This window comes from Macrotis lagotis, chromosome 2, assembly GCF_037893015.1.
Source record: "Macrotis lagotis isolate mMagLag1 chromosome 2, bilby.v1.9.chrom.fasta, whole genome shotgun sequence".
In the NCBI taxonomy this organism is placed as follows: Eukaryota; Metazoa; Chordata; class Mammalia; order Peramelemorphia; family Peramelidae; genus Macrotis; species Macrotis lagotis.
In genome coordinates this window covers 241072915-241356614 of record NC_133659.1, presented here as the reverse complement: position 1 = coordinate 241356614, position 283700 = coordinate 241072915, and the positions used below count along the sequence as shown (strand labels likewise).

Sequence of the window (283700 nt, the reverse complement as noted above, 5' to 3'; positions counted from 1 at the left end):
AGGACTATTCCCTTTAATTTAGAAAAAAACAGCTATCTTATTGTCTGATCTTGTCACCTCTTAAACTTCTCTTCTTTAAGGATATGATTTCTCTCTCATCACACCCAAATTGGATCAAGGTACAACAAGGAAACAAAGTAAAGACTGACAGAGTGTTTTCTGTGGGGGGGGATGTGGGGGGGAGGGAAGCAAGATAGGGGGGGGAAATTGTAAAACTCAAATAACATATGTCTGTAGGTTATTTAGGAATGATCCAGTGAGTAGATGGAAGATCCATGAGGCTACTTAATATCTTGACTTTCATACTAGTTCTCTCCCAATTCCCAGTAAGTCTCAGGTCCTAACCAGTATAGTCCTCTGGTTCAATCAGTCAAACATTTATCAAGTTCCTACTATGTACTAATGGTTGGGGATACAAAGGCAAAAAAGACAGTGTCAGTTTTTAAGGAGCTCATAGACTGATTGGGAAGACAACATGTGAACATGTACAAAAATTACATATATAGGATAAATTCAGAATAATCAATAGAAGCAAGGCATTAGAAAAATGCTGGAAGGAAGCCAAGAGATGGAAGAGAGGAGAGTCAGCTAGGTATGGAGGATAGCCAGTGAAAACTCTCATAGTTCAGAGATGGAGTGTCTTGTTTAAGAAACAGCAAGGAGGTCAATGTCACTGGATCAAAGAGTATTAGTAAGGGGGCTGAGGGGAGGGGTCTTCCAAGTATAAGAATACTGGAAAGGTTGGGGTGGGGCATCAGATTATGAAGGACTTTAAAAAAGAGGATTTTATATGTGATTCTAAAAGTGATAAGGAAGCACTGTAGTTTATTGACTTCATGATCAGACCTTCAATTTAGGAAGATCCTTTGATAGATGAGTGGAAGATGGACTCCAATGGGGAGAGACTTGTGACAGAAACTCCAATCAGTAGTCTAGGAGTGAAAGATGAGGGCCTGCACCAACATGATGGTAGTATCATAAAGGAAAGGGAGTATGTGGGAGAGATACAAAGATAAAAATGGACAGATTTTTGGCAACAGATTGTGTATGATATGGGGTAGGGAGTGAGATTGAGAAGTTGAAGATGACCCTTAGGATGCCTGGGGTGACTTGAGAAGGTGGAGGCACCCTCAAGGGTTTTTGGGGAAAAGATAATGAGTTCAGATTTGGACCTGTTGAGTTTAAGATGTCCAAGACATCTAATTCAAGGATGTTTTTCCTTAACTTTTGTTATACTTAAGTCTCAATCTTATACTATTTCTGCTCTAAAAGAAAGAGGAAGGAGTGGTTTTTCCTGACATTTTTCCATGTACCCCTTAGGGTTACATGTTAGGAAACAATCCCTGAGCTCTATCTATGCTTTTCAAACTTATATTTATTTCTCTTTCCTCCTGGGATAGTTTTCCAATCTCATGGGAATTCCCTGGTGTCCAGGGAATTGAGGAAAATTGGGAGAACTTGGAACTTCTCTACATGAAAAAGCAGATAAATGCATGTATTGACCCCCAGACAATTTCCTCTTTCAAGTTCAGCTTCCCCCTTCTCCCACATCCTCTCTATCTTACCCCACACATAGCCACAAATGTCATCACCTCTGTTTTTGCCTCTTTCCACTTGTATCTCCCTTATTGATCTTTCCTGGTTCCAGGTTTCTGCCACACCCCCCACTTGCCCTTTGTCCCTTGTACCAGGCTCTCTTCTCCTGAGATACCGCAATCACTTTCACCTCAACTCTCTCTGCATTTGTATATTCCTTAGTCTTCTCCTTCTTCATCTCTTCTTCAGGAAGCGTCTCTCCTCCACTTGTCATGTGTACAGGGAAGTGTGCCCGATGTCTTGGACTCTGCCTCATCCCATTGTCCATCATCTGCATAGTGGCCAATGCCCTCCTCCTGGTGCCCAATGGGGAGACCAAGTGGACTGAAGAACTCAGCCTACATGTGTGGCTCTCAGCAGGCTTTATTGGTGGAGGACTCATGGTGAGACATGGTGGGAAACAGAGATAGAATTGGGGGTGCGGGGGGAGAGAGTTGGGTCCCTAAGGAGGTGGTATTTGTCATGGTATGATGACAATATTAGTACAGTAAGGAGATTTCTGAAAGTGGGGAGCCTCCTATTTCTCACCATCATCTTTCCTAGGGATTTGGCTGTCTCTGCTAATTATTCTTATTTGGAGGGGTGATGAAAACACCAGTCACCTAATCTGTGTTAAGGCAGGAAGAGTAGCTAAGGGGTCTGAGGTTATCAATGCACAATAATCAGCATTGACTGGGACGGAAGGGAGGGAGAAAGAGAGATAAAGTGATACTTCGCCATGAAGAAATAGTAATGGCCAGCCACACCTGCTAAGGTCTTTCTGTCCCTAGCCCTATTCTCAGTGCCCTTTTTCTTCTCTTGTTGTTATTTGGAGGTTTGGAGACTAGTGGAAATAGACCTTCCTGGTTTTCCTTTCTCTTATTCACCCTTAATCTTATTTCAGATAAGTTATTTTGAGGCTTACTTGGACAAGCGGAGAGACTGAAATACATAGGCAATCTTTAACCCAGCAGTCTGATGTTTTAATGGTGCTCAACTGGGATAAAGCATCTTCAATCCTGCTCCAATTAATGACCACTGGTCCTAGTTATGCTCTCATTCATATTTAGGGAATTCCTCCTAAAGTCTAATCTTCATTTCTCTTGCTATACTACTTCTCAGTTGTCCTCTGATTCAAACGGAAAGACTAGAAAGGAGCAGGCATTTCTGAGGCACCAGTAAGGATTGTTAAGCCAGGAAAATATTGGGAAAATATCACATGTAGTGACAATAAAACTAGTAGTTTAAAAAAATGAAAAGAACTTTGGCATTTTAAGCTTGATGGTATATTTCTCAGGCAAGAATTATAATCCCCATTTTATAGATGAGGAAACTGAAGTTGAGAAAGATGATCATGCAAACTAATCAGAAGACCAGGGCTTTCCCCATCAGTTTTATTGCTAACTAGATTTATAAGTAATAGGGCTAGCCACTTGATTTCTCTGCACCCTATTGTCCTTATAAAATAAAGAATGGTGGGGAGAGAGTGAACAAGATTAATTTTATAATTCCTTATAAGTCTGACAATCTATGAATCTAAAATGTGACTCCAGCAAGAGAAGTTCAGATACTGCTTAAATAAAGCAGTAGTGAAAGTCCTGACGAATTGAGAAAGGAGATAGTAAGGAGAGAAAAGGTGGAGACCCCAGAATTCACCTTCAGGATATTCCAAAATCCAAGATGAGTCCAACAAACACATGCACCCATCATTATCTCAAATGTTGAGATCCAGGTTATCCCTTTCCCTAAGTCAGAACTTAACCTTCTGACATTTCTTTTCTTTCGTTCAATCTTTCTCTCTCTTTCTTTCTGTTTTTGTTGGGCAATAGGGTTTAGTGCTTAAGGTCACATAGACAATAAGTATCAAATATCTGAGGCCACATTTGAATTCAGGTCCTCCTGACTCCAAGGCCAGTGCATCCACTGTGCCACTGAACTGCACCCTCTTCCATCATTTCTTACCAAGAAAAAAGATGGTGAGGATAGGAGTAGACATTAGAAGTCTTTCTGGCTGTGCTTTATCTTGGTGGGCAGAGGTCTGATAATCATTCCTCTCCCTTTTTCCTTTAGGTACTATGTCCTGGAATAGCTGCTGTTCGAGCTGGGGGCAAAGGGTGCTGTGGAGCTGGCTGCTGTGGAAATCGTTGTCGGGTAAGGCCCACACCCACACACCATCCACCATCGGGTGCTCTTTGCACACATTTCTAATCTAAGCACCTCTCCCACTCCCCTCAGACTGGGGGCCTACTCTTTAGTCCTGCCTCCTTCTCTACCAGTCTTTTTTTTTTTTTTAGGTTTTGTCTTTTTTTTTTTACAAGGCAAATGGGGTTAAGTGGCTTGCCCAAGGCCACACAGCTAGGTAATTATTAAATGTGTGAGACCAGATTTGAACCCAAGTACTCCTGACTCCAGGGCCGGTGCTTTATCCACTGCGCCACTAGCCACCCCATCTACCACAGTCTTTAACAATTCTTCAACCCTTCCATGTAAACAGTGCTTTAAGGTTTTTAAACCAGTAAGATATAATTATCCCTATTTTACAAGTGAGAAAATGGAGGCCCAGAGAAAAATTTTAAAGAATTGCAATGCCCTTTGTAAATCTTAATGTGCTTTACAAATACTAGCTAATAAATAATAATAATAATAATAATAAATAAAAATGTGAGAGGTCACCTCAATTTCTCAATTTCTTCACCTATAAAATGAGGGGGGGATTGATTTATCAAAGATTTATCAACCACCTACTCAATTCTCTTCACTCACTATTGTCTGTCTGCCTTTTGTTGATCTCAATTGCCCCTAAGAAGACTCCCAAATATATCCTTCTAGCCCACATTTCTACAGTTTTCTATTATCTGCCTTCTAGATTTCTTCACCTGAATGTCCCACTGACATCTCCAAACTTAGTACTCAAACTCAAACTCAAAACAGAACTAAATTATCTTTCTTCCCAAGCCTTTGCTTTCCTTATTTCCCTGCTTGTCTAATCTATCCTTAAAGTCAACTAGATTAGCAGCCTTAGAGTGAGCCTTATAGATTCTACATCTAAAACAGCTATCTATCTCTTCTATCAGTCCTTTTCTCTCCCTTGACAAAGCTATTACTCTCTAGTTCAGGGCCTTATCACCAGCAGCCGTTTAGCAAACTGTGATGGGAGGGCCAAATCCTACTTGCCACCTGCTTGTATGACCAGCCAACTATGAATGGCTTATACATTTAAAAAAAAAAAAAATATATATATATATATATATGCACAAAGGTAAAAAGCATTCTTGGGCCTTGGACTGTATAAAATGAGGACCACAGGCGGGTAGGTAGATAGAGCACCGGCCCTGGAGTCAGGAGTACCTGAGTTCAAATCTGGCCTCACACATAACTGTGTGGCCTTGAGCAAGCCACTTAACTCCATTGCCTTGCAAAAACCTAAAAAAATAAAATAAAATAAAATGAGGACACATGCTGGGTTCCATAGCTTGCCAAGCCTTTAACAACTATTATATTAGCCTTTGTACCTAAAGTGTCTTCTCTCTCCAATTTATCTTCCATACAGTTACTGAAATAATTTTCCTAAAGCATGTCTGTCCATGTCATTTCTATGATCAAAAATCTTAAGTGATATTTTTATGGCCCCTTGGATAAAATTTCTCAGTCTGACATTTAAGAGTCCATCTCAATTCAACTGTAGCTTTCCCTTCAAGTTTATTTTGTTCTTACACAATCTATGTTCAAGTATGATTTGATTTGGTCATTCTCTTCCAACTCAGCATTCTGCTTCCTGTTTCTGGACCTTTGGTATGAGCTATTTTTCTCTAACCCACAACTCAATCGACAGATTGCACTCAATCAACCAACAAGCATTTATTAAGAACCTTCTGCTTCTTGGAATATTGAGTGCCCTTTGAGGCTTAGCCTATATGTCAGCTCTTACTCAAGGCTTTATCTAATTCCCCATTTTTGTCCCCCTCCCCATACTCCCTCCCACCCAGCACTCCTCCTTTTGCCAGCTAACTTTGTACATATTTGGCATTTACATGTCTGTGAACATGAAGTATTCCCTTTAGTAGAATATAAACCCCTTGAGGATAGATTCAATCTTGCTTTTTTCTGTCTTTTGTACAAAGGGAACACTTAATAAATGTTTGCTGAATAGCATTAATGTTGAGTTCATTCCAGCCACTGGAAGAGGGATGAGACATAGAGAGGTGACCAGAAACATCTTGTGCCAAGGCCCAGGACCAGGAAACGGAATGGACTGGCTGGAACATAATTTGTTTGAAAGTTGTTAATATGAAATAAACCTGAAAGAGAAGACTGGAACCAAAAGTATAGGACTTTTAAATACCAGGCTGAGAAGTTTGTGTTTTATCCAAGGGTTAATAAAAAATCACTGGAGACTTTTGATCATAAAAACGACAAGGCTCAGACCTGTACCTTAAGAAGTTGATCTTGGTACTAAGTTGGAAAAGGAAGATACTTAAGACTGATATATATATATATATGAAAAAAGTAATTAAGAGCCTTATCTAAGTGCCCTTGTTAATGGAAAAAAGAGGATTGAAGGGAGAGATTTTTGGAGCTAAATTCTACAAGACTTGGCAATCAACTGATTATGTTGGGTAAGGAAGGAAGAGTATAGAATCAAGGATGACTGAGATTTCAAACTGGATAACTGGAAGAATGGTGAACTTTTGACACTAAAAGGGGGGGGGGATTCAAGCTTGAGGAAAGGGAAGGCTCAGTAATAAATACTAATATTTTGTAGTTATATTTGTTTTGGACATGTTGATTTTGAGATGCCTATGGGATATATATAGGTAGAAACTTTCAGGAGGCATAGAGAATTCCAGCAGGCAGTTGGGGATAGATAACTAAAGTTTATGAGGTAGAATTATAGTTTTGTGTAGAAATGATAATTGAATTCAAAGAGAGTGTTTAAGAAGAGGACCAAGGGGGCAGCTAGGTGGTGCAGTGGGTAGAGCACCGGCCCTGGAATCAGGAGGACCTGAGTTCAAATCCAGTCTTGGACAAATAATAATTACTTAGTTGTGTGACCTTGGCCAAGTCACTTAACCCCACTGCCTTGCAAAAAAAAAGAAGACCAAGGAAAAATTTTACAGAACCTCTATTTAGAGGGTGGGGCATAATTAACAAGAAAAACTAGGGGGAATGGTAAGACAGAACAAGATGACTACAAAAGAAGAAAGAAGGAGCATAAGGGGAGGAGAGAACATTATAAACTGAAAAGTTGCATTGAGAACAAGTACTGAGAAAAGACCATTAAATTAGTAGTTAAGAAATTGTTTTGTGACCTTGAAGAGAGCAATTTCAATGTTCCACACTTCTTGACCTTCTAGCTTAGCAAAGGAGTAGCAGGAAGTGTCTTCTCATATCTTTCCTTTGGGGCCAATATTGTTTTTTAAAAATTTCACAAAATACATCAATTGTTTTCTTTATTTACATAGTTGTAGGCATGTTATATATTATCTTGACTCTGTTGAGAGTGAACATTTAATCAAATGCTTCAGGAACCAAATTGAAGGTGTTGAGAAATGAATAGGAAGTAAGGAAGTATAGCTTTATTTCTCCTTATATAAAGATGTTTGACTTTGAAAGAGGTGAGATATGGGGAAGTTAAAGGAAGTGACCAGTGATAGAGATTGTAGATGAAAAAAGAGATGTGAGATAGAAACAAGTTCCCTAGAATTGGGGATTGAGTTAAAGGACACAATTACAGGATTTGAATTTGACAAGAAGAATGATTACTTTATCAGGGCATGGTTCAAACAAGAGAGAATGTGCATGGTATTAGTTATTTAGAGGTGTTTTAATAAAGAAGGGGAATCTCATGACTCATTTTCTCAGTAAAGTTGGAGTAGTAGGTCTCTGTTAAAGAATGAAGGAGGGCGGCTAGGTGGCACAGTGGATAAAGCACCAGCCCTGGAGTCAGGAGTACCTGGGTTCAAATCCGGTCCCAGACACTTAATAATTACCTAGCCTGGTGGCCTTGGGCAAGCCACTTAACCCCATTTGCCTTGCAAAAACCTAAAAAAAAAAAAAGAATGAAGGAGGGGGCAGCTAGGTGGATAGAGCACCAGCCCTGGAGTCAGGAGGACCTGAGTTCAAATTTGACCTCAGACATTTAATAATTGCCTAGCTGTGTGACCTTGGGCAAGTCTCTTAACCCCATTGTCCTGAATAAATAATTTTTTTTTAAATGAGGGAGGGATATATAGGGAAGGACATTAATAGAAAGGAGAAGATCTGAAATGGTTCTTCTTGGGAGGGAGTCTGTTGAAGAGTCATTCAAAGACTGTATGGACTCCCATGCAGCAGTGAGGGCCCAGTTGAAATCAAATAATATATATTTGTACTTGATCCTGTTTGGCACAGTTGTATCTGTAAATACCTGGTGACTATGTCCCTGAAATAACATTGAGTACCACTTCCTTTGTTTCATCCAGAGTTGACTTGATGATGCTGTCGAAAGACATCCTGTGTGAGGAATGTACCCTTGGCACCTGATTAGGCTAGCTTTAAGCTCTCTTCCTACAATTTGACTTGCCCCAGGACACATAGCTAGACAAGCAGCTGAAATCCAAATGTTCTGAATCCTTTCTTTGTCATTGTTCAGTCAAAGAAAATATAACTGCCTTCTTTGCATAAATGATTGGAAAGCACACTGTTCTTGGGAATCAGACCAAATATTTTGATCCCTTTAATTCCCCATATATGACCCTGGGTCTCAGTTTTCTCTTCTAACATGAAAGAATTGCACAATAGTCTTGAAGGTCTCTTCTAACTCCGAGTCAACTTATCTCCCTTCCTCCAGAGGATGAGAGGAGTTCTATACCTTTCTGGAAACCCACAGATTTAATTCTTAATTTTGAGCCCTACAGGCTAAGGAGTTGCAATTTTATTTTTAAATAGAGAATAGGTCAGTGGAGGCTGTGGTGGTTAAGGTTTAGGTTGGAAGCAGTAAGGCTGAAGCTATCCTGAGCATCCTTAGAGTCAAGATCATTGAGCCTATCCATTTCCACACCATGGGAACAGCACTGGACTTGAAAGTAAAGAATATGTCTGAATGTGGGTTCTGTCACTTTTTACCTGGATATTATCTTGGGTCACTTGACTGCTCTAACCTTGTTTCCTCATTTGCAAAATGAAAAGATTGGACTAAATTTAGTCATTTAGTGACCAAATGGACTCCTAAGATCTCACCCAGTTCAAATCCCTGTGCCTTGTTTTCCAGATGCTGCGCTCCGTCTTCTCTTCGGCTTTCGGGGTTCTTGGAGCTATTTACTGCCTCTCTGTGTCAGGTGCAGGACTTGAGAAGGGGCCCCGATGCTTGACAGAGCTACCTAACAAATGGATCTATCCCTTCGAAAATAGCAAGTAAGGCCAGAGCTGACTCTCAATACCCCAGTCGACCTTTCCCGACCAATACCTCAGAAACAAATCCCATCTCCAACACGAAAATCCCAGACTTTGTCTTCCTAAACATAGGCAGACCCCTAGCACACTCCCAAGCTAAAGGGACCAACCATCGGGTGCGCGTGCGATAGAGACCCTCACCCGCCCTTTGACTCGTCTTCCACCTCGGCCACTGCCTCCGCAGGGGGAATTACCTGGGCAACACAACGCTGTGGGACCAGTGCCTGAAGCCTCCGAAAGTGGTGGCGTGGAACGTGACTCTGTTCGCGCTACTCGCGGCAGTGTCAGCTCTGGAGCTGGTGTTGTGTGGCATACAGCTAGTGAATGCTGTCATAGGAGTTTTCTGCGGAGATTGTCGGAAAAAAGGAGGTATGGGCCCCCAGGGCGGCGGCGGAGGAGCTGGGACTGGGCATTGGGGGCTGCGTCTGCCAGGGAGGGGTCTACTCTCTTCCTTCTCTTCCAGATTCTTGAGCTTTGAAGCTTCAGAGGACAAGTTCCTGCCAGAACGCTGTTTCCAAGTTGTTGGGGGATGGGGGGCTGTCCCCAGTCTTTTTTTCCCATCTGCTTAAATAAAATGTCCCGATTTGCACTACCTTCGGTGCTGTCTCTGTCTCATCTGAGTACCAAAACCTTTGGGGTGTCCTTTGCCCTTGTTCAATATGGTTTTCCACTGAGGGCTTCGCAGGAATATAAATCAGCTCTCAGTTAGAAAAACTCTTGACTCAGCTAATCTTGACTGGTTTTGAATCAGTGTAACATAATAATAACTAATACAGCCCTTTAAAGTTAAAAATATACATTATCTCATTTGAGCCACCCAAGAACACTGCGATTGACTTAAAATTTCCTGGGAGTGAGAGGAGAGATTGAAAACCATCTGTAATACTAGATTATAATTTATAGAGTTATAAAGTGGAAGGGTTTAGCCCTCTTTCCATAGGATCCCTTTGAAGTGAATCAAGGGAATTTGAATGTCTTCTATACACATCTTAGAAACATCTAGAAACATACACTTAAGGAGGGAAGAAAAGGTAAGAAGTCTGGGAAGGTCAGAAGGTGTCAGGTTATGAAGAGGATCAAATACCAGAAGACTTTATATTTGATTCTGAAGATAATAGGGAGCCTTGGAGCTCATTAAGCAAAGGGATGACATTGTCAGATCTATACTTCAGAAAAATCATTTCACCATTTGAATGGTCAGTGGTTTGAAGTAAAGAGAGTTGAGGCAGAGGGACCAGTTAAAAATTATTGCAACTCTGGAAGAAGAGTTAGTGAAAGACTAAATTGAGTTTATATTGCATAACTGGAAAGAAGGGAATGTAGAGGGAGAAAATGTTATGAAAGTAGAAAGTACAAGATTTGACAATAGGTTAGATATGTGGAGTGAGAATGAATATCTGAAGTTTCAAGCCAGGTGAATAAAATGTTAGAGATCTCAATTTTCTCATCTATAAAATGGAAATAACAACCGCACTGTTTCATAGTATTGTTGTGAGGGAAATATTTTTATAAAGAAGAAAACAGATAGAGAGGAGAGATTTCCCCTCCTCCCAATATCACAGAGCTAGCACCTACCCAGTCTTCAGGATACAGTGAGGGTGAGAGTGAAGGCTACAAAGAACCAAACCTAGTTCCTGCTTTACTTGGGAGTTTACAGTTTGGTGAGGGAAATACATGTGAAGAGGCAAGAGAGTTCAACTGACATCTAGGCTCCTCAGTAACACACAAGATGGAGGATTGGGATAAGAGGAGATTTAATATGGAAGAATAAAAGGGAAGGTTGGGGACAGAGGGATATATATGGGGAGGACGAATCTAAGTAACAAACACTAGATTCCCCCAAAGATTTAGCTGTCTTTGGGGCAGGCTTTGTGGAGGACTTAGTGGGAGATTTAGGGAAAGAGAGAAATTTGAGGGGAAAGAAACTGATAAGCAATTTGTGGCGAATCTCAGCTGCTGCAACAGAAAAGACGAAGGTCATTGAGTGCTGTATCATCCCTGAGCCCGCGGGGAGGCTCCTGCTTGGTTTGGAGGCCGCACACACCCTTGGGGCAGCTGTCACTCCAGGATCCAAACTCGCCCCACTCCAAGCCAGGCCCCTCCAGCTCTTCACCCCCTGAGCAGCGGAAGCGCACGTTGTTAGCTGCAGTGTTGTCTCCCGGGGTCCTGGCCTCTTCCACCCGGAGCGAGAAAGATGTGAGGAAGTCGCCATCTGGACACCACAGTGGCTCAGACCATGCTCCCCACCTTTGAGGAGAGCAAAGAGGGTAGACCCCCTGGTGTGTGGATTTCTCCATTTTACATCACTCTACTCCCAACCCTGCAATAGGGATCAGATTTCCACTTTCGGAGTTCTCCAAATCCTAAAATCTTCTCGAAATATTCTAAATGCTATGTTGCATAAGGGGGAGGTTCTTTTAGCTCCCCGGCACAAGGGAAAGGCCAGCATGGGTGCTGGGGTGTATGTTGCCTTCACCTTACCCTATTCTGCTTAAAACGCCTTTGTTTTCCATGTAGCTTCATCAGACACACACACCTTATCCTGCCCTCGAGCTTTTCCTCTCCTAGCCCCCTTTACCAGCTGAATTTCCAGTTACAGAGGAGTTTGACTGCCTCCCTAGAGGATTAGGGACCTGCCTTTGGGCACAGATCAAACCGGAAGTGGCTAAGAAAATTTAAGGAAACCTCGTTCCAATTCTCAGGCCTTACCCTGTGGCTCTTTGCTTTTCTGGAGGAGTGGGGGAAGGATTCTTTCTGTCTAAGGTCACTGGAGAAGAGGCTTTCATACCTTCCCGACTGAGACTCCACCACGTGAGTGTTGCGCTCCGCGTTGCCCCGAGCGCAGTGAAGTCGGACCCCATTCAGAGCCGTGTCATCTCCAGGGATGCCTTGGGGCTGCTCGACCTTAGGGGGGAGTGGAGGGAGTAAAAATGCAGAATCCTAATTTCCCCAACCAGGCAGTAGGAGGAGATCCAAGCTCCTCCTGCCACCAGTCAGGGACGCAGGCCTCTAGCTCCTGATCCCCATTGCCAGCTTTCCCCGGGGACTCAGACAAGGGGCCCCTAACCTTGAGGGAAAAGCCACTGGCGAAGAATCCATCCGGACACATCTCCGGCCACGTCCAATCTCCCCACGGTCCCCCGTTGGACACCTCGATAACAGCAGTGTAAAGGCGCCTCTCGAGCTCCCTGGAACCTCTATCTACAGCAGAACCTGGCCTGAGCCACGATCCCAGGAGGAGCAGTAGCCACATAGGACGTGGCGCCATGGACCAGGTTCTGGAAACCATCCTGCCTTTCTGACAGGTCTTCCAACGCCCTCACAGTTCATATAGTTACCGCCCCCCACAGGCTCCAGTTGCGGAAAGGGCAGTGGCAAAGGCAGAGATTACCCAACACTAATCCGAGGCCCTTCTAGGAGGGGGTAAAGAAGGGGGAGGAAGACCAAGCCATGGTGCTTTTGATCTGAAGATTTTGGGAGGCAGCGTTTGGAGTAGAAGGGGACATCAGTGCGGGGGTTCTATTTTTCACTCACTCCCTTCACTATACATCAATTTATTAAGGGTTTATTAAAGGTTTGCTAATGAACCAGACCCTGTTAGGTTCTGGGATTTCAGAGAACTGAAATAGTTTTTTCACTTAAAGAAACTTTACTTGGCATTTGAAGGATGTTAGGAGGAAGCTGAGGAAGGGAAGCAAGTCTTATTCAGATAAAATATCCACAAAAGTCTCATTCAAAGTTTTGCTTTGAAGGATGGAGTGGGGAGATTCTAAGGCACAGGTGAATTCAGAGTACTTTCTATTGGGGGAGGGGAAAGGGTCAGCCTACCACAAAACCAAGGAGAGTTAGAAATGAAATGTTACATATGCATACGTGGAACACCAAAAAGGCTAGTTTGACTTAAGCTTTAAAGTGTTGGGAGGAGTGGAGTAGATCCCCTGAAAACTTTCAAGGATTTGATACTGATTTTAATAAGACTCAAAAAATCCTTGGCTCTTCCTTAGTCGTGTGACAATGGCAGTGGGTCAACAAAGTACAGTTTCACTTAAAAAGAGAGACCTTAAAAAGAGGTGCCCTTCTATTTTTCCATCTTTCAGATGTGCATCTTAAAACTTGTTACTTTCATTGAAGGGTTGGGGGAATGTCAATCATTCTCACATGGCAACTAGAGTAGGGGGAATTCCAGCTTGCCCTTGGGCCCCTTAATGCCTTTTCTTCTTTTTTTCCCCCTAAGTACATAATCAAGTATAAATCTTAAAGTGGATGTATCTAGGCTTCTAATTCTATTCTAATCTGTATAACTTCTCAGATTTCTGTTTGCTATCAGCCAGGATAAAATGGATTAGAAATTTGTGACAGCCTTTCATAACAAGCATAACAAAGCAGGAAGAAAGTCAAACCTTTCAATATACCTTGAGGCACTCCTTCCATATTAAGACAAGGCAACAAGGAAAAGAAACCCTAAAACTACTACTACTACTACTACTACTACTACTAATGATAATAATAATAATAACAACAACAATAACAATAACTTCCCCATGACTCACAATTTTTAGGAGGCAGATGGATTTGATTCTGGTCTATTAGTTTCTCATTGAAGAGCAGACTAGGCCAGTATCATGGCCCCAATGCTCTGTTCTCTAGGCAGTAATCAAAGTTTTCCTTGTTAGAAGAGTGGAGATAGAAAGAGATATGTTCATGCCTCTTTTAGAGTCACATTTGGAAAAACTGCTGTGCAAATATACATAGCCAAAATAGGACGTAGGGGCTGGAAGTCCTTGTGAAAACAAATAATGGGTTTGTTAGGAATAAGGCATTTCACAACTTGACTAATATAGAGTTATGTTAAACACAATTATACATGTTTAACCTATATCAGATCATCTGATGTCATGGGGAGCAAGGAGGGGAGGAAAGGGAGGGAGGGAGAAAAATGCAGAACTCAAAAGCTTACAAAAGGATGAATGCTGAAAACTATCTTTGCATGTAATTGGGGAAAAAATAAAATAAAAAAGGAATAAGGGATAGAGAGAGGCAGAATATTAGGATATTATATTTCAATATTTTAGGCCAAGAACAATCTGCGCATAAAAGCAAAGTTAGGATTTGGAGAAACTGGATCAAGGGTATAATTTATTTTTATTTTTTATTGATATTTTATTTTCCCAAATACATATTATGAAAGTTTTTCAACATTTATCCACCTGCATGTGTGTATGAAAAATACAAAATACAAAAATACAAAATTTCCTACCACCCTCCCTTTCCAACCCCCTCCTTTATATGGCAGACAAGCAGGTTTTTATTGTACATATTCATTTATGTTAGACATGTTTACAGATGAGTCATTTTCAGTATGAAGAATTAGGATTAAGGAAAGAAATACAGAAGAGATATTTTTTAAAAAAATGAATTTGGGGTGGCTAGGTGGCACAGTGGATAGAGCACAGGCCCTGGAGTCAGGAGTACCTGAATTCAAATCCAGCCTCATACACTTAATAATTAACTAGCTGTGTGGCCTTGGGCAAGCCACTTAACCCCATTGCCTTGCAAAAACTAAAAAACAAAACAAAAAAAAGTGAATTTAGTGTTCATCAGATTCTGAAAGGTTTTTTGGTTGCTTTGTTTTTCTTCCTCTGGATAGGTATAGCATTGTCTATAGCAGGTCTCCTAGAATTGTCCTAGCTCTCTGAACTGTTGCAGCTACATCCATCAGGGTTGATCATCTCACAATGTTGTTGTTAATGTATACATTGTTCTCTTGATTTGGTGCTCTTCTTTTAGTATCAGATCCTGTAATTCATTCCGTGCTTCTCTAAAGTCTGACCATTTTTAGTTTCTTATAGAACAATAGTATTCCATAATATTTATGTACCATAACGTGTTTAACCATTCCCCAATTGATGAGCATCCGCTCCATTTACAATTCTTTGCCACTACAAAAAGAACTGCTATGAATGTTTTGAAACATGTGAGGCTTTTCCCATTTTTTATGATTTCTTCTGGATATAGAACTAGAATTGGAATTGATGGGTCAGAGGGCACAAACAGTTTTATTGCTCTTTGGGCATTATTCCATATTGCTCTCCAGAATAGTTGAATCAGTTCACAACTCCACCAACAATGCATTAATGTCCCAATCCTCCCACAACCTCTCCACAACAACATTGATCATTTTCTCTTTTTTTTTCATCTTAGCCAATCTGATAAGTGTGAGGTGATACTTTATAGTTCTTTTAATTTGTATTTCTCTCATCAATAATAATTTGAAGTATTTTTTTCATATGAGTATATATAATTCTTTCATTTGAAATCTATTTATTCATATCCTTTGACCATTTACCAATTGAGGAATGACTTATAACCTTATAAATTGGAGGAAAAATGAGACCTTTATCAGTATTCCTGGTTGTGAAGATTGTTTTCCAGCTTTCTGCTTTTCTTTAATGTTAGCAGCATTGATTTTATTAGTGCAAATACTTTTTAAATTTAATATAGTCAAAATCATTCATTTTGCAGTTTATAATGTACTGTAGTTCTTGTTTGGTCATAAATTTGTCCCCTTTCCTTAGATATGATTGAGTGTTTCTTGGCCTATTAATTTATCTATGGTGTTGCCCTTTATATCTAAATCCTGTACCCATTTTGACCTTATTTTGGTATAGGGTATGAGAGTTTTTGCCATATTATTTTCCAGTTTTTCCAACAATTTTTGCCAACTAGTGAGTTCTTATCCCAGTTCTTATCAAATGTCTTTGAGTTTGTCAAAAAATAGATTACTGTAGTCATTTATTACTATTTCTTTTGAGCCTATCCTAACCCATTGATCCATTATTTGATTTCTTAACCAGTACCAGGAAGTTTTGATGACTACCACTTTATAGAGTAGTTTTAGATCTGGTAGAGCTAGGCCACCTTCCTTTACATTATTTTTCATCACTTCCCTTGCTATTCTTGACCATTTGTAGCTCCAGATGAATTTTGTTACTATTTTTTTCTAGCTCAGTAAAATAATTATTTGGTAGTTTGATTGGTATGGCACTGAATATGTAATTTAATTTGGGTAGAATTGCCATTTTTATTATGTTAGCTCAACTTAACCATGAGCAATTGACATTTTCCCAATTATTTAGAACTGACTTTATTTAGGTGAGAAGTGCTTTATAATTGTGTTCCTACAGTTTCTGGGTTTGTCTTGGGAGGTAGATTCCCAAGAATTTAATGTTGTCTACAGTTACTTTAAATGGAATTTCTTTCTATTTCCTACTCTAGGGCTTTCCTGTTCATATATAGAAATGCTAATGATTTACGTGGGTTTATTTTATATTCTGCTACCTTGCTGAATTTGTTAATTGTATCAAGGAGGTTTTCTTTTCTTTTTTTTTTAAATTTAAGGCAATGGGGTTAAGTTACTTGCCTGAGGTCTCACAGCTAGGCAATTATTAAGTGTCTGAGGCTGTATTTGATTTCAGATACTCTGGACTTCAGGACCGGTGCTCTATCCACTACACCACCTAGCTGCCCCCTAAGGTTTTAGGATGATTTTCTCAGGTTCTCTAAGTATACCTTCATATCATCTGCAAAGAGTAAAAGTTTTGCTTCCTCACTGATTATTTTGATTTCTTCAATTTCTTTTTCTTCTCTTTGTATTTTATAAAAGGTTTTTTCATCATCTATTGAGATAATCATATGATTTCTGTTGGTTTTGCTATTGATAACATTCAATTATGTTTAGTATTTTCCTAATATTGAACCATCCCTACCTACCTGGTATAAATCCTACCTGATTATGGTATATTATCTGGTAATAAATTGCTAAATAATAATAATATAAATAATAATAATGATAATAAATAATAAATTACTAAAATTTTAAGATTTTTGCATCAATGTGTATTAGGGAGATTGGTCTATAATTTTCTTTGTCTGTTTTAGTTCTTCCTGGTTTATCAGAAATCAGCACCATGTTGGTGTCATAAAAGGAATTTGGCAGAACTCCTCCTATTTTTTTAAAAATAGTTTATGTAGAATAAGAATTAATTTTCCTTAAATGTTTGCAGAATTCATTTTCATTCAAATTCACCTGGACATGGAGACTTTTTCTTAGGGAGTTTATTGATGGTTTTTTTCAATTTCTTTCTAAAATGGAGTTATCTAAGAATATTATTTCCTCTTCTGTTAACCTGGGCAGTGTGTATTTTTGTAAATATTCCTCCATTTCATTCAGGTTATCAAATTTATTGGCATACAGTTTAGCAAAGTAACTCTGAATTATCTCTTTACTTTCCTCACTGGTGGTTAGTTCACCCTTTTAATTTTTGATAATGGTAATTTGGTTATTTTCTTTCGTTTGTTAAATGAGATTAACCAAACATTTATCTATTTTACTGACTTTTTTATAAAACCAAATCTTAGTTTTACTTATTAGATCAATGGTTGTCTTGTTTTCAATTTTATTAATCTCTCCTTTGATTTTCAGAATTTCTAATTTGGTTTTAATTGGAGATCTTTGTTCTTTTTTTACCTTATTTTAGCTTTTTTTAGTTGCATAACCAATTCATTGAGCTCCTCTTTCTCTATTTTATTCACATAAGCATTTAGAGATATAAAGTTTCCCCTCAAAACTGCCTTGGGATCCCATATTTATGCATCCCATAAATTTTAGTATGTTATCTCATTATTATCATTTTATTGGATATAATTATTGATTGTTTCTATGATTTGCTCTTTGACTTTGAATCACTCATTATTTAAAATTACATTATTTAGTTTCCAGTTAGTTTTTGGTTTATCTTTTTGTGATCCCTTTATTACATTTTTATTGCATCATGGTCTGAGAAGTATATATTTATTATTTCTGCCTTTCTGCATTTGATTATAAGGTTTTCATGCCCTAGTACATGGTCAGTTTTGGCATAGATGCTGTATACTGCCAAGAAAAAGTATATTCTTTTCTATCCCCATTAAGTTTCCTTCAGAGGTTCTATCATATCTAAGTTTTCTAAGATTTCATTCACCTTCTTAACTTCCTTCTTGTTTATTTTTGTGTTTAGATTTTTCTAGATCTGAGAGAGGGAAGTTGAGATTCTCCATTATTAAAGTTTTGCTATGTCTCCTTATAATTCACTTAGTTTATCCTCTAGGAATTTGGATGCTATACCACTAGGTGCATACATGTGTAATAATGTTATAGCTTTATTATCTATGGTATCTTTTAATATGATGTTGTTTCCTTCCTTATCCCTTTTAATGAAAAGTTACTCTAAATCATTACTGATTAGAGAAATGCAAATAAAAGCATCTCTGAGGTACCATCTCACACCCCTCAGATTGGGCAATATGACCAGAAAGGAAAATGATCAATGTTGGAAGGGATGTGGGAAATCTGAGACACTAATGCATTGTTGGTGGAGTTGTGAACTGATCCAAGCTTTCTGGAGAGCATCTTGGAATTATGCCCAAAGGGCAACAAAAATGTGCATACCCTTTGATCCAGCAGTACCTCTACTGGGTCTGTAGCCTGAAGAGATCATATTAAAAAAAGGGTAAAAACATCTCTTGTACAAAATTATTCATAGCAGCTCTGTTTGTGGTGGCAAAGAATTAGAAATTGAGGGGAGGTCTATAAATTGGGGAATGACTGAACAAAGTGTGGTATATGTATATTATGGAACACTATTCTATTAGAATATATATATTATTTTAGAATTTAGAATTATGTATATATTAGAATATGTATATGTATATTATGGAACACTATTCTATTAGAAACTAGGAGTGATGGGATTTCAGAAAAGCCTGGAAAGAGTAGCATGAATTGATGCTGAACAAGATGAGCAGAACCAGAAGAACACTGTACAGCCTAACAGCAACTTGGGGGTGATGATCAACCTTAATGAACTTGCTCATTCGATCAATACAAGAATCAGAGACAATTTTAGGTTATCAGCAATGGAGAATACCATCTGTATCCAGACAAAGAACTATGGAGTTTAAACAAAGACCTGAGATTATTCAATTTTTTTTAAAGTTATTTTACGATTGGAAATTAAGTGAATGTCCATCATTTGGGGAATGGTTAAACAAATTGTGGTATATGTATACTATGGGATACTATTGTTCTATTAGAAACTAGGAGAGATGGAAATTCAGAGAAGCCTAGAAAGATTTGCATGAACTGTTGCTGAGTGAGATGAGCAGAACCAGTACATTGTACATCATAACAACAACATGGGTGTTGATGATCAATCTTAATGGACTTGCTCTTTCATCAGTGCAATAATCAGGGACAATTTTAGGATATCTGTGATGGAGAATATCTTCTCTATCCAAAGAAAGAATTGTGGAGTTTAAACAAAGATCAAAGACTATCATCTTTAATTTTAAATAAAAGGTATCTTATAATTTTGTTGTCTCTTATATTTAATTTTTTCCTTAAGTGTTGCGGTCCACTCTGGGCAGCCGGGTCTCAGTTTATTTCACACAACTCTTCGGGGAGCTCTGCTGGACATGTCCCGCATGTTCAATAATGAAAGTCAGCCAGTGAGAGATAAACAAGGAGTTTATTGCAGGTATATGCTACATCTCTGACTCACATAGTTGAAATAAGGGTATATATAAGCCTAGTCCCCTTGTATCAGCATCCCTCATCTCCAGGCCTGTGGAAGTATAAGGGGTATGCCACAAAAGGTCTGTATCCTGGAAAAATGTGGAATCTTTAACAAGATAAAGATGAAAGGTAGAGAGATAAGTACCAGAACTCCTTCCTGGGACAGTTGAACCATATGAGGATGAAAGGCAGAGGGATAAGGACAAAAGGTCCTTCCTGAGAATATTCAACAAGATAAGGATGAAAGGCAGGAGAACAAAGAGAGAGAAGGGCCAGAGCTCCTTCCTGAGTTCAGAGCACTCTGGTATGGACCTTCCTGTTGTCCCAGGTCTCAATGACTCTCAGGATGAACTCCTCATGTCCACATACTCTATCTATTATCCCCTTACACTTAAGGATATGATTTCTCTCTCAGAACATTGAATTTTGATCAATGGGGGACAGCTAGGTGGTGAAGTGGCTAGAGCACTGGCCCTGGAGTCAGGAGGACCTGAGTTCAATTCTCAGACACTTAATAATTACCCAGCTGTTTGACTTTGGGAAAGTCACTTAATCCCATTGCCTTTCAAAAACAAAACAAACAAACAATTTTGATTAATGTATAACATGGAAACAATGTAAAAACTATCAGACTACCTTCTGTGGGGGATGGGGGTAAGGAAGTGAGTCTGGGGGGAGAACTGTAAAATTCAAAAAACAATAAAAAAAAGCTGTCTTATGTACTATATAATTTTGCTATCTCTAATATTTTATTTTTTTGCTCAGGATATATTTTTTCTCTCAACACATTCAATTTTGATCAGTGGAAACAACATAAAGATTATCAGATTGCCTTTTGGGGGGAAGGGGGAGAGAAGGGAGGGGGAGGGGAAATGTGTAAAATTCAAAACCTTACCAAAAAATGATAGGTAGAAAATACTATTGTATATAATTGGAAAACAAATAAAATATTTATATAACATCCATCTTTTCTCCTAACAGTATATGCTGAATTTTTTAGGGTAGTACATTCTTGGCTGTAATATTAGATCTTTTGCCTTTTGATATATGGTATTACAGGTCCTCCAGTGTTGAGGCTGATAGGTCCTATGTGAGTCTGATTATGTTTCCTTTGTATTAAAATTGTTTTCTTTTTTGATTCTTGCAGTATTTTCTCCTTTATCTGAGAGTTCTGGAATTTGACTATAACAATCCTTGGAGTTTATATTCTGGGGTCTCATTCTGAAGGGGTTCTGTGTATTCTTTCAATGGCTATTTTGTCTTCTTATCCTAGCAGATTTGGAGTTTTCCCCTGATAATTTCTTTCATAATGTTTTCTAGGTTCTTTTTTTGATCTAGGCTTTTCTAAGTAGTCTGATGATTCATAAATTAGCTCTTCTGTATCTATTTTCCAGGCTGTTTGTTTTTCCTGGGATTGGGGTCTGATCCCTAGTTTGTACTTGGTGTTTTCTTCAATTTTTTTTCAGTCGTTTTATTTTGTTTGATGGAATCTTGTAGTCTTGTAAATTCATTGGTTTCTGTTTGTTCGATTCTAATTTTTAGGATTTTATTTTCTTCAATTAACTTTTGTGTTTCCTTTTCCAGCTAGTTATTTTTACTTTTAACAGAGTTGATTTCTTAGGTAAATTTTTCATAACTTTCCTGCATGTCTCTCATTTCTTTTTACCTTTTTTCTTCTTCCCCTTTTCTTGGGTTTTTGAATTCTCTTTTTAGCTCTTCTATGAGCTTTTGGTTTGAATCCAATTCATAGACTCTTTTTTTTTTTTAAGTTTTTACTAGGCAATGGGGTTAAGTGGCTTGCCTAAGGCCACAGGGCTAGGTAATTATTAAGTGTCTGAGACCGGATTTGAACCCAGGTACTCCTGACTCCAGAGCTATGCTTTATCCACTGCGCCACCTAGCCACCCCTCATAGACTCTTTTGATACTTCTCTGTGGATAATTTTTCACTGATTTCTTCTTCTGATGTGGCATTGTTATCATCTTTGTCTGCAAAGTAGTTTTCTATAGTAAGCACTCTTTTAGCTTTTTTGCTCATCTTTGTTGTTTTAGCTCTGCTCCTGGGGTATGGAGAGTATAGAACCAAGCATTTTATACTGGCACTGGGGTCTGAGATCTAGTTTGTCCTTGGCCAAAATGTTTCCTATTCAGTCTAGGTCTTGCCTTTGCAGAGATTTATTTCCTTCTTCATGTCCAGGTTCTGCCTATGCAGTATTTTGTTCCCAACCCAGTCCTGTCTTTTGCCCCAGAGTTCCCAAGCTTCAGACTTTGGGTTGCTGGCCTGCTATCTAGCTGCCAGTACCTATGCTATTATTGAGTTGTCAGGACCTGGACTGCACTGTGGTTTGAATCCTTCCTCTGGCTTTCCCTGCTTTCCAGCCTTACATAGCTTTACTTCCCCCTTTCCTCCAAAGAGACAGACCTTCACTGAAGATCTACAATGTCTTCTTTGAATGAATGAATGAAAATGAAAACTTCTTTGGATCTTCTCTTTTTCTTGGTGTGATCTGTAGTTTTAATGTCAATACAGAGCTTTTATATGGAAAAACTCCAGGAGCATGGTAGCTTCATGCCACCAACTTGGCTCCACCTCTGAAACTGATTTTTCAGAATTTCTAATTAGTTATCAAGGGGACAAATTTAAAAAAACAAATAAAACCTCATCTCTTTTACTGAATTTTAACAAACACTCAGCAAAGATTAACATGTGCAGCTCTCCCATTCTCCACCCAAGTTGATACCCACTGTGGGGGGGTGGGGTGGAGAGAAGGAATTAGATTTCCCAGAATGCACAGCAGTAGATATTTTGGGAAAAAAATTCTGAGACTGCTAGTGTGTATGGGACTGTGAATACTTAATGGAGATTTTCGGAAAGTAAAAATCAAGGACAGAGAAGCTTGGAATTTGATCGTAGTTGGACTTTCATCTTCCATAGGTCTTGTCTTTATCCCTTAAAGGTTTCCTAAGCCTATATCCAGAATGAGTATGAGAACCAATTGTAAAAAAAAGTTCCAGTTAGGTGAAACAACCCTTCATCACAAAAGTTATCCCTTCCTTCTCCTCCCACTTCCTGTCCAAGGTACTTATTATCTGCTTTCTCAAGATATCTGAGAAGGAAACCTTACCCCTTCAGTCAGAAAAATTGATCTCATATACTTCAATGTCTCTGCTTATTCAGCTTCCTTCCCTTGTTCTATGTTTGTTCATATTTGCTCTCTTATATACATATATAACATTGATTTAAGCACCATAAATGTCAAGCATTTTATTTACTTTATGAGCAAAATAACTGAAGTAGAGAGACCAGGTAGTTCTGGAAATAATAAATTCAGTCAATGCCTTAGCTTGGAAACTAGAGAAAAAGCTGTTGGAAATGCAATAAACCATCTCCACAGAAAAACCAAACTTGAGTGTTGAGATGGTTCAAAATATTTTGGAGACAACCTGTGAGGCATGGCAATAATCTTTTGCCCTGGAATTGATGCAGGGGAAAGATAAAGAGAATTGTGAATGTAACAGAAAGAATTTGGGTGGAGATGTTTTTGACTACCACCCACTCTTGAGATGTAAATTGACTTGAAGTAGAGAATTATGATTGTAACAGAAAAAAATTTAATCATAAAAGCTGCTTGGGGTGGAGACCCTCCCAATTGATTCATTGTTTAATGTAAAATTTGTATCCTGATCTCCTTAGGCTTTACCCTCCACCTAATTCTGACTCCAGTATAGAGGGAGGGAGTTCACCTTTTGCTCTCTGGCTGAGAGGCAAGACATAAAAACCTGGATTGGACCCTGGTTCAAGGCCTGACCATGGCCTTCTTTTATCTCTGTCTCTCTGTCTCTCTGTCTCTCTGTCTCTTTGTCTCTCTGTCTCTCTGTCTCTCTGTCTCTCTCACCCATCCTATGTCTTGTAACCTTTTTAACAAATTTTTGTTTTATTTCCATCCATGCTTTCTCAAGTCTGAATAATGATTCCTCATAGGTAGAACTGAACCCAAGTAGCCAGCAGCTACAGAATGATCTCACCCTCTGGCAGGATCTTCCTGGGAATCCCTGCCTCTTTTCACTGACAGATACTGCAGTCCTGGTTAAAAAGATACTTTTCTTTAAAGAGATACTGAGGGGGACGGAGCCAAAATGGCAGCATGAAGGCAGGATTTCCCTGAAACTCGTTCCCCAAAGAACTCCAAATGCTGTCAAATTATAACTCTAGCCAAAATTTAGAGGGGCAGAACCCACAGAAAGACTGAGTGATACAATTTCCCAGTCCAAGAAAACTTAGAAATTCCTCGGGAATAGTGTGTTTCATCAGAATGGGAATTGGGAAAAAGTCCTGGCTGCAGCACATCCCAGGGATCACCAGGAACAACTTGAAAGGGCAGTGAGAGAACCCTGCTGTACCAGAGTGCAGAAGCACCAGCCAAAGAACAGCTCTGCAGTGATAAACCTGCATCAGGAATCAGGGGAGTCAGCCTACAGTCCACAGATGGTAAGGGGGTGGGGGAGATTGCAGAAATCTCTCTGCTCTCCCTGGGGCAGGACTCTGTTTGCCCACCCTCAGATCCAGGTTGCTGTTTGGGTTTGAGGAGGGATCTCCACAGTTCCAGGGCAGAGGGGAGCCCCTGTGGTCATCTACATATCAAAGCACAGGCAAGAGAGCATAAGACCTTGGAGGAATAAATGTACCAGTGGGGTGTCCCCAAAACCCCACAAAGCCTTGGAAGTGCAGAAAATTAGTTTTAGGCTGAGGAAATGAAGCAAACAAAAGAAAAAAGATGAATATGACCATAGAAAATTACTTTGGTCTCATGGAAGATTCAGAAGAAGACAAACTGGAAGTTTCTGTATTCAAAGCCTCTAAGAGAAATAGAAAGTGGGCTCAGGCTATGGATGAGCTCAAAAAAGACTTGAAAAGCAATTAAGGGAGGTGGAGGAAAAATTGGGAGGAGAAATGAGAGCAATGCAGATAAATCATGAAAACCAAATCAACAGTTTGGTGAAAGAAATTAAAAAAAATACTGAAGAAAATCTTGATCACAGAACTCTTGTTCTTCATCCTTCAGGGTGGCCATGACCCCCAAGATTTGGAACAATGACTATTTCCACAGGACCCAAAAACATATTGTCATAAAAAATACTAACCATGAGAACTATCTCAAGACCTAAGAATGATTGCATTGAGGGTCAACCCCTTCTTATATATAAATGGCCCCAGTCTTAGCAGCATTAAGCTACTTCTTAGGAGAGGGTGTCTTTTGCCTGCAGGTATCATTTTCTTCCCTCTGAAATTAATTAAACTTCTGTTTGTGTCCAGATTCTGTTGTCTCTAATCTATTCAGTTTTAGCTCTAGTCATTCACAGGTTAGAGTTCTAGTCCAGTTGATAGTATCCCACCCATAAATCCCTAGATACAAGTTGAGTCCAATATTTAACTTACAGAAGGAAAAGGAGAGGAGGGATCAAACTGCTCTGTCAACCCCATCTGAATCCTTTGCTCCCCTTCCCCCATCCATGGCCATTTGAACTATGGTCTTCAATCTAAAGATATGCCCTACCTATGCTTCTGCTTCCTGCAACCTCTAAACTCCTTCTACTCTGTAAGGAGAAATTAGGGAACCCCAAAATAAACTCACTGCCAGGACCAGCCAAGATGATAGAGAAGGAGGAAGGGGTGCAGACCAGCTCTTCTTACAGCTTTTTCATAAAGATCTAGAAAACCATCAGACTAAGTCTTCACTGGAAAATCCAAGGGAAAAAAAAAATCACAAGAGTCATTTTTTTTCCAATTCAGTGCTACAAAGGGACACATACAGAGTTCTCTGCAAACTGAGAATGAAATGTCTAGTAAGGAGCCTATTCCTAACTCTGAAAAAAAGATCCGTGACTATGTGGGAAATCTTAAGTCCAACACATAGAGATTTGATGTAGGGAATAGATTTCAATTGGCATCAATACTTCTCATATCTGAGATCTGGGTCCCATATGTAGATTGGAATTAGAAAAGAACCTGGAACTTGGATCCAGGACAAAGAATTACTGTGGACCAGAAGCTATGTACTGGGAACAGTAGCAAGGAACAGAAGCAAGAGGGCCAGTCTGAAGTCAGCAACAGAAATACAAGAGGCAACTCAATCCAAAGAGGATCCTGCAGTTGTGTCCCTCTGAAACTCCAGAGATTTTCAGCTTAAAAGTAGCCATGTCCAGCAGCTGTCTACTGGTCCTGCAACCAGGGCAAACTGACAGTTGTGTTATTCAGATCCAAACCCAGGTTAGGAAATTATAGAGCTTACAATAAAAGACAGTATTCAGCTTTCATGTTAGCTCACATTATTTGGGGCACACTGAAAGTTGTGCAACTTGAGCTGTTTCTGGAATCCTGGAATAACAAATTACTCAATAGCTCAGGAAAGCAAGTAGAAGGACCCAGGGGAATTCAAAACAGGACCAAGCATGGTCTAGAGACATTCCTTCCAAAAGTATACAGAACTTGGCTCTAAAACAAAGCCTGAAGGTTAGGAGAAAGTATAGCTGGAAGAATCACTCTATTAATTGGAGAATGGCTAAACAAGCTGTATATGGTAGCAATGAAATACCATTGTACTATAGGAAATATGAAGGGGATGGTTTCAGAAAAAAACTGGAAAGCCATATGTATTAATGAAAAGTGAAGAGAGAAAAACTAGAACAGTAACACAATAGCCATAATCAACTGTGAAAAACTTGGCTACTCTGATCAAAACAATTATTCACAACAATTTCAAAGGGCTAGTGATAAAAAATGCCATCCACTTCCAAAGAAAGAACTAATGACTCTGAGTGAAGATTAAAAGATATATTTTTCACTTTATTTTTCTTGCTGTTTTTCAAGATATGGCTAATATGTTTTTTATTACTTCTATATATAATGTGTATCATATTTCTTGCCTTCTCAATGAGCAGGGGAGAAATGAAAGAAGAGAAAGATTTGGATATGAAAATTAAAATTTAAAAATTTAAAAAATAATGTGTGAGAATGAATGAGTTATTTGCTTAGAGAAATATGAAGTCTTAGTTCAAACCAATAAGACCCCAGTCTCATCAAGGGAAAATTCCTCTCTAGGGAGGCAAGCTAGAAATCAAGGATATGTTGAAGAATGGGCTGCAGCTTACAAAGTCTTTATACTTACCTCCTCCAAAGAGTATGTGAAACCAGTTGTTTTTCCTCCCAAGAAGGTCTAATATCAATTCTAGTCATCATATAAATATGCAGCTTTCCTTCAACATTCTCTCCACCAATTGAAAGTAATGCCATTGGTATATATGATATACTCCAGGCTTGACTGGAAATCTAAGTTGCACTAATAATGATGATAATAACTAGTATTCATTGTACTAAGCATTGGACAATTATTATAATATTTTGATCTTCACCAACCCTGAGAGAGAAGTACTATTCTTATCCCCATTTTACAGATACAGAAACTGAGGAAAATAGAGGTTAATGATTTGCTCACGTTCATACAGGTAACAAGGGTCTGAAGTCAAATTTGAACTCAGGTCTTCTTGACTCCAGGCCCTACACTCTACACACTTCACCACCTAGATGTACCATGAGGCTTAGGTCAAAGAAATTATTCAATTGTAAGAAACCAAAAAAATTCTATTTCACCACTGCATGTTAAAGAAAAGATTTTGAAACCATTGTCTCCTGAGCCAGAAGTAAGTACACACACACACACACACACACACACACACACACACACAAAGGCACAAACAAATCAAATTGACAGAACTGGGTAAGGGGATCTAGTACTTTCTGGTTCTCAGGTGAAAGAATAGTATACTCAGCATGACCTTGTGATATTGAAATGTCAAAGAAGCCACTTTTCCTGGTCACCCAATATAGGGAACCATTATGCTTCAGATGAAGAGGGTAAAGTTAATAAATTCAACCAGCTTAGTTTCTTCCCAGCAGACCCTATTACCCTATAATCACAATAGTCATAAATATTGAGTAAACATATTTATCAAAGCAAGTAGTAAAAGAGTAACTAGGTTATACAGATGAAATTCAGACAACAGAATTTACAAGAGTAAAGAGGTTCTACTATCTGAGATCAAAATGAAATATAGCTCAGCCCAGGAGAGAATGATTTCCCCCCCAAAAAATCCCCTCTTAGTCTCTAGGGGTGCATGCACTGGAAATCAAATGACATGGTGAGATACTGTCTTACCCTCCCCCACTCCCATGCATGAGCTCTGAGAAGATCTCCCATCTGCTATTCAAAGTCTGTACTTTGCTTCTTGCCCTTTTTTCCCTATCCTCTCTACACATATGCATCATCATGGGCTCAGAGGTCTTTTAATTATATAAGTGTCATATCTATGTATGTGTTTCCAGCATCATTTGTGTATACAGCTGTCCTTCAGGGAACTGCCCCATCCTACCTGGGTATTACATTCTTAGGAATAATCAGGGGAAAGTAGCTTCCCTGATCTTTTTGAATCTCACAAGTTTAGATCTATTGCCAATACTCCTTTCACCTAATAAAAAAAAAGTAGACATAGTAGGTTCAGATGCCATGTGCCTTTGAAGCTTCATGGTAACCAGATAAGGGAAGGGCTTCTCCCAGAGACTGTCCGGTCAGTTAGTGCCTTTCCTATGCACATTCACTTCTGGCTTAAAAAGTTTTAACTCATCACAAAGTGAATAGGTAGGAAACACAGATGGAGATTACCTGTGTTTGCAAGGTTTTTACAATAAAAGAGACAGTTTCAGAGAAACTGGAGAATATCTGTATGACTGATAGAGAGTGAAGAGAATAAGTAGACCCTAGAGGACAATTTAGAGAATAGCAAAAACTCCATAAAGATAAAACAACTCTGAAAGACAATGCCCAACCATAATTCTAATGGACCAGTAATGAAGCATGCTACCCATTTCCTGACAGAGATGCAATGACCTAAAAATAAGCAAACAAAAAAACTCATACATTTTGGAAATAATTTTTGAAATTTTTTTGTCTAGTTCATACAAATTTGTTACAAGGGGTTTTTTTTCTTTCAATTTGGCATGTGGTAAGGAGAATGAGGCCACACATATAAAAACCAAAAGAGAAAAAATAATCACTGATATATTTTTAAAAATGCATAGAAGGAAGGCCAGAAAGATTCATAGCAAGCAGGGCAATTTCAAAGGTGGATATTCAGTTCATTATATATTCAAAAAGAAAAACAATCAATGGAGATTTATAGTTTCATTAACAATTCTCTTTTTTTCTAATATGTATATGAACAATTCCATCTTATTTCATGTTTATCACATTCGGACTAAAAAAATTCAATTTAAAAGTAATTACTTGGAAATTTTTTCTTTTTTCTTTCTTTATTGAAAATAATCTTGTCAAGTGAACATTCATTAATTCAGGAATGGCTGAACAAATTGTGATAGAAACGAGGAGGAATGGAAATTCAGAAAAGCCTGGAAGAATTTGCATGAACTGATCCTGAGTGAGATGAGCAGAACCAGAATATTGTACATCATAACAGCAACATGGGGTTGATGATCAATCTTTTTTTTTTTAGGTTTTTGCAAGGCAAATGGGGTTAAGTGGCTTGCCCAAGGCCACACAGCTAGGTAATTATTAAATGTCTGAGATGGGATTTGAACCCAGGTACTCCTGACTCCAGGGCAGGTGCTTTATCCTCTGCACTACCTAGCTGCCCCTTGATGATCAATTTAATGGACTTGCTCATTTCATTAGTGTAACAATCATGGACAATTTGGGGATATCTTCAAGGGAGAATATCATCTGCATCCAGAGAAAGAATTGTGGAGTTTAAACAAAGACCAAAGGCTATTACCTTTAATTTTGAAAAAAAAAAGTTGTCTTATATAATTTTGCTATCTCTCATAATTTATTTTTCCTTAAGGTTATGATTTCTTTCTCAACACATTCAATTTTGATCAATGTATAGCATGGAAACAATGTAAAGACTATCACAATGCCTTGGGGGGGAGGGAAGCGAGATTAGGGAGGAAATTATAAAATTCAAAAATAATAAATAAAATTTTAAAAAATAGTCTTGTTGATATGCAAAGGCAATTTATAGATGAGTAGATGAAAGCAATACATAGTCATATGAAAAATTGCTCTAAATCATTACTTACTAGAGATATATAAATTAAAGCTTCTCTGAGGTACCACCTCACACCTCTCAGACTGACCAAAATGACCAGAAAGGATAATGATCATTGTTGGAAGGGTTGTGGGAAATCTGGGACACTATTACATTATTGGTGGAGCTGTGAACTCATCCAAACTTTCTGGAGAGCAATTTGTAACTACACCCAAAGGGCAACAAAAGTGTGCATACCCTTTGATCCAGCGATACCACTACTGGGTCTATACCCTGAAGAGATGATGAAAAAAGGGTAAAAACATCACTTGTACAAAAATATTCATAGCAGCCCTGTTTGTGGTGACAAAGAATTGGAAATCAAATAAATGTCCTTCAATTGGGGAATGGTTTAGCAAACTGTGGTATATGTATGTCATGGAACACTATTGTTCTATTAGAAGCCAGGAAGGATGAGAATTCAGGGAAGCCTGGAGGGATTTGCTTGAACTGATGCTGAATGAGATGAGCAGAACCAGAAAAACACTGTACATCCTAACAGCAACATGGGGGCTATGATCAACCTTGATGGACTTGCTCATTCCATCAGTGCAACAGTCAGGGACAATTTGGGGATGTCTGCAATGGAGATCACCATCTGTATCCAGAGAAAGAATTGTGGAGTTTGAACAAAGACTAAGGACTATTACCTTTAATTTAGGGAAAAAACCCTGATATCTTATTGTCTGATCTCGTGATCTTATACTTTAGGTTTCTTCCTTAAGGATATGATTTCTTTCTCATCATATTCAATTTAGATCAATGTATACCATGGAAACAATGTAAAGACTGGCAAATTGCCTTCTGTGGGGGGTGGGGGAAGACAAGCAAGATTAGGGATAAAATTGTAAAACTCAAAATAAATAAAATCTTTAAGTATAAAAAAAATAGTCTTGTTGCAAAAGGAAACATAATCCCCCTCCCCCACAAACACAAGGAAATCCCATGAAAAAATAGAGAGAAAAAGAAGAAAAAAAATTGTACCTCACTCTGTGTTTAGATAAATCAGTTCTGTCTCTGGGATGGATCATATTCTTATCATTCTCTGTCACAGAAGTTGCTTCAATATTTTTTCCCACAGTTGCTGTTGCTAACTGTATTTTTGGAAGTTTTTTCTTAGCTGTTTAGAAAAGTCTGTTCCCTCCTCCATAAATACCCATAATTTTCTTATAGGCAAAACATTCCTAGGGCCTCCCGTAAAACTTCATAAGGTTCAATCTCAAGGTCTTTCACCATCCTGGTTTCCCTTTTCCAGATGGTCTCCAGCATATGTTCTTTCTAAAATATTATTCTGAGAACTAAACACAATGCTCTGTTGTGGTCAAAGAGAGATTAGCATCTCTTTCTTCTTGGATATTAGACTCAAGGTATTTCATTTGTATAATCAGATCCATCATTTCAATATTATGAGGACCCAAAAGTGAGAAAACTTCCTCTACTAAACAACACCATCTCTGAAATTTAATTTTGTCTGGGGAACTAAGAGGTTAAGTGATTTGCCCAAGATTATACAACTATTGTGCATCAGAGGTGAAACGAAAGTTTTCTTGACTCCTGAGAAATCTACTATGCCTCTCATGTCAAATATTCCATTATCTTTTTTGGCTTCCATCCTGATCCATTCTTTTAGGACTTAAAGAAGGTTTAACAAAAGAGTCAGATTCTCAGTCCTAGTAAGCTCCTTGTACCTTCCATCTCCTATTGGACACAGAGTGTCCCCTAAGGAATGGGGGCAAGGATTAGGATCAGGCATCTATGAGGAACAAAGAGTATTCCAACTCCCTGACCTTGACCAGTGAGTCAAAGACAATGAGTGAAGATACAGCAAGTATTGGAAAGGGTTGCCAGGGAAACCATCATCTCAAGAGAACCAGGTGTCATTAATAAGTATTAGATTGAAGGAGTGGGAATGGAAAAGAATTAAGATGAAGGGAAGTTTATTACCTATAGAACAAGGATTCCAAGGGCAGCTAGGTGGTGGCACAGTGGGTAGAGCACCTACCCTGGAGTTCAAATTTGGCCTCAGACACTTAATTACCCAGCTATGTGACCTTGGGCAAGTCACTTAACCCCATTACCTTGCCAAAAAAAAAAAAACAGGAGGAAAGAACAGGAATTCTAGAGATCTCAGAAGAAGGGCTGAGTGGTGGTGGGTTGAAATTTTGGGGAAGTAGAATTGAAGAGAATAGGAAGAGGATTCAGGTGGAAAATGGGATTTAGATGATTAACTACAAGAATTCAGAATCACTGGGAGATAAAAGGGTATGATTTAGAATGAGAATTTTCATTATTGAATGAAGGGCACCACTCTATAGAAGTTGGAGGAAAGTACAATAGAATATAGGAGACTCACAATATGGGCAAATGGAAGACCCTTTTCTTTCTAAAGGCTGGAGAATAGGTAGGAAGATGGCACAAATGCAGATAAAAGTCAAGCCCATATAGTGGTTCTCATTCCCTAGCAACTTTTCCTCTTTCTCAAAGGTCAAGTGCCTAAAGACAAAGAGTAACTTCTTTGCATCCAAGGTTCTCTATATTCCAGTTGGGAGACTGGGCTGGCAACAGGACATGTAAGTTAGAATTACCTTTGATCTTGCCATTGCCCATAAATGTACTACTTTTATGATCAGAAATTCTGAACTCCCCTTATCCAACCATAATCTATTAACTTTTCTCCTCTCTTTGCTTTCTCTTATAATACCCCACTTTTTGGCTTTACTATCTCCTCTTTTTCCTATTTTGATCTCTTAATGAACAAAGTCAACTCCACATTGCCTTCTTTTCTTGAATCTCTAGCTCCCTTATCATATCCAAGTCAAACCTTAGTCTTGGATCATTCCCATCATTTGCCACCTTTGTTCCTACAGATGTGATGCTGAACTGAAGGTATAAAAAAATCACACAACTATTCTGACTGGGTCCACTACAAATTTCTGTTACCATCCTCTGTGCCTCACTGATGCTAGGCTACAGGATCCTCATCAACTCGATATTCCACCTTCCACAGGAGTTTGTTTGGGTTTTTTTTGTTCATTTGTTTTTTTTTAGTTTTTGCAAGGCACCATGGTTAAGTGGCTTGCCCAAGGCTACACGGCTAGGTAATTATTAAGTATCTGAGGTCAGATTTGAACTCAAGTACTCCTGACTCCAGGGCTGGTGCTCTATCCACTGCACCACCTAGCTGCCTCTCTACAGGAGTTTTTCCAAACCTTTTCATTCCTCCTCAAACTTATAGCTCATCCTCCCCTCAATATCTCAGCTGAAAACTTAAATCTCATATTTTGAAGAAATTGAAGCTATTTCCCACAAGCTCATTCTTCTTCCCTCTTTCTTATCTCCTATCACTCTTCTGCCCCAACTCCTTCTCACTCTTTACCAACTCTAACCCCTCTGATTTGTTCATGTGGTCCCATTCTATCCCATTTCCTCCAGCAGATTTCTTCCCTTGTCATCCCTATGCTTTCACTTATTTTCAACCTCTCCCTGTTTTCTGGCTTATTCCCTATAGTTTACAAATATGCTTCATCCTGAAAAAAAACCTCTCACTTTATCCTTCCATAGCTACTATCTCTTTTGCCCTCTGTAGCTAACCTCCTAGGAAATGCCATCTATAAGTGCCACTACTTTCTTTCCTCCTACTATCTACTTAGAAATCTGCTGCCAACCTTATCATTTCACTAAAACTGCTCTCTCCTAAGTTACTAACAATCTTTTAGCTACCCAATTTAGTTGCTCAATCCTCATTCTCCTTGACTTCTCTGCAGCCTTTGACATTCTCTCCTCCTTATACTTATTCTGCTCTAAGTTTTTCAAGACATCCTCTCTCTCCTCCAGTTCTTCTCCTGCCTATTTAACCACTCTTTCTCTGACTCATTTTTTAGATTCTCCTCCAGATCACATTCTCTAATTGTTTTCAAGGCTCAGTCTTGAGACCTCTTTTTTTTCTCCCTCTTCATTGATCTCATCAGAACTCATGGATTTAACTATCATCTCTATAACTGATGATTCTCAAGTCTACCTATCCTGCCCCAAACTCTCTGCTGACCTCTAATCTTGCTTTTCTACCTGCCTTCCAGATATCTTGGGAAGGTAGGTGACACAGGATAGAGCACTGGCCTCGGAGTCAAGAGGATGGGAATTAAAACCAAGTCTCAGACACTTGTCCTTTACTACTTGTGTGACCTTGGGCAAGTCACTTAACCCTGATTGCCTCACATCCAGGGCCATCTTCAGTCATCCTGATTCAGTTCTGGCCATTGGACCCAGATGGCTCTGGGGGAGAAAGTGAGGCTGATGACAGCACAGTCACCCCACCCCCCAATCTAATTCATGTATTTGTCATGGAATCACCTCCTTGATGTCATGGTCTTCTTTGAGAATGAAGGACAAACATCAGATATCTTAAACTGTATGTTTCACTTGGATGTCTAATTGACTCCCAAACAGTTATTATCTTTCCCCCATAACCCTCTCTCCTGTCCTATCTTTCCTTTTACAGTAGAAGACATTGCCATCTTCCCTTAGGCTGGTAATCACTAGGAGTCATGCTGGACTCCTCATTATCTCTCATCTCCCATATCCAATCTGTTGTCAGGGCCTGTTGATGTTACCTTTGCAATATCTCTCAACATGCCATTTTCTCTCCTCAGACACTGCTACCACTCTAGTGCATCAACCTGTACCTTAACTATTATAATTGTCTAGTGATGGGTCTGTCTGCCTCAAGTCTCTTCCCACTCTAATCCATCCTCCAGCCACCAAAGTGATTTTCATAAACTGAAGATCTAATTATGTTATTACCCTACTCAGATAAACTCCAGTAGTTCTCTATTACCTACAGCATCAAATACAAAATTCTCTGTTTGGTACCCAAGCTTATCATAATCTACCCCCCTTCTACCTTTCCACTCTAAGACCTTACTCCCCAGTATGTTCTTTTCAATCCACTGACATTGAACTCCTAATGTTTCACAAGAAAGATATTCTGTCTCTTGAGACTAGGCAATTTCTCTGGTTATCTCCCATGCTTACAATGCTCTTGCATAGGAATGTTCCTACTATTAATACCTCTGATTGTCTTTCAATCTCTACTAAAAACTCACCTTCTACAGGAAGCTTTCCCTAACCTTCTTAATTCCAATGTCTTCTCCTGTTAATAACTTTCTATATATCCTATTTGTAAAATTTTCCTATTTATCTTATTTATAGCTTGTTTTGTAAATATTTGTTTGTGTGCTGTCTCCCCCACTAATTGTAAGCTTCTTGGGACTCTTATACCTCTATGTATCCCCATTGCTTTCCACAATGTCTGACTTATTGTAGATACTTAATAAATGTTTATTGATTAATTTAATTGATTAGACAATAAATATTATAAAGACAAGGAAAGTCTTTATAATAAACAAACTTTAAATCACAGCAAGGAAGGCTTAAGCTGTTATGAAAACAAAGGAAGTATACAACCAATGTAGCAACCAGCAACTCAGACATAGCTGATACTTCCAAAACTCACAAGGGACTGACCTACTCAGGTCAGTTTTATTTATATCTGATTTATCTGGTCTTAGGCCTCAATAGGAAGAGTATTAGTCATGTGGTGAATTTCCTTCTAGGACCTAAATATTTCCAATTCTTCCAGCTCTCTGGGCACCCCTTGTTAGTAATGTGTCTCCTCACTTTACTCACTAGAGTAGCATGCTGACCTTGAACTGAGGACACACATACTAGAACAGTCCCCACACCAGGGCCAAAATGCTCTTTCTCCTCTTCTCCAAATATTGACCTCCCTCGTTTCCATTATGTCCCCCCTAAAATCCCATCTTCTATAGGAAGTCTTTCACAACCCCTCTTTTTTTTTTTGCAAGGCAATGGGGTTAAATGATTTGCTTAAGATTACACAGCTAGGTAATTTTTAAGTGTCCAAGGATGAAATTGAACTCAGGTCCTCCTGACTCCAGGGCCAGTGCTCTATTCACTGCCTCTTAACAGCTCCCCAGCCCCAAACCCTCTTAATTCTAGTGCTTTCCCTCTGTTAATTTTTCCTGTATATATATGCAAACATACACGCACACAGATAATATATGTTGTCTCTCTCATTAGATTTTAAGGACAGTTCAATGTCTCAAGGCAGTTGGATCATAACCTGATATACTGTTTTATCATATCCAACCTGTGGATCTTATGAGATATAAAGTTTCCTTCAGATATGCTGTATTATTACAGGCAGAGAGATACTGAAAATGGTCAGCAAGACCCCCTGCATGTAAGTTTCTACAAAGAAAATAGATAATTAGAAAGGAAGACAGGTATGCCTTTGAAATAGGTAGCCTCTGACAAGTCAGGCCTATGTGGGATACATACTCTGAAGTGCTTTCCAATTCCCACTCATCCATTGGATCCCACAGGGGAAAGGGAAGGTTAACTGCTCTGAGTTCAAAGTGCTCCTCAAACTGCTGCCTGATAATCTCTATCAGTACATTAACTTTCAAGAGTCAGCATGTTGAAACAATTAGTCCAAGTAAAAAGCACAGCATAATCAGTGGCAACAAAATGCTTCTCCATCAATGTAAGGTACATTATCTAAAAAAACATGCAGTGTGAGTAGGAAGAGTAGACAGTCATTCAATCAGTCAAAAAGAATTTCATAAGTTTGTTATCTGCCAGGCACTGTGTAAAATGCTGGAGACAGAATAGAATAGAATGACCAAGATATATATACAGTGAATGGAAAGCATTCTCAGAGAGGAAGGTACTATAGCAGTTGGGGGAACCAGAAACAATTTTTGGCAGAAGGTAGCATTTGAGCTGGATCCAGGGAAATGAAGAGGCAGAGATCAGCAGGGAGAGTATTCCAGACACATACAAAGGAACAGTGTGGAAATGTGGAGGGCCATGAGCAAATAGGCCAGTGTGGTCAGATAGTAGCCTATAAAGAAAGAGAAGGAAAATAAGAAAAAATTATAAAGGGAGGAAGGAGCCAGGCTGTAAAGTTTTAAATTCCATGCAGAAGACTTTATATTTGCGCTTGGAGGGAGTCACTGAAGTTTATTTAATTTTTGGGAGGGGAAGGAGGAACACAATTTAGGAAAACATTTAGCAGCTAAGTGAAGGATGTATTTAAGTGAGAAAAGTCTTGGGGCACAAGACTATAGTCAAGGTTAGAGATAAAGAGGACCTGAACATTTGTAGAGGACTAATCCACCAGTTCATGATTTTTTTCCAGCTTCATTTACAGCACATATATAAAAGCAAATGGAGGCAGCCAGATAGTTATTGATAGTGTACTGGACTTGGAGTCAAGAATATCTGAATTCTGGGACACTAATGCATTGTTGGTGGAGCTGTGAACTGATCCAACCTTTCTGGAGAGGAATTTGGAATAATGCCCAAAGGGCAATAAAAATGTGCATATCCTTTGATCCAGTAATACCTCTACTGGCTCTGTATCCTAAGGAGATCATGAAAAAGGGTAAAAATCCACATGTACAAAAATATTCATAGCAGCCCCATTTGTAGTAGCAAAGAATTGGAACTCTAGGGAATAGCCATCAACTGGGGAATGGATGAACAAATTATAGTTTATGTACATTTATGGAACAATATTGTTCTGTTAGAAATCAGGAGAGACAGGATTTCAGAGAAGCCTGGAAAGATTTGCGTGAATTGATGATAAGTGAGATGAGCAGAACCAGAAGAACATTATATACTCTAACAGCAACATGGGTATGATAATCAACTTTGATGGACATGCTCTCTCCATCAGGGCAATAATCAGGGACAATTTTAGGGGATCTGTGATATCATCTGAATCCAAAGGATAATACCATCTATATCCAGAGGAAAAACTGTGGAGTTTATACAAAGATAAAAGATTATTATCGTCAATTTTTTAAAAAGTAGTCTTATGTATTACATAATTTTGCTATCCCTAATGCTTTCTTTCTTTGTTAAGGATATATTTTTTCTCATCACATTCAATTTTGATATATGCATATCATGGAAACAAAATGTAAAAACTATCAGATTGCCTTCTGTTGAGGGGAGGGGGGAAGAAGGAAGGGAAGGAAAATTTGTAAAATTCAAAACCTTGCAAAAATGATTGGTAGAAACTACTATTTGGAAAACAAATAAAATATTAATTTAAAAAATCTGAATTCAAAACTTGACTCAGACACCTACTAGCTTGGTTACCATGGATAAGTCATTTAATTTCTGTCAGTCCCGGTTTCCTCAAATGTAAAGAAGCATATTAATTGTACCTATTTCCAAAGGTTATTATGAGTGTAAAATGATATAATATTTGTTAAGATATGTTACAAAACCTTAAAGCACCAAATAAATGCTACTTATTATTATTTATTATTATTATTATTACTTTTATATGTAGAGTAAGAGTAATCCACGATTACAGTTAGAAGGGTAGAAGGGTCATGACTAGTAAAAGAACAAGGGAACAAGAGATATACCCAACTGAACGTGTGTATATTTACATATGTGTTTATATATGTGCATGTATCTGTATTCTTCCCTCTTTAAACCAATTCTGATGAATGAGGTTCCAGTATTGCCCAACCACCCCCATTTCCCTCTCCACTATAAAAGTTCTTCCTTTTATGCCTCTTTTATGTAGGAAAATTGTCCTTATTCTACTTCCCTTCCCCCTTCTCCTAGTGCATCCCTCTTTCTCATTCCACTTTTTTTAAAATTACTTCAACAAAATTAAGCTACAGTCCTATTCTCAGTCTATATAGACCACTCCTAACTGCCCTAATAATGATAAAGTCCTTAGGAATTACAAGTATCATCTTCTCATAGAAGAATGTAAACTTTATTGAATCTCTTATGTTTGCCTTGAGTTTTATGTTTGAATGTCAAATTTTCTATTCAGCTCTGGCTTTTTTAAATCATTAAATATTGATTTTTCCCCCTGAAGGAGTATACTGTTTTGTTGGATATGTTATTCTTGGTTGAATTCCTAGCTCTTTTGCCTTCCAGAATATCATATTCTAAGTCTTCTATTCCTTTAATGTATTAGTTTTTAAATTTTATTTTATCTTGACTGCGGTTTATTGTTGTGAATTGTTTCTTTCTGACTACATGCAATATTTTCTTCTTGACCCAGGAGTTCTGTAATTTGACTATAATATTCCTTGAAGTTTTCATTTTGGGAATCTTTTTCCAGGTGATCAGGGTATTCTTTCAATTTTTATTTTACCCTCAGGATCTATGATATTGGGGCAGTTTTTCTTGATAATTTCTTGAAATATGATGTTTAGTTGTTTTTTTTTAAATCATGGCTTTCAGGAAGTCTAATGATTCTTTCTCTCCTCCATCTATTTTCTAGGTCCATTGTTTATCTGATAAAATATTTTACATTTTCTTCTAGTTTTCATTCTTTTGACTTTTGCTTTACTGTATCTTAACTTCTCATGGATTCATTAGTTTTCACTTACCTATTCTATTTGTAAGACAATATTTTCTTCAGCATTTTTTATGCTTCTTTTATCAAGATGTTAACTCTCTTTTCATAATTTTCTTACATCATTTTCATTTCTTTTCCCATCCCCCCCACCATTCTTATCTCTTTCTTTAATACTTTCAAGAATTCTTTTTTGTTTGTTTGTTTTTTTGCAAGGCAATGGGGTTAAGTGACTTGCCCAAGGTCACACAACTAGGTTATTATTAAGTGTCTGAGATCAAATTTGAACTCAAGTCCTCCTCATTTCAGGGTTGGTGCTCTAGCCACTGTACTACCCAGCTTTTCCCCCTTCCAGGAATTCTTGTTGGACTTACAGTTAGCATTTTTCTTTGAAGTTTTGCTTGTAGCTGTTTTCACAGTGTTGTCTTCTGAGTTTATGTCTTGGTCTTCCCTGCCACTGCTGTAACTTGTTATGATCAAGTTTTTTTGTTTGCTGTTGTAATTTACTCATTTTCCAATCTATTTTTAAACTTTGAACTTTATGGTAATGTTGAATTTTGTTTATCTGGCAGGGGTGGAGCACTGTCCTAGGCTTCAGACTTTTTCATGCTACTGTTTTCAGAGCTAGTTCTGGAAATCTACCATGTCTTCAATGCTTCCAAGATAGTGTGATCTAGAAAGAAGTGTGGTTACTGCTCTCCTGGTCTAGCTCTGTTGTTTAGGTACAAGTACTAGCACTCCCCTCTGCTTTGGAAATATGAACAGGGCCCCTGTTCCCTCATGACCACACAAATGTTCCTCTTCATTCTGGATCCATGCCCCAAAACTGCTTAAGTGCAATAGAGTTGTCAATCAGTGCCAACTACATCAGCCAATTCTGATCAATTGTCTGACCCACTTATCCTCTATGGACTCCTGATGCTGCTATAGTTATTGGGTCCACCTCCAAGGCCCAATGCTTGTGTTCTTGCTGTTCTCTGAACTGGTCCCCTTCCCAGTGCCACAAACCTCTCCTGCCTAGGTTGTCTTTAGCTATAAAAATATCTCTGACCTTTTGCTGGTTCTACCACTCCAAAATTTGATTTGAGAAGTTATTTTAAAGCTATTTGGAAGTCAATGGTGGGAGAGTTCAACTGAGTTGCTTTCAGTAATCCACAATCTTGTTCTACCCTCAAATATATCTTTTAAATGTGACTTGTTTGAGCTCCCATTCTGATGTATTTATCCAAACATAAATTATTAGCGATTCCTGCCTCATTATCCTTTGCCTCTGCCAATTAAGCAATATTAATTAGTTTTATAATATATAATCTTATATATAATATAATCAATATATAATATTGATTAGTTTTATAAAGAAAGATGTACAGAATACATATATATAAAGTCCTCCCCAAGTCAGGGATATGCTCTCTTATTCCTTCTCTCTGGAGACAGTGAATTCAAATGTAAAGTAGTTGATACAAGCATTTACCTTACCAAATTCACTTCAAATAAACAGTTACTCATTCCTTTGTTTTCAGGACATGGTATCTCTGATGTTAGGTCAATGCCCTTCTGGAATGGATCCTGTAAGGTGATCTTCAGACTTAAGTGTGGACTCGAGTCCCTGAATCTCTATTGATCCTCAACTACCACCACCACTCCAAAAAATAATAGACCATTCACACTGTGAATTGGAGAGCCAAGTATTCCATTCCAGGTAGTCATACACTTCCAGGAGAAGGCTTACCATGTGAGTCCCTTGCACGTGCACTCAAGATTAAACCTTCATTTTCCATTTTCTATTCCCTTATTTAAAAAGATAATGATTAGATAAAGGAAGTTCAGAGTTTATAGGGAAGAATGGAATGCTTGTAGAAGATAAGAATATTACATATATATATATATATAGCTATAGATATTAAAGGTATTACTATCTCTGTGTATAACTTAGGTGGAATAGAACACTGAATCCTATAAATTAAATAGACTGAAGAAGAGGAAAGCTGAAGTATTTGAAGCAATATCAATATATGTTTTAAAATCCAGAGGATAAGAATTGTTGGAGAGAAAAAGATGAAGAACCAAGTTTAGATATCAAAGAAAATGTCCCGGGCATAAGTATTACATTTGAATAGCTTGATCATCAAAGAGGTTGCTGATAGTGGTAAAAGAGCAGTCTGAAGAGGCAATGGAGAACAAGAAATATTCCAACTCCTCCATCACAACCTGTAAGTTAGGATTAGTAGAAGGAGTATAACCAGTACTGGAAATGAATACAAATGAAATAGTATAATTAAGAAGGAACTACATAACTAGCTGTGTGATCTTAGGCAAGTTACTTAACCCCAATTGCCTTTTGAGAGAGAGAGAGAGAGAGAGAGAGAGAGAGGAGAGAGAAGGAACTAAGTTTCAATGAGTTTCAGAAGATGGAAGGAATGATAAACAGAAAAGGTTTCAAATGAAAAGAAAAGGTTTCAAATGAAAAGAAGTTTTATGTAGTTCTACCACCACCCGGGTAAGACCAGGTGGTCCCTTGAAGGATATATGTGTGTGTGTGTGTGGGGGGGGGTGTATCTGATTGATAGAGACTTCAAATATAGAAGGAGAAACATGGACAAAAAGAGGAAGAGGCCAGGTATGGATTCTGAATAGCGCTGCAGATCTGTAGACATAGCAGGGTGTTGGCACCCTGACATATACTTTAATTCTACATGTCTGCACCCCTAGAGACTACTGAGATCTGAGATCATTCTTTTCTTGATTGAACTGAGATTTCATCTTTCTCCAGAATCAAAAAGGTCCAATTCTTGCATATTCTTTTATTTTATTTTATTTTATTTTATTTAAGTTTTTGCAAGGCAAATGGGGTTAAGTGGCTTGCCCAAGGCCACACAGCTAGCTAATTATTAAGTGTTTGAGATCAGATTTGAACCCAGGTACTCCAGACTCCAGGGCTGGTGCTTTATCCACTGCGCCACCTAGCTGTCCCTTTCTGCATAGTCTTAACCTAACCTATATAATTTCCTTAATCATTTTTATTGCTTTCTTTAAAAAATGTTTGTTCTCTACTCATGATTGTCTTTTGTGTAATAAGCATTTGGTGTTGGGGAACTACTTTCCCCAAGAGTGAAAGTGAACTTTATTCTGAACTCCAAAAGAGCATCATACCTCTAGACACAAAAATCTGATATATTACAGATAGCTAATCCCAATCGTAATTAATGTCTCTCTGTCCATAAAGGTAGAAATTGAAAATGCCCTTGGTAATGTGGAGATCATACCTAACTAAATAAATACTCGCAACATAAACAATTCTAGGTCCATTTGGTGCAGTTTTACCTGCTATATTAATTTTACAACAGGCTAACCAAAGGACACAGTGGACAGATTATTATGGAGCATGAAAAGATGTAGTTATAATAGAGATCAGAGATTATATATCAGTAGCTGGGTGTTCAAAATCACTGGAATAGGGAAAGTATAATAGTATGTGACTATGTTAAAAATTTTGGAATGAGTCTGAGTGTCAATGATTGGAGGCAAGTGAATAAACTGCTCAAGGTTCTCCCTCAAAGATGTAGCTGAAGAAATCAATAGCAGCGAAGATAGGTGATGGGGTCTTATTCGAGGGCACATATTAGGAGCAGGGAACATAAAGTGAATCATACACTTCAAGATCTTTTTGTCTTTTTCTCTTCTCAAGTTGTCATGGGTGATTGCCCTGAACATAAAGTCTGATAAGGCCACCAATCTAGGTATAATTCCTTATTACCTCATACCTGGACTATTGCAATAGCTAGGTGCTTACTTTTCCTGCCACAAGTCAGTCTTCCTGCCATTCCTATCCATCTTCCCCATTCAGGCACAAAAAAATGATTTTCTTAAATCACAAATTGGAGCATGTTACCCCACTACTCAATGTACTTCAGTGACTCATTTTCCCCTTGAGTGCCAAACAAAAATCTCCTGTCATTCTCAAAGCCTTTCATGAGCTTTCCAGTATTTTTATACTTTACATCCCTGTACACATACTCTTTAATCAAGTGACATTGACCATTTTCCTAACAAAATATTCTGTCTCCCAACTCCAGGCATCTTTGCTTGTTGTGTCCGATATCTGAAATGCTCTTCCTCTTCATCTCTACCTCCTGCTTCCTCAAGTCTTCATAAACTACACCTTCTATAGGAAACCTTTCTCATTGTTCTTTAATTTTAGTGACTTCCCTATTTATCCTTATTAGCTTATTTGTTCATACTTGTTTGCTTGTTGTCTTCCTTAGTAGATTGTGATCTACTCAAGAGCAAGCACTGTCTTTTACTATTTTTGTATCCCTAGGCACTTAGCACAGAAACTGGCTGTTTGGTATCTGACTCATCATGACCTCATTTAATGTTTTCTTGGCAGTGATACTGGAGTGGTTTTCCATTTCCTTCTCTTGCTCATTTTGAAGATGAGGAAACTGGGTTAGGTGATATGCCCAGAGTCACACAGCTATTACATGTTGGGACTTGAACTGAGGAAGAGGAGTCTTCCTGACTCTAGCTTGGTGCTCTATTCACTGTTCAATTTAGCCCCCCCCCCCCACCTCCCAGGAGGAGGGCTGAAACATGTCTTTAAAAAGATATTTTGGCTGAATGACTATTCCAATAAATTCCCTGGACCTCTACTTTGCTTAATTCAACTTGATTCTAAAGTAGTATTCTCAGGACTGAAAGAAAGACTCTCCCCCAAATCAAAGTGGCTTTGGCCACAAAAAAAATAAAATCTTCCATGGAAACAATGTACAGACTGATAAATTGCCTTCTGTGGGGAGTGGGGGGGGAGGGAAGTAAGATCAGGGGAAAAATTGTAAAACTCAAAATAAATAAAATCTTTATAAAACTAATCTACCACATCACAAGGTAAATATTAAGCTTGAAGTCTTCTAAGCCTCCTTCCCCCCATATCTTTTTCAAATACATGTTTGAAATTTCAAGGATTAGAGGCAAAATCTCAGTTGATCTTAGTGGAGGATTTAATGATTATTATATATTTATTATATTGTATATATTATTGTACAAACTTCATGGACATACTTATTTGGAGGTATAATAAAATTACCTTATATTAATTTATAATGTATTTTGCTTATACTTTCATAGCATTCCCACTGAGCTACTCCCTCAAATTTCACTGAAACCCTAGAATCATGTTCCTGACTGGGTGAATACAATCACAAGTCTAAGGAGATATCCTTATGTACTCACTATCAAAAGTTTATAGCTCATGAATTTCTACTGGTCTGTTTTCCATTGACATCCAACTAGTAGAAACAGTTGATCTTAGCAATGGCATTTACTAAAACAACATACTAAGAACAATAAGACTAAGAACAATAGAATCAAAAAAATTCTTCTCATAAGCCTAGGGTATATAAATGTACACAGTGTTTTTGAGAAAAATGGGCACAAACTTAGTAAACGATGATAGTCAGTTATACATATGGTCAAGGCTTGATGATGGTGGACTAGGCCTAGGAGTCTTTTGTCTCTTAATAGAATTCTCATTAAACTTCTCCCTGTACTAAGTAGTTTTTCCTGAGCAGATTGCTTTCTCCAGCACTACAGGAGGAAAAGAGCTTAGTTCTTCCCCACCTGCTAGCTCCTTCCAAAATTCCTCTAGCTAGCCAGACCATGTATTTCAAGGTAATAGGAAAAAGTAGATGGCACATGGCAAGGAGAAGACTATTTTCCAATGACAACAATTAAGGAAGGCATTCCTACTTCATAAAGTGATCATCTGTATTCACAGTGAAATTAACACTTCTTTTCCATGATTAGCTCCTAGATTTTCAGGGACCAACTTCCTTACACTTTTATATATTCATGCTTTCTCCTTCAACAGAATGTAAGCTGCCTGAGAATGGTATTTTTTCCCCTTTCTATCCTTAACACTTAGCCATTAAAGTGTAGATAGTAATAAGAAATTTCCTCTTTTAGAGATGAAAGATATATTTCTCCACTAAGGCTGGACTAGAAGCTGGGGAACTAAAGAAATAAAGAAAAATCTAGTGTTATCTACCGCAAGTCTTGAATACACAAGACCAGATACAGAGGAGTACATCTAAGTCTATTTTATTACTGTTTAGTAAAGGACATCAGACAGGAATCAGCAGTCTGGGAAAGAAAAGAGAGCTATTGTGGCTTTGGTTTGAGAGACTTGGAGCAAGTGGCTTCTTCCTGCCTTTTTCAAAAGCATAACCACTGGGAAGAGAGAGGAAAAACAAGGATACTAGACAGGCTCAGTAACCTAACTAATGGGAATCAACTGTACATGCACTGTTACCATAGCAACAGCACCCTAGAGATGCTACCAGTGCATGAATGTACTTATGGGAGTTAAAAATATAAAATCATTTCACTTTCACAAAACTGGTTTATTATTTTATCTCCATCTAGAATTCCAGGAAAATCTCCCAAAATATAGCCCCATACCTCACTTCCTATTAAAATACTTCTTTCTCCATTTCATATGACCTGAAGGGAAACCACATTCCCATTATAGTTTAGATAACGATAATGGCAATAAATTTAGCATATGCTGCTCCTTTAGCCATCTCCACGCTCACCACTGAAGCTGCCTCATTAATGACTGAGTTTACAACCTTACTTTACCCAAGGCAATCATTTCAACTCCTCCCTTCCCAGATCCTTTACCTTCAAAACCTGTAATCAGGCAAATCTAAACTTTAATTAAGAGAATCACAATTTATTTATCCATTACTCAGTTGAGTAATGTCCCTCAGTCCCACAAACTTTGTTTCTATTTTTTTAGCTACCATAAAAAAATACTACTATGAATATTCTGCTATATATGTAATGAGGCCTGGATACTAAGCCCAGTCTTTATAAACACAAGGTCCACTGATAAAATTACTCACACCTAAAAGATTGAGAGCCTGCTTTCAAGAGAGACATGATGTTTTGTAATGGACATGTCTTGGAAAGACTTTGAAGCATGTACACACATTTTGTAACTGTTCTTATATGGTATGCTAACCACATAAATAGGAATCTTGGATAGCTAATGAAGCATTCAGAAGGCACTACTAGAGCCCAACCTCACCTTTTATATCTTGATTTGATTTCTTCTAGCAGCATTCCAATGGAAGATAAGAAGGAGGAGAAGTCTTGGGCTCTCCCCATTTGAAGCCAACATGTACATGTAGGCCTAGATTCTTTGCTTCAGCTTTTGCTCTTTTGTGGTAGATAGAGAAGCTTTATCTGGAAGCTAAGATAATGAATTCTGAAAGGTCAGGGAAGATGATCTTAAAAGAAAAATGGAAAGGTGGGGCAAGAGGAATATAATAGGTAGGGGAAGGGAGAAGAACGATGGGAAAAATTATCTCACATGCAAGTTGAAATCTTTGCAAACAAGGGATGGGAGGAATGGGCAACACTTGTACCCCATTCTTACTTAAACTGGTCAAAATAGGGGAAACCAACACACTCAACTGGACACAGAAATACATTTTACTCAACAGGATGAAAGTACAGGAGGAAGAGGAGAATTAGAGGGAAGAAGAATATGTGTAAATATATACATACATATATATGTGGGAGGTGGGAGGCATAATCCCTCTCCCTAATCACCTCAGACTCTGGGGAGGGGAAGGAGATTAGGTTTATAGCTTAGTTCAGGTCCTATAGAGTGGTATCAGTTCCAAGTCCAAAACTTTCCTTGGCTTCTCAAGGCATCCTTGTCAGTTTGGTTGACTGCACCAACCCACTTGTAATCCTGGCTCCAAGATCATCATGGCTCAACCTCCTATCCCAGGAGGATCATCTCCAGCACCCGAAACTGAGGACAAAGACACAGAACTGAAATAAACACACCCCCAGACCCATTTCTTGGAGCTGAGGTAAAAGAGAGGCAGGCAGAGAAAGACAAGGCTTTTTCAGTTCAATTTAGTTCAGTTCAAGGCCTCTAAACTAGCCATAGCAACTAAGAGTCATAGAAAAGAGAGCAGCCAAAAATTGGCTGAAGGAAGTCAATCAGGAGGCTAACCACACCTGACAGAGAACAATGTTAGATATGTTATACAAACTAGACTTGATTCACAATTAGACCTTTACTTTAAAAATGTCAGCCTGACAGGTGATGAAGGATTGACTGTGGGGAGGGGAGGCTTGCAAAATATATATATATATATATATATATATATATATATATATATATATATATATATATATATGTGTGTGTGTGTGTGTGTGTGCATACATAAGTATGCATGTAGGCATGTGCATACTTATGTATGCACTATATATATACATACATACATACATATATATATATATATTATACATGTTGGAAAATCATGTTGTAAGAAATGATGAAGAGGGATAGTTTTAGAAAAACCTGGGAAGATTTGTATGAGCTGATGCTAAGCAAAGTGAGCAGAGCCAGAACAATTTAAACAATACAATATTATAACAGCAAACAACTCTGTAGGGCAGCTAGATGGCATAGTGGATAGAGCACTGGCCCTGGAGTCAGGAGTACCTAAGTTCAAATCCAGCCTCAGACACTTAATAATTGCCTAGCTGTGTGGCCTTGGGCAAGTCATTTAACCCCTTTGCCTTGCAAAAAACAAACAAAAAAAAAGCAAACAACTCTGAAAGACTTAGGAACTCAGATCAACTCAATGACCAAACATAATTTCAGAGAAGTAATGAAATATGCTACTCACACTTCCTAAGGGAAGTGAAAGACTCAGAGAGCATAAGACTTTGTTTTTTACATAGCCAATGTGGGTTTTGCTTGACTATACATATTTGTAATAGGACTTTTACTTTTCTTTCATGTTCAATTTTGAGATGAGAAGAGGTGAGAGGTAGAGAAAGTAGATTTCTGCTGATTAAAAAAAACATTAAGTTGAAATTAAAAAAAAAAATCAGGGTAGTTCGAAGACCAGGAGTCCAGAAGTTGAATTCATGCTGGGTTTTGCAGCCCCAGGAAAATGGTAATAAAAATGTGAACTCATTTGGCAATAATACCATATGAGCCTTTGGGTAGGTGGGGACCTCTACTATATAGAAATTGCATTAAATCTGAGCTTTATGTAAATTATGTAAATATCCTTTTGTAAATGTCCTTTTGTAAAAGCCAGTTAATACTAATTGAAGAACTGGGATGCAAATCACTGACAGTTAACAATGAGATAAAGCACAAAAAGAGACATTTTAACCCTTCCTGCTCTCCCCTTCCAAGTGGAAGTTGTAGCCAAACTCAGTCAAAGACAGTAAGGCTAGAGAGTTGAATGGAGGAAGGCTGTGTGTGTGTGTGTGTGTGTGTATTAGTCAAGGTGTGAGATGACAACCTGTACCAGAGTGGTGGCAGTGTCAGAGGAGAGAAGGAAACCTATAATAGATAATCAACAAGACTTGACAACAGATTGAAAATGGAGGTGAGAGTGAGGGAGGGGGTGAAGAAATGACACCTAGATTTCAAGCCTGACAAGGAAGATAATTGCCCTTCAAAACAGTCAGAAATTAGGGCAGCTAGGTGGTGCAGTGGATAGAGTCAGGAGTACCTGAGTTCAAATCCGACCCAGACACTTAATAATTACCTGTGTGGCCTTGGGCAAGCCACTTAACTCCATTTGCCTTGCAAAAACCTAAAAAAAAAAAAAAAAAAAACCAGAAATCTAGGAAGGGAGAGATAAAAGAAGATAATGAGTTCAATTTTGAACATGTTGAGTTTTAAGATGTCTATAAGACATTCAGTTTGAGATGTCCAAAAGTTGGTCCTTATGAAGAATACCAAAATTTCCCTCTTCTCTATTCCATTTCTATGTTATTTAATTTGTAGAACTTATTCTCTCCTGCTTGTATGTTTGATTTTTTTGATACTGTAAGTTAAAAAATATAAGTTTGTAAAGGAAGCAATTTCATATGTTGAAGTTATTTTATACACTATGGCATGAAGCCTAGTTAGGCCTTTATCATAATCACCCACAGGCTCACAAGGCCACATTATTGCTTTTGTCTGGCTCTATATACTTCCCTTCTATCCTGGGTACTAGTTGCCCCAGGAGACCCTACATCATTCTCTCTTCCAGAGTAGGATTCAATTCTAAAAGGCTTAAATTTGCTAGGTTGTCCTAATCTTTGCTAGGGTGTTCCAAGCAGAACATCATTATGAGATCCAGTCTTTAACAGAGTTACATACCCACTCCCTTCACCACATCCTCCATGAGATATTCTTTAATGAATCCCTTTCAATATCTTTTTTAATTCAATTTTTATTTTCAGTTCCAGATTCTCCCTCTTTTCCTCCATCCCTCTCCAACCCATTGAGAAGAGAATTATATCCATATGAAATCATACAAAACATATTTAAGTATTAATCATATTAGTTCAGTCTACTTTCTGAGTCAATTAATTCTATATTTGGAAGTAGATAGCATTTTTTTATCATGGGTCCTTTGGAATTGTGGTGGATCATTGTATTGAACAGAGTTACTAAGTCAGAGGGTCTTCTAGTGTTGCTAAGGTAAAACCCTCCCTGATTCTAACTTCAGCCTTCAAATTCATGTTCTAGGCCCTCCTTTCCATTGCTTTTATTCTTATTTTCATCTACTCCAACTCTTGTTGCAAAACAAAAAACAATTACAGTGCCTTTTCTGCTCATTTCTACACTGTGTAAGAGTGTATCTCCAGCTCTCCTTGGTCTCCTCTTCCCTCTCCCTATTCTAGAGAGTTCTCCTAATCTTTATGAGTCACTGACAGGTGAGCATGAAATCCATTGGCTCTTTCTCCTTAATTTCCTTATGATTCTTTAAAATCTTCTTAAACCTTTAATATTTTTGCTATTTTTTATTCTTTAATGACCACTCTTTTTTCTTTTAACTCTTAGTCAACTTTTCTTAAATAGCTTGTAACGTTAAAAAAAAATACTTTTGTTTCATTGGCTTAGTCTTTCTCTTGCTAATTGTCCTTATTTTGCCTTCTGTTTTCATCATGTTTGGGGGTGGTTGCATGTTGAATTGCTATTTACCTCTGTGGGCTATTCTTGTTTGCTGGAATGCTGCTAGCCAAGAAAGGCCAGGGCTTTCATGTTGCTGCAAATGCTCTCTGATCCCTTTCCATGAAATATGTGCTCTGATTCTTGAGGAGGATATCCACCTTCAAAGAAGACACAGCATTCCTACCGTTGGTTCTGGTGGGAGGAGGAGCGCTGAAGGTGATGGATGACTGAGTCAGATGAACTGACTCCTTTAGAAGAGCTGAGAAAAAACAACTTGGGGGGGGGGGTGCCTTTCTCTTTTCAGTGTCAATGGCAACTACACACACCTTCACAACAGCATTTTCTCCCCTGAGAATAGGCCTGGTGACCAGAGATCCTGATAAAGCAGCATTTCTAATCTGAGCAGCTACTGTATGAATCTCAGAATTTAAAAGTTTCTGACAATGGATGCCAGCTGCCCTTTAGGAGGTGATTTCCACAACCGAAGAGAAAAGACTTCTTGAGTCTATGAGAGTCAAGAACACTTCTTAAGTAACCACTGTATTACAGGTACTATGTGTTAAGGGGTGGGTATACCAAGAAAGGAATAAGTTAGTCCCTACCCTTTAATGGGAGAAACAAGACATAAAAAGCTGAAAAGAGGAAAGACCCTCCATCTTTCCTGGCCCAAAGCACATGATAAAATTATACAGTCCGGGTGGGAAATGATCTGAAGAGGTGTGAGTTTCCTAGTCAACCTTGCAGAATGATGAGTTTCAGGAGAGGATGAAGTTCAAGAAAATAGCTGGATGCCATCCTTAAATTCTAGAAGATCTGAGAGGACCTCTCTAATGACAGGATTATCCTTGAACCTGAAGGACTGAAAGAAAGCCATTACTTAACAGGTTAGGAGATTCAGACATTGTGAGTTATTTAAATAGTACAGAATGCAAAATTTCTGTATTTCTGGCTTGTTGTCTCCACCCTCACCTTTTCAACCCCGCCTTACAGTAACTCTGAAAATAAAATTCTAAAACAAATTTTAGACATGACTCATGTAGGATCTCCCCTAAAATATAGGAAGAATGAAGTTATTTGAAGAAATCTATTCAGTGCATAAAATTCATATGGGACAAAGTTGTTTATTTACTCTTCTCCATTCCCCCCACCACCATGCACAATACTTAAGACAGAAGAACTCAAGAAGGGTCTGTTTAAGCACAAAAACAAAATATCTCAAATAGCTTATTTGCATGCACACTCCAGGTGGTAAAAGTACTTAGAGACTGAATGCTATTTACATATCCTTTGGACTCAGTTTTAATTATACCAGATTTTGTCATTATCTTCCTTTTTTTGAAGCTTAAAGTGGAATGTGGAAAACAATTATTTCACCATCTAGCTGGTCCTATTCTTCCCCCTATACACTGTGAAGGCTGCTAAGAGCTTTGGAAGAGGATTTATTATCATGATATCACAAATTTATCTTTGACTTTTTCCCCTTTCTTTTCATAAATACTATTCTTTACTTACAACTTGTTAACCATAACTTTTTTAGGCTAAAAATAAAATCACAAAAAGTTAGTTTTATTCATGAAGTTTTATTCTCTAGGCTCATACCAAACTCATGGGGTAGATGGTATCATTAAAGATACCAACCAATAGCTTAATGAGGAAACAATTTTTATAGAAATCTCTCAAAGGATTGTAAAATTTTGGCGGCTAACCAATCAGGTTACGCATTAGAACATAAAGTGACATTGATTACTTTATGATTCTCTAAGCCATCCATAAGATCAAGAAAGACCTCATATAGGGGCAGTTCAGTGGCAGTAGATAGAGGATAGACCCTGGAGTCAGGAGGAATAGAGTTCAAGTCCCCACTCAGACACTTTATCCTTACTAGCATGTGTCCTTGGACAAGTTATTTAACTCCATTGCCCCACAAAAACAAAAAGAAAAGAAAGACTTCATGTAAGCCATTCTCCAATAGATAAATGGTCAAAGGATAAGAACAGTCAGTTCTCAGCATAAGAAATTAATGTTATACATAGTTTTATGAAAAAAATGCTCTAAATTATTATTGATTAGAGAAATGCGAATTAAAATAACTCTGAGGTGCCACCTCACACTTCTCAGATTGGTCAATATGACAAAAATGGGAAATGATCAATATTAGAGGGGATGTGGGAAAACTGAAACATTAATGCATTGTTGGTGGAGTTGTAAACTAATCCAACTTTTCTGGAAAGCAATTTGGAACTATGCTCAAAGGGCAATAAAACTGAGCATTACCCTTTGATTCAATTATTTCACAACTAGATCTGTATTCCAGAGAGATCATAAGAAAGGGGGAAAACCCCACATATACAAAAATATTTATAGCAGCTCTTTTTGTATTGGCAAAGAATTGGAAATTGAGGGAATGCTCAACAATTAGGGAATGGATGAACAAATTGTGATATATTGAATGTGATGGAGTACTACTTTTCTGTAAGAAATCACGAGTAGGCAAACTTCAGAAAAGCCTGGAAGGACTTACATGATGTGAACTGATGCTGAATGAAGTGAGCAGAACCAAAAGAACATTGTACACAATTAACAGCAACATTGTGTAATGATCAACTATGGTGAACTTGCTCTCCTCAGCAATACAATGATCAAAGACAATTCTAAAGGGTTTGTGATAGAAAATACTATCCACATCTAGAGAAGGAACTATGGAGTCTGAATGCAGACCAAAGCATATTATTTTCAATTTTTAAAATTTATGTTTTCCCTCTCATGGATTTTTCCCTTTTGTTCTGATTCTTCTTTCACATGATTAATATGGGAATATGTTTAACATAGTTTTATACATGTATAACATTAAATTGCTTGCTGATGAGGGGAGGTGAGAGAAAAGGAATAGAGGAAGAAAAATGTGGAACCTAAAACCTTACAAAAAATGAATGTTGAAAACTATCTTTGCATATAGTTGGAAAAATAAATAAATTTATTTTAAAAAATCATGTATGAACAGATTTCAGAAAAGTCTAGAAAGACTTGCCTGAACTGATGCTGAATGAAGTGAGCAGAGCCAGAAGAACATTGTACATATTAATAACATTCTGTGATGATCAACTATGATGGACTTAATAACTCTCCTCAGCAGTACAATAATCAAAGACAATTCTAAAAGACTCATGATAGAAAATGCCATCTATATCTATAGAAAGAACTATGAGCCTGAATATGAACTATTTTTGTGTGCATAATATTTTTCATTTTAAAATTTTGTTTTTTATGTTATTTGCTCTTTTGTTCCCTTTTATTATAATTCTTTTACAATGTGTTTAATATGAAAATATGTTTAATATAGTTATACATATATAATCTATATCATATTACTCACTGTCAAGAGGAGAGGAGGGAAGGGAGAGAGGGGAAAAAGTGTGGAACTCAAAGTCTTACCAAAAAATGAATGTTGAAAACTATCTTTGCGTGTAATTGGAATAATAAATATATTTTTAAAAATTATTCAAAAGAAAAATTTTTAAAAAGACCTCATGCATGAGTTGAGCCTTCAGGGAAGAAAAGTCTATAAGGCATTAAGAAAGGAGTGAAATCTAGGTATAGGCATACCTGATTTTCTTGCATTTTGTTTTCTTGTGCTTAGCAGATACTATGTTATAAGGATGCATTTTTCATAAATTGAAGGTTTGTGGCAACCGTGCCTTGAGCAAATCTATCAGGCACCATTTTTTTCGAGCAGCATGTTCTTTCATATGTCTTGGTGTCACATTTTTGTAATTCTCCTATTTCAAACTTTTCATTACTATTATATCTGTTCTGGTGATCCATGATAAGTGATCTTTGGTGTTACTGTTATAATTGTTTTGGGGTGCCATGAACTATGCCAGATAGCATGACAAACACATATGTGTCTATGTATCTGTGTGTGTGTGTGTGTTCTGACTGCTCCACTCCACCAGGCCATTCTTGTTTCTCTTCCTCTCCTCAAATATCACTATTCTCTAGACATAATATCTAAATTAGGCCAGTTAATATCCCTACAAAAGCCTCTAGGTGTTCAAGTGAGAAGAAGAATCAATCCAATTGGCAAGCTTCATTGTTGCCTTATTTTAAGGAATTGCCATGGTCACCCAACCTTCAGCAAAATGACCCTGATCAGTCAGAAGCCATCAACATCTAGACAAGACCCTCCACCAGCTTAGACAATGGTTAGCATTTTTTTTTTATCAATAAAGCATTTTTTATTGTAGGTACATTGTTTTTTTCAGACATAATACTATTGTACACTTAATAGACCACAGAATAGTATAAATATAACTTCTGTATATACTGGAAAACTAAAAAACTCGTGGCTAGCTTTATTTTATTTTATTACAATATTTACTTTATTATAGTAGTTTACAACTGAACCCATAATGTCCTAAAGATTTGCCTGTATAGTGTAAAGATAGATATGAGATGCTTTTTGTGAGGAACAGAACCAGTTTGGCTATATTTAATAGATTTGATCTAGAAGGAGAGTAATATAGTAAGACTAGAAAAACATCTAATGTGCCATCTAACTATACACACACATAAACATGTTCACATACACAGAGATAAAGTTTCTAAAATTAGAGTTACCCAAAAGTAGAATGAGTTGGTTCAGAAGGTAGTAGTTTCCCTTAATTGGAGACCTTCATCCAAAAGCTGGCCAGTTATTTCTTTTTTTTTTTAAAGTTTAAATTTCATACTTTTATTGAACCTTTCTCCTTTCAGACTGTTGCATTTGAGCAAAGAAAAGATAGTCAAGAACCAGCCAAGAAGAAAAGAAAAAAAAAATGAAATCCCTGAGTTGCTACATACAACTTGACTTCTGTCAGTTCCAGGTCTCAAAAAGCCTCAGCTCCTTTTTGGCCTTCACTCTGTGGTCCTTCATATTTAGCACCTTAATTTTGAACCCCCTGAAATGAACTCCACTCTTCTTGGCATGTCAGTGGAATGTATGTAAATTCTGTATGATAGTTCTGAGAAATGACAGTCCATAAGCAAGCCATCCTGAAAAAGGATAAACCAAAATGGCTATGGGGTAGGAGTCCTCATCAGTGTTACTGCTCCACAGGAGCAAATGGGATGTCTGCAGTAGATGGCATGTTCCATGGTTAGCTTCTTTTCTCCAAGGAATCTCGGGTGAGTTTAATTACTTGATAAATATCCAGTGCTTCACTTGGGGGATCCCATATCTCCTTTCTAGTCCAATTGGGTTGGAAGATGTTTTACAATCCATCCTCACTTCCTTCCTTAAGCATCCCTCAATATCAACTGCACTGAAAAAGGCCACAGGTCATCAAGACCTAGTTTATGGGCAAACAGGCATCTAGTCAGATTTATGATCTGCAAGGCAAGGGCTACACGGTAGCGATCTTTTTCTTGAACTAGGTGTCAGACCTCAACATGAATGCTGATACAGAAACAGCCATTGATATCAAACTCCTCAAATAGCCATTTCATTGGCCAGTTATTTCCAGGCAGAGTGGTGCTATGGAATGACCATCACCTAGGGAAAGAAACTCTTAGTTAGATATGGCTTTGACAGGTTGGTCTCTAAGCATCTTTTGTATTTTTGAGATTCTGTGATTACCTATTAGTAAAAGAAATGGAAAACCTTGTGCATTCACATTTAACAAAATAGTAGCCAAGAAAAAAGATAACATCAAGATTGTCCTTTGTTTTGTTTTGGTGTTTGTTTGTTTTTAGATTTTTTTGCAAGGCAAATGGGGTTAAGTGGCTTGCCCAAGACAGCTAGGTAATTATTAAGTGTCTGAGATTAAATTTGAACTCAGGTCCTCCTGACTCCAAAGCCAGTGCTCTATCCACTGCGCCACCTAGCGGCCCCACTCATTTACATTTTAATCAGGTTAGGGGTACAGTTGGTTAGAGCATGTACTTTCATATGTCTTGGTGTCACATTTTTGTAATTCTATTTCAAACTTTTCATTACTATTATATCTGTTCTGGTGATCCATGATAAGTGATCTTTGATGTTACTGTTATAATTGTTTTGGGGTGCCATGACTCTCAAGCCTGTGGAGTGTTGAACATCTCTGCCTTAGAGTATCAGAAAATGCTTTGCTTCTTATTGACCTAGTTGGTAAGACAACTTCTGGAAATATGTAATGGAAGTATCCTTTCTCCCTATTTCAGAGCACATATAGATATTCAGACTATTTCCTGTTGGCTTATTTTTGTGATGATGAAAAACTTTCTAACTGATTGTTGAATTAGAATTGAATGTGAGATCCTTGTGGTATGCAGTTACATTGGAAAAGGTTTGCTTGCTGATCTAGAAGTATTTAAATACTTTTGGGACATTCTAATTTGTTCCAGATTTATCTGCTCCTGATTTCTTTTCTTTTGAATTGATTCTGCTTATCTTATTGCTGGATGAGTTTAAAGTTTAGAATTTGGATTATCCAGTAGCAGGGATTGGGGGGGGGGAATTATTTTTGCCCTTTAGTATAGAAACCCAAAGAAAATGGACTAGTATCTCCAAATGATTTCAGGAAAAATTTTAGTCTCAAACCTCATAGAGGTGTGGAATATTAGCTCAGATCTCTTAAGTCCAGCTTCATAGGGTAGACCCTATATACCTGAAGAGATCAATTGCAAGCCCCTTTTCTGAGAACCCAAGCTGACCTTCTGAGTTCAAGGTGGCCTAGAATGTAGGTATTAGCTTTATGTAGTACAATTTATTTTAGCCATTTTCAATAGTTGGACATGTAATATTTTTTCATTTTTTTCTATAATACTGCCAGGATTATTTGTGTTTAGATGAGTCCTTTCTTTCTGTCATGAACCACTTTATTATATAAACACCAAATCAGAATTGTTAGATCAAAGGGTATAAACATTTTAAAACTTTTATTATATAATTTCACACTGTTTCTTTAAAGCAAAATTTATGGAGATGCTATAGAAGGGATTCCTGCTAAGATCAGGATTAGATTAAATAATCTGTTAGGTCCCCTCCAACACTAACTTTTTTGTGATTCTGAGGGTAGATAGATAAGGGAACCAAAATATTTATAAGGTAGTTGGTCAGATTTGGGTCAGTATGGTTTTGCCTAAAAGGACATTTCAAGTCATGTGCCTAGCTCACTAAAGAGTTCTGGAGGGGTCTGATAGGATTGCAGAGAGCCACTATTTCCTTTTACTTCTGGTCTGGGGTCAAAGGCCATTAGGGACTGAGAGAAAGCTTAATGATTAGCCCCTTCTTTCCAAGGCGTGGCTGATTCTTCTCTACCTTCCCAGGAGTCAGAGGGACAAGTATTGACCAGAGGGGCTGGGGAGGCAGCAGTGGTTCAGGACTGTGACTATGAAGCTAGAACTGTTGCCCCCTGACCCTAAGATCTGCGTCCCAAGGCACTGGCTCAGCTGTGCTCTTCCCTTCATTATCTTCATCTTCATGTTGCTGTTCTACCTGTCCGGAGAGAAGCACAGTGAGTGACTGTCTACACTCCCCCACCACCCCAGAATCCCCACTCTATTATCCCCAGTTCTTTGCTCTCATTCCCTGAGAAATCTTGGTGTGCGCCCCTTTACCACCACCCTCTCCCCTCCCTAGAAGATGAGCTCACAGGCTGTGGATTCAGGGCTCAGCTCTGTGTTCCAGAGAGGTCTTTGTCTTCCCAGGTAAGGGCCTTGGCCAAGGTTTTGTCTTTCTAAAGAATTGTACCTTTCCTATTTATTTCTATGTAATATATTTAGAGCATACTGTTGGAGTTTTTAAAAAAATCAATCTAAGGAATTATCAATTGAACCATTTCCACAAAAAATTCATTGGGCCTGCATTTTTTGTTAAATCTGGGGAACTAAGAGAAGACCAGAACAGGAGAACTAGAGGCACCAGCATGTGAACTCATTTGCTTTCTTCCAGGAGATGGCAGGGATGGAGGTAAGAGGGATTCCCTACCCTCCCTTCTATGTCTGTTCCCACAGGTGGAGCCTGGACTGAAATCTGGTGAACTTCACTGCCTGGGCCCAGACAAGCTGCCAGGCCAACTGGTAAGACCTTTCAGGGAGAGTTTAACAACTGAGGGAGACTTACAGCTGCCCCAGTTTCTAGATGGATGGAGGAAACTGGTCATGTGAGTATAGTCCCTGAATGATTCATCCCAACTAAAATCCCACCCCAGACAAGAAATCTTGCCTGATTAATAGTAGAGGCTTCACCTCTGTGTATTATCTATAATTTATCCTAGATATAGCTTCTTTGTGCTTAGCTGCTGGCATGTTGTTTCCCTGGTTAGCCTAGGAGCTCCTTGACAACAGGATTCTCAAGCCTTTTGCCTTTCTTTGTAATCCCAGCATTTAGTCTCATTCTTCTTCCCATCTCCTTTCTTTCACTTGTAGGCTTCTGGACCCTCTCGGTACCTTCTTTACCTTTGCCACCCAGGAAGCCTCCGCAAAACTCTCAGCCCTTGAGTCCTATTCCCGAGGCCCCCACTCCAGCCATTATCAAACCTTCTCTGCCATGGCTGCCTGGGAGCAGGATACCTCTAAATATTCTCCTGGTCTTCACATCTTGGTGCTTCTGCACCCAGCACTGCACTGGGCCCAGCTCTGCCTGGGTGGCATCGCCAGGGTTCAGAATGTAGATGTGGGGGCTCTGTGTGGGGAAGCCTATCAGAGGGTACTAGGCCCTCACCACCCATGGCTGATCCGGAAGGCAGCAAACTTAGCCTTTCTCACCTTCCCCAGGCGGAGCCAGCTACTAGCGCTGGTATGCCCAGGAGTCCATGAACAGGATGCCCAGGAGGCCCTATCTCATGTAGCTGACATACTGGAGGCTGTCTACAACCGAACCCAAGGGCTGCTGACTGAAAGGGGATTGCTGACAGGAGGGGTTACTCTGATGTCTGCTGGAGGCAGGTAGCAGGGCTACTGGAAGAATCAACTCTTTGCTGCCCTGGGAGCAGCCTCAGGGTCCTCAGTTCCCCCTCTCTACTGTACTGACATGACCTGGGGAACCAAGAAAACTCATTGGACAGATGAAAGATGGAGAAAGGATAAATAAAATGTTTCAGCAATTGTCATTCCGAGGTGTGAGTTATATGTGTCTATACAAACAGTATTATAGCTTAGGAAGCAATTTCTTCACAATCAATAGTTGCCTTCTATGTTCCAGACACTGTGCTAGATGCTGAGAACACAAAGACAAAGAGTGAAACAAAATCTAATCACAAGGAGTTTACCTTCCATTGGAAAAGATGTAATGATAATAAATACAGCAACACCTCAACCCCAAAGGAGTTAAAAACAAAGAAGGGAGGGAGAAGGGCCAAGAAAGGTTTTGTGTAGATTATAGAGGGTAATACTGGAGCTGAGTCTGGATCCAAAAAAAATAAAGATGGGGGTGGCTAGGTGGCGCAGTGGATAAAGCACCAGCCCTGGACTCAGTAGTACCTGGGTTCAAATCCGGTCTCAGACACTTCATAATTACCTAGCTGTGTGGCCTTGGGCAAGCCACTTAACCCCATTGCCTATCAAAATAAATAAATAAATAAATAAAAAAAATTAAAAAAAATAAAAAATAAAGATGGATTTTATGAGGCAGAAATGAAAAGGGAGTGAAAGTAGGAACATCACTGGGATTGAGGCAAGAAAATGAGACAGAGTACCTTTTGTGAAGAACAGAGAGAAGTATACCCAATATAGGAGAGGGAGTAACATACAGGAACTAGAGAGATAGAGTGGATCAAGTGGTGGAGGAATTAAAAAACTAAATAGAATTTTCATTTGATCCTGGAGGCAATAAGGAATTACTGGAGTTTCTTGAGTAGGAAAGTGACCTGGTCAGATCTTAGGAAAGATTTGCCTAAAAGGAAAATCACTTTGGCTGTTGTGTGGAGGATGTCTGGGGAGAGAGCTGAGGACTGAGAAGAGTTGGAGCTAAAGGTTGTGGCTGTCTGGGTACTGAGAAAGATTTCTATTTAAGAGTAAAAATCTCTTGAGTGTAAAAGTAGATAGAGCACTGTGCCTAGAGTCAGGAACACCAGAATTCAAATCCAGTCTCAGACAAATACTAGCTCTGTAATCCTAGCAATTCTCTTCATCCTGTTTCCCTCAGTTTCCTGATCTGTAAATTGAACTGGAGAAGGAAATGGCAAACCACTTCAGTGCCTTTGCTAAAGAAAACCCAAAATGGATCATAAAGAGTTAGACAACACTGAAAGTCACTAATCACCACCAACAAAAACAAACAAACAAACAAAAAAGGCTTGGCAACCAATTTAATATGTGGGATGAGGAAAAATAAGGAGTCCAAGATAATGCTAAAATTATTACTCTAAGATTGATGATACTTTCATCAGAAATAATAATAGTGAGCATTTTCTGTAGCACTTATGTGCCAGCCACTAATGCTCAGTACTTTATAAATATTTCCTTTGTTTCTCATAACTATCCTGGGGATGTGGGTGCTATTATTTTTCCCCATTTTACAGCTGAGGAAACTGAGGCAAAAATAAGATAAAGTGACTTAACCAGTGTCACATAGCTATTAAAGGTCTGAGGAAAGTCCAGTTTGAACTAAGTTCTTCCTGACTCCAGATCCAGCTCTCTATCTACTGAGACCCCTTGATGCCTCAAATGTGGAAATTTGGAAGAGGGACAGGTTTGGGGAAAAAGATAATGAATTCTGTTTTGGATAAATTGAGTGATACTTTTATTCTTTTTTTAGGTTTGTTTTTTTTTTTTGCAAGGCAAATGGGGTTAAGTGGCTTGCCCAAGGCCACAAGGCTAGGTAATTATTAAGTGTCTGAGGTCAGATTTGAACCCAGGTATTCTGGACTCCAGGGTGGGTGCTTTATCCACTGTGCCACCTAGCCGCCCCAATTTTTTTATTCTCGAACGAAATAAATCAATTTGTTCTGCATCTGTAGTTCAAATAATGTTATACTGCTTATCATAATTTATCTGGGTACTATATTTTCTAAGTAGAATGAGGTTAGAATTAGTGCCCTTCCTATCTTGTTTTGTATTTACTTTCTTAATAAAAAGATAAAAATAAATAAATATTCTGCTCATACTTATACAAATTTTGTCTCAGCACATAATGGTTCAGCCTACAGTAAGTTCTTAATAAATGTTTTTTGAATTTTAAAAAAAGGCTGTGACAAGGCATATATTATTCCCATTTTTATTGATGAAGAAAGTGAGGTTTAGAAAACTTGATAAATTTACTCAAGATTATAGAGTAAATGATTACTTCAGAGACTTAGAAACCTAATTGGCTTTTCTCTAAGGCTTCTTCATTTTATAACTGAAAGAAACTGAGCCAGATTGGTTGGTAAACAGCCTGTCTAATGTAACACAGGCAGTTAGTGGCAGAGTGAGAAAAAGCACTTCGCTTCTCTATCCATTGCTCTTAAGGGGAGGAAAGGTGAGCATATTTTTTTGGGTGGAGCCTAATTAATAGTTCCATGAAGGGGTTGGACATCAGAGGCTCTCTAGAGGAGACAGAGAAGAGCAAAGATAGGGACAATTCCATCTCTGGAAGTCATAGGATGGGGTGGATTAAGAGACACCAATCTCTACCCCAACCAGAGACATTTCTGGTTATGTTACGGGGTTTGGGAATTTTGAGACTCTTCATATAGTTTGGCTTCAAAAGAAGGTTATTTCCCTATACAATTTATTTGAGCACTCTTTACATAGTGATGATGGACTGTCCCCATGAAATATTGGGACCAAAATAAATTCATCACCAGGAAGCCAATTTTTTAGAGATTAAGGAAAAGATTCAAAATTATACAATTTTTCTTAAAGGAAATTCAGTTTCAATAAAACACTTCACTTGACTTCAGTTTACCTTTTATTGATGAAGACTTTTTTCAATTAAAAAATATAAATGAAAAATACAAGGTAGACCAAAAAGAGGCTTGTGCATGAAACTATAAATCTTACATGCAGCTTGCTTTCTTTTAAAGTATTTCATACCTTCAACATGACTTTAAAAGTTGTTCTGCTCAGGGTAGCTAGGTGGTGCAGTGGATAGAGCACTGGCCTTGAGTTCAAATCCCACCTCAGACACAATAATTACCTAGCTGTGTGGCCTTGGGCAAGCCATTGCCTTGCAAAAAAAAAAAAAAAGTTGTTCTGCTTGTCTATGATTCTTCTTTGCCTTTTAGCTTCTTCTGTGTTTAAAAGAATGCTTTAATGACTCTCTTTTTTTGTCAACCAAATCCTGGTTCTTCTCTCCCTCTTCCTTTCCTATCACCAAAAATAAAATAAAATAAAATAAAACCTTTGTAATAAATGTACATAGTCAAACAAAACAAATTTCCATATGGCATGCCCCTAAATTATTTCTCATTTCTGATTAAGGAGTGGGTAGCATGTTTCATTGGTACTCTGGAATTAAGGATGGTAGAGTTCATTGGAGTTTTTAAAGTCTTTCAAAACTTTTGATTTTACAATACTGTTCCTACTGTACATAAAGTATCATTCTCTGAAATTACCTCTTCATTTCACACTTTACACACACGCACAATAGATTTCCATTATATTCATACACCATAGTTTGTTCAAACATCACTCAATAGGTATCCCCTTAGTTTCTATTAAAAATATAAATATTTTTGTGCATGTAGATCATTTCCCTCAGTTTTTGACAGAGTTTGGGTACAAGCCAAATAGTAGGCCAAATGGTGTTTTATGTTTAACGACCTTTGAGGTACAACTCCAATTTACTTTTCAGAATAACTGGACTAATTCAGAGTTCCATCAATAATGTTTACTCCCAAACCCTCCAATAATCATCACTCCTTTGTCTTCAACGTTTCCAGTTTGACAGGTATTAGGCAGAACCTCTGCAGTTTTAATTTGCATTGAACATATTTTCATATTCTTGTTTATAACTTAGATTTCTTCTTTGGCCAATTATCTGTTGGGGAACAGCTCTAGGTTTTAAATCATGTTCCTTATATATCTTAGACACAAGACCTCCACCAAAAAATTGCAAAGCAATATTTTTTCCTCAGTTAACTTTTCATTCTAAGTTTAACTACATCAGTTTTATTTCTGCAAAAATTTCTCAGGTTCATTTAATCAAGAATCTCTTTTACCTTCTCTGATCTTTCATGACCATACCTTTTCATAGTCGGTTATATTTTTCTTTGTTCTTCTAGTTTTTGTTATTACTTTCCTCCTCCTCTAATTTATCCATTAGTTTATATTACTTTACTGGTTGTTCCAAAAGTCTTGGTTAAACTATTAAAGGTTAAAATCGAACTAAGACTTTTGGGATACCATATACAGGGTGATGTTGTTCTATATACCTAAATTTTGACAGACCGTTGTTTTCCAATTTTCCTAGCAGTTTTTTCTTGAATGAACCAGAAAAGCTGGGTCCCTTTTCCCTTTCTTTAAAACGTTCTTTTCGGGGGTGAGTGACCATCGTGTCCCCAAATGTTAGAGGACAGACTTGGTTTTGCTTGTTTTTTTACTTCGTATTAAGGAATGACTCTCTGGGATGATAAGTGCATGCTGATGAGTGTTGGTGAGAGAAGAGCGATGTGAAATTTGTCTTTCCATAAATATTTTTGAAATAGATTTGTATTTATTTATTTATTTTAGGTTTTTGCAAGGCAAATGGGGTTAAGTGGCTTGCCCAGGGCCACACAGCTAGGTAATTATGAAGTGTCTGAGACCGGATTTGAACCCAGGTACTCCTGACTCCAAGGCCAGTGCTTTATCCACTGCGCCACCTAGCCGCCCCTGAAATAGATTTTTTTAAAAAATTTAAGTAAAATTGTATTTCAAAAGATAAACATGCATTAGATCTCCAAGCTCCGCCCGGCGCTCAGTCCTTGGGCGGTACTACACGTTCCCCAAGAGTTCCGTGTCCAGCAGAGACACTCGGTTTCCTGGCTTCCCAGTGGGCCTTGCGCAGGCGCTCCACGCCTTACGCTGTGCGTCCCCGGGCCGAGGCGGGAAGCCCCGCCCCTGCGGCGTGCCGGCCGCCCCGCACAGGCGCGTAGCGTCCCGCGGCGGCCCGCCCCGCGGCTTTCTTCGCGTTCGGCCCTTTGCCCGGCGCCGCTTTCCGGCTCTGACGCGGGGTGACCCAGCACTTTGCGACAGTTGCTTTCCGACCCCGCGGAGCAGCCGCCGCTGGAGCCGCGGAATGATGGCTTCGGCTTTAGTCGCGCCTCGCGGGGCGTGCTCAGGCCCGGCCTATGGGCCCATGGGCCTCGCCCCAGACTGGGGGAATCGGGGCGTCTCCACCGGGGTGAGGCTGGCCGGGCTTGGGGAGAGCGAGCGAGAGCTCCGCGGGGTGATGGGGAGGTCGGGAAGAGCCTGGGCAATCGGGAGGGAGGGCCCCGCGAGGCCTTGGGGCTCCCCCGTGGCTCGCGCCCGGTGCGCCTCGCGGCGGGGCCGGTCGTGATCGCTGCGAGGGCGGGGCGGGGAGGGGGCACGCCGCCCGGGAGAGCGCCATCCGAGGAGAGTGGACCAAAGCCGGCGTGCGGCAGCGGGCCCGGCGGCCTCCCCTTCCCGTTAAGCGTGTCCGCGATGTAGCCTAGCCGGGCCGCCCGGAAGGTGCGCTAAGAGTTAACTGTTGTTGCCCCCAGACCACCATCATGGCTGTGCAGTTTGAGGGGGGCGTGGTCCTTGGCGCCGACTCCAGGACCACCACCGGGTGAGTGACGGCCTTTACCTGGCCGGGGTGCGCCGGAAAACCGGAGGGGGTGAGAGCAAAGCGCCGGAAACCCAGCGCCTCGACTGTCGTTCTCCAGGTCATACATTGCTAACCGAGTTACGGACAAGTTGACCCCCATCCACGACCGGATTTTCTGCTGTCGTTCTGGTTCAGCAGCTGACACCCAGGCCGTGGCTGATGCAGTTACCTATCAACTGAGCTTCCACAGGTGATGACACTCTGGGTGCAGGGAGGCAAGTGCCTCAGCCCTTTGCAGAAAGAGGGGGTCTGCAGGTGAAAAGGGGCTCACACCGGAGTTAATCCTTACTTTGACCCTCTTAGCATCGAACTGAATGAACCTCCCCTGGTCCACACAGCTGCTAACCTCTTCAAGGAGATGTGTTATCGTTACCGAGAGGATCTCATGGCTGGGATCATCGTTGCTGGCTGGGATCCCTATGAGGGGGGACAGGTTAGATGCCTGAATCCTACTTATGAAAGCCTAGAATATTACATTGATATTCTTTACTTTCAGTTATGAGTCTCTAGCTTGGTCTTCCTTTTCACATCTCTCATTTTGTTTTTTCCTAATTTCTAGTCTCTACAATTAAATTTTCCCAAATGACTGCCCCCCAAGTATCTATATGCCCCCCACATAGATTAGTGATATATATTAACTGGTTGGTTGTTCATTTCCTGTTTCAACCATTTTCAGGTTTATTCAGTACCTATGGGAGGTATGATGGTTCGGCAGCCTTTTTCCATAGGGGGTTCAGGGAGCTCCTACATCTATGGCTATGTTGATGCCTCCTATCAAGAGGGTATGAATGAAAAGCAATGTCTTCAGTTCACTGCCAATGGTGAGGATGTGGGTTTCTAGACCTGTTTAATCTCTTAGCAACCCAGTTTTATCTCCTGAATTTCTTTTTTTTTTTTCACCTGCTGTTTCTTTTCCCCAGCTCTTGCTTTGGCCATGGAGAGAGATGGCTCAAGTGGTGGAGTAATACGGTTGGCAGCAATTACTGAGAAAGGAGTGGAACGGCAAGTCCTTATGGGAGACCAGCTTCCTCGATTCCCTGCTACTACCTATCCCTTGGCTTGAGATCTACTACCTCTTCCCTGTCCTCTCTGCACTGTACCCTTCTCCCAAGTCATAATCCATTCCCAGATGTACCCAAGATTCAATAAACCATGGATCAAGGGGAGAATACATTTGTCTGATTTTTTTTATCCATATAATCTCTTCCTGTTTCTGCCCCTTCCCCTTTTTTGTCAAGGCAATGGGGGTTAAGTGACTTGCCCAAGGTCACCCAACTAGGTAATTATTAAGTGTCTGAGGCTGGATTCAAACTCAGGTCCTCCTGACTCTACAGTTTTATCCACTGTATGACCTAGCTGTCTCAATCCCTCAATCATTTTCAGCTAATGCAGATGTTTGTGCTAGATTCATCATTGAGGGAAGGGCATGAGGTGAGGGGGAGGTTGGGATTCTTCTGTATCAGCTTAACCCTTTTACCTTGTGGGGAAAAAAAATAGGCACAAAATGTAAGAGGAACTAGAGTCCTCCATAGAGCATTTCTCATTCTACTTGAGTTGGGGAGAAAAAAGGGTTTAGATACTTTCCAAAAACCTAATCTCAAGACCATTTTCAAGCCAGTAGTCTCTTATAAAAATTACAGTGTCAGAACTAAAAAGAACGTTTTATCAAATCCATTCCCTTTGTATAGAGGAGGGAAACAGACTAAAAGTCACAGTAAAAAGTAGGTCTTGGGATAACAAATTCAGTGTATTTCCTTTCTATGGGTTCATTCAGCCTACCCCTTGAACTTTCCACCTTTTTTTCTTTACATGTGATGTGCTGAATCATGTAGTTGAATTAATAAAGAGGAAGAGGATATGATACCTCAGGGAAACCTATCTAGTCATTTCAAGAGGTAGCAGGTAGAGTGGAAAGAACAATGGGCCAAGTCATGTGGGATAGAGTACTGAGCCTGGAGTCAGGAAAACCTGAAACCAATTCCAACTGCAGAGACTAGCAGTGTGACCCTGGGCATGTCACTTAACCTTTCTGTGCTTCTATGTATTTATAAAATGGGAGTACCTCACATAAGACTTGATGACTGCTTTTTTCTTGCCTATCTCCAGTTAGAGTTAGGAGATAACCTGAGTCCAAAACTTACTTTCAGCTTTGATTAGTTGTATGACCATTGTTCATCTGGATCAGGACAAGGACTAGACCTGTGATTTTACTGGTTTCAGGAAAAGAATACCAGAACAGGTTGACATTTCTCTGCTTAATCTTCAGTTGCCTATCCACTGTATCATTGAAAGATAAACATCACCATCATCATTTGCCTAGAGCACAGAAGTTCAAGTGACTCACAAAAAAGTTACAGCCATTGAATGTCACAGGTGGGGCTCTTAAATACTGAATTGTTTGGTAACCTATATTTGATGAAACTGTTACAATTGCCTCCTTACTCATTATAAAAAAGGAAATAGTACCTACATCAGAGGGTTGTTAGGATCAGATCAAAAGATACTCTACTGAAGCATGGAAAGATGAACTGATACTGAGCAAAGGAGCAGAACCAAGAGAACATTGAAAACATTCACATGAAAAAAAAATGAGCTTGTTGAGAGAAGAGGCTGACTTTAGGGGCAGCTAGGTGGCACAGTGGATATAGCACCGGCCCTGGAGTCAGGAGTACCTGAGTTCAGATGTGGCCTCAGACAATACCTAGTTGTGTGACCTGGGGCAAGTCACTTAACCCTATTGCTTTAAATTAAAAAAAAAAATTTAAATAGACCTAAAAAACTTGCAGGTCTTTACATGATATAGAAGTATCAGTTTATCTCACACAGGCAGCTCTGTACTTAAGAGGTAGTTGATAATCCTTTCCAGAGATCCTATGATCCCCCCCAAATACTGTGCTTCATTCCTTTTTTGAGACTTTCTAGGTTTTCTAAATAGAGGTCAGAGAGGGATTAACTCTCAAGGGCTCCTAATAGGGTACTAATCCATGAATCATAACTACCTAATGCTGGGCCCTGCCTTAGGTTCTTTCATTTTTAACTTTCCATCATCAATATATTTTCCAATATCTAGGAATATAGTAGGGCAAGGAGTAGGCAGTGAGCCTGTAGTCATGCTTTGAAGCTGATAATTCTTGGAGCTAAGCTTAAGGTAAACCTACATACTCCTACCAGCAACAGGGAGACCTTCAGCATATGAAATGAGGGGTGATTCCCCATCCTCCCAAACATCCCAGATGATTCACCCAATAACCATGGGGAAGATTTCCTGGAATTGAGCAGGTAACATTGAATTGAGTAAGAGGAAAGATATGAATCAAGTGAAGAAGCACTCTACATCTTTCCTAGTTAGAAGACTTGGCTTCCTATATTCTCTCACAATAAAGTCATTAATTTTTTTTCCTCCTTAATCTAGGTTAACCCAGACCATTCTCCCTGTTCCTACCCCACCCCCATATTTTTTCCTACAGGCAACAACTAGATAGTAGCATTAGGACCATTCTCTGTTCTGTCACTCAGCAAAGGTGATTTCTAGGGCTTCATCCCTCCCAAAATACTGACACAAACCTAGCTACCACTGAAAAGATTTAATAAGTAGGCATATAAGGTCAGAATTTGGCAGTCACCTAGACGGTGTCATTCCCCACCAGCCTTCAGTTGGTAGAGTCATTGGCAGAAGTTGTGGCATGCAGCTGATGACGGAAGGAGAGTCGAGCTTTACTGCTGAAGTAGGCACTGTCTCCTAGAGTGGGTCCTCCTCCAGGTAGGGGATGCCCCCTGACCTGATTAGAATCTGCATGGGAAGCCAAAGTCAGGGCTATGGAAGAAAGGAGAGGGAGAAAAGTTTAGTCAGCAGCTGCCCTTCCTTCCAAGGTGACAAATGGGAGACAGGCGATAGGGAGAGATTTGGCCAAACCCTCCCTCTACACCCACACTTGTATAGTCTTCCCTCTTCTTTTTAGTCCCTCCTCATCTCAGTACTCAGTACCTGTTCCCCTTCGGTTCCCTCGCTGTCTCCGAGGACCAGACCAAGGAAAGCACCATTGCCCTTTCAGACCCATCTTGATACTGAGAGAAGGGGGTAGGGTAAAGGAGTGTTGGGCTAGAGGGGAGGGGGCAGTTTGATGTTAGGATGGCATCTCTTTTGCCAGTCCCCCAAACCCCCTTTCAGTAGCCAGACTACCACTTAACCTCAGGCGCCTCAGTGATTATAGGTTCCAGCACAGATGGGGGGGGGGGGTAGCAGAGGGCATAGCTGGGTTAGATAAGCCATGGGAGAGGTAGAGGAAGAGGGTTTCTCTCACACACACACACACACTCAAAATGAGAATTTTCTTTGGGGTTCATGGAAGTAGAAAGTAGGGAGAGTCGAGGGAGTAAATGTAAGGAGAAACAAACAAGCCTGATACCCAAAGGCACGCTGGAACGCAGTTTAAGGACTTTCATCCTTCCCTCCACTTCCATCCCCTTCCACTACTTCCATCCCCACTTCTGTGACCCTCCGCAGGAATTGGAGAAACAAGACCAACAAGAATGCTGAGGAGGTGAGGCTTCAGGGAAGTGTGCCCCGCCTCCTCTGGCTCCCGGTCCCGTCCCGCCCCAGAGGGTGAGGCCAGGGTATTATTCATCCCCATCTGCTCCCCGGCCCGGCCCGCCCGGCCCAGCCCGACTAGCTCGGGATGTCTGCTCAGGGTCCTGGTCCGCCGGCATCCCGGCTCCGCTTCTGGCTCTGAGTGGTGACCGGAGAGTCGAGCCTGGGAGGACTAGGACTAGGGAGCCAGCTGCGCTTTCGGGACTTCGGAATTTCCCTCCCTCCTCAGCTTGGGAGGTAGAACACGACTTCCTCCTAGATTGTCGTACCCCACCCTTCCTTGATCCCCGTCTCGCGTTTACCCGAAGCTTCTGAAGCCCCTGCCTTAGGTCAGGTGCACTTGCTCCTCAGGGACCCTCCCTATTGCTTCTCCATTTCCCCCTTCCCCCATCCCTCTTTCCCAGGGTCCCTTCTTTATCCCGGTTCTGAAACATCCTGTACTGGGCTGTGTCTTTCTTTCATTACTGTCCCCTCCCCCTCTTGCTGAAGAGAATTCAGAGAATGGGTACTGGGGAAGTGGGTTTGAGAGTGAAGTAGTAGAGACGGATCAGCATTTTGGATGAGAGGGGCTGATAGGGACAGAGAAAAGGGTTAGGATTATGGCTAGAGATAAGGGTCAGCAGAAGAGAGTCTGATTCAGTATAAAATGGAAAGTCAGGATCAGAAATATCCAATCAGAATCTGAGAAAGAAGGATCTACTTGACTAAGGGAGGAAATCTAGGAACTCCGAGTCTTAGAGGGAAGGACTCCACCTTCCTGAGATCTCTTGGTATTTTATCACTCCATATCTCTTCAGTGTGATGTCAGCCCCAGAGAGAATGTTCCCTGGAGATGGTGGCCTTGACTCCAGTCACTTCCAGATGGAACCAGATGAGTTGGACACCTTGAAAGAAGGGGAAGACCCAGGTAATCTGGAGGGGAAGTGAGGAAATAAAGCTCAAAACACAGAAGGGGTTGGTCCCACCTGTAGGGAAGAGGAGGAGGAAGTGGGAGACCTGAGTGAGGGTGGGGAACAAGGGAATAAATCTGGAGGTGAGGGTACTAAACTCTAACAATCTCCACCCACCCCAGCTGATCGAATGCATCATTTCTTGACCATCTATAACCTTCAACCCCTGAGGAATCATCCCAGGATTTTTGCCCCTGGAGTTCCTGTTACTGCACAAGTCATAGGTACTGAGAGATACACCAGTGGATCCAAGGTTAGGAGCCAAATTCTTAGATCTTTCAGTAAAGGGTGGATGAATATGTGGGTGGGGAAGGGACTCAAGAAACCTAGGACAGGAAGAACCTGACAACAAATCCTTGGAACCCAAAGGTGGGCACGTGCACACTTTATTCTGTCCAACTATCCCATGGTGCTTTCACATGGACAACCAAGAAGAAATTCCGAAATTTCCAGGAGCTTCATCGAGACCTGCTGAGATACAAAGTTTTGATGAGCTTCCTCCCTCTGGCCCGGTGAGAGGAGATTGGGACCATCTTCAGACTCCCACAAAGCTCAATCCCTTTTTTATTTTTTTCTTTTCACTATCCCCTCCCCATTCCTCCTCTTCCTCCTCCTCCAACATGCACACACAGACATACATACACATGCATACACACACACACACACACACACACACATACATACAGGATCCCTGATTCCATGATGTACTCATTCAAAATTAGATGCCCAACTTTACTTCTGGTATATTCTTGATTCCCCACTCCCAATCTCTCCCCTTCTCCTGCCTCTGCCACTAAATAGGGTCTCAAGATCAAGACCAGTGTAGCCATGTCCTGCTAACTCTCCTTTCTTGAATATACTAGCTTGGTCACTTCTTTCTCAGAGATTTAGTGGTGGTTTGTTATTCAGTCTCTCACCAGCCCCATCTGACTTACAATCCTTTTCCAACCTTTGAACTGCCAGGTTTGCTGTTGCCTATTCCCCTTCCCAAGAAGCTACTCCTATAGCTGAAATGCCCTCTTTGCCCAGAGTAGGTTCTGAAGGCTCTTCCAGACACAGGGCCAGCAAACAGGTATGGTCTGGCAACTTTCCTGGGGGGTAGGGCCAGGGACAGGAAGGGGACAGTGAACCTGGTAAAAAAAGAAAGGAAATTTCTCTGAATCACATCTTCCTTTCATTCTATTCTCATTCCAGAAATACCTAGAGAATTATCTCAATCACCTCCTGGCCATTTCATTCTACCGCAATTATCATGCTATGGTGAGGTAACCTTAGCCAGAAATTGTGATCCTTGAGGGCAGTGAGGCTGGGGATCAGATGTGCTTGGTCCTTGAGGGTGGTAGGTGTTGGAGACTAGAAGCCTGAATCCTAAGGGCAACGGGAGTTGGACTCCCACAAAGGCAGATATTTGAATTTCGAATCTGATATTTCCTCCTCCTCTATTAGACAGAATTTCTAGAGGTCAGTCCATTCTCCTTCATACCTGCCCTTGGCCCCAAAGGATTGTGAGTAACCCTTATATCCCACAGACTTCAGTATCACTAACTTTCTGTGTGACTTTGAACAAGAGAGAAGTAACTTCTTTGAGTTTCAACTTCCTTCTATATAAAATAAGGGGATTGGACTAAATTATTTATGACCTTTCATCACTAACAGTAACACTCCCTTTTCATATCCTGTTCCTATTACTCCCTTCCCAAATATTCCCGAACTAATGGTGCCCCACTCCTTCCACCTTGGATGGCTGGGTCAGTATTGGGAACTCCTTGTTTAAGAGAGTTAATTTCTGTAACTTGTGGCCCCACAGGGAAGGTTTGATCCGCAAGCGCTCAGGGGGTCACCGAGTTCCTGGCTTCACCTGCTGTGGTCGAGACCAAGTCTGTTACCGATGGTCCAAGAGGTGAATTAGGGGGCCAGATGCCTGAATCACTAAGGAGGGAAAGACTGGAGAGTGGTACAGATGCTTGAATAGATGAAAGAAATGGGGGCCAGGGAACCAGACATCATCTATTATACTTGAGAGAAATAGTTAATGGTTAAGTTGGATTGGGGAAGACAGATTCCTGGGTCACTAATCACAACTCCTTCTATTATCGAGATGGTTGGTGGTGAAAGATTCCTTCCTGCTGTACATGCGCCCAGAGACAGGCTCTATCTCCTTTGTCCAGCTTTTTGACCCTGGATTTGAGGTCCAGGTTGGGAAACAGAAGACCGAAGCACGTTATGGCGTCCGAATTGACACTTCTCACAGGTCAGAGATCAGTGCGAACCAATGCTGGAGAAGGAAAGGGAGAAACTGGAGAACATGGTCACATATCCAGGGAAATGGGATGACTAAAAGTAAAAGCAGCACAGAGATATTAGGAGGACTCCAAGGGATGGGATAGAAATAGTTGGGAAAAGCTTGATGGGAAGCCTGGAGAGAAGAAGAGTTGGGGGGGGGGGGAAGGTAGAAAAAAGTTACTCTTTTCTCTTCTTTGTCCTTCCCTGATTCTTATACTATTATATTGTCCATTATATTCTCAGCTCCAGACCTACTTAATACTACTGCATTAAGAAAAATTGAGACTATTTTCTGGGCCAGAATAGGGGGCACCACATTCCAGATGCCCTCTAATCTTTTATGGATACAGAGGCAGAGAATAGTGGGAAAGCACTAGACTATGATTCAAAAGACCCCAATTCAGTAGTCCTGTCCCTGGTCCTTACTGGTCTTTAAGATCAGTCACTTATTTTAGTAAGAGCTCCCTTGTTTCTCTGAGCCTTAACTTCCCTAAGTCCTGGATTTGCTATTAGAAGTTTAGTTTTCTTTTCTGTCTTTCTCTTCATGATCCCATTGAGGTTTTCTTGGCATAGGTATTAGAGTAGTTTTCTATTTCCTTCTCCACCTCATTTTACAGATGAGAAAACTAAGATACAGGGTTAATTGACTTGCCCAGAGTTATATAGCTAGTCTGAGTTCAAATTTGAACTCAGGTCTTCCTATCTCCAGGCCTGGTGCTCTGTCTATTGTGTCACCTTTTTGCCTGTAGTTAGAAGGCCTGAGTTGACCCTTCAACCTCCCTGGCCTTCAGTTTCATTGTCTATAAAATGAGATTAGTTTATATTATTAAGTCATAAGATCACACACCTCTGAGAGAGACTTCAGAAGTTATATAGTCCAGTTCTTTCATTTTTATATCTTAGGAAATTGAGATCCCAGAGATGTACAAGAACTTGAGCAAGGTCATGAAAGTAGTAAGTTAAAATGAGAGGCAGGGCTCATGTCTTTTTACTCCAAGGATGGAGCTTTTTCCCACGATTAAGCAGTCTCTAAGGTCCCTTAGAACTCTAAGAACAATGACTTGTCTTCCTTACTTCACTCTCATAAGGGAATATTTTCTTTTTTTTTCCAGTTTTTTAATTCATATTTTATTTTTTCAAATACATGTTATTAAAGTTTTTTCAACTTTCATTCATATGCATATGTATATTTTTAAGTTACAAAATTTCCTTCCACCTTTCCTTCCCACCCCCCCCACTCCAAGCGGCTAATAGGTCAACATTATGCATACATATTTTTAAATTTTTATGTAAGGCAATGGGGTTAAGTGACTTGCCCAAGGTCACAAAACTAGACAATTATTAAGTGTCTGAGTCAGGATTTGAACTCAGGTCCTCCTGACTCCAGAGTCGGTGCTCTATTTCACCATACGTATTTTTGATGAACATGTTTATAGATTAGTTTCTTTTTTGGTATTAGGAATTAGGATTAAGGGAAAGAGATACATAAGAGATAATTTTTATAAAGTGTTCATCAGATTCTGAAGGGGGTTTTTGTTTGGTTTTGTTTTTCTTCCTCTGGATGGGGATGGCATTGTCCATAGCCAGTCTAATAGGGTTGTCCTAGTTCTCTGAACTACTGAAAGCAGCTGTATCCATCAAGGTTGATTATCCCAACTTGATATTGTTAACGTATACATTGTTCTCTTGGTTCTGCTCCATTCACTCAGCATCAGATCCTGTAACTCATTCCATGCTTTCCTAGAGTCCAACCATTTATGGTTTCTTATAGAACAATAATATTCCATAGTATTCAAAATTCATAACTTGTTTAGCCATTGCCCAATTGATGGACATCCACTCAGTTTCCAAATCTTTGCCACTAAAAAATGAACTACTATGAATGTTTTGGAACATGTGAAACTTTTCCCGTTTTTTAATGATTTCTTCCAGATATAGGCTTAGAATTGAAATTGCTGGATCAAAATGAATGAACCTTTTAAAAAAAATTTAATTATTTATTTAAGGCATTAGGTTTAGTGACTTGCCCAAGCTAGGCAATTAAGTGACTGATGCAGGTTTGAACTCAGGTCCTTCTGACTCCAGGGCCAGTACTCTATCTACTGTGCCCTAGCTGTCCCAGGAATGAACATTTTTATTGCTCTATGGGCATAATTCTATATTGCATTCTAGAATGGTTGAATCTGTTCACAACTCCATCAGCAATGCATCAATGTCCCAGTCCTCTCACAACCTCTACAACATTGATCATTTTCCCTTTTTCTCATCTTAGCCAATCTGATCGGTGTGAGGTAATACCTCACAGTTCTTTTAATTGCATTTTTCTAATCAATAATGATTTGGAGCATTTTTTCATATGATTATATATAGCTTTAATTTCTTCATTTGAAAATTGTTGGGGCAGTTAGATGGTGCAGTGGATAAAGCACTGGCCCTGGAGTCAGGAGTACCTGGGTTCAAATCTGACCACAGACACTTAATAATGACCTAGCTGTGTGGCCTTGGGCAAGCCACTTAACCCCCATTTGCCTTGCAAAAACTTAAAAAAAATTGTCTATTCATATCCTTTGACAATTGATCAATTGGGGAATGACTTGCAACCTTATAAATTTTTTACAATCCTATATATTTCAAAAATGAGACTTATCAAAACTCCTAGTTATGAAGATTATTTCCCAGCTTTTGGTTTTCCTTCTAATTTTGGCAGCGTTGATGTTATTAATATAAAACCTTTTTTAATTTAAGATAGTCAAAATCATTCATTTTGAGGTTTATAATACTCTAATTCTTGTTTGGGCATAAATTTGTCCCCTTTCCATAAATATGATAGAGTATTTCTTAGTCTATTAATTTATCTATGGTATTGCCCTTTATATCTAAATCCTATATCCATTTTGACCTTATTTTGGTATAGGGTGTGAGATGTGGGTCTATGCCTAGTTTTTGCCATACTATTTTCCAGTTTTCCCAACAATTTTTGTCAAATTGTGAGTTCTTATCCCAGAAACTGATATCTTTAGGTTGATCAAGACATTTCCTGCAGTTTCTTTTGAACCTGCCCTGATCTGCTTATCCATTATTCTATTTAACTAGTACCAGGTAGTTTTGATGACTGCTGCTTTTTTATAGTAAAGTTTTAGATCTGGTAGAACTAGACCACCTTCCTTTACATTTTTTTCATCAGTTACATAAGGGAATTTTTTTTTTAGGTTTTTGCAAGGCAAACAGGGTTAAGTGGCTTGCCCAAAGCCACACAGCTAGGTCATTATTAAGTGTCTGACCAGATTTGAACTCAGGTACTCCTGAATTCAGGGCCAGTGCTCTATCCACTGCACCACCTAGCTGCCCCTATAAAGGAATATTTTTGAAAATTCTTGTTAATAATATGGGGGAACTAAAGAAGGAGGACTATGTTGTTCTGTCATCTGAGACCAAGGTAACATTTCATAAAGGGGAGGAATTGTTCAGGGTTTTAGAGACATGAGAGTTGGACCCTGAGAGGATGATAAGTAGGGTTGGGGATATCAATAATTGAACCCTGTTTTTGTCACTACCATAGGTCCCTGATCCTCAAGTGCAACAGTTACCGGCAGGCTCGATGGTGGGGTCAGGAAATCACAGAATTAGCTCAGTGTCAGGGATGTGACTTCTTACAGCTACACAGACACCAGAGTTATGCACCACTCAGGCCAGGGACCCTGGCCAGATGGTAAGACCCCCCCCCCCTTTTATCTGCCCTTCCCTCTCTCTCTACTCCTCTATCCCTTCTCCAACACCTTCTACCTCTAATTTCCTTCTACTTAGTTCTAACTTCTTGACACTGTTTCTCATTCTTCTCAGACATTTTCTAACTTGATGTCCTGTTCTACTTTCTCTGTCCTCTTGTCTCCTGTCTTCCTCATCTCAGATGTCTCTGACTTCTCTCCAGTTTCTAATCTCCCTCCCCACTGACCCATCTGCTCTGACTTTTCCCTGTTTAGTCCATCATCATGCCCTAATTTGTCCCCTCCATGACTCTTTCTTCCTCCTCTGATTTCCATTCTGCTCCTTATTCTTCTTTAGGTTTGTAAATGGGGCGGGTTACTTTGCAGCTGTGGCTGATGCCATCCTTCAGGCTCAGGAGGAGATTTTCATTGCAGATTGGTGGTAAGTAATGGTAGTTAGTGGACTTAGAACACCTGAATAGACTCTAAGAGTATGATATGAACTTGGTTCAGAGAGCGATGGGGACTACAAGATTAGGGGAAAGTTGGTTAGACGTTTGAGATGCCAGTGCATAATGGGGGAGGGCCCTTGGGACTTCTAAAGCATTGATTTGTTTTATGTCTACCTATCTTCAGGTTGAGTCCTGAAATTTATTTGAAACGTCCAGCCCAATCTGACGACTGGAGACTGGACATTATGCTCAAGAAGAAGGCGGTAAGGAGGGAGCTGGCACAAAGGGGTGAAGCCAGGAAGAAAAGGGTCAAAGTCGAAAGAGGGAGAATGCCTATAGAATGAGAATGGGATAAGTGAACCTGGGACTGTCCAGGTGATCACACTTCAGATCAGTCACTGCATAGTATAGGGATCTCCCCCTGCAAGGGATTCATCCTTCCTTAAACTTTCTTAAGGTACTGTGTCTGAATTTCTCCTTGCCCTCTCACATTCTACCAAATTCAAACATTGAACATATGGGGTCAGAAGACCTGGGTGTGAATTCCACTTCTGCTGTTTACAACCTCTGTGACCTCGGACAAGTCAATCTTCCTCTGTGGGTCTTAGTTTATGCATTTGTGGTATATAATTAGATCTTTCTGATATTAAATCCAATTATTCTATATAGTAACTTCCTATTTAGCAACTTATTAAGTAAGTAGGGAGGAGAGAGATTGTGTCATTTTTCATCTTTGTAGCCCTTTCACCTAGTGGCATCCGTGGCACATTATAAGAGCTTAAAACACATTTGCTTAATTGAATTTATTGGAAGTGGAGTTTTGGGAGCTCTACAAGGGGGCTAATAGGAGAGGCAAAAGTTGAGGGCAAAAATCAGGCAGGGGGCAGTTTCCAAGGCATTTTGCATTGACAACTGATTCCCCTTTCCACCCCCACCAGGAGGAGGGTGTCCGAGTTTCTGTGCTGCTGTTCAAAGAAGTAGAATTGGCCCTGGGCATCAATAGTGGCTACAGCAAGAAGGCACTGATGCAGCTGCACCCCAATATTAAGGTGATTCCCTTTCTCTTGCCCTGCTTGTCCTCCCTGACTCATTCCCACACTTTCCTATGTCCACTCCTCCTCTAGACCCTCTAACTTCCATTGTGCTCCAGTCCTCCTTGTATCTCTTTGTAGCTCACATTTTAATAGTGCTTTATGCTTTCCTCAGAGTAGTACTGTTGTGTAAAGAGTATTATCATTATTTCATTGTGGAGGTAAGAAACTAATTTTTAGATAGGTTAAAGTCACAGCCTTTTGAGTACAAGAACAGTGCTTTTAGCATTAAACAATGTAGCTTTTTCCACTTCCCCCAAAGCTCTCCTTGAGATCCCATCCCTTCCTAAATCTTGTTTTTTCCTATTCTTTTCAGGTGATGCGTCACCCAGACCATGTGACCTTGTGGGCCCACCATGAAAAGCTACTAGTTGTAGACCAAATAGTGGCCTTCATGGGAGGGCTTGACCTCGCCTTTGGTAGATGGGATGATCTACACTACCGGATCTCTGACCTGGAGGGCTATTCTGGAGCAACCACCCCACAGGTAAATTTTGTTTGGCATTCCCTTCACACTGTAGTTTCACTTCTCTTCCTACTTCAGGGCAATTTCTGACCCTGATCCTTCTTCCTTATTCTCAACCCCATCTTTTCTTTCTCAACTCCACCTCCTCTGTCTGCATTCCTAAGTCTCCTCTCTTCAAGGATCACTCCTATTCTCAACCTTCCTGGTTCTCCTAAATACCTTCTGATATCATCACATTCTGGGGCCCATCTTTCTGGTCTTCTGCCCCTTGGGATAGAGAGCTTGGAGGAGGATAGGATTATCAATATTTCCCTTCTTTCATGTCTTATGTCTTTCCCTCAACCTGTGTCTCCATGTTTCTGTCTTATATTTCTTTGTTTCTGTATGATTATATCTCTCTCTTGGCTTTGACTTCCATTGACTGGGTCTTTCATGATCCCTGGGATGGATATCTCCCCATACAGGCGTCCACTGCAAACTCAAGCCTTCCTGTTGCCCCTGACCTCTCCCACAATCAACTGTTCTGGTTGGGCAAGGATTATAGCAATTTGATTACCAAGGATTGGATACAACTGGACCGGCCCTTTGAGGGTGAGAAATTTTTTTCCCACAATCCCAAGACTGAAACTCACATCTGGACAGTTTTCTCTGTAGCAAGCATGATCTCTCTAGGCAATAGCTCTGTGTTATGTGCATGTCTAGAAGCTGGCTTTAAGTCCTCCTTTTTTATTTTTAACCTTCGGGATTCCCCCAGATTTCATTGACAGAGAGATGATGGCCCGGATGCCATGGAGGGATGTGGGTGTCGTTGTCCATGGTTCAGCAGCACGAGATCTTGCCCGACATTTCATCCAGCGTTGGAATTTTACCAAGGTTTCCCTTCACCTGGGGAAAAGAGTGGTCTGTGGGAGGGAAAGAGGAGGCTAGTGTTAGCCCTATTGACTCTCACTTAACCCCAAATGTTAGACAACCAAGGCCAAGTACAAGATTCCTCATTTCCCATATCTGCTACCCAAGTCACCCAGCACAGCCAGCCAGTTACCATTTGTCCTTCCCGGAGGGCAGAGTGCCACTGTACAGGTGAGACAATTCTCTTCCTCAGAGAATAAGAGCCCATTCCATATACCCCTATTCCCAAAGTGTGAGGACTGCTTTTTCTTCTTTCTTGTCTCCTAGGTCCTTCGATCAGTGGACCGTTGGTCTGCTGGGACCTCTGAGAGTTCCATCCTCAATGCATACCTACATACTATTCGGGAGAGCTGCCATTTCCTCTACATTGAGGTGGGTAGGGATAAAGTGAGGAATTAGGGTTTTGCCAAGGATAGGAGACCAGGATTTAAGAAAGTATTATTGTTAGAATAGGGATGGCAGAGAACAGGAGCTAGAGAATTAGAAGGACATGGATTTTATTGCGTATTGTTTATTCTTCCCCCACTGCAACCCATAACCTACCAGAATCAGTTCTTCATCAGCTGCTCAGATGGACGGACAGTTCTGAACACAGTGGGAGATGCTATTGTGGAGAGGATTCTGAGAGCTCACAAGTAAGACAGAAAAGGAGGTGTTCTGGATGGGTGTATGTACATAAGGGAGCAGGATTGGTTCCAAGAAGCCTAGGAGTTCAGAGATGTCCAGCTGTGACTCTATAACTCTATACCCTTTCCACAGGCAACAGCAGCGGTTTCGGGTATATGTGCTGCTCCCCCTGCTTCCTGGGTTTGAAGGTGATATTTCCACAGGTGGTGGAAATGCTATCCAGGCAATTCTACATTTTACTTACAGGTCAGACACATGAACAACCAGACCAAACTGCCCTTCTTGCCTCTTAATTCTTCCCTTGACTTCTCCTTCTCTTTAGGGGAGACTTCTCCATCCCTCATCTTTTTTGCCTCTATTCCTCTCCTCTTCACTCTTTCCACCCTTCTCAGGATCAGCTCTTTCCCCTTTTTCCCCCAGGACTCTCTGTCGTGGTGAATATTCGATCCTGCATCGGCTCAAAGCTGCCAGTGAGTGATGATAGTTGGGAAAGAATCCTAGGAGTAAGAAGTATTGAGAGAAGCTGGGAAAGGGGAGTGAAGTATTTCTCTATGTAACTGTGTGCTGATTTTCTATCAGTCTAGAAGTAATCCTTCCACTATAGCAACTGAGGATAATAAAAATAATCATAGGGTAATAAAGATTTAGAGGGGTGGCTAGGCGGCGAAGTGGATAAAGCACCGACCTTGGAGTCAGGAGTACCTGGGTTCAAATCCGGTCTCAGACACTTAATAATTACCTAACTGTGTGGCCTTGGGCAAGCCACTTAACCCCATTTGCCTTGCAAAAACCTAAAAAAAAAAAAAAAGATTTAGAGCTGGGAAAATCCTAAAAGGTCATCTGGAACAATCATTTATTTTAGGAATGAGGATGAGGAAATTGAGGCATAGAGAGGTTAAGTGACTTGCCTAGTTTTACCTGGGTTCCATATGACAGAGACAGAATTTGAACACAAGTCCTCTGATTCCAAAGATAATGTCTTTTCCATGGTATCATGCTATCTGAATAATAGCTGATATTTATATAAACCTTTATAATGTATGATCAGATTTCATCTTCTTCTCCCAAAAGCCCTAAGTAGGAAGTATAGGTACTATCACTCCACCATCCCCACACAGATAACTTAAATGACTTGTTCAAAGTCACATATCTGATAAGCTGGAAAGCCAGAATTCAAACCCCACTCATATCTTAATCTGGTATTCTTTCCATTATATCCCAATGACATCAAGGTTGGGAATAGTTTCCCAAGGCTACAAAAGAAGAGCTGGATTAAGAAGTAGATAGAGCTGTCTTTGCATAAACTAATCTTTACCCTGTTCCTCCATGTCTCTTTCCCTTTCCTGTGCATGTACCAGTGGGTACACTGTGGCGAGACTATGTGTCAGTGTGTGGGCTCCGAACCCATGGAGAGCTGGGTGGAAAGCTGATATCTGAGCTCATCTACATCCACAGCAAGTTGCTCATCGCTGATGACAGGACAGTCATCATAGGTTAGGTTGTGGCTGAGAGAGCAGGGGATAAGACTGAAGATATAGGAAGCTCAGTGGTCAGAACTGGGGAAGAGAATGGCTACATGGGAAGTAGCTAGGGATTGGAATTAGTACAAATGGCATTCTGGAAGTCGAGTAGAAGCAGAGAGAAAGGAAGAAAGATACTGTTGTGGGGGGAGTGGCATTTAGATGTTGAGGATATAGGGGAGTGAGAGGCAGAAATAGAGGAAGTTGGATAGAAAAAATTAGGAACTGGAGAAGATGAAGAAATAGTTTAATAGGTGCAAGGGGTGCTTCTTCCAATTGCCCTCTTTAACAGACAACTCCACTCCAGGTTCAGCAAACATCAATGACCGGAGCCTTCTGGGCAAGAGAGATAGTGAGATAGCAATGTTAATTGAAGACACTGAGATGGAACTTTCACTTATGGATGGAGAAGAGTACCAGGCTGGGAGGTTTGCCCTCAGTCTCCGGAAACACTGCTTCAGGTAGGGGCTGCAGAGGACTCTGTCATTTCAGGGGGATATATGGGTAAATCTGATGTTCTCCCTTCTTCTGGGAGGTTTGCCCTCAGTCTCCAGAAACACTGCTTCAGGTAAGGGCTGCAGAGGACTCTGTCATTTCAGGGGGATATATGGGTAAATCTGATGTTCTCCCTTCTTCCCTCAGCACCATTTTGGGGGCAGAGTCCCAGCCTGAACTGGATCTCCGGGATCCTGTCAGTGACACCTTCTTCCAGCTATGGCAGAAGATAGCTGAGAGAAATGCCAGCATCTATGAGCAGGTGGGATATGCTTGGAAAGGAATGGAAGAGTGTGTGTTCAGAGACAGACAGAGATTTCAGATAGAAGGAGAAGTCTATAGGAGGGATATAAGAAAGACTGAAACCATTTGTGCAACCAACAGTAACAGTCTGCTATGGGCACAGTAATAGAGGAAATTCTTAGATAAGTCAGGATCCCTTGCTATTACGAAACTTTCAGTGATGAGTACCAAGATCAGTAACTATAAAAGTCTTCATTTTAAAAATAATAATAAAATATTTTAAAATAATAAAAAATTCAAGACATACAGAGTGAAGATACAAGGAAGAAGACTATGCACAGAAATCAAGATAAATTTTCTACAAAAGGAAAAGTAAAATAGCATAGTTTTGGGAATAACTGGGAGAAGTATTTATTGAGAGGTGTGGAGGAATAAGGATGAAAGGGTCTGAGGGATAAGATAGGCAAAATCTATGGTATATTTAGAAGGGAAAGATGGAGAACTGAAAATCTTGAGATAGCAGATAGGATATCTTGGGTTGGTCAAGGAAAAGGAATTATTCAAAAACTTCACTTTTATCTCCTAGATTTTTCGTTGCCTGCCATCTAATGCAACTAAATCACTTCGGGTGCTTCGAGAATATGGAAGTGTGGAACCTTTGGCTACTGTTAGCCCTGAGATAGCCTGTTCAGAAATCACTCAGATACAGGGCCACCTTGTCCACTTTCCCCTCAAATTCCTAGAGGAAGAATCACTGTTGCCTCCATTAGGTAGCAAGGAGGGTGTCATACCCCTTGAAGTATGGACATAGCTCAGGAATGGGAGTTAATGAGAACTATGAGAAATCAAATTCTGTACCTGGTGCCTTTTCTCTTTCTTCACTCTCATACTGAGGGCAAATCACTCACAAATAAATGGAATACTTAAAAGGTATTCAATTCCCAGAAGAAGAGAGGGAAGGTATGTCTAAAGGAGAAAGATTATAATAGAACTCTGAGTTAGAAGGCAGGAGACCTGGGTTCTGGTTCTAGCTCTGAAATGAACCTTGGACACTTGCCCTGTCTAGGCCTTAAGTACTTCCTTCATTTCTCAGTGTAATGAAAAGTTTCAGTCAGATGATCAAACCCTGACATTCTGGGAACCTCAACTCATGGCAGAAGCAACAGAGGATAGTGTTGTGGGATGGAGTGGACATAATGCCTCTCTCCTACCTTACTATCTCCTACTTATCTGAATCTCCTGCTACTAAGTAGCAAATACCGGCTACTGAGGAGAAAAACTAGTCTTCCAATTGTCTCTTCTTTCCCCAGCTGTGATCATTTGCTGGGGGTTGGGGGGGAGGGGTTCAGAATTCTGACACCCTCTCAGTGCCCTAGTGGGTCCCACTACTAGAGCCACACAAACTCACCATAGCCTGCTTAAAGACACTGAGCACTTAGATACTTTATGTCAATCACATAGTCATTTTATAAATAAAGGTGTTTTTAAAAGTAATTTTTTTAAGTTTTTGAAAAGGGTCTCATTTTGTGGATTGAGGCAACAAGGACTGCACTAATTCTTTCCAGTTTGCTTTTATCTCCAATTCCCTCTCTTTACTCTCCTCAGACTTCATCTCTGCCCTTCTCTCTAGTTTGATGACTCTGTGGCTTCGAGGTCTGAGTCAGCCATTTTCTGAGCAAGCTCAGAAAGGAGCTGATTCAGGGACCCCTAGTGGAAAAGAAAGAGAGGGGCTAGGACAAAGCATTATTGAGAAACAGAGCTTGTCAACAATAGACAAAACTATAAAAACTGAGGAAGGCAGGTAGAAAATCTCTGGTCCTCTGCTCTCTCCAAGACCCCTGTTCCTTCCTCCATCACACCAATGCAGTCAAATCAAGCACAGGAAAAGACTGTAAAGAATCCAAACCACTCCACATATAATCGAGACATTGTAGAGAGATAAGACTTATTCCTGTGTTGAGAGAGAATACCTCTTGGGTAAGAAAACCTTCTAATAACCGAGATTGTCTAATGTTACGTCAGTCTCCCTACATCAGTTGCCTGCCATCTAATGCAACTAAATCACTTCGGGTGCTTCGAGAAAATGGAAGTGTGGAGCCTTTGGCTACTGTTAGCCCTGAGACAGCCTGTTCAAAATGATAACTTAGTCTTTCTTTCATCATCTGTGATCCTCCTCACACTATATTCACCAAGAATCCTGGAAGCCAGGGAACCTCAGAGTCAGATGGCTTAGAATGGGGAGAGTGATGAATCAGGGAAGATTTCTAAGATGATGAAAATTAAATGAAGAATATGGGTTTCATACCTTATGAGGAACCTCACCACTTCAAACTTCACCCTCCTTCCAAAACCCATTTTACTTCCAGAGTTCAGCTTTGCCAAAGCGAGTCCCACCCCACAAGCCACATACAGAGGTCCTCAAGTGCTGATTGGAAGTCTGTTAATTAGCCTCATTAGCACAGTTAAGTGCGTCTCCTCTGGGGGAGTCATTACCTTGTTAACTGTCTGGAGTGGGGCAGAGAGGAAGCAGGACAAGCACATAGGAGCTGGATGAATTGTGTGTTTCTGCCCATCTTTTGTTTTCTCTCTTAAATACACTTCTGTAGCAGGCTGGACAAGGGGTGGCACTTGAGGAGTGATCTAGCACCTCGACCAGGTATTCTCCAAAGGGAAAAACATACTGGTCCTTTCAGTCCCAAGGGATGTGACCTCTGAGTTCAACATGTCGTTTCCTGTCACACCATTATCAGTGGGCAAGGTCAAATAATTGGGAACTGGAAGCTGGGTGAAGGAGGAATGGAGAGAGGATACAAACAACTGGAGGCAGTTTACATCTCAGGAACAAACAGAATTCCACAATTAGCAAGATTTTAATAACATTAAAGCTTATTCATAATTCTCTGCATCAGTAGGATAGGTTCAGAGAATTTAATAAGAAATCCTTATCCTCAAGGCATCCAGGCAAGCACACAGTTAAATTAAGCACAATTCAATGACCATCTCTTCATTTCCTCCCTCTTTTTGCCTGCCTTCCTTCTCAAGCTAAGTATGGGGCAAAGGGTCTTCCTGGTGTGCATGGTGCACATAGGAATGCTAGTGGGTGTAAGTTTGTATGCCGGTTGTACAGTGACTTATACAAGTTTTGTCTTGTTGGCTTCATTGTGAATTGAGGATGGGATTGGATGGTATTTGAAGTCATTTCCTATCTCTGTATCAGTCATGGAAAGAATGCTAGCTTTGGAGTCACCAGGACATTGCTTTGATGGGAAGTTCAAGACTTCCTGGGTGGAGCCAAGATATAGAGAGAAGTTAGGAAAGCTCCCTGAGCGTTTCCCTGTTTCCTTCTGAAACATGAATCCCCTACACAGACTCTAGAGTGACAGAACCCAGAAAAAGACAGCTTTGAAACAACTTTTCATTCAAGGTCTTTTGGAGGGACTTCAGGAAGGTCCATTTCCCTGGGAAAAATGAGCACAGTCCAGGCAGGGAAGAAGAGAGCCAGCAGGAAGCTTTTGGCCACAGAGCAGATCAGTAACCACAACCCCCAGACCCTGGTTCAGCAGGCCAGTGCTACAGCCAGCCAGCAGTTACGAAGGTATACTAGGAGCCCAGGAACACCAGTGCAACAAGAGAGACTGGGTCAGGCTCTCCTAACACAGACAGCAAACCACCAGCACTTGAGGCACCAGTAGGGAAAGCCAGATCCCAGCACAAAAAGTTTATGCCCTCTGTGTTCCAGGAGCAGAGCTCAACTTTTAAAATGAGCAAAAAAACCCCAAAAAGAACCCTAATCATAGAAAGCTACTTTGGTGACAAGATCAAAACACTATCTCAGAATCAAAGGAGATTATGAATTGGTCTCAAATCTCAAAAAATCCTCTTGGAACAGCTCAAAAAGGATTTTAAAAACTAAATAAGAAAGATAGAAGAAAAATTGGGGGAGAAGGATTAGAGTAAGGTAGAGAATATGAAAAAATTGGAAAAGGAAGCACAAAAATTGACTGAAGAAAAATGATACCTTAAAAAATAGAATTAGGGGTGCAGCTAGGTGGTACAGTGGATAGAACACCAGCCAAGGAGTCAGGAGTACTTGAGTTCAAGTCCCATCTCAGACACTTAATAATTACCTAGCCATGTGGCCTTGGGCAAGCCACTTAACCCCATTTGCCTTGCAAAAACCTAAAAAAAAAATTACACAAGGGGTGGCTAGGTGGCATAGTCCATAAAGCACCAGCCCTGGAGTCAGTAGTACCTGGGTTCAAATATGGTTTCAGACAATAATTACCTATTTGTGTGACCTTGGGCAAGCCACTTAACCCCAATTGCCTTGCAAAAACCTAAAAAAGAAAAATAGAATTGTTCAAATGGAAAAGAAACAAAAGCTGACTGAAGAAAAAAAATTTTTCTTAAGTGAAACAAATGACATTATAAAAGATCAAGAATTCGGGGCAGCTAGGTGGCGCAGTGGATAGAACACCAGCCTTGGAGTCAGGAGTACCTGAGTTCTAAACCGGCCTCGGACACTTAATGATTACCTAGCTGTGTGGCCTTGGGCAAGCCACTTAACGCCACTGCCTTGCAAAAAACAAAACAAAACAAAAAAAACCCCATCAAGAATTCATCAAACAAAATCAAAAGACTGGAAAAATAGAAGAAAATGTAAGGTACCTCCTAGGAAAAATGACCAAACTAGAAAAATAGATTCAGGATAGATAAATTATGGATTTTTTTTTTTGGTTTTTTGCAAAGCAATGGGGTTAAGTAATTGCCCAAGATCAAAGAGTTAGGTAATTATTAAGCGTCTGAGGCAAAATCTGAACTCAGGTCCTCCTGACTCCAGGGCCATGTTCTATTCACTGCATCACCTAGCTGTCCCTATAATGTAGTTTCCCTGTTATCTCTATTAATTAAATCAATTTTAAACTTTTATAGTTGAAGCACAGGAGAAAGCTGAATTCGAAGATAAAATATGGTGTAAAAATGGAGTCAATAGAAAAAAAGGAAAATGTAATGGGAGAAAGAAAAAGGAGAGGAGGAATAGGCCAAGATATTTCATATAATAAGATTTTTTTATTACAATGAGCTATTGCAATGATATGGAGGGGGGGGCAAGGGGGAATGAGGGAACCTTTGCTCTCATCAGAGGTGGCTAGGAGAGGAAACAGCATATGTACTCATTGGGGTATAGGCATCTGAAGTAAGAAGGAGTGGGGCGCAGGGGGGAAGGGGTGGGGATGTGAATAAAGGAGGAGAGGATGGACCATGGGGGAAGAGTGGTCAGATATAACACATTTTCTTTTTTACTTCTTGCAAGGGGCTGGGATTGGAAGGCCTGTCCAGGACCATAGGGCCAGGTGGATTCTGGGCCTAAGGGGTGGTATGGGAGCTCAGGGCTTCTTGGCCCCAGAACCAAGGATCTGTCTGCTGCACCACTCAGGGACCCTACAGCAGAGTCAGAGTGAAAGGAGAGAGAAAATATAGTACATGGTAGTGGAGAAATAAGAAAGGAGGGAGTTACGATCAGCAATGGCAACATTGGAAAAATATGGAAGTAACTTTTGTGATGGACTTACCATAAAGAATGCGATCTACCCGTGACAGAATTGTTGGTGTTGGAACAAAGACTGAAGCACATTTATTATTATTATTATTTGGGTGAGGGTGCAGGGCAAATGGGGCTGGGTGGCCTGCCTGGGGCCACATAGCAGGGTGATCTTTGGGTGTCTGAGGCTGGACTTGGACCCGGGTGCTCCTGGCTCAAGGGCCAATGCTCTTTCTGCCACCCAGCCACCCCTACTATTATTACTATTTTATTTTATTTTGGGTCTTTTTTTTCCCTTCTTTTTGGTTTTTGCAGGGCAGTGGGGATCGGGTGGCTTGCGTGTCACATGGCTGAGTGATTGTTGGGTCTACGGGGCTGGATGTGGGCTCAGGTGCTTGTGGCTCCAGGGCTGGTGCTTCATCCATTGCGCCACCTGGCCATACCTACAATTATTACTATTATTTTTTTTAATTTTAATTTTTTTTCTCTCCCTTTTACTTTATCACTCAAGCAAGTCTATATTGATGGGGGGGTATTTTGTTTACTCTTAAACAAAAATATTTTATTAATGTAAAAAAACATTTGTACAAAATGAGAATAAAAAATAAAATTAAATAAAAAATTAAATCAATTTTAGCTTTAACTTTGTTTGAGATCATGATTGGTATCCCTGGTTTTTTTTTTTTGTATCAGTGTATCAGCTGAAGTGTAATAAATTCTATTCTACTCTGTCATCTAATTTATGAATTATTGGCCTACCTGAAATCCATGACCAAAAAAAGAGCTTGGAAAATATCTTTCATGAAATTATCAAGGAAAACTGCCCTAATATTCTAGAACAAGATGGTAAAATAATTCTTGAAAGAATCCATTTATCACCTGCTGAAAGAGGTCCCTATATAAAAACACCAAGGAATATACTGTAGCCAAATTTCAGATTTATCAGCTAAAGGAGAAAATACTGCAGTCAAAAATAATGCAAATATACCAAGTTGCCATAGTCAAGATTACAAAGTAACTTCAACATTATAGGACTGGAGGGTCTGGAATACAATATTCTGGAGGGCAAAGGAGCTTGGATTACCAATCAAGAATCAACTACCCTGCAAAATTCAGCATACTTTTTCAGGGGGGAAGATGGACATTCAATGAAATAGTGGACTTTCAAACTTTCCTGATTAAAAGACCAGAACTGAACAGAAAATTCAATATTCAAACACAAGACTCAAGAGTTGTATAAAAAAGTAAAAAGAAAGAAAAAAAGTTAATAAGACTAAACTGTAATTTACATCTATATTTGAGATAATATATATAACACATGAGAACTGTATTTCTGTTAGAACAGTTAGAAGCATTCTTAGACAAGGAGTTAGATATAAGTTGACTATGATGTAATGATAAAAATAATTAAGATGTGGGGAAAAAAGGATTATACTGGGAGAAGAAGGGGAGGAAGAGGAGGGTAAATCACATGAAGAGGCACAAAGGACCTATTATAGTAGAGGGGGAAAAAGGGAGGGTGTGAGCATTGATTGAATCTTACTCTCAACAGATTTGGAGGAAATAATGAACTCTAATTGGATATTATCTTACACTATGGGGAAGTAGGAGAGAAAAGGTAAAAGAAAGGGGAAGATGAGACTGATAGAAGGGTGGGCAGATTGAGGGAGGTGGTGGTCAAAAGCAAAATACTGGTTAGGAGGGAAAGAGAAAAAAGTATAAACGGGAGAAAATAAGATGGAGGGAAATACAAATTTAGTAATCATAACTGTGAAAGTAAATTGGATGAACTCTCCTATAAAATGGAAGTGGATAACAGAGTGGATTAAAAACCGAATCCTATAATTTTACAAGAAACACATTTAAAGCAGAGAGTAAAAGTAAAAGATTGGAGCAGAATATATTATGTTCCAGCTGATACAGAAAAAGCTTGGTTAGCAAACCTGATCTCATAAAAAGCAAAAGCAAAAATAGATAACTAAAAGAGATGAGCAAGAAAACCACATCTTGCTAAAAGGCATAATATAAATGAAGTAATATCAAAACTAAATATTTATGTGCTAAATTCTTTTTTTTTAATTTTTTTTTTAGGTTTTTTGCAAGGCAAATGGGGTTAAGTGGCTTGCCTAAGGCCACACAGCTAGGTAATTTTTTCAAATTTTTTAAAAAAATTTTTTACCTATTTATTTTTCCAACTACATGGTAGTTTTAACCAATCTTTTTTTCCCCCACCAATCTTTTATTTTTTTTTGCAAGGTTTTGAGTTTCATTATTTTCCTCCCTCCCTCCCTTCCCTCCCCTTCCTCCTGAGAGAAAACAATCTGATATAGGCTCTACATTTAGAGCCATGTTAAATGTTGAGCTGCTTGTGAAAGAAGAATCAGATCCAGATTCTTCCTTTGAAAGAAAGGAAACATGAGTGAGAAAAAATTATATAATATATAAGGCAGTTTTTAAAAATTGAAGATATTAAGTTTTGGTCTTCATTTAAACTCCACAGTTCCTTCTCTGGATATGGATATGGAAAAATTTTCCATTACTAGTCCCTTAAAACTGTCTTTGATTATGGTACAGGTGAAATAAACAAGTCCATGGTTTATCCATATCACTATTATTGATTGTTATTAGTATGTATAATGTTCTTCTGCTTCTGCTCATTTCACTCTGCATCAATTCATAGCATCCACATTCTTAAAGGCAACAGAGAGAGATTAACTAGACCACACTGTCAAAAAATTGTAAATTTATTGTGCTGACAGGTTAGCTATATTGTGTTGCCATAAAGCTATCACAAAAATCACCACACTGCTGTTCTGAACACCCTGGTGCCTCGATGATATGGGAGGGACATCCTAAGGCCAAGAACTCCCATAGCATCCAGGTCAACACAAGAAATTCTGTGTCCTACTAGGATCAGGCCATGGGGTGATGACAGTTCTGGTAAAGGTTGTGAGAAGGATGTCTCTGCATAACATTTCCCTCACTATAATCAACACAATGTGCAAGTCATGCCATCAATTATTTGATATCCTAGGCTTCTTTAATTACAAATGAAGACAATCAATCAAGAGGAGAAGTTAAGTGAGTTACAGGAAGAAACAAAGAGTAAAACTATACCAGTATGGAGCCTCAATCTCTTTCTCTCTGAGTTTGATAAATCTAATCACAAAATAAACAAGAAAGAAGTGAAAGAGGTGAAAAGAATCTTTAAAAAATTATATATGATAGGGGTGGCTAGGTGGCACAGTGGATAGAGCACCAGCCCTGGAGTCAGGAGTGCCTGAGTTCAAATCCGGTCTCAGACACTTAATAATTACCTAGCTGTGTGGCCTGGGGCAAGCCACTTAACCCCATTGCCTTGCAAAAACTAAAAAAAAAAATTATATATGATACACCTCTGGAGAAAACTTAAAAGAAATAATATGAACTGTACTTTTTCTCAGTAGTACAAGGAACCTCTTCAAAAACTGACCATTAAAAACCAGAAATATCAAATGTATCTTTCTCATATCATGATGCAATAAAAACTACATCTAATAAAGCATCATGGAAAGTAAGACTAAAAATTAATTGGAAACTAAATAACAATCTTAAAGAATGAGTGGGTCAAACAAATCATAGAAACAATAATTTTATACAAAAGAATGAGAATAATGAGGTAACACAACAAAACTTATGGGATGCAACCAAAACAGTTTTTAGGGGAAATTTTATATCTCTAAATGCTTATATGAATAAATTGAATAAAGAAGAGATCAATGAATTGGGCATGCAATGAGAAAAGCTAGGAAAAATAATAAATTAAAAACCTCCAATTAAATATTGAATTAGAAATCCTGAAAATCAAAGACAAGATTAAAAATGGTGGAAGTGAGCAGCTCTGATTCTGAAAAACTTGATTCAGGAGAAAGTTCTGAATCTGAGGATGAAAGCAGCATAGCTGGAGAGGTCACCATGGAGAATATGAAGCTTCCTCAACCGAGAGGAAGAAAAGGCAAGATAGAAGTTTTGGACAACTGAACAACCACTAGGTGAATCTTCCCATATTTGACCATGTGTGTGCCTGCTCATGGGCCCGGCCCCACATTTTGGGAAAACCCACTGCCCTCCACTTCAGGCATCATCTGTGTGACTGACTAGTTTGCATTTCATGGGACCTCAGCCCTACTTCTGTATATGTTGTACATAGTCCATCAACTTTTCTAGCCCCTCATCTAGGGCCTGGCATGGAATCAAATGGCCCTAAATAAATGCTCTTAAAAAATCAAAAAAAAAAAAAAAAAAAGAAGACAAAATAGACCTTGAAAGGATACACAAAACACTTCTAGAAAGAGACCCTGGAATAAAAACTCCAAAGACTCTTATACCCAAATTCCAGAATCCTCAAATAAAGGAGAAAATACTGCAAGCAGACAAAAAGAAGCAATTTAAATACAAAGCAAGCACAATCAAAATTGGACAGGATATATGTATGGTTGGTTCTTATCCTTTGTTATTGAAGAAGAACAAAATGACATCACTAGGTTTGAGAGAAATTACTGTATGTCTGACTGTGGCTGATCAGACCAATACCAACTCAGAATGCTCTGACCTGTGGTAGCACAGGTCAGGCACAAATAGTCCAGGCAAATATCTCGTTTCCTTTGAGGTACTTTAATTCTGTCTTGCTCACAGAGCTCAAAACATTCTCTGATGAGGCTACCTTTTACTGGGTTGTCCTGTGCCATTGTTTCCCAGCCTTACAATCAAGACTAAAGTACTTAAGAGAGACCTTCAGGTATACCTGAATTTAGAATTCTCAGAGGCTCTATACATAATTAAGTCAGAAGTAACTTTACTAGATACTTAGAGGTTTATACTACAATAGTACAACAGCAGGTGGGATGTACTTAGAAGAGTTAGATATTAAAAAACGGTTGAGGTGCTAAAGGGTCATTGGGAGAGAGTGTCCCTGATACTTTGGCTGGGGAGGGTTGTAGGTATATGGTTGGAAGACTATAAAGACAGAGGGAGAGATTATACTTAGAGAGACTGGATATGAAAACATCATGAAAAGACATGCTTTGCTTGAAGCTTTGGCTATATTTTGAGGAAGTATGCTTGGTTGAGGGGTACAAATGTTCATGAAATGATTTGGCTTTGCATGATGCTTTGGCTCATGAGGATAGCGTATCTATGGAGGGTAGTTGAAAAGGGGGTGAGGTATAAAGTGATTATAATTTGATATGATTCATAACTCTATAGAAGTGCATTTCTAATGAGACAGAAGAGGGAAGGTACTTTAGTGAATATGAAGCAAAGTTGCTTATCAATCAAGCAATCAAGCTTTGATTATACTTCTATCAGGTCAGATAAAAGGAGTATATTTTGTTTTGGTTTTTTATGAGGCAATGGGGTTAAGTGACTTGCCCAAGGTCATACAGATAGGTAATGATTATTAAGTGTCTGAGACCAAATTTGAACTCAGGTCCTCCTAACTCCAGGGCTGGTGCTCTAGCCACTGCACCACCTAGCTGCCCCGAAAGAACATATTTTGACAAGAGGGATGTAAATACAAGACTGGGTTAAAACAATAAAAACATAAAAAGAAAGACTATACAAGGAGACCTAGAGTCAGGAGGGCTTGAGTTCAAATTTGTCCTCAGGCACTTAATAATTACCTAGCTGTGTGACCTTGGGTAAGTCACTTAACCACATTGCCTTGAAAAAAACAAAAAGAAACCCAAATAAAGTTCTTTCTACCCCTAAAAGAACAAATCTCTTCTTCAAGAACAAATCATCTCCTCCCAAAGATATAACAGTAAGCTACCTTTTGCAAAACTTTAGTTATACACAATGAGAAATTCTAACAAGACTACCTTGTAAACTATAACTATGCAATGAAATAGAGATTATAGTGCTGAAGAAGCATACAGTGAGGAAACAATCTTTCCTGCACTAAAGAAAGTCAAGATAATATATAGAGAAGGTGAAGTGAGCTCTTCAGGATAACGTTTTTCCTACTCTAATGCCAAACAGAACAAATTAAAACAGCTTTAAAAACATAAGTTACTTAAAGATGAAAGATTACTAAGATTACTATACACTGCTCCAGTTTCTTTAATTTTTTTTTTAATAACTCACCCCATCCTTGGAAAAAAACAAAATATCTCAACATTTTAACAATGATGTAGTACACATATGACTTTGGGAAACTTCATCTTCTTAAAAGGCATCATAGGCAATGAAGCTATATCATTATTAAATATATATGCACCTAATGGTATAATGTCCAAATTCTTAGAGGAGAAACTGAGTGAATTACAAGGAGACATAGACAGTAAAAGTATAATAATGGGGGACTTCAACCTCCCTCTCTCAGAATTAGATAAATCTAAGCACAAATAAACAAGAAATAAGTTAGGAAGGTGAATAAATTCTTTAAAACCTTAGATATGATTCTCTGCAGTACATAGTACCTATACCAAAATTGACAATGTACTAGGGCATAAAAACCTTACAATCAAATGCAGAAAGGCAGAAATAAAAAAAAAAGAAGAAAACCAAATTGCCAGTATCAAAAGTGAAAAGGTGAATTCACCACCAATGAATAATTTGGAAGTTATTTTGCTCTATTATATGCCAATAAATTTGACAATCTAAGTGAAAAGGATGAATATTTTATAAAAATATAAATTGCCCAGATAAGCAGAAGAGGAAATAAGATACTTTAACAACACCATTTCAGAAAAAGAAATTGAATAAGCCATCAATGAACTCCCTAAGAAAAAAATCTCCAAGGGCCAGATGGATCTGTATGGGATAAAAATCCACTTAAAAAAATTATAGAGACTCCTCTGAACAAAAAAGAAAGTTTGTTCACAAAGGAAATGAAGATCAAGGAATTGTCCTGAATTGACAGCCAAGCAAGATTACATGCCTAATGCAATCCCTCCTCCTTCCTATCATCCCTCTCTGTTGACTCACTAGTTAGTCTTCAGTTACATTGTGAAAATCTACCCCAACAACAAAGAAAAGAATGAAAGGTTTTTATAAAATATTACCTCACTATCCAGATGGTAAAAATAACCTTCAGGATTATAACTATCTTATTGAAGCAACAGTCTACTTATCATCAAACAAGAGGAGTCTTATGAGCTTTGTTGGAATGCAAGGTTTTTCTCATGGGAACAGTCTACTGTTCTCCCAGTTAAGATAGCTTTATCCTCAAATAAGTGACTAACTAAAAATGCAAAGTCTCTCTGGAAATAGTCCACTATTTCCCCCCTAACAAAATCAGGAGGGCGCCGGGCCTGGAATACAAGGTCTCTCTCCCTCTTTCTTCTAAGAATAGTCTAAGAGTAATAGTCTGTCATTGTTTTAATGATTTTTAATCCTGAGAGGTCTTCACTAGGAATATTAACTTTTTTTAATTTTTTATTAAATTTATTTTTTATTCTCATTTTGTACAAATTTTTTTTTACATTAATAAAATATTCTTGTTTACAAGGAAACAAAATACCTCTCCCCCCCATGAATATAGATAGACTTGCTTGGGCAAAAAAAGTAAAGGTGGAGAGAAAAAAAATTAAAATTAAAAAATAATAGTAATAATTGTAGGTATGGCCAGGTGGCGCAATGGATGAAGCACCAGCCCTGGAGCCACGAGCACCCGAGCCCATATCCAGCCTTGTAAACCTAACAATCACCCAGCCGTGTGACATGCAAGCCATCTGATCCCCACTGCCCTGCAAAAACCAAAAAGAAGGAAAAAAAAAGACCCAGAATAAAATAAAATAAAATAGTAATAATAGTAGGGGTGACTGGGTGGCAGACAGAGCATTGGCCCTTGAGCCAGGAGCACCTGGGTCCAAATCTGGCCCCAGACACCCAAAGATCACCCTGCTGTGTGGCCCCAGGCAGGCCACCCAGCCCCACTTGCCCTGCACCCTCCCCCAAATAATAATAACAAAAAATGTGCTTCAGTCTTTGGTCCAACACCAACAATTCTGTCACGGATGGATCACATTCTTTATGATAAGTCCATCACAAAAGTTACTTCCATATTTTTCCAACCTTGCCATTGCTGATCGCAACTCCCTCCTTTCTTATTTCTCCACTACCATGTGCTATATTTTCTCTCTCCTTTCACTCTGACTCTGCTGTAGGTCGCTGAGTGGCGCAGCAGACAGATCCCTGGTCCTGGGGCCAAGACGCCCTGAGCCCCCATACAACCCCTTAGACCCAGAATCCACCTGGCCCTATGGTTCTGGGCAGGCCTTCCAATCCCAGCCCCTTGCAAGAAGTAAAAAAGAAAATGTGTTATATTTGACCACTCTCCCCCCATGGTCCATCCTTTCCTCCATCACTCACATCCCCCCCTTCCCCCTGTCCTCCCCCTTCTTATTCCAGATGTCTATATCCCATTGAGTATATTTGCTGTTTCCTCTCCTAGCCATCTCTGATGAGAGCAAAGGTTCCTTTATTCCCCCTTGCCTCCCCCCTTCCATATCATTGCAATAGCTCATTGTAATAAAAAAAAATCTTATTATGTGAAATATCTTGCACTATTCCCCCTCTCCTTTTTTTTCTCCCATTCCATTTCCCTTTTTTGCTATTGACTCCATTTTTACACCATATTTTATCTTCGAATTCAGCTTTCTCCTGTGCTTCAACTATAAAAGCTCCCTCTACCTGCTCTATTAACTGAGAAGGTTCATATGAGTATTATCAGTGTCATTTTTCTATGCAGGAATACATGCAGTTCATCCTCATTAAGTCCCTCATATTTCCCCCCTCTCCTCCAATCTCCATGCTTCACCTGAGTCCTGTATCTGAAGAGCAAACCTTCTGTTCAGCTCTGGCCACTCCAAAAGGAACATTTGAAATTCCCCTGGTTCATTGAAAGTCCATCTTTTTCCCTGGAAGAGGACATTCAGCCTTGCTGGGCAGTTCATTCTTGGCTGCATTCTAAGCTCTTTTGCCTTCCGGTATATTGTATTCCAAGCTCTACGAGCTTCCAATGTAGTTGCTGCTAAGTCCTATGTGATTCTGACTGCAGCTCCATGATATTTGAACTGTGTCCTTCTGGCTGCTTGTAATATTTTCTCTTTGACTTGGGAGTTCTGGAACTTGGCTATAATATTCCTAGGGGTTGGTTTTTTGGGATCTCTTTCTCAGGGGGATCGGTGGATTCTCTCCATTTCTATTTTGCCCTCTGCTTCTAGAATATCAGGGCAATTTTCCTGTAGTAATTCTTTGAAAATGATGTCAAGGCTCTTTTCCTGATCATGACTTTCAGGTATTCCTATTGGAAAATTATTATTTTTAAGTTACCTTTCCTAAGTCTGTTTTCCATATCAGTTGTTTTTTCAATGAGATTATTTCACATTTTCTTCTAATTTTTCATTTTTTTGGCTTTGAAGTATTGATTCCTGATTTCTGGTAAATTCATCAATCTCCCTGAATTCTATTCTTTTTCTGAAGGATTTGTTCTCCTCAGAGTTTTTTCTTATCTCTTTTTCCATCTGGCCAATTTTGCTTTTTAAAGCATTCTTCTCCTCAATAACTTTTTGAACTGTTTTATACATTTGACCTAAGCTGATTTTTAGCATGCTATTTTCTTCAGCATTTTTTTGGATTTCCTTGACTAAGCTGCTGACTTCATTTTCATGTTTTTCCTGCACCTCTCTCCTTTCTTTTCCCAGTTTTTCTTCCAATTCCCTCGTTTGATTTTCAAAGTCTTTTTTGAGCTCTGTCATAGCCTGAACCCAATTTCTGTTTTTCTTGGAGTCTTTAGATGCAGGAGCTTGTGCTTCCTCATTTTCAGACTGAGTATTTTGATCCTTTTTGGGCTCATGTGCAAAATATTTCTCAATAGTATTCCTCTTATTTCTCTGCTTGCTCATTTTCCCAGCCTGGGCCTGGTTTTGGGGTGCTTCCTGAGCTTTTGGGACACTCCCACAAGGGTCTCAGTGTGTGAGGCTCTGTCCTCCCTCCTGGTCTGTGAATGACCATAAGCACCCTTCTCTGCCATGGGGCTGAGGTGGGGGGGGCCCTGCTGTTCTATTTGGGGGGCCTAGACTGCGATCACGATCTGAATGTGGTCAGAGCCCCAGAGTCCTGTTCCAGAGGCAGAGGACAGAGCTAGGCAATCTCTCTTCACTCCCCTCCCTCAGCTCAATGGGCTCATTCCCTGGGGGCTCCTGCTTACCAACTCCACCTGCTTCTGTTTCCAGGTCTGGGCTGTGGAAAGACCAAGCTGCTTGCTGTGTGCCCTGAGGGCTGGGCTCCACATGCTAGCTCTGGCAGAGGTCCCCCGCTGTTCCCCCACTTTATGCCCAGTGCTCCCCAGGGTGCAGCTCAGGAGACTCCCCCGCTGCTGTGAGCCGGGGCTCCCAGTGCCCTGGGGCTGCCTCCAGGAGGCTGAAGTTCTTTCGCTCTGATGGGCCACCCCTCTGGCGGGCCGCCCCTCCGACCCTGGGGAGCAGAGCCTTTCTGCTCTTTTCCAGGTTACCTTGAGTAGGAGAACTGCCTCACTGGGTCCCTTTGTGGGTTCTGCCTCTCGAAAGTTTCGTTAGAGTCCTTAGCTTATGAGTTTTATCAGAGAGCTCCTAAGACTGGATCCCTTGTCGCCATCTTGGCTCCACCCTATTAACTCTTTTTAAAAAAAAATTTTTACTTATATTTATTTTATTTTTTTACAAATGATGATTTTTATACATTATTAAAATATTCTTGTTTAAAAGTAAACATATTGCCCCCTCCCCCCAAAAAAATATAGACCCTACTGAGCAATAAAGTAAAGAGGAAAAAATTAAAATCAAAGTTAAAATAATAATAATAATAGGGGAAGCTAAGTGGCACATTAGACGAAGCACCAGCCCTGGAGTCAGGAGCACCCAAGTCCAAATCTGGCCCCAGAAAACCAGCAATCACCCAGTTGTGTGACCCTGGGCAAGTCACCCCAAGCCCACTGCCCTGCAAAAACTAAAAAAAAGTAACCAAAATAAAATAAGATGATAACAATAATAATAATAATAATAATAATAATAATAATAATTGTAGGGGCAGCCAGGTGGCACAATCACCCAGCTGTGCGACCCCAGGCAGGCCACCCAATCTCATTCACCCCGCAACACCCCCCAAAATAACAATAAGAATAAGAAATGTGCTTCAGTCTGTGTTCCAACACCACCAGCAATGTTGCGGGTGGATCACATTCTTTAGGATAAGTCCATCATTAAAGCTACTCCCATAATTTTCCACTGTTACCATTGCTGATTGCAACTCCCTCTATTCATACTTCCTCACAACCATACACTATATTTTCTCCCCCCTTTCACTCTATCCCTCTTCTTAAATGTGCTGTAGGGTAGTTGAGTGGCACAGGACCCAAGAAGCCCCGAGCCCACCTACCACCCCTAAGGCCCAGCAACCACCTGGCCCTGTAGTCCTGGACAGGTCATCCAATCCTAGCCCCTTGCAAGAAGTAAAAAAGAAAATGTGTTATATCTGACCTCCTCTCCCCTGTGGTCCACCCTCTCCTCCATCACTCACATCCCCCCCAACCCCCTTGTCCCTCTTCTCTCCTTCTTATTCTAAATATCTATACCCCATTGAGTATATATGCTGTTTCCTCTCTGAGCCACCTCTGATGACAGTAAAGGTTCCCTCATTCCCCCTTACCTCCCGCCCTTCCATATCATTGCAATAGCTCATTGTAATAAAAAAATCTTATTATATGAAATATCTTAGCCTATTCTACATCTCCTATCTCTTACTTCCATTACATTTCCCTTTTAATCACTGACTCCATTTTTAGAATATATTATATCTTCAAACTCAGCTCTCTCTTGTGCTTCATCTATAAAAAGCTCCTTCTATCTGATCTATTAAATGAGAAGTTTCCTATGAGTATTATCAGTATCATTTTTCTATGCCAGAATACATGGAGTTCATCATCATTAAGTCCCTCATATTTTACCCTTCTCCTCCACTCTCTATACTTCACCTGAGTCCTATATTTGAAGATCAAACTTTTTGTTCAGCTCTGGCCATTCCAACAGAACATTTGAAATTCCCCTGGTTCATTGAAAGTCTATCTTTTTCCCTGTAAGAGGACATTCAGTTTTGCTGGGTAGTTGATTCTTGGTTGCATTCCAAGCTCTTTTGCCTTCCAGAATATTATATTCCAAGCCCTACAAGCCTTTAATGTAGTTGCTGCTAAGTCCTGTGTGATCCTGACTGCAGCTCCATGATATTTGAATTGTGTCCTTCTGGCTGCTTATAATATTTTCTCTTTGACATGGGAGTTCTGGAACTTGGCTATAATATTCCTGATTGGGTTTTTTTTTGGATCTCTTTCCAGGTGAGATTGGTGGATTCTCTCAATTTCTATTTTTCCTTCTGCTTCTAGGATATCAGGGCAATTTTCCTGTAGGAATTCTTTTAAAATGATATCAAGGGGCGGCTAGGTGGCATAGTGGATAAAGCACTGGCCTTGGAGTCAGGAGTACCTGGGTTCAAATCCAGTCTCAGACACTTAATAATTACCTAGCTGTGTGGCCTTGGGCAAGCCCCTTAACCCCATTTGCCTTGCAAAAAAAAAAAAAAACCTAAAAAAAAATAAATAAATAAAATAAAATGATGTCAAGTCTCTTTTCCTGATCATGACATTCAATTATCCCAATAATTTTTAAATTATCTTTCCTGAATATGTTTTCCAAATCAGTTGTTTTTTCAATGAGATGATTCACATTTTCTTCTAATTTTTCATTCTTTTGGTTTTGAAGTATTGTGTTTTGACTTCTTGTAAAGTCAGCAGCTTCCTTTAGTTCCATTCTACTTCTGAAGGATGTGTTTTCCTCAGAGAGCTTTCTTATCTCCTTTTCCATCTGGCCAGTTCTGCTTTTTAAAGCATTCTTTTCCTCAATAACTTTTTGAACTGTTTTATCTTTTTGACCTAAACTGGTTTTTAACATGCTATTTTCTTCATCATTTTTTTTTGGATCTCCTTGACTAAGCTGCAGACTTCCTTTTTCATGTTTTTCCTGCATCTCTCTCATTTCTTTTCCCAATTTTTCTTCTACCTCCCTCACTTGATTTTCAAAATCTTTTTTGAGCTCTGTCATAGCCTGAGCCCAATATCTGTTTTTCTTGGAGTCTTTAGATGCAGGAGCTAGGACTTCCTCATCTTCTGACTATTTTGATCCTTCTTGGGATCATAGACAAAGTATTTCTCAATGGTGTTCCTCCTTTTTCTCTGTTTACTCATTTCCCTAGCCTGTGCCTGGTCTTGGGGTGCTTCCTGAGCTTTTCAGTATTATTGGGACACCCCCCCACAAGGATCTCATTGTGAAGCTCCGTCCTCCCTCCTGGTCTGTGAATGACCACAAGCATACCCTTCTGTCATGGGGCTGAGGTGGGGGGGCCCTTCTATGGGGGCCTAGACTGTGATCAGGATCTGAATGTGGTCAGAGCCCCAGAGTTCTGTTCCAGGGACAGAGGACAGAGCTTGGCAGTCTCTCTCCACTCCCCTACCTAGACTGAGTCCTCAAGGCTGAGTTGCCTGGAGGGTCCTGCTTACCAGATCTGCCTGCTTCTGGTTCCTGGATCTGGGCTGCTACAGACAAGCTGCTTGCTTAGAGCACTGAGGGCTGAACTTCATACTAGGTCTGGCAGAGCGCCCCCCCCACTCCCCACTGATCTTCCAAGTTGTGCCCAGTGCTCCCTGGGGTGTAGGTCAGGAAACTGCCCCACTGCTGTGAGCTGCAGCTCCTAGCGCCCTAGGGCTGCCTCCAGGAGGCTGAAGTTCCTTCACTCTGGCAGGCTGCCCCTCTTACCCCATAGTGCCGAGCCTTTCTGCTATTTTCCAAGTTACCTTGGGCTGGAGAACTGCCTTACTGGATCTCTCTGTGGGTTCTGTCCCTCGAAAATTTAGTTAGAGTCCTTATTTTATAAGTTTTAATAGAAAGCACCTAAGAGAGACTCTTTTCCTGTTACCATCTTGGCTCTGCCTAGGAACAGTAATGCTTAAGAGGGAACATCCCACTAAATCCCTCCTCTCTTTTCTAAATATATATATTTGGCATCTGAAGTCCTCTCACACTATCCTTGATACACTCTCAGGTTCTATTATCTCTCTTCCTGTCCACTTGGCACCCATCTTCTTTTGGAACCCTGACCAAACAACCCATACACACACACATAGACACAATGGAGGAAGATGAATTCATCCAGCTTCTCTTTCTTTGCCCCTGGAGACATTCAATATCTTTCTGTATCTGCAGAGTCCATTCCAATCTCCAGTTCAGATGACTTGTTGAGATCTCCTCTTCTGGTAAAGGAACTTCTTAACACAACATCTTTTCAGACGGATTCATGTTTTCATCATTAGACTATAAAATTCTAAAGCTATTAAAATTCACTTTTTGTTTTACTCACTGTCACATTGATATACATACTTTACTTTAACAAAAATACAGCTTCCATAATTGTTCGCTTCACAAGTGAATATGTTGAAAATTATCAAATTAACTTGAGCTTATAACATTTACATTAGATGACTATATTTGTACAGAGTGTCCAACAAGCAATACACAAATAGGCTTAATCTCTTGCTCTTCATTAAAATAATAACTCAAGTATCCTTAACTAAAATAAATTCTTTTTTCTTCCCAAAAGGTTTCTTAACTAAACTATAGGTGATTCTTCTACTGATATACTCAAATAACTTACATTCACTCCTCAAAGTAGAACTTGAAACTGCTACTGCACAGAAATGTATCTTGAGATTATATAACCTTCTTTATTCTTCTAACCTAAATATCGTTTTCCTAGCACAAAATAAAATAAAATCAAAGAATCTTAATTCTTCTCAAAACATATAGCTAACAGCAGAGGTTAAAACCACATGCTGGCCTCTCTAGCTATTAAATTCCACTTGACCTAAAATTTCTATATCAGATTGACTTTTAGCGATTTACTATAAAAATCTAGGACAACAAAGGAAAATTCCTTTATGGATAGAATTTTGAGCATCAGTATCCAGGCAGAGGTCATGTGGATAGTCAAAAGCCTTAAGTCAAATTTTAGATTTATCCAGTGAGACATTATTCAAATGTTACATTTGGGGAAGTCAAATCAAAAGGGTACAACCTCAGGTTGCACTGAAAAGTCACCCCTTCGGCTTTTTCTCCCAATACACCTGTCACCTGTGTAGTATCCAAACCTCCTTTGGGCTTCTAGACTTCAAAAGAGCATTGACTCAACAGTACTTCCTTTGCTGATCATACCTGATGTCAGACACAAAACAAAAGCCAATTAAAAGTCCCATGATCTAAAATAGTAATTCCATCTAATTAGATCTCCAAGTGAATCTACTTCACAAGGAAGCTAATTCTAATCTGGATTGGGGTGGGGTCACAATCAGCCCCCTTCCCTACACATATATCACCTTTATCTACTCTGATTGTCCCTGTTCTCAGAATACATTAAATAAAGTGATTTTCTAAACATTCAAAAAGAAGTCAAGTTTCCCCAGCATTTGGAGTATTCCTTGACATACCAAAAAAAAAAAAATACAATTTCTCACAAATATGTTTCATAATTCAACTAGAAGGTCTATCCTCCTGGTGGCACTAACTTCTAATCTGCAGACCCACGTCCTTTTGGCTAGCCTGCTGTATTATAATAAATAAATACCTCCTTTGGCTAGGAGATTATTCTTTTTTTTTTTTTTTTTTTTTTTTTTTTTTTAGGTTTTTGCAAGGCAAATGGGCTTAAATGGCTTGCCTAAGGCCACACAGCTAGGTAATTATTAAGTGTCTGAGACCGGATTTGAACCCAGGTACTCCTGACTCCAAGGCTGGTGCTTTATCCACTACGCCACCTAGCCGCCACCTAGCTGCCCCCTAGGAGATTATTATAAGATTTCTCATATAAGAATTAGCCAGAGATTGTGACAAAAAAAAAATCACAAATTATTATCATTTTATTTCCCATGTTGCTCAGGTGCTTTTACTTCAAAGGAAATAACCACAACTTTGAGATTATAAATATATATATAAACATATATTTACACCACATATTACCACAAAAATTCTAATACATATATATGCAAGTTCTTATGCAAACAATTCTCTATAATCTACCTGTCTAATTATTAGCCATGTTTGAAATACAAATCATTACCTTTCAGCATTCATTCAACCCATTAGAGTATCTCTAAATTGAACAAAACAGTAGTAAGTGTAACACATTAAGAACTAAATTTCACAAAACAATCTTTCCATTATTACATTTTAGGGGTTTTTTTTGCAAGGCAAATGGGGTTAAGTGGCTTGCCCAAGGCCACACAGCTAGGTAATTATTAAGTGTCTGAGGCCTGATTTGAACCCAGGTACTCCTGACTCCAAGGCCAGTGCTTTATCCACTATGCCACCTAGCCGCCCCCATTATTACATTTATACCTGGACCTATAGTTCTAGAGCAAGGTCCAACACATCATTTAAAAATTTCAGGGGACCCAGAGGGTCATGACCTTTGATAATTTCCCTCATTATCCCTACAAAGCAATCAAGCATTAATTCCAGTTTTGACCACATTACAGTAAAATAGTTTCTATTTCCAAAGGTAGATCACATGTTTGCTAACACTTCAATATTTTATTCATTGATAAGTCATCTAATTAGGTTTATATAATTTTTAATTTCCTAATCATTTTCCAAAGCCCCTCACATTTATAGAACATTATTGGAAAGGGAATCTTGCAGTTACACTATCCCTCTGAATCTCATTTAACGTGGGGGAATAAATCTACAATTTTACTTCTTTAAAATTTAAATATTAAATCCTTAACCTGCATGAAACATAAAGTTTTCATGCTGACATCTCATTCTCTTAAAGCAAAACAAAACAGGTTTTCTTAAAGTTTACTTTATAATTAATTATCTTTTACACACAAACCTCTTTTAAATTTGTGCTTTATAAGCGTATTTATCTCTTCTTCCAAATACACTTCAATTTTCAAAACAAAGAAAATAAGACTCTCCATAAATTTAGTCTTATACATATAATTTCAAAAGCCCAATGTATACTTTTTACTCATGCCAGTGTTACATTTACATATATAATTTCTTCTTCTTAAATAACAGATAATAAATAAGCTACATTGATCTTACATATAGATATTCCCTTTTATAAACATGAGGTGAAAAAAACACAAAGTTGTTCACAAATTCTCTGGGCCCAAAATACCTTGAGAGATATAACCGGTTGGCAAGGTGTTCTCTAGTTTTCTCATAACAAATCTTTACAAATGTGATAGGTTAAACCTCAATTCATTCATTGTTTGCTATTGTAATACAATTTAAAATTTTCAAAAACATTGTTTAAAACTGTTGTTATACAAAGTTTCCTAATTTTTCACTACATATTTCAATTTATGTATATTCTCTTTACTCCCTAGAATTTTGCAACACAGAAAAATTCTTAAGACCAGTTGTTGCTAAAAATCCCTTTTTTGTAATTACAACTTTCTTTATACTTCTCTTAAATTCCAAAAGTCATATTCAAAATAACCTTAAATCATTTTCTTTTTCAAAGCCTAAAAACAAGTTGCAAATTCTTTTTATCTTTGGTGCAATTCTAACTTCTCAGTGCTCTAACTTATAAGAGTTTTCTATCCTTACTGACCAACATTTCTTAATATTAGAAGATTTTTATGTTCTGGGAACTGGAGATTCCCCTCAATTTGAGATATTAAAGGAATATGCACTAATTCTTTACCTTTATTGTTTATCAATAGTCACTCACCCCAGCTTTTTTTTTTTGATGGACTATACCCCAAACATATTTTGAATCAGTGTTTCCTGATTCTCCTTGTTTAGTAATTCTAAAGCTTGATTAAGAGCACATAACTTAACAGTCTATCCTGGCAATAGTTTTGGCAGACTGCCAGCCTCCACCAAGGCCATTTAGTCACTATCTATTACAACATTTTCATTAATTTTTTTTTCCTCCTATGACTCTGGAGGAGCTTTAAAACATTAAAATAAAAAAAACCCTTTTTTTTACACAAACCTATTTTACACAAACCCACACAAACCCAGAAACCCATAAACATTAAGTTTATATAAATCTTCTGATTACTTTGTACAAAAGATAAGCACATTATAGAATCAATAATAACATAATAAAAAATTAACATTTACCTAGCAATTGCTTTCATATTAAACTTTTCATCTTATTGGATTTATCACTCAATTCACTGCCAGATATTGCAAAAGTGGCATTTTAATGCAATTAAACCTTAACCTCATTTAAAAATATATATCCATTTGAACTTTTGGCTTTTTATACTACCCCCCTTTTTTTATTGATTTTGAAATCACCTCCCAAGTTTCCCCCAAATCCCCCAAATATCAATATCAAACCTGCTCAAATTTTCTGTCTACATGCTTTAACCAATTTCCATACTTAAGAAATGGTTCAAAAACCACAATTGTCTCTATGCCTTGATTCTCTTCCCAGTACTTTCAGAATCTCTTACTCAGACTACATTTTCCCTTAATATTCTGTTCCACCATTCTTTTTTAACTCTTTTTTGACTGTAGTTAATACTGTTCTGAACTAGCTATATAAACCACAGACATGATTTCACTTTTCACAAAACATTTTCCATTCAAAGGATTTAATATTTAACACTTCTTGACTTTAAACTGGTAAAACTTTTGAGAAGCAAACAGCTACTCAAAAAAATAAATCTCACAGCCTAATTGGAATATCACCTGCTCCCTTCTTCACATAGAATAAACCACATAACTTTTCTCATAAGGATGCAGGTCCAAAATCTTTCCTGGGGGCTCTTCTATTCTCAGATCCCACACTGTTCTGTCATTCTCTATAATAATTAACATTACAAGAATCTATACTAATAAACTCCTGAAACTATAATGTTACCATATTATTCTGGTAAAAGATTAACTATTTAGTTACCCTTTTCTGGCATTTCTGTGTAACCAAATTATATACTTTAGAATTAACCTGAATCTCTTGACTTTTCTAGAATTTACATTCCTAAAACTTTCTTAAATTAAAATCACATTTCTTTCTATTTCTTTATTTAACATATTTAGTAATTTTCATTGTTTCTTCCCTGCCTCTTTAACTCAAAATAAGGTCCCTTTTAACACTTAACTGTATGGGATAAATATCCACTTAAAAAAATTATAGAGACTCCTCTGAACAAAAAAGAAAGTTTATTTTGGCTTTTCTCAAGAAAAGGGAACCCTCCAAGTCTCACAAAGGAAGTGAAGATCAAGGAGCTGTACTGAATTGACAGCCAAACAAGATTATATGGCCTAACATGATCCCCTCCTCCTTCCTATTGTCCCTCTCTGTCTACTCATTGATTATTCTTCAAAGTTATATTCTACTTGTGAAAATCTACCCCAGCAACAAAGAAAAGAATGAAAGGTTTTCATAAAATATTACCTCACCATCAAGATGGTGAGAATAACCTTCAGGATTATAACTATTTTATTCAAGTATCAGTCTACTTATCATCAAACAAGAAAAGTCTTTTGAGCTTTGTTGGAATGCAAGGTTTTTCTCATGGGAACAGTGTACTGTTCTCCCAGTTAAGGTAGTTTTATCATCAAATAGGTAACTAACTAAAAATACAAGATCTCTCTAGAAATAGTCCACTATTCCCCCCCCCAACAGAATCAGGAGAGTACCTGGCTTGGAATACAAGGTCTCTCTGCCTCTTTCTTCTAAGAATAGTCTAAGAATAATAGTCTGTCTTTGTTTTAATGATTTTTAATCCTGAGAGGACCATTAGGAATATATTAAGAGGGAATATTCCACTCAAATTCACAAGTGAATTCTACCAAACATTGTAAGAACAACTAATTCCAATACTATATAAAGTATTTGGAAAAATAGGCAAAGAAGCAATCTTTCCAAATTCTTTTTATGTAATAAATATGGAGCTTATTTCTAAACCAGGAAGAGATAAACCCAAGAAAGAAAATTATAAACCAGTTTGGGTAATGAATATTGATGCAAAATTTTAAATACAATATCAGCAAAGAGATCACAGGCAGTTATCACCAGGATAATAGACCATGACCAGTTGGTTCAATATTTTGTTTTGCTTTGTTTTTTTTTGCAAGGCAATGGGGTTAAGTGACTTGCCCAAGATCACACAGCTAGGTAATTATTAAGTGTCTGAGGACCCATTTGAACTCAAATACTCCTGACTCCAAGGCCAGTGCTCTATCCACTGTGCCACCTAGCTGCCCAAGGTGGTTCAATATTAGGAAAATAATCAGAATAATGGACCATTTCAATAACAAAATTTTCAGAAATTATAAGATTATTTCAATAGATGCAGAAAAAGTTCTTGATAAAATACAGCATCCACTCTTATTAAAAGCATTAGAGAAAATAGGAATGGGGAGGCTAGGTGGCACAGTGGATAGAGCACTGGCCCTGGAGTCAGGAGTACCCGAGTTCAAATCCAGCCTCAGACACTTAATAATTACCTAGCTGTGTGGCCTTGGGCAAGCCACTTAACCCCATTTGCCTTGCAAAAAAAATGAATAAATGGATTTTTCCTCAAAATGATAAGCAATATTTATCAGAAACCATTAGAAGCATCATATGTAATGGGAAAAGCCAGAAGTCTTCCTAGTAAGATCAGATGTCAAACAAGGATGCCATTATCATCCTCACTATTATTCTATATTGTACTAGAAATGTTAGCTTTAGCAATAAGAGAAGAAAAAGAAAATAACAGAATTAGACTAGAAAACAAGGAAATAATACTATCACTCTTTGTAGATGATATGATGGCATATTTAGACAATCCTAAAGAATCCACTAAAACCTACTTGAAAGAACAATTTTATCAAAGTTGAAGGATATAAAATAAATCATCAGCATTTTTACACATTACCAACAAAACCCAGCAGCAAGAGATAGAAAGAGAAATTCCATTCAAAACAACTATAGACAATATAAAACATTTAGAAATCTTGCTGCCGAGACAAACTCGGGTACTATATGGATATAATTACAAAACACTTTTTTACACAAATAAAGTCAGATCTAAAAAACTGGAAAAATAACATAGGCCAAGGTAATATGTTAAAAAATACAATTTTATTGAAATTAATCTACTTATTTAGTGTCATTTCAATACAACTGTCCAAAAATTATTTTAGAAAAAATAATAAAATTGATCTTGAAGAACAAAAGATCAAGACTATCAAGGGAATGAACCAAAAAAATGCAGAGGAAGATGGTCTAGCCATCCCAATTCTAAAACTATATTAAAAAGAAGCAGTTATCAAAACTGTTGGATATAAGTTAAGAAACAGAGTGGTGGATCAGTGAAATAGATTAGGTTCACAAGATACATTAATAAATAACTATATTAATATAGTGTTTGATAAACTCAAATATTCCAGCTTCTGGTATAAGAACTCATTATTTGACAAAAAATGCAGGGAAAACTAGAAAATAGTGTGGCAGAAACTAGACATAGACCAACATCTTCTACCTTATATAAAGATAAGGTCAAAATGTTTACATGATTTAGATATAAAAGGTGATTGATACCTTAAGCCAATTAGAAGAGCAAGGAATCATTTACCTCTCAGATCTATGTTGAGAAAAGAATAATTTATGACCAAAGAAGAGAAGGAAAATTCTGATTACATTAAACTGAAAAACTTTTGCACAGACAAAACCAATACAACCAAGATTAGAAGGAAAACAGAAAGCTGGGAAAAAATTTTTACAGTTAATATTTCCAATAAAGGTCTCATTTCTAAAATATATAGATAACCAAGTAAAATTTATAAAAATACAAGTCATTTCCCAATTGATAAATGGTCAAAGGATATGAACAGGTATTTTCAGATGTAAGAAATTAAAGCAATCTATAGTTGAATAAAAAAAATGCTCTAAATCATTTTTAAGTAGAGAAATGCAAATTAAAACAACTCTGAGGTACCACCCCACACCTACCAGATTGGCTAATATGACCGAAAAGGAAAATGATAGAATTTGGAGAGGGTATGGGAAAAATGGGACCTGATCCAATCATTCTGGAGAGCAATTTGGAACTATGCCCAAAAGGCAACAAAACTATGCATACCCTTTCACCCAGCAATACCAGAACTGAAGATCACAGCTCTTTTAGTGGTGGCAAAGAAGTGGAAATTGAGGGGATGTCCATCAACTGGGGAATTTAAATTGTGATATATTAACATGATGGGATATTATTGTTTTATAAGAAATGATAAGCGATTGGACTTTAGAGAAGCATGGAAAGACTTGCATGAACTGATCCTGAGTGAAGTGAGCATAATCAAGAGAAAATTGTACACATTAACAACATTGTGAGATGATCAACTATGATGGATGCAGCTATTCTTAGCAGTTTAGAGATCAAGGACAACAGAGGAGAGAGGGAGAGAGAGGGAGGGGGAGGGGGAGAAAGAGTTGGCTAAGACAATAACATCCACAGCCCTAGGAAAAACTATGGAGTCTGAATGCAGAGTAAAGCATACCATGTTCACTTTTTTTTTTTAGGGTTTTTTTTTTTTTTGCAAGGCAATGGGGTTAAGTGGCTTGCCCAAGGCCACACAGCTAGGTAATTATTAAGTGTCTGAGACCGGATTTGAACCCAGGTACTCCTGACTCCAAGGCCGGTGCTTTATCCACTAGCCGCCTAGCTGCCCCCATGTTCACTTTTTAAAAACTTCTTTTACACTTTTACTTTCTCTCTCATGATTTTTCTTTCCCCTTAGATCTAATTCCTCTTTCACAACACGACAAATATGCAAATATATTAAACAGGAATGTACATGTTTTATCAGACTGTTTGCTACCATGGGAGAGGGGATAGGAAAGAGAGAATGGAAGAAAAATATGGAACTTATAAATTTGCAAAAGAATGAATGTTGAAAAGCTACCATTGCATGTAAATGGTAAAATAAAATAAAATATCAATTAAAAAAAAGAATAGAAATGATAAACAGGCAGATTTTGGAAAAATCTGAAAAGACTTAAATGAACTGAAGTTGAAGAGAGTAAGCAGCACCAGGAGAACATTGTACACAGTAACAGCAACTTTGTGTGATGATCTGTATTAATGAGAAGAGCTAAGTATAACACAATTTTGAAAGATGTGATGGGAAAATGCCATCCACATCTAGAGAAAGATCTATGGCATCTGAATGCAGATCAATGTATACTAATTTCAACTTTTAAAATTTATTTTTTCTCATGGTTTTCTCCTTTTTGTTTTGATTCTTCTTCCACAACATGCCTAACGTGGAAATATGTTTTACATGATTGTACATGAATATCCTATGTCAGATTACTTGCTATCCCAGACAGGGGAAAGGAAGAGTAGGAGGGAGAAGATTATAGAAAAATGAATGCTGAAAAATCATCTTTACATATAATTGGAAAACTAAATGAGAAAAAAGAAAAAGAAAAAAGCAGGGTGGGGTGAAAACACTGCTTTGCCTCTCCTACCAAATATTTTTGTTTTTAGGTTTTTGCAAGGCAGATGGGGTTAAGTGGCTTGCCCAAGGCCACACAGCTAGGTAATTATTAAGTGTCTGAGACCGGATTTGAACCCAGGTACTCCTGACTCCAGGGCCAGTGCTTTATCCACTATACCACCTAGCTGCCCCTCCTACCAAATATTAAACATCTTTAAAAAGTCATTTAGCTTCCCTGGACTTAGTTGATTATCTTTAAAATGGGGACCTAAGTGGCAAAGTAGAAAGAGCATCAGGACTGGAGTTAAGAAGACCTCAGTTCAAATCTGGTCTTGGATACTTATTAGCTGTGTGACCCTGGGCATGTCACTGTTTCCTCATCTCTAAAAAGAAGTTAGAAAAGGAAATGGAAAACCACCTTTAGTATCTTTGCTAAGAAAACTTATGATCTCCAAATGTGGTGGGGAGAACCTCACAGGCATCTTATATGATTCAAATTGGGTCATATGTGGAAAATTACTACAAAATTTAAATATATGAAGCTAATCTATAACTTAAAATTAATAAATTTTTTACCACACAAAAATGAAAAAGAAAAAAGTTAGACAAGATTATCTTTTTAAAAAACATAAATTTTCATAATAATATAATAGTATAATATAAATAGTATTAGTATAATAATATAGTAGTATAATATAGTATATAGTATATAATATATAACATAGTATATAAATAATATAATAATGTAGTAGTATAATAAAAAAGATGAGGGCACATGAAACTGAAAATCTATTATGTACAATCTAGTATTCCTTTTAAATATATAAAAAAGTTTTGTAAATTTCTTTTTTTCTTCTTCCCCTCACTGTCCTAGAAATGACTGCCATTAGACACACACATACATATAATTATTCTATACATACTTTTATTTATTTATTTATTTTTTTGCAAGCCAAATGGGGTTAAGTGGCTTGCCCAAGGCCACACAGCTAGGTAATTATTAAGTGTCTGAGACTGGATTTGAACCCAGGTACTCCTGACTCCAAGGCCAGTGCTTTATCCACTACGCCACCTAGCCACCCCTACATACTTTTATTTATCAGTTCTTTCTCAGGATACAGATAGCATCTTCCTTCATATGTTTATTTAGATATTTATAATAGTTAAAATGATTTGATGACTGAAAGTTGCTCTTAAAACAATATTGCTGATACTTAGGGTATAAGATGTTCTCTTGGTTCTGCTCATTTCATTCTTCATTATTTCATGTAAGTTTTTCCATATTTTTCTAAGATTACCAATCTCATCACAATCATTATTACACTCATTCAACCATTCCCTAACTGATGGGCATCCCTACAATTTTCAGTATTTTTTCCCACCACAAAGAAGGATGCTATAAACATTCTGGAACATATAGGTTGTTTTCCTTTTCCCCCAATCATCTTTGAAAATATACCTAAAATGAGTCAAAGGATATAGAGAGTTTAATAACTCTTTGGGCACAATTTCAGATTCCTCTTCCATAAACAATGAATTGTTGCACTCATTTTAACCACATTCCCTCTAATATTTATTGCTTTCCCCTTCAATCATTTTAGCCGATCTGGTAGGTATAAAATAAATCTCAAGGTTATTTTTATGTTTTGTTTTATTTTGTTTTGTTTTTAGGTTTTTGCAAGGCAGATGGGGTTAAGTGGCTTGCCCAAGGCCACACAGCTAGGTAATTATTAAGTGTCTGAGACTGGATTTGAACCCAGGTACTCCTGACTCCAGGGCCGGTGCTTTATCCACTACGCCACCTTGCAGCCCTTCAAGGTTATTTTTAAGTTAGTAATGATTTAATAATGACAATATGACAATAACAAAATCAATACATATTATTTAGATGTCAATTTATCTGCCAGTGAATCAATAACCATTTATTAAATACCTGATGTAGTTATAAGGTAGGCATTATATCAAATCCTGAGGATACGAAGAAAAAAGGATTTTATAAAAATTCTTTATACAACTTATATACTAATTGTGGAAATAGGTTTTATAAAAATAGGCACGCATAAGATAAGTAAATGCAAGATAACCTTAGAGTGAAGTCTAAGTGAAATGAAACTGAGGGGGACTGGAAAAAGCCTCTTGAAGAAAGAGGTGCTTGAACTGAGTCTTGAAGGAAGCCAGAGGCAAAAGCATTCAAGGCAAGAGGAGCAGTAAGTAGGCCCATGGTTAGATTGTAAAGTGGGTGGAAGGAAGTAATATTTAAGAAGGTTGGAAAAGGATGTGGCCAAGTTATGAAGTTTTAAATACAAAATCAGAGTTTATATGTAATCTTAGGAGTCACTGGAGTTTATTATTAGAGGTAATGACATAGGTCTAGTTGGGGAATAGATACCATAAGGGAGATATTTGAGACAGGAAGATCAATTAAGAAGTCAAAAATTGCTAAGCATCTTAACTAGGGTTGTGGCTGTGTGAGTCAAGAGAAAGAGACAGATTTGAGTGAGATTTGAGAGGCAGAAATGACAAGATTTGGCAACTGATTAGATGTGTGGTGTGTGGGAAAGGGAGGAGTTCCGAATGACAGTGAGGTTGCAGAAATAGAGAAGTTTGGTGGAAGGGTGGACTTGGGGAAAATAAAAAATAGTTCTAATTTGCAGATCTGGTCATCTAATTCAAATTATCAATATGTATTTGGTGATGGGGAAATAGAGCTTAGAAAACTAGGAAAGAATATAAAAATTTGGGAATCATTGACATAGAGACTGCACAAACCTACAGGAGCTGCCTTGGATTCATTTTGATGGTTATGACATGGAAAGTCAACAAAGTCAGAAAAGATTTGGTTAGATAGGCAGGAAACAAATCAAGAGAGAGCAGTACCATGAAAATCTAGAAAGAAGAGAGTATCCAAGAAAAGAGGGTGGTCAACATTAGATTTTGCAATCAAGAGATAACTGGAAACATTGGAGAGCATTCAGATTGTAGGAAGTTTAAGAAAAAGTAAGAGATGTGAAGGGACTTAATACAGGCTTTTTAAAGAAGTTTAGCTGAAAATAGAAGTGCTATAGGATTTCCCCTACCAGGAATGATTAGGGTCCAGTTAAGAGTTTGTTTTGTTGCTGTTGTTTTAAAACAGAAGAAATATGTACATTCCCTACAGGTAAGGAAATAAGATTAGAAATAAAACAGATTAGAGAGAGATAATAATAGTGGAGGCAATCTGCCAGAGAAAACAGAAGGGAATGGGATCAGGGTGCACATTAGGGGAGTTGCTATTAGCAAACAGGAATATAATGAGGGACAATGTCAGAAGGATGTGACATGAGAAGAAAATGTCTCAAATTTTTGGTAAAGTATTCCATAAGATCCTTAGCTAAAAGAAGAGAGAGGTAACTTGAGAGAAAAAAGTGTGAAAGTCATTGTGATGAGTGAGGCTGGCAAATCAATGAGGCAGGATTAAAAAGATTACTTTGCTGAAATGAAGATTTAGTTGAGATTATATACAAATCTCTCATGGACCCAGTCAACATAATTTCATGCTGCTCACAATTTTCCTCCTGTTCAGCATCAAATGAATAGATCCTAGAAAAGTAGAAGATGGGAACAATTCAGGCCTAACCAGGCAAGGAATGATCCAAAATAAGGTAAAAGATTCAAGATTAGAAGAAGCTTTAGATTTGAGCTAGTTCACCAAAGGGTCAAAATTGGGATGGTAGGAGAGTATAGCCAATATTATATAACAGATTGTCTTGGAAAACAATGAATGACAGATTCAAGGTCTATAAGAATGAAGAGGGCTAGGCATTGTAAGGCATAGGGAGGAATAAAATGATGAAATATGGTCAGATAAAGAAATTTCAGAGCTCATGAACATTAAAATGGAACACTTTGAGAATGAAAGGAAGATAGAGATTATGATCATATCTATTCATAGCCAAGTAAAAGAGCATTGTCATAGGAGTTCAATACATTGAAGAACTGATAAATTACAGTAGCTGAAAGAATAATGAAATGCTGTTTCTGGGGGCAGGTAGGTGGCACAGTGGACAGAGCACCGGCCCTGGAGTCAGGAGGACCTGAGTTCAAAATAGACACTTAATAATTGCCTAGCTGTGTAACCTTGGGCAAGTCACTTAACCCCATTGCCTTAAATAAATTTAAAAAAATATTATGTTTCAGTCTTCTAGGAGCAGTGGAAGAGAAAAACTATGAGCTAGGCATTAAACTATTTGAAAGAGGAGAGAGAATATTCTGGAATTTGGACAAATATAATTACAAAGGGGGAAAAGCTGTTGAGTGTTGGCAATAGAGAGAGAAATCCCCCAGTTGCAATGGGGAATAAGAAATATTCTGGGGGGTGGAGGCAAGATGGCGGCATGAAGGCAGCATTTCCCAAGAACTCTGACACCCCAAACCCCAAAAACACAAAGGATGGCTCTAAACAAAATTTAGAGGGGCAGAACCCACAGAAAGACTGAGTGATACATTTTCCCAGTCCAAGTTAACTTAGAAGTTCCATGAGAAAGGTGCGTTTCACCAGGACCAGGGGTTGGGAAAAAAATGGCCAGGATGCAGCCCAACACAGCCTAGCCCAGCCCAGCACAGCCTAGATATCACTGGCAAAAGCTTGAAGAGGCAGTGAGAGAACTCTGCACCTGGGTGAGTGTGGAGAGAGGAGCACAGCCGCAAAACCTGCAGCAAGAATTGGGAGAAAGCAATCTGCACCCCTGCCCCAGACTGTAAGGGAAGTCTGCAGAGATTTCTCTGCTCTCCCTGGGGTAGGACTCTGCTGTTTGCCTACACTCACCTATTGCAATTTGGGGTTCCACACTAAATAACCAAGCTGGATCTCTCCTTATAGCCCCAGGGCAGAGGCCGGTGCGTTGGTCATCTACATATCAAAGCACAGGCTAGAGAGCATAAGGCCTTGGAGGAATAAAGGTCCTAGTGAGGTGTCCCCCCCCAAAAAAAAACAAAACAACCCCAAAGCCCTGGAAGTGCTGTAAATTAGTCTTGGGCTGAGGAAATGAGTAAACAAAAGAAAAAGAAGAATCTGACCATAGAGAATTACTTTAGTCCCATGTTAGATCAAAACACATACTCAGATGATGACAAAATTGAAGCTTCCATATCCAAAACCTCCAAGAGAAATAGAAAATGGGCTCAGACTGGATGAGATCAAAAAGAAAAATCATGAAAACCAAATCAAAAGCTTGGTGAAAGAGGATATAAAAAAAACTGAGGATATAAGAGGATATAAAAAAGATTGAAGAAAATAATATGTTAAAAACCAGTTTAGGCCTAATGGAAAAAGCAAAACAAAAGGCAAATGAGAAGAATGCTTTAAAAAGCAGAATTGGTCAACTGGAAAAGAAGATGAAAAAGCTCACTGAAGAAAATTACTCCTTCAAATGCAAAATGGAACTAAAGGAAGCTGATGACTTTGCAAGAAAGCAGGAAGAAATAAAAGTCTATCAAAAAAGCCAAAAATTATAAGAAGATGTGAAATATCTCATTGGAAAAACAACTGACCTCGAAAAAAGATCCAGAAGAAATAACTTAAAAATTATTGGACTATCTGAAAGCCACGACCAGAAGAGCCTAGACTTCATTTTTCAAGAAATATTACAGCAAAATTGCCCTGAGATTGCAGAAGCTGAGGGTAAAAATAGAAATTGAGGGAATTCACCAGTCACACCCAGAAAGAGATCCCAAAAGAAAAACTTCCAGGAATATAATAGCCAAATTCCAAAACTCCCAAATCAAAGAGAAAATTCTAAAAGCTGCCAGAAACAAACAATTCAATTACTGAGGCTCTATAGTCAAGATTACACAGGATCTGGCAGCATCTACATTAAGGGCTCATAGGGATTGGAATATGATATTCCAGAAGGCAAAAGATCTTGGTTTACAACCGACAATCAACTACCCAGAAAAACTGAACATCCTCTTTCAGGGGAAAAGATAGACTTTCAATGAAACAGAGGACTTTCAGATTTTCCTATTGGGATGACCAGAGCTGAACAAAAAGTTTGATCGCCAAGTACAGGACTCTGGTGAATCATAGAGGGAGTGGAAGAGAGGGACTAAACTATTTTTTTAAACGTTTTTACAACTTTATTTCATTATTTTAAATTTAATATTATTTTACAAAATGGCTGGACCAAATACAGCAGTGAATTAGTATGCCTGTATTTTTTTTATTAAAGATTTTATTTATTTTGAGTTTTATAATTTTCCTTCAATCTTACTCCCCCCCCAAAGCAATTTGTCAGTCTTTATATTGTTTCCATGTTGTACATTGATACAAATTGAGTGTGATGGAGAGAAATCATATCCTTAAGGAAGAAACAAAGTATAAGAGATAACATCAGACAATAAGATATCAGTTTTTTTTTTCTAAATTAAAGGGAATAGTCCAAGTACTTTGTTCAAACTCCATGGTTCTTTATCTGGATACAGATGGTATTCTCCATTCCAGACAGCCCCAAATTGTCCCTGATTGTTGCACTGATGAAATAAGCATGTCCGTCAAGGTTGATCATCACCTCCATGTTGCTGTTAGGGTGTACAGTGTTTTTCTGGTTCTGCTCATCTCACTCAGCATCAGTTCATGCAAATCCCTCCAGGTTTCCCTGAATTCCCATCCCTCCTGGTTTCTAATACAACAATGGTGTTCCATGACATACATATACCAGAGTTTGCTAAGCCATTCCCCAATTGAAGGACATTTACTGATTTCCAATTCTTTGCCACCACAAACAGGGCTGCTATGAATATTTTTGTATTTTTCATCTCTTCAGGGTATATACCCAGTAGTGGTATTGCTGGATCAAAGGGTATGCACATTTTTGTTGTAGTTCCAAATTTGAGAGGGACTAACTATGAGGAACTTGATGATGTTGAACTGTTTGTATTCCTACACAGGAAGAAGATATTGATAACTCATATGAACTTTCTCATTTATAAGAGCTGTTAGAAGGAGCATATATAGACAGGACATAGGAAAGAGAAGAATATAATGGTATAATGTGGTAAAGAGATAGATGGAGTCAATGGGTGATGGGGGAAAGTACTGGGAAGAAGGAAAAGGAGATGAAGAAGCTGAGAGATCTCACATTAGAGTCAAGGAAAAAGCTTTTTCAATGGAGTGGGGGAGGGTGAAGGCAAGGGGGAATGAGTGAGCTTTCACTCTCATTGGAAATGGCTCAGGGAGGAAATGACATACACACTTAAGAGGGTGAGTAAATCTATTTTGCCCTGGAAAAAGATGGGAGGAAAGGGATGGGATGAGGGAAAATGGGGGGAGGGAAGGGGGAATAGGTGATAGAGGAGAGGGAAGATCAAGGGAGAGAGTATTCAGATTCAACACACTTTTGGACAGGGCCAGGATGAAAGGAGAGCGAGAGAATAGAATAAATGACAGTGGGAGAAATAAAGTGGAGGTGCAGGTAGTAATAGTAACTGAGGGAAAAATATTGAAGCAACTTCTCTGGTGGACTTATAATAAGGAAAGCAACTCACCCCAGAGACAGAGTCACTGAAATCTGAACACAGACTGATGCACAATTTTTTTTTCTCTCTCTATTCTTGAGGTTTCTCATCTTCTGGGGGGGGGGGGTTATGTTTATTCTTATGTTTACTCTTATAATATTCAATTTACATCAATTCATGACATGAAAACAATGTAGAGACTATCAGACAGCCTTCTGTGGGGGGGGAGGGAAGGGGGGAAATTGTAGAATTCAGAGCCTTGCAAAAAATGATGGGTACATATTACTATTGTATATAATTGAAAAACAAATAAAATGTTAAAATATTAAAAAAAAGAAATATTCTGACTCACTCCATATGGGAACAGTGAGTGTGCATGGGATAGGGAAGTATAAAAGAAAGTGAAGCCAGTACTGAAAAGGGGATCCAGCGATGTAGTATTTGGAGGAAGCCAGGTTTCAAAGGATTGCTAGAAGATGGAGAAAAAAAAAACAAGAGATGAAAATATCTAAAATTAAAGGAAGTTTACTAATCATGGAGCAGGTAATCCAGAGGACAAAGTTGAAGGGGCAGGAATATGGGGAGGTAGGTCTAGGTTGAATTGGATGTGGGTATGGATTAGACAGCTGAGAGTGGAAAAGTGAGTTTATTCTTCAGCACCTTAAACCATCCAGCTAGACTTTTCCATCAATCCCAGGAACCTCTTGATCCTGGAAAATCACACCAGATCAGGAAATCACACCTTTTAAGTACATTTTGCCTCTAGGGCAAATTGAAGAGTAAAGAGTTCCTCCCAGTCATTTCTTCACTTCCTGCCAGGCTGCCTTGTCTTAACTTCTCCATCATGCCCTTCTGAAACTTATCTTTCTCTTCCCTTTCAGCTTCCTTTCTGCTGTAAATTGTAAGCTCCTTGAGGGCAGGGAATTCTTTTTCATATTTTTATTCTTAGCACTTGTGCCAGGCACATAGAAGATGGTTAATAAATATGTTTTGAAAGACTGATAGCTGAGAGTTCATTATCTCTGGAATGGCTAATAAGCCACTGGAAAGTATGTGAACCACTGGGAAATTAGTCTAGATAGTATCAATAGATGGAGGAGAAGTTTACAGAGGAAGATGGTTCAAGATTGTCCCCCTCCCCCACAGTCCCGATCTCATGACACAAGATGTTGTTGCTATGTCCTCTGGTCATTCAATTCACAGAAGGTACTAGATTTACCCCAGAGAGCCTGGGAGGCTTAGTGCTTCCCTCTAGTCACAGAAGGCTGCGGCTAAGCAGTGTGGTTCTTGTGCTTCTAGAACACCACCACTAGTAGGTAGAAGTTTGACTATGTGATTCCATTACAGGGGTATTTATTCATTAAAAGACAACCAATCAAGTCCAAACTCCTCACCATGGTATTCAAAGCCCTGATTAATCTTATTCTGCCCTGCTTCTACACACAACCTGTTCATTCTTGCTTCCATTTAATTCTCCTACCTAAATACTCTCTACCCCACTTTACTCCACCTATCCCAGCCCTTCCCATCCTTCAACACATGTCTGGGTGCACAGTAGAATTGCACAAAGGGGAGCCAGAAACTCATAAAATGTCACCTTATCAGACTCTGCCTCTTAGAGGTTTTCAATTTCCACGATAATGAATATAGGTTCATTTCACCCCTTCCCACCCCCATGAGAGCCTTGAGCTGAGCTTTGAGGGCAAATATAAATTAAAAATGCAGACACATTCCGGACTCTAGGAAGCTCCCGTACCAAGGGGAAAACAACAGCGGTCCTAGATTTTCATGTGATGTGGGGCTCCAAATCAAATTGTCCCGAACACACTCTGCTATCACAAACAGGACTACGCAATCAATCAATGCCATCTTATCAATATTTACTATGAATACTTCTGTTTGCAGGGGAAGGGGGAGAAATGGTTTAGGAAAGGACCTGGTAAGATGCTCTTATTTAGAAGTACCCCTTAGTAAAGTTCTAACCTTCCCTTTCCTGAGCTCTCCTACTGCAAGGATTCAGGGACTGTACCTGCCCTCTCCCACATCCATTCTTCTCAGGCTTTCCTGGCGACATTCCCTCCCCCAGTGGTTCTCTGGTTACCTTGGCGACCAGGGTGGGTGGACAACCTGTCCTAGCCTAGCCTAGCCTATCCGGAGGCCCGCTTTCCCCCTCAGCGTGGGGGGTTGCCATGGCAGCCCCTCTCAAGTTGTGAAGTGGAACTGGGTGCGGCTCCCTTTCCCACCCTCCCCCACCCCACCCCGCCCGACCAGGTAGGTGGTTCCGCGAGAAAGTTCGGGCGCCAGCTGCAATTCTGGCCGGCGGGAGGAGAGAAGGTGGCATGCGAAACTTGGAGGAGCAAGAGAGAAGAGAGGCTTCATAGGGCGCACGCGCGAGGGTTATTTCCAGCCCTCTGGACTGTGGCATCCCGCACCTCTGCCCCGCACCCACTTCTCGGAGCTCCAGGGCCTTCAGCTGATCCCCGCGCGTGCGCACAGCCGGTTCTCCTCCAGCTCTCTTCCTCTCCCACCCTGGCTCGGAGGACGCGTGCGCAGTAGAGTTCGGGAGCTCCAGCCTGCGAGTGGAGGACTTGCGCTCCTGTCAGTCAGCCAGTCGGGAAGGATTCTTTTGGTTAACTTACCTGCGGCTCCCCTCCCAGCCCCATCTTTCCAAGGAAGGAGAGGGGAGGCGAAGCGGAGCCCCGATCCCTTCTCCCCCAATGGGGCAGAAACGACAACGCCAGTGCAAGAAGGGAGCCGGAGCCTGAGTGACCCCACATCTCCCGGGACCCGCCCAGGCCGAGACGCTAGGCTCCGGCCGGGCCGCCGCCATGGGAGATCCCGCCCCGGCCCGAAGCCTGGACGACATCGATCTGTCCGCCCTGCGGGTAAGTGAGCCCGGGAGGAAGCCGGCTGGGCGCGCGGGGAAGCCCAGCCCCGGCGCCTCGGCTACGGAGAGCACCTGTGCGGGGGAGGGGTCGGCGGAGGTGATCGGCGCCCCCTCCCTGGGGGGCACCCCCGCGTGGAGGGAAGTCCCGCCCCCTCACGTGCAGGCCCCAGCCACCTCTCGCACTTCCTTCCCGCTGCGCCTTGGCCGCCCCGGGCCGGAGACTGCACCCCTGTGCGCTTGCCCTCCATCCACCGGCATCTCACCTTCCTTCCTCCCTCCCTTCCCCACCCCCGCCATTGGGACTTCTCTCCTCCCTGCTTATACTGCCCCTTCCGGCGATGTCTCCGTGCCCACAACCCCCGTCTCACTCGTGATCCCTCTGCAACCTTGGACCCTCGCGTCCCAGTCCTCAGCAAATGTTTTGGAGATGAGCTTCCTTCACTTGGCCTCCCTTTCCCCCGCCCCCCTGACACACTTTTCTTATGCCTGACATTCCCTAGATTCCCTTACTTGTCTTTCCTCTCCCCTCCCCCCAAATCACATGCATTGCGATTTTTGTGTCTTTTTTCCCCCAACAGTAGTTTAATGGCTGGCTTTCCTCCCCCCTTCTTGGTTCTTTTCATTACCTTTGACATACTTACCTTCTGTCAGCTCATTCCCAAATCCCGCCAGGAGTTAGGATTTTGAAGCCCATCTCACTTGTGCACCTGAGAATGGAGCGGTTTCCAGCCAGGCCTTACATCCCTCCCTCGATATTACATTGCAACTCTGAGATAATAGTTGACTGGAAAAGTCAATTACACCTGCCAGGGACTTGAAGCACCGACTAGTATTCGGACATTTGCTGCCAGCTAGTCAGGAGCTATAGCCCACTAGGAAAAAAAAATAATGAATTTTTGTCTTTTTTGACGGGAAAGAAATGTGGGTGGTTGGTGACAGTGAAGATCCTTAGAGTGTGTGTGGTGTGGGAGGCTGTTTAGGGCATAAAGGCTTGCAAAGATTTGGTGATTTCAAGGTGGAAGACTTAAGCCTGTCATCTCAAGAGTTGTTTTGTCCCAAGTGCCCTTGGTGGCCTCACAAATTAGAGGCAACAGGGTTTTTCATCTCGAGTTTAATCTCCTGATTAGCTCTTTCTCAAGAGGTTTGCTGGAATTTGAGTTAACCAAGGAATGTGTCCAATAATGGGAAAATATAGTTAGCTTTACAGATACCCCTCATTTGGAGGGAGTGAAGAGGCAGATGAAGGGGCTGGAATAAAAGGGAGCAGAGTCATGTTGTTAATTGGGTGACACAGTTTTTTTCACTGCCATTTAGGTCATCATTTTCTTTGGTGTAATATTAGTTTGAGACTTTCCTTCTTTGAGGAGATGAGGTGATATATTGTTAGGGAGGGAGAGAGTGATTTTTAGTGAGTGACTGTGGGACTATGAGGATTCAGACTAAGAAGACTAAGTGTAGAGTAACTGCAACATAGTTAATGTAGATATTTTCAAATAAAAGATAAGTTGGAATTCAGACTCTCAGAAAGAGAAATATTACATGCCTTCTCTGGGACTTTCTCCAAGTGGCATGCTTCTTCACCTAGCTGTTGATTAACTTAGGTGGCTGAGATCCTGTGACTAGTTACTAAAATGTATTAAAAACAGATGGGTTAAAATTTTGCCTTAGCTTTGTGAGACTCTAGACTGCACATTTCTCAAGGTCTGGGGTTGGAGAAGTTGAGTTAGCCCCTCTTAATAGTTTTGGACAAGAAGAACTCAAAGTTCTCTTGCCAAGTGTATTGTTTTTTTTCTTTTTTATTATTAATTTTTATGAAAGATATTATTTGAGGGGCAGCTAGGTGGCATAGTAGATAAAGCACCAGCCTTGGAGTCAGGAGTACCTGGGTTCAAATCTGGTCTCAGACACTTAATAATTACCTAGCTGTGTGGCCTTGGGCAAGCCACTTACCCCCATTTGCCTTGCAAAAACCTAAAAAAACAACAAAAACAAAAAAAACAACAAAAACAAAGATATTATTTGAGTTTTACAATTTTCCCCCCAATCTTACTTCCCTCCCCCCTCCCCCCAACAGAAAGCAATCTGTCTGTCAGTCTTTGTTTCCATGTTGTACCTTGATCCAAGTTGGGTGTGATGAGAGAAATCATATCCTTAGAGAAGAGACAAGAATTCTAAGAGGTAACAAGATCAGACAATAAGATTATCTGTTTTTTTCTAAATTAAAGGGAATAGCCCTTGAACTTTGTTCAAACTCCACAGCTCCTTAACTGGATACAGATTTGCCAAGTGTATTGTTAAAAGAAATGTTAGACCTGGCCTTGACCACACACTCTCAGTTTCTCCCCTTGCCAGGTATCTCCCTATCCTAACCCTCTTGGGATCTAAGCATCTGGCTTCCATTTTCCCAACCAACACTCTAGTCTGGGAGAAGCATCTAATTTATCCCTTCATCTACCCATTTCATATACATATACATATACATATACATATACATATACATATACATATACATATACATATACATATACATATACATATACATACAATCCTGTTTATCAGAGCCTACAGGGAATGTTAAACTCTTTATCAGGTCCTACTTGCTTTCTTCCAGAAACTAGGCACCTTTTCTAGGCATATATGTAGACTACCAACAGTACTGTCATGATACTACTAATGCAAACCTCTTCTATTCTGTTCCTGTCTTCTCTGAGAAATGGAAAATGGTGACATCTGTAACAAAACCCATCCATTCCTTTACATTGCTTCATAGAAGGCGGGGAAAGGGATACACCTACTGTATTTGTGAACTGCCCTCAAAGGGATGTTATCTCCCTCTTCCTATTTCAAGGTTAAGTTTTCAATTGAGGTTGGGAGTCAAAGTGTTAACTATAGCAGAAAGTGTTAATTTTAGACCTGTGGAAAGGTGCTTTGAGATATAGAACAAGTCACTTAATTCTTTGAATTTAACTCCCTACCTCCACCTTCTCTAGGTCCTTAAATGTTAGTCTTTCAAATCCAAGCCCTGATAATGTGATAAGAGCTGTTCAAGAGACCTCTTAGAGCCATGGGATGGATTGCCTGCTGGGAAAGACCCAATGCTGTACTGGATCCCATCTATTTTCATCTACCCCAATTTCTCCCACTAGTGAACCTTCAGTGCTTTTGGAACTAGGAAGCTGTGCTCATATTGTATTAATATAACATCATAGAAGAGCTGTCCTTGGCAGACATTGCTAAGTAGAAGTTGATGGCTAAGATATTTTTTAGCAATTTTTTTTTTTGTTCAGATATGTCTGTTCTTTGGAAAAGTATTTTTTAACCCTTCATTTTCTATCTTCATATGGTTATGCATATGCATCCCTTGGAAAGCTGACAGTTCAGGGCATATGTTTCTAAGTTGTTGATTAATAAAGACCTGTTACTGTACACTGGTGTGCCAACCACCCAAATACTGGTTTCTGATGCTGAGGAAAGGGGAAGGAGAAAGAAAGAGGCTAATTTTAGCAAGAAAAATTGCACTTAAGTGGTGATATCTTTTTGTTTGGAGAATTAGTGATGGACTGTTTGATTCAGTTTAGTGGCCTGGTGGAGAGCCTAAAAAGTATTAAATGTGATATGAAGTATAACTTTACATAAGAGGAATCTGATGGAAGGGAAAGTCTTTTTCCTGGACTGAAAGACTACAACCAGCCTCTTTAGGTTGAGCTACAACCCCTCAACTATTTATTGGATCCCAGTTGTTTATAAGCTTTGGATAAGGGCAACACCACCTTCCCAATCCCTCGGGCTAGCAACCTTCCAAATCATCCTGGATTCTTCCCTCTCTCTCAAACTCCATATCCATTATGTTGCCTTGGCCTATTGAGTTCACCTTTACAACATCTTTCCAAGGTGCCCCCTTCTCTTCTCTTGACACTGCCACCACTCTGAGTGCAGATCCTTATCTTCTCATATCTAGATTATTGCAATAGCTTATTGATTGGGCTGCCTGTCTCCAGTCTCTCCCCACTCCAATCCATTCTCCATTTAGCCACACCGAAGTGTAAGTTCAATCATGTTACACCTTCCCTCCTTCTCAGTACCATCTAATATTTTCCTATTGCCACCAGGATCAAATACAAAATCCATTTTTGGACTTTCAAAGTCCTTCATAACCTAGCCCCCCCTTACCTTTCCAGCCTTCTTACTCCCCCAGATTGTACTCTTCGATCCACTGACACTTACCTTCTGACTATTCCAGTAGTAAGATACTCCATTTCTCAGGCCTGAAAATTTTCTGACTGTTCCTCATTCCTGGAATGCTGTTCTCCCCCCCCTCCATTCTGACTATTGATTTCCTTGACTTCCTTTAAGTTCCCATTAAAATCTCACATTTTGCAGGAAATCTTTTCCAACCCCTCTTAATTCTAGTACTTTACCTCTGTTAATTATTTACTATTTATCTTGAATATCACTGGCTTTCTTTTTGTTTGCATGTTGTCTTCCCCATTAGATTATAAACTTCTTGAGGACAGGGACTAGCTTTCGCCTCTTTTTGTATTTCTAAAACATATTAGCACAGTGCCCAATGCATAGTAGATACATAATAAACTTTCATTGATTGATTTGTACTAAGTATCTGGTGTATATACATATATATTTCATATTATATGTATGTATGAAAGTATAATATAGGCAGCATTTGTTTAGGGCTTTAAAGTTTGCAAAGTTCTTTACATATATTATCCCATTTGATATACATATATACAAATAGCTTGAAAATAATTATATAGTAATAAAGGCATTTAGATGAACTTGTAGATAGAAGTTTTGGTCCTGAAGTCAGGAAGACCTGAGTTCAAATTCAGACTCAGTGTCATTGTTACGCAGGACACTTAACTCTGCCTAAATTTCCTCAATTGCAAAATGAGGATAATAATGTCTACCCCAGAGGGTTGTTGTGAGAATCAAATATAAAGTATAGTGCCTGGAACATAGTCACTGTTTATATAAATAAATACTGCCTATTATTATTAATGGACCCCTTTGTTAATCTGAAGATATCCTCTCCGAATATTGTTTTCAGGTGCACAAAATAAAATAAATAGGATCACAGAAGAATCCTATGAGGTAAGACAGAAGGAATTTTTGTGATGGAATTGGTAAATATTGGAATGGAGCTTATTCTTAAGGTTCTTTTTCAAAGTCTTATTTCTCCCACCCTTCCATTAAAAACATTTTTTAATTTCTTTACATTTGACAGCATAATTTCTGTTGCAAGGGGATATGATCCAAACCACCTCTCCTTCCTCTTTGTTAAAGTTATTCTGGGTACTGGGTTTAATCGTCTCACGCACTGAACCACAGAGGGTGTGATATGTATTCGCTTCAACCAAAGCTGAAAGTATCGTTGAAATATTGCTAAATTAGGAATTGGGCTATGAATTGTGGCTAGCTGCAAAAATAACTACTTACCAAGTCAAGCTTCTCTAGAACCTTTTGAGGGACAATTAGCCAAACAGCTTGGTGAAATAGAAACAGTAGTAGATGAATCTGGAGTTACTATCCTGATTACAGCTGGCTTTTCCTGGAAATATCTTTTTTACTTGTCCCTTTCTTTTTTCTTTTTTCTTTTTTTTTTTTTGCAAGGCAACCGGGTTAAGTGGCTTGCCCAAGGCCACACAGCTAGGTAATTATTAAGTGTCTGAGGTCAAATTTGAACTCAGGTACTCCTGATTCCAGGGATGGTGTTCTATCCACTGTACCATCTAGCCACCCCACTTGTCCTTTTTCCTAGTTCTGGAATCATAATCTAATAAATTCTGCCATTGTTCCTGGAAGGGGAATGTGTCAGTCTACTCTCCTGAGGTCCCACTCTATCCCTATAATTTTTTTGGGGGGGGGTTTGCAAGGCAGTGGGGTTAAGTAGCTTGCCCAAGGCCACACAACTAGGCAATTATTAAATGTCTGAGGTTTGAACTCAGGTATTCCTGACTCCAGAGCCGGTACGCTATCCACTGGGCCATCTAGCCACCCCATCCCTATAACCTTCAAAACCAAAAACCAAAGTGCTTCTTCTGACCACCACTTCCCTATCTGTATATGTTGTCATCTCCTAATAGATTATAAACTCCTTGAGGGTCAGGAACTGTCTTTGCTTTTGTATTTGATACGTATTAAGTGCTTAATTTTTTTCTTCCCTTTTTCCCTACCTGACCCAGATTTGAAGCCCAGCTCTTCTATTTATTAACTATGTGATTTGGGGCTAATAACCTCTGGGGGACAGAGTTCTATCATTTGTTAAATGAGGATTTTGAACTGTGTAACTTCTTAAATGACTTTAAGGTCTAAATCTAAATCCTTGTGACCCTGGTAGATTAAGGAAGTCATGATGAGTTCTTGCCTATTTCACGCCTTTCTTGAAAGTATCATTCACATATAAGTACCTGTATAAGTACTTAAATGCACACATATATTCTCACCTCTCAGCCCAGTCTTTAACTCACTAGATTATAAACTCCTTTCAGTCTTTATATCTCTCTCCACAGAGCCTACCCAAGTGCTAGGGACCACAGTAGAGGTTCAAAGATACTTAATTAGTTGATAACAGATGTGGGCCTAAAATTTCTTTGAACTAATCTTTTCCCATCAGATCCATTCAATTCCTCAGTATTTTTCAAGTATTTTTATATTCTAGGCATTGTAGGGCATACAAAGACATTTCTCAGCTTATTGTAACAACTGATTTATGAACCTGAAAAGCAAGTGGAGACTTGTTCTCCAAGATATACCACTCCTATTTCCTAGGGGAGGAGAAAGGGGAGGGACATCATTGTCCTGGTTGTGTTTTTTTTATCAGCCAGTACCTTCTTTTGAATGTTATGTACCATAATCTCATGGTTCAAGATACAGATGGATCACACTAATATTGTTATTGTTATCTATTATTTTCTGTAACTGCAGTTGCAAAGTTTTGGGATACTATTTCCCTAGGTAGAAGAATCTTTTATGTTGAGCATCTTTTTTGTTTTATCTTAAGAGTTAATAGTTTTCTTTGAGGTATAACCACTTGTAACCTTATAAATTTGCAAGTCAAAAGTACAGAAGGTTTTTTTCCTTCTAACTTTTGTGGAAGGTCTCTTCCAGTAGCTTTTAAGGTTGATATTATTATAGAATGTTTTATTACATTATATAGGATATCTATATAAATATCCAAGCTGAATAGTCTGCCCATCCTGAAATAACCTCCATTTTTCATTGTCACTGTCATTATATCATTTAGATTAATGATAAGAATCAGTATATAATAATTTCTCCCCCACTTCCAAATATGAGGTACCTAACACCAAAGCTATTGAATATGTACCAGGAGAATAATGAGTGATGAAAAGACTTCCTCCATGTAGGCTCAAGTGTCCCTGTCAGTTAATATAAACAGAAAAAAACTGTTCAAGAGCTCAGGCACATACTTCAAATCTCCAAGAACACCTGAAGATCAGGTGGCTTTCTGATAGGACTGAGGTCAAAAGCAAAGTAATCTGTCCTCGAATTGAAATGCTTTCAAAGTCTCATCCTATAACCTTCCCATGGGTACTGATACTTGTTTCTGTTTGGAGAAGATTGGTGCAGTACCAGAAGAATGTTCCTCTCTTGAACAGTCTTCCTACTCCTATACTCTATCCACCCAGGATCTAGCCAGCTGTAATTAATCTCTGCTAAAATTCAGATCCTCAGGAAAACTCACCAGACTATATATTATATATGAGTTGGGTATTGGGCTTTGGTTTCATATTTTAATGGTGTTTAGTGGGGTTTTTTTTTTTTAGGTTTTTGCAAGGCAAACGGGGTTAAGTGGCTTGCCCAAAGCCACATGGCTAGGTGTGGTGTCTGAGACTGGATTTGAACTCAGGTACTCCTGACTCCAGGGCCGGTGCTTTATCCACTACGCTGTGTTTAGTGTTTAGATATTGTTCACTATTAAATGTTGGGAGAATAGACAACTCCAATTAGCTCTCCAAACCTTGGAATGAGCCTCATGAATTTAGATCAGACTGTAAAGTTGGGAGAGAGATGGAAATGTTTTCATTAAGGTAGCTGCCATATGGTCAAATTCAAATGTCTTTTCTGACAGCTTTTGTTTTTTTCTCCACAACTGAAGGTAAATTGGTTTCTTCTAGACTAGGGGTGGGGAAACTTTTTTCTACCAAGGGCCATTTGGATATTTATATCATTCTTGGGTAATAGAAAATTATTAACTTAAAAATTAACTTGCTATATTTGGTCAAAACATTTCATTAATTCACCCCTAAAAAGCTCCTAGATTTATTGAATTTCGAGACCCACCTGCAGTTGCCATGGCAGTGCCAGACCAAATGATTTCTAAACCAAGATCTTAGAATCTTGTGGATCTGTGCAATCACCTCATTTTGCAGAGAAGGAATTTGAGACTCATGTGAAATATAATTTGTCTAAAGCCAGACAACCAGTAGGTGACAGATTCAAACAATAGTCCATTTTCCAAAATCATTGGTGAGTCCTAGGAAAATGAAAAACAAAAAACACTTGTAAGATCATACATAACAAAGTCATAAAATTGAAGAATGATAGTGCCTAAATGACCTTAGAAATCATTTAACTCTCATTTTGTAGATGAGAATAGTAAGATCTGGGGATTTTGTAATTTATTCTCAATTACATAATTAGTCTAAGATCTAGTATAAGTATTGTGAAGAAGGCAGATACTGATTTTTTAATCCTCATTTTTATCCATTACCCCCCCAGAGGTAAATGTAAGGTAGTATGCAAATATTGTTTTAAATTATGGATGAAACATTCAGCAAAACTTAGCTTCCTTTGTAGGCAGTCAGGAGAATCCTGATGGTAAGGTTGGCAGGATGGAGCCTCTAGCCACAAGTAGCTTTGGTGGAGACTGTTGTGTCTATAGCCCAAAGGATGAATGGAGAACTAGAACTTTGCCTCAGGTCTTTTTCATTCAAAGGAATTCTAGAGACCCTGGGGCTTGTGAGTGACCTTATATGACTTGGTTCTTTTGGGAGTAGTTTCCCAAGTTTAGGAGAACCTCAGGGAATAAAAAATACTTCTTACCAGCTTTATCTCCCATTTTGGGGCTTATTACAGTAGGGCACCTGCACAGGGGAGGTGTTGAATCCAAAACAATAGAGATTGGATTTGAGAAAATTGCATCATGTGGAGTATAGCTCCTGTTTCCTCAAGATAGAGAATCTCATTCATATGGAGCCTGAGCTATGAATTTATGGTTTTCTGTAGGTTTTCTTTCTTGGTTCTCCTATCTGTCTGGCTACTCTTTCTCACTCCTTTGCTGATTCATTGATCCTAATAACCCCCTAACTGTGGATGTTTCTCAAGGTTCTATCCTAGACCCTCTTTTCATTTCCCTGTTTACTCTCTCTTCAGCTCTCAGGGATTTAACTATTATCTTTATACTGAAGAGAGAAAGACAGAGTCATTCTTCTCCAAGCTTCAGTCCAACATCACTCATTAGACATATGAACTGGATGTCCCAAAGACATCTTATACTCAACATTTCCAAAACTGAACTCAATATATTTTCCCCTCTTCTAAATTTTCCTCTTTCCAGTCTCTCAGCTACATGATCTCAGCCATATCTTGGACTTCTCCCTATTCTCTCACCAACTCTCCTCTCTCTCCCTCTCCTTCCTTTCCTCCCCACATATCCAATTGCCCATTTTCCTCCTTTTTATTTGCCAAGCTGTATCACTTCTCAACTAGATAAAAGCCTCCTAATTCACCCTCCACCCTCAAGTCTCTCATCTCTCTAGTCAATCCTACACTACTGCCAAAGAAATTTTTCTTAACTGCAGGTCTGATCATGGACTACTGTTATAAATGAATGAAAAGAAAAACCTGCTAGAGTGAGAGAAAATTGTACATTTTATTCTCGAACCTTACAAGATACATTTTACAAGATATGGGTACCTCACACCTAGGCATGAGGCACAAATTAGTCTTCAAAGTCAGGTAATTTATGGTCTTCAGAAACTCCCCTCCCTCTTGGATTTTCATAGGCTCTCAGAGTTTGAGTTACAATCTAAGAGGTCCACCCATTCCATGACATGCCCCTAATTTGACCCCCCCCCATCATCCTACTCATGATATACTAAAGAACCCCAATCCTCACAGTGGGTATGTGGGTTAATATTTAGTTAACTAATTGTTCAAACTTAGTAGCATTAGGTCAAGATCTCAAGGTCACTCTTGACCAGTTGAGAACAGGTTTGGGGTTTGCTATCCCTGGAATGGGATTAGGAAAACTCTTCCAGGCTTGTGATTGGCTGGGCCATTCCCCCTTTGTAATGGGTTCCTCAAGGGCTCCCCTCCACACCCTGTGAAGACCTATACCCTACATTCCTCACAACTACCCTACTCAGTCTGCTCCAGTGACTTCTTTTTTTTACCTCTATTGAAAACATAACTCCCCAGGTGCGGCTAGGTGGCGTAGTGGAGAAAGCACCAGCCTTGGAGTCAGGATTACCTGGTCTCAGACAGTTAATAATTAGCTAGCTGTAACCCCATTTGCCTTGCAGAAACCTAAAAAAAACCCCATAACTCCCCATTTAGCTTTTAAAGCTCTACAAAACCTGGCCTCAACCTCTTTCCAGTAACTTTAAACATAATGCCCTCTTCTGTACTATTATAAATGGCTTGTGAATATTTAATCCAGAGTGATTACAATGGTTTTTTATTAATATCTTAACAAAATGGCACACCTCTCTCATGGTGGAAGAGAGGGGCAAGAATTCCAGAAATGGAAGGTCTTTTATGCAGTTTGAAAGGCTTTTGATCCTGCCCCCTCATGCCAATCACAGGCTGGGGTCACAAATCTAATTGATATGTTGGTTCCTATACATTTTCCCCACCCTGCTCTTTATACTGAGCAGGAACAGCTAGATCTCCTTGAGTATGCACAATGGAGAAGGTTAAGATTAGGTTAATTTAAAAACTGGTGGGGCAGTTTTTGATCAAATGGAGGCTAAATCTTTTCTCTTAACTAAGTACCTGCCCATAGGCAACAATATAGGCAGACCCTATTCTTTGTAATGTATACTAACAATCCTCCTTTCAACTTTCTTGTGGAATCCAAACAGCAGATATTCTTCACTTGTATTTTGGGAGTCTAGGATCCAGTGAAACTGACCTTTCTGTTGAGAGCACACATACAGACACAAACAGAAAACTTTTTCAGTACCTTTGTATTGGTAGGCCCCAAATCTAGAATATACTTTCTTCTTACCTCTGCTTCAGAGTCCTTCTCTTAAGCATCAAGAATCATCTTTTCTGTGAAATCTTTCCTGTTCCCTAGTACTGTCAGTGCCTACCCTCTAAAATTTCCTTGAATTTAACTATTTTATATACTGTTAGCCACAATTTCTTTTTGGCTAAAACAAAACAAAAAAAGTTAGTTTAATAAATGAAGTTTAATTCTCTAGGCTCTTACCAAAAACCGTGGGTGGAAGGCATCCTTACAAATGCCAATGTTTTCCCAACATTTGGGGGAATTTTTTATACAATTTAGACAAAGCCATAAAACTTTAGGTGGTCAATCAACGAGACTTCACAGAGATGACATGGTTTTACTAATACAATTCTCTCAAATCTTATATTTACTGAAAATTCCTATAAACAAGAATTCCACTTAAGCTGTAATAAATGTTTACATAGGAGTAAAGGTTTACAAACAATTTTCTCTCTTTTCATCCAGGATGTATCTTATCTTTTAAAAATTTTTTTATTAAAGATTTTATTTGAGTTTTGCAATTTCCCCCCAATCTTACTTCCCTCCCCCCCCACAGAAAGCAATTTGTCAGTCTTCACTTTGTTTCCATGTTGTACATTGATCCAAATTGAGTGTGATGAGAGAGAAATCATATCCTTAAGGAAGAAACAGAAAGTATAAGAGATAACAAGATCAGACAATAAGATATCTGGTTTTTTTTTCTAAATTAAAGGGAATAAGGGGACGCTAGGTGGGACAGTGGATAGAGCACCAGCCCTGGAGTCAGGAGAACCTGAGTCCAAATCCAACCTAGCTGTGTGGCCTTGGGCAAGCCACTTAACCCCATTGCCTTACAAAAAAAAAAACTAAAAAAAAAGAAGTAAATTAAAGGGAATAGTCCTTGAACTTTGTTCAGGCTCCACGGTTCTTTCTCTGGATACAGATGGTATTCTCCATTTGCAGACAGCCCTAAATTGCACTGATGGAATTAGCAAGTCCATCAAGGTTGATCATCACCCCCATGTTGCTTTTAAGGTGTACAGTGTTTTTCTGGCCTCACTCAGCATCAGTTCAAGCAAATCCCTCCAGGCTTCCCTGAATTCCCATCCCTCCTGGTTTCTAATAGAACAATAGTGTTCCATGACATACATATACCACAGTTTGCTAAGCCATTCCCCAATTGAAGGACATTTACTTCATTTGTAATTCCTTGCCACCACAAACAGGGCTGCTATGAATATTTTTGTACAAGTGATGTTTTTTACCCTTTTTCATCATCTCTTCAGGTATAGACCCAATAGTGGTATCGCTGGATCAAAGGGTATGCTCATTTTTGTTTCCCTTTGGGCATAGTTCCAAATTTCTCTCCAGAAAGGTTGGTTGAGTTCACAGCTCCACCAACAGTGTAAGTGTCCCAGATTTCCCACAACCCTTCCAACAATGATCATTATCCTTTCTGGTCATATTGGCCAGTCTGAGAGGTGGTACCTCAGAGAAGCTTTAATTTGCATTTCTCTAATAATTAACGATTTAGAGCAATTTTTCATATGGCTATGGATTGCTTTGATCTCATCTGTAAATTGCCTTTGCATATCCTTTGACCATTTGTCAACTGAGGAATGGCTTTTTTTTTAAATATGACTCAGTTCTCTGTTTTTAGAAATGAGTCCTTTGTCAGAATCATTAGTTGTAAAAATTGTTTCCCAGTTTACTACATTTCTTTTGATCTTGGTTACAGTGGTTTTATCTGTGCAAAAGCTATTTAATTTAATGTAGTTGAAATCACCTAGTTTGTTTTTGGTGATGTTCTCCATCTCTTCCTTAGTCATAAACTGCTCCCCTTTCCATAGATCTGACAGGTAAACTAGTCCTTGATCTTCTAATTTGCTTATAGTATTTTTTTATGTCTAAATCCTGTAACCATTTGGATCTTATCTTGGTAAAGGGTGTTAAGGTGTTGGTTTAATCTAGGTTTCTTCCATACTAACTTCCATTTTTCCCAGCAGTTTTTATCAAAGAGAGAGTTTTTATCCCAATGGCTGGACTCTTTGGGTTTATCAAACAGCAGATTACTATAATCGTCTCCTGCTTTTGCACCTAGTGTATTCCACTGGTCCACCACTCTATTTCTTAGCCAATATCTATTTTTTATTTTTAGTTTTAATTTTAGTTTTTTGATGACAGATGCTTTATAATATAATTTTAGATCAGGTAGGGCTAAGCCCCCTTCTTTTGCACTTTTTCTCATTAAATCCCTGGAAATTCTTGACTTTTTATTTCTCCATATGAATTTACTTACAACTTTTTCTAACTCATTAAAGTAATTTTTTTGGAATTTTGATTGGTAGGGCACTAAACAGATAGTTTAGTTTTCGTAGAATTGTCATTTTTATTATATTAGCTCTACCTATCCATGAGCAGTTGATATTTGCCCAGTTATTTAAATCTGATTTAATTTGTGTGAGAAGTGTTTTATAATTGTTTTCAAAAAGATTCTGAGTCTGTCTTGGCAAATAGACTCCCAGGTATTTTATATTGTCTGAAGTTACTTTGAATGGGATTTCTCTTTCTAGCTCTTCCTGCTGTATCTTGCTAGACATATATAGAAAAGTTGAGGATTTATGAGGGTTTATTTTATATCCTGCAACTTTGCTAAAATTGCTAGTTGTTCTTAGTAGTTCTTTGGATGAATTCTTTGGTTTCTCTAGGTAGACCACAGGATGTATCTTATCTTAAAGACTGTACTAGCAAGGCACTATGATTGTGACAGGTGAAGTCAGGAGTCCCTGAGTTAAAATCTGGCCTCACTTAATTTCCTAGCTGTGTGGCCTTGGGCAAGCCATTTAACCCCATTTGCCTTGCACAAACAGGAAGGAAGGAAGGAAGGAAGGAAGGAAGGAAGGAAGGAAGGAAGGAAGGAAGGAAGGAAGGAAGGAAGAAATATAAATTCCATCTCTTTTTTTTAGGTTTTTTTGTAAGGCAATGGGGTTAAGTGGCTTGCCCAAAGCCACACAGCTAGGTAATTATTAAGTGTCTGAGACCGGATTTGAACCCAGGTACTCCTGACTCCAGGGCCTGTGCTCTATCCACTAGGCCACCTAGCAGCCCCCATAAATTCCATCTTAAAGAATATTGGGTTATATACATTTGTTTGTCTTTGAGTCAACCAGAGCAGTTTTCCTGTCTTTCAAGAATGACTCTCCATCTAATACACAACTTGAAAGCCATTCTTTGAGATGCCCATTTAAATGCATCTTTTGAACAAAACCTATTCCCTTTGATCTGTTTAAAAAGGACAGGCCCTGTGGGGAGACAGAGATAACATTTCTGAACCTATTTTCCTTAGAGTTACCAGGAGAATTATTTTCTTTTTTTACTTTTTTTGTTTTTGGAACTACAAGGATCAAGAAATATTAATAAACTATGTAAGGATATGAGAGTAGACAGACAATACATTAGTATTTCTTCACTTTATATTTATGGTTATAACATATATATAGTCTTGTCTTCCCCATGAACTGCAACCTCCTCGATTATTTCTTTGTATCTCTGGCATTCAGGTAATGTCTGGCACATATCTTACACTTCATAAATATTTGTTGATTTGTCAGTTACTTTGTAGGAACTTTAAGTTGTATATCTTGCAGAAGAACCTAAGTCATGTCTCTTCACCACTGCTATCTTTGCATGATTGTTCTGTAATAAGATTGATAGGAGATAATTCCTTACTCTTGCTCTTTAAAGAGACAGGAGAAGAAAATGACAAAGATGAAGTCCCAGGACATTTCCAAAGTATATATGATTATAATTTTCTGTTTCTTACATTGCCATAGAATTCAATGTATCCCTCCTATTTATTCTTGCTGAACTGTCACATACATAGCTAAATTTTTTAGAGAAGGAAAAAGCTCTATTGATTGATGCTATAACGCCTGTGGACCAAATAATGTCTTTTCTGACTGCTTCACTTTTCTTTGGCAATACCTTTGAGATGACTCTATATAACTATATGTATCTATTTGTATTTATGAACCTTAGAGAATTTAAACTCTTAAAAACTATTCAATTTTTATTCTTTTTATCCCTACTGTCTAGCATAGTTACTTAATAAATATTTGTTGAATTGAAGTTGTCTGCTCTTTTTCTAAGAACTATAGGAACTTCTCGCATGAGAGTGCAAGAAGGGAATTTATTCCTTTCCCTTGATCAACTTTGGGAGTCTCACCTTTGAGGAATAGGAAGTTTTGGGGTAAAGGTAGAACAGAGTATGAACTATATTTATTTGTTCATAGTTTTTGCACTATTCCAGCACTTCTTATTCTTTATGTTTCCACTGACCCTCTGGGTCACAACTACTTTGAGAGTTTCTATGGCCTTAAAAATTCATTATGAATTAAATTGGTGAGATGGCCTATATACAGTTTATTCTCATGCTAGGCCAGTCCTTTTTTTTTTTTTTTAAACAAGGCAGTGGGGGTTAAGTGAGTCGCACAAGGTCACACAGCTGGGTAATTAAGTATCTGAAACTAGATTTGAACTCGGGTCCTCCTGATTCTAGTATAGGCACTCCTATCTAACTGCCTAGATTTGTTCTTTTTTTTGTTGTTGGTTTTTTTTTTAGGTTTTTGCAAGGCAAATGGGGTTAAGTGGCTTGCCCAAGGCCACACAGCTAGGTAATTATTAAATGTCTGAGACCGGATTTGAACCCAGGTACTCCTGACTCCAATGCTAGTGCTTTATCCACGCTGCCACCTAGATTTGTCCTTAAAACCTTCCCAGATCATTGGGATCTGTTAGCAACACCTCACACTCTGCTAGCATAATTCCTTGAGAAAACAAAACAAAACTTCCACATCAAGATGAAGCATTACTTATTGGTAGCTATTTGTTAAAAGCACTTAATATATAGAACTCACAATGTTTTGAGTTGGGGACTCCATTTGCTTAAATCTTTTGTTCAATATTTCAAGGTTGAATTATGACTAGGACTGATTCAGTCAATTAGTAAACATTAAGTACCTTCTGTGTTCCAGGCAGAGTGTTAATTGATGAGGGTGAGGATACAAAAAAAAAAGGAAAAAGACAGTTCCTGTCCCCTGGGAGCTTCCAATCTAATAGGTAATGCAAGCAAATATATCATGCAAATAATCTATATATGGAGAATAAGGGGGAAATAATAGAGAGAGGCATTAGAATTAAGAGGGGCTGAGTAAAGCTTCCTGCAGAAGATGACATTTTAATAGGACTTAAAAAAAACAACAGGGAAGCTAGTAAGGCAGAGTTGAGAAGGAAGAACATTCCAGGCATGGGGAACAATCAGAGAAAATACTTGGAAATGAGAGATCATTAGCCAGGAGGTCACCATTGCTGGATTCAGTGTGGGCATTGCCTCCATAGAGAGGCATTTACCCATGGGAATAACTATCCTGTGTCCATTACAAATGCACAAAGCCACCACATGTCGTGCAGATGTCTTCCTGATGATAAATACGTGAAATATGAATATTTATACTTGTTCAGTATTTCAGTACTTTAAAACATCTATGACTTCAACTGTGGACTATCTATTATCATATTTCTCTTATTGGTATTGATTATAACATATCCACTCCTTTGTAGTCGATTTTGTAACTTTGAAATTAGTCCTTAAGGACAGACATAGTATATTGTTAGAGCCTTTAGAACTCAGACTTTTCCTGCTTGGAAGCTTTTGGTACTGGAGCTTTACTTTGCTGGTCTTCAACAACTTAGTTATTTCTGTTCAATAATGAGGTCTCAAAAGAGGAATTTAATGGAGGCATTACATATTCATGTTATAATTTAGCATCTTCCCCTAGAGCAGACTAAACAGATCCTCCTCTCCCCTAACATTACAAGCCAGAATATGTTATTTAGGCCCTCCATGCAGACAGTATAGATGGAGTTCTCCCAATATCCCATTGGTTTCTATGAGAGGCTTGTGTAATTGATAACTTTTTTCATTACCAATACATTTTGATTTTTTTTTTTTAGGTTTTTGCAAGGCATTGGGGTTAAGTGGCTTGCCCAAGGCCACACAGCTAGATAATTATTAAGTCTGAGGTTACATTTGAACTCAGGTACTCCTGACTCCAGGGCTCTATCCACAGCGCTACCTAGCTGCCCCCAATACATTTTGTTTTGACATAGCAGACAAGTCTAAACAAAGTACCCACACAGTATATTTCCTGAAAACAGTTAAACTGACCAGTATAAGAGTTATTTCAGCTGGTGGTAGATGCCACTTTAAAAAATAGTTGTATGGGGGCGGAGCCAAGATGGCGGGATTGAGTCTTAGGCGCTCTGATAAAACGTGAAACTAAGGACTCTAAATTTTCTAGAGACAAAACCCACAAAGGGACCCAGTGAGGCAGTTCTCCTATTTAAGGTAACCTGGAAAAGAGCAGAAAGGCTCTGCTCCCCGGGGTTGGAGGGGTGGCCCACCAGAGGGGTGGCCCACCAGAGCGAAAGAACTTCAGCCTCCAGGAGGCAGCCCCAGGGACCTGGGAGCCGGGGCTCACAGCAGCGGGGGAGTCTCCTGAGCTGCACCCCGAGGAGCACCGGGCACAAAGTGGGGGAACAGGGGGGGACCTCTGCCAGAACGAGCACGTGGAGCCCAGCCCTCAGGGCACACAATGAGGAGCAGCGTGGTCTTTCCACAGCCGGGATGGAAACAGAAGCAGGAGCCTCCAGGGCATGAGCCCATTGAGCTGAGGGAGGGGAGTGAAGAGAGAGAGACTGCAGAGCTCTGTCCTTTGCCTCTGGAACAGGACTCTGGGGCTCTGACCACATTCAGATCCTGATCGCAGGCTAGGCCCCCCCATAGAACAGCAGGCCCCCCCACCTCAGCCCCGTGGCAGAGGGGGGCGCTTATGGTCATTCACAGACCAGGAGGGAGGACAGAGCCTCACACACTGAGACCCTTGTGGCAGTGTCCCAAAAGCTCAGGAAGCACCCCAAAACCAGGCTCAGGCTGGGAAAATGAGCAAGCAGAGAAATAAGAGGAAGACCATTGAGAAATATTTTGCACATGAGCCCAAGAAGGATCAAAATACTCAGTCTGAAGATGAGGAGGTACAAGCTCCTGCATCTAAAGACTCCAAGAAAAACAGAAATTGGGTTCAGGCTATGACAGAGCTCAAAAAAGACTTTGAAAATCAAATGAGGGAGTTGGAAGAAAAACTGGGAAAAGAAAGGAGAGAGATGCAGGAAAAACATGAAAATGAAGTCAGCAGCTTAGTCAAGGAAATCCAGAAAAATGCTGAAGAAAATAGCATGCTAAAAACCAGCTTAGGTCAAATGGATAAAACAGTTCAAAAAGTTATTGAGGAGAAGAATGCCTTAAAAAGCAAAATTGGCCAGATGGAAAAAGAGATAAGAAAACTCTCTGAGGAGAACAAATCCTTCAGACAAAGAATAGAATTCAGGGAGATTGATGAATTTACCAGAAATCAGGACTCAATACTTCAAAATAAAAAAAAATGAAAAATTAGAAGAAAATGTGAAATATCTCATTGAAAAAACAACTGATAGGGAAAACAGACTTAGGAAAGATAATTTAAAAATTATTGGAATACCTGAAAGTCATGATCAGGAAAAGAGCCTTGACATCATTTTCAAAGAATTTACTACAGGAAAATTGCCCTGATATTCTAGAAGCAGAGGGCAAAATAGAAATGGAGAGAATCCACTGATTCCCCCCCAAGAAAGATCCCAAAAAACCAACCCCTAGGTATATTGTAGCCAAGTTCCAGAACTCCCAAGTCAAAGAGAAAATATTACAAGTAGCCAGAAGGACACAGTTCAAATACCGTGGAGGCGCAGTCAGGATCACACAGGACTTAGCAGCAACCACATTGGAAGCTCGTGGGGCTTGGAATATAATATACCGGAAGGCAAAAGAGCTTAGAATGCAGCCACGAATGAACTACCCAGCAAGGCTGAATGTCTTCTTCCAGGGAAAAAGATGGACTTTCAATGAACCAGGGGAATTTCAAATGTTCCTTTTGGAATGGCCAGAGCTGAACAGAAGGTTTGATCTTCAGATACAGGACTCAAGTGAAGCATAGAGAGTGGAGAAGGGGAAAATATGAGGGATTTAATGATGATTAACTGCATGTATTCCTGCATAGAAAAATGACACTGATAATACTCATATGAACCTTCTCAGTTAATAGAGCAGGTAGAGGGAGCTTTTATAGTTGAAGCACAGGAGAAAGCTGAATTTGAAGACAAAATATGGTGTAAAAATGGAGTCAATAGAAAAAAGGGAAATGTACTGGGAGAAAGAAAAAGGAGAGGGGGAAATAGGCCAAGATATTTCATATAATAAGATTTTTTTTTATTACAATGAGCTATTGCAGTAATATGGAAGGGGAAGGCAAGGGGGAAATGAGGGAACCTTTGCTCTCATCAGAGATGGCTAGGAGAGGAAACAGCATATATACCCAATGGGGTATAGGCATCTGGAGTAAGAAGCGGGGGGAGCAGGGGGAAGGGATGGGGATGTGAATAAAGGAGGAGAGGATGGACCATGGGGGGAGAGTGGTCAGATATAACACATTTTCTTTTTTACTTCTTGCAAGGGGCTGGGATTGGAAGGCCTGTCCAGGACCATAGGGCCAGGTGGATTCTGGGCCTAAGGGGTGGTATGACTGGGTGATTGTTGGGTCTACAGGGCTGGATGTGGGCTCAAGTGCTCGTGGCTCCAGGGCTGGTGCTTCATCCATTGCGCCACCTGGCCATACCTACAATTATTACTATTACTCTTTTTTTAATTTTATTTTTTTTTCTCTCCCCTTTACTTTATCGCCCAAGTAAGTCGATATTCATGGGTGGAGGGGTATTCTGTTTACTCTTAAACAAGCATATTTTATTAATGTAAAAAAAACCATTTGTACAAAATGAGAATTAAAAAATAAAATTAAAAAAAAATAGTTGTATAAGGAGTGGCTAAGTGGCACAGTGGATAGAGCACCGGCCCGGAGTCAGGAATACCTGAGTTCAAATTCGGCCTCCTACACTTAATAATTACCTAGCTGTGTGGCTTTGGGCAAGCCATTTAACCCCATTTGCCTTGCAAAAAAATTTAAAAATAAAAAAATGGTTGTATAATTTACTGTTTGTTTTTAAAATATGAATATTATGTGTTGGATTTGACCAGAATTGTGTTGCCATTCTATTCATGTTTTCATTTACATAGTTGTAGCCAGTACAGATATTTTTCTTTTGTTTATTTTATATCACTTCATATCAGTTTTATCATTATTTCTTTTAAATATTTATGGCACATCCAGTTTCAAAGTATTATTCTTTGCTCTCCTGAATCAGTTCCAAAGATTCCTTTTCTAGACTTCCCAGACCATCATATATGTTCTAAAGTCACACTCTCTCCTGTCTTTATATTTATTTAAGGTAAGACTCTCCCAGGTTTGGAGCTAGAAACTGAGGTGTCTATTTACGACCAGTAATAGTTCAGATGATCATAATTACTGATAAAGACACAGTATTATATCTGATAATGGTGATGCCTGTATTCCTTTTTTTTACATTTTTTTAAATACATGTAAAGATAGTTTTCAGCATTTTTTTTTTTTTTTTTTTTTTTTTTTTAGGTTTTTGCAAGGCAGTTGGGGTTAAGTGGCTTGCCTAAGGCCACACAGCTAGGTAATTATTGTCTGAGGTCAAATTTGAACTCAGGTACTCCAGATTCCAGGGCTGGTGCTCTATCCACCTAGCTGCCCCCTCAGAATTTACTATTGTAAAATTTTTCCCCTCCTTCCCTTTTTCTTCCCAAAGATAGCAAGTAATCTGATACTTGCTCAATCATGTTATACATATTTCCTTATTAGTCATGCCAGGAAAGAAGAATCAGAACAAAAATGGAAAACCACAAGGAAGAAAAAACAAAGATGAAATTTTTAAAAAAGTAAAATAGTAAGCTTTGATATGCATTTAGCCTCCATAATTCTTTCTCTAGACATAGATGGCATTTTCCATCACAAATCTTTTTAAATTGTTTTTGATCACTGTATTGCTGAGAACTAAATCTATCATCGTTGATTACCATACAATGTTGATGTTATCATATACAATGTTCTCCTGGATTTGCTTACTTTTCTCAGCATCAGTTCATGTAAGTCCAGATTTTCTTCAGCTTGAACCGAGCATTGATTTGCTGAAATACAGACTTAACGTGGATATTCTTTCTTACTTTGTTTTTTAATGACATCTCTGTCCCCCAGAATATCTTAAAGCCTTACCTAGTAGTTAGACAAAATTAAAAATTTTTCTGCAGAAATTGAATTGTTAACTGTTTGTATTTAAAACTATTATCTTCATTTTTATTATAATAATATCAATAGAACAGATAAACTGAGTTGTTTTTCTAATATTTGAGATAAATGAAAGTAGCAGTCAATGTATATTATAAATAAGTAATCCTTCCTGATTTGAAAGTCAAGATGCCTGAGTTTTGGACCTGGTTCTGTCACTGTCTGTATGACCTTGGGGAAATTGCCTCCCTATCTTCTTCTCTATAAAATTAGGTCAGATTACATGACTTCTTCTGGCTGAGGCATTCTATGGTTCTAATGTGTAAAAAGAATCAATGGGGACAAAAGGAATAATGTTTGTAACTGAGTTTGTTTCAGGGGAACAGAGAATCTAGTAGAGGAGAAATGAGAGAGGGGACTGAATCTTATACCTAGACTATCTTTGAAATATTAAGAGATATTTATTTAAGTTATTTTTAGAATCCCTTGTTTGACCCTCAGAAAAATCCTATAAAATGGATATCCCCATTTAGAACATATCACTTTCCCCTACTTGGGGAAAAAAAACAGAGGCACAATCACAAAGTATATTAATAATAACAAATTAAATTAGTACATCATCCACTAAAATCCTCTTCTTATACACCTCATTGTATTGTGATTACCCAGAGTTCTCAAAGGCTATGTCAGTAGAGTGCAAACCTTTAGCAAATCCTACCAGGCTAGCAGGAATTTACATCTGAGATGGTATGTCTCTTGTTCAGGGAGTATCCTAGCTTAGCCACAGTGCAAGATACTTTTCAACCATAATAACTGTCCAAAATCATCCACTGTGATATAGAATAGCTATAACCTATATTGGCAGGATCAAAACCTACACTGACAAAAACATAGGTCCTTGAACCAATATAGTATCTACGGAATTTAAGTCAGAACTCTACTCTATAATTATTGGTGGTGGATGTGTAACATAACTGTTTAGGCCAGTTGACACAGGTTCCTATGTAGTTAAGTCTAGGAAGACATCTGTGTGAGCTGATGCAAAATTGTTATTATAATTTCAACTTAAAAATGAAAATTTAAAACTCATCTCTTTATTTTTTGCCTCGTGGACAAAAAAATACCCTGTGTTAATTGATGCAACTTGATACTTTGAGGTATTTTAAAATTCCTATTCTTCTATTAACAACAATCTCATTTTGTGTGCTTTCTTTCTTCCATTGTTCATATGGCTCCTATCAAACTCTCCTTCATTCAAGAAACCTTCCAAAATCACCTGAAAAACCATGTTTATAAAAGCATTATGCAAAAAAAAATGCTATTGATTTATGTAGATTTTTTTTCTAACATTTTGTGGAGGCTGTTAATTGTTTCTGTTATAATTTTAATTGACTCTCCAGGGTATTCTAATTAAACCATCTTATTGGCAGGGACAAGTGGAAATTCCATAACAGAACACACACACACACACACATATATAATTAAATCTAAATTTGAATCAGATGCCATCTAGTTCAACCTCATGTACAGATGAGAAAACTGAGGTTCAACAAGGTTAAATAAATGGTGACCCAAGGTCTGAGAAGTAATGTATCAGCAATGGATGTTGAATCCAGGCCTTCTAAGTCTTATGCCACAGCTTTTCAAGTGTTTGCTTCATGACCCCACTCCCTAGCATTTTCTATCCTAAATCACTGAAGGAAAGTTCTTCCTAGATCCTTCAAGCTTTTATATAAATTCATTTTTTTCTGGATTGTTCCTGGAAGATGCAGAAAGAAAACATCATCTCTAAACTGAGGAAAACCAAAATTTTGGAGGGGAAAGAAAGACTGTACTTGTGATTTCATTAGTATAGGGAAATCCTGGATGAGTAGAGTCCCTCCATCATTGCAGATCAGCAATCTTCTCTGAAACTTAATCATATTTCCCTGTATATAAGATGCTCCCAAGTATAAGATGCACCTTGATTTGGGGGCCCAAAGTTTGAAAAAAAAAGGTATTATACAAAGTTATTGAACTCAAGTGTCATTAGTCATGAGCTTCTGTGCATAGATTTTGGCATCTTTTGGGCAAGTCTGGTTTGTGGATGCATGCTCATAGTCCATTCCATTTCATGAACCCAAAGCACCAATTGTGTCCTCCTTTGAAATCAGTAACTTTTTCATTTGTAATTCTTCTTGCCTCATGCTGAAGGAATTCTAATTGCCCTTTGTTCTTCAATCCATATCTTCAGTTCCCTCTCTAAATCCGGCCAATTCCCTGATTTGCCTGTCATGACCCTCTTCTGCTGTGGAATTTCAGTGGGGTTTCTTCTTCCTATAGCCAGTCTCATATTGTTTTCTCAGTTGGAGAAGGACCAAACTTATATTCAGCAGCACGATTTCCATCACTTTGAATTTGAATTCAGCACTGTACAAAATCTTTTCTGAACCATTTTCTGGGCAGAATGTGGCAAAAGGTAACCTAATATACTAATAATAAATGCAAAACAGTGAGTGCAAAGACAACAAGTGCAAAAAAGCTAGAAATAAAAGTAGAAAGATCAACAACCACTGTATAAAATGCTCCCAGTTTTTAGACCCCAAATTTTTTGAAAAAAATGTGCATCTTATACATGGGGAAATACACTGAGAAGTTAAGTGAAGTTAAGTTAAGGTTCATGCCATATGTGTCAGAAGTGGGATTTGAACTTAGATCTTCCAGGTTGTGAGGCCTCTAATACATCTATTATACCAAGGGATCCATGGGCTCGTGGGGTCAGGAAAAGTCAGACAGGACTAAACAACAAAAATACTACATAACTCTCTTCAACCCAAATTTTAAAGCTGATATTCAGTAGTATTTCTTTATTCTCTCTTATGTACTCTGCCACCCCCTCATTTTGTCGTCTTTGTTTTTTTAGCTATGACAAATTTACTTAAAAGGTATAATCACATATGTACAAATTTACTCCCCTGACATATGGAAAGGAATAATCCTCCCTTTGTACCACCTCAGTCTTTGGGGACCAGAAGTAGATTATTAGCTTTATAGTTTAGTTTGCTTCTTCCATAGGGCACAATTCCACTTCTAAGTCCAAAAAGTCCTCTGACTCTAGTTGTAGGCACCCTGGCTTCCTCTGGTTTCCATTTACAGTTAGCTAGCTATTTCAATTGAATTATAGTCCTCACTCTGAGACTGCCATAGCTTTAACTCTTAGTTCATGGGATCCCCTCTGGCACTTGAAACTAAGAGGGACATGGCAACACAGTACAGAAACAAACACCCTTCTCTCTGCCCCTCCCCCTCCAGCCCAGTTCCATTTCCTTGGACCAAAAGATCCTGTTGTCAGTAAAATAGTATTCTTAATCCTCTAGACAGCAGAAAAGAGAGCTGCAGAAAGAGAATTCTGCAGATGACCTGTTTGGTCTTGAACGTTGTTGGTAGTCAATCAAAGGAGGCTATACCCATTCATGTATCTCACGTGGGACTGCAGAAAACATCATCTCTAAACTGAGGAAAACCCAAATTTTAGAGGGGAAAGAAAGACTGTACTTGTGGTTTTATTAGTATAGATGAGTAGTCCCTCCATCATTGTAGGTCAGCACCCTCTCTGAAACTTACCATGTTTCCCCCTATATAAGACACACCCATGTATGAGACATACTTAATTTGGGGGCCCCAAATTTGAAAAAAAAATGTATAGTAGTGGACTGCATGTTAGGTAAACTGGGTATGCCTGGAGAAGCCTGGGTTACACATTTACCTGTTTGGAATTTGTTTTGTTTTTTAATAATTTTTACACAATTCTCATCCAAAATTTAGAACAGTTCTCTATGGTCTTGAGGAGGCAAGGTATCCTTTCACTGGCTTTCTCAGTGCTATACAGTGAAGTCTCAAAGCAACCAATGCTACATTATTAGATGCAGTCCCACATGTACATGTAAAAAATTTACAATTATCTCCAAATATAAAATTTTTAAGATTTGTAGAATAAGGAACATTCATGTGGTTTCCTAAATAAATCAAAAAATAGGAAGCATTTTACAGATTTTTATGAAATATCTCTGCTTGCTTATCTTTTGCAAGGTCTTTCTCAATCCACAAGCAAAACAAAAAAAAAGAGCAAATTCCCCGGCAGGGATTGGGACCTAGGGTCAACTTGACACTTGTCCCTTTTTCAAATGAGAATACTGTCCTGAGTAGAAACTCTTCCAATGATTCTCTCAGTGCAAAATGCCATTCACCTGGGTTCTATACAAAAAGAAAAAAAATTATAGACCTATTTCCCTGATGAATATAGATGCAAAAATCTTAAATAAAATCTTAGCAAAACAATTACAACAAGTTATCACTAGAATAATACATTATGATCAAGTAGGATTTATTCCAGGAATGTAGGGTTGGTTCAATATTAGGAAAACTGTTAGTATACTTAATTATATCAACAACAAACCTATCAAAAATTATATGATCATATCAATAGATGCTGAAAAAAAGCTTTTGACAAAATACAGCATCCATTCCTACTAAAAACACTAGAGAGTGTAGGAATAAATGGACTGTTCCTTAGAATATTTAGCAGTATCTATCTGAAACCATCAACAAGCATTATATTCAATGGGGAGAGGCTAGAGGCATTCCCAATAAGATCAGGGTGAAACAAGGGTGCCCATTATCACCACTACTATTCAATATTGTATTAGAAATGTTAGCTTCAGCAATTAGAGAAGAAAAAGAAATTGAAGGAATTAGAATTGGAAGGAAGAGACAAAACTCTCTTTACAGATGACATGATGGTCTACCTAGAGAATCCCAAGAAATCATCCAAAAAACTACTGGAAACAATTAGCAATTTTAGCAAAGTTGCAGGTTATAAAATAAGCCCTCATAAATCCTCAGCTTTTCTATATATGTCTAGCAAGATACAGCAGGAAGAGCTAGAAAGAGAAATCCCATTCAAAGTAACCTCGCACAGTATAAAATACCTGGGAGTCTATTTGCCAAGACAGACTCAGAATCTTTTTGAAAACAATTATAAAACACTTCTCACACAAATTAAATCAAATTTAAATAACTGGGCAAATGTCAACTGCTCATGGATAGGTAGAGCTAATATAAAAAAATGACAATTCTACCAAAACTAAACTTTGTTTAGTGCCCTACCAATCAAAATTCCAAAAAATTAGTTTAATGAATTAAAAAAATTGTAAGTAAATTCATATGGAGAAATAAAAAGTCAAGAATTGCCAGGAGCTTAATGAAAAAAAGTGCAAAAGAAGGTGGCTTAGCCCTACCTGATCTAAAATTATATTATAAAGCATCAGTCATCAAAACTGTTTGGTATTGGCTAAGAAATAGAGTGGTGGACCAGTGGAATAGACTAGGTGTAAAAGCAGGAGATGATTATAGTAATCTGCTGTTTGATAAACCCAAAGAGTCCAGCCATTGGGATAAAAACTCCCTCTTTGATAAAAACTGCTGGGATAATTGGAAGTTAGTATGGAAGAAACTTAGATTAGACCAACACCTAACACCCTTTACCAAGATAAGATCCAAATGGTTACAGGACTTAGACATAAAAAAAAAAACAATACTATAAGTAAATTAGAAGATCAAGGACTAGTTTAACTGTCAGATATATGGAAAGAGGAGCAGTTTATAACTAAGGAAGAGTTGAAGAACATCACCAAAAACCAATTAGATGATTTCGATTACATTAAATTAAAAAGCTTTTGCACAGATAAAACCACTTAACCAAGATCAAAAGAAATGTAGTAAATTGGGAAACAATCTTTACAACTAATGATTCTGACAAAGGACTCATTTCTAAAATATACAGAGAACTGAGTCATATTTTTAAAACAAAAAGCCATTCCCCAATTGACAAATGGTCAAAGGATATGCAAAGGCAATTTACAGATGAGGGGATCAAAGCAGTCCATAATCATATGAAAAAATGCTCTAAATCATTAATTGTTAGAGAAATGCAAATTAAAGCTTCTTTGAGGTACTACCACACACCTCTCAGATTGGCCAATATGACCAGAAAGGATAATGATCATTGTTGGAAGGGTTTTGGGAATTCTGGGACACTATTAATTACACTGTTGGTGGAGCTGTGAACTCATCCAACCCTTCTGGAGAGCTATTTGGAACTATGCCCAAAGGGCAACAAAAATGTGCATACCCTTTGACCCAGCAATACCACTACTGGGTCTATATCCTGAAGAGATGATGTAAAAGGATAAAAACATCACTTGTACAAAAATATTTATAGCAGCCCTGTTTGTGGTGGCAAAGATTTGGAAATCAAGTAAATGTCCTTCAATTGGGGAATGGCTTAGCAAACTGTGTTATATGTATGTCATGGAACACTGTTGTTCTATTAGAAACCAGGAGGGATGGGATTTCAGGGAAGCCTGGAGGGAGTTGCATGAACTGATGCTGAGTGAGATGAGCAGAACCAGAAAAAACACTGTACACCCTAACAGCAACATGGGAGTGATAATCAACCTTGAAGGACTTGCTCATTCCATCAGGGAACAATTTTGGGCTGTCTGCAAAGGAGAGTGCCATCTCTATCTAGATAAGGAGATGTGGAGTTTGAACAAAGTTCAAGGACTATTCCTTTTAATTTAGAAAAAACAGATATCTTATTGTCTCATCTCTTAGACTTCTTGTCTCTTCTTTAAGGATATGATTTCTCTCTCATCACACTCAATTTGGATCAAGGTACAACATGTAAACAAAGTAAAGACTGATGGATTGCTTTCCGTGGGTGGGGTGGGGGGAGGAGGGAAGTAAGATTGAGGAGAAAATTGTAAAACTCAAATAATATCTTTAATAAAAACAAATTTTAAAAAAAGAAAACTCATGGGGGAAAAATCAATTATATATATATTTTCACCTAAAACAATTTCTCTAGGATTTCATCATCTAGGGTATCTCAAAAATCAAGTCCCAGACATAAACTTTTTCTAGGAATTCAAAGAACCTAGTTTACCATACTTAACCTCATTGTCTGAAAGCCAGGCAGGTTAGATTTCAAGGAAGAAAAGTTCTCCCCTTTCATTCAGTTCATGGAGTCCTTCCTTTGGGTGAACTGGGATCTTCACCCTCTGGATGCAGCAGAAAAGAAAATCTGGCATCAAAGCTTACTTTGTCTTTCAAACCTCTAGCTTCCATGGCCTTTAGGACTTTTTCCAGTGCCACTTATTTCCTACCCCAGGATAAGATCCCCTCCATCTTCTTTCCCCCAGAGCTTTCTTTAAGTGGCCTTGGGCAAGCCACTTAAAAGCCTTAAAAAGAAAAAAAAATAAGAACTATAACTATAAGCCAGATATTGTGCTAAGGGTTGGGAATACAAAAATGAAAATTATATAGACAGTTATAGTTCTTTTTTTTTTTTTTTTAGGTTTTTGCAAGGCAAATGGGGTTAAGTGGTTTGCTCAAGGCCACTTGTAGTATCCTGTAAGTATCACAGGATACAACTTCACCATCTGACATGAGGTTAGGCCTAGGACTTGATGGTCTAATCTTATTCTTCCTTGAGGAGGGACCATCCCTCAGTGGGCCTTACATTCTCTTCATGGTGATTCTGAGGTCCACTCATTGTATTAACCTCATTTTTCATCTTTAATTGATATCTAATTACCCTTCTACTTTCATCTATCTTAGCCCTACCCCAGGCCTTCCATGTCCCACTATGACCTCTAGAACCCCTACTTCATAATTAACAAATGTTCTTTCTTATTAATCTCTTCCTTTCTCACTCCTTCCATCTTCTGAAACTCAGTGAGAATTGAGAGTTTGCTGGTGACTCTGCTTTTCATACAACCATTTCTCAATTAATGGTTGCACTTTTCTTCACAACCCATAGTTAATTAGGATGTGTGTCTATGAGAGAGATGTGGTGTAGGAAGAACTGATAGAACTTGGCATTTATAGGCAATGAGAGAGTGAAAAGTAAAGGATGATACTGAGATTTCAAGCCTGGATCAAGAGGGAAGATGGTGGTATCTTTGGCAGGAATAGGAGAGTTAGGAAGAGTGAAGGGGATAATGAATTGTGTTTTAGATATGATTCACTGGGGCAGTGAGTAGAGCACTGGGCTTAGAATCAGGAAGGCATCTTCATGAGTTCAAATATGACCTCCTACACTTACTAGCTGTGTGACTCTGGACAAGTCCTTTAACCCTGTTTGTCTCAGTTCCTCATCTATAAAATGATCTGGAGAAGGAAATGGCAAACCACTCCACTATCTTTTGCCAAGAAAACCCCTCAAACCCCAAAATGGACACGACTGAACAACCTAAGATATTTTAGGGACCTTGAGTTCAAGATATCCAAGGCATTTGGAAATGACTTTGGAGTAGTTCAGATTCACAACTACAAAATTGCCTTTAACTCCTGCTCCCTCCCACTAGATCCTGAATTTTGCAATTTACATCTCTTTGATATCTCTTGAATATGCCCTCTTCTCTCTATTCATGCATCTACTTTGTTCCATGTCATCTTTTGCTGGACAATAATTCTGATTTGTCTCCCTGCCCCTCTCCCCCTCCAGGATCTGCCTCTCCCTTTACACAGGCTAGCCCCTGGACTCAGAGGATAACACCTTCCCCTTTGGTTTCATGACCTCCTTTACTTCTCTCAAGATTCAGCTCAATACCAACTTCTATAGAAAACCTTTCTTGATTTCTAGCCCCCTTCCCATTGGCCAGTGCCCTCTCTCCCCAGTTGCCTTTTATAGTTGTGTGTGTGTGTGTGTGTGTGTGTGTGTGTGTGTGTGTGTGTGTGTGTGTACATTGTCTTCCCTGATAGAAGGTCAGCTCCTTGAGATTAAAGACAGCTTCACTTTTTGTCATTATATGTCCTTCACCCATTTCAGTTCCTGGCATGTAGAAGGCACTTAATAAATGCATGTCATCTCATTTGTGAAGGAGTACTTTATTCCCATTTTGCAGATGAAAAAAACTGATGCTGAAAAGAGTTAAGTGACTTGCCTTGGATCACAAAAACAATTAGTATCTGAGTCAGTGCTCTCTCTTTGCACTGTAACACTTTATTGCCATATATGGGGGGGGGTTAAGGTTTTTTATACAAGTGATGGCTTATAGGACAGGAAAGAGGGAAGTCATATATTTAAATCAATTTGATATTTAAACAAAATGCATCATTAACATTTTTTAAAAAGAAAAGACAGATATTCTCAACACTTCTATCTTCTCAAATCATACAAGGATACTGGGGAAGTCCTCAAAGCAGCATAGGAGAATCACTGATTACCATTAATTCCCGTACTCCTAAGTGCTTGAATAAATTCATTTCAAATAAAGAACGTGATCTACCTGAAACAGAGTTGATGGTATCAGAACACAGACTGAAACACATCTTTCTTTTACTTTATTTCTCATAAGGTTTTATATTTTTATGGGAGAGAGGGTATTATCTTTACTCTTAAAACAAGAATATTTTAGTTATGTGTAAATAAAAAATAAATGAAATCTTAAAAAAATAAAATTTGTAAAAAAAATTCATTTCAATTTTTAATAAGTGCCTACTCTGGGACGGCTAGGTGGCGTAGTGGATAGAGCACTGGCACTGGAGTCAGGAGTACCTGGGTTCAAATCCGGTCTCGGACACTTAATAATTAATTACCTAGCTGTGTGGCCTTGGGCAAGCCACTTAACCCCGTTTGCCTTGCAAAAAAACTAAAAAAAAAAATTGCCTACTCTATGCCAGACATTGTGCTAAAGTTGGGAATACAAAGATGAAAATTATATAGACAGTTATAGTTCTTTTTGTTTGTTTGTTTTAGGTTTTTGCAAGGCAAACAGGGTTAAGTGGCTTGCCCAAGGCCACACAGCTAGATAATTATTAAGTGTCTGAGGCCCGATTTGAACCCAGGTACTCCTGACTCCAGGGCCGGTGCTCTATCCACTGCGTCACCTAGCCACCCCAGCAATTATAGTTCTTTGTTTCTTACGGCTTATATTGCAACTTGGGTAAAACATGGATAACCACCCATAACGCAGATAAGTATAATACAACTTAGAACATGATTAGGATAAAGGACTCATACTGAACAATATGTTCTGCAAAAGTATAAGAGAAGTCAGTTTTATCTTAGGCTGGGAAGATCAGAGATGGCTTTACGGAAGTGGTTACACTTAAGGTGAGGAAGGGGGAAAACATTTTAGTAAAGAGGAGACATTCTAGGCAAAGGAGAGTGGCTCTGCGAGGATACCCCAATGTGGATAATGGCACCTTCATTTTGCAGAACTGAAGGGAATATGACTAGGAAGATAAAGGCAGGTTGTAGTCTATGGAAAACTCTAAATGCCAAATTCTAAAAAGTTTATATTTTCTCCTAAAGTTAGTAAAGAACCATTGACTCTTTGAGTAAAAAAGTAGCATAATTAGTCCCATCCATTGAGATAATTATTTTGGCAGCTGTGTGATTGGTTCCTCCTCCCTTTTTAAACTCTCTGGGAATTGTCAGTCCCATACTCAGAATGGATATACTTCCAGCTTTACTCAACCTTAATCTACATTCCTTTAGCCCTAATACTTTTTTTGTTTTCCTCCTTCTGTTCCCCTACTCCCCCAGGATCCTGCAGGAATATTTGAGCTGGTGGAAGTGGTCGGCAATGGTACCTATGGACAAGTGTATAAGGTAAGACTTTAGAGGAAAGAAAATGGGACCTGTTTCTAAAGGCTAAGAAAAGTTGATATGTAAAGGATATGAGTTGAGGGTATTGGTAAAGGGAAGAAGGGTGAGGGGATCAGTGGGAAAAAGCAAAGAGTTTTTTGCCAACCTCTCTCCTTAGATAAAGTTAGTACAGTTCCTGTACTGACATTATGTTTGAAACAGACCTGGGCCTGGGCAAGTGGTACTGTGGAAAAGAAAAACAGCAAATCCAAAACTGGAACTGGGGAGGTGGAGACTTATGTGTTCAGAGGAACTGGATGGAGGCTTAGAGATCATCTAACCTACTCCTCTTATTTTGCAGATTTAAAAAACTAAGATCCAGAAAGGAAAAGATTATTGTGTTAGGAAGTGTGGGGTGTGTGGTGTCTGTGTGTGTGTGTGTGTGTATGACAATGACAGAGCATTCAGGGTTTGTTAAAGGTTTGATTCTCTATATGTTACTTTAATTCTTCCCACAGAAGCGGTGTTTTTATAGATTGATGTCTCCCCCCATTCATTTAATAATGGATACAAAAGGGACCAGTGAGAATAGATGGTTCACTGTAAACACATTTTTTCACTATGAAAAATAACTGGATTCAAACATCCTGCTTCCCTACTGGAAAAAGATAACTCATCATTTTGATGAGGGAATAACATGGTATAGTAGAAAGCACTGTGGTTCTTAGAAAAACTGACTTTGAGTTTTGACTGTTGTTTACTAGTTGTATCACCTAGAAGAAAATCACTTAACCTGTTTTAGTTTTCATATTTATAAAACTGGGGGTGCCACCAATTGTGCTTATAATGATTGTGTTGTCATATGGAGACGGAAGTTCTGAGTGCGTGTTTGTAGATCACCTTGGGTCCACATACATTCTCCTATACCTTGTCCCTATACACATATATCATATTCTCTTTGTTGCTTTAGAAAGGTGTGCACATACCCCTTCTTAAAAGTTCTTTGTGGTTGCTATAGAAATAAAATTTTTATATTCTCCCTGCTACTGTGTACTAGAGTCTTAAATCATTGTTGAGAGTAAAAATAACCTGGGGACTGGCAATCCTTGTGTCTATGCCTGTGGGAGCTGTCTTCCTCTGCTTTCCTCTTTAGGAAGCTTCAGACACTGAGTTTCCCCTGTAAGAGCTTTGGAAGGTTTACTTCAGAACGCTTGACTGGTGGCAAGGCAAGGGGAGCAGGAAGGATGGTGGGGCCCAGTCTATAAAGGTGGAAGTATCTTTCCTTGGTATCTTTACCTATATCCCTTTTGCCATTTCTAAAGCCTTTCCAGCTCTGTCTTTTGTTCTTCTCTCTATTCCAATAACAAAAGCTTGGAAATATATCCCACAAATTAGGGTAGAAAGAGGGATACAGGAAAGAAGTCAAAGCCTTATACATGATCTTACTTCAGTGGGGTAGAGAGCATTTGGGCAGCACAGAAGAGGATGAGGTAGGATGCCCTTTACCTTCTTGCCATATTATCCCAATCAGCTTCCAACATCTTGAGCATAAGGGTCTTATTTTTTCTTCTATTCATATATTATATTATTCCAAAAGGCAGACTTCCTCATATTTCTTTTTCCTGGAGTTGAAGGAATGAGCCTCACATCTACCCTTTCTTGTCCCATTTATAATCAACAGCATGTAGTAAGATTCTAACCAATATTAAATGATAATACCTTCTCTTTCAAAATTAAATGATCCATATGGAAATCAGCTGCATTATCTTGGCTCTATTATATTGTGCTCTAGCCTCTAAGTAATGCCTAGATAACTAATGTTTCTGTCTCCCAGGGTCGACATGTAAAGACAGGGCAGCTGGCTGCCATCAAGGTCATGGATGTCACAGAGGTAAAGAGGTCAGGGAATATTGGGTGGAAATGGAAATTGGAGAAAACCCTAGGACTTACCTTCCTTTACCTCAATTAGGATGAGGAAGAAGAAATCAAGCAAGAAATCAATATGCTGAAAAAATATTCCCACCACCGCAACATTGCAACATACTATGGAGCCTTTGTCAAAAAAAGTCCCCCTGGAAATGATGACCAGCTCTGGGTAAGCCAAACCTCCAAGCTAAAGTCATCACATACCACCCTTCTAAACATGCTTTTTCTGTATCAAGATAAGTAACGAATCTGGAATCTATGCTTTTCTCCCCATTACTCAGCCCAAATGGTTTTTTCCCCTTCTCTAAAATCAGATAGTATATTTGGTCTGTGGCACATCCTGAAATTATATTTAAAATTACATGAACTATATTGTTTTAGTATTTGTTTATTGTAAATCCATGTGTTCTGTGTCTTTTTAGCTGTTATAAGCTCTTAAAGACTGAGTACACCTACTTGAGCTCCATTCTCAATTCTGCTGATTCCCAGAAGGTGATTTCAGACACTTTCCTTTCCTGGAGCTTCAATTTCTTCACTTCTAAAGTAAAGAACTGACTCTCTAAGGTCACTTTGAGCTCATTAATTTGAGGTTAAGGGCTTTTTTACTTTGCATTATTCTTAATTCAGTTCCACAGATGTCTGTTAGTCACCTACTGCACACAAGAGTCCCATTCTTGGTGACTGGGAGAGAAAAAGCACATTCATCAATCCTTGTATTTTGTAGTTTATGCCAGGTAGGTTGATCCTGGTTCATGTGCCTGGGGAAAGGCTGCCTTGAAGAGTCAATTTTACATCTAACTTTAAAGAATGGGTAAGGATTCAGGAGTGGGGAAGGAAACAAGACAGCTAGAAGTAGCCTTCTAGGTCACCTGGTTGGAAGCTTTTAATTTATAAGAAAACCAAGGCCCAGAGAGCTGTGTGACTTGCTTAGATCACAGAGAGGCAAATCATACAGTCAAGATTTGAATTCAAGTCTTAGGATTCCATATCCACCATGGTTTCCACTCGAAGCATATGGAATAACATGAACAAAAACCCTGAAGCAGGACAGTATAGTGTCTTTGGGGGAGAGCTAGTAATCCCTTTTGGCTGAAATATAGTGCAAAAGATGGAAGTAGTATGTGACATAGAAAGGTCAGGTGGTTCCTATTGGACATTGCTACCAAATAAATTGTATTAAAGGTCCACTGAACATTTTTGAACAGAACATTGGCATGTCAAGATCTACATCTTGTCATAATAAATATACATATTTAAGTATAGTGTATTTTGTACTTAAAATAAATGTTTATATTATATAATATAAATATATGTTTAAGTATATAGTAGTTACATTAATTGGAATTTAATAAGCACTAATTAACTGGAACTTTATGAGTTATAAATTGACTTTGGAGAGAAAGGGCCATGGTCATTCCCCATCCATTTGTTATTTTAATGAGTCACTGTAGACTCACTTCCTTTCCCTATCCTATAGTCCTTTTTTTCCTAATTCTAAAAAACTATTCATTAGTTTTCATACTATCTAATGATGGTCTCCAGCCCAGGTCATCTTCTTACCCCGAGATCTGACTAGGATCTAGAGTGATTAATTGAGCCTTGTCCTTCCTTAACTGTTAAGGGAGAGGATCTACCAGACTGATGACTCAATCTTTGTTTGCTCCCTCCTGGGTCTGTAGCTGGTCATGGAGTTCTGTGGTGCTGGTTCTGTGACAGATCTGGTGAAGAACACTAAAGGAAATGCTCTGAAGGAAGATTGTATCGCCTACATTTGCAGAGAGATCCTCAGGGTGAGAGACAAACCCTCCCCTATCCTCTTTCCCCCACAAAAATCTTTCTACAATCCCAGGCTATCTTTCCCTTGCTCTGAGAACCTCTATGGGCAGGGTTCTAGAATAAATTCCTGCTCTGGTAAGAGAGAGACCGCTACCCTAGGAGTCATCCCATTCAGCCATACCTACAGACATGATAATATATTTCCTCTCTAAACCTCCCCCCCCAATATTTACAACAAGTTTAGCTTAATTGTCATTCTGTAAAATATAGAGTACCCATTCTTTCCAGTCAGTTCTGCCCAAGCTAATCTTTTAGATGTTTACTTTTGCTACTACAGTTCCTTTCTTTTTTTGACCCTCACCAGCACCAGAAGCTCACCTTTTCCACCTCTACCCTTTCTAGGGGCTGGCCCACCTCCATGCCCATAAAGTAATCCATCGAGATATCAAAGGCCAAAATGTGCTGCTGACAGAGAATGCAGAAGTTAAGCTAGGTATGGAAATTCCTTCTGGGATAGATGGTAGGTGTCTTTCCCCTTTCCTGTTTGAAGAAGAATCATAAAGTCTTCTTCCTCCTCTGTTCTTAGGCAAATCCCCAATGTCCATTAGAAGCTCAGGCCCACTACCCTTTTCTCTTCTTCACACCTTTACTCTATTGTCTGCTCTCCATTTGAAAAGTTGTACATAATGAATACTCCTTTCAGCCAAAGCTGCTTCATGTCCCCTCCCCTTTATTTTCCTAGATATCCCAGGGCTTCTTCTTAGAAAGTAGATAATATGTAAGGAACAGTACTTAAGGGTACAGGCACATAGGATGTTGTATTAGTTATACAGTGGAATGAAGTGGGGGAGATTCTTCCCTTCTGGTTCCTTTCTCATTCCTTCCTTACCCCCCTCTCCTTATATCTTCCTAGTGGACTTTGGAGTGAGTGCCCAGCTGGATAGAACGGTGGGCAGGCGGAATACATTCATTGGTACCCCTTATTGGATGGCCCCAGAGGTTATCGCCTGTGATGAGAATCCTGATGCCACCTATGACTACAGGGTACTAACTTGAGACCTTAGAAAAAAAATAAATTGAAAGGCTGGGGTGATGGCAGGGAGGTGAGAATAATAGGACTGGAATTCAGAAGAAAAAATATGGAAGTAGGTAGAGATTGGAGGAATTGAATAGGACTGGACAGAGAGGAGAAAGGAAAGAGGGTATAGTTTGGACAAGAGAACAGACAAAGGAAAGAATAGTAATGAGATCAAAAAGAAGGGCCCTGGAAATAAATATATGTGTGGAAATAAAAATATGTGGGTCAAGGGAGGGGGGGTTTCACAGAATAGGAGCCCTCATAACTCTGGCCTTTCTCTTGCAGAGTGATATATGGTCTCTAGGAATCACAGCTATTGAGATGGCAGAGGGAGCCCCCCGTGAGTAATGGGGAAGGGAGGAGGCAAGTTTTAAGGTGGGAGGGACCCAAGGGAGGATAACCCAACTGAATTCAAAGATAGGCATATTGGGAAGAGATTATTAAATTATCAGAACAGGAATAGAAGGGGAGATGTGTAAGGACTCATGGTCCTTCTCATCTTCCTAGCTCTGTGTGACATGCACCCCATGCGTGCCCTCTTTCTCATCCCTCGAAACCCCCCGCCGAAGCTGAAGTCTAAGAAATGGTAGGTGCCTTTAGGAAATGGGGATTCAGCAGGGGGTGGTGTCTGAAAATAGAACAGAACCTCCTTTTCCAGCTTTGTAAAGAGTTGAGCAAACCCTAGAGTGTGAACAGCAGAGTGGGTTCCATAACTGGGTATTGCTGTGAAGAAAGGAATAACATAAATACTTTGAAAATCTTAAAGCACTAAATTAATAAAATAGTATTAGTAATAAACATTATGCAATTTGTTAAAGTGTGTTTAAATTCCTGAGGATATTGTTCCAAGATGAGGTCCAGAATTCTTTCCTTCCCAATGTGTCTCTTTAAACACTTACAGGTCTAAGAAATTCATTGACTTCATTGATACATGTCTCATAAAAACATACCTGAGCCGCCCACCCACTGAGCAACTTCTCAAATTCCCTTTCATCCGGGACCAGCCCACAGAGCGACAGGTCCGAATTCAGCTTAAGGACCACATTGACCGTTCTCGAAAGAAAAGGGGCGAGAAGGGTCAGTAGGGGAAATGAGGGTTGAAGGGTGGGGATTTCAGTGTCCAATTATTTTGTTCCTTACTGTGACCAGCCCTAAGCTTTCTCTCCTTACACTCCTTTGTCCCTCCTACTCTAAGGAATACCTAATCATGAACTTTGAATTCTAGAGACCCCTTTGCTCTTACAAGATTATTAACACTTAATCTAAACTAACCATTGACTGAGCTCCTACATATTCCCATAATAACCTAGGTTTTTGCCAGAGTCCCAATTTTGAGACCTCTAGTTGGAAGAGGGTAGGTAGCCAAGTGGAAAGTTTAGAGTGGTGGTCTCCTTCAGATCTAGCCCAAGATTTATCTTCATCTTATCAGGTCTTCCTAGGTTAGTGTGAGGGGAACTTCATGAGGCAATTAAGGGTTTCTCCCTTGCAGAGGAGACAGAATATGAGTACAGTGGCAGTGAAGAGGAAGATGACAGCCATGGAGAAGAAGGAGAACCAAGGTAAACTTGGCGAATGGGAAGGAGCTGTTGCTTAGGCTAATGGGAGTAGTTTTGTAATCCAAGGGGGAACTCCTAATCTTAGAAGTATAAGGGAGATGTGTAAGCAAATCCATACATGCTGAGAAAATGTGGAGTGAATTATGAGAAAGAATTATCAAGTAAAGTTTCCTGGAAGGAGAATTATTTGATTTTGCAGTTTAGGAGAGAAGCAAGTTAAGACAGGAAGAAGGAACAGTATCTCAAAAAGCCAGTTATCTCCAAGACTTGGATTTAAACCCATTTTATGATTCTTTTGTTTCCAAGTCCATTGCTCTTTCTAATACATTTATATTTGTACAAAGTTTCAAAGGTAAACGAGTATAAAGACCAGAGATTTAGCTAAGTAGAATGGAGTCAAAGGTAAATTAGGCTGTTAAATTAGGAGGAATCAAGAGTAGAGGGACATGTAATGGGGGGGGGAGTGTGTGTGTATGTCTAGTTTCACGTTTCCTTTCTCCTTAGCTCAATCATGAATGTGCCTGGTGAATCAACGCTCCGACGAGAATTCCTCCGTCTTCAGCAGGAAAACAAGAGCAACTCAGAGGCCTTGAAGCAGCAGCAGCAGCAGCAACAGCAACAGCTACAGCGTGACCCAGAAGCTCACATCAAGCACCTTCTCCATCAAAGGCAACAGCGGATTGAGGAGCAAAAGGAAGAAAGACGTCGCGTGGAGGAGGTTGGCACCAAGTCTGGGAGGTGGCATACTCTGGGAAGAATCAGTAGAACTCGTTTGGGTTGGGCTCTTTGTACTCCACTTAGTCCAAATCCTACTCCACAGTTCATCTTAAATCTCCTTCATTATCAATTATCAATGTTCCAACTTATTTTTCCTTGAGTTATAGGGAAGGGCATTTTTTCTTTTGGATCTCAGTCTCTGAAATTGTTCCAGGGAACTTGAAATCTAGATCCCATTCCTATTGTAAGCAGAGGGTCTATACCATGGCAAAGGTAGAGACCTCAGGTTACAATCATTTCTTTTAAGATTCTCTTTTTCACTGTTCTCCATTAACAAAAAAAAATTGGCAGATACCTAGTTTCATCCCCCTCTCATTGTCCCCAATAACTTCATTGCTGCATGTCTTGCATTCTGAGTCTTATAGACCATCTTATAAATATACCTTACTTCTTTTTTTTAAATTGACTTCTTTTTATCATTGTTTAACAGTATCACTAGTTGTCATTCCATAATTTTCTTCTATTTTAATATCTTAATGTCTCCTTTTCTCCTTCCTTACCATCCAAGTCAGTTGTCTTATCAAGCGATTAGTGATTTATAAACAAACACTTAATAGTACTTTAATTATCACCACCATAATATTAGAAATAATTCTATATCATAAAAGATAATATCAAGAAAAATATGTGATGATAAAAGGAATTAGGCTAGTTATATATATGGATCATGTGATGGGAATGAAGCAAAACAGATGGACAACCAGAGTTCTATACCAGTAAAGTGTCAGTAAGATCTAGAGATGCCTCCTGTATGGAGATCTTTTGTGGAAGATTTATGGAAGAACATGAACAAGAATCATATTCCCTGAGAAGACCAGAAAGTTATTCTGTTGGGATGTGCTGCTAATGAACTAAAGCAGAACCACCCCTGAAGTTAGAGAATAACAGTTATATTTACATAGCACACAAAGTGTTAAAAGTACTTTCCTCTAACCCTATGGGATAGGAAATGTAAGGACTAGTGTCCCTTTTTGACAGATGAGAAAACTGGGGCATAACCACCTAAGTGACAGGGACTTGAATCCAGATTTCTGGAGGAATTGTTTCTATAATGAAGCCCTGCCTTAATACTTTTATTGTCTTAATGTGTTAGTTTGGATTTTTCACATATAGTCTGGTTCATAAATTAATTTGGACTAATTTGGGGGAAAGGCAAGTCTGAGTTAGTGAGAAGTTTAGTGTTTAAGAAATACATTTTTATTTTATATGCGAACTTCAAATTGATGGCTAAAAATTATCTAGTGCTTTTTAAAGAATTGATGAGCATCATTTGTAATTTTCACATTAATTATTTCTAGATAAATAGGCTTAAATAGGACCATCAGAATTGAAGACTAAAAGAAACCTTAGTGATCATCTAATTTAGTTCTCTCATTTTACAAATATGGAATCATAGAATACTTAAGGGATTCCTTAAGATGATAGGGAAAAGGTTCCAGTGAGACTGCAGGAGTAAGAAGTAGTAGAAGTGACTTCATTCTAGTTTTTCTTATCTTTTACACCAGCCTTTTGAAAGTTCTTTTAAGTCCACCCAGGCTAATACTACTAATTTTCTTAACAAACTTTCTTTTTAGAGATCAAAAGATTACAGAATTGAGCCTTAGTTATCGGATATTAATGAGTCTGGAACAGATTAGCAAGGCTTTATTGTCATTTTTCCATCTTTTTTTTGTGCCGGGTATTTTTAAAGAACCTTTTCTGAGAAGGCTTTCCCTAATCTTAGATCCTAGTAGCCTGTTCCACGTGGTCTTTATAGGTGTCCTGATTAGGGGTACTTTTGAGTACTGCCTGTCATCAGGATACAAAACTTAATACTAAAATTTTTCCCCTTCCTCCAGAAGAATAAGCAATATCTTCACAACCCCCTCCCAAAAAAAATGAAAATTATTGCTCACATACTCTCTATCTTAGCACTCTGAATCATTCATTGTGTGGATTAATTCTGTAAAAGTGAATCTAAATCTGTCCATCACTGATATTCAGAATTAGTCTCCAATACTTTTGGACAGTTCCTTGAAGAAAAGAATTAAGGTTCTTCCCACTATTTGACTTAACCTAAATTGATACGAGAAATATCTTGACTCCTTTAGTCTTGGTTGATCTCTTCCTCTCCTCCATAACCCCTACAGCAACAACGTCGAGATCGGGAGCAGCGAAAACTGCAGGAGAAGAAGGAGCAGCAGCGATTAGAGGACATGCAAGTCCTTCGAAGGGAGGAAGAACGCCGCCAGGCTGAGCGAGAACAGGTACAGTCTCCCTACATATACATCTATGCACATCCCCTCTCTGGCTTCTGCTGTCCACTTCCCCTGCTCCCCATACCTCTCCTGTTCCCCCCCCCCCCCCCCCACCGCCCAGGTTCTTCTGTCTTTTTTCTAGCTTCACTATCTCTTTCTTTCTGTGTGTGTTCTCTCCTACCACCCCACCACCCCCTTACCCTGACTCCCTCGTTTTTTTCCCTCTGTTTCTTTTTCCTGAATTACCTGTCTCTTCCTGGCCCATTCATTCTGATCCTTTCTGCCTGGTTGCCTTCTTCTCATTCCCTAATCCTATTTTCTTGTCATCTCCATAACATTGCCTTTACTTTACTATCCTATTTCCCCATCCTCCATACACATATCCTCTCTCTTCTATATTCTTTTTCTCCTTTCTTGTCCCTCCACCTCCTGTCCTCTTGTTCCCTTCTCTTTTCTCCCCTGCTCTTGTTTCCCTGCCCCCCTCCCCATCACCTCCCCCACCCAGGAGTATATCCGACATAAATTGGAGGAGGAGCAGCGACAGCTTGAGATCCTTCAGCAACAGCTGCTCCAGGAACAGGCCCTGCTGCTGGTAATGGGTTCCTTCATCCACTACCTTATGTCCTTTTGGGAAGGGTGGTAGGGTGGACTTCAGGGCTTCTTTGCTTAGAATAGGAGATGTAGACAGGGAAAAGGTTCCAGTGAGATTGCAGGGGTAAAAAACCTCTCTAGGCATTTAGAAAGAAAAGAGTCTATATTTTCTCCAACTTCAAAAGAGTATCATCCCTAATCCATGACTTCAGTGCTGAATCTCCTTTTTCCTTCCCCCACCATGGTACCAGGAATACAAGCGAAAGCAGCTAGAGGAACAGCGACAGTCAGAGAGGCTTCAGAGACAGCTGCAGCAGGAACATGCCTATCTCAAGTCCCTGCAGCAGCAACAACTCCAGAAGCAGCAACAGCCACCTGCACCAGGAGACAAAAAACCCCTTTACCACTATAGCCGGGGTGCTAACCCTGCTGACAAGCCAGCATGGGCCCGAGAGGTATTCTCCTAAACTCATACTCTCACCCTCAAGGAATCACCCATAAATTCTCATCCTCTGTTCCCAAAGACCAAGCATCCTTGGAGTCTGATGAAAGGACTGAGGGAATTGTGGAAAGAAGCCAGGAACTAAAGAAAAGGGATAATTATAGGGATGGGGGGTGGGAGATGAGGAGAAAGAAGGCTGAGGTTGTATAACTATAGAGAGAAAAGGGGAAAGTAAGAAACAGAGATTTTATTCTGACACCTGCCTCTACCCATCTCTTCACAGGTAGAGGAGAGGACAAGAATGAACAAACAACAAAACTCACCCCTGGCCAAATCTAAGCCAAACAGCACAGGACCAGATCCCAGTCCCCCACAAGCCCCTGTTGGGCCTTCTGGGTCCCTTTCCCCAACCCCACCCATGCAAAGACCTGTGGAGCCCCAGGAAGGACCACACAAGGTAAGTCTTTACCTTCCCCTACAAAGACACACACACATACACAATATATAGCTTCTGTGTGTTTTTACAGATACTGTTAGATGCAGATAAGTACATAAGGAGACATTCAGATATACCTAAAGATATACATAAAAACACACTTACAGATGTGTGCTTCTTTTTCTGTCTTTTTGTCATTTTCTCACACATAATAAATACCAAGAGCCCTAAGTTATCTGAATGGTAATTTAGAGGGTAAAGGAGGAGGAAGGGGAAAGACACACTAGATAGAAGCTAGAACTCCTCCCCCAGGCTCTCTATTCCTTCTTTTTTAGCTGAGTGAAGAGTGTAGATAAACCACAAAGGTTTTTTCCTCTCATCACCCATTCTTTTTCTGCAGAGCCTTGTTGCACATCGGGTCCCACTGAAGCCATATGCAGCACCTGTGCCCCGTTCTCAATCCCTACAAGATCAGCCTACCAGAAACTTAGCTGCCTTTCCTGCTGCTCATGATCCTGACCCCACCATCCCCCCACCCACTGCTACTCCCACCTCTCGTGGAGCCATCATTCGACAGAACTCAGACCCTACTTCTGAGGGTCCTGGCCCCACACCAGCTCCCCCTCCTTGGAATCGAACAGATAGTGAGGCCCCTCCTAAGGTAAGTTAAAGCTCATCTAATACTCTTTCCCAGGGAAAGGCATAAAAGAATGGAAAGAAGATAAAAAGGAGGGGAGTGATTGGAAAAGAGCAATGAAGAGTACAGGAAAGGAAAAAAATAAGAAAAATGGAAGGTGGAAGAGAGGTCCTAAGGAATGATAGAAATATAAAACACACACACACATATATATATACGCACACAGAGAGAGAGATTCATTCAGCTCAGCATCCCCCCCCTTCTTTTCCTTTGCTGCCTCTGGATTTCTGACCATTCTCCAGGTGCCCCAGAGGACCTCATCCATTGCCGTTGCCCTTAACACCAGTGGAGCTGGAAGTTCCCGACCAGCACAACCTGTCTGTGCCAGGTAATGACCAGGCTATTAGGTGATAGGATATAGAGGATATGCTATCTCTCATATGGGGGTGGAGGAGCCCTAGATTAACCATACAAACTTTCCCCCCACCCCCAGCCACTCCTGTGCTCCCTTCACAGACCTCGCAGCAACTCTGCCTGGCAAACCTACCTGCAAACTCAGGCAGAGTGGGTGACCCCTGGCCTTCCAGGGCCCCCTGCTCAGCCCCCCAGCCCACCCAACACCAATAGGTAATAGAGTTGTCCCCTCCTCATCTCTCCCTCCATGGTAATGAGCACCTCGGTATGCAAATTCTACACTGGAGGTTAAGGGAAGATTGACTCCCTCCCTCCTCTCCTGACCGCTACATCTGCCACAGTAACCCAGACCTTCGAAGGAGTGAGCCAGGTTGGGAGCGTGGAGACAGCCTCCTCCAGTCCCATGGCCATCTACCACAGGCTGGCTCACTAGAACGCAACCGAGTAGGAGGTGAGGCCCCTTGATGGGGGGGGGGGGGGAGAAGGGCGTTTGGGGGCTCATCACGGGAATCAAGTACAGCTCGCAAGATGACAATCAAGGGAATTAGAATTAATCTTCTCTCTGGTTGTTGAGCTAGAGCTAGACATGTGTAAGACATGGAGCAAAGATCTGGGCCCTGCCCTAAAGTAGTTTTCTAAGCTAAGGCAAATATATAGCTGTGGGGAATGTTACCCTCTATGGAACTGAGAAGGACTGTGATAAACGTACTTGAGCCTGTTTCTGCATTAGCAGGGGTTGGGATGATTGAGAGTCAGAATGGAATAATGAAATAGTAATCATTCCTATTCCTATCATTATTTTCCCCTTCCTCCCCACCCCATCTCCAGCATCCTCCAAGCTGGACAACTCTCCCATCCTGTCCCCAGGAAACAAAGTTAGACCTGATGACCATCGCTCTAGGCCTGGCCGGCCTGCAGTGAGTAATCTCATTAACAGGTGTTGTTCCCCCCATCTCAGGACTTGAGGAGTATGCCATGTAATCAGCTGAACTCCTTTTGGGAGCTGGTAACTCTGGGGACAGGAACCTATAGGATTGAATTGGGGGCAACAGAACTGGGAGTGGTAGTCAGAGGGGATTTTTTACATTACTAACCTCTTTTAATCTTTCTCCTGCTTCTTTTGGCTTCTTCTCTTCCTCTGTGATTCCCCTCAGAGCTATAAGCGAGCTATTGGCGAGGTTAGTGCAAGAGATGATTGTGGACAGGGTTGATCCAATCCTTTTTCCTACCTTTAGTTCCCTTCTAATCTTGGGGATTAGCAGCCCCTGCCCAGCCTCCTCCTCTTTTCTTCAACTAAGGATTTCGTGCTACTAAAGGAGCGAATGGCAGATGAGGCCCCCCGACCTCCCAAGAAAGCCATGGACTACTCCTCATCTAGTGAGGAGATGGAGAGCAGTGATGATGATGAAGAAGAGGAAGGAGATGGTGACCACTCTGAAGAGAGCAGAGATACTCCTGGAATTCGGTACAGGAGGGGGGTGTCTGTCTGTAGAGGGCAACCACATAGAATCAGAAATAATTATGGAAGAAATGGGAAAGAAATTTAAAATAGCTGAGTTAGGAGGAGAACAAGGGTAAAAGAAACACAGTTTTGGAAAAGGGATGATTTCCCCCATTTCATAGGAGTGGTGACCCCTGCCTTGGAAATCAGTTAATTACTTTCTTTGACTTTTGTCCCTTTATATGGTCTTTATCACACATTGCCTTGAATTGTAATTATTTGTGGATGTCTTTTTTTTATTAGTGCTTATTTTATGTAATGTGCTAAATTTTGTAGTAGGAATATACAAATAGATATGACACAGGTCATACTTTCAAGGAACTTACAATATAATTGTGTATGTTGTGGATCAGGAAAATATGTACCCCAAATAACTAGGATAAGCTAAGGACAAAGGATAGTTCAAAATGCTGTTAAAAACCTAAGGGGGGGGCAGCTAGGTGGCACAGTGGATAAAGTACCAGCCTTGGAGTCAGGAGTACCTGGGTTCAAATCTGGTCTCAGACACTTAATAATTACCTAGCTGTGTAGCCTTGGGCAAGCCACTTAACCCCATTTGCCTTGCAAAAACCTGAAAAAAATTTAAAAAAAGCTAAGGAGGGAAGGGTCACTTTCATGCTAAATGGTGGGGAAAGAGTGGTTCTGAGAAGGGTTCTCAAAGGAGCATGCCATGGAGCAGGATCTTAAACTTAAGCATAAACAAAAAGGAAGACTTTATAAGGCAGGAGTAAACAGGGAGAGCATTTTAATTGTGAGGCCTGCCAGTACAAAGGCACCAAACTAGGAGATAAAGTGGCATGTGTGCAACAGAGAGAAGGCTAGTTTGACTGAATCCCAGAGTCCCAGAATACAGAAGAGGGGATAATGTCCAAGGAAGCTGGAAAGATAGGTTAAGGCCAGGTTGTGAAGAGCTTTAAAAGCTAAATAGGGGGCAACTAGGTGGTGTAGTGGATAAAGCACCGGCCTTGTGGAGTCAGGAGTACCTAGGTTCAAATCCTGTCTCAGACACTTAATAATTACCTAGCTGTGTGGCCTTGGGCAAGCCACTTAACCCCATTTACCTTGCAAAAACCTAAAAAAAAAAGCTAAAAAGGGGATTATGTTTTATAATACAGACAAAAGAGGAAGCAGGGTAGTCACATGATCAGACCTGCAGTTAAGTAAAATTATACTTTGGCAGTAGTTGAAGGATGGACTAGAGAGATGAGACTTGAGGGAGGAAAGTGAATTAAGAGGCTGTTAAAATAATCTAGTTGAGAAATGATACAAGGTCTGAACTAAGGTGGTAGCTCAGTAAGTGAAGAGGAAGAAGATGAAAGAAATGTGTAAATAGAAACAGCAAGGTTTGGCAATTGTTTGGATTTGTAGGAGAGAGGAGTCTGAGAGAATACTGAGTTATGAACCTGGGAGACTAAAAAGATGGTGGTATTATCTACAGAAATGGGGAAGTAGGAGTGTTTAGGAAAGAATGCGAATTCATTTTGTGATATGTTGAGTTTAAGCTATTTCTGGAACCTCCAGTTTCACATTTGGTGATGTAGGTCTGTATCTCATGCTTAAAGATTTGGGATTAAACCATGGGAGCTGACACAGTTACTGTGAGAAAGAATGTAGAAAGAAAAATAGAGGGCCTAGGACAGAGCCTTGAGGAATATCCATAGTTAAGGGATGCTGATAAGTCTGCAAAGGAGTTTAATAAGGAATCCTCAAACTAAACAATATTGTCATGGAAACTTATAGAAGAGAGAATATCTTGGTGGTCAATATTACCAGATGAAACAGATTAAGAAGAATGGAAATTGAAAGATCACTGAATTTGGTAATTTAACTTGGAGATAACAATTTCTATTGAGATTGCTAAGTGAGAGAAATGTAAGCAGAGGTATCAAATATAGACTGTTCTAGAAGTTTGAGAAAGGGAGGGCAGACATAGGGTGGTATCTTGAGGGGATGGTAGGTTCTAGTAAAAGTTTTTAAGGATGGAGAGGCAGTAGGGAGGGTACCATTAGTTAGGGATAAGAGAGATGACTAAAGGATTCAGTTTTCTGGAGAAGGGATGGAATAGAGCACTTTTTTTTTTTAGGGTTTTTTTTGCAAGGCAAATGGGGTTAAGTGGCTTGCCCAAGGCCACACAGCTAGGTAATTATTAAGTGTCTGAGTCCGGATTTGAACCCAGGTACTCCTGACTCCAGGGCCGGTACTTTATGCACTGCGCCACCTAGCTGCCCCTAGAGCACTCTTGAAAAGAGATTAACCTTGACAAGAAGACAGGTAATATCTGGAAGAAAGGAAGAGGAAGACTTATTTCCACAAAGATAAAAGAGAGATGGAAAGGAATCCCATTCTAAGTATAGAGGATCATACAGAGACTAAGCTATGAAGATGGTAGAATGTAGGAATCTGAGGAGTAAGATAAGACTGAAAGATAGATTAGATTCATATTATACAATGGACTTAAAAAACTAGAAGTAGGAGTTTATACTTTATTAATTAGGCAGTGCAAGACAGTTTTGAACAGAAAAGTGCCATGATCAGAGAAATGAGTTAGAAAAATAACTGAGCTAGAGAAGGAAACAAAAATAAGAAAGCAATAATATCGAATAGGTATACAGCCTGAACAAAGGTAGGATTGGAAAGGAAAAAAATGTGAAACTTAAAGTTATTTTGACCTCTTTTGTTTTTACGTCAGCCACATTTTTTTAGTCTTTCCCTCTCCTCAGAACATCATGCCTTAAAACAAAAAATAAAAAATACTTAAAAAATAGTTCAGCAAAAACAACCAGCCTATTAGCCAAGTCCAATATTATATATAGCTTTCCAGCAAAGAAGAAAGGATATATTCTCCTGTCTGTCTTTTGGGATCAGGCTTAGTCATCATAATTTCACTGCATGTTTTGATTATTTTGTGAGAAATATTTCAAAGATAAAATTAATGGCATTTTTAAACTGATTGTGTGGGTAAGGAAAAGGAAATTGTTAAAGATAACAATGAGGTTAGTAGTTTAAATGACTGTGACCAACAACAGAAATAGAAAAGAGGGATATGAAAAGGAGCAAAATTTAATGTGAGATAAATACTAAACTATTAGTGCTTCTACCTCCAGGTGGAGATGTTGAGCTTATACTTTATATGATTGCTGCTGTAGACGTTGGGGTAGAGTCATATTTGGAGTTTTTGAGAGAGCCATATGGATATAATATGGAAATTAATAATATTAATAGAAATCATTACATCATTCATAGTATTTGTAGCTGCCCTGCTGGAATTTTAAATACAAAATGCTGCTTTCAAAAAAAGAATAGGACTAGAACAAATATCCTTGACTTCCCCTCTTTTATCCAACAGTGATGGAGACACAGATAGCATCAGCACCATGGTTGTCCATGATGTTGAAGAATTGTCTGGGGCCCAGACTCCTTATGGAGGAGGAACCATGGTGGTCCAACGGGTGAGTTCTCCTACCCAGCAATTACCCAAACTTGCAAACTTGAGACAGTAAGACCTGGCCAAGCTTGCATTGACCCTTCTTCTTCCTGCAGACTCCTGAGGAGGAGCGAGGACTGCTACATAATGACAGCAATGGTTACACTAACCTGCCTGATGTGGTCCAGCCCAGCCATTCACCTACTGAGAGTGGCAAAGGCCAGGGCTCCCCAGCTAAAGATGGAAGCAATGATGTATGTGGAATGGGAAGGGGGATTGTGTAGGGGCCAAGAAGAGAAAAAGAATATTTTGGATCAAATGTAGAAAGGGGTGAGAGAAATCTGGAACAGGAAAGTAAATCTGAGAAATCCAAATCTAGGAAAGAAGAGGCATTTGGAAAGGGATATAGAATGACCTGGTAGAAATCCTGAGCAGAAGTCTATAGAAATGAAATTCCTGCTTGTCTAACTGCCCACACCATCCTGTCTCTACAGTACCAATCTCGTGGCCTGGTGAAAGCCCCTGGCAAGAGCTCCTTCACTATGTTTGTGGATCTAGGTATTTACCAGCCAGGAGGCAGTGGGGATACTATCCCTATTACAGGTGAGGATAACAGGAACATCATCATCATCATCATCATCAGCCTCCCTGAGGAGAAACTCTGCTACTGTTGTTTCTCAGTCATTTTTAGTTGTGTCCAACTCTAATGAACTATTTGGGGTCTTCTTGGCAAAGATGCTAGAGTGGTTTGCCATTTCCTTCTCCAGTTCATTTGACAGATGACAAAACTGAGACAAAGTGACTTTTCGAGAATCACAAAGCTAATATGTGTCTGAGGTCAGATTTGAACTCAGGAAGGTGAGTCTTCCTGACTCTAGGCTTGGCATACTGTCTACTGTGCCACCTAACTGACTTGGGGAGAAACTACCCTGAGAAATTGGGAAGGCATAGACACTATTTATTCTAAGAGACTGTGAGACCAATAAAACAGACAAGGGACCCATTTTTCTTATCCCAGTCATCATTCATCCTGAAGCATTTTTGTCAGTGTCGGGAGAAGGCTGTTCCAGTCTAGGACAAGTGATGGGGTTCAGAACAGCTCTTTAGTGATGCCTTATTATACAATGGAAAAAGCAGTTGTCCTTTTTTTTTCCCCTTATCTGTTAAATTAGAAGTTTTACTGCTAAATTCCAAGATTCCTTTCAGGTCTATTTAAATCTATGGTCCTTACCGACTTCTTCTCTCCCTGCAGCCCTAGTGGGTAGAGAGGGTGGACGACTGGAACAGTTGCAATATGAGGTTCGAAAAGGCTCTGTGGTCAATGTGAACCCTACTAACACTCGGCCCCACAGTGACACTCCTGAAATTCGAAAGTATAAGAAACGATTTAATTCAGAGATCCTCTGTGCTGCCCTGTGGGGTAAGTATAGCTGGGAGAAGGGAAGATGCTAAACCTAAGCTGGGGAAATCTGTATATCCCTGGCAGGGTTGGGTAGAGTGAATTCCATATTATTAGTGGAGTAGAGAAATGAGTCTCAAATAATGATGGTTTTGCCTCTTTAATTAGGTCTGCCAGAAGGAAGAGAGTGTGATTCCTGGGGTATTGGTTCTAAATTAGAAATTGAGGTAGAGGAAAGATCCCATTTCCCCTCTCACAGGGTAATATGGGACTTTGCATTTTCAGGTGTCAACCTGCTTGTAGGCACAGAAAATGGTTTGATGTTGCTGGATCGAAGTGGGCAGGGGAAAGTGTATGGGCTTATCGGGAGGAGACGTTTCCAGCAAATGGATGTTCTGGAAGGGCTTAACTTGCTCATCACCATCTCAGGTAGGATGCAGGACATCTGGGAGAAGAGTCAATTTTTATTATCTCAAGTACTATGGATTTGAGCTAACAAAAGAATTAAATTGGGGCAGCTAGGTGGCAAAGTGGATAGAGCACCTGGAGTCAGGAGGACCTAAATTCAAATCTGGACTCAGATGCTTAATAATTGCCTAGCTGTGTGCCCTTGGGCAAATCACTCTTAACCCCATTGCCTTAAATAAAAATAAAATGTAAATTTTAAAAAAAAGAATTAAATCCACTCATCAAATCCTGATATTGGCAAGAGGATGGAGAGTGGAAGCTGGTCGGGGTGGGAGGCAGTGAGGATCAGAAGAGGATTGGAAGGAAGTAGAATCGATATATCAACTGCAGTAACATTGGTCAGGAGAAGGAGTTTGGCTGCTAAAAAGTGTGTATTTGATGTACCACCAGGGAAAAGGAATAAGCTTCGTGTTTACTACCTGTCCTGGCTCCGGAACAAGATCCTACACAATGACCCAGAGGTGGAGAAGAAACAGGGATGGACTACTGTAGGGGACATGGAGGGCTGTGGGCACTACAGAGTTGGTGAGAGGGAAATTTCACTGGACATTGTGAGGGACAGCAAAGGGCAGATGTTAGCATGTCAACAATGGGAAGATATAGGGGAGGGAATAGAGGAAGTAAACACTATCCATTGGGAGAGATGGAATGTAGGGAGATGAACACTGTCTCATGATTTGCATTTCACTCTAAGTTCAGGATTGGGGAGGGCTTGAAGCAGAAACACTGGAGAAACATTTGTAGGATTGTTAGAAAGGCAGTTATAAAGATGTGTATTCACCTGTTTCCTTCTCATACAATACCTCCACCCCACTTTCCTCAGTGAAATACGAACGCATAAAGTTCCTGGTAATTGCCCTGAAGAATTCAGTGGAGGTGTATGCTTGGGCTCCCAAGCCCTACCATAAATTCATGGCTTTCAAGGTAACACCTGCCAGCCACATCTCTTCTGTTCCCCCCATCCCATATTCTCACTCTGAATCCCCCACTCCCTCCCCAATTTTTCTTTTACAGGGCTTTTACTGTTCCCTTCTACTCCCCATATTCCCCCATCTCCAGCACCTCAATCTTGTTCTCAACTGTCCACTCCCATCCCTCTTGCCCTCTTAGCCCCAGGCCCATTTCATCCTTTCCACATCTTCCCAGCCCCAGCCCCTTCCCATCCCACATCTACTCCTCGCCCTGAACTGCCCTGTCCCCTTCAGTCCTTTGCTGACCTCCCTCACCGGCCACTGCTGGTTGACCTGACGGTGGAGGAGGGGCAGCGGCTCAAGGTCATCTATGGCTCTAGTGCTGGCTTCCATGCTGTTGATGTGGACTCAGGGAACAGCTATGATATCTACATCCCTGTACATGTGAGCTCATGGGAAAAATTGCTAAGGCTTTAAGGGGTATAGGGGTTTGGGGAGGAAGCAGAGTTACTGTTTAGATTTAATTGCTTCTCAATCTCCAACAGATCCAGAGCCAGATAACCCCTCATGCCATCATCTTTCTTCCAAATGCTGAAGGCATGGAGATGCTTCTTTGCTATGAGGATGAGGGTGTGTATGTTAATACTTATGGCCGGATCATCAAGGATGTGGTGTTGCAGTGGGGAGAAATGCCTACCTCTGTAGGTGAGGAGATTTCTGAGACCATACCCCAAAGTCATCCCACCCTCCAAGTTGATCTCAGAGCTCTGTCCAAACTTCAACTCTCTTCCCTTATTTTCTCTTCCTAGGAGCTCCTGAAGCATCCTAGGGAAATAGGGATGGGGGCCATATATGGAAGGGTTTATATTGTAAAATGGCCATTCTGTTGTCTTTGACATCTTTTTTCCTCCCTGGAAGCCTACATCTGCTCCAATCAAATTATGGGCTGGGGTGAGAAAGCCATTGAGATTCGCTCTGTGGAAACAGGACACTTGGATGGGGTCTTCATGCATAAGAGGGCACAGAGACTCAAATTCCTGTGTGAGAGGAATGACAAGGTGGGAGATTCATTGACCTGCCACCCCCACAAATGCCTCTGACCACCTAGAATAACACCCTCTCAGACTTAAGAGTCTGCTTCTAGGGAAAACGCAGCTAAGGGGAGGAAACTGGAGTTCTCAGGATAGGTCACTTGTTCAGTAGTTTCAGTTCTGGATGCCTGTCAGCTACTACCATTCTCCTCCCTTTTGTAAATCCAGATAATTCTCTTCTGTCCACACATACTGCTAGGCAAGAGACCCTTTCACCCCATAGGTGGCCCTGTTCTTCCTAGACTGCCACGGCACCACTATCCCTAATCTATCCATTCCCTTTATTTCCATAATCTGCAGGTGTTCTTTGCCTCAGTTCGCTCTGGAGGCAGCAGCCAAGTTTACTTCATGACTCTGAACCGTAACTGCATCATGAACTGGTGATGGGAACCCTAGGCTGAGTAGGGGTGGGTGGAGTATATATATCCATACTGGACATATAACCCACCTCTACCTCCTGCCACCCCAACAACAAAAAGCCAGGCTTCTCAGTCTTCTCCCTCTCTACCCTCCCTGGGCTTTTGCTTTTTTTAGTTTGATTCGATGGAGCCTGCTGGGAACGTGACCTATGACCCCTGAAGCTTTTTGTGATCACATGACCTCTCCTTTCCTGCTTTCTCAAAATGTTCTCTCTTTAAAAAAAAAAAGTATGCCTCCCCACCCCCTACTTCTGGGTAGAGGTATGACTCCTACCAGAAATTATTTGGGAACCAGCCTCTTTTCCCCTTTTTCTCCCCCACCAAAGAGGAAAGTGCTTGGGGATGCCTCCCTTCATTCTACTGCTGCTGTCTAGGGCAGAGTCCTAGGACCCCTTTTTTTGCACGCCAGGGGAACGGACTCCCCCAATGAATGTACCAGACCCTGGGGTGTGGCATAGAGAATGGGGGTCACCAGTCACTCCAGGGGAAGGGGGGGGAATGGTCCATGGGGACCATTTCCTCATTACACTCTGAAAGCACTTTAATCATCTCCCCCTCACCTCCAGGGAATGGGGAGGGGGGCTGCCAGCCAAAACATTCCTTCCCCTTTCCAATCTTATCCCTCGTTTCCTCTCCAATACTCTTCCTTGATGGGGGGGGCAAGGGGCTGGCTACTGCTCTCATCTACCTACCATCCCCACCTTGCTTGCATTTGTATATAGTGTGAGCAGCAAGTAGCCCCCTTCATCCTATGCCCTGCTCCCAATCTCAATGTAGTGGCCTTGGAAACTTCATTTGTTAATAAAGACAGAATTCAACCAGCTTCTCCTTTTCCCATTGCTTTTTTATTCAGGGAAACCAAGCACTAGAATTTATAGCTACAAAGATTTTTATATTCAATAAGTCAAAAATGAAGAGGTAGTAGTCAGAACAGACTCCATGATAAATGAATCAAGTGAACAGAAGCTAGGAATTTTTGTATAGGAGTGGGATGTATCAGAATTGGGGAGTTGGGGGGCAGCAACAGAGGAAGCATTCTTGCAAGAGAGATGGAGGGAAGTGCTCACCTATAATTATCTGATTTTTCCTAAGATACTAATTACTCTGCTTTCCCTATCCTTAATATCTACTAACTAAATAGACCTCAAAGCCAGGTAGAAAAAGAACAGAGCTTCCTGTCTCACTGCTAGTTTGTCCAAGAGGAAAAGACATAGGATGACAGGTCAAACACACAAGACAAAACACCGTTCAGGAGGGGAATTTGCAGAAGCAAGCTTTATTGAGAGGAAAAATAAGATCTAGTGGTCAGTCATGGAAGATGGAAACCAGCAGGTCCACTGCTGTGGAAGGAGGACCAAGAAACCAGTACTGCACACATAGTGGGTTTTTATGGGATTGTCTGGGTCAAGTAAGATGGGATATTTTGGGATGGGGGGGACTGGGAATCTAGACTTGGATGTTCAAGACAAGGTTAGATGATTCAGTGGACAGTGTGGAATATGGAAAAAAGGAAACCCTTAATTCAAATCCTGCCTCAGACACACTACCGGTGTGACCCTGGGACAAGTCAGATAACTCTCCATGCCTTTGTTTTCTTATCTTTAAAAAAAGGAATAATAGAACCTGTTTCATAGAGCTCTCAGATCAAATGAACTAACATGCAAAGTGCTTTGCAAATATTAAAGCATTTAAGTGCTATTACTATTTTTTGTTGTTGTTGATTTAGGGAGGAGAGGAAAGGGAAATGCCTGGGGAAATCATAGGTTAGATGATATTCAGATTCCTAAGTCATTGGGAATGGGGGTTTTAATGCAGGTTAAAAGACCTACTTTGGTTGTGAATTGAGTTGAGTGAGCCAGGGCTACTTTTGTGGGAAAGGAGGCTGCTGAGAACCTTATACCATTAGGAGAGGCCTCAGCATGAGTCATATCAATGGAACTAAAAGGAGGCTGGGTGAGCATAAATCTAAAAGAGAAATATTGGAAGCTCCTTTTCACTTGAATCTTAGTGACTTCTCACTGAAAGTTTTATTTATGAGATTGACCAACAAGGGTCAAGATAAAGAGACCTAACCAAAGTCTTAGGGCTCCGGTCTGGTCAGGAGGGAAGTCTACATACAAGGGGGGAAGGGTAAGTCAGGCACTTGGTTCAGGTGACCACCAAGAAAGATGAGACCTGTGCCAAACCCAAAAAGCACCAGGGCTGCCCAGAAGCAAACGTTGTCCAAGGTCTTTCCCACGAGGACCCAACTGGAAGCTTCCTGGAGAAGGGGGAACAGGCACTGAGTGTGGTCTCTCTCAAGCATACAGACAGCCAAGTTAACCCAAGAAAGCTCAACAGTTAATGGAAGGCAAACCAGTGACACTAGCCTCTCTGCTCCTCTTCCCTCTACGTACTCCATCACCTGGCTCTGGCTTTTGGGGGGGGGGGGGTTGCTATTCCCACATGGATTTTTCCCCTCACTTTTGACTTCCTTTAAGCTGTGCTTAACATAGTGCCTGGCTCAGTGTAGACCTTTAATAAAATGCTTGTTGACTTGGTTCTCCATCTTCCCTACCTCCCCAGAGTCTTCCTGCTCCCTCTTGTTTTCCGCTAAGAAGTTCACTGCATCTACACAGCAACGAATCTCTGTTGCAGCAGTTCCCAGACTCTGACATAGCGCAGCGGTGGAGCTGGCTGAGAGAGGGAAGGAGGAAAAGGGCATCTCAAATCCCCTGCAACTCGAACCTCTCCCACATCCCTTGATCTCTTATGACCCTGTCACCTGGCCCTGGCTCATGCCGATGTCTCTGGCCCTCAAATAGCAGCTCACTCCGGGGCTTCCTCAGGATCAGTTCCTCTGCCCGAAGCAGAATTCCCTGGGAGGAAGCCCTCCGTTGGGGAGGATCCGCTTCTGGCACCGGTGGAGGTGATAGAGAACCCAAAAGACCCGGCAACAGCTCTAAGAAAACCTGGGGGACGGTAGATCCGCATAATTTCCTCATCCTAGCCCATGTTTTACCCCAAACCCACCTCACTACACACACACACTACACACACCCCACACACACACCACACCACACACACCCCACACACACACACCACACGCACGCAGACACGCCCCATCACCCCCAAAAGCTTACATAACGTAACCGAGGGGACATAACATGAGTGTTTGGTGTCCTTAGGGACACGTTGAGCACGATGACGCAATTCATGACAATCAGCGCAGCTACCACCATGACGAAAATGAGATACCTGAGACAAGGGAGACAGTGACTAGAGAGTGCCCTCGCCCTTTTTGCCTACAACTCAACCAAGGCAAGGAGGGAAGAAAGTAGGTGACACCACAGTCGTAGCCAGCTAAATCATAATCTCCAAACGGCCACCGGAAACTTGGATCAACATTTCCAAAAGGCACTTGCCAGCTGGGACAGTTCTGGGGCACCATGTCCTTTGTCCTTCATCACTCACAAGGCAGCATTTGCATTTCCGGCCCAAAGGTGATGTTTCTTAAGGAGCCCCTTCCCCCCCCCCCCCCCCCAGCGGTTCCTCCCCCGGAGAGTCACTACATTGCACTACATTTCTGACCCCTTCTTAGAGGAAGGGGCTCAAATATGAAGAGGTCCTCGGGCTCCCTGGCTGCTTTGCTTGGGGTCTCTGTGTAGGGTAACCTTGGCTGCAACAGGAGACAAGGTGAAAGGGTGAGACCCGACCGCGGGGCCCTGAAGGTGGGGCGGTGGAGAAGGCAGCTAGGGAGCAAGGAGGTGCATGCTTCCCGGGCTGGGGACCGTGCATCGGGTGGAGGTACTCAGCTCCTCCTACTTGGCAGGAACATTCCGGAGGGCTCGAGACCAAACGGAGGTAGTGGAAGTCGTTAGGGAACTGTAGACTCAGTTCCAATGCAAATGAGACCCAGGGGAAACCAGGCCCTCCAGGTCCGGCCTTTCCTCCCGCCACATTCCACCCCTTTCCCCCAAATTCCTCCCCTGTCCTAAGACGACAGTTCTCCCTCCAGCTCATCTTTCCTCTTGGTTCATCTTTCCATTTCCGTCCCCCTTTGTTGCCGTTGATCTTGACCTCATGCCCCAAGCTCAGATTCAGCTTCTTGCCCCACTTACCTCCCCAAGAGAGGGACGCTCAGAGAAGTTTCTGGAATTTTTGTTGCCATCAGAAACAAGAAAACGGTCTGGGCCAGGAGGACCGAGATGGAAACCGTGCACTTTTGCCCACCGGCTGAAAAGGGTTGTGGAGTGAGCTTCTGGCACACCTGCCGCCCACCGCTTCCCCGCCCTATCCTCTTCCACTAGGGGCAGCGGGGCCAGCCTTAAGTTATGGCTGTGTGGGACGAACAGGGCCCGCTACAGCAGCAGAATAGTTTGTGTTAAGCCAGTGAGTGAAACCAGCCCGCCTTGGGCCAGTTACCCTGCGCGGGAAGGAAGTAAACGAGGAGTACGAGGCCTGAGATGAGAACACTGGGCACGATGATATTGATGACGTAGAAAAGGGGCTTCCTCCGGATGATCAGCGTGTAGATGACTTCAGTGTTTCCCGGGGCATCCACGGAGCGGTCATCATGGTGCCAGATCTGCCCAGAACAAAAATCGATGGCCCACTCTCCATTCTCTGCGGATTAGGGAGATCAATTAGCTAATGTAGTCAGCTGGGTCACACAAGCTTAGCACGATGCCAGCCGTAGAGTTCAGGGGATACAGATGGTCTGAAACCACTCTGGAGCCCGAAACCTTGTTGGGGTTGGAGGAATGGAGGAGACAGATGAAAGGCTTTAGATAAGCACAAAAACCAGCGCAAAAGAGCCAGCTCTGTAAATAGTGGAGGCAGTCTGGGAATCAGGAGACCTGGGTTTCAACGTCTCATTCTGTCACTCACTAAAAATGGAATAACGCATATTTGTCCTTTTTTTGGGGGGGGGGGTTGCAAGACAATGCAGTTAAGTGACTCGTCCAAAGTCCCATCTATTTGTATATGCCTGATCTAAGCTCCTTGAGGGCAGGACCTGACCTTTGTATCCCTAGAGTTTAGCACTGTGCCGGGTACACAGGAGGCACTTAATAAATGTTTCTTGATGGGTGTACTTAGCTCCTTATTAGAATATAAACTCCTTGCAAATAGGGATTTTCATTCTTTGAATTTTACATTTCCAGCAGTCAGTACAGTCAGTACAATTTGGGGCCCTTATTAATAGACACTTTTATTAATGCTTATTAATTGAATGATTTAATTAAGATCACTTGTTCCCATAAACAGAATCGTTGCAGCATTACCTTCCCACTACCCTGAAAAGCCTAAGAACTGGATTGTTACCTGTATAGGCCTCCTTATCAATCTGGATTTTGTTTAGAATCTGGCCAGACTCCTCAGAGAAGACAAATGCCACCTCTGCAGCGCTGTATGTCTGAGACCTTAGGAAGGAGTGCTGGAGATTGGGTCAGTCCCCTTCCCATGCCCCAGCTTCCCTTTTACAATTCACACCCTAGCCTGGTCCCACCCTCTAAAGACCCTTCCCCTCCCCCCCCTTACCCAGACCCTACCTAAAGACTAGGGAGCAGTTTTGCCAATCGAAGGGGAAATAGGTGACTTCCACTGCACAGGTGCTTCGATAGATGGCCGGGGGGAGCCAGCTCACATAGCCCCCTTCACTCACCAGCACATTGGCCTCATAGGCCACTCCGAAAACGCCATCTATGCTATCAATACAGAGGGATCCAAGCATCTAGTATAGACCCATTGCTCCACACTCCAACCCTCCTCCAGGGCTCCTATGACTTAATTCATCATCCTGTAACCCCTCCCCCCACAAGATATCCGGGAGTCTAGGCTCTCAGCCCCCTTAAATACTTTCATGTTCAGGTCCCTGACACCTCCCCAATCCCTTTCAGAGATTCAGGCATCCAGCCCCTCCCTAAGTATACAGTTTCCCAGAGTAACCCAGATCCCTGAGGAGCTCAGGTGTGTGTGGGTCTTGTGGAAATATGGATTTTGTGATGGTCTGGTTAGACTCAGAGAAAAATGTCTCTACTGCTTGCAGTACTGGGACCTGCCACTGTAGAACTGGAGGCCTGCCTCTCCCCACTTCCTTTGTGGAGACCAGGCTACGAGCTTCTCAGATATTCAGGCTTCCAGCCTTCTGATGCTCCCCACCCCACTAATCCCTTCAAGGTTAAAGGTGTCTCTTTCTAACTTGTTTTCCAGCACGATGTCAGGGAGCCATACGAGGTTAGCAGGAACTCTCAGGGTTGTGATGCCCCCAAAGTCCTTACTGCTGTAGTTGAGTCGATAGTCACTCCAATCCTGAGAAATTTGGGCAAAAAGGATGCCATAAAGGCTTTCTCTGCCTTGAAGCCCCCTCCTCTACATATCATTAAGTGGGTTTAGAATTTTCCCTCAGACCACCAAGATCTTTTATCTACTACAGTCTTCTGCCCTCCTTCCACAGCCCCTACTCACAATTCCAATCCAAACACTGGTTGTGAGAGTCTCCTGTTTTTCATTCTTAGGGGATTGAGGTGAGAAATAAATAAAGGAGAAAAGAGATTATGAGAGATCAGAGATGAAATGGGGTCACATAATAGTTTGAGGAGGTGGTTAGGAAGTTAGGAGGAGTTAGGAAGGGGGATAGAAAAAGGTGGAAGCTGAATCTTACCAATGAGATAAGGTTGGTCAAGGTGACTTTGAAATTGACAGAAACTTTTTCTTCTGGCCACTTCACTGGTCTTCTGGTGGAGTCATAGTCACTGAAGAGATGGTGATAAAGTCGAAGTTCTTCACTTTTCCCCCATCCAAGGTCTAGAAGACAGAAGGGGGGGGACATACTTTGAGGAGAGGGCCTGAGCCACTTCCCTACAACTAGCCATTTAACTACCTGTTTCACTCTATATCTTGTGCTTTTTTTCTCTTTGTTTTCCTGATTCTTTTCCTCCAGGACTCTCTTTTCCCCTTCTTTTTCAACCTCTGGTTTGTATCTAATGGTATGTCTCAGGTTCTGTCTCTCCCTTTCCCTCTCCCTCTTCCTCTCTCTGTCTCTCTTCTCTTCTCTCCCCCCACCCCAACCCCATGTTTCTAACTCCACCTCTGTCTCCATCTATCTTCTTTCAGTCTCTGACTTTATCTTTTTGTTTTGGTGTCTGCCCTGTCATTCCTGCCTCCATACCCAGAAGCCCTTGAAGAAGCAGTATCCAGAACATAGTCCCCTCCATCTGTCCTCTGTCTCCTCCAGGTTATTCTGAGCATTGATCAGTGGTAAAGGGAAGGACCATCTTAGCCAGCTTGGGGGGAGGGGGTGTTAGTTCCGGGACTAGTTAGCAAGGGGACTATCAGCATTATCCTACTTCCTTTCCCTCCCTCCCCCCATCCCTACCACCTGCTCTGAACAGCAATGTCTTGGCTGCTTCCAGAGACAACTGTTCTACTACTCTTCCTTCTCCCTTAAATATCCCAGAATTCTTTAGTCTCTTCTTTAATCAGACTCTGTAACCCACTAAATAAAGATTCGATTGTCCCCAACGATAAAAATATAACCTCCATTCAAATCCTGATCTGGCAACTTGAATAATTCAAACAAATGTTTATTTTTATTTATTTGATTTTAATGAAATTTTTTGTTTAACATTCATTTTTTTTTTGCAAGGCAAATGGGGTTAAGTGGCTTGCCCAAGGCCACACAGCTAGGTAATTATCATGTGTCTGAGGTCGGCTTTGAACTCAAGGACTCCTGACTCCAGGGATGGTGTTCTATCCACTGCACCACCTAGCTGCCCCCTTAACATTCATTTTTTTTTAAAATGTTGAGTTTCAAATTCTCTATCCTTCTTTACCCATTGAGAAGGTAAGGAATATGATGTCAATTATGTATATGAAATCATGCAAAAAAAGATTTCCATATTATCCATGTTGCAAAAATAAATTAAAGCATGAAATAAAATCAAAGTGAAAAAAAGTATACTTTAATGAACTGAGAGTTCAGCAGTTTTCTCTCTGGTAGTGAGTCATTTCATCCCAGGTCCTTTGGAATTGTCTTGGATCATTATCATGATTATTGCTTACTGGGTACAATATTCTCCTGATTCTGCTCCCTTCACTTTGCACCAGTCCATATACGTTTCACAGATTTTTCTGAAACCATTCTGATGGTCATTTCTTATAGCACAATCAGTCATATACCACAATATGTTTAACCATTTCCTAATTGATGATGGCTATTGCAATTCAGTCAAGTCTGACTTTTTTTTTTAACAAGGCAATGGGGTTAAATGGCTTGCCCAAGGCCACACAGCTAGGTAATTATTAAGTGTCTGAGGCTGAATTTGAACTCAGGTAGTCCTGACTCCAGGGCCCATGCTCTTTTTCATTGTGCCACCTGGCCACCCCAAGTCTGACTCTTAATGAGCATATTTGGAGGTTTTTTCTTTTCTTTTTTTTTTTTTTTAGTTTTTGCTAGGCAATGGGGTTGAGAAGCTTGCCACACAGCTAAGTAATTATTAAGTGTCTAAGGCCAGATTTGAACTCAGTTACTCCTGACTTCAGGGCCAGTGCTCTATCCACTATGCCACCTAGCTGCCCCTATTTGGGTTTTCTTGGCAGATAATCAAATAGTTTGCAGTTTCCTCCTCCAGCTTATTTTTTGGGATTTTTTTTTTTTGGTAAGGCAATGGGGTAAGTGACTTGCCCAAGATCATACAGCTAGGTAATTATTAAGTGTCTAAGGCTCAATTTGAACTCGGGTCCTCTGGACTCCAGGGCCAGTGCTCTATCCATTGGGCCACCTAGTTTTCCTCCTCCAGCTTATTTTACAGGTGAGAAACTGAGACAAACCAGGTGAAGGAACTTGTCCAGGATCACACAGCTAATAAATATCTAAGATTAGATTTGGACTCAGGTCTGTACTTGATCCCCTAAGCCACCCAGCTTCATCCTTCAATTTCCAATTCTTTGAAACCATAAAAATAAACTGCTATAAATATTTTTGTATAAATAGATCTTTTCAACTTGCTCTACTGAATCAATGCCTTATCCTGGATGAAGGTCACTTTTTCCTCTGTATTGTCATCCCCTTCTGTAATATGAGTATCTCGTTTTGTCAGATTTGAATCCAGATTACTAGGGTATAAATTGAAATCAGGCTGAAAAGAGGGTGCTGATTAGGAGATTATAATAATAATCTAGACAATAAGTGATAAAGGGAGAGAAGAGAATGGAGACAAGAAAGGTTTTAGAATTAGATGTTCTAGAACTTGGCAACAGATTGAATGTGGAGAGTAAAGCACTGCCTCCTTTATTCATTCAAAGAGGTTGCTTCTGTGCATAACAGGTCTGGAAACTTAAGCCAACCAATGAAGCATTTATCTCTATTTCCAACATAGGATAAGGAGGAAAGGATGACACTTTCCACTTTGGTTTTTATTTTAACTCAATGGCTGGGTTCAAGTTTAGTCAACAAAATAAAATGAAATACTGCTCAAATATCAAGATATAAATTTCATCTCTAGTTGACTCAAAGCCACCTTTTTGAGGATTCTACTCTCTCAGGTCACTTTGTATGCATTTATAGAGACAAAGAACATGCTGTGTTCACACACATGGTTGAACATGGAATCAAATGAAAAGGAAATTAGACCAAATCATCTTCCAGAGTTCAAATATGACCTCAGAAACGTACTAGCTGTGAACCCTGGAAAGCTTATTTAAGCCTGTTTGCCTCAGTTCCTCATCTGTAGAATGTATTGGAGAAAGAAATGGACAACCATTTCAAATTTTTGCTTAAGAAAATCCCAAATGGGGACAAAAAAAGTCACACATGACTGAAAAGACAGAACAACAAAAACAAAAGTCTCCTCTGAATCATTCCAGACCTATGAAAAGATTCAGAGTATCCACAAACAAAGTAAGGACTTCCTACTGGGGCTACACTAGGGATGAGTAGGGAAAAGGAAGAGAAAAAATAAGATGGTAATAACTTGATGAAGTTAAAAGGGAGGGGTGGGGGGGGGCTGCTAGGTGGCATGGTGGATAGAGCACTGGCCCTGGAGTCAGGAGGACCTGAGTTCAAATCTGACCTCAGACACTTACTAATTACCTAGCTGTGTGGCCTTGGGCAAGCCACTTAACCCCATTGCCTTGCAAAAACCTTAAAAAAAAAATAAAGTAATAGATCAGTGGATTAGGTTAGGTTCAAAAGAAACCGCAATGACTACAGAAACTCTCTATTTGACATACCCAAAGACATCACTCACTATTTGAAAAAAATGGTTGGGAAAAATGGAAAATAGTATGGCAAAGACTAGGCATAGCTCTTACTCACTTTAACAAAATAAGTTCAAAATGGGTACAGAATTTAGACATAAAGTGCAACACCATAGTTAAATTAATAGATCAAGAAATACTCTATCTTTCAGATCTATGGAAAGGGGATAAAATTATGACCAAACAAGAATTAGAGCTGCAAAACTGAAAAATGAATGATTTTAACTATGTTAAATTAAAAAGGTTTGCACTAATAAAAATCAATGTTGCCAAAATTAGAAGGAAAGTAGAAAGCTGGGGATTAATCTTCACAACTAGGAGTTGTGTCTCATTTTGAAAAAATATAGAGAATTGCATCAAATTTATAAGGTTACAAGTCATTGATAAATGGCCAAAAGATATGGACAGTTTTCAAATGAAGAAATTAAAGCTATATATAACTATATGAAAAAATGCTCCAAATCATTGAATAGAGAAATGAAAATTATAACAACAATGAGGTACCACCTCATATCTATCAGATTGGCCAAGATGAGAAAAAGGGCAAATGATCAATGTTGGAGAGGTTGTGGGCAGATCGTGACATTGATGCATTGCTGTTGGAGTTGTGAACAGATTCAACTTTTCTGGAGAGCAATATGGAACTATGTTCAAAAAGTAATAAAACTGTTCATACCCTTTGACCAAGCAATTCCAATTCTGCAGTAAAAAAAGTTTTAGTAGAATATACTGTTCATTAATTGATCATAAAACTCCATATATGTGTCTAATAGATATATACCTATAATTATTATTACTTATTCACCTTCAGGAATGACAGATTGATTTAACCAATACTTAAAAAATTTAATGTTCAGCCATTTGGAATAGCCATTTATCAAAAGTGCTTTGGAAGATATTGGAGGAAAAATTTTAAGTGTATTTTATCTACATGTATAGTGAATAACAACTTTCTGAAATATATAGACAATGCTGTGATCTGAAGCATATGACCATATTTTTAGCTAACCAGAGGTTAACCATTGAGCTTGAAACTTTTTGTTTCTTTTTATATTTATTTTTCCAATTATGTTTAAAGATAATGTTTTAAATTTTTTATTTATTCATTTATTTGCACATTGCTACAATAGTCTTGTTTAAAAGTATCATCCCCCCCCTACTCCCACAAAGTTAGAGAAACTTTACAAAAAATAAAGTGAGAGAAAAAAGAAGAAACAAAACTATTTCAGCTATTATCAGTCTCTAGGATGGATCACATTTTGCACCACAAGTTCATCAGAGAAGTTCCTTCAATATTTTTTCCCAAATTTGCTATTGCTAACTCTATTTCCCTAAATCTATTCCTCCCCACTCTGATTTATTCTATTCTTTCTCTCCTTTCATTTTGCCCCTCCTTAAAAGTGTTTTGTGGGACAGCCAAATGCCTCAGTGGACAGAACAATGGCCCTGAAGCCAGGAGGACCTGAACCCAAATTTGGCCCCAGATACCCAACAACCACCCAGTCATGTGACCACCCAGTCATGTGACCCTTGGGCAAGCCACCTAATCCCACCACCTTGCCAAAAAAAAAATAGAGTTGTATCTGACTACCCTCTCCCATGATCTTCCCTCTCCTCTATCACCCCCTCACCTCCCCCTGTCCCCTTTCTCTCCTTTTTCCTCTAGAGTAAAGTACACTGCTATACTCTATTGAGTGTTTATGTTGTTCCTCCCTGAGCCATTTCTGATGAGAATAAAGGTGCACTCATTCCCCCTCACCTTCTCCCCTTCTACTCCATTGCAAAAGCTTTTTCTTGACTCTTTTTTTATGAAATATCTTAGCCCATTCTACCCTCCTTTTCCTTTCTCCCAAAATATTCCTTTTATCACCCATTGACTCCAATCTTATAATTTATTATACCTTCATATTAAGATTTCTTCTGTACCTTGTCTATATATGCTCCTTCATTTAACTTCTCTAATAAATGAGAAGGTTCATATGAGTCATCAGTATCATCTTCCCATGCAGGAATACAAGCAGTTCAACATCATTAAAGCCCTCATAATTTACCCTTCCCATTCACTCCCCCCCCCCATATTTCACCTGAGTCCTGTACTCGGAGAAGGGCAGTTAGATGGCTCAATGGATAGAGCACTGGCCTTGGAGTCAGGAGGACAGGAATTCAAATTCACTCTGACACTTGCTACTTACTAGCTGTGTGACCTTGGGCAAGTCACTTAACCCTGACTGCCTAGAATCCAGAGCCATTCTAGTCATCCTGATCCATATCTGGTCACTGGACCCAGATGGCTCTTGAGGAGAAAGTGAGGCTATTGACTTAGCACAGCATCCCTTTCACTCAAATCCAATTCATGTGCTTGTCATGGCATCACCTCCCTGATTTTGTGGTCTTCTTCGAATATAAAGAACAAAAATTACTTGAAGATCAAACTTTCTGTTCAACTCTGGTCTGGGTTTACAAATTCTCTACTTCATTAAATGTCCATCTTTTGCCCTGAAAGAGGATGTTCAGTTTTGATGGGTAGTTGATTCTCAGTTGTAATCCAAACTCTTTTGCCTTTTGGAATATCATATTACAAGCCCTATGAGCCCTTAATATAGATGCTGCTAAATCCTGTGTAATCCTGACTGTAGCACCATGATACTTAAATTACTTCTTTCAAAGGGGCTTAGCCCTACCTGATCTAAAATTATATTATAAAGCATCAGTCATCAGAACTATCTGGTATTGGCTAAGAAATAGAGTAGTGGAACAGTAGAATAGACTAAGTGCAAAAGCAGGAAAGGAAATCTGCTGTTTGTTTTGTTTTAGGTTTTTTTTCCCCCAAGGCAATGGGGTTAAGTAGCTTGCCCAAGGCCACACAGCTAGGTAATTAAGTGTCTGAGGACATATTTGATATCAGGTACTCCTGACTCCAAGGCTGGTGCTCTATCCATTGCACCACCTAGCCGCCCCAGTAATCTGCTGTTTGATAAACCCAAAGAGTCCAGCTATTGGGATAAAAATTCTCTCTTTGCTAAAAACTGCTGGGAAAATTGGAAGTTAGTATGGAAGAAACTTAGATTAGACCAACACCTCACACCCTTTACCAAGATCAAAGTGGATACAGGATTTAGACATAAAAAACAATACTATAAGCAAATTAGAAGATCAAGGACTAGTTTACCTGTCAGATCTATGGAAAGAGGATTAGTTTATGACTAAGGAAGAGATGGAAAACATCACTAAAAATAAACTAGATGATTCTGATTACATTAAATTAAAAAGCTTTTGCACAGATAAAACCACTGTAACCAAGATCAAAAGAAATGTAGTAAACTGGGAAACAATCTTTACAACTAATGTTTCAGACAAAGGATTCATTTCTAAAATATACAGAGAACTAAGTCATATTTTCAAAAAAAAAGCCATTCCTCAGTTGACAAATGGTCAAAGGATATGCAAAAGCAATTTACAGATGAGGAGATCAAAGTAATCCATAGTCATATGAAAAATTGCTCCAAATCATTACTTATCAGAGAAATGGAAATTAAAGCTTCTCTGAGGTACCACCTCACACCTCTCAGATTGGCCAATATGACCAGAAAGGATAATGATCATTGTTGGAAGGGTTGTGGGAAAACTGGGACACAATTACATTGTTGGTGGAGCTGTGAACTCATCCAACCATTCTGGAGAGCAATTTGGATCTGTTCCCAAAGGACAACAAAAATATGCATACCCTTTGACCCAGCAATACCACTACTGGGTCTATACCCTGGAGAGATGGTAAAAAAAGGGTAAAAACATCACTTGTACAAAATATTCATAGCAGCCCTGTTTGTGGTGACAAAGAATTGGAAATCAAGTAAATGTCCTTCAGTTGGGGAATAGCTTAGCAAGCTGTGGTATATGTATGTCATGGAACACTATTGTTCTATTAGAAACCAGGAGGGATGGAAATTCAGGGAAGCCTGGAGGGATTTGCATGAACTGATGCTGAGTGAGATGAGCAGAACCAGAAAAACACTGTACATCCTAACAGCAACATGGGGGTGATGATCAACCTTGATGGATTTGCTCATTCCATCAGTGCAACAATCAGGGACAATTTGGGGCTGTCTGCAATGGAGAATACTATCTGCATCCAAATAAAGAACAGTGGAGTTTGAACAAAGTTCAAGGACTATTCCCTTTAATTTAGAAAAAAAAAACTGATATCTTATTGTCTGATCTTGTTATCTCTTATACTTTATGTTTCTTCCTTAAGGATATGATTTCTCTCTCATGACACTCAATTTGGATCAGTGTACAACATAGAAACAATATAAAGACTGACAAATTGCTTTCTGTGGGGGGGATGGGAAGTAAGATTAGGGGAAAAATTGTAAAACTCAAAATAAATAAAATCTTCAATTGCTTCTTTCTAGCTGCTTATAATATTTTCTCTGATTTAGGAGTTCTGGAATTTGGTTATAATATTCCTGGTAGTTTATTTTTTAATTGGGAGGGCTCTCTTTCAGGAAGTGATTGGTGGATTCCCACAATTTCTATTTTACCCTCTGCTTCTAGGATGTCAAGGCAATTTTCCTGGAGAAATTCTTGAAAAATAAAGTTTAGGGCTCTTTCAGATAGCCCATTAATTAAATAACTTTACCTGATGAGAATGAAGGCTCACTCATTCCTCCTCACCCTTCCCCCTTACACTCCATTGCAAAAGCTTTTTCTTGACTCTTTTTTTCATGAAATATCTTAGTCCATTCTACTCTTCTTTTCCTATCACCCAGTACATTTCTTTTTTGCCCATTGACTCCATCTTTGTAATTTATTATACCTTCATATTCAGTTCCCTCCTGTGCCTTATCTATATATGCTCCTTCTAACTTCTCTAATAAATGAGAAGGTGAAGATTTAATACCCATTCTGATCCTGATCAAGACCATATACTGGTTCCCCCACCAAGGTCCCCCATCACTTTTGCATGAACTTGTTGTCTTTTCATGTGCCAGATAGTCCCTCTAGGAAGTAGCCATTCCTGGAGGTTGAATTCTAGGAGGGTTGGCTACCTGCCCAGAGGTTTCAATGTTTAATTAATTTCAGAACCTTGGCCACAAGTCTTCCCAGGGCATGCGCGTACTCTTCACATGTCCTGGTTAAGTGCCAAAAAAGTTTTTATCAGCCTATTGGCAATTTGCCACCTTCCTCTGGGACCCCTTAAAAGTCCCTAACATTGGCTAGCCCCTCAGAGTTTCACCCATGGAAGGAGGCTTTGCCTGGGATGTTTTCCCAATCAGGACTCTGAAGGCTGTCTCTCCACTCTACCCCCACCCAGATGTTGGTGCTCCTCCAATTGATGTTTTCTCTTTCTTTCTCCTCTATGCTTATAGTTACCTTAATTATTGTAGTGGAATTGTTGTTGCTATTTGTATGCTTAAGCTATGTTTTTAGAAAGTGTTATATCCTGTGTAATGTTATTATGATTTTGCTTCAGTGTCTTTTTTTTTTGTTTGTTTTAATGTTTTTTAGTTTTTGCAAGGCAATGGGGTTTAGTGACTTGCCCAAGGCCACACGACTAGATAATTATTAAGTGTCTGAGGCCAGATTTGAACTCAGGTATTCCTGACTCCAAGGCCAGTGCTCTATCCATTGCTCCACCTAGCTGCCCTGCTTCAGTGTCTTTAATAAATTCATTATCAATCATTTAAATTGGTGTGAATGTGTCATTGTGTAAGAGTGAATTGAAAGCTAAACTCGTTAATCAAACATAATTGGCCTCATAAACAGGATCACTCTACAAATGCCATTTTTTAAGAAAAAATGTAGAAAATAAAGAAATATGTATATACTAGGTTAGGAAGATTTGAGATATTCATCCCTTGCTAGAGAATGGGCATATGGCACTGGGCCATGTGAAGATAGGGGAAAGCATATGAAACAAGGGTTTCCCACACAAGTAACTGAATGTTTGAAGCAAATAATTGTGGGAAAAGGCAAAGGAATGGCAGAAGTCTGTAGAAGGGGGTGGGATCAGAGAGATAAGCTTGTAGAAGAAACTCTGCAATGTCAGAACTTTATTTTAGGAGATCAGGTATGTAATTATCAGAGTGTAGCTGAAAAAGCTGCGGTTAGAATGTCATAGTTTAGGGGCAGCTAGGTGGCATGGTGGATAAAGCACTGGCCCTGGAGTCAGGAGAAACTGGGTTCAAATCTGGTCTCAGACACTTAATAATTACCTAGCTGTGTGGCCTTGGGCAAGCCACTTAACCCCATTTGCCTTGCAAAAACAAAAACAACAAAAAAACAACAAAAAAAGAATGTCATAGTTTAAATAGGAAGAAAAAAGGGAAGATTGATAAAAAGAAAGTTCATACTATAGTGGGGGATGTAGATACATATGATTTGACTTTGGTTGGAGTGACCTCCAGAGGGCTCCCCCTGGATACAAAAATTTGATAATGACATTGCTGCATAGTGAAGCGGGCAAGCTTGTGGCAGAAGTTTTGGACAAAATCTCCCAGTTAGAGAACTTAGGCAACTGTGAGTAGACTGATGGCAATAAATCTCAATATAGGAGTGGTGAACATGCTGCTGGTCAGTCTCAAGATAAGTACAAAAATAGAATGTCCTGAAAAGATTTGTTTATTGCCCTGCTGCAAGCAGGAGTGGATAGGAATAAGATTGATGGACTCCCTACTCCTGACTTGTTCAGAGTGAATAAGAAGAAGAAAGTACAAGAAAGTAGAAATAGGGAAATTAGGGCCACTCCATTGGCACCCTCCCTTTACCCATATTTGACCCATCTTAAAGGAGAATAGCAGATAGGGACCAAACCCCGGTAATGAAGATCAGACAGAGGAATTATAGGCCTCTCATAAGGTTAATTAATTATAAATTGGAAAAATGGATATACAATTGTTACTAAAGTTTGTTTGTTAGTTTTGTTTTGTTCTGTTTTGATACTGGGGCAAGACCTCTTTGATGTATGGCAATCTTAGTATATTTAGAAATGGAATGTCCATTAAAATTACAGGCTCAGGAGGAAAAGAAATTTAGGTAAAACAAGTTATTACCCAAAAAGGAGTACTCAGTGATGATTGTTTCCTTTCTCCCGGAGTACATATTAGTACATTTTAATTCAGTACATTTAAATTTACCTGATGAGAAATTATTCTTGCTAAAGTAGAAGGACTAGCACAATCTGTAAAATTTTAAGTATACAGTGGAATCAGGGACATAGACAAAAATCTTGCCCAAGAACTTGTAAATAGAACTATGCCTATTTAGCTATAAAAGTAAGGTTTTAAATAAGTCAATGTATGTGGTCAAGAACAGTATGTATTAAAATAAAAGAAGAAGAAGAAGAAGAAGAAAGGGAGTGAAAAATTCTGAAATATGCTTAAATAGTGTGTTAAGATGGGGGGGTGGCTAGGTGGCCCAATGGACAGAGCACCGGCCCTGGAGTCAGGAGTACCAGAATTCAAATCCGGCCTCAGACACTTAATAATTACCTAGCTGTGTGGCCTTGGGCAAGCCACTTAACCCCACTGCCTTGCAAAAAAAAAAAAATCTAAAAAAATAGTATGTTAAGAGAAAATTGAACTTGTACAGTCTGAATACTGGATTTAAGGACCTGTGAAGAGAATAATGAAAGGGTTGCAAGGAAAAATGAAGAGGAATAGAGAAGGTTGGCTTTCTCTTTTGAAAGTATATCAAATTTATGGAAGCTAAAGCATGTAGAATGAAGGTATAAGCAAGTTTGATTTTGTATAAGATATTGGTTTTGGAAGTTTTGAAAATGGATTTGAAATCAAAGTAAAATAGGAAATATAGAGAACTGAATCAACTAATAAGTTATGGAATTTCTTCTGGGATTGTGCAACGCAGATTTGTACTAAATTGAGATGTGTTCTTAAAAGTGATTGGGGCAATTTTAAAAATTTAACATTAGACTACTATCTGTAGGAGAGAACTATACTCCTTTTGAACAATTGTTAGCTGCATATTGGGCATCAGTAGAAATTGAACAGCTCCTTTTAAATCATGAAGTTCTGTTAATACCCCAAATACCTATTATGAGCTGGATAAATGGGGACTCCAGCCTCTCATAAGATAGGACATGCACAGAAGTTCAATATAATTAAATGGAAATGGTACATACAGTTCAGAGCTAAAGCAGGAAAATCTGGCATCTCTCTCCTGCTTGAGAAAGTGTCTGAATTAACCTCAGTGCAGTCTCCACAAACCACTCCCCGTCAGAAGGCAGTTTTACCAGTCAGATGGAATCAAGGATTTGATGCCTTGAGTCCTGAACAAAAGAAACACACTTGGTTCACGGATGGCTCTGCTAAATATTTCAGACAAATTAGGCATTGGAAGGCTGTAGCAAATAATGTTTTAGAAAGAACAGGAAAGCAGTCAATGAACAGAACTGATGACCATATATCAAGTATTGAAACAGGAGAAGGGGAGATAATGTCATTTTTTTTTTTACAGACACCTGGTCAGTAGCAAATGGCCTAACCACTTAGATGTCCATGTGGCATGCAAAAAATAAAAATTGGGATTTTCATGGGAAACAAGTTTGGGGTCATGAAATATGGAATGATATATGTATTTGGGTCCAGTATGTCTAATGCCTAATGTCTCAACCTTTTGAGTAGATGCCCATGCCCATGCATATATAGATGGGTTATCAAAGATTGGAATCACGCAATTGCTCCTAAAGAAACTGAAGAACCTGAAGATTTATTGAATTTGGCCAGACAGCTCCACATAACTGCAGGACATCTAGAACTCCAAGCTTCTCACAGATGGGCCCTTGATTGGAGCACATCAATTCCCCTTTCATTGTTAAGACAAGTTACTGATCAATGTACTTAATGTCAATTATTTAAAGAAAGACCAATTCCCAACACTATTATTGGGGAAATAGGAAGGCTGCCCAAATTTGGCAAATTGCTTATATTGGGCCTTTGCCTTTTAATCAAGGGTGACAATGGGTCACAATTTAAAGGCAAAGATAATACTATGGTAATCTGTTATTCAGGGAGTGATAAATGGTATACTGTTCCATTAACTCAAGTATTTTTACATGAATGAAGTGTTTATTAGGGGGTTTCTTCTGCATGGATCAACCTCATGGACTCCTGGAGCCCTCCTGAGATTCAATCACCCCATGTCTATTTGTGGTGGAAGAACTCCACATCTTCCAGACAACAAGATAACATCACCCTGTCCTTCCAACCAACTATGCAATGTTGTTAATTGGACTATTGTACTTTCTAGCAAGCACACTACCCTGTGTGTACTGTATTGATAAGCAATAACCCCATAGTGAATATTACTGTATGTTCTCAGGTAAATCCCTCATGCTGCCTTAAGGCCATTGCATTTATTCCCCCAACAGACTAGATTTCCCTACATTGATGCTGCCATACAAAACTGTTCTAGATGGGTAATTACCCATGAAACTATTTCATAATTCAGTCTCACCAAGGACCAATACAAATATCTTATAATTTTACCAACATTATAAATTGATATCTGTATGTGGAATGTTAAATTATTATGGTGGCAAAAGCCATTACAAAGTTCTCCTTCAATTATTAGAGCTCCCCATAGCAGTTGTTACTGTATCTCAAAGTTCCCCAAAATTTTTGTTGTATTATAATATCACTTTCCCCATACTAAAGAATTGTACTAGCAAAAGGGAAAAATGTGCTTGGTATGATACCCTACTTGGTGGGGGTGGAACTGGTTTGGGCTTAGTAAATTCAGTTGATCTTGAGGCCCTGGCCAGCAGACTGCAACAGTGCTGGACAGGTTGTTACTCAGGCTTTGACAATTAATGCTCAATGGTTGCCCACAATGGTCCTACTCCACCAACTAACCCTAGTATATGAAAAGCAATTTTTAACCATTTTTAATGCTTCTACCTTAGCTAACTTGCATATTGATGCTAATATCTCTGCCCTATTTAACTGGACTTAATGTTCCCTGGAAAACATGTATATGCTGTTGCAAAAGGAAAATGCTCAGTGATTACTACAATGCCAAATTGTGGGAAAATGCTTTTAGGAACTATCTCCCCAGAGATCATTGGATCATAGCATTTGTAACCTCTCCTAATTGTACTTATACTTCCTGCATAGGCACTATTACTCATTTTAAAGTCAATGCTCCTATAACTATGTGTAATTTTCATGTTATTCCTTTTGTACTATATGATTACTTTGCACTCATAGTCTGATTGTATTGTGTGTAATTCAGGAATAGTGTGTGGAATGGTTACAAGGCAGATGAAGCCCTGTCTTTTGGACCATTCCTATAATCTCTGTGATTTGACAATATACCCTCAGTCTAATTTCTCTGTGTTATAAGAAGTATATATCTCCAATGGTAGGGTGATGATTTTCTTTTACTTTTCCCCTGACCAAGTGGCTGAAGTAACTCTTAAATGGGTACCCAAATCTTTACCTCTTCCATATATATATATATATATATATATATATATATATATATATATATTATATATTATATATTTTATATATATATGTATATGTCTTTAGAACTTCTTATACAAATATTAAGTGATTCTGATTCTCTAAAGGAACTATTGGGAGCTCTTAATGAACACCGAATACAGATCCACATAATTGCTGGTAAACTACTTGATGCCTCTCACCTTGTAACTATTGATACTAATTATCACTGATATGATTTCTTGTTTTCCTCTCCTACTGCCACTAGATATTTTAATGCTATAGCTCTTCCTATATTTTTGTTATTATTAGTATTAGTTTTCTTGTTTATATGTAATTGCTACATGTATTTTAAGATAAGAATTTTTCATGTTTCTCCATTAGTGGGAACTACATATGCCCTTTCCAGTATCAAGGCCAAATGAAGGGTTAATACCCATTCTGATCCTGATCAAGGCCATATACTGGTCCCCCCACCCAAGGTCCCCCAGCACCTTTGCATGAACTTGGTTGTGTTCTCATGTGCTAGATCTTCCCTCTAGGAACTAGCCATTCCTGGAGGTTGAATCCTGGGAGGGTTGGCTACATGCCCAGAGGTTCAATGTTTAATTAATTTCAGAATCTTGGCCACGAGTTTTTCCAGGTCATGTATGTATTCTTCACATGGTCATGTGTATACTCTTCACATGTCCTGGTTAAGTGCCAAAAAGCTTATATAAACCTATTGGCAATTTGCCACCTTTCTCTGGGACCCCTTAAAAGTCCCTTAACATTGGCCAGCCCCTTGGAGTTTCACCTATGCAAAAGAGGCTTTGCCTGGGATGTTTTCCCAATCAGGACTCTGAAGGCTGTACCGCCCCCCAGGACTCCCCAGCTGCTGTTGATTCAGATGTTGGTGCCCCCCCAATTGGTGATGTTTTCTCTTTCTTTCTCCTCTATGCTTATAGTTACCTTAATTATTGTAGTGGGATTGTTGCTGTTATTTGTATGCTTAAGCTATTTGTATGCTTTTAGAAAGTATCTTATCCCATGTATGTTATTATGATTTTGTTTCAGTGTCTTTAATAAATTTATTATCAATCCTTTAAATTGGTGTGAATGTGTCATTGTATAGGAGCGAATTGAAAGTTAAACTCCTTAATCAAACAGAAGGTTCTTATGAATCACCAGTATTATCTTTCCATGCAAGAACACAAAGAGTCCAATATCATTAAAGCCCTCATCTGTTTTCCAGGTCAGTTGTTTTTCCAATGAGATAGTTCATAATTTCTTCTAGTTTTTCATTTTGTTGGTTTTGTCTGTTTCTTGATTTCTTATAAAGTCATCAGCTTCTTTTAGCTTAATTCTACATTTGAAGGAGTTGTTTCCTTTAGAGAGCTTTATTATCTACTTTTCCATATGCCAATGCTGCTTTTTAAAGCATTCTTCTCCTCACTGACCTTTTGTACTGCTTTTTCCATTTGACCTAAACTGATTTTTAACATGCTGTTTTCTTTGGCATTTCTTTTGTGTCTCCTTCACCAAGCTGCTGAATTGGTTTTCATAATTTTCCTGTATTACTCTCATTTCTCTTTCCAATTTTTCCTCTACCTTCCTTAATTGATTTTCAAAAATGTTTTTGAACTCTTCCATAGCCTAAGACCAATTCCTGTTTTCTTGGAGGCTTTGGATACAGAAGGTTTGACTTCGTTATCTTAAGACTGTGTATTTATTTTTGGTCAGATTCTTTTTTTTCCTGTTTATTCATTTCCCTTGCCTATGATCTGGTTTCAACTTACTTCCCATGTTTTGAGTGTTTTTGAGATTTCCCCCTCCCCAAGACCCTCAATTCTTTCAGTGTCTTATGAGAGACTCTGGCTGCTCTTCTGGCCTATACTCTGCTCTATTGACGTCTACAAGCACCACTCCTTGACCTAGAGCTGTGAGGAGGGACTGTGTTCTGCTATGGCAATGGGGCCCTAGACTGTGACCTGGATATGAGTACATCTAAAGCAACAGAGTCCTGTCCCAGGGATAGTGGAGAGACCTCTGACATCTCCCCCACCCCTTTACTGTCTAAAGGCTGAGTATTTTGGAAGTGGCTGCCATATTGACTCTTGCTGGGTAGCTCCGCAGACTGACTTCTGGCTTTTACAGGGGCTGGGCTCCACACTCACTCTGGCAGAGTTTCCCCACTGACCTTCCAAGTTGTCCTTTGCAATCCCTGGGTTGGGAGATCTAGAAACTCTTCCTGTTGCCATGAACCCAGGCATCCCCAGGGACCCAGGCAACCTCTAGGCTGTCCTTGTAAGACTGGAGCTTGTTCTCTCCAGTGCAGCATGGCCATAACTATGCTGTGACTCCTAATCTTGGTGGAACAGAGACTTCTGGGGGATCTTCCAGGTTATCTTGGGCTGGAAAATTGCTTCTTTCAGTCTCTATGTAGTTTCTACTATTCTAAGAATTTTGTTAGAGTCATAATTTTAAACTATATAGAGCTTTCTGGAAGGGAGCTTCTGGGACTTCCTGAATCCATGCTGCCATCTTGGCTCCACTCCCTAAAGATAACTTTCAACATACATGTTTGTGAAATTTTCCCTTTCCACCCTTTCCTCCTCTACTCTAAAACAGAAGGTAAGGGGCAGCTAGGTGGCACAGTGGATAAAGCACCAGCCCTGGAGTCAGGAGTACCTGGGTTCAAATCTAGTCTCAGACCCTTAATAATTACCTAGCTGTGTGGCCTTGGGCAAGCCACTTAACCCCATTTGCCTCGCAAAAACCTAAAAACAAACAAACAAAAAAAACAGAAGGTAATCTAATATAGGTCATACATGTACAATCATGTTACACATATTTCTATATTAGTCATGCTGTCAAAGAAGAATCAGAACAAAAGGGAAATATGAGAATAAAAAAAATTTTAAATGTGAAAATAGCATACTTTGATCTGTATTCAGATTCCATAGCATTTTTTCTGGTTGTGAATTGTATTTTCCTTCACAGTTCTTTTAGAATGGTCTTTGATCACTGTATTACTTAGAAGAGCTAAGACTATCATAGTTGATCATCACACACCATTCTTTCTTCTTTTTTTTTCTTTGCTAGGCAATGGGGTTAAGTGACTTGCCCAAGGCCACACAGCTAGATAATTATTAAGTGTCTGAGGCCAGATTTGAACAGGTACGCCTGACTCCAGGGCTGGTGCTCTATCCACTATGCCACCTAGCCACCTCCATCACACACCATTCTTGTAAAAGTGTACAATGTTCTATTGGTTCTGTTCATTTCACTAAGCATCAGTTCATACAAAGTCTTCCTAGGTTTTTTGATATCTGCCTGCTCCTCACTTCTTTTAAAACAATAATATTCCATGGCAGCTAGGTGGTGCCGTGGATAGAGCACCGGCTCTGGAGTCAGGCGTACCTGAGTTCAAATCTGACCTCAGACACTTAATAATTACCTAGCTGTGTGGCCTTGGGCAAGCCACTTAACCCCATTTGCCTTGCAAAAAAAAAAAAAAAACCTTAAAAAAAAGAGACTGTTTAGGGGGCAGCTAGGGGGCGTAGTGGATAAAGCACCAGCCCTGGAGTCAGGAGTACCTGGGTTGAAATCCAGTCTCAGACACTTAATAAATTACCTAGCTGTGTGGCCTTGGGCAAACCACTTAACCCCATTTGCCTTGCAAAAAAAAAAGCTAAAAACCCCCCCGATAATATTCCATTATATTAATATGCCATGATTTATTCTGACAGAGAAAGAGAGAGTGATTGCAAGTTATTTTCAGAGGTGATGATGAATAATACCTGGAGAGGTACAAGAAGCATCATGTATTATATAGATTGCAATGGAAGGACTTCTGGTCAAGATGGTGGAGAGAAACCAGGACTTCTATTAAGATCTACTGAGTTTCCCTCAGACCTGACATTAATCAAGAGTGTTAATAGATTTTAGAGGGTCAGAACACACAAAAGATCAGAGTGAAACATCTTCTAGCAAGGTTTGGTGTGTGTTGGGGGGGGGGGAGTTTGGATGTGCCCAGGGCAGAGAGCAGAGACATAGTACACAGCCAGCAGGATGAGGCAGGGTAACTCACCTGAAATCCTTGGCTGTGGGAGTGGAGGCTTTGACGTTAGAACTTAGCTGTGCAGTAGGCAGCTCCAGAAAAGGTGCCCAGGATTGACATTTAGCCTACACCATTGGCCTAGACTGCCTGACCTTGACAGGTAACCCCTGGTTTCCTAGTCTTGAGGAGGACCTGGTGTCCTGGTGTAAACAGCTTGGAGATGTCCCACGGATTCCTACCTTCCTCAATAGTCCAGGGTGGCTGAGTTGTCTAGCACTGACAGTCATCAGAGAGAGAGAGAGAAAGAAAGCCCTTGGTGTTCCTGTGCCGATAGTTCAGAAATAGTCCCTGCTGTTCCCAGGTACTCTAACTATAGAGTAGGCTTCTGATTTCCCCACCCTGAGAGAGACTCTGGTGTTTACATAATGGCTGACCTAGTTCAGGGAATGGGCTGCCTGTGGACAGTCCAGAGATAACCCCAGGTGTTTCTACTCTAGGGAGTGGGCAGCTGACATTCACAAGTATGGATGACCAGAGAGAGAGAGAGAGAGAGAGAGAGAGAGAGAGAGAGAGAACTTCAGGCCTCCCTTACAAGTAAGTTCACTGAGCAACCTCTAGAAATTCCCAAGATAAACATCCCAGAGCTCTTAATAAGCTTCTAGATTTCTCGACACTGAAGGTCTTCAAGCAAACACCTTCACCAACACAAGAACTTCAGAATACCTAAAAAACACTCAAAATGAAGAAAGGTCAGAGAAAACTATGATCCATCTTAAGTTACCCTGGAGATAAGGATAGGCAAAATAAGAATGCAGAAAAGCAGAGGAGAAGGGTTGCTTCATGTGAAGCTATAAATTTGTCTCCAGTCCAATAAGACTTCCCAGAAGATCTGAGAAAGAAATTTTAAAATCAATTGGAAAAGTTGGAAAAAGAAATACAAAAGAAAGTTAACATCATGCAACAAAAAGTGACAGAAGAAAGCAAATAATTTAAAAATGCAATTAGACAATTGGAAAAAAAAAAACCCAGCTCTTTTAAAAATAAAAGTTACCAATGAAAAATTAGATGTAAAAGCTAGAGGAAGAAAATACATTCCAGAGAATTAAATTAGAACTACTAGACAATAATGATTTCATGAGAAACCAAGAGTATGTCAAATCAAATTTTTTTAAAAAATGAAAAAAATTGGAAGAAAATAAAAAAATGCTTCATTGACAAAAACAACTGACTTAGAAAATAAAAATAGGAGACAAAATTTAAGAATAATTGGACTACTTGAAAACTATGATCAAAAAAGAGCATGGGGGCAGCAAGGTGGTGCAGTGGATAGAGCAATGGCCCTGGAGTCAGGAGAATCTGAGTCCAAATTTTGCCTCAGATACTTAATAATTAACTAACTGTGTGTGACCTTGGGCAAATCACTTAACCCCATTTCCTTGTAAAAAAAATACAAAACAAAAAAATACTGTTAAAATAATGAGTCCTGACTCCACTCTTCAGGCAATCATAAAAGAGAACTTCTCTGACATCCTAGAACCAGAGGCCAAAATAGTCATTGAAAGAATTCACTGATCACCTCCTAAAAGGGATATATACAGCAAAACTATACCGGGGGGGGGGGGGGGGGGGGTCTCAACCTCCCTCTTTCAGAATTAGATAAATTAAACCATAAAACAAATAAGAAGAAAGTTAAAGAAGTGAAAAGAATGTTAGAAAACTCTGGAGAAAACCTCTGGAGAAAACTGAATGAAGATAGAAAGGAATATACATTTTTTCCTATAGTAGATGGCACCTACACAAAAATTGACCATATATTAGAGCATAAATACCTCATAATCAAATTCAGAAAAGTAGAAATATTGAATGCATCTATTTCACACCATGATATATAAAAATCATGTGCAATAAAGGAACATGGAGAGACAGATCTAAAACTAATTGAAAACTAAATAGCCTAATTTTAAAGAATGAGTGGATCAAACAACAAATTATAGAATGAATTAATAATTTCATCGATGACAATAACAATAAAGAGACAACATAGCAACTTATGGGATACAGTCAAAGCATATATTAGGGAAAATATATCTCTAAATGCATACTAATTTGAATAAAATTGAGAAAGACTAGGTCAATGAATTGAGCATGCAATTAAAAAGGCTAGAGAAGAACAAATTAAAAATTCCCAATTAAATGCCAAATTAGAAATTCTTATAATCAATGAAAAAATTAATAGAATTGAAAGTAAGAAAACCATTGAAGAAATAAATAAAACTGAAAGTTGGTTTTATGAAAAAAGGAATAAACTAGATAAACCTCTGTTTAATTTGCTTAAAAATGAAAGAAGAAAACCAAATTGCCTATGTCAAAAATGAAAAAGGTGAATTTACTACTAATGAGGAGGAAATTAAAGTGACAATTCAAAGATATTTAGTCCAACTGTATGCCAATATATTTGACAAACTAAGGGAAATGGTTAAACATTTACAAAAATAACATTTGCCCAGGTTAGAAGAAGATGAAATTAAATACTTAAATTTCCTCATCATGGAAAAACAATTTGAACAAGCGATCAATGAATTCCCCAAGAAAAAATCTCCAGAGCCTGATAGATTCACAAGAGAATTCCATAAAATATTCAAAGAACAATTAGTTCCAATTCTATATAATCTATTTGGAAAAAAAAAGATAAAGGAGTTCTGCTAAATTCCTTCTATGTCACCAATATGGTGCTGATACCTAAATCAGAAAGATTCAAAACAAAGAAATTTATAGAACAGTTTCCATAATGAATATGGATGTAAAAATTTTAAATAAAATATTAACTAAGTGATCACAAAAAGTTATTGATGTATGATCAAGTAGGATTTATATTAGGAATGATAGATTGGTTCAATATTAGGAAAACTAATCTGTCTTCAGTCCAATAATAATTCTCAGAAGAGCTGAGAAAGGATTTTAAAAATCAATTGGAAAAATTGGAAAAAGAAATACAAAAGAAAGTTAACATCATGCAACAAAAAGTGACAGAAGAAAATATAATTTAAGAATGCAATTAGACAATTGGTAAAAAAAAAAGCTCTTTAAAAATAAACATGACCAAATGAAAAATTAGATGTAAAAGCTAAAGGAAGAAAATACATTCCAGAGTATTAGAACAGAACTACTAGAAGCTAATGATTTCATGAGAAACCAAGAGTATGTCAATCAAAATTTTTTTTTAAAATGAAAAAAATTGATCATATAAATAACAAACCCAATAGAAATCATATGATTATTTCAATAGATGCTGAATAAGCTTTTGACAGAATATGACACCCATTCCTATTAACAACACCAGAGAGCAAAGGAATTAATTTAATGTTCCTTAAAAGAATAAGCAGTATCTATCTAAAATCATCAAGAGTTACATGTATTGGGGAAAAGCTAGAAGCTTCCTAAAGTTTGAAAGGACTTAAATGGACTGATTCTGAGTGAAATGAGCAGAACCAGAAGAATATTATACATATTAATAACAACATTGGTTGATAATCAACTGATGGACTTGTTCCTTTCGCAGCCCAATAATCAAAGAAAATTCTAAAAAACTTGAAAATGAAGTCATCAGCTTAGTCAAAGAGATCCAAAAAAATAGCATGCTAAAAACCAGCTGGATAAAACAGTTCAAAAAGTTATTGAGGAGAAGAAGGCTTTAAAAAGCAGAATTGGCCAGATGGAAAAGGAGATAAGAAAGCTCTCTGAGGAAAACAAATCCTTCAGACAAAAATAGAGCTCAGGGAGTTTACTGATTTTACGAGAAATCAGGACTCAATACTTCAAAACCAAAAGACTGAAAAATTAAAAGAAAATGTGAAACATCTCATTGAAAAAACAATAGATATGGAAAAAAGATTTAGGAAAGATAATTTAAAAATTCTTGGAATACCTGTGATCAGGAAAAGAGCCTTGACATCATTTTCAAAAAATTACTACAGGAAAATTGCCCTGATACCATAGAAGCAGAGGGCAAAATAGAAATGGAGAGAATCCACCACTCTCCCCAAAACAGAGATCCAAAAAAAAAAAACCAACCAAACAACCCCCAGGAATATTATAGCCAAGTTCCAGAACTCCCAAGTCAAAGAGAAAATATTACAAGAAGCCAGAAGGACACAATTCAAATATTGTGGAGCTGCAGTCAGGATCACACAGGACTTAGCAGCAACTACATTAAAAGCTTGTAGGGCTTGGAATATAATATTCCAGAAGGCAAAAGAGCTTAGAATGCAACTGAGAATCAACTACCCAGCAAAACTGAATGTCCTCTTCCAGGAAAACAGATGGACTTTCAATGAACCGGGGGAATTTCAAATGTTCCTGTTGGAATGGCCAGAGCTGAACAGAAGGTTTCATCTTCAAATACAGGACTCAGATAAAGCATAGAGAGAGTGGAGGAGAAGGGGAAAATATGAGGGACTTAATGATGATGAACTACATGTATTCCTGTATAGAAAAATGTACTGATAATACTCATATGAACCTTCTCATTTAATAGAGCAGGTAGAAGGAGCTTTTATAGATGAAGCACAGGAGAAAGCTGAATTTGAAGATAAAATATGATGTAAAATGGAGTCAATAGAAAAAAGGGAAATGTAATGGGAGAAAGAAAAAGGAGAGGATGAATAGGCCAAGATATTTCATATAATAAGATTTTGTTTATTACAATGAGCTATTGAAATGATATGGAAGGGGAAAGGTGAGGGAGAATGAGGGAATCTTTGCTCTCATGAGAGGTGGCTAGGAGAGGAAACAGTATATATACTCAATGGGGTATAGACATCTGGAGTAAGAAGGAGAGAAGGGGGATGGGGGAAAAGGGGGAATGTCAGTGATGGAGGAGAGGATGGACCCTGGGGCAAGAGTGGTCAGATATAACACATTTTCTTTTTTACTTCTTGCAAGGGGCTGGGATTGGATGGCCTGTCCAGAACCATAGGGCCGGGTGGATGCTGGGTAAGGGGTGGTGTGTGGGCTCTGGGCCGCTTGGCCCCAGGGCTGGGGATCTGTCTGCTGTGCCGCTCAACTACCCTACAGCAGAGACAGAGTGAAAGGAGAGAGAAAATATAGTTCATGGTAGAAGAGAAGTATGAATGGAGGGAGTCACAATCAGCAATGGCAATAGTGGAAAAATGTGGAAGTAACTTTTGTGATGGACTTATCCTAAAGAATGTGATCTACCTACAACAGCTGGTGGTTTTGGAAAACAGACTGAAGCACATTTTTTATTATTATTATTTTCTGGGGGGTGTTGCAGGGCAAATGGGACTGGGTGGCCTGCCTGGGCCCGCACAACTGAGTGATTGTTGGTGTCTGAGGCTGGATTTGGACCTGGGTGCTCCTGGCTCAAGGGCCAATGATCTGTCTAGCACCCAGCTGCCCCTACTATTATTATTATTACTTTTTTATTTTATTTTGGGTCTTTTTCTTTTTTTTGGTTTTTGTAGGGCAATGGGGTTGGGGTGGCTTGCATGGGGTCACACAGCTGGGTGATTGTTGGGTGTCTGGGGCCGGATTTGGGTTTGGGTGCTCTTGGCTCCAGGGCTGGTTCTCCATCCACTGCGCCACCTGGCCATACCTACAATTATTATTATTATTGTTATTGTTATTATTATATTTTTTCTCTCCCCTTTATTGTTTACACAGGTCTATATTTTCTTGGGGAGGGGGTATTATGTTTACTCTTAAACAAGAATACTTGTTTGTTTGTTCATTATTTGTACAAAATAAGAACAAACAAATAAATAAAATGTCATATATATGAGACTGGATTCTGAGAATTTGAGTAAAGAGACAAAATGTAAAGAAAATGGGATATTTATTTTGCTCTTGTTCTAAGGGAAATGAGATGTTTAAATAAGAATCTTAATGTTTAATGTATATTAACAATGCATGTGGGGGGCAGCTAGGTGGTGCAGTAGCTAAAGCACCAGCCTTGGAGTCAGGAGTACCTGGGTTCAAATCCGGTCTCAGACACTTAATAATTACCTATCTGTGTGGCCTTGGGCAAGCCACTTAACCCCATTTGCCTTGCAAAAAACTAAAAAAATAACAAACCAATGCATGTTTAATTTTAAAGAAGTCAAGAATGTTTACTTCTCTCTTGGTAACTGCAGGCAGCTGATGGGGGACTCTGAACAAATTGCAATTATGGGCCCCATTGTAAGGTAACTTATTGAAGAATAAGATGTTTTTATCAGTTATGTGATATTCTTTTGTAACTGCAAAGAGATTATATTTGCAATATTTAGTTATCTCTTGTGAATGTTATTTAAATACAGTATTGTTAAAACCTGGGATTAATGTGATTGCTCTGAAGGGCAATAAGGAAAATATGAAAAAAAATATGACCTTTCTGGGACAGATCTGTGGGTTCATGAATAATGTAATAATGGAGGGATTTGTGTATTACTTTGTTACTCTTATTGCTGTCCTGTTATAATGAAATGAATAATGCATGTTGGAAATTTAAGGCTACCTAAGATGTTTTAATGGTTTTAAATAATTCTGAAAAGTAATTTGTATGTTAGGGGGCAGCTAGGTAGCTCAGTGGATAGAGCACCAGCCCCAGAGTCAGGAGACCTGGGTTCAGGTCAGGCCTCAGATACTTAGTGATTGCTTAGCTTTGTGACCTTAGACAAGTCACTTAACCCAATTGTCTTGGGAAAAACCATTTGTATGTTATGGATGGATAGTAGGTAAACAGGTTTACATGTAGAAGTTTCTAGCTATGTATGTAAATTGGGAATATTTTGGATTTATATATGTATATTCCAAAGCAGTGGTTGTTTGCTTTGAAGTAAAAGCACTATATAATATAGGAAAGATAAACACAAGATATTTTGATGTTTCTCTGTGCAATGTCCTGGACAAAGGAGGCATTTATTTGTTGTAAGATACAACAGGCTAGGGGCGGCTAGGTGTTGCAGTGGATAGAGCACTGGCCCTGGAGTCAGGAGTATCTGAGTTCAAAGCTTGCCTCAGACACTTAATAATTAGCTAGCTGTGTGGCCTCGGGCAATCCACTTAACCCCATTGCCTTGCAAAAACCTAAAAAAAAAGATACAACAGGCTAGAAGGAGGTTTCTCTAGCCAAGGGGAATCTGATATGTCATCTTTACATAGAGATGGAATAGATATGATTTCAGACAAAGGGATGTCTCTAGTAAGAAATGGGAGACAGGCCTGTAGGGCCAGTCATAGTTAGAATACCAGGTTTTAGGCAAAGGCCCAGGAAGGAAACTCAGAGCTTTAGGTAGGGGTTTCATTAATTGGGACTCCATTAAGATTATAATTGGAATTTAGTGAATTGAATTCACTGGAAGTTCTAATTAGGTAAAACAACTATTTTAGATCACAGGACTTTTAATTTTCTCTTATGTCAGATACGAAGATGGACAACAAAAAAGAAATGCTACTGGGTAAATGTCATGTTCTTGGAGCCAAGGAAGCCAGTGGGTCAAGGATTCAGGTGACAGGGCGGGCAGCCAAAGGGGTGGCTTCTCAGTATGGCTGAGATTGGACCCCTTTGACTTGATTTCCCCAAAATGACATTTGGATAATATCTCACCTGGAAGAATAAATCTGGCCTAAGACATTTGACTTACCCATGTGACCTCTGCATGGACACTGACATTCGATACTCATAAAGGAAATTTCCTTTAATGTCCTGGAAAGATTTAGGTAAATTAGATCTAATAGCCAGAGATGGGTTAGGTGTCTGGCTCTGACACCTACTATCAGATACATTCTAAGATAGGAATCAAGTTTCCTTAGTTTTTGTATTAGAGGGGATATTTAGGCAAGAAGAATGGGAAATTCTTAGGATAATTACAGTTTCAAGTTCTAGTTTGAGGAAATGAGTGTGAGTTAGATAAGTATACCAGGAAAATGAAAATATGGGAATATTTGGAAAAATTCATTTTGGTTAAGGATGTTTGAGTCATTATTGTAATGAGAGCAAAGGTCAAAATTGTTTTATTTTAAGCCAGATGCTGGGTAATCTTAGAACAAAGAGGACTGTTGAATGTATGTGTATGGAGCAAACTCCCAATGAGAATGATCACATTGACTCAAACTTGTGAGTTTGCTCATGTAGTAAAATACTAATGGAAGTTGTGTTAAAAGTGAACTATGTGTGTCAATATGGCAATAAGGCAAAAATGTAAATTGTAATAAGCCCCAGAATTTCATTGTTTAGTGATGGAAGCATGTGTTTTGATCTGAATAAGATGTTAAGCAGTTTCTCTACCAGAAGACAAGGTCTCAAGGAGTCACCGGAGCTGGAGAGGACTTTTTGGAACAGATTCAAAAGATGCTGAAGGACATTGGAAGCCTCCAAGGGAGAGGAGAGACACTGGATCAGTTATCTCCACCATCTCTCACCTATGTGTACATTTTTATCTGTAACTTCCCCTTGACTCTGTAAATGCGACACCCCTACTTATGCCCTTCTCCTTATGGAAAGGAGAAAGGGAAGCAGGGTGAAAATGTTCTCCATTGAGAAAGAAAGAGGGAGATTATTGGGTGGCATTATTATAGCTCTGTGAGTCTGTATAGGGAATGAGTCTTATCTCTGATTTAGACAACAGGGTATTAGTAAAGGTGGGAGGAGAGTGTAGCTGGCAGAAGTCAATGCCCAGTCTTTTGGTGTGGCTGTTGGACTTGCCATAGTTCACAGCAGTTTGAAAATTGGCCTTGGGTACCCCTGGGTCTGGCCTAGATTCTCAGTCCTTGGTCAGAGGTGCACAGTGGCACAGAATTCTGATCCAGAGGAGAGAGACACCAGTGGCATATGACTAAGTCAGTTCAGGGTGACTATTGTTTATAACTGACTGGCCAGGATATTTGCCTGGGGAGTCACAAATGTCTGTACATGTCCAGAAGCAGGGTACATATATTCAGGACTGTACAACTTAGAGATAGGTGGCTTCAGACTCATGTGAGATGAATGATGGTACCTGGATCCCTTGTAAAGGTGCGCAAACTGGGGCATTTGTTAAGGGAAACTGATTATGAGTTAGTATGGACTGACAAGGAAAGTGTGGAAATGGCCATTTGCAAGAAAGATAGTTTAAGGAACATCACTAGCTATTCTTAGGGTTGATCCAATGGCACAAAATCAGGGATTTGGTTTGGATTTTGGAGCCAGGAAGACTTTTCTAAAGACATTTGTATGAAAACTTGTTGTGGAAGGAGGTACAGTAACTTTGGAAATGTACCTATCATCATGATGATTATGTGGCCTATTTAAGAGGGCCCCTTGGAAGTAAAGAGGAGGAACAATATTATTCATTTGTTGGAAACTATTCCTGGAAGACCAACTAGAACTAGAGGGACATTATTAGATTTGTAGGACTACTGTCTAGACCCAGGTGTCCAAAGAATTGGTCAGGGAGTTATCTAGACTTAAGGGCCTACTCCCTGGACACAGGATGGGACTTGGAGCTATAGAACCCCAATTTATATCCTGAATAGGCTAATAAGACTCCAAGCTATAGTTGAAATAATTACCAATCAAACAGCTAGGGTCTTGGACTTGCTGGCTACCCAAGCCATGCAAACAAGAGAGACGAGTATTCAACATAGATTGGTACTAGACTACCTGTTGGCCAAGGAAGTAGTCTGTGACAAAATGAACTTGTCAAGCTGCTGCCTAAAGATAGAGGACAATGGGCAGGTGGTAAAGAAGATAACTAGGGATATTAGAAAGTTGGCACATGTTCCAGTCCAAACCTGGACAAATCCATTTAGTACCTCTTGGATGAATTGGTTTACTGGTTCATGGTGGAAATAGTTACTGGGTACCTTACTATTGGCCCTAAGTGGGAGAATCCTATTAGCTGTGTGCATCTCCCATGTATGATCCAGTTAATAACTCAAATAGTACAAGATTTTATCAGCAAATTAGAGCTGATGTATGGCTCTAATAAGGAAGAGGTAAAGATATTGATAGGAAAAGTCAGTAGTCCTATCGAGGATGAGGATTGTGAATTAATTTGAGGAAGACACTGCTGGTGAAGTGTGAAGACCAAGCTATTATTAAAAAGAAAAGGGGGGAGTTGTGAGAAATGTAGGGTATTGGTCTTCACAGGGTGTGGAGGGGAGCCCTTGGGGAATCCATTACAAAGGGGGAATGGCCCAGCCAATCACAAGACTGGAAGAGTTTTGCTAATCCCATTGCAGGATACCAAACTCCAAACCAGTTCTCAACTGGTCAAGAGTGACCTAGAGATCTTGACCTAATGCTACTGAGTTTGAGCAATTAGGTACCTGTAAGGGGATAATAGATAGAGTATGTGGCCATGAGGAGTTCATCCTGAGAGTCATTGAGACCTGGGACAACAGGAATGTCCATACCAGAGTGCTCTGAACTCAGGAAGGAGCTCTGGCCCTTCTCTCTCTTTGTTCTCCTGCCTTTCATCCTTATCTTGTTGAATATTCTCAGGAAGGACCTTTTGTCCTTATCCCTCTGCCTTTCATCCTCATATTGTTCAACTGTCCCAGGAAGGAGTTCTGGTACTTATCTCTCTACCTTTCATCTTTATCTTGTTGAAGATTCCACATTTTTCCAGGATACAGACCTTTTGTGGCATGCCCGTTATACTTCCACAGGCCTGGAGATGAGAGATGCTGATACAAGGGGGCTAGGCTTATATATACCCTTATTTCAACTATGTGAGTCAGAGATGTAGCATATACCTGCAATAAACTCCTTGCTTATCTCTCACTGGCTGACTGACTTTCATTATTGAACATGCGGGACATGTCCGGCGGAGCTCCCCGAAGAGTTGTGTGAAATAAACTGAGACCCGGCTGCCCAGAGTGGACCGCAACACATACCCCCTGTGAGGATTGGGGTTCTTTAAGCATATCATGAGTCAGATGATGGGGGGGGAATCAAATTAGGGTCATGTCATGGAATGGATGGACCTCTTAGATTGTAACTCAAACTGTGAGAGCCTATGAACACCCAAGAGGGAAAGAGTTTCTGAAGACCATAAATTACTTGACTTTGAAGACTATCTGAAGTACCCTTACCTTGTAAGGTGTATCTTGCAAGGTTCATGAATAAAATGTACAATTTTCTCTCACTCCAGCAGGTTTTTCTTTTCATTCATTTATAACAATGTCCTATGGTAGCAAAACCTAGAAATATTCATTATGCAACATAAGACATCCTTGAGGTATGTCTTAACTCCTGTGTTAAGGGGACCTAATTGACACCAATCAACTGGCTTTATAATGAAGTGCTGTATATCAGTAAATCATACATTATTTATCTTTTTTTCCTGTTCATAAACTGAGCCATATGTACATAATCTAGATTTTGTTTTCATAGTTTTGCACTTTTTTATAGCCTAGTTTTCATTTATTTGTTTTGGGCTTTTTTGCAAGGCAAATGGGGTTAAGTGGCTTGCCCAAGGCCACACAACTAGGTAATTATTAAGTATCTGAGGCCATATTTGAACTCAGGTACTCCTGACTCCAGGGTGGATGTTCTGTTCACGGCGCCACCTAGCTGCCCCCATAGCCTATTTTTCAAAATGAACACATTTGGAAAGGGTTGGCCTAATATTTGCCTCATTTACTGAGTCTTACAGAATGCATGACCATAAGAATATTCAAATCTTAAGGGGTTGTATGACAGAGGACTGAAATTTAAACTTGTTAAAAAAAATTACCAAATCTATTTGAAAACAAGCAATTCATGTTATGCGATGATTTTCAGAGGTTTTAAGATTTTTCCTTTTTTAACCATATTTCTTACATGCATAACAAAGTCAATAATTCCACAGCCCTGTACTTCAAAGTACTTTTTTACCCATCAGTATTAACTATTGGTATACTACTGGTTTTGTATTTTTCTTTCTTTAAGATAACAGTGCATTTATATAGAGGTACAATTTGTTGGAATTTTGTTTGTATTTATTTGATTTCAGTTTAATTTATTTTAATTGTTAAAACTTAAGTTTGTCAAGCAGTAGACATTACTCATTTATGATATATTTCAGTTCAGTCAAGGTACGTTATATGTGGATGTTAATATAAATTTGGTGTTTTGCAAAAAAAAAATATTAAAAAAAAGAGTCATTCTCCAAATGATAAAGGATCGAGAGATATGAACAGTTTTCAGATGAGGCTATCAATACAATCTATTTAAATCCTATTTTAAAATATCCTAATCCATTATTGATAGGAGAAATGCAGGTTGGAATAATTCTGAAGTATTAACTTATACTCATTGAATTGACATCTAGGACAGAAGGAGAAAATGACACATATTGGAAGGGATGAAGGAAAATTGAGTCATTAATGCATTGTTGGAGAAGTTGTGAAATGATTCAACAATTCTGTAGAGCAATTTGGGACTGTGCCCAAATGATTATAAAACCATGCCTACTCCTAGGTCTATATTCTAGAAAAGATGAATAAATTGTGGTATGTGATTGAGATGAAATGCTGTTCTATTATAAGCAATTATGAACCTGATCTCTCAGTAAAACTTACAAGAGAAGATACAAATGGAAATGTACTGTGTACAAAGTAACAGTAATATTATAATATATTCAGCTGTGAATGACCTGCCTTTTCTCAGCAATGCTGAAGGACTTATGACAAAGAGTATTTACTATCTCCATCCTAAAGAAAGAATTGATGGTGTCTGAATAAAGATTGAAGCATTCTTCTTTTTTTCCACTTTATTTTCTTGAGGTTTCTCTTTTTTTCGAGGATGACACGTTTACTTTTACAGCATACTATAGTAGTAATGTGTTTTGTCTATCATGTAACTTACTTTCTCAATAAGGGGAGGAAATGGTAGGAAGGGAGAAAATTTGGAACTCAAGGTTTTGGAAGTGAATGTTGAAATTTGTATTTTTATGCAATTAGGAGAAAAATAAAAATAATATTTTTAAAAGTGGCTTTTAAAATACAAAAATAAAATCCATCTCATTGCTAAATATTATTTTAATCTAATTGTTAAATTTTAGGAGATACTACAGATTTCTTTAATTTTATTATATATATATATGTATATATATGTATATATATACATATATATATATATTAGATTTTTGCAAGGCAAATGTGGTTAAGTGGCTTGCTCAAAGCCACACAACTAAGTAATTATCAAGTGTCTGAAGCCAGATTTGAACTCAAGGTACTGGACTCCAGGGCCGCCACCTAGCCACTCCTATTAATATTTTTAGTACACAGTATCCTCATATGGTTACAGTATGATTTTTCTTTTGAAAACTTTGGTTCAAATTATTTGATAAGTTATTGATTGGTTAATGCATTTGATTTTATAAATTTCTGGTAATTGCTTATTTTGGGTTTCAGGATGTTAATAGGGATAGTAAATATGAAAATTTTTAAATTAGATTTCCCTTTTTTATCTTAATTCTCCACATCAGATAAGATCATTATAATTTCATGCAATTAATATTTTCCATATTTAATCTAATCACAGCATTCCTTTTTGATAAATAATACATCTATTACCTATAGCTGTACAAAGTAACTGATATGTTTTTCTTCCAATGTGTCCATGTATGTATCCTTTAACATTGAGTTGATTTCATTTTTTATTACTATGAATGATACAAGATGCAGGTTTAAGCCTAATTCTGCAATATGCTTTTCAGTTTTCCCACAAATTCTTATCAAATGGGGATTCCTTTCCTAGGTAACTTATTGTCTGCATTGTGGGATCTAAATCTAGATGTATTTGTCTCTGTCTATCTGTCTGAGACCTTAGCCTAATGCTTTCAACTTACCTACTTTCCCATATTTAATCTTTACTGCTTAGTGATACAATCTAAGGCATACCATTATTTCAAAATTCTTAATTTTTATTTCCTTTGATTTGAAAATATTTTTATTTAAATGATTTAAAAATTTTACCTAACTAGGAGATATTGAATTCGTTAATTCAATACATTTTGCCTATGAGTGTTGTATACATAGGCACGATCATTAACATTATTAAGACTATATATAAAGCTCAAAATTTGAAATAGACTACAAACAGACTGGCATATACATGAAGCAACAAAATATATACTTCTCAGAAATTCCTTAAACTTTTAATTTTAGTAGTAAGCCCAATGATGCTCAACAACCTCCTATATAAAATGCATGTACATAATTATTTTTGATGTTAATCAAAAACTGAATGTGTGTAAAAAGGTGCTTTTTCTCTTATGAAGTAAATTACTCTGAAGAATAACATTTATGTCAGCTAGATGGACATTACTCAAAACCAGTGTATGAGAGCATCTGTTTGCTTTACCGGAGAATTACATATCTGGTTTAATGAAAGTTGAGAAACAACTTTCTGAGACATAAATTTCTCTTCTTAATAAAGAGAATATATAGTAACTTAAAGAATCATTTTTTTGTTATACAAAAAATATACTTGACTCAGCTCATCAAATATCTATAAGACATGTCTATTTTGAACATATATTTCACATTTGCTATATATGCTATTATTTAACAAAACAAAATATCCTTTACTATTGATAACCTAAAGATTTTAGTTCTTTTTATTGATCTTAGTAATAAGAATTGGAGATTCATAATTTCAGATCAAAGCAAAGAATTTTCATAAAATATTGAATCAGGTCTCCTTGAACAAGTACAAGAAAATATAAAATGATAGCATAGGTGTAGCACATTAATTATTAAATTAGTAAAATAATAATGAAATCATGCATTTCTTTTTTAACATTGATATTATAGATTCAAGTTACAACACATTTTTTTTTTTAGGTTTTTGCAAGGCAAATGGGGTTAAGTGGCTTGCCCAAGGCCACACAGCTAGGTAATTATTAAGTGTCTGAGACCAGATTTGAACCCAGGTACTCCTGACTCCAAGGCCGGTGCTTTATCCACTACGCCACCTAGCCGCCCCACAACACATTTTTGATAGAAAAGAAGACCATAAAGAAACAAATAACAAAATAAAGAAAAATGTTCATAGTATACTTCCATTTATATTTAGAATCATTCACTTCTTTCTCTGGATAAAAACTGACATTTTATCATAAGTCCTTTGGAATTGTCTTGCATTTCTGAGAATAGCCAAATCATTCACTCTTAATCATCATTAAATATTGCTGTTACTTTGTACAAGGATCTTCTCTTTATGCTCATTTCACTTTTGGAGAGCATCCTGTTCATCATTTCTTATAGTACAATAGTATTTCATCACAATAATACACCACAGCTTTTTCAATCATTCCCCAGCTGATAAGCATCCCAATTCCCAATGTTTTTGCAATAAAAAAGACTATTTTAACATATAAGTTTTTTTTTATCTCTTTGAATTATAAAACCAGTAGTGGTATTGCTAGATCAAAGGGTAATCATGGCTATATAGCCCTTTGGGCATAGTTTGAAATTGTTCTCTAAAATGATTGAAATAGTTCACAACTCCTCCAAGAACTCATTAGTGACACAATTTTCCTACATTATCTCCAACATTTGTATTTTTTTCTGTCATATTAATCAAAACCATAGTTCTGGAGTGATACATCAGGGTTATTTTTATTTGTATTTCCCTAATCAATATTCATTTAGAATTTTTTCATATTATTATAGATCGTTTTGATTACTATTGAAAAGTGGCTGTTCATATTCTTTTACCATTGACAGGATGGCTTGTATTCTTATAAATTCGACTCAATTCTCTATATTATTGAGAAATGAGATTTTTATCAAAGAAACTTGCTATAATTTTTTTCACAGAATGATTACTATTTTTCCTTTCATCTAACTTGAAAAGATAATAGAGTACTGTTTTTCCTTTCATCTAATTTGACATCTAACTATTATCTTTGAACATAAGCAAAAGAAGAAGAATTAGAGAATTTTTGAGGCCTCTGCAATCTCAGGTTGCTGATATATATCAGAGTGTAAGGAACTATATCAGAGTTAAAGAGCATATCAAGTGGATTCCCAGCTGTAGAGCTGCCCCAATCAGAAATAATTTTTCTGGACTCATGAAGAGGTCCACTAAGTACTCCAAAATAAAAAAATATTTCACACAGCTTTTTTGTTACCAACACTGCATGAAGTGACAATTGAAACAAATTTTGAACTGTTGTGTAAATTCTGAGCATTTAGAATGCTTGATTATGTGCAGTGCAGAGGGAGAAAAGTGAACATTGTACTTTATCAGTACAATTTTTTTTAATTTTTGTGATTAAGCAATGCAAACAAGTGGAAATACAGTTCTTGTCCTGAAGAATAAAACTTATTTTAAATTAGAATTTAAAAGTTTCCCCACGGGGAGGCTAGATGGCGTAGTGGATAGAGCACCAACCCTGGAGTCAGGAGTACCTGGGTTCAAAATCTGGCTTCAGACACTTAATAATTACCTAGCTGTGGGGCCTTGGGCAAGCCACTTAACTCCGTTTGCCTTGCAAAAACCTAAGAAAAAAAAAAGGTTCCTCACTAGATATCCTATATATCAATGAAATCACAGATCTAGTCCATTTGTTAAGGTTAAGTTCTTAACAGTCTTTTTTTAAAAGAAAATGTGTTAGTCTGAAGCCAATCCAGTTCTAATAAAGCAAAACTATATTAGTACATTCCTTGAGAAATAACCCAGGGTTATAAACTCAATAGTGAAAAGTATCTTGCAGCAGAACAAATCATAATTCTAATCTCTCCCTCTTGCAATTAAATTCCCTCATCATGGCATGTTTTGAAATTAAATCTAAGTTCTCTTAAGGCCATGTTACTGTATCACCAATTCTGACAAGTTCTACCAGATCTCAACTGGATCAAGTAGGATCCTGTCAAGTGTTTCAGGATGAACCTGGCTAAGTTTGGGGAGCCAGCAACAGCAGCAGCAACTGACTACCCTAACCCCTTTCTATTTGAAGGTTACACCTCATCCCTCTCACAGGCAGGGTATCTTTAAGGGGACTGAGGACATAGATGTCTCAAATTAGAGGCATAGAGGCTTTCTGCAAATGATTTCAGCAACCACTGACAGTCTTCTACTTTTTAGAAGGTGGTTCCCCTTACATGCTAGTTTCATGTAGCTTTTTAGTCAGATTAGTTTTTGCTTTCAAAAGAAATATTCAAATTTACTCCCCTCCCAAAACTATTTCTTCCTCACCTTGCATTACCTTTATTTCCAGGGAGGGAAAGAGGATTAGGTTTATAGCTTAGTTCTATTCCTATAGAGTACAGTTCCAGTTCCAAGACCAAAATCTCCATCAGGCTGGAATAAAAAGCATCCTGACTTCTCACAACTTTCCTACCAATCTGACTGGCTGCAAAATCCTTTCTGAAATCCTGGTTACCATGATTCAAACTCACAAGTCTGGCAGGGATCTCTATCAGCATCTGAAACTGAGGAGGAGCCATGAAACAGACACCCTTAGGCCTATTTATCAGAGCCCCTGTGAAAGAGGGAAATGGGAAAAAGAGAGAGAAGGGTTTTCCCCTCTCACTGGTTCAGTTTACTGCAACTTGGTGGCGGGATATTCACCCTCTGGATGAAGTAGGAAAGACCCCACAAGAAAAAAAGAAGAAAGAGAGAGACTATCTGAATCTGGCAGTTTTTAAAGACACAACATTCCTGGCTACAAAAACCAATCAAAGGAGGCTAATTCTCTCTTCTCAATTTTAGACAATCTAGGGATGTCAGGACAAGGCTCCTTACAATAAAAAATGTTTGTTGAATTGAAGTGAATAAAATATGTGTGAGGGCTCATAAATATTAATATTTCAGGGGTGGCTAGGTGGCGTAGTGGATAAAGCACTGGCCCTGGAGTCAGGAGTACCTGGGTTCAAATCTGGTCTCAGACACTTAATAATTACCTAGCTGTGTGGCCTTGGGCAAGCTACTTAACCCCATTTGCCTTGCAAAAAAAAAAATCTAAAAGAAAAAATATTAATATTTCAGTTTATCAGATAAACTGAGCCTAAAAGAGGTAAAGAATACTTTCTGTATAACAAAAAAGTATACTCTACCATAATACAGAGCAGTCCATCTTCTGCAAGTCATTCTCTGGGCCTCTGGAAAAGGATGTAGTTAATTGATGATCCCTAAAATGAACTATTCATCCAGAAATAATAAGATAGAGCACCAGCCCTGGAGTTCAAATCTGGCCTCAGACATTTGACACTTACTAGCTGTAAGTTACTTAACACTGATTGCCTGGCATCCAGGGTCATCTCTGTTCTCCTGATTCATATCTGGTCACTGGAGGAGAAAGTGAGGCTGGTGATTTAACACAGCAGTCCCTAACTCAAATCCAATTTACGTGCATGCCATGGCATCACTTCCCTGATATCATGGTCTTCTTTGAGAAAGAACAAACAACAACAAACCAAATGAGAACACCCTTACTGATTCTCCCTATTGCCCCCATGTGGCTAGGGAGAGTATAGACTATCAAAATGAATAAAACTATCAAAGTGAGGAAAGAACCTCTGGGATTATCTAGTACAGAGGTTTTCAAACTCTTTGGTTTCAGAATCCTTTTACATTCTGAAAAATTATTGAGGAGTACTCCAAGGAGTTTTGGTAAACATTTAACATTTTAAAATTAAAACAAGTAAAAAAACTATATTAATTTAAAAGTTAATAATATTAAATTCATTAACATTTTTAAACAAATAACATATGTTTAAAATGAAAAATAACTATATATTCAAGAATAAAATGTTTAGTAAAAATAGTAACACTTGAAAACTCTTTAATGTCTGCTAAAGAGAAGACAGGTAGATTTTCATATTTATCCTGGTCAATCAAGAAAAACTTCTAGGAAAACTGAAAAGTTGTCGGACAGAAATTAGGTTATATTTAGATCACCATCTCACAACACATACCTCAATAAGCTCTAAATGGATATATGTCCTAAATATAAAAAATAGTATCAAAAACAAATTGGGGGGGCAGCTAGGTGGCATAGTGGATAAAGCACCAGCCTTGGAGTCAGGAGTACCTGGGTTCAAATCCGGTCTCAGACACTTAATAATTACCTAGCTGTGTGGCCTTGGGCAAGCCACTTAACCCCGTTTGCCTTGCAAAAATCTAAAAAAAAAATTAGGGATAACTAAGTCACTACTTTGGAACAGAGGAGAATTTTTGCCCAAGCAAGGAACAGAGATAATCATAAAAATAAAAGTCAATTTTGAAAATGGAAAATGTAAAAAAAATTTGCACAACCAATTCAATGCACTTAGATGTAGGTAGAATTAAAAGGGAAACCTAAAACTGAGGAAAGGAGAGAAGGGTGTCCCTGTGTGAGAGTGTGAAACATTTGCAGCAAATGTTTCTGAGAAAGAGTCATTTCTCAATACATAAATAGTCAAAATACAAAAATAGGCAATTCTGAAAGGAAATGCAAACTATCAACAACTATATGGAAAAAATGGAACTTCAAAACCTGAGAAAGGCAAATTAAAAAATTCTTTGTTTCCACAGAAATTGGTTGGAGGGGTTGTTTTATGTCTATAAATTAGTGCAGCTATTGAAGAAAGCAATTTGGAGCTATAACATTTCCCACCTCTCCCAAAGAGGGCAAAAAGAAAAGAAAATGATCCATATGTACACTACAAAAAAAGTTTTAGCAGCACTTTTTCTTGTGATATTTGTCCTTGTAGCAAAGAACTGGCAACACAATGCATTCCATCAATTGCACAATGACTGAACAAATTGTGGTATATGAATAGAATGGAAATACTGTGCCATAAAAAAGGATGGAGAGGGTAGTTTAAGAGAAACCTAGCAAGATTTCTTTAAAAATTATTTACTTATATTTGAACTCAAACAAGTTTTTTTGTTCTGAACTGAACTTTCTATTATCTTCTGCAGAAGATATTTTTAAATGTCTTTAAATGTTACAGTGACCCTGTTTTGAGGGAAGATATCACTATTGCAAGCCCTCTCCCCAAATATCCTTCCAATTGAAAACCAAGAGAAAAAACTAAACCTTATAGCAAGCAAAATGAATTCACAGTGGTCATGTGAAAAAGTTTGTCTGTGAATATTATAATTAACATTTTTCTGGAAGGAGGTGGACAACAATCTTCATAGTTTCTTTTGGAGAATTGGTAATTAAAATAATCAAAATTTTAAGTCTTTCAAAGGTGTTTTTCTCCAAAATATTGCTCTCAGTCTCCTGCTTCCCTCCTGCCACGAATCAAAGTTTCTACTGAAGATGGATAAACAGAGAAGACTCTAGAGATTTAACTGAACTACAGATCCACATGGACACACATAAGCTAAATTATCACACACACACAAACACATACATTCTCTAATTATTTTTGTCCTTCAACATTCTCTTTAATATACTTGCAGAAATATCTAGACCAAAGTATGTATGTATGTGTGTAAAATTCTTTTTTATCCATTTTAGATAAAAGCAAGATACATCTTATGTCCACTCCCCCTACCCCTTCATACAGACATAAACACAAAAACACTCCATTTGTAAGAACAAGAGCTGGAAGTGGTAGCACTTCCAGATCACCAATTCTATTTTTGTTCCAGTATTCACAGGCATCATGTGGAGAAAGAACCAACCAACTATAACCCACAGGAGCAGGCAAGTCACCCTAGATGAAACATACTGAGGGTGAAACAGAAAGTATTATGTGCTACGCAAGTCATCTCACCAGGAAACTTGACCTCTCAGACCATGGAGACAGCCCCAGACCCTGAATCCAAAAGCCCGGGGAGCCTCCATACAGTGTCCCAAATCCATCATTCTATAAAGGAATTAATTCCTCTAGAGAATCACCTGGTCCTGTAGGTACTAAAGTCATATTTTTTGAAGACCGTAAAAAGGAAAGCTCTTATCACCTAAGTCACCAATATCAAATGGTTCAATATCAGGAACTGATAGAGTTTTTATTAGTGGAAAAGACATGAAAGAGGCATCTAATTTTACTACTGCATCTAAGGATCAGGGGACTTTTACATATTACTTGCAGCCAAAACCTTCCCTGTGTAGTTTCTTCCCCCACCCTTCATTAGAATGGGAGTTCCTTGAGGATAGGAATTGCCTTATTTTTCTATATGTATCACAGTGCTTGGCACATAGTAAGCACTTCATTCATTTCTTATAGGTATAATCTATAGGGAAATATTTTATTATTGTTTGGAAAAACATTTATTAATATATAAACTTAATTTGGTGTGACTAGACATTGTCCAATTCAACAGTTTTCTGTAGACACCTCCAGAGAAGCTAGATGGCTGTAGCGAATGCTTGAATCCCACCTAGGTCTTGGGTCCCACTAAAAGCCACCACTTTTTAGGGAGATCATATTCTCCAGCAGCCAGCTGGATCATACTTTCCAGCAATTCAGCTGAGGAGAGGATGAGCTTTAAAAAAGGGCAGAAAGCTGAGGTAATTGGGGATAGTAGAATAGGGGTTGTAGTTCTGTGAGAAAAGATAAGGTAATCAGGGACATGAAAATGAGGGATGCTAGCTCAAAGACCTTTCAGGGTAGGGTAGGGTTTTGTAGGAATTTGTTGTCTTATTTCAAGGTTTGTCTTGTGCCTGGGAGAAGGGATTTACTGAGTCCTGGGGGTGGGAGTGAGGGTGGGAGTGGGGGGTGGCCAAGATACTTCTCTGATGTTTGATAACCTTATCACAACAATCAGACAGCCACCTCCAGATGCTTTTCTTTTTTCTGGTTTTTGCAAGGGAATAGAGTTAAATGACCTTAGGGTTACATAATATTAAGTAATTATTAAGTGTCTGAGGCTACATTTGAACTCAGGGCCTCCTGACTCCAGGCTAGTGCTCTGTCATCTGGTTGCCCCACCCCCTGATGTATTTTTGAGAGTTGATGGGCCTTGAAACTGGGACCTAGATTCTTTATTCTGAAATCACCTAGATTGTTGTGCTGACTTCTCCCTAGATTAGGGTATCTCTCTTCCTATTTTGGGGGGTTCAGACTATAGGACCTTAAGGGTCCTCTCTAGTATGTTAGGACATAGTGTTAAGGACCTTATAGCCCCTGGACTTGGACTGTCTTGGTCTTCCAGCCTTGGCAGTCATTGTTCATTGTGCTACCACTGCTCTCAAAAAATTTCAAGGTCAATCAAGTAAATGTCCTTCAATTAGAGAATGGCTTAGCAAACTGTGGTATATATATGTCATGGAACACTATTGTTCTATTAGAAATCAGGAGGGATGGGAATTCAGGGAAGCCTGGAGGGATTTGCATGAACTGATGCTGAGTGAGATGAGCAGAACCAGAAAAACATAACAGCAACATGGGGGTGATGATCTATGTTAATGGACTTGCTCATTCTATCAGTGCAACAATCAGGCACAGTTTGGGGGTATACATGATGGAGAATACCATCTGTATTCAGAGAAAGAATTGTGGAGTTGAAACAAAGACCAAAGACAATTATCTTTAATTTAAAAAAAAAAAACGTTATCTTGTTATATAATTTTTCTATCTCTTATACTTTATTTTTCGTCCTTAAGGATATGATTTCTTTCTCATCACATTCAACTTAGATCATTGTATACCATGGAAACAATGAAAAGACTAACAGACTGCCTTCTGTGGGGGGTGGGGGGAGGGAGATGAGATTGGGGAAAAATTGTAAAATTCAAAATAAATAAATAAATAACTTTAAAATGTTACCTTCTGCAGGCAAAATAGCATTATAGAAGGATGATTCTCTTTGATATCAAATAATAAGGTAGTCTCCAGGGAAATTTAAGGTTTTTGTCTACTCTTGGTTTGCTCCCCTCCCCTTCCTGCTGATCTCCCTCAGCTAGGTGTGGTCATTACTAGAATCACCTCCACCCATAGGTTAGTGGTAAATTCCAGAGAATAAAACTCCATGTCTAACCTATACTTTCTTACTTTAACCCTATATTTTTTAAGATTTTGTTTTTAAGGATAACACATGGAATAAGTTTTGGAGCCACCAAGGATTTGGGAGCAGAAGAGAAGGTTGCATCAATGGATATCAATGGATACTTACACGAAAATTCTTAATTTTCAAATGTATCCCTCAGGAAACTAATGCTTCCCAGTTTTATGGCAGGCAGTAGGACGTGAGGGGATAATTATTATTATGTTCTAATTGACCTGTGGATTTACCCAAGAGGGTACCTTATACCACTTATACCACTTTTCTTGACTTATAATCTTTAGGTGTCTCCAGCCTCACTTAGTTATACAGAGTGATCTTTCAAACTTATGTGGGCAGTAGGGGAAACTCCTCTACCTCTTTATTTTCTCTCACCCTCTATCAGCATTGTGTATATGTTTGTGCATGAGTATTTAAAATAACTCCCTATAAAATACTGAGGTACCAAATCACAATGGCAAATGAAATAGTTCTTACCATTAAAAAACAAGTAAAGATGTCTTATGCTACAGAAAACAGGTAACTGTTTAACTTAATAAAGAAACAATTTCACAATAAAGTCCACTATCCTTTACCCCTCACTTCTTAGAACTCTGAGGAATGGAGGAAATAGGGGTGGGAAGCTGTGAGAGTAGATGATAAGGGTTCTGTCTGGATCCCCCCCCCCACCTTGAAAAACCCAGGGCTCCTATCAGACCAGAATTTCCTTCCCTCTCTCTTCCCCCACCTTCCTGTTCTTGCCCAGAGCCCTTTAGAGTGTCTCCCTGTAGAGTGAGCAGAAAGAGAGGCATTAATACTGTCCCTGGAAGAAACTATGAACTTGAGGATCTCATGGGAAATGGTGAGTAGTGGAAAGGACTGGAAAAGAAGTGTTGACTTGGGTACCATAAGGAGGGATAAGATTTTTCAGCCTGGTGGACTGAAGGTGGTGGTAGTAGGGAAGAACTATTTGACTAAAGTGGTGGACCCTTGGGATCTAGAAAGAATTAAGAGTTTGAATGGTGAGATAAGAAATAGGAGTCTGAGGAGGAAGACACCAGAGATCTTAGAGGTAATCAAGGGTTGAGGATATAGTAAGGAGAGACTTAGGGGTCAGATACCTGGGTCCTGGAGAGGTTATTTGAGAGGATTAAGTGCAGAAGTGCATAAGAAATGAGAAACTGGGAGAAATCTTTGTCCTGCCGGGTGGGGAGGAGTAGAGAATTAGAAGAGGGGTAAAAAGTCCAAAGACTGGATGGGTCTTGGGTTCTTCTGGAATCTGGAATGTGGAATAGGAAAGGAATCATCGCTTCCTCTTTTGTCTTTCCATAGGACCTCCAGCTACTCTTAATACTTCTCTTCCTCCTCCTCCTGGGCCCTTCCCATTCCCAATTTCCCTGTGACTCTCAAAAAGTGGCTAGCAAGGTTGAAACCAACTGTGAATTACGTGGTCTGAAGTCTGTGCCAACAAAGCTGTCCCCAGACACTGCCATCCTCCAACTTCAAAATAATGACCTGAAATCCTTCTCCACTTCTTCCCTCAGTCTTCTAACCCAACTCACGGAACTCTACTTAACTAAAAATAACATAAGTGTCCTGGTGGCAGATGGGAAGCTTCCACTACTCTCAATACTGGATATCTCTGATAATGCTATAAAGACCTGGGTCCCCCTAGGGCATTCCCTCCCCTCTCTCACCTTCCTAGACCTCTCCAGAAATGCTCTAGAGTTTCTGCCTCCAGGAGCCCTGACTGGTCTAGGTTCCTTGGAGAACCTCTACCTTGCAGGCAACAAGTTAACGAGTCTGCCCCCGAACTTTCTGAAAGAAGTACCCCATCTCCAGAAGCTGGATCTGGCAAACAATTACTTGCAACACTTGTCAGCAGACCTGCTGGTAAATCTCCATCAACTAAACACCCTCTTCCTACAGAATAACCTGCTCTCTGTCCTTCCCTATGGTTTCTTCTTGGACCATTTGCTGCCTTATGTCTTCCTCCATTCCAATCCCTGGAAGTGCAACTGTGAACTTCGATACTTACAGAACTGGCTAAAGGAAAACCAAGGTAGTGTTTACTTCTGGAAGAAAGGTGTGGATGTCAAGGTCATGACTCCAGATGTGAAGAGTGTACAATGTGACACTCCCTTTAGGACACCTGTCTACACTTTTTCTATGAACTGCCCCATCACTGGGGATAGAGACTATGATAGCTATGATGAGTACGATGGGCTAACTGAGCAAGGTGTCTTAGAATCTGAAACCACTGTTCCAACCACCAACTCCCTGAAGCACTCTACAATCCATAATAGCTCAAACATGACCATGATAGAGCCTACCACATTTCCAATCACCTCAGAAACAATCACATCCTCAACTACTGGAATAATCCTTAACAGCCCAGAAACAACTATGCCCTCAACTATGATCTCCTCAGAAGCTACCACACCTCAGACCACCCTCCAAAAAATATTACCATTACTAACTTCCCAAGGGTTAACCATGCTCTTTAAAAGCCCAGAAACTACTGTGTTCCCAACTATGCCAGAATTAACTAGGTTCCTTTTCTCCTCAGAAGCTTCTACAACTTCTGATCTTCTCAGAAGCTACCACATCCCAGAAAAAGTCACATTCCCAACTTCTCGAAGTTCTACTTTATTTCTTAACATTCCAGAAACTACTGTGTTCCCAACAATGCCAGAACTCACTAGGCTCCTTATCTCAGAAGCTATCACACTCCAGACCACCTCAGAATCCATTGCATTCTCAGAGAATCAAGAAACTACAAGGTTCCCAAATTCTCCAGAAGCTACTACATTCCCAGTAACCTCAAAAACTATCATGCTCCAAACCATCTCAGAATCTGTCACATTTCCAACCACAGATTCTACTGTACATACTTCTTTCATGCTTGTTACCTCCCCCAGACTCTCTTCAACTTTAACCCTCCTAAATTCCAATATTCCCTCACCGAATGAAGTTGTGGCTCTAGGAAGTTTAAGTGATCCCAGCAACTCCTCTCAGATTTCTATCTCCTGCTGCCTTTTCTCCCTGTGGTTCTACATTTTTGGAATAGCTTGGGCTCTGATCTCTTCCATTGTTCTCATTGTCTTCTTAGCTCTAGTTCAGCCCCCACATCATCTGCTAAGAACCTATACCTTTATGGAGGACAGCCCCAATCCACAGGGCACTGTCCACCTCGAACTCCATAAGAGGAAGGAGGTTATAGTTCACAGAGCTTGGCTCCTTTTTCTTGGAGGAACAATACCCTCCTTCCGTACTAGACTTTTCCTGTGGGTACGGTCCAATGGCCAAGTAGGACCTCTGACTCTGAAAAGGAAACCATCTGCTCTAAGCCTGGGGCAAGGGGAAGACCTGTTGGGGTCAGTCAGTATCAAGTATTCAGGCCACAGCCTCTGAGAAGTGCTCCTATTAAAAAAAAAACACAACTTATCAAGCTAAAGTTCCTAGACAGAATCTAGCACCCTGAATGATTTGGGAAAGATCAGTAAGGATGTAATATGTTCTTCTGGAATCTAGGGACAGGATATGAACCCATAATAAAAATGTCTTCAAGTAATTAATCTTCAAGTTATTGTGTGTATTGGTTGGTTGTGGAAGGGGAAAGATGTTGGGTCTTGGGAAGACCTACTTTGCTACTCTCCCTCTCCCCATTACCACAAATTTTGAGTTTTAAGTGGTAGTAAGAAATTCAAGATGTCCTGAAAGCGGTTGGAGATGGGGCTGGATTCAAGGCCCCTTTTTGGGGGGGAGGTGTTGCAAGGATATGGAGTTAAGTGACATGCCCAAGGTCATACAGTTAAATAATTAAATGTCTGAGGATGGATTTGAACTCCTCCTGACTCCAGGGCTGGTTCTCTCTCCATTGTGCCAACTAGCTGCCCTGGATTTCAAGGTCCTTTGAACTTTGGGAACTCAAGTGGGTAACACAGCAGGGACCAGAGATGTTGGGAAAGAAGATTAACCTGGGGATGAGGGGAAAGCACAGGAAGTAAATAAGAACAAAATGGGGACATAGCATTAGGAGGTTAAAGATTGAATTTCTAGGCTACATGCATTAACATTTTTTAAATTGCAGAAAAATTATTTCTGAGGTTTGAACCATAGAATATAAAATTCTCCTGATGTTCTTTCCTTTGTACCACAATGCCACCCTCCCATCCCAAGTAGAATCCTTTGGAGGGGAAATGTTGGAGAGGGGTTTCCCCTGGAACCCTAGGTTCCTCCAATGCTATTCCCCTAAAATTTCAAACATTTTATCACCTGAAAAGGCTCTCCCCTCCAATGAGCTGCAACACAGACTATTCTTTTCTTGAGACATTCTCTTTTCCTAACCACTTAACCTCTCCTTCCAGCATCTAGCAAAGATGAAAAAAATATTTAGCCACCTGGTGGAAGCTACGTAGAGCAGTGAACAGAGCTCTGGCCTTGGAGTCAAGAGGACAGGAGTTTGAATCTGGCCTCAGACACTTGACGCTTACTAGCTGTGTGACATTAGGCAAGTCACTTAACCCCGATTGTCTGGAATTCAGGGCCATCTCCAGTTCTGATTCATATCTGGCCATTAAACCCATTTGACTATGGAGGAGAAAGTGAGGTTGGTGACTTAGAACAGCAGCCCCCTCACTCAAATCCAATTCATGCACTTGTCATGGGATCACCTGCCTGATGTCAAGTTGTTCTTGAGAACAAAGGACAACCACAATCATCACCCACCTCTATTTGACTCTACCTTTTTTTTAAGGTTTTTGCAAGGCAAATGGGGTTAAGTGACTTGCCCAAGGTCACACAGCTAGGTAATTATTAAGTGTCTGAAGCTGGATCTGAACTCAGGTACTCCTGACTCCAAGGCTGGTGCTCTATCCACTGTGCCACCTAGCCGCTCTAGCTCTACCTTTTAATAACAAAAAAAAAATCCTCTAAGCTATCTGGGCTTAAAAAATCAAAATCCCTTTACTATGTAATATTGAACCAGGTTCAAATATGACTTCTCTTATACACTGATGTCAGAAGTTTTAAAAAGGCCAACGCTAAAAAAAAAAAATTGTTCTATCTTCTCTACTCTTAAGACCCTTCAATGATCACCTTTGTAAACTTAATTTTAGTTTGCATATGGGTTAAGTAGCCCAAATATATCCATATTTGCACCTCGGGTTGCAAAAAAAAATATTTTTCTTTCACAGGTATGAAATCAAATACCTCTTCTTCCTTTTTCCCAAGTGGCCATAGTATTGAATTTTTTTTTTTAATAACAACCTCAGATCAGAGCTGGAAATCTCATTTTACAGATATGAAAACTGACACCCTGAGATCAATGACTATGTTTAAGACTATTCGGCTAATCTCATGCTTTGTTTTTAACTCAAAACAGGTCAGTGGGATATTTACTTCTTTTCTTCAATGCCAATGAGATTTGTTATATAGCTATTATGGTTTATACTGGAACTTTCTATTTTTTCTTCTTTGCCTTCCTGTGGGGAGCCTACTGCTCCATATGGATAATAAGGAATTAGATTCAGGGAAAGGTGCAGGTTACATTAAGATGCCCAAATGGTACAAAGTTATCAATCTAGTGTTTGCTTTGCCACTGTGTGGCAATACTGTCTAGGTCTCCTTTATGAATGTTGAACTGGATATACCTCAATGTGTTATGAATTGCTTCTACAATTAAAATGTTGATAATCAGCAAACAGAAGAGGGAGTCTAGAAGTAAACTTGGACAAAATGATCTCAATTCAGCCTTTCCAGCTTAAGTCATCTAGCAGAATCATTTATGAAGAAACCCAAGGCTCAGGGACTTGCCCAATACCATTACAGGCAGTAAGCAGAAGTAGGATTCTTGACCCTAAACTTAAGGAACTTTCTGTTGGACTTCATTTTCTTACTCTCCTAAATATTCTCCTCCCATCCCCAACAAGTAGCTAGATTAGCTGCTTCCCTCTTCCTAAAACAAACTTTCTCCTCTTTCATCTTAGTAAATTTTTATCAATTTGGATTGGAGTTAAAAGAATCCTTGATCCCTCCCCCAAGTTATGTATTGGATAGACTATAAAAGGCAGCAATTTGTCCTAGGCTCCATTGAGAGAGGTGTTCATTAGTGCTCAATATATGGTCCCTATTCATTGATCCTGCTAATATTGCTGCTCACTCATCCCATCTACCCTCCCTTTGGACTGGAAAGTTAGTTTGTCTCCTATTCTTCTTTGTAGTATTTGGGTTTCAGCCCTTTTGGGGGACATCCATCTCCCACTCCTCCCAACAAAAGCAGAAAATAAGTACTGCAGAATGTTTCCATGATCTCAGAAAGCCAGTTGAAGTAATGACAAATACCTTACTACAGTTAAATATATTTTCATAAAATCATATATTTTACCATTATTTTTAAGATTAAAAAAAAGGCATAGACAGCCCGTTCCCCAGAAACACAATCAAAGCAACCCCTGTCCTTAGGCTGAGGGAGGATAGAGTGCCCAAGCACATAGTAAGGACAAAAACCTCTTTTTCCTATCTCTTGCTTTCATATGTCTGTCTCTTATAATTACAAAAATGGGGGACCATGTGGATTGTGGAGGGGCCCTAGTCTTGATCAATGTAGAAGTTGAGCAAATACAAAATTTCATATCTATCTCTTAATAGGCGCTTACTAGGCCCTCTGCTGGGGATGGGGAGTGAGAGAGAAATATTCTGCTTTACCATGAGGCCTCCTTGGCTACATACACACTCCCCTCTGTTCTAGCTCCTCTGCTTCCTTCCTCTTCTTTCTCCTACTAATTTAATTTCCCTGCTTGGGAAGCAAGTAGAAATATTCTATCAGCTAAGGAACATCATTCCTAGGTGTCCAACTGCATTGTGGAAATTAAACTATCCAAATTGTTGCTTTTGTGAGGGACTCCTTGCCCTCCTTCCTAGGATGTTTCTGGGTTGAATAGAAGTCCCAATAATTATGGAGACATGTCCCAGGTTCTCTGAGAGGAACCCAGAGGCCACAGGAAAAGGGAAGTAGAGTCCAAGCTGGAGCAGGGGGAACAGAGCAAAGTCTTTTATATCAGGAGAAACCACATAGAGGGTGGGAGGAAAAGTGAAGGAGTTGGGGGAAATAAATAGAATGGGAGGTTGAGGAGGGCAGAATCCAGACAACCCCTTTGGAAGGTAAATGTATGGTTAGGGCCAGGAGGACTAAAGCTCAAAGGGGTGTGAGGTGATAGGGACTCCTTAGATCCCTATTCCTGGGAGCCATGTCTCCTCTTGGTCCTCAGGCACCCTTGGGGTTCCTCAACCACTGAGAAAGAGTTTCTTGTAGGCTTTGTTCATCTGCTCCAAGAAGATAAATGTGAGGACAGTATGAGGACCAAGTCGGGCATAGTAAGGAGTGAATCCCTTCCAGAGGCTGAAGAATCCTTCATATCGAATGACCTTCACCAGCACATCCTGCAAGACAACAGGGGGTGGACTTGGGGGTTGAAAGGAATAAATCCCCCCCCCCCCATTGTTATTCCCAATAAGAGAACCAAGTATACAGATTCCCTGGCCTTAGTATGTGAGGAAACATAGACCATTTTGCTTATTGTTTGCTTATATTGAATGCTGAAGAAAGATATGAATAGCTTCCCTCAATTCCCCAAATTCTCACCAGTCCATTCTTATACTCTGGCTTCCCATCAATCATTCGCATATTCTGGATCCTGGGATGAGCACAAGAAGGAGTAAATAACATGTTAAAGTTTTGAAGAAAGTAGGGATTTAAGTTAGAGGCTTTTAAAGTTTCCTAGCTTCATCCCAACATAGTATAGATGAGGAAAAATAGAAAACAGACCAGGACTTTTTGACTTCAGAGTCCAAAAAATTAACTGGTTTGCTGTCCTATTGAGTAATTATCTGAACAATGTTAAATGTACATGTAAAAACCTAGACAACCCTACCCCTTTACTTTAGAGACCCTGAGTTCACCTGGTTTTAACAATGTCCACAGGCATAGAAGCTGCTGTGGTGACCAGCCCACTGATCATACTGGCGCAGAAATGACAGAAAATGTTGTCAGAGAAGTGACCTACAGTGGCAGGAGAAAGGAGATATATCAGTTGAAATCCTAGGAAGGGTTGGGGACCGCATGCTTGGGTGGGTGGGGAAGGTCTGGGGCTCACCAGAATCCAAGAGAAACTGTTTAGATTGTGAGTAGGAAGCAAGTTGGGCAGCATTGACAACAACAGCTCTAGCCATGGTAGGGATACAACCCTAGCATTAAGAGAAAAAGCAATGTGTCAGCCCCCCACCTCTTTTTGGACCCCCTGGTCTCTCCCATTCTCTTCCCTGGTCAAGCCTCTTCCACTCACCCTCCAAAGGGTGGGGACTCCCTCTTCCCTGGCAATCCTCAAGAGTGCATCAAAAACATTCTTATAACCTCTGCGCTGATCCACTGGCATCCTGCGGAGAATAAGTGAGGTAGAAAATGGGACAGGAAGGAGAGGATATGTATGGAAAGAGTCAAGGTCATGAAAAGTCCAAGCATTAGCATGGTAATTCTATCTTTGCATTACAGAGAACCACAGTGCTTCAAAGTCAAAATATCAATCTCCTCATTTTATAGCTGAAGAGAGTAGAGACTGGTCCAAAAGTAGAGTGTGAGTAGTGCAACTAGAACCTGTGTCTTCTGATTGCCGATCCCCTGCTTTTCCCAGGCTACGGGTCCCCAGAGAGAGGCTTTGGGGTTCTAGGTCCTTAGGTAAGATTTGATATGACTCACCGACCATCAGCTGTCATTCGAATCAGGGCAACTTCAGCAGGTGTTCCTACAAAGGCTCCTGTGGCACCTGCTGTCATGCCAATCAGGGCTTTCAGTAAGAAGCCAGGGGGTGTCCCGTCTGCCCCAGTCAGGCGCTCAAAGAGAACAGTGTAAATGCCAAGGCGAGTTGTTGTGTAGGTTGCCTGGCGTAGGAGCCCGGCAGAAAGCCTGATGGAAGGAGAAAGCAGGTCAGGAACCCAGTCAGCAAGGCCCAGTGGGAGAGGTTAAAGTCCCTTCCTCAGTTCTTCATCCTAAGAGCTCCACTAGGAAGAGCTGAGTCGCCGTGCCTGTGCTGTACCTACAACTCCTGCCCCTTCGTTCCCCCAAAGGCCCTCGCCTCTAACTCTCAGGTGCCCAGTTGCAGAATTACCCTGTGTAGATGCCTCGAAGCCCTTCGGTCCTCAGGATGCTGGTGAGGGCGTGGAAGCTCGTCTTGTATTCCCGGGTCTTGGCCCCTTCCCCACTCAGCTGCATTCGGTTCTTCACCAAGTCTAGGGGCTGCACAAAAACAGTGGCCCCCATCCTGGGGGGGGGGAGAAGCCGGTTCAGGGGAGTCGGCAGCACCCCACCCTTGAGTGCCACAGGTGTGAGGCGCAAGAATGCAGAGGCGGGTCCCGCGTGGGCACGGACGCCGCCCGGCCCAGGTACGTGTGCCCCGGGCTCGGCCGCGTCCGGCTGGGGGTCGCCGCCCCGCTCGGGGGGGCCACAGGGGCGGCGGGGCAGAGCCACGTGCCGGCTGACCCCGGGGCCCGGGAGTGGCGCCCGGCCGCCCGCCCCGGCCAGCCCGCCGCGCGGGGAGAACGCTTACCCAGCCAGGCCCCCGAACAAGAACTTGACCGACTTGGGGGACGTGCGGGGCTTTAAAGCCGCCTCTCCGGCCCCAGGAGCCGCCGCCGCCGCCATCTCCGCTAAGGCCTGCTGCAGCCGGGCCTCGAGAGCGCGTGCCCCGACACGCACCCAAGGTGACACTGCGTGCGCGCGCCCTCGCTCTCGGCCAGCCCCCTGCCCCGGGGCCAGCCCCCCCGCCTCGTCTGCGGGAAGCCGGCGCGCAGGCGCGCGAGGAGGCGGCCCGGCCGGAGCCCGGGCCGGGAGGCATGGCGCGGAGGCGGGGCTTGGGGACCGCTACTGGGGGCGGATCGGGCTGCGCGGTTCGAGGCCCGTGGACAAGGGCATAAGTGGAAGAGAGCGCGGAGCTGGGGCGGGCGTGCCGGGGGCTGGGGCCGCAGCAGGCCCGGCTCCGCGGCGCACGAGCTCGGGGACTCGGAGAGAGCGGGCAAGTCTCGTGAGATCCAGGAGCCCGGGAGGGACGGGCAGGACTCTCGCGACGATTTGCTTCCGTCTGTGGAGGACGCGGGGAAGCTCTCGCGAGATTTGAATGAACCTGGGTTAGCGGCGGCGGCGCCAGCAGCCCTGGGAGGGAAAAGAGGTTAGTACGCCGGGAATCCGCGGGGGGAGCGGCAGCGGAGGCCTCCCCGCGGGATGGGAAGCACTCTGCGGCAGGCTCTTTGGGCCTCCTGGATCTCCCCGACGTCTGTAGCGATCCTTTTCGCCGTTATTTCCTTGCCTTAATCGTCCGGCCCACGTTTGATGTCCCCTGGGCCCAGGTGTTGGGGGCCGGAAGTCCCTTTTAAGGAACGGGAGGGGGGTCTGGGGGAGCTCCCCAGGTCCGGAAGTACTCCTTGTCGCATTTCTCCTCCACCGGAAGTCCCTATTTTCATCTGTGGTTCCCCCTTCTTACTCACAAACCACGAAACTTAGTGGATTCTCTACCGACCCGTTTGGTTCAGAACTGTCATCTCTCCCTCCCTCGTACCCTGGGGAGTTCGAGCTGAGTGAAAGACTAGACTGCTGGACCGGGCAGAGACATACCCGGGGGGGTGGGCCTGGGACGCCGAAACGGAACTCCCTTTTCTTAATGGTTGCAGGACTCGGTCCTCCCCACCTGCGGCTGCTGCTGCTACCATGCGTCCTGAGGTCTTACCTGTGCTAATGGCCACCGTGCTATGGGGGATCACCCCCACTTGGGGGCTCATCCGAGCCGTGAGTCTGGGGACCTGGGTCCAGGGTGAGCTGAGCTTAGTACAACACATTCCCTGTGCAAAGTGAATCCCCAATCATTTCTTACTCCATGGGAACCCAAGGACCTGCATTCTTCAACAGTTACTACCCTTGTGTTAATTCCTTCCCATCTTTGGACCTCAAAGTTTCTTCATTTGCCTAAATGAGAGGTTTGGACTAATTCCCCTTCCAGTTTTAAATTATGCGTATCGCCTATTAGAATCGGGGCAGGGAGTGGAAGGAAGGAAGCAGGGTTCATTGGGAGGAAGAGGAGCAATGAATCTTATATGTTCCCAGACCTCCGACCACAATGCCAGCATGGACTTTGCAGACCTTCCTGCCCTTTTTGGGGCTTCCCTGAGCCAAGAGGGGCTCCAGGTAAGTTGCTTATCTCCTAGAAGTTTGGATCAACAGACAAGAAGGGTTAGGAAACAGTAAATTTAGTAAGGTAATGGAAAGAGGACTGCGTAGTCAGAAGACTTGAGTTTAGAAACCTGGATTTGTTACTTTGTGTCTTTGTGACATTACTTCTCTGTGGCTCACCTGTAAAGTGAAAGGTTTAGACTGGGTCAGGGGTTCTTAACTTGGGGATTCATGAACTTTTTTACATTTTGATGACTTTTAAATACAATTCAGTCTTAAGTACAATTTAAAAAATATCCTGAGAAAGCTACATCAGATTTTTAAAGGGGGGCCTGAGGGAAAAAAACGTTAAGTCCTGGAATAGGTGACTCAAGAGGATGCTTTTCCATGTTTTAGTTAGAACTTTATATCAGCATATATTTAATTGGTGCTAAATTGTTGCTCTCCTAGGAAAGTTGAACAACGTAGGGATGAGATAGAGTAGATATCCTGAGCCAGAGCTTATGCTGCAGAAAGCTTGGAGTCAAGATGGAGGGCACTCTAAGCAAAAGTGGGGGGTTGAAATTAATTATTGGGGAAGAATTATTTGAGTGTGGAGGAATCTTACTGTAGGGTTTAAGATCTTTATTCCAAAAGAGCTTTTGTTTAGAATGGATGTTCCTAGTTAAGTGAGGTCTCTGGCTGCCTGGAGGAGATATTTGGATCCCTTTGGGCAGGAAGAGCACCTAATCTTTTTCCCTCCTTCAGGGGTTCCTAGTGGAGGCTCATCCTGCCAATGCTTGTAGTCCTATCAACCCTCCACCTCTTGCTCCTGCGAATGGTTCTGCCTTTATTGCCCTGCTTCGGAGATTTGACTGCAACTTTGATCTTAAGGTGGGGGGATGGGGCATGTGCATGAGGGTGGTGGAGATGTTTGAAGTGATTGAGTAGTGGCTCCTCTGACTCCCCTTTGTCCTTTTAGGTTCTAAATGCTCAGAAAGCTGGGTATAGGGCAGCTGTAGTCTACAATGTGAATTCCAATGAACTCTTGAACATGGTGTGGAATAGTGGTAAGAGTTGGGATACCTGAACAGCTGAGTCCTTGAGGAATGGGGGAGGGGGGAGGGAGAGGAGGTGGGGATGCCTGGGTCCCTGGTATGACAGTCCCATTCCTGCAGAGGAAATTCAGCAGCAGATCTGGATCCCATCAGTGTTTGTGGGAGAGACAAGCTCAGAGTACCTGCGCTCCCTCTTTGTCTACGACAAGGGGTATGATGTGTCTTCCCTGTCCTCAACCCTGATTCATATTTGGTGTATTCCTAATCACTTTTTCCCACCTTGGATCTTTCATTTCACTATTTTCCTCTTCACCTTGTGTGTCCCCTTCCTTCTCCCCCCCCCCCCCAAAAAAATTATTATCTCAGGTCTGACATGCCATATCCCAGAGTCATAAAGCTCTGGTTGGAAGGGCACAGACTCTTGAGTCCTGGCTCTTCCATTTCCTAAGCTTTATGACTGTAGCAGGTCTCTCTGAGCCTGTTTCCTCATTTGCAAAATATGAATAGTCAACTTGTATGTCTTATGTCACAGATTTGTTATGAGGAAGTTTTGCAAACTATAGTGTTAAGAGAAATATTAGTTTTGCACTATCTCCTTTCCTTTTCCCATGCCTCCACTCTTTAAATGCCTTATTGCAATGCCCTCTGATCCCTCCTCATTGTCTCTTCCTAGGGCCCGAGTCTTTCTGATCCCAGACAATGCTTTTCCTTTAGGATATTACCTCATTCCCTTCACTGGGGTTGTGGGTCTGCTTGTTCTGGCCATGGGAGCTGTGCTGGTGAGTTAATTTTTGGCAAGATCTGTTTTTCCAGGGGTTTGGGAAAGAGGCTGAGAAGTCATACCAAGATCATGAGGGGAAAGGAAGAGACTAAATTGAACAGGCCAGGCCTTTTTGATGCTCCCAGGGTGGGTTCCTCTCCTTTCTTCTGCCAGGTAGTGTCTCTCCTCTCCCCCTGCCAGGTAGTTCGATGTGTACAGCACCGGAAGAGGCTCCAAAGGAACCGACTGAGCAAAGAACAGCTGAAACAGATTCCCACACATAACTATCAGAAGGGTGAGGCAGGATTCTGAGATGACCCTCCATACAGGGGAGAGGCAGGGAAGATAAGAGTCCCAAACACTGTCAAGGTCTGATTATAACTGTCTGGAAATAAGAGATGGAAGAGAGGAAAGGCTGTGTACACTGGAGTAGGAGCAAAAGAGAAAGAGGGTAAAGGCAAGAACCAAACCCTCAGGTCTAGAGTCCATATAAGGATACAGAACTGAGGCCTGACCCTTCCTTCCCCATTTCTATTATCTTCCCTTCTCCAAACCACTTCCCTTCACCTCTACCCCTTTACTGACTTGATCCCTCTGCTCCCCATCACTTCCTTCATGTCTTTTCTGCATTTGAGTTGTACCATTGACATTGGACAACTCTTTTTAATCTTTCCTGACCTCTTAATTTCCTTAACTAAACAAGGAAATTATAGGAACTTTAGAATAGAGATTCTTAACTGGGGTTTTTTAAAATACCTTTGATAACTGTAGATATGTAAATCTCCCAACCAGGTGATGAATATGATGTATGTGCCATCTGCCTAGAAGAGTATGAGGATGGAGACAAGCTGAGGATACTACCATGTGCTCATGGTAAGGAATATTCTATCCCCCAACGGTAATTTTATCCTATCTCCTTTCTTATAAAAGACCCATTTCGCCTTGGTCTTCTCCCAGCCTATCATAGCCATTGTGTGGATCCCTGGCTCACCCAAACCAGGAAGACTTGTCCAATCTGCAAGCAACCAGTTCACCAAGAACCTGGAGAAGAGGAGGAAGAGCAAGAAGCAGAAGAGGATGGAGAGAATGGAAACCCAGTCTCTGAGCGGACTCCGCTCCTAGGCCCCCCTATCACCCTCCCACATTCCTTTGGTGCCCTCTCTCCTATCCTTTCTGAAGATCCTTCTACTTCCCCATCTCCCTCAGTTCTCCTTGTCTGATCCGAATTTGCACCTTCCTCCTTGAGGACCTTTCCCTTCCCAATCTTCATATTTTCACTATTGGGTTAATAAAATTACTGTTTCTGGACCAGGGGTAGAGTCCTACCCCAGGACTCCTACCCCCAACTTTAGTCTAGTTGTTTTTCTTGGATGGAAGGGATAGCTTAGTTGAAACAGTGTGCACTAAATTATTTTGCTTTTTGATGAAACCCAGAGTCTCCCTATCTTGGCCAATCCCAGCCCTCATCACACACACCTTTATTAGTAGAATCTTTTATTCATATTCCAATATAAGTTTCCAGAAAAAAAAAACAACAAAAATTTTTGTCCAAAAAAAAAATCTTCCCAACTACACACAGGAAGGAGGTTCAAAAGGAAAGGGGGGAGCGCCTGTCCATCCAACCTGGGCCCCCCCCTCCCAGGTGTAGTTTTGGCAGCAACAAGTGGGTGGGGGAAATGGCCCAAAAAAAATGGTGAGGGAAATGGTGCTGAAGCTTTGGAAAAAAAGGGGGGGCAGGGAAGGTCAGTATTGAGAGCGTCGAAGGTGGGTAGCCATTTCATAACACTTCTTGTTGATCATTCCCCCATGGATACCTTCCTTCCCCATCAGCAGGACTAGCGCTAAGAATGGAAGAAAAGGAACATTTGAGTATTCCCAGCCCTGAACACCTATGATTACAGTAACCAAAGATATTTGTGCATGATCACCACCCATGGAAGTCCCCCACCTTACAACACCTCACACATTGGGTGGGAAAATAATTGAAAAAGTTGTAGTATATGCATCAGAAAGTGAAATTTTAGCCAGTTTTTTTCTTTTAAAGTTTAAGCAATTTGCCTTTTAAGATTAAGGACCAGAGAAAAGTCTTAACTTACTCTTGGCAGTCATGGTAACAGTGAGGTTGAAGGTAGGAGCACCCCCAGTGCTCTTTGTACGAAGGTCCATGGTGAACTCCCCATCTAGCAGCAGCGAATCCCTGATCACTGAACATTTCTGGCCCCCAAGTGTCAGCCCATTTACGAAGAAAGTTGAACGATCTTTGCCAACCAATACAGCTACTTCAGCTGGCTGTAGTATGGACGGAAGGAGGCAAAAAATATAAGGGTAAGATTAAAAACCTAAAATGTGTGCATGGCTTTCTCCCACTCCCCCCACCCCAATTTGTGTAGGTAATTCTTGCAAGGAAGTTCCTGGATATAACGTATCATTCCTAAAGAATTCATTTAACTTCCCCCTCCTCCCCCCCAAAGCCAAAAAACACCTGTCTATATAACTACATATATATACACACTCTGTAACTAAAACTATACATACTATGTAACTGTTAAGATGAAAAACAGTCTGAAAGATGAGGGGTATGTCACAGCACATGGCTTTTTCCCCTCAGGAAAGCAGAAGCAGAGGAGGAGGGGCCGGAGACAGAACAAAGCTGCTATGCCCTTATTTGGGCAAAGACTCAGGCAAGCTCAGAGTGGGGGCCCTGGATTCCTGGGTCTGAGAACATTATTTGGTGGTTTGGGGCCCAGTGGTCACTGGGGTGGGATCCTGCGAACAATTCTATCGCAATTAAGAGAACTTTTTTTGGTCACTAGTTTGTTACTAGTGCCCGTGGGGAGCTGGCAGAGCTCTCTTGCACCAAAAATTACTTCAAGCATTCTCTCTCCCCTCTACACCCCCCCAACCCCACATCCGGCCACCGAGCTCCCGGAAATCCCCACTTCAAACTTCCGCTCCCCCTCCCCACTTCCGGGCAAGCTGAGGAAAGAGCCCTCTGACCTTTATGGCTCCCTACTCCACCCCCACCCTCTCAAACTTCCCCAAACTTCCTTGTACGAACTGTTCCCGACCTTACGAGGGAACGGGGGATGAATCCCTCTAAGGAAGCGTACTGAGGGCTGCCGCAAACGAGTAAGGCTACAGGGAAATCTGGGGGGGCCAGGGGAAGCTGCTGGGGAGGCGCTGGGAGGGGCAGTGCCCCAGCAGAGCGCGGGCCTGGCCGGGAGAAGCCTCCAGACACCAAGAAGCTCCGGGCGCCACAATGGGGGCGAACAATGGTGGAACGAGTGGGGGCGCGTATGCATGCAACCGGAAGTGAGGGGCGCCCCGCCATCCCCTTAAAAAAAAGGTTAAGGGAGAAATCTCGAATCCACCCCGCCCCGCCCTGGGGGAGGCGGAAGTGTCCGATGAACCGGGCGGCTGGCGCCCCTCCCCGCCCTGTGCCCCGGATGTAACGCCCTCCAGAACCGTGGTATTGCTGGAACGACTGCGAAGCGGGAGTCCCAGGAATTTGGGGGAAAAACGGTCGAGGGGGGGAGGGCGGGTTTGCAATGCAACGTGAGAAACCATTTAAAGGCCTCGGCGCGTTATTAAGCGAGCTAAGTGATAATAAGTGAAAGCTGGGCCGCGGCGAGGAGGGAAGGATGGGGAGGCGCTGCTCTGCCCCCCGTCCCGTTACCCCGGTCCCCCGCATAGGGCCCGAGCGGCCCCACAACTACCCGCGTTCACTCACATCCTCTTAGCGCTTGGCCTGGCCGAAATTTCTCAGTCAGGCCGCCCCTCAGCCCCCCCAAATGTCTCCGGCTGTTCTGCTCCCAAGCCTTGCTGCGCTCCCCCTCCCCCCGCAGCCCTGAAATGAAAAAACAAACAAAAAGCCCAGCCAAATCTCCAAATGCATTTCCCGTTCCCCCATGCACCCCGGGGTGAACTTTCTCCCCTAACAGCCTCCAGGCCCCAGTTCGCCCCCTTTCTCTATACCGTGATGTTGGCGAAGGTTTTCCCGGGGACGGCGGCCCAGACGGAGGGTGAGTCCTTGTAGCCGACTATGGCCGCATCCTGACAGGTCCCGTCCGCCATGAGGTTGTCGATGTAGGCGTTCCAACCGGCCATGGCGCTGCGGTCTGGCTCTGCTGCTGCGGGCAGGGGTGGCGGAGAGCTGTGAACACGCGCTGCCGTGCGGGCTCGCAGCTCAGTCCTCTCTGCTGCCTCGGGCTCCGCTTCCTGCTCGTCCTGCGGCTCCTCCCCCTCCCCCTCCTTTTTTTTTTTTTGCAAACGACGGTGGAGGCGGGGCCGTGTCTTCCCCCTTCCTCCTCCCCAGACCAAAAACTTTGTAAAAATTTTTTAAAATTCCCCCTCCTCTTTTCAGTAGCCAAATTTGCTTAGTACGACGAAAGGACCTCCGGGTGGGCGCGGGGAGGGGGGACTGGAGGGCTAGGATGTGGGCCCCCTCTCGGGGGACAAGCCAAGCTCGGGCGGGGGGTCGGGATGGCGAGGCGGAGGCCCCGCGAGCCGAAGCGCAGCGAGCCTGGCCTAGGCCGGTTGGATGTTTAACACTCGCCCCCCCGCCCGCAGCTCGCAGCCGGGCACGGCTCGCTCAGCCGCATGCGCCGGGAAGCCCCGGAGCCGCCGGGACCGGGCGGGCTGGGCGAGGCGGGCTGGGCCGGAGGGGGCAGCGAGGAGCGGGAGCTCGGGGGCGGCTGCCGCGCCTGCGCGGGCACACACACAGACACACCGCACAGCGCACAGACACAGACACGCACACACACCACACACGCACGCACGCACGCTGGGGGGTCTTCACCAGGGCGGGGAGGAGACGCGCCTTGCCCTCGGTCTCTAGGCCGCGTCTCCCGCCCGTGCAGGCTTATTTCCTCTCATGACCGGGGGGGGGGGGGAAGCAGGGAGGAAGGGCAGGCTCGTTAGAGTGCCCGGGAGCCCCTGCACGCGTGCCACGGTGCCAGGCTGCTCTTGCCAGCCTCCGCTACCGGCGGGCCTCCAGCTCGGGAGGGCCGGACCCGCCGGGGGGGCACAGACTAAGAGCCTAGTCGGGACTGCGAGGGCCGAAGCGGCTTTCCCCCCTTCCACTTTTTGCCGGGACGCAGCAGCTCGCCAGCTTCCGGGCGCGCAGGGCACGAGGTGGGGTAGGGCGGGGCCCGGGCGCCGGGCACTGCAGGGGCAGGGAGCGAGCTTCCTCCCCTCCCCCAGCGCGAGGGGCTTGGCCGCTTCCGGTCGGCCGGCGGTCCCTTCATTTCCAGCAGCCCGGCGGGGCTCTGCAGTCCGCCGGAGCCGGGCGCCCGGCCCCGCAGCCCAGGCCGCCCCGACCTCCCCCCGGGCGGGGCGGGGCTCCGGGGCTCGTGGCCGGCACTCGCCTCCCCGCCGGCCTGGCCTCCGCTCCCGGACCCGCGCCTCCGCCGCCTACACCCGGGCGGGGCGGGCCGGGCGGGGCGGGCGGGGCCGGGCGCGCTGCGAGGCCGGCTCTGGGCTTCCATGGAAGTGAGTCAGGCCGCGGGCGCGCACCCGCGCCGGGCCCGGGGCGCCTCGGCGGCGCGGCTCCCTGGCGCCGGGGGCAGCTGGCGCGCACGGGAACTGGCCGCTCCCGAGCCGCCCCGGCCCGCTAACGCCGCGCTGAGAGCCGGGCCGAGCAAACCCCGGGACCACACTCGTTTACAGAAACCCGGAGGCTGACAAGCTCAGATTTAGGAGAGTTTGGACAGATTTAAGGCCTCAGGACCAAACTCAAAGAAGTGCACAGACGGTATGAGGGCCTGGAGCACAGTAGACAAGACTTGAAGATAAAAGGAGGCAGAAACGGACGTGGATAGGAGACGGCAGAAATGGATCTGGGGATACAAATGATGGCATAGAAAGACAAACTCGCAGATAAAAGGGAGGCTGGAATTAATTCAGTGACTGAGACCTAGAAGACTTTGACAAAGATTCATTTAGACGCAGTCGGCACAAAAGACTAGGACAGACAGATTTCGAAGTAAACATAAGGAGACAAACTTGATAAAGGGTGAGTCAAGAATACAGATGGACTTGGAAATAAGACAAACAGCTCCTAAGAAATAAAAATACCCAGATTAAAAAACTGACACGGTAAAGGAAGATCAAAGCTTATTTATCTTCGGTTTTTAAAGTTGTTTTATGTATTATAAAATTTTTATATCTCTAATGTTTTCTTCCTTTTGGAGCTGTTTCTTCTCTCACAACATATTCAATCTGATCTATGCTTATCATGCATACAAATGTAAAAACTATATCAAATTGCCTTCTGTTGGGGGGAGGGGAAGGGGGAGGGAGAAAAAAATTGTAAAAACTCAAAATCTTGCAAAAAAAATGACTGGTGGAAACCACCACTGCACATCATTAAAAACAAAATATATAATGGAATGACAAAAAAGAAAAGGAAGACCTATCTTTCAATCTGGGAAGCATCATGTTCTAAGATTTTCATGGCTTTTCAAAGAAAGTTGACAAGAAATAGACATAAGTATATCACAGGACCATAATGGCAGAAGGCATGAGGAAACTGAGGCCCACAATATTTACCCAAGGTCACACACACAAAATAGCAGAATCAGAACTCAAATTCAAGTCCTTTGACAAAAATCCAGAACTCCTGAACGTACTAGGTTAGGAACTTAAGAGAGAGATTTGGTGATAGTCTTGATTTGGGAAAGAACTTCAGAGGTCATCTAAGCCCAATTTCCCAATTTAGGAATCTCCTCAATAGCAACACCGACAGGTGTTCAGTAAGCCTATATTTGAACTAAATAAACATTGGGAGATAGAAAAAGAAACAGGGAAATTCTGATGGATACTAAGGGAAGGGAAAGATACTAAGGGAACATGGAGACAGAGGAACAGATTCAGATAAATACATTTAAGAAGCAGACTCGACTACAAAGAAAATAACAGAAAATGAAAAACATAAAGCAGAAAGAGACAAATCATATTAGACACATTGAAAAGGATCCAGAGACAAGATTCTAATAAACAAGGAGATTGAACGGACACAAATATAAATATTGATCAAGAAAGACAAAAACAAGCCCTCAAAGTTCTATTTAAGTTTGTCCACACCAAGGAAGGTATAGGACTCCTTTTAGAACTGATCCTTGAAGGAGCAACAACTTTAAGAAATCAAAGGCAGAAGACCTTTTGCACCCCAATAGTGGGTAAAAACTTGTGTTCATTCCGAGTCCCTTGGGCCAAACCCTGATTCCTCCCAGTTTCCCCCTCAAGATCCAAAACCCCACTGCTGACACTGCCTTTTATCAGGAGGTATGTGGATGAGTGTAGCCTCCCCTCCCCTTCCCCAAGACCCCCCTGCAGATTATGCAGGAAGGGATAGGCTCAGGTTACCCATTTGCCCTTTTGTAAAGGTCTGTCTTTAACCTTTGCTGCTGGAAATTCAACCCAGGCAATGGGTAAGGGAATGGCTTATTGCACCCACTCCATCTCTGGGCAGCCCCATATGAGCCCCCTTTGTGATTGGTGAAATTAAAGGGGAAGGTGACTTTTTTGGAAGAGCACAGCATCACATCAGTAGGGGGAGTGAGACTGTCTTAGGGATTATGAATTTGCCTTTGGTGGGCAACTTGGCTGCCAATCACAGATCCAGAGAGGGATAGAGGGAGGGGCTGGGCAGAGGGGCGGGTCAGTAATAAATGCCAGGCTTAGGAGCGATAGCCTGACACTATCCCAGCAGCAGTCCATATCCCCAGACCTTGTCCAAGGAACTCCAGCTGTGGTGAGACCTCTTAGGCCCCATTCTAAGAGGGACAGGGCAGGGGCAGGGATGGGTTCTTTCCCCCATAGGTTGGGGAGAAACTGAAGAAAGAGAAGGTTGGAGGGATGGAGATAGCTGAATGAGGGAGAGGATGGAGGATAGCCCAGGTGGTAAAAGGATTACACAAGGATTTGGAAAAGAAGAGGAGGAGATGGGACATGAGAATATAGGGAGGAATGTGGGGAGTAGGGTAAATGAAGGGAGGGAATAGGATGGGCAGAGAGAGGCAAAATAAAGTGGGGGGGAGGAAGAATAAGGATGTGGGAGAATTAAGGGAATTAGGAGTGGTATTATGGAACAGATTAAAATAGATATGGCAGTGGGGGACTGGAGGTGGCAAAATAATGGGAGTGCATGAAGGGAAGGAGAAGAGAATCTGAGGAGGTTGGGGAAAGATGAAAGGGAATGGGGGACAATTAAAAGGGAAAAGATTTTCTAGGCATATCTTGGTGGGGGGATGGGAGGAGTTCTGAGTAAGGAACTGAGTAAGGAAAGGGAGCTGGGCCTTTCTGGTCTGACCTTTCTCTAGACTATTTTTAGTACCAGCACCTGCCTTCCAGACTTAAAGGGCATGGGAGGTTTGGGGGGTGCTTTTTTTGGTCCTTTAAAAGCTTCCCCCCTGATAAAGTCCGCAGTCATGGCAATGCAGAAGATTTTTGCAAGAGAAATCCTAGATTCTAGAGGGAACCCCACAGTGGAAGTGGATCTGTATACAGCCAAAGGTGAGAAGGGATATTGCGTGTGTTCAAATGTATCTCCAAACTACCTTCTTCCTGACTTCTCCCTTTCTCCCCTGCCCATCTTGGATTTTATAACCCACACATCCCTGTCCCCTTTTCCTGGTATATGAGATTGATCCTTTGTCCCTTTTTCTCCTTGGTTTCTGAAAGGGGAGTAGTCTTAACTCATTTAACCCTTACTCTTTAGGTCGATTCAGAGCTGCTGTACCCAGTGGGGCCTCTACTGGGATTTATGAAGCTCTGGAGCTAAGAGATGGAGACAAAAGCAGATACCTGGGAAAAGGTCACTCAAGAGAATGTATTTGTCTGGGGAAAAGTGGGATGATGGGCAGAGTATTGTACCCAGCAGATGGAGAATGTTTGTGAACCTGGGGTCTCTCTAGTCTAGGAAGTCAGAATCTTATTGATCTCCAATTAATCTGCTCTCTTCCCTAGGGGTGTTGAAAGCTGTGGAACACATCAATAAGACTTTAGCCCCGGCTTTACTGGAGAAGGTAACAGTCAAGGGACCATAAGAAATCCCTCAAATCTGTCCCCTCTCCTATTCTTGATATTTTCCCATTTCTCACCCTCCACTCCTCACAGCCATTATGATCTGAACCTCTTAGGTTCTTGTCTAAGTCTCTGTGATTTGATCACATCCTTCAATCAGTTATCTTTGGGGTTTTGGGGGAGTTTTCTTCTGTTTCATATTCTTCTCTCATCCAGAAATTGAGTGTGGTGGATCAAGAAAAAGTTGATAAATTCATGATTGAACTTGATGGGACAGAGAACAAATGTGAGTAAGGGGATTTCAAGGGAGAATAATACCATTCCCAATGGGAGGAGGGTGCTGGAGGGCTTTTCCAACTGACGAAGTATCTTCACACCATCCGTTTTTCTACAGCTAAGTTTGGAGCCAATGCCATTCTGGGTGTGTCTCTAGCTGTGTGTAAGGCAGGAGCAGCAGAGAAGGGGGTCCCCCTCTACAGACACATTGCAGACCTCGCTGGGAACCCAGACCTTGTGCTGCCAGTACCAGTAAGTCTTTCTTGATCCTGGGGCCCCATTCATATTCCTTTCAATATTTCCTCTCAAGGCAGAGTTTGCCCCTTTTTCAAGGATAAAAACTCTTTAAGAAGTCTTGACCCTAAGGATTCACTGCCCATAGGGATCACTCCCTAAAGCCTCCTTCTCTGACATTTTATAGATCAGGACCCTATCCTCTCTCTCCAGGATAAGTCTCATCCTAGTCCTTGCAGTCCATTGTATAGCTTGGATCACTCACATCTCAACTGGAGTCTAACTTCAAATTAACAAGCATTTATTAAGTTCCTGCTACGTACAAGGCATTGTGCCAGGAACTGGGAACACAAAAATGAAAGGTGGTACAAAATTGTCATCAGTGATTTTAGATAATAGGAAGGAACCCATCCACATAAACTACAAAATAGGAATAATACAAGACAGAATGTAATCAAGGCAGGAAAAAAATATTCCTTCCAGCAGAAAGTAGTACTTGGGTCAAAAGGCATATATCAGTTTTGGAGGATTTCCTTCCAGCTCCAAATTTATAATCCTAATTTCAACAAATGTGGAAAGCATTTCAGCAAAAATGTGGAAAGAATAGTGGAGGTAGGGATTAAACAGGGGACTAGGATGTTTGACTAGAATACAAACCAAATTAAGAAGCTGAAGAATGCCCAAACTATAAGTAATATTATTTCACAGGACATTTGGTCATTACATTTTGTGATATTAATGTAAAATAAGGCTGGGAATATGTTGAAGCTGTATGGTAGACAGTCTTAAATGAAGGGTAAGGAGTTTGTATTCTATAAAATAGGATAGTGACGCACTGAAGACTTCTGGGCACTTTTGCTTCAGATGACTTTACAAGTTTTCTTAAAGATGCACTCACATCAAGAAAACCGAAGACCATTTCATTCAGAGTTGAAGAGGGAAAAGGGATGAAAAAAATGGGAGTGGCATGAGAGAGATGGATTTAAGAGATGTAGTGGAGATAGTTAACTAGAACCAGTCTTGTTTTTCCCCATTTGTACAAAAGGACTGTTTGCAATATGAGGGCAGGAATCCTGATTTTTAAGAGTTCCCTCCTGAATCACATGATTAAATTCTTCCCTTAGGGAAGTCTTTTGAATTTATGTCCATTGTTTCCTCTACAGGTCAAGTTTGGTCTTCATGCTACAGTCTTAGTCTTATCTCCCTGTGGTCAGAATCTGAAACTCCCTCCACTTACTTTTCCCTAGGCATTCAATGTAATCAATGGGGGATCTCATGCTGGAAACAAGCTGGCTATGCAGGAGTTCATGATCCTGCCAGTGGGGGCTGCAACCTTCAGAGAGGCAATGCGTATTGGAGCTGAAGTCTACCATCATCTAAAGGGTGTCATCAAGGCTAAGTACGGGAAGGATGCCACAAATGTAGGCGATGAGGGTGGGTTTGCCCCCAACATCTTGGAGAACAATGAAGGTCAGTGAATAGGGTGAGGGAAAGAATGGATCCATAAAGGGAATAAGGGATAGAGAAGAAAACTGGGTTATTACTTCTTTAATTTCACCTTTACCCCCCCCCCCCCCGCCCCAGCCTTGGAATTGCTGAAAACAGCCATTGAGGCAGCTGGTTACCCAGATAAAGTGGTAATTGGCATGGATGTTGCTGCCTCTGAGTTCTACAAAAGTGGGAAATATGATCTTGACTTCAAATCCCCTGATGATCCTGCTCGACACATTTCTGGGGAGAAGCTAGGGGAACTATATAAGAGCTTCATCAAGAACTACCCCGGTGAGTTATTCAAAGACCCTATCCTCCTTTCCCCCTTACAGAACTTCAGAGGCCTATTCCTTTTCCCCATTTCCTCCCTAATTTTATTCTATTATCTTTTTTTTTTTTGAGCCTAGTGGTCTCTCTTAATGCTACATCTAATAATAGCTCATATGTCTTTAGTGAAAGAAGAGCTTTTCTTCCAACTCAGGCTCAGAAATCATTGAGAATTAGAAGGTACCTCATCTAGTTCAATATCCTTATTTTATAGAAATGTCAAATGATTTCCCCAAGGTTAATCCCATATTGAGAAGTTAAGCTGGGGTTCTCAACACGGGTCCACTGAAGCCAAACCCAGTCTTCTTGCCCTTTGGGAGTACAGAGGGTTAGAACTGTAATTTGAACACAGGACACCTAACAGTAGGTCCATTTTTTTCCAACTCCACTAAAGGATCTTTCTGTTCTAATTATAACCATCTCCCCATGATCTTCATTTCCCAAACAGTGGTTTCCATTGAGGATCCCTTTGACCAGGATGACTGGGCCACCTGGACTTCATTTCTTTCTGGAGTTAATATCCAGATTGTGGGTGATGACCTCACTGTCACCAATCCCAAGCGTATTGCCCAGGCTGTAGAGAAGCGAGCCTGTAATTGCCTCTTGCTGAAAGTCAACCAGATTGGTTCTGTTACTGAATCCATTCAGGCGTGAGTCTCCATTGGGCGAGCTGGAAAGGGATGGGAATCATTCCATGTTCTAAAAATTTACCCATGAATGAATTATTATCCTACATACATATCCTTGGTCCAATTTCCCTCTATCCAGAAGCCTCACCAGGAAAATTCAAGGTTAAAAAAAAAATCTTTGCTTCCTTCTCTTTCCCAGAAGAGCAGGAACCATTTCCCCATTATTCTCATCCCATCAAGAATCCCAGATATTTATTTTATGTATATACGTACATATATATATATATATATATATATATATATATATATATATATATATATAAATCCTTTCTCATCATCTCCCTCCCCCAACCAAGTTCTTTGTATATACTGTAAGTACTTTAAAAATGGTTGTAGCATGAATAGATGAATGAATTGGGCTCAAACCAAAGATGGGATCAGACCTAGAAATGGAAGGGATCCCAATGGGATCCCCTTTTGAGTCCAACTCCCCTTTTAAGAGATGAGAGTCTTCTATATATAATAGGTGTCAGAAGTAGAGTTTAAACCCAAGTCCTCTGACTCCAGAGCCAATGTTCTTTCCACTGTAATGAGACTGGGCCCCTCTCTCTATAGTTGCAAACTGGCACAGACTAATGGCTGGGGAGTGATGGTCAGCCACCGATCTGGAGAAACAGAAGACACCTTCATAGCCGATCTGGTGGTGGGACTCTGCACTGGCCAGGTAGGGAACAGGATAGTTCATCATCTCCTTGGGGTCACCAGAATCTATGTACGCAACTCCCTGGAGGTTCTCACCCATTCTTGAATTTTCTTTCATAATTTGTCTCCAATTATTGATTGTGGCACTTCTCCATTTGACTCTGTGACTTTCCTCTTGTGTCTCATATCATCAGATCAAGACAGGGGCTCCCTGCCGTTCTGAGCGTCTGGCCAAATACAATCAGCTCATGAGGTACCTCAGTGCTGAAAGGGGTGGGGTAGGATTGGAGGTATGTAAGGGAAAAGTGAGGCAGAGGTAGAACAGGAAGTGGCTATTCTTACTGCTATTTTATTCACTGCCTAGGATTGAGGAAGCACTTGGAGATAAGGCTGTCTTTGCTGGGCGAAAGTTCCGTAACCCCAAGGCCAAATAAATGGAGGAAGCCATGTCCTAGATCAACAGAGGCATCTGAGTTCATCACTGTCTCTACCACTCCTCTCAATAAAGCACTTTGGACAGCAAGAATGACTAGAGTGTCATTGTTTAGGATCATAAAAGGATATCCTAATTTCAGAGAGGGGAAAGGAGAAAGGGACATCCATGTTGAAAAGGGAGCAGCAGCAGGGTGGACTAAAAAGACCACAGATTGTAGGCAGCAGGCTCAATGTGTTTCCTCATTAGCAAAGGTAATGTCTGTACTATCTATCTCCTAGGCCTTTTGTGAGGATCAAGTGAGCTGATAGATATGAAATCACATAAATCAAATAAGCTGCATAATTGGGGAAAGGAGAACACAACTGGCTAGGTTGTAGAAAAGAGACATGATATAAAAACACATGGGGAGAAGAGGGAGAGAAAATGAGATGAGACCCTGAGAGCAGATGCTGGAAAAGGTCATAGAAGTGAAGCATCCCAGTCAGGGTGGGGTGGAGACAGTGGCAGCTGTATTTTATACAGCTGTAAGGGGAAGAAAATCTAGATCAGATCTGACCAAAACAAAACAAACTAATTTTGATATATAAGGGTATAGCAACAAGAGACCTGAATGTTCTAGTTCCAGCTCTTGCCACTTGCTCCCCCATGTGATAACAGAAAGTCAACTTTATCTCTCTGAGACTGACTTTTCTCATCTGTTGAATGAGGGAATGAAAAGGTTATTTTGGTTCTTAAAATTCTAATTCCTGGGTCTGACCCTCCTCCCAAAGCATACATCTTTGTCCCAGGGTCCATGCCTTTCTTCACACTCAAGTCACTCCCAGCAAGGAATCAGATATCTGGTTTGCTCCATGCACAAACCAGCACATGAGGTCAAACAGTATTTATTGAGCATAAAGTTACCCTTAGCCTTGAGGGAAGGGAAACAACCTCAGGACAAGGCAGGATGATATAGATTAAATACTCACTCTTACGTTCTCACACATCTTTTAGGGAAAACTGGAAGGAGATTCACTCAACTATCCCATATACTCAACATTTTAAAAATCTAAAACCACTCAGACCAGATCACCGTAGGAGAGCCTCCATACTCATACCCCATCCTAATGGCTCCACTGGGGGAGGTCAGAGGTCAACCCCTGGTATGGTCATCGGAAGTCAAGACAAGGTGACATTGTAGTGCCTTCAACTTCATCCATGTTCCCATTCCCCCCCTTTTCAAAACCACAAGGGGCTTGTAGGGGGAGAAGATAGAAAAACAAAGGACCTAGGAGCTGGGAGTCCCTTCCTCTCCACTCTGACGAAGGCGTTTCTTGGCACGGATCTCATTCATGGCCTCCTCAATGGAGCGTGTATCCCTCTTATTGGCTACTGGAACTAGGAATGGGAGCAAAGGAGGGGTCAAGGGACTAAGAATTCTCTTAGTACTCAGCTTTCTATCTTGCCACCACTGTCCTTAAAAACCAAGACCATCCAAAGCTCTAATTCTCCCATGAATCTAAATTTTTTTCCTCTTCCCCTTATTTGTCCCTTTCTTCTCTCCCTTTACCCTATCCATCATTTCTCCCCCATCCTCTTACCACAGCCATAGGTCTTGTTGGCCTGCAGCATATGGGCAGCATCCTTGGCTGCCCCTTTCCCAATAAGATGACTGTATTTGTCCTTGTAGTCACTCACAGGGCTCACCACAGGAGGGCCCTGCTGGGCAGCTTCTTCCTCTTGCCACTGGGCTAGCTCCTAAAGAGGAAAGTGGGAGGAAATAGAGTTTGGGGTTAAGGTCTGGCTACCAGATCCCCTAGGGAAATCAAGGGTTGGAAGGAGCTTACAACTGGCAGAGGCACTTATTTTACCTTGAGTCTCCGTTTCTCCTCTGCCTGCTGTGGATCCCACTCCTCCCCACGCCGGTATGAGTCAAGTTCTTCATCAGAAGGGGCAAACTCCTTAGGAGTGAAGAAAATGATAAAATCAGGGCCTCAGTAGGTTCTGTCTTGATCCAAATGAACCTGTTCCCCGTCCCTTTGGGGAAAAGGATTGGTAGATTAGAGAATTATGAGAAAAAAAGGTCTTTCTCACCTTCTTGAAGATCATGACGTAACGACATTCATCATCCTCCCCAAAGGAGAAGGATGTCAGGCCAGCCACCTCCACAACATCATGTCTAGTGAGGAATAGAGGGAGAGTGAGTGTGCATGGAAGAGTGAGAAAAGCAGAGGGCCCATAAGGGTTTGTGACCTTCCTCTAAAGGATTCTCTATCCCCCTATTTCTTCCCACCCTTACCCTAATCTCTAATAAATAAACACAATAATAACCTTACTTTTATTTTATTTTACTGTTTACAATTCATCTCATACACTTTTCATTTGATGCTCATAACTGTGACCATTTTATAAATGAAAAAACTGAAGGTTTGAAAATTAAAGGGACTTGACCATGGTCACAAAATCCAAAAGTGACTAGAATCAGGCATTCTGACTCCAAACTTAATTCTCTCACCATGACTGCCTCCCCAAGTGTGCCCCACTTCTCCACCTCCACCCCTAATTCTCTGAGCCCCTTCACTCACAATATACTCCTCTCAATCTTGTTCATTGGCTGGAACTTTCTCTTGGTCTGACCACTGTCCTGGATGAAATCTGACACTTCTTTCTCCATCTTGGGAAGAAGTGGAAAGAGAGAAGCCATAAGATCAGAGTGTTCCTCTCCTCTTCCACCTGCTGAACTCAGGTGGAACCAGCTACACTTCCAGGTCTACTGTCTCTCTCCATACCCAATGTTTTTCAAGGTTCCTCCTCTCCTAGAAAATTAACCCAATTGCCCAATTCTGTAATTAAGGAGTGTTTCCCAAAATTTACTTTCTATTCCTCTTGCCACATATACCTGTTTTCGAAATTCCACTTTCTGACGCTTTTCTTGCTCCTGCAATTTCTTCAAGCAAGCAGCCTGTTCTAGACATAAGAAAGGAAGTTTTCAGCAACCAAGCAATGAACCAACAGGTATTGGGAATTCAAAGATGAAAGTAAAAACAATTCCTGCTTCTCTTTTCTCTAGTGTTCTTAGAGTTTCACTGCTAAGACTCTCTGATTCTGTTTTAGGACAGACGTTAGGGAATCATGGATAGATTTCAACAGTTAGATGAGGAAAAAAATGTCATTTTTCTTATTTCTTATTACTATTATTGGACTGGATCTGTGATTCTTCTGCTATGTGAGGACCTCTTACATTTCCTCCCATGAAGGAAATTTCATTTACCAATCCTGATAAAGAGTTTTTGGGGAACTGAGAGGTTCAGTGACCTGCCTAGAGTCACACAACCTGGATGAAAACAACCCAGGTCTTCCTGATTCCAATATCAATATTACGTGTTAAGTACACTAGAAAGGTAAAAACAAAAATGCTGTGGGAGCTCTCGGAGGGTGTGTCATTACCAACTTTGGATAAATCACTTAGCCATTCTGAGTTTCATTTTTTTTTCAATTGTAAAATGACAGGGTTGGATAAGATAACCTTTCAGGGTCCTTACAATTCTAAATCCACAATCATGTGAACTATTAAGGATTAGGAAAAGCTCCATGTAGGAGGTACATCTGAACTGCTTGGATAGGAATTCAATAGGAGGAAGTATGAGTATGTGTGCAGAAATGAGTGATCTGGGTATAGGAAACAGCTTGAGAAAAGACAAAAAGGTGAGAAAATATGTGGTTATATATGGGGCACAATGAGTAGTACAAAGTGAAGTTTAGAGTGAGGAAAATTTAGGGTTCTGAATGTCAGGGTCAGTGTTCCTTTTTAGGTAAAAGGGAACCACAAAGGTTTTTTTGGGCAGAAAGTAAGCGAAAGGTGTAAAACAATTACATAGTTGAACTTTTCTACATATAAGAAAGACAGTGTATTATGAACATGTGATTAAAAGAAGAGAAATTCAAGGTAGTTAATCTGGTACAGAGGATTGAGCACACAAGACTTGCAAACTGGAAGACTTTAGTTCAAATGGAATGCAGTGGGGTGGCTAGGTGGCGGGGCGGATAGAGCACCAGCCCTGGAGTCAGGAGTACCTGAGTTCAAATCTGGCCTCAGACACTTAATGATTACCTGTGTGGCTTTGGGCAAGCCACTTAACCCCATTGCCTTACAAAAACCTAAAAAAAAAAATGGAATGCAATAAGGAAGACCTGAGTTCAAATTCGGCAGCAGACACAATCTGGGCAAGTCATTTAACCTTGTTTGCTTCAATTTCTTATCTGTAAAATGAGCTGGAGAAGGAAATGACAAACCATTCAAATATTTTTGACAAAAAAAAACCCAAAGAGGAATATTGGAGAGTTGGACATGACTGAATAACAATAATTATGTGGAATACATTGGGCTAGGCTTAGGAAAAAAAAGGGAAAAAGTCCTTGCCCTCACTGGGGAATAAAATATAGAGCTATACATAAAGATAAAGATAGATATATACATAATTTTTTGAGAAGGTAGAGAACACAATAAATTAGGAAGGAAGGGCTCCTATAGGAGGTTGGCACAAGAACTGAGCCTAAGAGGAAACCAAAAATTCTAAGAGATGAAGATGAGGTGTTAGATAGTACATTCTGGGTTGGAGAGGAGGGAGAAAGGAAAGTAAACAGCTGTCAAGTTTAGGGTCAGTGTGGATGGAAGTAGCACGTATTTATTAAACCTCTATTATGTGCCAGGCACTGTGCAAGACAGAGAAGAGCTTCTAATGCCTTCTTGAGGAATTTATACTTTGTCCTAGAGGCAAGAAGAAGCTACTGAAAATGAGTGGCATGGTTAGAATTGTGCTTTAAGAAATTATTTTAGTAGGGATATGAAAATTACATCTGAGAAAGAAAGACTGGATGCCAGGAGTTCCATTACAAGGTTATTGTAACAGTCCAGACAAGAAGTGGAGATAAGAGAACGGATTCCAGTTAAGTTATGAAAGTAAATCAAGAATACCAGGCCAAGTGGTTTGAGGAAGAGGGAAGAATAATGTGAGTAGAGACACAGGGATGGATGCAAGAAATCTTGTGAGGTAGAAAATTTTTGTATTAGAATGGAAAATAGAAGGAAGAATGGAAGATAGTCATTATGAGGTCTCAACACTAGGTGACTTTCTCTTAACTGAAAAAGGGAAGTTTGGGAGAGGGTTTAGAGAAGAAAAATCAATCCGACTTAGATGTGCTGACTTTAAAGATGGCTTTGGCAAAGGTAAGGGTCATCTCTTCTTCCAAGACTGGAGCCAGAGAGGAGGGAAAGGAGAATAATGTAGGTGTCTGAGAGTGTTCCTAGTGAACAGCTTCTTTTCCTCTGGTGCTGAGATCACATAGGAGAAAGGAATAAAATGAGTGCCCTGGGGTAGTAAGAGTTCAGCTCAGAAAAGTCAGCTGGGAGGTACGGGGAGCCCAGAGAGACAACTGGTGTGGTGTAACCCACTTGCAGCTCGGCGAAGCAGCCGGGGGTGTTAGGGCTGGGGCCCTTTCCATCTACATTACATTCAGTAAGCATGAGCTGCTTCACTGCAAGCTCCAAGGGTAAATAAAGAAGAGCTCCCCACATGAATGTAACCACTTCCTGCTCAAAAGCTCAGTAGAGACCAAGAGGATTTTGGCCAATAGGAGCTAGGAGGGCAAAGGGCGGGGAAAGCAGAGCCGGATTCAAAAGGACGGACTGCAGGAGAGAGCCAATAGGATTGCTCCATTCCTGGTCAGGCAGGTCCTAAAAAGGAAAGGAAGCGTGGGGCCCAAAGGCTGCCGGAGTTAGGAGTCTCACGGTGCTTGGCAGGAGGAAGGTGAAGAGAAGAAGAGGAGGAGGAGAGAGAGACATACCCCTTCCCATTTCCTCAGACTCAGCAGATCTCTTACTTTAACAGGAAGTCTTTAGATTTTCAGAGCCCCAAGAACCAACTCTTCTCTCCCCTTTGCTACACTCTAAACCCCTCGAAGTCTCCTTCCACTAACCTCCTTTTCTCAGGCTTATCCTGATTCAATTCCCTCTGGTCTTAACATTTTCTCAATCTTCATCCTTCCTAAACTCTTTGCTGCACTGATAACAAGATATGCCCATGAGCACCTGACTTGGGTTAAAATTTGGGACCTGGGTAAAAATTTCACCTTCAAAGTACTTACTTACAAAGTATTATCCTCGAAGAGTCACTCATCCTTTCCTTAGCTATAAAATGAGAACTAAAGTCCCTTCATTTCTAAAATCTATGATCCCTATGATCACTTCTAATTGTGAGTGCTCTCTCTTAATGGCCTCCAGCTCCTGTGGGTTCAATTATCATCTCTCTGCAGAAATTTCATAGTTCTATATATCCAGCCCGTATGAACCAGTCTTACATGGTCAACTTTGCCTATTAGACATTGTCTAGTGGATGTTCTGGAGAAATTTCAAACATAACGTGTTCAAAAGATAAACTCATCACCTTTCCCCCAATCCATCCTTCTTTCAAACTTCCCTGTTTCTGGAGAGGAACAAATCTTCTAGTATTTCTCTTAGTTCCATCCTTGACACCTCTACTTCATACAACATACTCAATCCTTTTCCAAATGGCCAAATCTTGTCCTCCACAACTTCTTTTGAATCCAAAACCTTTCTAATAACATAGTCACTGCCCCAACAGCCTCCTAATTAGACTCCTTGTCTCAAGTCTTTCACTGCTCCACACAACTGCCACGGTGATTTTCCTTAATTCCAGATCTGATCATCTCACTCTCCTACTCAAAACTCTAAGATCAAATAAGTTCTGTTGTTTGTAAAGCTCTGATCCCACCCTTTTAATCTAGCTTTATTGTAGCTTCATTCCTCTTCTAAACAGTCCATAAGGGACAGCTAAGTGGCAAAGTGGATAGAGAATCGGCCCTGGAATAAGGACAACCTAAATTCAAAGCAGAACTCAGACACCAAATAATTAACTAGCTGTGTGACCTGAGGCAAGTCACTTAACCCCATTACCTTGCACAAAAAAAAAAGTCAATAAGAATTTATTAGGGTCCTATTGTGTTCTAACACTCCCTTCCCTTAAATAACTCACAATCTTTTGTGGGAGAGAAGCAAAAAATATGTACAATTTATAGAATGAATGGGAAATAGGGAAGGCACTAGAATTAAGAGGGGGTGGTTAAAGGTTTCCCCATAGAAATCTGGAAAGTTTCCTGGCAGAAATGAGGAAGAAAAGCATTCCAGGGATGAAGGAGAGCAAGAGAAAATGTTCAGGGGCAGAGGTGGCTAGGTGGCGCAGTGGATAGAGCACTGGCCTTGGAGTCAGGAGTACCTGAGTTCAAATCTGGCCTCAGACACTTAATAATTACCTAGTCATGTGGCCTTGGGCAAGCCGCTTTAACCCCATTGCCTTGCAAAAAAAAAAAAAGAAAATGCTCGGAGCTGAGAAGTGGAATGTATTAAAAAGTACAAGGTGTTGTGTGTAAGATTGGAAAGGGTAGGGTTGGTTATAAAGGGCTTTGATTATTAGACAGAGGATATTTATAGATCTAGATATACTGATTTAAGAAGTGACAGGGAATCACTAGAGTTTAATAAGTAAGAGGGTGACATGTTTGTACTAGCACTTTCGGAAAATCACTTTGGAGGCTGAATGGAGGGTAATCTGGCATTGGAAGAGATTTATTTGCACGAGGTTATTGCAATAGTACAGGGGAGCAGTGATGAGGACCTGCTCTAGAGTGGTGGCAGGAGAGGTGACCTATTTGAGAGATGTTGCCAAGGTAAAATAGATAGGCAACAGACTGAATATGGGGGAGGAGGTGCAGAAAAAGGAAGGAGCTGAGGATGACACCTTAGCTAAGAGCCTAAGAAACTGGGAGGATGGTTTGGAAAAGAAGGTTGGGTGGTTTAAGTTTAGATAATATATTCTAATCCAGTCAGATAGGCCATTTCTCTGTTCTACCTCTGCATTAGCACTAGCTGATACTAGAGTGCATTTCCTCCGCACTTCAGCTTCAAAGAATCCCACTCTTCTTTCAAGAAATCAAGGACCACTCTACAAGGGTGTTCCAGAACCTTTCAACTTGCTAATATTATTCCCTTTCTAACAGCTTTAAATTTGAGAATAGGAAGAAATCTGATTCCTACGGTAGGGCACTCTATGGTGAGGATACCAGGATACTCCTTTTAACCTGCACATGTCAGCACCTTCTCTGCAACTATTTTATTCTGTTGTCTCATTTGATTCTCAGGAAAAGCCCAAGAAATAAATGGAACTAGTATAACCTTTTAGAGATGAGGAAACTCTTAGATCGCTTAATTTAGCCCTTTGACCAGGGACACACGTCTAGCCCAAGTTTTGTAAGGAGCTTCCACGATGCTTGCTTCCCCTGAAGCGGCTTTTGGAATAGAAGCTACGCGATTTTTCTCTCTTGGTTTTTGTACTCCTTGGGCCTAGCGCAGACACGAGAGTGTGTAGGTTTTTGCAAGGCAGTGGGGTTAAGCGGCTTGCCCAAGGCCACGCAGATCGGTAATTGTTAAGTGTCTGCGGTCGCATTTGAACGCGGGTGCCCCTGACTCCGGGGCCGGGGCTCTCTATCCACTGCGCCACCCGGCCATCCCGAAAAGAGCTCAATTAAAACTAGTGTGATTCCGATAGAGGCAAAAAGGGGAAGACGAGGTCCAGCCGCCAATTGGAGCTCGGGGCAGAGACAAAAGAGGTGGGTGTGGCCTAGTTCAGTTAACCAATCGAAGCTCGCCGTTTGGGAAGGGGCAGGGAGACGAGCCGGGGTTTCTACTAATAGAAATCAAGGACGGCGGAGGGGAAGAATTACAAAAAAGGAGCTGGGCCTAGCTACGAGCACGGCACCAATGGCCGTCCTCTTCCGCTGACTGACAGAGCCGACGTCCAATGGAGCGATCAAGGGGGCGCTGCGGGGCCCAACAGGGGGTCTTCAGAATGAAGGGGGCTCCAGGCCTGAAGCAGGGGGTGGCCTTCTGTCAGCCGGGGGCAGGGCGTGTGTTGGGGCTCCTTACCTCGGGCCTTGCGGCGGGTCTCCTGGTCACCGACGCTGGGTGGCTTCTCCATGGAGCTCAGGATAGAGCCCAGTAGGTCCGCCATCTTGGGAGAGATTAAGCGAGGGCGGCACTGCCGCCTTAAAGGGAAGGACGAAACGCCTTTAAGACAGTGGATTGCCGGAGGTGGAAAATCATCACCTTCCTCCCCTCCCCCCGGTCCTCCCAATTGAATGATCCCGTCTATTAAAGGTGAAGGAGGGACCCGCGCGAAAATGGCCCGGGCTCCCCGGTGGGCGCCAGGACCTGGGGCCGAGGCGACGGAGGTGTCCGGGGCGCATCCGCCCGCGGGTCCGCGCTCTCCCGCTCCTAGCTCCGGAGGCCGGAGCCCGTCCCCGCCCCCCGGGGCAGGCTGGCGCCCCGCCCCCGAGCTCCCCGAGCCCCAGATTCGCGGTGCTGGCCGGGGGCCTGGGCCTGCCTCCTCCCCCAAACAAAAGCAGGAGTCGGGGGGTTGCAGCGATGTTTTAATGACAAGTTGTACAAACCGAGCCCGTGCACACTGGAAAAGAGTGAAGGCTTGGGCGCCGGGGCGGACCCTGGGGTGGGGAAGCGGCCCCAGCCCCCGCGCTCCCCTCCCAAGTCCTCCCTCACCAGCAAACCGGACTGTTTACAACTCCCCCACTCCCTCTCCATCCCACCTGCAAGGGGAGGGCACCGAGACAGAATCCGAGACGCGACTGGGTGATGTGCGGGGGGCAGAAGCGGATAGGAAAACGGGAGACTGCTCAAGTGTGTAAGGCAGGCGGGCAAAGGGGGGCCCTTCACAGCTGCAGGGGGCTCAGAAGCAGGGCTTGACAGATCCCAGCCCAAGACTGAGGTGGAGGTCAGAGTAGAGGCCAAGGCCAGTAAAAATAGGAGAAGGGGAAGGCAAGGGGGGCAGGAATTCTTGAAGGAAGGAGAAGGTAAGAGCAGAGTCCTACAAAGGAAAGGTTCCATGGAGTCTGATAGGAACGCTGTCTCCTGCTCCAGCAAGGGATCTTATCCCTATAAAGACCACCCTTCCTCAAGGTGGTGGCCGTGGTGTATCAGGTGGTCAGTTCGGGTTGGGAGAGACCCTCTAGTTCCTGGCTCTGCTTCAGTTCCTTCATCCTATGAGAGAGAGATAAAGAAGCCAAGTCTTAGAAGGAAATGACAATTGCTTGTCTTCTCACTTGGAGAGGGACGAAGGTAGAGAATTAGGAACTCAAAGTCTTAAAATCAAATGTTAAAAATTGTTGTTACGTGTAACTGGGGAAAAATAAAATTCTACATTTTTTAAAAGAAGAAATTGGATATTCATTGGGGAAATAAAATAGTTGAGAGGACCAAGTACCTGTGTTGACAGCGCCTCAGGAAACGCATGATTTTCCGAGCTGCCTGGTCCTGCTTCTTGGTGAGTAAGGACCCTCTGGAAGGAAAAAGGGAAGCTAACAAGCTAAAGGAGAATGTACAAGCTCCTCTTCAATTCCACCTCTCTGAGAAAACTAGATAGGAAAGGGGAAGTCAAGGCAGAGTATAGACAGTCCAACATAGGAAAATTTCAGGTATAAGGACAAGATTTTTGACAACCACAGTGGCAGGGAAGAGGGAAGTTGGGTGTAATACTGCAAGGCAGCAGTTTTCTGTGAAGTCTGGGGCCCATCATAACTAAGAGCCTCAAGAACATACTTGCCACGAAGAGGCAGAGGTCCTGAAGGCCCAGGAGGCCGATGGCAGGGACCGGGTCGGCATCGGTAAGAACGGTAGTGCTGTTGGATTAATACAGCTGCTCTTCGACTCTGCTGAAATCGCTTCTGTTCATAGTAACTTCGGAATTTGCTCTGGATCAGGATGGCTGCTTGAGTCATCTTTTTATAGAGTGCAAACTGGAGGACAGAATTCAGGAGATAGCAACCAAACGTGACCAAAAGAGAGACAAAATCTTCACATTTCTATGACATTTTAAGATTTGAAAAATTTTCCTCAAAACTATCTTGGGGTAGTTACCGTAGATATCCCCATTTTACAGCATGAAGAAACTGAGGTTCTGAATTCATAATCATATCTACTAAGTATGCAAGGCAGCATTGGAATACAATGTACTCCAAAGCAATTTTATTTACTCTTAAAGAGACAGGCTCTATTTACTTTTTTTTTCCTTAGGAATTTGCAAGACAAATGGGGTTATGTGGCTTGCGCAAGGCCCCACAGCTAGGTAATTATTAAGTGTCTGAGGTGGCATTTGAACTCAGGTACTCCTGACTCTGGGTTGGTGCTCTATCCACTGTACCACCTAGCCACCCCCCTCCCTCTATTTTCTCTTAAATAGACAGACTCTAAAAAGAGGACTGTTTTCAAATCATGATGGATGAAAGAAGGTCTTTCCATGAAAACATCCTTGCCCTGATATAACTATCCTTTATTCTCAACTACTCCCTTAGTTACCTTAAGTGCAATCCACGTTAGCTTGTGGGAAGAGAAATGGGATTAGAGCCAAATTAAGCCAGAGAGGGGTCCAAGAAATGGTCTGTATTTGGAGCAGAATATCTTACCTGCTTGTACTTTCGGTAACAGCGCTGGATCACAGCTGCTGCCATCTCCTGCTGCTCCTTTAGTCGACGGCCCTTGGGGTGTGGAGCAGGGGAAACTTGAAGACCCTTTGTCCCTAACATTTCCCCTCTGGGAAAGGGTCATTTTATCCCTAGAATCATGATTCCCCACAACATTTAACCTTCAAAGTCCTGTTCTGTGGTCCTCTCAGTGATCTTTGACTCCTTCACAAGACCTGTGTCTGGAGCCTAATTATTCTAACCAAAGCTAACAACCCTGGGCTATAATATGACTTTCCTCACTTCTGACTCCAAACCCCATCTAAGACCAGTCCCTCTGCATGGGCTTACAGACCTAACATGCTCCCAAATATGCACTTTTTTCACTTGCTAAAAACTATGATCATAATGAGTTCTTGTCCATTGGCTTTTCCTTGAATACTGTCTTTTCCTATAAAGAAAATGCCATTCAGAAATCATCCCAGCTTCCATAATAATGAATCTCCCTATGAGGATCAGGGCTGGTTTTGAATATAGAATTGACTCTCAGGGCCCACACTTGAAATGTCCCCTTATATTAACTCCTAACTCCATATACTCAGTAACTGATCCATATACTGTTCTTTCTCTGGCACCCATTTCTTCCTTTTACTCATTCAGTCATCTTAGTCATACTTCCCAGAAGTGATACCTCATCCCACCCTATCCTACCATGTAAAATATCACTTAGCACCCTTTATAGCCCCAATGATGGAACTGCTGGTATCTTCCTCAACCCTATATCTTCAATGCTACATTAATGTTGTGAACTGTGCACTCCTTCTGGTCCCACTACCCCCATTTCCCCTCCAACCTTGTACTTGCGGAAGGGAGTCTGGATGACTCGGCCCGCTTCATAAAGCTCCCGTTGCTCGTGATCAGACAGTGTCAGCAGTGCAAAGTCACTTTCCATCTTCCCATTGGCCGAGGCCCCAAGGAATTCTGTCCAAGATGGGGCAGGGGGAGCCCTCTCAAAGAGCAGCTCGCTGTTTCAGGAAGCATAGAAAGAAGGGCATCAGATTGCAAGCCATGACTTCTTCCTTTCTACCTCAGGGTTTTCTGTAGAGGGATTCTGCCTGATCACTGATTTAGAGAGCTATTTTTCCTTTACAGGAGTCCAGAATTGTAGGCAAGGTCCTTTTCTAGATTGGACACCAGGGATTACATCACTCTACCTAAGGTCCCTGGGTCACATTCTGGTGATATCCTTGTTTCCTCCTTGTCCAATTTGAGGGGAAATGATCAGAAGATCAGAAGTGTGGTCACCTGTGTGGGGTGAGACTAGGGAGGTGGTCCACATTCTCCAGATAACTAGTCAGCCAGGACATAGTCTCATTGAGTCCCATGGCTCCTGTGTGTTCTTGAAGAGGACCTCCAGCTTCAGGGTCACCTCCAAAGTCTTCCTGTTTAATCCTTTCTGGTGTTGCCTCAATTATCTGTTTGGCCAGGGAAATCATATCCACCTAGTGGAAAACATTTGAAAGATCCCACCCATTAGCTTCTCATTCTGCCTTATAAATGACTGGGTCCTTGGGGGCGGCTAGGCGGTGCAGTCAAGAGTACCTGAGTTCAAATCCGGCCTCAGACACATAATAATTACCTAGCTGTGTGGCCTTGGGCAAGCCACTTAACCCCATTGCCTTGAAAAAGCTAATCAATCAATCAATCAATCAATCAATAAACAAATAAATAAGTGAATAAACAAATAAACAAACAAACAAATAAATAAATGACTGGGTCCTGATCCTATCTCCAAGCCTTCTCTCTTTCACTCCCATTGGCTGAGGCCCCACTAGATCTTTCTTTCTAATTCCCTTATTTCTCTGATCAGAGAACTTACTGAGTTACTAATATAGCACAGTGCTAGATGGCTCATCAAATAGAGTGCTGGGACCGGAGTCAGGATGAAATAAATTCAAATTCAAACACTAATTGGGCTTTATCACTTAACTCTGTTTGTCTTTATCCACTGGAAAAGGAAATGGCAAACCATCCAGTACTTTGGCTAAGAAAACCCCATGGACAGCATTAAAATATTATGATCTAAAGAGTTGTAAAAGTTGGACAAGGCTGAACAATAAATAAAGGCTCTAAAATGGAAGACAAAAAGTGAGAGAAGGTTCTTTGCCCTTAAGGAATTTATAATCTTCTAGACAACATATTCTAAGAGTGAAGTCTAAATTCCTTAGCCTCGTATTAAAGATTCTATAAACTTCTCCCCATCCTCTATCTACTTCTCCCCTAGAAAAACCCTACATTCCAGCAAAATTAGTCTATTCATTACACCATGTTTATTGCTGCCTTTACTCATATTCCTGTCTTAAATCTTTCCCCCACCTTCCCTTAAGTGTAATTCTTTTTTAAAGGTTCATCTCAGGTTCTACCATGTCCTCTAGGAAGCCTTTCTTAGCTTTCCCTTGATGACTGCTTTCTCCTATGGATTCACTATCAATATACCACATTTGACATTAAGCATATACTATCTTTCTTTTATTTAACTTCCCTTATTTACTTTTTATATGCCCTTTCCAATTAGATTGTTAATACCTCAAGGGTAAGGCTGTATCTTATAACAGAATATAGCACAATACATATAATATTAAATAAATATTTGTCAACAGTGACTAGACAAATGAAAAATCTTTTTCTTTCTCAAGAGTTTATAAGATTTTATTGTAAGCCTACCACTGTTCCTTAATGCTAGGCAAGACTCATAGGAAAAAAAAAATGAGTCAATTTTGTCCAGTTTAATACCTTCCAGATCCAAACCATTCCAGAAAGGGATCTTTTGGTCCCTTCATACTTCCTCCCAAATAACCCTGTTTTGTCTAACCCTCATTCATGAGTACCCTTAAATCTTCACTCCCCAGACTCAGTTTAATAAATACCTGTACTATGTCCACAGCCTGATGACAATCAGCTCCCTTTGAACTGGCCCTGTAACCCTGGACTGGAGCCTCTACCATAGAATCCTCACTCACAGAGGGAGATGAGGGAAGCCCCTTGGTGTTACTGGCCTTATAGTCCATCAGTAGATTGGGTGTCTCAGAAAGATCATGAGGAGACTGGCCTGGCTGTACCATCTCAGTGATTCCCTCAGAAGTAGGCAGAGAAGCAGGTGGGGGACTGCTGTCTGCGGCACTAGGGTAGGCAGAAGTGACAGAAAATGTGCCATCTGACAACTCTGAAGGTGAAGAGATACTGCTTAGACCTAGAAGGGCAGGAGAGAAGGGAAGGATTCAGCAATTGAAAAGGTATGATCAATACAGGTACTGTTGCCTCCTACATCATTTACCCCTTCTCTTCATGCCTATATCATACTGCTACTCTGTTTCTATGCTACCACTTGTCTCCTGTCTTCTTTCTTTCTCTTTCTACACTTCTGGCTGCAGTTGTTTCCCCCAGCCATCATAGCTCTCTTTAAAAGAGCTTGCTCCCTTTAAGCTGTTCCCTGTCCCAAGATTTCCCTCTCCTCTCATATTTCTCAACTTCATTTCTTGCTTCCTCCTACTTTTTCCTCTCCTATTCCCTAGCAACATCCTCACCAGTGTCAGGGCTGGCAGAGGATGGTGAAGGGGCAATCACAGACTCAACCAAAGCTTCCTGTCTCTGTAACTCTTCTAGGCATCGGGCAAGTTGTACATGCCCCCGGGATTGTGCCACAGCCAAGGGGAGCCGACCGAGAGAATCAGGGATGTTCAGTGCCTGGTGGTTCCATCGGAAAAGGAGCACAGCAGCTTCTAGATGTCCTAAGGCACAGGCCCACATCTGGGAGGGGGTGTGGAAGAACAGATACGAATATCTTTATCTTCCCCCTAGGAACTTAATCATTCCATAGTCTCCATATCTCCATAATCCCTGCCCTTGTACCCCTCAAATGACTTTGGCCTTATGAACCCCAAACCCACGATATTTCCCCTCTTCCCACACACCTACCCCGGTTTCAGTAACCACTTAGAGACCAGGAATCTGGTCTCCTTACCAAAGGAGTACAGGAAAAATGATCCACATTTAGTGGATCCACTTCTTGCTCCAGGTCCAGGTTTTCTGCCTCCATAATCCTGGAGAAGTAGCAAGAGAAGGGCAGAGATAAGAGATGATAATCAGAGCACAAAAGAATAGGTGCAAATGAGGTTGGATTAAGGTAGGCAGATATCAAGGAGATGAGGGACCAGAGGTCAAGACATCTAAAAGGGCAAGTCAGTGGGCAAAGGAGTAAGGGTGTGAATAGGGTGAAGAAACCTTTAGACATTAAAGTACTTAAGCCTAGAAGACAAGGACTAAGGACATCTATATTCTTGTAACCTCTTCCAATCCCATCTACAATAACCCTGCCCCCAACTTCATTGACATTTTTTGACCCTGGAACTACTTTTCTGACTCACCACCTTCCAACCCAATCCCAGCCCTTTCTCTTCCCAATCTGTACTCACCTCCACTGGCTCAGGGTCTCAATGAGACGGGCGTAGCCCTGGGCTGCTGCTAGGTGAAGGAGACTCATACCCCGGAAGGGTCCCCCATGAACCAGGTGATCAGGGCCCCGCCAGCCATAACGAGGGATCATGTGTTCTACTAGGACCACCACACGGGCCTCAAACCCAGGCCCTGGGACATCTCCCTGTAACACACACACTCTCATCCAAGGACCTAGGTTTTGCTCTTTTGACTTCTATCGACTTTAGGGGCTCAAGTGACTAATCTCTCAGCTACCAACTATCCATCTTAGTGCTCACTTAACCTTACTTCCTGCCTCAGACACCCACACATCTTTTCCCATAATCTTCAAACAGTCCTATTCCAAGGGTAATCTGGTGCCATTCACCCACTGAGACCTGGATTCTCCTACCATTTTTCAATTCCATCTTTAGATTCCACTTTCTTCTAGAAACCAGGCCTCCTGTCTCTTAGTTCTCTCGAGATTATTCTGTCAGACATCTAGGTGTCCTTATCCTTAAAACAGTGCCACACAGTTGCCAGTTCGCTGATATAAGTCAGGATCCCCAGATCTTTGAAGATTCCCCCCCCATTGCCTTCCCCAGTTTCTCCCCCCTTTCTAAGTCAGAAATAGTTTGGAGTAGGCATGCCAAGATGGCACCCAGAATAGGAGCCTTAGAAGAGGAGAAGGTAGAGTTGGGAGACAAGGTATACCAGGAAGAAGACAGGGATAGCAGGCTAAAGAGGTCATAGGAAGCAGAGAAAGAAAGGAAAGTAAGATGGGTTAAACACCACAACTATTTACTTAGGGAAGATGCAGTGAATATTTCCCTCTCTCCAGATACCTGTACTGGGTGAGGATCGGGACCTGGGGGAGGAGCCTGGCCAGTTGCTGCTATTTCTGCCATCCGTTTTTCCATCTGTTCTAGTCGCTCCAGTATGGACATTCGGAACTGGTTGTCTTGGAGGGGGAAAGGATAGGAAATTGAGTTGGGAAAGGATGTGAACAACCTTCCAAATATCAGAAACAAGAAGCACCCCAAGATCTTGCTACTTCTCCAGGATTATGGAGGCAGAAAACCTGGACCTGGAGCAAGAAGTGGATCCACTAAATGTGGATCATTTTTCCTGTACTCCTTTGGTAAGGAGACCAGATTCCTGGGTCTCTAAAAGACTACCCAAGAAAGAAAGATACCATCTCAAACCTGAACCAGGAACAGTGAATGTATACCAGGTCCCAGAATACAATTTAAACATTTAGATCCCAAATCAGTTTACATGATAAAAGATAATAAGCAATGGGTTTTGGAATTCTTTCCTACTTTGTTCAAAACAGTTCCCCCTTTTATGCATCATTTCTTTGGAGTTCTCTATCTCTTCTTACTTGAAACATTATCTCCTACCTGAGACAGGATCTCAAGTTTATACTTTCTAGAGTTAAAAGGGATCTAAAGGTCATCAAGTCCAACTTTATTTTATAGCTGAGGAAACTAAGTGACTTGCCCAAGGTCATTGAGGTATAAAGAGAGGTAGGACTTGAATTTTTGTCTCTAATGCCTGTACTTTGTTTATAAAAATTCTCAAGTCTTATAACTTATGAGAATTTCACCAGAAAAACTGTCAAAATGGGGCACAAACAATGATGATGGGTTGTTAAAAGCGCATTAATAGTTCATAAAAAATGTTTCTTCACAATAATGTTGTTAGGTACATAATGCTAGTAGTATTTGCATTTTATAAAATAGGAAAGAGGTCCAAGGTCACACAACCATTAAGTGAATAATTTGGAACTTGGAAGTCACATCTCCAGACTTCAGACCCACTGCTGTTTACTATACTATTCACAGCTTCTTTTTCCTATAAGAGGGACTGAAGAGGAAAAAAAAAATAGGAAAAATACCTAGGCAAAGAATTACAAAGGAACTCTGAAAAACTATTAGAGAAAACAGATCAAGCATTAGATCCCCAAGTAAAAAAGTTCTGCAGAACTTTAAGAATAGCCAAAACCCAGTGATGTAAAGAGAAAAAGTCTCAGAACTTAAGAGTCCAAGAAATCTGAGAAAGAAGAGGTGGAGAAGAAGCCAGTTACAGATCAAGAAAAAAACTAGAACTAAGCTCTGACATGGAGAGATAGAAGGTAGAGAACTCTGCCAAAGTGATTTCCTTAACTGTAGATTTGACATTTCCCTCCACACCCCCAAAACTTAATAAACTCCAGTTGTTCCTTATCACCTCCAGGATCAAATAAAAAATCCTCTGCTTAGTGTTCCAAGTCCTTCATAACCAAGCCACTTGCCCCACCTTTCCAGTCTTCTTAGTCCTTGCTACCCTTTGCATACTCTTTAAAATTCAGTGAGCCATTTCTGCTCTTGGGAAAAGACACTTCATCTCTCAGCTCTGGGCATTTTTTCACTGACTGTCTCCCATACTTGGAGTCCTCTCCCTTTTCATTTCCTCCTCCTGGCTTTCTTCAAGTTCCAACTAAAATCCTATCTTATACAGAAAGCCTTTCTCAAACCTTAATTCTCGTGTCTGCTCACTGTTGATTATTTTTTATTTATCCTGTATACAGCTTGCTTGTATATGATTGGCATATTATTTTCCATTTATACTGTGAGCTCCTTCAGACCAGGGACAGTCTTCCCAATGCATAGCATAATATTTGACATATAACGGGTGTTTATTCCCTGGTAGACCAGATATCCAACCAAATCCCCAAAAGGAATGGGAACCAAGTGAAAGGACAAAGAAATGAAGTACAGAGGTTACAGGAGTGAATGTCTGGGTTCAGGGTAAATTAGATACTCACCATCTAAGGACAGCCAGTCGAGTTGAGTGCTGGGAAGAGCTAAAAAACGGCGGGCACGATACTCAAAGAGCACAGAAGCAGAGAGTGGGCCCTCTTCTCCTGCCACCTGAAGAGATACCAACCCTGCCTCATGAGCTAGGGAAGACAAAAGGGAAGAAAGAAAAATGTCAATTTCTCTTATAACTCCTGCCAGCAAGCTAGAGACCTGGACCAAAGTCCTGAGGCCTTTTGCTACCTATCCTCTTCTTCTCTTTGCCTTATATCTCCCAGAGGCCCCAGAAAACCTAGATGTTAGGAAAAATGTGCTCCTTAGCAATGGTGACTACAAATCTTTGGAAAGGTAATGCCTACTCTCCGATACAGCTTGACTGGTAAATAGATCTCATTGTTCTTTCCCTCTACTCCCGTCCAACTTCACTACTTAATAAAAGTGGGAAAAGTCTCCAAGGAATAGGGTCTAGTTTGACTTCTGACCTGACCTGTTCTCCTAGACTGGAAGCTGAGAGCTCAACTCTTATTCTTTTTCCCAAGCCTTCCAGTTCATAAAGTGGTGGTATTGGCAGGGGTGGTACACCCAAGTAAAACAAAGCCTGTTGTTTTGAGGAGGTCATTCCTAAGATTCCTGGATTGTTTTAGAGACTTTATCTTCAAGGGATGAAACTTTGAAGTTTTTCTCTGACCCTAGTTGACAGGCATGTTAGGACAAAGGAGAAATATCTCTTGGCAATGGGGTCTGGGCTATAAGACCAGAGTTCATTTTAACATCCTGGTAATGAAGTCAATAATAAAAAGTGTTTCACATCTATATAGTGCTTTATGGATTGCAAAGCACAATAATCATGTGACATCAATGGCATGAATCATTTGTATTTTAGATAAGAGGAAATCAATTGCCTAAGATCATGTAACTAATGTGATAGAGCTAAGACTTGAACTCAGGTCTTTTGAATCTTTTCCATCACCCCTTTCTGTCTCTAAGAGCCCTAGACCTTTTCTCTCTCTTTTCTAAATCTTCAATTAAAGTTGTCAGACCCATTAACTCTATAGATATATAAAGTTAGTAAGTCTTAGAGGCCAGACAATACAAAATGAGATTCAGATAAGTTAAAGGACTTGGCTAAGGACACAGTGAATAATAAGAGCTGAGACTAGAAGACAATTTTCCTAAATCCAAGTCCAGGATTCCTTCCATTGCCCCATGTTGTCTCCTTAGTCCTGGCCACTCTGGAGAAAAGGATAAAAACTAACTTTCAGGCATGGCCTTGGTGACCTGGGTCTCCCCTTATTACGTTTTCAGCCTCCAAACTCTAATGGTGAAGTTTCTGATAAGGCATCTAGAGACTATCCCACCCTAACCTGTCTAATCAGAGCTTCCCACTCCATACCCGGACAGTAGCAGCGCAGGACACCAGATTGTACAAGTGAGGCTGGCACAAGGATGTGGTCGAAGACACAAGAATAACGCTCTGAGACCTCTGTCCATGGACCTGTGATCAATACCTTGACCCCACCCTGTGAACAAGCAAATTTTCCCATCCAAACAAAGAATCACCAGAGAATGGGGAGGGGGGATACCCTCTGAATAATATATATATATATATATATATATATATATATATATATATTTATATATAATATATATATTTATATAAAATATCCCCCAAATCTGAGTGCAGTTTTAATCTATTTAAATGTAAAACTCCACCAAGACTTTTGGGATACCCTGTATATATTAAGATAATTAAGGGAGAAAGAGCATAGAAAACAAGATAGGCCACATGCCATAAAAATCTGAGGAAAGTTAAGGAATCTAGATCATAGACTACAGGGGAAGTAGGGCAATGGCTACTATGTAAACTTAGGTTTGGGTAATCTAGGGGCTAGGCTCAGTGGGAATAGGATAGCAAGTAATAAGGACAAGATGAATGAATATGATATTCACCTCTGGATAGGACCACTCAGGAGAGAAGTCAGTGATAATGCTAAGGGCTGGAGGGCCAGGAGCCCCTGGAGCCTCCTCACTGATCAGGTCCCCCATGAGGTCTGGGAAGGAAGACAAGCTGAAAGTCTCTAGTTCACTGGTCCCCCCTGGTCCTCCAAACAGCCCTTCACCTCTTCCAGACCGGGCCGAAGGCTCCATGGATGGGGATGAAGAGACTGTAGCAGGTCCAGTTCCCTCCCCACCTGCGTCATCTCGGAGAAAGTATCGGTTCCTTTCTCTTCCTTCTCCAGGCTTAGGAGTAATTCCTTGATCTGATGGCACAGACTCTAGTGCAGCAGCAGGTTCCAAAGCTGGGCAAGGTGTTCTGGCTGTTTCTGTTTCAGGGAAACTGGGACTCACCCCAAGCCCACCTCCATAAGTCTGGCCTTGACTGGGATTGTTGAAAAATCGATCAGGATCAAAGGCAGGACTAGGTGGGCCAGGTGGGGCAGGAGGCTGAGGACTTAGGACCAGGGCCAGGCCCAGGGAGGGTCCAAACTCAGGCTGAGGAGCCAAGTGCCTACTGGGAGTTAAACCCCCAGTGAGTTGCTCCAAACCTGTCAGGAGAAGGAGAGCAGGTCCCCCCCGGGGAAGCCCTCCTGGAGTTACTGTAGGTCGAGGGCTAATCTCAGAAGGTTCTGAGAAGCCAGAAGAAGAGGAGGAAGAGGAGGAAGAGGAGGAAGAGGGTGAAGTATCAACTTTGGGAAGCTCAGGGGTTTCATTAAGGGGTGGAATAGCCTGTAGAAGGGGCTCAGGGGGTCTTGGAGGTGGGATTGGAGGTATGGCCAAGGTCCGAGGCTCAATTTTAGGGGAGATGATTCGGTGCTTGGTATTGTTGCATTTGTGGGGTAGGCTCCCTGTGGAACCTGTAGTGAAGAATGGGGTAGGGAAGAAAGAAAAGGAGTAGAGTAAGACAACTTTCCAATCTCTCTTCAGTGGAAATTTTCTATCCATTAGGACCCTGATCTAGATAGATACGCAATAATGATTGTGGCCATTGGGGGGCAGCAGAGATGCAATAAAATTCTGGCTGGAAAGGCACAGCAAGGAAAAGTGAACAGGGGAATTTGCAGAATTGCTAAGGGGAAAAGAAACAGGCTGGTGGAAAGAAAGAAAAAAGGCAGTGAGCTAATGCCTATGCATGAAAAGCGCAGAGACTGGGGTCACAAAGATAAATGATAGAGTGAGAAACTGGCCCAAAGCCTGGAAAGGCATTTCCCCAAGAAGAGGTGGGGCCTAGAAAAGTCTTCAGTCCATCTGGACTGTTAGGAAACAATGTACAAAATATATACAAATTAGCATGCAAACAAATATAAAGGGCGTTTTTGTCCCCAGTGGGGAATAGAACTCAGAGTCAGAGGGAGCCCTTGGGTCCCATCACTAACCGAGCCCTCCGCTGCAGAGGCAGGCATGGGTACGGGGCAGGGGCTTGGCCTGGTGGGTATCCAGAATCTGCTGCACCAGCTGTTCCACTGAGAACTCACCTGCCCCATTCCCACAGCTCCACTTGATGCCATGAACTGAAAAGGGGAGGAGGGAGTGCCTGCTGGGTGAACCTAAGAAAATCCAGCCCCTAAACTCCCCTTGCTGTCCTTTTCTCTCAGTGGACTACAACTCCCATGGTGCCATGGGACTAGTAGCCTGGAAAAAGCTAACTGTTTGAGCATCCCTGGGATATGTAGTCTCTCTTTCCCTTACTCCCACCATTCCTATATTATAAAGTCTTGAGAATCCATCAAGCACTCTTGGGAGCAACAGAGCTCAAATATCCTCACTAGCTAGGGAGAGCTGGTCATTTCAAAGGCACCTAGACGTAGTCTTGGCTTCTGTGAGGGCACCCTGAGATCCACTTTTACTCTGGGGTTCTTACACATGGGCTTCAGTTGCCCCACCAGCTCCTCCCTGGACCACTTGAGCCATTCCCTTCGATCGCTGCTGATGGAACAAAGGATGGGGCCACAGCCCTTCCCACAATCTTCCAGGGCAGGGACATTCAGATAGTGCACAAGGACGATGTCAGGGTTCTGAGGGTAGCAACAGTAGACATCAGAGTGCCGGTGGACACTGGGACCCAGATGTTCCACCCACAGGACTTAGTTCCCTTCCAGAATTCCACCTCCCCCAGCAGCCTCTTCAGCTCTTATACCTCCCGCATAAACTCTCATCCCTCCCAAATACCCAGGTATTTGGTCTTCTTAGTTCATAACCCTCTTTCCTCTAACTCAGCTTCTTTCCTTTCTCAGAGCCCAGTCTTTTCTCTCTTCACTCCCTCCTGAATCCCCAAGAATCTGACTCCCCAATCCCCTCAATACCTGTAGCAGCCAGTAACAGCGACGATGGAATGTGGGAACAATGGAGGAGTGAACATAGCAGCCATAGAGACACTGCCAAGAGATAGTTGGAGTGGAAGGCTGCTTCCTACCTCCTCTTCTCTTTTAGTCCCTTTCAAATGACTAGTTTCCCCCCAAAAGTTTCTCTCTCTTCCCCCCCATGAACCTAGAAGCCTCATAAATCAAAATAACAGAGTTAAGGGTGAGGTATTCAGGATCTTCAAAGTGGAATCTTTTAGAAATATCTAAGAGATAAGATTTGGGACAATGAGAACAGGAGGGGTGGCTAGAGTTGGGACTCAGGATATATATAGGGATTTCTAAGGGAAGCCGCAAAGAAGTTAGGAGACTGGACAGATGTGTCTCTCTGTGAGAAACAAAGTTGGGGGTCAGACAACAGGGTCATTGAAGGAAATGGGGAACCAGTCTATTGTCCAAGAGGGTAAATGGTTGACTTAATATTGTAGCTGAGAGGGGTGACTACAGTAACATTTGAATTCTAGGAACTGAGCCAGGACATGAATGATTTAAAACTAAAGATAACAGAACTGGTCATCAAACTCATAAGACTTTCCCCTACCTCCATGCCTTGCACCTTCAGTTTCATGTGGTCCTCTCGAGTGGTCTTTCCATCCTTTCGCTTCTTCCAGCAATAGCCATCCTTCCGGTACTTTACCTTCTTGCGGTTATAGAGGATGATGGAGCCATTCTGAGGTCTGGGGAAGCATAGAAGAAAGCAACCAGATAAAGCAGACTCTAGGCTCCTGTATCTTTAGTCTTATCCCCCTCCTCCAAGTCCCCTTACCTGGTCTTGGGGGAGCAAGACAGCCACTCATCATGCTTCTCAAAGGTGATTAAGTATGAGGCAATCTCCTATGAGGGGAAAAAATACTCATTCTGTACTCTTCTTCCTCATTCTTTCCTCATTCTCCTTATTTCATAGCTTTTCTCTCCAGACTTCTACCCTTACTTTTTCCCCTGGCATGTTAAAACTTAAAAGGCCTACCCAGTGCCAAGTTCTGGATGCCTATTAAAGCCTGATTATCTCTTACAATTGCCATAAAAGACTCTCAGAGGTTCCATTTTTCTCTGCCTTGACACAAAGAAACTCTTTTTTCCCCCAGGAGTCTGTCATATAAGGGCTGAGATTTTCCAAAAACTGGAAAGTGAATCCCTCCTCCAAATATCTGATCTTTTTCTTCCACCCCATCCAATTAGATTCTTTCCATTTCTACTGTCCCTACCCTGGTACAGATCCTTATAATCTCAAATCTGGAACTATGGCAATTCTAACTCCTTTCCCCATCAAAAGTATTTTCTTCCTCTGTCTGATTAATAACCTTCAAGAAAACATCACTCCCATGTCACAACTGTTATTCTACCTGATTAAATACATTTAAAAGGCTTCTCACTGCCTAAAAGGTAAACTTCAAATTCCTTAGCCTTGCTTGCATTCAAGAATTTCTACCTTTTTTCTAACCTTCCTCCTAAACAAACATACCAATATTCCCTTAATCTTCCTTTCCAACTTGATCTGCCCTTATTTCTCTGCTTGAGCAACACTTCACCATAGCTTCACAACTCCCCACCCTTTAACAAACATTAAATAGTTTAGCTTCCAAGTCAACTCATGATAATCCTGTTTGGATGTTCCCCATCTTTCCACCCTTCTTCTAGATTGACAACATGAGGTCCTTAAGTCAAATGCAGCTAAACTTAGCAAAACAAATCTTGCTGGTTTACAAGGACCCTTAGGCCATTAGGACCCAAATCATCAGCCTGCCATTACAGCTATGTAATTCATTGTTCCCAGAAATCATAATATTAAACTTAGATCGATTAATAACTATAATGAATTTTTTAAAAAGAATGTGTTCATCACACTTATGGCTTTCTAATCATGTAGCCCACTACTGAAAAAAACAACCTATGTGAATCCTTCCTTCAAGGCTTGGTATCCTTTAGGATCATGCTTTCTCCATTTCATTTCAACAAAAATTTAAATTACAATGCATCTTTAAGTAGCTTCATTCTGCATGCTCATATCACTAGATAAAACAAAGCTTAATAGTGGTATAAAAATGTTTAAATTATGTGCTGACTTTAATAGTGGGCACATGGACTATGAAGAAAAAAATGAAGCTTAAATCCTATTGTCTTAGAAGGGTTTTCAGAGGTCCATCCAGATGGATCCCATCATTTTACAAATGAAGCGAGCCCACAAATAGTGTTCTTTTAATGACATAACGTTGCCTTTCTTTCACCAGCCCTGAATTCAAACCATCTCTCCATCATGTGGATGCATGCTATTGCATGCACAGAACTGCACAGAACCTACTATCTGTATCATTATTTGACATTGATCACCTATAGAGAGCTAAATTATATTTTTATACTAAATCAGCCCATTGAACCAATGAAGTGTCATTGAGTTCTTCTATCTCTAAAGTACTGTATTAATTTAGGGTTCTAGCCCTCAAGAAACCTGTTTCCCCAACTAACTATAACCTTTTTTTAATTTATTTAAGGCAATGGGATTATGTGACTTGCCCAAGGTCACACAGCTAGGTAATTAAGTGTTTGAGGTTGGATTTGAACTCAAGTCCTCCTGACTCCAAGGCTGGTGCTCTACCCACTAGCTGCCCCTACCTGTAAGCTTTTTGATATTATGCCTTGAATATAATTGGTACTCAATCACTTAACTGGTTATTGATATAGAGACACTGAGACATACAAACCTGCCAAAAACAAAACAAAACTTTTCCCCTTTTCCTACCCTCCAGATCAAGGATAAAGTCTTTCATCCCACCCTTGTCTACTTAGCAACCATTCCGAACCTCATTTGTGTTCCATCGTAGCCGCTCAGGAGGCAGCAATGGGCATCTGGGAAGACACTCCAGTAACTTCTTGGGGAGAAAGATCTTCAGGTGATGACTGTTCTCTGAGAAGAATTGAAAACCAGGATTCAGAGTACTCTTACTAGGGAATGAGGAAAATGGGTCGAGGATTGGCAATCTAGAGGATTTTAACCCTATCAATTTAAAATCTAGTGTATGGGGAGGAGGGGGGCAGGGAAGGAGAAGCAATAAAGAACTCACCAGCAATCTCAGTGGTGTCCTTGTTATTCATGGTGAAGGTAGCTCCAAATGGCAAGGTCACCCTCTGCCTGATGGGCCAGGGGGAGGGGATATATGTCCTGGAAGAACATAAGCTCAGGCTTATACTCAGTGTCTCTCCCTCTCCCAACTCCTAAGAAAAGAACATAGCCCCTGGGTATTCCTGAGGGGAAAGGGTTGGGGGTAGCTTGTGGGAGACTAAGGATAAAGGGGCTGGAGAAACAGATTTGGAATGGTAACCAAGATGTATCAGAAAAGATACAATTGGGGCAGCTAGGTGGCAGAGTGGATAGAGCACTGGAGTCAGGAGGATCTGAGCTCAAATTCAACTTCAGACACTTAATAATTACCTGGCTGTGTGATCTTGGGCAAATCACTTAACCTCATTGCCTTGCCAAAAAAAAAAAAGCCACAACTTGAAGGAAAGGAAACAAAGGCAAGGAAGGAAACAAGGAAGGCGAGGAAACAAAGTCAAATCTTCTAGTCCAACTCTCATTTTCTTGATGCCTGGAGAGGCTAGTCACATTAGTTAGTTGGAGGCAGAGTGGATTTTAAATTCAGATCCCTTGAGTCCAAATCCAGTCCTCTTTCCATTGCATTGTAAAGGTCTAGGGTGAGGAATGGCTTGGAGTGAAGGAAGTGGAAGAATAAGCCAGAAATGGGTCTTTCCCACTGTAGAAAACTGGGGCCTAAGGAACCATATGGCTCTGGGGTAGCAAATGCCCCAAAGAAGAGGCTAGGGCCCTGAAGTTCTCTAAAAAGGACTGGAACTAGGGAGGGGGAGATCTGGGAGGAGCTGATGACAGGACATTTAGATCCTATAAGGTAAGTCACAAGGCTCAGGCCCTGGCATCTTCCTGATACTGTCCTGGTTTCTTCCTCACTTTTGAAGTTCTAAGTGAAGAATCTCACAGAAGGCTCGTTCTAGTCTCCTCCTGGCCCAGTGGGATGCTGGCGCTGACTCACCCTTCCCCTTATTATTCTCCAGAACCCTAGAGTTTGTCTCTGTCACACATCCTGCTTCATTCTTTTGTCCACCCCATGTGGAAATGAGGAATATCACTTTACCCTCCAGTCCCCCTGCCCCATCTTGGCTCCAATACACACACATACACACATACCACACACACACACACCACACACATGCACACAACACACGCACACAACACACACATACACACACCACACACACACACATACACAGCATCTCTCAGATCCTAGGGCCCAACTCCCCCCCCACACACCCCTATTTCCTGAGAAGGCTTGGAATGAAATGTTAGCATGGAGCTGACAGGGAAGAGGGATGGGGCAATGATCCCCAAGGGCTGCCCAAGGGTCACTGGTGCTGGGCAGGGTTGGATGGGAGTGTGTGTGTCTGTGTGTCCGTCCGTGTGTGTCCATGTGTGTCTGTGTGTCCGTCCGTGTGTCTCTGTGTGTGTCCATGTGTCCGTCCGTGTGTGTCTGTGTGTGCATGTGTGTCTGTGCGTGTGTGTCTGTGTGTGTCTGTGTCCGTGTGTCTCTCTGTGTGTGTCTGTGTCCGTGTGTGTCCATGTGTGCATGTGTGTCTGTGCGTGTGTCCGTGTCTCTGTGTCCGAGTGTCCGGTGTGTCTGTGTGTGTGTGTGTGTGTGTGTGTGTGTGTGTGTGTGTGTGTCCGCGTGTCCGTGTGTATGTGTGTGTGTCCGCGTGTCCGTGTGTCCGGTGTGCGGCGCGGCGGCCGCCCTGGGGCCTGCGCAGCGCCGCGCCCGCGGGCTCGGGTGCGGGGGAGGGGCGCGGCCGGCCCGTTCCGGATCTGCCCCGCCGAGGCGCGGGAGGGGCCGGCGGAGGGAGGCGCCCGGCGCCGTGCTGAGCGGCGCCCCCTACCGCGGGGGAGTGGAAGGAGGAAGAGGAGGCGGACAGGCAGCGGGACCACAGGTGGGGCGCCGCGGGGCTCGGGCTCGGGGGCCGGCGCCGCCGGGCCTGCGCCCCCTGGCGCGGGGTGCGAGGCCGGCAGGAGGCCAAGGCTCTTACCTCCCAGGGTCCCGCTGGCGGCGGCGGCGGCGGCCATTCTCCCCCACACAGCAGCCCCCCCAGCGCCGGCTGTGACAGCGGCGTCTGACGTCACCCCGCAAGGGGTGTGTCCGGGGAGCCTCCATGTACGGGCGGCCTCTGCTTCCCACGTCCTTCCCTGTGGGGAGGCCGCACGTGGTCCTGCGTGAGCTGGGCCCGGGCTGAGGAGCCGGGGGACAGGCTGAAGTGGCCGCACGCCCTGCTGGGGCCCGAACCCTTAGCCCGGTGAGAAGCCGCGGGGATGGACAGCGCGAACAGAACGAGTTCTGCTTCAAGCCTGGCTTCACATTTTTCTCCTGCAACTGCTTCAGGAGAGGATTTCCCTTGCCCTCTTCCTCCCACTCCCAAAGACAAAAAGTTGAAATTTGGCTTAACTACTTTTTTAAAAAATCGATACATTTTGATTCAACATAGCATATATACATCAAGCTTTTTCTGTACTTCTAATTAATTTTCCCAAAATGAACTATCTGAAATCCATGGTCTCCTTCAAAATTGAGAATTTTCCTGGTCTCCTCCCACAACTGCACCCACCAGGTTATCTTCAGGATGTCCCCAAGTTCTCCAAGTAGCTGTGTAACTTTTCAAAGTATGTGTGTATGCTTGCTCCGCAAACGAGACTGTAAACTTATGTCTTTGTTTCCAAGACAGCTGTCTCACTTGGAGGCACTACTCTCATATGTAGACTTACTCTTTTTTTTTTAGGTTTTTGCAAGGCAATGGGGTTAATTGACTTGCCCAAGGCCACACAGCTAGCTTGTAAGTGTCTGAGGCCGGATTTGAACTCAGGGACTCCTGACTCCAGGGCCGGTGCTCTATCCACTGCACCACCTAACCGCTCCTGTAGAATTACTCTTGAAAGAATAATTATATTAACAATTATTTATATAAGGACAGAAGTTCTTAATACCAAATGTAATGTTACCAGCCACTCCTTAAACGACCCTAGCAATATCAGAATGCCAGTAGCATTCCCTAACCCAAATTAAGCTGGTTCTAGGCCTCTGACAACTAGAACGGAGTGGTTTTTCCTTTCTCAGATTGCTGAGGATGCTAGATCTCATGACCAAGCCTTGCTATCTTCTTCCCCTACCTCCTAAAGGTATAAGAAGCTTTTACCTGAGTCTTGGATTTGGGAAATCCTTTGGACATTCCACAGATGGCAGATTTGCTACCCTATTATCTCTCAACTCATGGCTTTGATTTATTTTAGAACTTGATGCTCTGAAAACTATAGTTTCCTATTTTCTAAAAGAAAAGGAATATATGTACACTATTAAGTTAGTACCAACAACAGGGCAGCTAGGTAGCATTAGTGAATAAAGCACCGGCCCTAGAGGCAGGAGTACCTGGGTTCAAATCCAGTCTCAGACACTTACTAATTACCTAGCTGCGTGGCCTTGGGCAAGCCACTTAAACCCGTTTGCCTTGCAAAAAACCTAAAAAAAAAAAAAGTACCAACATTGTCCAGTGTTTTTCACATCAATTTTCTTGTATTCATTTACAGAGCTGTTGTGATTGGGTATATAAGTCTTCCAGCTTTCATTTGTCCCCTCTGCATCATTTCATACAAGCCTTTTTCTATTTCTATCTATTCATCATTCCTCTTGACATATTCTTGTTTCATTACATTCACATACAATTTATTCAGCCATTGAAAATGTTGGACAGTTAAGTTTTTTTTTCTATCATGAAGTGTTACTATGTACAGCTGAGTCTTTTCATGTTAATAACATCTGTGGGGAGGGTGGTAATAAACTAAATAATGGGGTTGCAGAGGAAATGGCATAAATGGATAATTTTCCTTACAAAACTCCAAATTATTTTCTAAATAGCTGGACCAATTTATAGCTCCATTAACAGTATTGGCCTATTTTCCCATATTTCCATTAAAAGTGAATTTTTCTGTCGTGTATCTAGTAAGAATAAGATACTAAAGCTCTCAAAACAGGAAATAGACAACATAAACAACTCATTTTCAGAAATATTAAGCAAGTGTCAATAAATGATGTCTTTTATCTTTATGTCACAGTAATTTAAATGTCCCAAAAGGAATCCTGTCTTGTGATAAAGAACAATAGAAAAGTCTGAATTAGCAAAAATCTCATACTACATAAACTTTTCAAAAAGCAAAGAAATTCTATAAAACTATATGATTCAAATTCTTATGAAAGAAACATGATCCTTACTTCCAAAACAGTGAGGGATAAAATAGAGAAGGAACCAACATTTCTAACGAATATTGATTAAAAATAAATACTGGCAAAGAGTTTAGAACAATATATTCAAAAAGGATTATGACTATTGAATTTAAATCTGAAATGCAAGAATAGTTCTATATTAGAAAACCAACTAGGACAATATATCAATAATTAAACAGTTAAAAAAACCCCACAATTGTAGAAAGAGCCTTTTTAGGTTTTTCTGACATTTTACTTTATGTAAAGCACTTTCCATTCCATGATTTAATTTAAGCCTCACAACAATATTGAAGTGAACACTACTGAGCATCCCTTCCTTCTCCCTTATCTTTTTTCCCTCCCTACATCTGGGGAGAGTAATACCACTTGGATGAGCTGGATGTCACCAATTAAAATCCTTTCAATAAGATGGGAAAACTGAGACATTGATGCAATGTTTGGTAGAGTTGTAAACTGATCCAACCATTCTGGAGAGCAATTTGAAACTATGCCCAAAGAGCTATAAAACTGTGATCCAGCAATATTACTATGAGATCTGTATCCCCAAAATATCATAAAAGTACAGAGACCTACAAGTACAAAAATATTTATAACAGCTCTTTTTATAGTAGCAAAGAATTGGAAATTGAGGGGATTGTCATCAATTAGGGAATGATTGAATAAATTGTGGTATATAAATGTGATGGAATACTATTGTTCATAAGAAATCATGAACAAGAGCAAAGGGAGGAGGACCAAGAGGACACTGTACACATTAACAACTTTGTGAGTTGATCAATCTTTATGGATGCAACTCCTCTTTACAGTTCAGATAACTGGGACAACCCTAGGAGACCTGCTATGGACAATGTTATCCCCATCCAGAGGAAGAAAAACAAAACAAAACAAAAACAAACCCTTTAGAATCTGAATGAACACTACATTCACTTTTTAAAATTTCTCTTATGTGTTTTTTTCCTATCTCATGGTTTTCTTTCTTTTTCCTTAATCCTAATTCCTCATACCTAAAGTGACTAATCTGTATGTAATTCACCTGGAGAAGGGAGAGTAGAAGGAACTTATGTAAAATATGTACATGCATGTAGATGAATGTTGAAAAACTTTCATAACATGTAATTGGAATATCAATGGGGAAAAAAAAAAGAAATCATGAGCAAGTGGATTTCCGAAAAACCTGGAAAGACTTACATGAACTTATGCTGAGTGAAATGGACAGATTCAGGAGAACATTATACACAATAACAGCAACATTGTGAGATGATCAACTTTGACACACTTAGCTCCTCCTAGCAGGTCAATGAGGAAAGACAAGTCTAAAAGACTTGTGACAGAAAATGCTTTCTGTATCTAGAAAAAAGCTACAGTCTGAATGCAGACCAAAGAATTTTCAGTTTTTAAAATCTGTTTTATTTTTTCTCTCATAGTTTTTCCCCTTTTGTTCTGATACTTCTTTTACAACATGACTAATATGGAAATATATTAAATATAATTGTACATATATAATTTATATCAGCTTTTCACTGTCATGGGGAGGGGGGTAGGAAAGAAAGGAAGGGAGAAAAATGTGGAACTCAAAATTTTGCAAAAAAACAATGCTGTAAACTTTTTTTCATGCAATTGAAAAAATAAAACATAGCAAACCACCAAAAAGCATGGAATGAATTAATTTTTTCTTAATATGATAAAAAAATTCCTCGAAAACCAATTTAGAGCTAAAGTTCTGATATAGAAATACTATATGCTTTCTCAATACAAGAATAAAACAGGGATATATATATTGCCTCCATTATTATTTGATAATTTTACAGAAAATAAAGACCTAATTAAATAAAAGAGATACCAATGTTCATTCTAATAGAGCAAATTGGTGGCTTTATCTAAGTAAGCCCATTACTTCTATACCAATCCTATACTAATTCTAATTCTATACCAATCAAATTATAAAGTGGATACTTTATAAAATTAGACAAAAATAATTTTTCATATGGAAGAATTAAAAAGTCAAGAATATCTAAGGAAATAATGAAAAGAGTGGGAATGAAAGGGATTTGGCATTGTCATATCTCATTATAAAACTTTTACCAATATCATCTGGTATTAGATTCAAAAACCAGAGGAGTTAATAAGTAAAATAAATTAATTAATCAATACTTAAGAGGAAACAGATAAAGGTACAGTTGTTAAATTGAGGAACACAAAGTATTGGGGGAAGATCTCTTTACCACAAGAACCGTGGAAGGAAAAAAGCAGATCACAGACTCGTGAATCTTACACTATGTAAACTATATTCCAATTGGATAATTGAACTAAATATAGTCACATTACTACAAACTGAAGATAATTTAAAGTTCTCCCTTTGAAGTAGGGATGGGAAAAATGAATTTGTAACCAGTTGTAGCACAGAGGATATCAAAATGGATTATTTCAATAATGTAATAGAATAATCAACTAGCCTTCACTTTTAGTGGGATACATGTAAAGCACAGTGCTAAATAAATTGTTGCTTGGTGGCTTCAGCTATTCCTTTATCAGATGAATGTGACAGGAACTGCCCTTCAAAGAGTATTGGCCCTTTAGTCAGGAAGAAGACTTTAAAGAGACAACTTTCAAATTTACTTTTCTTTCTTTCTCCTCAGATCTCTCTGTCTGTCTCTCTGTCTCTCTCTCTGTCTCATCTTCCTTCTCCTCCCCCCCCCCCCCAGCCCAGCATGAAATAGGGTTAAGAATTCTCTAGCCTAAGCCTCTCTAGCATCATATTTGTATTTGGCAATTTAAACTTGTGTTTTCCAGATGAACCTGAACCTGGATCTCTTACATGATTTTCTGCTGAGATGGATGCTTCCAGCCCTCCAGCCCTTAGGGAATTCAAGAGTAAGAAGCTCATTTCAGTTGATACTGGCCACTCTATTAATGATATTTCCTATGGCTACTAGTATTTTTTTTTTTTTTTTTTAGTTTTTGCAAGGCAATGGGTTTAAGTGGCTTGCCCAAGGCTGGATTTGAACTCAGGTACTCCTGACTCCAGGGCCAGTGCTCTATCTACTGCACCACCTAGCTGCCCCTGCTACTAGTATTTCTTTTTTTTAGGTTTTTTTTTTTTTGCAAGGCAAATGGGGTTAAGTGGTTTGTAGTATTTCTTAAAGAAGAAATTTATAATCCCTTTAATCCCTAATCTGGTTTGTCAGAAGACATACATACTGAGAAAGTTGTTCAGAAGGTTCAGAACTGTGTTAAAATTGAGGTCTTTTTTTTTTTATTTTTGCAAGGCAATGGGGTAAAGTGACTTGCTGAAGGTCATACAGCTAGGTAGTTATTAAGTGTAAGTTATTAAGGTATATAATTTATATATAATATATATTATATAATGATAATATATAAGCTATTAAGGTAAGATTTGAACTCAGGTCCTCCTGACATCAGGGCAGGTACTCTATCCATTGCACCACCCAGCTGCCCCCCAAAAGTTTTTTTTTAAGAAAAATTTATTTATTTTGAGTTTTACAATTTTTCCCCCATTCTTGCTTCCCTCCCCACCCCCACAGAAGGCATTCTGTTAGTGTTTACATTGGTTCCATGTTTTATACATTGATCTCAGTTGAATGTGATAACAGAGAAATCATATCCTTAAGGAAGAAATATAAAGTATGAGATAGTAAAATTACATTATAATATAATGCTCCCCCCCCCCCCCCCAATTTGATGGTAATAGTCTTTGTTCTTTGTTCCAAGTCCATAATTCTTTCTCTGGATACGGGTGGTATTCTCCATTGCAGATAGCTCAAAATTGTTCCTGCTTGTTGCACTGATGGAATGAGCAAGTCCATCAGGGTTGATCATCACCCCCATGTTGCTGTAAGGATGTACAATGTTTTTCTGGTTCTGCTCATCTCACTCGGCATCAGTTCATGCAAATCTTTCCAGGCTTCCCTGAATTCCCATCCCTCCTGGTTTCTAATAGAACAATAGTGTTCCATGACATACATATACCACAATTTGTTACCAACTGATAGACATTCACTTAATTTCCATTTTTTTTGCCACCACAAATAGGGCTGCTTTAAATATTTTTGTACAAGTGATGTTTTTACTCTTCAAAAAGTCTTTTTAAACAGGTTTCCGTGATGATCAGCAATAATGATGAATCCCTGGGGGGCTAGGTAGAGCAGTGGATAAAGCACCGGCCTTGGAGTCAGGAGTACCTGGGTTCAAATCCAGCCTCAGACACTTAATAATTACCTAGCTGTGTGGCCTTGGGCAAGCCACTTAACCCCATTTGCCTTGCAAAAACCTAAAAAAAACCCCACAAAAATAATGATGAATCCCTGAGTGACTGCTGCACTCACACAGCCTAGTCAAGATAGGGACACCCAGTTTCAAAAGGAAGAAAAAAGAAAGAAGGAAGAAAGAAAGAAAGAATGAAGGAAGGAGAAAAGAAAGAGAGAGAGAGAGAAGCAAACAAAAGCCTATTCAATAGTTTCATTAAAAGCAAACCATGTTAGTAATAGGAATTAGATAGATTACTGCATCATTTT

General features: G+C 40.6%; 15 protein-coding genes and 1 long non-coding RNA gene across 33 annotated transcripts; 8 read left to right on the top strand and 8 right to left on the bottom strand.

Moving 5' to 3' along the window:
- Positions 1–1672: 1672 nt before the first annotated feature.
- On the top strand, positions 1673–9594 carry TM4SF5 (transmembrane 4 L six family member 5). The gene is made up of 5 exons (XM_074220675.1): positions 1673–1979; positions 3646–3726; positions 8825–8967; positions 9191–9375; positions 9470–9594. Exons 1-5 carry the CDS (start codon positions 1809–1811, stop codon positions 9475–9477), a joined length of 588 nt encoding a protein of 195 aa, XP_074076776.1. The 5' UTR covers positions 1673–1808; the 3' UTR covers positions 9478–9594.
- Positions 9595–10398: 804 nt separating this feature from the next.
- Positions 10399–12357, bottom strand: VMO1 (vitelline membrane outer layer 1 homolog). The gene is made up of 3 exons (XM_074220674.1): positions 12074–12357; positions 11795–11910; positions 10399–11253 (listed from the first exon to the last, which is right to left on the bottom strand). The coding sequence occupies exons 1-3, from the start codon at positions 12293–12295 to the stop codon at positions 10956–10958; spliced, it is 636 nt and encodes a 211-aa protein (XP_074076775.1). The 5' UTR covers positions 12296–12357; the 3' UTR covers positions 10399–10955.
- A 45105-nt stretch (positions 12358–57462) lies between these two features.
- Positions 57463–59247, top strand: GLTPD2 (glycolipid transfer protein domain containing 2). Of its 2 annotated transcripts, none has more exons than XM_074220673.1 (4): positions 57463–57658; positions 57787–57851; positions 58158–58306; positions 58572–59247. In XM_074220673.1, the coding sequence occupies exons 1-4, from the start codon at positions 57535–57537 to the stop codon at positions 59092–59094; spliced, it is 861 nt and encodes a 286-aa protein (XP_074076774.1). In that variant the 5' UTR covers positions 57463–57534; the 3' UTR covers positions 59095–59247. The 2 variants fall into 2 exon arrangements, with proteins under 2 accessions (XP_074076774.1, XP_074076773.1); XM_074220672.1 differs by having other exon boundaries at positions 57784–57851.
- A 5038-nt stretch (positions 59248–64285) lies between these two features.
- On the top strand, positions 64286–66065 carry PSMB6 (proteasome 20S subunit beta 6). Its single transcript, XM_074225419.1, has 6 exons — positions 64286–64449; positions 64790–64857; positions 64955–65086; positions 65200–65329; positions 65573–65717; positions 65817–66065. Exons 1-6 carry the CDS (start codon positions 64345–64347, stop codon positions 65957–65959), a joined length of 723 nt encoding a protein of 240 aa, XP_074081520.1. The 5' UTR covers positions 64286–64344; the 3' UTR covers positions 65960–66065.
- A 2238-nt stretch (positions 66066–68303) lies between these two features.
- Positions 68304–69442, bottom strand: C2H17orf114 (chromosome 2 C17orf114 homolog). The gene is made up of 3 exons (XM_074220671.1): positions 69303–69442; positions 68882–68995; positions 68304–68710 (listed from the first exon to the last, which is right to left on the bottom strand). Exons 1-3 carry the CDS (start codon positions 69355–69357, stop codon positions 68547–68549), a joined length of 333 nt encoding a protein of 110 aa, XP_074076772.1. The 5' UTR covers positions 69358–69442; the 3' UTR covers positions 68304–68546.
- Positions 69443–69546: 104 nt separating this feature from the next.
- PLD2 (phospholipase D2) lies at positions 69547–83712 on the top strand. Of its 3 annotated transcripts, XM_074225416.1 has the most exons (25): positions 69547–69721; positions 70282–70391; positions 70557–70687; positions 70804–70946; positions 71398–71506; positions 71629–71694; positions 71881–71939; positions 72242–72334; positions 72533–72685; positions 76277–76426; positions 76780–76863; positions 77058–77136; positions 77812–77922; positions 78281–78451; positions 78895–79021; positions 79185–79303; positions 79397–79510; positions 79607–79711; positions 79886–79974; positions 80099–80212; positions 80387–80436; positions 81325–81459; positions 81794–81947; positions 82129–82243; positions 82811–83711. In XM_074225416.1, exons 2-25 carry the CDS (start codon positions 70286–70288, stop codon positions 83033–83035), a joined length of 2802 nt encoding a protein of 933 aa, XP_074081517.1. In that variant the 5' UTR covers positions 69547–69721; positions 70282–70285; the 3' UTR covers positions 83036–83711. The 3 variants fall into 3 exon arrangements, with proteins under 3 accessions (XP_074081517.1, XP_074081518.1, XP_074081519.1); XM_074225417.1 differs by lacking the exon at positions 72533–72685 and having other exon boundaries at positions 82811–83712; XM_074225418.1 differs by lacking the exons at positions 69547–69721; positions 70282–70391; positions 70804–70946 and having other exon boundaries at positions 70603–70687; positions 82811–83712.
- On the bottom strand, positions 72168–120979 carry LOC141514519 (uncharacterized). 3 transcript variants are annotated; one of them, XR_012476045.1, is made up of 4 exons: positions 120748–120972; positions 79883–80463; positions 79063–79332; positions 72168–72709 (listed from the first exon to the last, which is right to left on the bottom strand). It is a non-coding gene; the product is annotated as an uncharacterized LOC141514519 (long non-coding RNA). The 3 variants fall into 3 exon arrangements; XR_012476044.1 differs by lacking the exon at positions 72168–72709 and having other exon boundaries at positions 79137–79332; positions 120748–120975; XR_012476046.1 differs by lacking the exons at positions 72168–72709; positions 79883–80463 and having other exon boundaries at positions 79137–79332; positions 120748–120979.
- A 52-nt stretch (positions 120980–121031) lies between these two features.
- MINK1 (misshapen like kinase 1) lies at positions 121032–179803 on the top strand. 5 transcript variants are annotated; one of them, XM_074225410.1, is made up of 33 exons: positions 121032–121649; positions 153792–153857; positions 155668–155724; positions 155803–155928; positions 157439–157549; positions 157938–158028; positions 158449–158579; positions 158899–158953; positions 159121–159199; positions 159515–159690; positions 160103–160172; positions 160674–160887; positions 163076–163192; positions 163689–163775; positions 164026–164229; positions 164500–164673; positions 165053–165313; positions 165592–165677; positions 166045–166154; positions 166532–166620; positions 166858–166881; positions 167002–167168; positions 170551–170653; positions 170745–170882; positions 171123–171231; positions 171881–172048; positions 172313–172456; positions 172886–173020; positions 173319–173419; positions 173701–173850; positions 173952–174111; positions 174325–174464; positions 174798–179803. In XM_074225410.1, the coding sequence occupies exons 1-33, from the start codon at positions 121593–121595 to the stop codon at positions 174879–174881; spliced, it is 3984 nt and encodes a 1327-aa protein (XP_074081511.1). In that variant the 5' UTR covers positions 121032–121592; the 3' UTR covers positions 174882–179803. The 5 variants fall into 5 exon arrangements, with proteins under 5 accessions (XP_074081511.1, XP_074081512.1, XP_074081513.1 ...); XM_074225414.1 differs by lacking the exon at positions 121032–121649 and adding an exon at positions 154987–155100; XM_074225411.1 differs by lacking the exon at positions 166858–166881.
- CHRNE (cholinergic receptor nicotinic epsilon subunit) lies at positions 175387–182358 on the bottom strand. The gene is made up of 12 exons (XM_074225415.1): positions 182067–182358; positions 181560–181702; positions 181364–181408; positions 181098–181207; positions 180448–180603; positions 180221–180318; positions 179321–179521; positions 179017–179131; positions 178039–178153; positions 177681–177867; positions 177474–177592; positions 175387–177176 (listed from the first exon to the last, which is right to left on the bottom strand). Exons 1-12 carry the CDS (start codon positions 182110–182112, stop codon positions 177027–177029), a joined length of 1485 nt encoding a protein of 494 aa, XP_074081516.1. The 5' UTR covers positions 182113–182358; the 3' UTR covers positions 175387–177026.
- A 40972-nt stretch (positions 182359–223330) lies between these two features.
- GP1BA (glycoprotein Ib platelet subunit alpha) lies at positions 223331–226122 on the top strand. The gene is made up of 2 exons (XM_074225400.1): positions 223331–223419; positions 223890–226122. Exons 1-2 carry the CDS (start codon positions 223393–223395, stop codon positions 225969–225971), a joined length of 2109 nt encoding a protein of 702 aa, XP_074081501.1. The 5' UTR covers positions 223331–223392; the 3' UTR covers positions 225972–226122.
- Positions 226123–227418: 1296 nt separating this feature from the next.
- Positions 227419–232288, bottom strand: SLC25A11 (solute carrier family 25 member 11). The gene is made up of 8 exons (XM_074225407.1): positions 232160–232288; positions 231722–231874; positions 231313–231519; positions 230903–230993; positions 230714–230804; positions 230520–230619; positions 230203–230254; positions 227419–230000 (listed from the first exon to the last, which is right to left on the bottom strand). Exons 1-8 carry the CDS (start codon positions 232252–232254, stop codon positions 229845–229847), a joined length of 945 nt encoding a protein of 314 aa, XP_074081508.1. The 5' UTR covers positions 232255–232288; the 3' UTR covers positions 227419–229844.
- A 402-nt stretch (positions 232289–232690) lies between these two features.
- On the top strand, positions 232691–236915 carry RNF167 (ring finger protein 167). Of its 5 annotated transcripts, none has more exons than XM_074225404.1 (10): positions 232691–232777; positions 233277–233391; positions 233707–233787; positions 234520–234645; positions 234734–234821; positions 234930–235020; positions 235483–235588; positions 235744–235864; positions 236362–236442; positions 236527–236915. In XM_074225404.1, exons 2-10 carry the CDS (start codon positions 233314–233316, stop codon positions 236787–236789), a joined length of 1035 nt encoding a protein of 344 aa, XP_074081505.1. In that variant the 5' UTR covers positions 232691–232777; positions 233277–233313; the 3' UTR covers positions 236790–236915. The 5 variants fall into 5 exon arrangements, with proteins under 5 accessions (XP_074081505.1, XP_074081503.1, XP_074081504.1 ...); XM_074225402.1 differs by lacking the exon at positions 232691–232777 and adding an exon at positions 232794–232955; XM_074225403.1 differs by lacking the exon at positions 232691–232777 and adding an exon at positions 232796–232955 and having other exon boundaries at positions 235771–235864.
- Positions 236916–237060: 145 nt separating this feature from the next.
- On the bottom strand, positions 237061–239782 carry PFN1 (profilin 1). Its single transcript, XM_074225409.1, has 3 exons — positions 239545–239782; positions 237666–237858; positions 237061–237410 (listed from the first exon to the last, which is right to left on the bottom strand). Exons 1-3 carry the CDS (start codon positions 239674–239676, stop codon positions 237313–237315), a joined length of 423 nt encoding a protein of 140 aa, XP_074081510.1. The 5' UTR covers positions 239677–239782; the 3' UTR covers positions 237061–237312.
- Positions 239783–243216: 3434 nt separating this feature from the next.
- ENO3 (enolase 3) lies at positions 243217–248778 on the top strand. Its single transcript, XM_074225401.1, has 12 exons — positions 243217–243322; positions 243990–244083; positions 244289–244384; positions 244537–244595; positions 244810–244879; positions 244988–245121; positions 246351–246573; positions 246688–246885; positions 247370–247571; positions 248166–248274; positions 248447–248505; positions 248617–248778. Exons 2-12 carry the CDS (start codon positions 243999–244001, stop codon positions 248684–248686), a joined length of 1305 nt encoding a protein of 434 aa, XP_074081502.1. The 5' UTR covers positions 243217–243322; positions 243990–243998; the 3' UTR covers positions 248687–248778.
- SPAG7 (sperm associated antigen 7) lies at positions 247883–257967 on the bottom strand. Its single transcript, XM_074225408.1, has 8 exons — positions 257951–257967; positions 257666–257784; positions 251567–251634; positions 251253–251341; positions 250762–250846; positions 250539–250628; positions 250269–250425; positions 247883–250065 (listed from the first exon to the last, which is right to left on the bottom strand). Exons 2-8 carry the CDS (start codon positions 257748–257750, stop codon positions 249956–249958), a joined length of 684 nt encoding a protein of 227 aa, XP_074081509.1. The 5' UTR covers positions 257751–257784; positions 257951–257967; the 3' UTR covers positions 247883–249955.
- Positions 257968–258123: 156 nt separating this feature from the next.
- CAMTA2 (calmodulin binding transcription activator 2) lies at positions 258124–276996 on the bottom strand. Of its 5 annotated transcripts, none has more exons than XM_074225395.1 (22): positions 276929–276996; positions 274903–275000; positions 274642–274745; positions 272610–272677; positions 272385–272520; positions 271787–271858; positions 271345–271498; positions 270860–270994; positions 269436–270340; positions 268879–269005; positions 267494–267628; positions 265530–265645; positions 264684–264868; positions 264233–264311; positions 263796–264018; positions 263139–263461; positions 261517–261713; positions 261065–261236; positions 260215–260286; positions 259352–259548; positions 259017–259091; positions 258126–258793 (listed from the first exon to the last, which is right to left on the bottom strand). In XM_074225395.1, exons 2-22 carry the CDS (start codon positions 274931–274933, stop codon positions 258730–258732), a joined length of 3570 nt encoding a protein of 1189 aa, XP_074081496.1. In that variant the 5' UTR covers positions 274934–275000; positions 276929–276996; the 3' UTR covers positions 258126–258729. The 5 variants fall into 5 exon arrangements, with proteins under 5 accessions (XP_074081498.1, XP_074081496.1, XP_074081499.1 ...); XM_074225398.1 differs by having other exon boundaries at positions 263268–263461; XM_074225396.1 differs by lacking the exon at positions 276929–276996 and adding an exon at positions 275271–276653.
- Between the last annotated feature and the right edge of the window lie 6704 nt (positions 276997–283700).

What these genes read in the sequence shown, in the direction of transcription:
- SLC25A11 (XM_074225407.1), bottom strand. Translation starts at nt 232,254, where the DNA reads ATGGCGGCGGCGGCGGCTCCTGGGGCCGGAGAGGCGGCTTTAAAGCCC. An exon ending in GAGTCCCCACCCTTTGGAGG is followed by an intron (nt 230,805 to 230,902) that starts GTGAGTGGAAGA and finishes TCTTAATGCTAG; the next exon opens with GGTTGTATCCCTACCATGGC. An exon ending in ACAGTTTCTCTTGGATTCTG is followed by an intron (nt 230,620 to 230,713) that starts GTGAGCCCCAGA and finishes CTGCCACTGTAG; the next exon opens with GTCACTTCTCTGACAACATT.
- GLTPD2 (XM_074220672.1), top strand. Translation starts at nt 57,535, where the DNA reads ATGAAGCTAGAACTGTTGCCCCCTGACCCTAAGATCTGCGTCCCAAGG. An exon ending in AGAGGTCTTTGTCTTCCCAG is followed by an intron (nt 57,852 to 58,157) that starts GTAAGGGCCTTG and finishes CTGTTCCCACAG; the next exon opens with GTGGAGCCTGGACTGAAATC. An exon ending in GGATGGAGGAAACTGGTCAT is followed by an intron (nt 58,307 to 58,571) that starts GTGAGTATAGTC and finishes TTTCACTTGTAG; the next exon opens with GCTTCTGGACCCTCTCGGTA.
- CHRNE (XM_074225415.1), bottom strand. Translation starts at nt 182,112, where the DNA reads ATGGAGGGGACTATGTTCTGGATACTGCTTCTTCAAGGGCTTCTGG. An exon ending in TGACCAACCTTATCTCATTG is followed by an intron (nt 181,409 to 181,559) that starts GTAAGATTCAGC and finishes CAATCCCCTAAG; the next exon opens with AATGAAAAACAGGAGACTCT. An exon ending in TGTCCCCTCGGTTACGTTAT is followed by an intron (nt 177,868 to 178,038) that starts GTAAGCTTTTGG and finishes ACCGTCCCCCAG; the next exon opens with GTTTTCTTAGAGCTGTTGCC.
- PFN1 (XM_074225409.1), bottom strand. Translation starts at nt 239,676, where the DNA reads ATGGCCGGTTGGAACGCCTACATCGACAACCTCATGGCGGACGGGACC. An exon ending in AAACCTTCGCCAACATCACG is followed by an intron (nt 237,859 to 239,544) that starts GTATAGAGAAAG and finishes TCCATACTACAG; the next exon opens with CCAGCTGAAGTAGCTGTATT. An exon ending in TGTTACCATGACTGCCAAGA is followed by an intron (nt 237,411 to 237,665) that starts GTAAGTTAAGAC and finishes TTCCATTCTTAG; the next exon opens with CGCTAGTCCTGCTGATGGGG.
- CAMTA2 (XM_074225395.1), bottom strand. Translation starts at nt 274,933, where the DNA reads ATGAATAACAAGGACACCACTGAGATTGCTG. An exon ending in GCTGTTACTGGCTGCTACAG is followed by an intron (nt 271,499 to 271,786) that starts GTATTGAGGGGA and finishes TGCTACCCTCAG; the next exon opens with AACCCTGACATCGTCCTTGT. An exon ending in CCTAGTCTCACCCCACACAG is followed by an intron (nt 261,237 to 261,516) that starts GTGACCACACTT and finishes TTCCTGAAACAG; the next exon opens with CGAGCTGCTCTTTGAGAGGG.
- GP1BA (XM_074225400.1), top strand. Translation starts at nt 223,393, where the DNA reads ATGAACTTGAGGATCTCATGGGAAATG. An exon ending in TGAGGATCTCATGGGAAATG is followed by an intron (nt 223,420 to 223,889) that starts GTGAGTAGTGGA and finishes GTCTTTCCATAG; the next exon opens with GACCTCCAGCTACTCTTAAT.
- ENO3 (XM_074225401.1), top strand. Translation starts at nt 243,999, where the DNA reads ATGGCAATGCAGAAGATTTTTGCAAGAGAAATCCTAGATTCTAGAGGG. An exon ending in CCCCGGCTTTACTGGAGAAG is followed by an intron (nt 244,596 to 244,809) that starts GTAACAGTCAAG and finishes TCTCTCATCCAG; the next exon opens with AAATTGAGTGTGGTGGATCA. An exon ending in AAATACAATCAGCTCATGAG is followed by an intron (nt 248,506 to 248,616) that starts GTACCTCAGTGC and finishes TTCACTGCCTAG; the next exon opens with GATTGAGGAAGCACTTGGAG.
- VMO1 (XM_074220674.1), bottom strand. Translation starts at nt 12,295, where the DNA reads ATGGTTTCCAGAACCTGGTCCATGGCGCCACGTCCTATGTGGCTACTG. An exon ending in CCAGTGGCTTTTCCCTCAAG is followed by an intron (nt 11,911 to 12,073) that starts GTTAGGGGCCCC and finishes CTCCCCCCTAAG; the next exon opens with GTCGAGCAGCCCCAAGGCAT. An exon ending in GTGGAGTCTCAGTCGGGAAG is followed by an intron (nt 11,254 to 11,794) that starts GTATGAAAGCCT and finishes CTCTCCTCAAAG; the next exon opens with GTGGGGAGCATGGTCTGAGC.
- MINK1 (XM_074225410.1), top strand. Translation starts at nt 121,593, where the DNA reads ATGGGAGATCCCGCCCCGGCCCGAAGCCTGGACGACATCGATCTGTCC. An exon ending in AGGAACAGGCCCTGCTGCTG is followed by an intron (nt 163,776 to 164,025) that starts GTAATGGGTTCC and finishes CCATGGTACCAG; the next exon opens with GAATACAAGCGAAAGCAGCT. An exon ending in CCTCTGTGCTGCCCTGTGGG is followed by an intron (nt 172,049 to 172,312) that starts GTAAGTATAGCT and finishes TTGCATTTTCAG; the next exon opens with GTGTCAACCTGCTTGTAGGC.
- RNF167 (XM_074225402.1), top strand. An exon ending in GAACATGGTGTGGAATAGTG is followed by an intron (nt 234,822 to 234,929) that starts GTAAGAGTTGGG and finishes CCATTCCTGCAG; the next exon opens with AGGAAATTCAGCAGCAGATC. An exon ending in CTCTTTGTCTACGACAAGGG is followed by an intron (nt 235,021 to 235,482) that starts GTATGATGTGTC and finishes GTCTCTTCCTAG; the next exon opens with GGCCCGAGTCTTTCTGATCC.
- PLD2 (XM_074225416.1), top strand. Translation starts at nt 70,286, where the DNA reads ATGTCAGCCCCAGAGAGAATGTTCCCTGGAGATGGTGGCCTTGACTCC. An exon ending in GATACACCAGTGGATCCAAG is followed by an intron (nt 70,688 to 70,803) that starts GTTAGGAGCCAA and finishes TGGAACCCAAAG; the next exon opens with GTGGGCACGTGCACACTTTA. An exon ending in GGCAGAGTGCCACTGTACAG is followed by an intron (nt 79,511 to 79,606) that starts GTGAGACAATTC and finishes CTTGTCTCCTAG; the next exon opens with GTCCTTCGATCAGTGGACCG.
- SPAG7 (XM_074225408.1), bottom strand. Translation starts at nt 257,750, where the DNA reads ATGGCGGACCTACTGGGCTCTATCCTGAGCTCCATGGAGAAGCCACCC. An exon ending in AAGTGGAATTTCGAAAACAG is followed by an intron (nt 251,342 to 251,566) that starts GTATATGTGGCA and finishes CTTCTTCCCAAG; the next exon opens with ATGGAGAAAGAAGTGTCAGA. An exon ending in AGGAGAAACGGAGACTCAAG is followed by an intron (nt 250,426 to 250,538) that starts GTAAAATAAGTG and finishes TTTCCTCTTTAG; the next exon opens with GAGCTAGCCCAGTGGCAAGA.
- C2H17orf114 (XM_074220671.1), bottom strand. Translation starts at nt 69,357, where the DNA reads ATGGAAGTGGAGGGAAGGATGAAAGTCCTTAAACTGCGTTCCAGCGTG. An exon ending in GCGTTCCAGCGTGCCTTTGG is followed by an intron (nt 68,996 to 69,302) that starts GTATCAGGCTTG and finishes CCTCCCCTCTAG; the next exon opens with CCCAACACTCCTTTACCCTA. An exon ending in AGGGAACCGAAGGGGAACAG is followed by an intron (nt 68,711 to 68,881) that starts GTACTGAGTACT and finishes TTTCTTCCATAG; the next exon opens with CCCTGACTTTGGCTTCCCAT.
- PSMB6 (XM_074225419.1), top strand. Translation starts at nt 64,345, where the DNA reads ATGATGGCTTCGGCTTTAGTCGCGCCTCGCGGGGCGTGCTCAGGCCCG. An exon ending in TATCAACTGAGCTTCCACAG is followed by an intron (nt 65,087 to 65,199) that starts GTGATGACACTC and finishes TGACCCTCTTAG; the next exon opens with CATCGAACTGAATGAACCTC. An exon ending in TCTTCAGTTCACTGCCAATG is followed by an intron (nt 65,718 to 65,816) that starts GTGAGGATGTGG and finishes TCTTTTCCCCAG; the next exon opens with CTCTTGCTTTGGCCATGGAG.
- TM4SF5 (XM_074220675.1), top strand. Translation starts at nt 1,809, where the DNA reads ATGTGTACAGGGAAGTGTGCCCGATGTCTTGGACTCTGCCTCATCCCA. An exon ending in GCTGTGGAAATCGTTGTCGG is followed by an intron (nt 3,727 to 8,824) that starts GTAAGGCCCACA and finishes CTTGTTTTCCAG; the next exon opens with ATGCTGCGCTCCGTCTTCTC. An exon ending in TATCCCTTCGAAAATAGCAA is followed by an intron (nt 8,968 to 9,190) that starts GTAAGGCCAGAG and finishes CTGCCTCCGCAG; the next exon opens with GGGGAATTACCTGGGCAACA.